The 281,207-nt window shown below is 46.6% G+C and overlaps 1 protein-coding gene and 2 long non-coding RNA genes across 6 annotated transcripts; 2 read left to right on the forward strand and 1 right to left on the reverse strand.

Annotated features, from left to right (window-relative positions):
• Positions 1-61,982: 61,982 nt before the first annotated feature.
• On the reverse strand, positions 61,983-150,417 carry LOC146204042 (serine/threonine-protein phosphatase 4 regulatory subunit 1-like). 3 transcript variants are annotated; one of them, XM_084589063.1, is made up of 24 exons: positions 150,306-150,417; positions 150,172-150,210; positions 148,117-148,158; positions 136,190-136,379; positions 122,871-122,977; positions 122,125-122,267; positions 121,929-121,989; positions 120,963-121,048; positions 115,961-116,065; positions 115,142-115,207; positions 111,893-112,048; positions 111,110-111,367; positions 109,697-109,885; positions 108,213-108,416; positions 105,301-105,473; positions 104,551-104,687; positions 103,930-104,039; positions 98,340-98,525; positions 95,864-96,126; positions 94,302-94,422; positions 77,174-77,280; positions 67,668-67,828; positions 63,221-63,333; positions 61,983-62,942 (listed from the first exon to the last, which is right to left on the reverse strand). In XM_084589063.1, exons 1-24 carry the CDS (start codon positions 150,310-150,312, stop codon positions 62,928-62,930), a joined length of 3,039 nt encoding a protein of 1,012 aa, XP_084445189.1. In that variant the 5' UTR covers positions 150,313-150,417; the 3' UTR covers positions 61,983-62,927. The 3 variants fall into 3 exon arrangements, with proteins under 3 accessions (XP_084445189.1, XP_084445190.1, XP_084445191.1); XM_084589064.1 differs by lacking the exons at positions 150,172-150,210; positions 150,306-150,417 and adding an exon at positions 149,326-149,468; XM_084589065.1 differs by lacking the exons at positions 150,172-150,210; positions 150,306-150,417 and adding an exon at positions 148,642-148,946.
• Positions 150,418-150,558: 141 nt separating this feature from the next.
• LOC146204043 (uncharacterized) lies at positions 150,559-181,718 on the forward strand. The gene is made up of 3 exons (XR_014703944.1): positions 150,559-150,773; positions 177,100-177,248; positions 180,614-181,718. It is a non-coding gene; the product is annotated as an uncharacterized LOC146204043 (long non-coding RNA).
• Positions 181,719-259,367: 77,649 nt separating this feature from the next.
• Positions 259,368-268,398, forward strand: LOC146204044 (uncharacterized). 2 transcript variants are annotated; one of them, XR_014703945.1, is made up of 3 exons: positions 259,368-259,513; positions 260,229-260,336; positions 268,198-268,397. It is a non-coding gene; the product is annotated as an uncharacterized LOC146204044 (long non-coding RNA). The 2 variants fall into 2 exon arrangements; XR_014703946.1 differs by lacking the exon at positions 259,368-259,513 and adding an exon at positions 259,604-260,142 and having other exon boundaries at positions 268,198-268,398.
• The last annotated feature ends 12,809 nt before the right edge of the window (positions 268,399-281,207 follow it).

Genomic DNA, 281,207 nt, shown 5'->3' on the forward strand with positions numbered 1-281,207 from the left:
GTGCGTGAAATAAATCCCTATCTCTATGAAATTTCCCGCAATATGAAGATGCACAACAGATATGATGTCAAGGTGGTTTCCTCAACTACTAAACTGCTTGGTAATCTGTCTTATTTTAGACCAAGAAACGAAATATATGTGAAAAGAAAAACGGTAGGTTAAAATACATCGCTAAAGTTGTGCACAGCATTTTGCTGAGATGCGGTTGTATAAACATTGTACAAATGGGGAAGTGCATCAACAGCAGACTGTATGAACATGACTAGGCAATAAAAATATGAGATGGCACATTCCTGAAAAAAATCAAACCTCTGTACAAAGCCTACAATTCTAGCTGGTGCCAAAGCTAAACCTTGGCAACAAATGATTGAATTAATTCTGGGGATAAATGTTTTTCCTCTGAACAAAAATTAGCCTCCTCAGATGGGCGCGTGTGACTGCTGTCATTGCTGTACTATATGTTTTTACGGCGGCTTAGGCCTTGCTTTGTATACTGCAGAAAAGGTTGCATGTCAGCTCGGAGCATGAACTCTGCCGACCTTGATCTTGCTGACAGCCAGACTTAATCCAGACAAGGTTGAATGTTAAGGCTTCAGAGGCCATTTTCCATTCCCATGCCAATGTTGTGACCACAAAATATTTTGGGAGCTGCAAGCACATTATGTGAGAAATAACACTGACTAGCAGATTTTCCAAATGCAACTTCTCTTGGTCTCTGTTAACAGCAGTAGGTAGTGTTAATAGTCCTTCAAGAACAAAATGTCACCTTTTAGCATATATGTGCCCCTATTATGCATTTACTGGGATGCAATGAAGCCTTGATTATCTGCCAGAAATTTGTTACAGAATAAGGCAACTTTTCCATGAAGTGAAAAACCATGCTTTTATGATGAGGTTATGTAATATGCCTAAAAAAATAAACTTTTGACAGTAATGCTCTGAAAAAAAATTTCATCAGGACATGCTAGCCAACATATGATGTAACTCTCAAAATTCTTGGATCTGCTAATCATTGGCATGCACTCATTTGCATTTTTTTCACTAATTATTTTAATCTCTAATTTCCTTCTGACCGACAATCTCTTAAATGAATGCTTAATATTTATGTGCTCATAGACTGAACTAGCTTTGCACGAATACTTATTACCCCATCGCCTGTCATCTGTCCCGGTGCAGCGCGTCAGCGCGACCCAGCCATATTCAGCGGCACCGATGACACGGATGTAGAAGACTGGTTGACGTCGTATGAACGCGTAATTGCGTACAACAAGTGGGACGACACCGTGAAGCTCACAAACGTCATTTTCTATTTGAACGACGTTGCCAATCTATGGTTTCGCAACCATGAGAGTGACATCTCTACCTGGACGGCTCTCAAGACCAGCCTGACCGAAGTTTTTGGCCGTCCCGCTATACGTAAGCTTCGCGCCGAGCAACGCTTGCAAAGTTGGGCACAACAAACCGGCGAAAACTTCAACAGTTTCATAGAAGATGTCGTAGACCTCTGCAAGTGCGTAAACCCTGCCGAGAAGATCGGGCACATTACGCAAGGCATTGACGATGACGCCTTCTAGATGCTCGTCGCCAGAAACCCCCAAACTGTGTCAGATGTCATGAACTTTTGCCAAAGCTTCGATGAGCTGCGCAAGAGGCGGTTTTCCACATGACGTGCTGGCCTTCAGCAGGCCTCTCTTTCCAACTTGGCTCTCTCGGGGGCGGTGCCCAGGACCAGCAGTCGCTAATTCAGCACATTCAACAGTTTGTTCGTGAGGAAGTCGAACGCCAGCTTTCCATGTCTACCTTCCCTTGCCCGCCAGCACCTGCGCCTGCGCCGCCGCTCACTCCCACTCTTCAGCGTGTCATACAAGAGCAGGTCGCTGAGGTTCTGCCTTCACCTCCTCAGCAGCCCCTGGTGGCGGCTCCTCTCATGTACGCTGATGTTTTGGTGCGGCCACCATCCCCTGTCGCCCCTGTGTACAGCCGGCCTCCCCTCCTATACGAGCCTCAGAAACGTCAGCAAACTCAGCAACCTACAATTCCCCCTTATCGTCCTGTTCTCCGCCGTCGACCACAGCCACAGCCTTCCAACCTCTGGCACACACAAGACAACCGACCTATTTGCTACCCCTGTGGAGTCGCCGGCTATGTGGCTCGTTTGTGCCGCAATCGTGGCCTTCGTCCCTACGACTATACACGTGAGCCGTCCCCCTCGCCCGTGTTCCCTGAGCCTCCTCCGCAGTCCTCTTCAAGTTACGATCGCCACTCCCACCGCTCGCCTTCTCCTGGCCGTCGTTCCCGTTCTCCGATGCTCCGCCGCCAATCAGCCGTTCACACGGAAAACTAACGGCCGCAGTTCCGGAGGCAAGAACTGCGCCATCAGGGACCAACTCAAGACCTGTTTCCGCACCAGCCAACATTATTACCGTATTCCGTATTCATTGACCGCCTTGTCATCGAAGACGTTCAATACACAACAGAATTCCTCGTCCTCGCCCGCTCGTCACACGACGTCATCCTTGGTTGGGACTTCCTCTCCAATCATAACGCCATAATAGACTGCGCCCGTGCTCAACTTGAGTTATCACCCCTTAGTGACACTTCTTTCGACGCATCCGCTGCTGCTGCCGCTACCGTGCACGTCACAGAGGACACCGACGTTCCGCCTTGCTCCTCAGTGTTTGTGCCTCTTTATTGTGCTGCTCTTTCCGACGCCACTGTTATCTACACACCCTCGTTACGATGCGCTGACCAAAAATCCTTGTTGCTGCCCCATGCTGTGCTGACAATTTTTCGCAGCTCAAGTGCTATTTTTGTTTGTAATCCGTGTCCCTGCCCTACCACTTTACTCCGCGGCCAGTCACTTGGTAGTGTCGCTTTGCTCGATTCCACTCCCACCTATTCCTTCGACGATACCACCGCCGGCCTTCACATCAGCGCCATAACGCCTATTCCCGTCACCACTCCATCATCCCTCGAAGTTTTCCACCGGTCCATCGACGCTGGCCTGACGCCCTTATAACGAGCCCAGCTTGTCGCCATCCTACAACGTTTCGCGGCTTCGTTCGACTCCCAGCAACCTTCGTTGGGGCGCACAACTACCGTTACTCATCATATTGATACCGGCACCCATGCCCCCTTGCGCCAGCGTCCGTACCGTGTTTCAGCCGCCGGGCGCCACATTATGGACGGACAGGTGACCGACATGCTCCAGCGCAACGTGATCCAACCGTCGCACAGCCCTTGGGTGTCTCCAGTCTTCCTGGTCAAGAAAAACGACGGTTCCATCCGATTCTGTATAAACTACCGCCGACAGAACAAGATCACGCGCAAGGACGTTTATCCTCTCCCTCGTATCGACGATGCCCTTGACTGCCTGCAGGGAGCTGAGTTCTTTTCTTCAATAGACCTACGTTCCGGCTACTGGCAGGTGCCGATGGCAGAGGCCGATCGCCCAAAAACCGCTTTCGTCACACCCGATGGGCTCTATGAGTTTAATGTCATGCCATTCGGACCGTGCAATGCCCCTGCCACATTCGAACGCATGATGGACAACCTACTCAGAGGGCTTAAATGGCACATTTGCCTTTGTTACCTTGATGACGTTGTAATCTTTTCCCCAGATTTTCCATCTCACCTCCAGCGCCTTGAGACAGTTCTGCGATGCCTGACCGGGCCTCCACTTAAATTTAAAGAAGTGCCGTTTTGGAGCACGGCAGCTAACCATTCTCGGACATGTCTCCAAGGATGGCGTTCTTCCCGATCCGGCAAATTTGCGCGCTGTGGCCAAGTTTCTCAAGCCAACTAATCTGAAAGAACTCCCCAGCTTCGTCTGCCTCTGCTCGTACTTCTGCCGCTTCGTTCGCAATTTCGCCACAATCATTGACCCTCTCACCAAGCTTCTGTCCAGCCACGATCTTTCAGCCTGGCCTCCGCACTGTGATGATGCCTTCGCGACACTCTGCCACCTTCTGACGACTCCGCAAATCCTGAGTCATTTCGACCCTTCTCCCACGGAAATCCACACTGATAACAGCGGCGTCAGCCTCGGCGCAGTACTCGCTCAGCGGACGTCTGGCTTTGATGAGTATGTTGTCGCTTACGCCAGTCGGATCCTAACAAAAGCTGAAGCAAACTATTCCGTCACCGAGAAAGAGCGTCTCGCTATTCTCTGGGCAATAGCAAAATTTCGCCCCTACTTGTATGGCCGTTCTTTTGATGTCGTCACCGATCATCACTCCCTCTGCTGGCTGTCTTCTTTGAAAGATCCTTCTGGTCGACTACCCCGTTGGGCTCTGAGGCTTCAAGAATGCGACATTAACGTCATCTATCGCTCTGGCCATAAACATGCCGATGCTGATGCTCTCTCACGTTCTCCCTTGCCGTCTATATCCTGCTATATCCGTTCTACATCCCACCGACATGCCCACCGATATGACTTCGGAGCAACGCAAATACGCATGGATCGCTTCACTCCTGGATTTTTTATTTGGCCGCGCTTCACGACCTCCTTGCCGCACTCTCCGTCGCCAGTCTCACCATTTCGCCATCAGAGACAAGCTCCTCTACCGTAGGAATTACCTTCTGATGGTAGAACGTGGCTGCTTGTAATTCCGACCTATCTGCGCTCTGTGATTTGCTCCCATTACCACGACGATCCCCAGTGTGCCCACGCCGGCTTATTGAAAACATTCACTCGCCTGCGACAGCGGTACTACTGGCGTGGGATGCAACGTTATGTTCATCGGTTCGTCCAGTCCTGCCAAGAGTGTCAGCGCCGAAAACACCCACCTCGCCAACCCGCCGCTCCTGACCTGCCCAGCTCAGCCCTTTGAGCGCGTTGGAATCGACCTATACGGCCCGCTTCCTAGCACATCAACAGGCAACCGCTGGATCATCGTGATCATCTCACACGCTACGCCGAAACGGCGCCTTTGACATCTGCTACAGCCCAAGACATTGCCTCCTTCATCCTCCATCACATATTTCTTCGCCACGGAGCTCCCAAAGAATTGATGAGTGATAGAGGTCCCGCCTTCCTTTCTGAAGTTGTCGAATCTGTTCTTAGAATGCAAAATCGTTCACCGCGCCACCTCCGCGTACCATCCGCAAACAAATGGAATGGTTGAGCGTTTTAACCACACCATGGGCGACATGCCAGCAATGTATGTTCTTCCATTCGTCACATTCGCTTATAACTCTGCCACACAAGGAACCACTGGATTCTCGCCATACTTCCTCCTGTACGGTCGTGAGCCCTCTTGTACCATGGACACCATTCTCCCTTACCGACCGGATTCTTCCGAATTCACGACTGTTTCACAAGCTGCAACTTATGCTGAAGAATGCCACCAGCTTGCCCGGTCCTTCACTTCTCACGCCCAGCAACAGCAGAAAACAACCCGAGATCAATCTGCACTTCTTCCTACTTACTGTACAGGCTCTTTGGCCTGGCTATGGGTGCCTTCCTCCAGTCCCGGCCTTTCATTCAAACTTCTGAGCAAGTATCAGAGCCCCTACTGTATTGTCAAGCAAACATCCCCCGTCAACTACCTCATCGAACCCCTTACGCCATCCACTGATCACCGTCGCCGCAATCGTGAACTAGTAGGATCGTGAACTAGTAGGAACTAGGATCGTAGTAAGGTTTCAGGCGGTTACTGTGTACTATGATAGTACACAGTAACCGCTTGAAACCTTACTACGATCCGGCCATCATCACATCGCCATGAGCCGCCAGGATGGCGTCTTTTCGCCCAGGGGAAGTTGTAAAACAGGTATTCGGCTCTGATATGCTCGCGGCTCTGCTGAAGAGAACGACGACAAGCATGTTCAACGCGCGTGACGGTCAGTAAAGAAAACGACGACGAAGCTCGCTCCGACGCTCGTGCGTGTGCTGACACAAGTTTCACGACTGATCGCAGAACGTTCCATTGACTGTTGACGACGAATCGCCCTGTTCAAAAGTGTTGTTTGAACCCTGTAGACTGCTTCGTAGACTTCCCCGTACGGGCACCTTGTGTAAATTAGCTGTTGGTGCCAGCTATTGGTCCCTGGCGCCACCACAGACCCTGAGCACCCATACCGGAGCTGTCATCCGTACCGTGGCGATAGGTTAAAAGGTGGAGGGAAGAAGCCTTGGCCGACGGATTCCTCGTCCGTCTACTAGGCGAGGGGCTCCGGGACCTTCCTCCGCATATAACGGTGAAACAGAGGCGACATAATTTAGGAACCCTCAGTCATTACATGCCATACGTACGAAAAATTCGACCTCCAAACAACGTGATCTACTCCCTAAAAGTGGTCGCACTGATGTGAAGCTGTTGTTACAAAAAGCCGAAGCATTTCCTAAGTTCTTCATTATGACTTCCATGATTGATGAACCAATCGCCAACGTGTCGGCATTCGTCATCGCCAAAACCATCCACAACTGTGTTGGCCGAAATTATAAAGCTAAAATCAAAAGCATAAAGTCTTGGCAGAAGTATGATTAACATTTTTTAGAATCTTTGTGCTAATTTCGTCAAAGCCGGCGGCAGATGACAGTTTTAGTTTATAAATAAGACATGATATGCCGGTTTCCGAGAAAGTAACGGCTGGCATTGAAGTTCTTTGGTTGCTGTCGTGAGGGGAGGCGGTTCCTGTTCTTTAGTGAATACAGATGCAAAAGCAGAATTAAAGATGTTTGCACACTCAACATCGGAAACAGCGCGTCCGGAATCATCAGTGAGGGTAACAACGCGTATAGATTGCGGGCTTAAAAGCTGCCAGAATTTAGTAGGATTATCTTTAAGTATGTTGGGCAGGTCAATATGATAAAATGAGCGTTTAGTGCTTTTTACTGCAACCAGCTATGTCTTTTCAGCAGCGTAATATTTTTCCCATGCGCAGTCCTGTCCAGTCTGTTTGGCACTGCGGAACAAACGCTTCGTTTTGTTTTCTAATTTCCCCAGAGCCTTGGTGAAGCATGGTTTCAGTTTGTTCGCTCGGAAGCTGCATTTAGGAACATATTTGTTAGTAAGTTCGTTCATTTTATCAGTAAACATCAACAATTTTCGTGGATGGTTTGTTCTTGGAAAGAGCGCTGAAACGTTGAGAAAAAAAAGCTTCCAATGCCCTGTTCATGGTCTCGTAGTTTCCTTTGTTATAAAGGGTGATTGTTTTTCTGGAAGTTTCATTTGTTGTTGGAGTGAAGGTGAAAAACGCGTGGATGACTTTGTGATCACTAATTTCCCAGAGATAAGTAGGGTGGCTAGATAGTATAAGGTCAAGAATGTTCGCGGTATCTCCGGCGATGCGTGTAAGCCGGGTTACTAATTGACTTAGATTAAAATTTAAGCACACATCCATGAACTCCCGTGATTCATCCTACCTAAAAATAAGCTGATGAGGATTATTCCAGTCAATACCAGGATAGTTAAAATCTCCAAAATATAAAACGTGTGCATTACGGTGTTTTGTTGTTCGCTCAGGATGTTGTGCAGCTTTCCAGGGAATTCGAGGTTATTGTGTGTGTGTGTGTGTGGGGGGGGGGGGGGGGGTCTATAGCAAACACTAATTACTATAGATACTGGTGTGGCGCGACAAAGCAGCCATAATATTTCGAGGTCGGATTTTATGTTAATGTGGGAACACTGTAGTTGATTGCTGGTGGCGATAAGGACGCCTCCTCCTCGGGGGCCTTTGCGATCAGCACGGAAAAGGTTAAAATTTGGTAAGTTGCACAGAACTTCAGTGTCGCTCACATTATTGGTCAGCCAAGTCGCTGTCAGTACAAGCAGGTTGCTGCCTGTTGAAGACACAAGGCTGGATACATTACCGCATTTAGAAAGCAGACTGCATATGTTAGTATAGATAACCGAAAATGAAATAATCTGTCGAGGGGAGTTACGCCGAGGATTAGATAAGTGTTGACGGTGCTGCAAGCGCTATGCTATTTCTTTAACCGTTTCAGTGGCAACATCAAAAGTGTAGCGTTTTTTGCCGAGAACTAGGGTTTTGTGCCGCAAATAAAACGGTCCGGTTTCTGCTCTTGCAAATGCGACAAGATGTTTACGGGCGTTTTTGAACAGAGCTGGTAAAATCTCCAATACTACAGTCCGTGTCTTTCAGCATACGACTTTTGGAAAGAATGGTTTCTTTTGTTTTGAAATGAGCTAATTTTGCTATAATAGGACGCTGGCGGTCCTTGGCGTGGAATCCCAAGCGATGAGCACGATCTATCTGACTGGGCTTCAAGGTAAACTCTAACATATCCTGACAATGCTTAATTAGTATTTCTTCCCGATGAATGATTCGCGGGGATTTGTGTCTGGAAGGCCATAGAATATCAAGTTGTCGTGACGTGATCTGTTTTCTGTGTCGTCTATTCGAGCCTCGAGGTTAGTAACAAGAGCAACAGTCTCAGCGGCAACAGCTTGGGCGGATTCTATGTCAAATTTTAGAGTAGGAATGTCCTAAAAGAGGCATTCCAGGTCTGCTAGGCGCTTACTCAGATCGGAAATGGTTTGGTCCACAGAACGCATCTGACCTTTAAGTTCCTGTACATCAGCGAGTATTTGGCCTTGACCGGCTGACAATTTCTTGAGTTCAGCAAGAACACTATCAAGTTTGTCCGGATTAGGGTTCGTTTGTATAACGCCGAACAAAAGAAGAAGACATTTTACAGCAAAAAAGCATTCACCAGCCAAAGAAATGCAACACTGCAGGCTCGGCAGCTGTACCAGGCAACGGTCACTACATTTTTTATAAAAAAGGCAGTATGATGAACTAACCTGGGTATAGCGAAAATCAGTGGATGAGGAGGCTGCATCAAGGCACAGCTACCGAGCCCACAAAGCGCGGGCGCAGTGTTGCCAGATGGCGCAGGGTGACACAGCCAAAGTATAGAAATATTGTAGCCCAAAAATAGCCAACCATGCAACGAGGCCAAGACATTTAGTAGCCAAAATGTAGCTAACATGAGCCACCGGAAACTAAGTTTTTTTTTATTTGCAATTACAATACCAAACAGAAAATAGTAAACATGTGACTAAACATGTGACCAAGTGACACAGCAGAAAATACCAAACAGTAAACGCATTACTAAAAATAGAAGCGGTTGACTATAGTTCAAGTGACGCAGCAGAAAACGAAACATCACATTTTTGGACTTAGGGCAACTGAAGGAACATGCTTCAGTAACCCCCCCTCCCCCGCACGCGCGAACACACACAAACACACACACACACACACACACGTTTATGCCCTTCATTAACACCGCTACTCGTACATAACAGCACTGTTGAACTTCTCCAGGAAACGAGGGCTTGGTTCAAAATTCTTGCAGCACCCATTCTCCTTTAAACCACACCGTACATGGAGTATCATTACCAAATGCGTACGCTGAGTTTGTTTCGGTGGTCTGTTTTAGTTGCGGTTACCTGGCTAAAAACCCTCTTTACTGCGGCGTTTGACAGTGGCAAGCGCCGAAGTGCGAATACGACTGCCGACAAGTTAGGAAAGAGAGGTTCCCCTGCACTGTTGGTCAGTTTCGTGATCGCTCGCCAGAATTCACTGAAGCTGTCACTAACTGCAAGGGACGGGAGCATCGCCTGCAAAGTTCAGTATTCGCTTTCAATGGTGTAAGTGCTACAGGATGTTGCAACAGTGGAAATGACTCTTTGAAAGGCGCGAAACGGCGTGTCACGAATGCAACTGGGCCTCAACAACTTGAAGTTCTGCAGCAGCTCGAGATTGTCAGGTAGCCTTTTAAGCGACGATTTGATGCACGCCACAAGATACACACGACAGCGATCCAGCATCTGGTCCTTCTCGCCGTCTGAAAGGGAGCTCTTGTGCAATGTGTCTAAGAAAACAGTTCCATAGTTACACGCACGTACGTGAAGCAAGTGCTTCTCCCACTCTGCCATTGGACAAGCATGCTCTTTCAGGACCACTCTAAGCAGCATCGATCTGACATGCATATCCAGGTCTTCAAACAGCTTCACCGGAACGGTGCTTGCGACGACGAATAGACGCGGCCGCTTCTTGATGAGTCGAGTTATCTCTCACCATCTTTTTTAGTATACGTTTTTCATCCCGAATTTTAGGACAGTCCTTAGCCGTCGATTCATGGGCACCCGAGCAGTTAGAACACCTGACAGTCTCCGTCTCGCATGCGTCATGAGGATGCGTACCGCCGCATCGACGGCAGGATACCTCGTTTCGACAAACGGCGCTCACATGTCCGATCTTGTGGCATTTGTGGCACTGAACAGGTCTTGGAACATACATCCGAACTGGGTGCCTCACATAGCCCACTTTAACGTGGGATGGGAGGGATTCAGTTTCAAAGACTAATTTAACGCACTTTGAGCGGCCAAATCGATGAACATCCACAATGCGCGCCGTAGATTTGATCAGCGTGCAGAGATCGCTTTCACTTATCTCGGGGTCAACGTCGCTGATTACACCTGCAGTAGTCTTTTTCCCATGTGCAAGGAAGGAACGGACCGGCATGTTGCCTAGCGCACCAATTCCTTTCAGCTTGTCCACTGTTGCCTGGGATTTGACATCCACGGTCAGGACATTCTTCCAGGGATTAATTCTGACTTCGTCAACTTCACCGGGAACCAGCTGGTCGAAAAACTGCGTCAGGTGCTGTCTGTTTATCACATTCAGATTCGCCGTTGCCGTTGTTGGTACGAAGGCCACGGAGAAGATCCCTTGCTTTTCAGCGTTCTTCTTTGGTGTCTCACTCATTACTGATGTTCGGCACAAAGAATCGGAAGGCAAGCCTAGCCTGGATAAGTCAACTTCAGAGTTAACGTCAGCTCAGGTGCCACAACAGATTGAGTCTAATCCCGCTAAGAGTACTCTTGCTGTAATGTCGCAGACAGTGTCACATGCCAAGGATCAGACAGAGGCTGTTGTATTACCTACCGCCTCTGATGCTGAGTGGCCAGCTCTACCATCAAAGGCCAACGCCAGGCCTAATCCCAGTTTGGTTGCCACACGTACTGAAAATTCCGACAACCCCGACAGCCAGCAGGTAAAAGAAATGCTGAAACAGCTGCTTCGTTCAATGCGGGTGCTGCTCTCCAGCATCAACACGCAAACAGCAAAGTTTGCTGTTCAGTTTTTGGACGCATTTGAGCCGCTCTTGGCGGCATTGCAATAATTCACAATGGCGCAACAAACTAACCCCACCTCTGTGACGATGCACTTGCGCCGCAGTGTTGTGATGCAATGGAATGCCCGAGGCCTGCGTGGTCGGCTGAGTGACTTCCGACAGCGGGTACAGAAGTACCGCTTTCCTGTGATTGTGATCTGTGAGCCCAACATGCCGGCTGCTTTCCGCCTTTCTGGATATGTTCTGCTATGGTCTAGAGAAGCAAACGAAACAAGCAAAGTGCTGGTATGTGTACGCCAAGACATTGCGCACGTCCGCCATGCTCTGCAGCCCCACAACACGAACCACTACATTTGTTTGACGTTAACCCTGAAAGGACGAGTATGTTCTGTAATTGGCGCTTATATTCCACCGAGGGATGGCTTGGACAAATCATATCTATTTTCAACAATCCAGTGTTGTGCAGCTCCTCGTATTATTGTGGGGGACTTTAATGCTCACCACCCTCAGTGGGGTAGTGCAATAATGAGCAATAGAGGAAGAGACCTGGCAGACTTTATGCATACGCAAGATCTCGTCAATATAAACGACGGCTCACCGACGTTTCTACGCGGAACAACCTACAGCAGCTGCTTGGATGTGGCGTTTGTTTCCAGAAACCTCCATCCCTCCGTTTCTTGGTGTAGTGATGTGGAAACACATGGGAGTGATCATATACCAACGTACATATGCATCAAGTGGTTTGCACCTGCCACTTCACCTCGTGTGCAATACACAGACTGGCCCGCCTTTAGGGCAGCGGTGGAGACTTCCAGCGTGGACCTCCAGTCACCATCTCAAATAGAGGGACTCATTACTTCCTCTCTCAGTGAGAACACTCGCTACGTTAGTGTGCCGGTGTCAGTGTCCAGCATCGACGTGGAATTCGAGCGGCTTCGCGCGATCCGTCGGCGGGCTGAAAGGAAGTACAGAAGAACGAAATCCGCGCAAGATCTCGCACTTTCTCGCCGAGCTAAACGTCAAGTTTTGCGTCACCTGGAGAGGTTAGGACGACAACGTTGGAGACAGTTCTGCTCATCACTGGATCCCCGTAAGCCCCTGTCGCGTATCTGGCATGTTGCGAGAAGCTTGCGCACACCTCCGCGAGAAAGGCACCCTTTTCGTGCCCTGGCCCTTTACCAACGCCGCAATGAAGTTGACGTAGCTGAAGATTTTTGTAAAATGGTTATGGGCACAAACCAGGCACAGTTACCAATTTCAGAGGTTTTTGCACCACCTTCGCCGAATGATCAATACGACGTGCCCTTTACAATAGCTGAATTAGACGCCGCTCTTGCTTCTTGTCGGCATTCATCTGCACCTGGTGCTGACGGGATTACTTATTCAACCTTATCGAACCTAGGCAAGGATGGTAGAACTGCACTACTTAATTATTTCAATGATACATGGGCTTCTAGTACTGTTCCTGAACACTGGAAAATTAGCCGCCTGGTTGCTCTTTTGAAGCCTGGAAAGCCTCCTCTCGAACTTACCTCATACCGGCCAGTTGCCCTAGCAAGCTGTGTTGGAAAAGTTATGGAGCGCATGGTGCTGGCAAGACTTGAGTGGTATCTAGAGAGTAATGATCTTTATCCTAATATGATGACTGGATTTCGCCGCGGACGCTCTTCCATTGACAGCGTCATCGACCTTGTGGCGACAGTAGAACACGAAAAGCGTCACCGTCGACTAGTAGCTGCTGCATTTTTAGATATAAAGGGAGCTTACGACAACGTCCTCCATGAAGCTATTCTTGATGGACTTGACGACGTGGGAGTTGGTGGCCGGCTGTACTTGTGGATTGTAAGCTATCTCAGCGGCCGTTCTGTTTACATGACTACGCCTGAAGGAGATACTACCCACTTTCAGGTTGGTCGTGGAGTTCCACAGGGAGGAGTTCTCAGCCCAACTTTATTTAACGTTGCGCTAGTTGGCCTGGTGAGTGAACTGCCAACTAACATCCACATAAGTGCATATGCTGACGACATCTGCATCTGGGCCTCTGGTTCGACGCGCCCACAACTACGTGCGAGACTGCAACGAGCTGTGTCATTAACATCGATGTACTTACGGCGTCAAGGTTTATTTTTAGCGGCAGAAAAGTGTGCAGTGATCGCGTTTACGGGAAAATGTGTCAGCCGCTACCCGATTACCCTTCATGGAGTCGTAATACCATACGTCTCCAGGCACAGATTCTTGGGAGTAATTATTGACCACCGACTATCCTGGTCGAAACATATTGCTATGGTGAAGAAGAGGCTAATTAATTTTTGCCATGTACTTCGTTACATAGCTGGCATCAAATGGGGTCCAACTGAGCGCTCCTTAATACGCCTTTACGAGGCTCTGTTTGTTGGCTACATCCGGTACAGTCTCCCAGTACTCTCTAGTATGAGCATTTCCTGCTTGCGGACTTTAGAGAGCGTGCAAGCGCAGGCACTGAAAATATGCCTTGGACTGCCCAGATGCACCTCTAACAAAGGCACAATTGAAGAGGCACACGCTCGCCCAATGTCCATATACTTGTCACACGAACCACTTCGTGTATATTTACGAGCACTTACAAGACACCGTTTTCACCCACTCAGCAAGATTCTGGATGAGAGGCCGGACTGCAGTTTTACAACTGCACTCCGCTGCCATCAGTCGCAAGTACCGACAGGATATGCCCTCCCATATCATCCCACCCAACCACCATGGACGATGGATAAACCTTTTGTGCACCTTCGTGTTCCCGGAATACTAAAGAAATCAATGGTACCAATTAGTGGACTCAAACAACTTACTCTGGCACACATCTGGTCAGAATATCCCAGTTATATTCACATATACACTGATGGATCTGTGTCAGCACAGGCATCCGCTGCAGCTGTGGTCATACCAGCTCGGAAAACGACTCTGCATTTCCTTTTGGGACATACCTCTACATCAACCGCTGCCGAACTTGTAGCCATTCGAGAATCTATTCGCTATATATGTGGGGAACCACCTCAAAAATGGTGTATATTCACGGACTCGAAGACTGCATTACAAATTTTGGAAAACTTCTTACGCCACACTGCCTATCAGTCCCTGGCACTAAACATTATGGATCTCATCACATCTGCCCAGCTGCAAGGCCACACAATAATGTTTCAATGGATTCCTGCCCACTGCGGCCTCCATGGGAATGAGCAGGCCGATGTTGAAGCGAAAAGCGCACTCATCAATGGCTTCCAAACAGCTGTGCCTTTTTCAAGAGCGGATACGACGTGTCTTCTAAAGAGTTATATGAATATTGCTACAGCAGCTTACTGGGCTCAACCAGACGCCCGACACATCCGTCTAAGAAGGCTTGATCGAACATTTAAATTTTATGTTCCGCGTGATATTCCGCGTCATCAGACATGCTTGATACATCGACTTCGTTTAAACGTGGCTTTCACGCGCAAATACTTACATTTAATTGGACAGCTGGACTCACCGGAATGTTTAACTTGTGGCATCCCAGAGACTGTGGACCATGTATTATTGGTGTGCCCAGAGTATGCGAACGAAAGAAATGTGCTAGCTGCTTCCTTGAAGCGTTTAGACAAGAGGCCTCTGTCGGAGGAACTGCTGCTGGGCGCTTGGCAGGACAAGGGGAAGGGCGTCCAGGCAGTGCGCGCTCTTTGCCGTTATTTGAGCGCCAGCGGACTTGATTCACGTTTGTAAAGCAAGCTGCTGTGTCTGTATATATATTTCATATGCCTTCTCCCACATCGTCACCCATCATGACCTTCTTTCTTCTCTCCTTCCCCTTCCCCAGTGCAGAGTAGCAGGCCAGATTTGAATTATTCGGGCCAACCTCTCTGCCTTTTCCTTTCAATAAATCCATCTATCTATCTATTCACCGGATCAGGATTTTCCGACTGAAACAGCCTATTCACTCTGTCGAATTCAGAGATTATGGGCTGAATAAAAAGCATGTACAGGTAATTTTTTTCGTCTTGGAACATTTCGTGCAGTAGTCGTGAAGTATAGAACCGTTCTGTGCTTTGAGCTAGCTGAAAATGCAACCGCAGCTCCGTCCGCTGATCGATAATGCGGTTCACAGCTGCAGCAACACTCAGCCACCTTGTGTTGGCTATGCTGACCAACCTGATCGGGTCAGTGTCATTAATAGCAGAGTAGATAAGGCGACACTGCTCTCGCCTTTTTGGTGAACACGAAAACCAGTTATAACACTCCCGCACAAGGAACTCAATGTTGGCAGGAAGAGCAGCGATTGCTTCACTGCAAGCTAAGTGGAGGGAATGACAAGTACACTTTGAAAGAATAAGTTTTGGGTTTTCCTCATTTAGCAGATAATATAACGAGTGATGCCGTCCGCATATCACACTAGCATCGCCCGTACCAATGCCAACACATTTTGTTACGTCCAGTTTGCATAACTCAAGAAAAGATTTCAGTTCCAGAAACATGCCGTTAGCAGATGCATCAGTGATAGGAATTAGTCCCAAAAACCTTGCTTGGAAATCATCTGCTTTCACAGAAAAGTACCGAACGACAACGCCGATCTCCTTTACGCATGAAATGTCCGTGCTGTCGTCGATGATTAGGGAATAGGGCTGCTCTCCGATGTCTTCGGGTAGCATCTCACGGAAGGTTGGTCCAAGAACCTTTGTTACCAGAGCCGTACATTTGGTGCGTCGTAGTGTTAATCCGACCGCAACATTTGATTCCGGGAACTCACTTGCCAACAGCGGAGCCAAGTGATCTGCAGTACACAGCGAGCTATGCACGGCGACATGCGCTGCCAGGCGCAACTCTGCAACCTTTAGTTGATTTGATGTTGGCTTCGAAGGCCCGAGCTTGAAGTGCGAGTCGATAGGCCTGGTTACAGCAGCAAACTTCATCGATTTCATCTTCTGAATGTGCTTCTGCGTGGTAATGTGGACCTTTAAGTCTTGCACGTGTGGCCTCAGCTTGCACTTGTATGCTTTGCAGTATGCCATGTCGATGGTGTCTCCGTTGCCCTCATCTCGCGAAGGCATGATCCAGTCTATTGAAAAAAAAAAATAAATTGTGAATGTATGCCCTAAATCTTTTGCAGGCAGTAAACTCAGCTAATCGCAGGTGCTTACCTTTGAAATCTGGGTTCTGCTCCCATTCTTTCTGCTATTTCCTTGTGTATTTCGCCCACTTCCCCATTGTGCACGAGTGAAGAGGTGAGACCGGCGAGACAAGCACACGGAGCATGCACAGCAGCAGCAGCAGCAGCAGCAGCAGCAGCAGCAGCAGCAGCAGCAGCAGCAGCAGCAGCAGCAGCAGCAGCAGCAGCAGCAGCAGCAGCAGCAGCAGCAGCAGCAGCAGCAGCAGCAGCAGCAGCAGCAGCAGCAGCAGCAGCAGCAGCAGCAGCAGCAGCAGCAGCAGCAGCAGCAGCAGCAGCAGCAGCAGCAGCAGCAGCAGCAGCAGCAGCAGCAGCAGCAGCAGCAGCAGCAGCAGCAGCAGCAGCAGCAGCAGCAGCAGCAGCAGCAGCAGCAGCAGCAGCAGCAGCAGCAGCAGCAGCAGCAGCAGCAGCAGCAGCAGCAGCAGCAGCAGCAGCAGCAGCAGCAGCAGCAGCAGCAGCAGCAGCAGCAGCAGCAGCAGCAGCAGCAGCAGCAGCAGCAGCAGCAGCAGCAGCAGCAGCAGCAGCAGCAGCAGCAGCAGCAGCAGCAGCAGCAGCAGCAGCAGCAGCAGCAGCAGCAGCAGCAGCAGCAGCAGCAGCAGCAGCAGCAGCAGCAGCAGCAGCAGCAGCAGCAGCAGCAGCAGCAGCAGCAGCAGCAGCAGCAGCAGCAGCAGCAGCAGCAGCAGCAGCAGCAGCAGCAGCAGCAGCAGCAGCAGCAGCAGCAGCAGCAGCAGCAGCAGCAGCAGCAGCAGCAGCAGCAGCAGCAGCAGCAGCAGCAGCAGCAGCAGCAGCAGCAGCAGCAGCAGCAGCAGCAGCAGCAGCAGCAGCAGCAGCAGCAGCAGCAGCAGCAGCAGCAGCAGCAGCAGCAGCAGCAGCAGCAGCAGCAGCAGCAGCAGCAGCAGCAGCAGCAGCAGCAGCAGCAGCAGCAGCAGCAGCAGCAGCAGCAGCAGCAGCAGCAGCAGCAGCAGCAGCAGCAGCAGCAGCAGCAGCAGCAGCAGCAGCAGCAGCAGCAGCAGCAGCAGCAGCAGCAGCAGCAGCAGCAGCAGCAGCAGCAGCAGCAGCAGCAGCAGCAGCAGCAGCAGCAGCAGCAGCAGCAGCAGCAGCAGCAGCAGCAGCAGCAGCAGCAGCAGCAGCAGCAGCAGCAGCAGCAGCAGCAGCAGCAGCAGCAGCAGCAGCAGCAGCAGCAGCAGCAGCAGCAGCAGCAGCAGCAGCAGCAGCAGCAGCAGCAGCAGCAGCAGCAGCAGCAGCAGCAGCAGCAGCAGCAGCAGCAGCAGCAGCAGCAGCAGCAGCAGCAGCAGCAGCAGCAGCAGCAGCAGCAGCAGCAGCAGCAGCAGCAGCAGCAGCAGCAGCAGCAGCAGCAGCAGCAGCAGCAGCAGCAGCAGCAGCAGCAGCAGCAGCAGCAGCAGCAGCAGCAGCAGCAGCAGCAGCAGCAGCAGCAGCAGCAGCAGCAGCAGCAGCAGCAGCAGCAGCAGCAGCAGCAGCAGCAGCAGCAGCAGCAGCAGCAGCAGCAGCAGCAGCAGCAGCAGCAGCAGCAGCAGCAGCAGCAGCAGCAGCAGCAGCAGCAGCAGCAGCAGCAGCAGCAGCAGCAGCAGCAGCAGCAGCAGCAGCAGCAGCAGCAGCAGCAGCAGCAGCAGCAGCAGCAGCAGCAGCAGCAGCAGCAGCAGCAGCAGCAGCAGCAGCAGCAGCAGCAGCAGCAGCAGCAGCAGCAGCAGCAGCAGCAGCAGCAGCAGCAGCAGCAGCAGCAGCAGCAGCAGCAGCAGCAGCAGCAGCAGCAGCAGCAGCAGCAGCAGCAGCAGCAGCAGCAGCAGCAGCAGCAGCAGCAGCAGCAGCAGCAGCAGCAGCAGCAGCAGCAGCAGCAGCAGCAGCAGCAGCAGCAGCAGCAGCAGCAGCAGCAGCAGCAGCAGCAGCAGCAGCAGCAGCAGCAGCAGCAGCAGCAGCAGCAGCAGCAGCAGCAGCAGCAGCAGCAGCAGCAGCAGCAGCAGCAGCAGCAGCAGCAGCAGCAGCAGCAGCAGCAGCAGCAGCAGCAGCAGCAGCAGCAGCAGCAGCAGCAGCAGCAGCAGCAGCAGCAGCAGCAGCAGCAGCAGCAGCAGCAGCAGCAGCAGCAGCAGCAGCAGCAGCAGCAGCAGCAGCAGCAGCAGCAGCAGCAGCAGCAGCAGCAGCAGCAGCAGCAGCAGCAGCAGCAGCAGCAGCAGCAGCAGCAGCAGCAGCAGCAGCAGCAGCAGCAGCAGCAGCAGCAGCAGCAGCAGCAGCAGCAGCAGCAGCAGCAGCAGCAGCAGCAGCAGCAGCAGCAGCAGCAGCAGCAGCAGCAGCAGCAGCAGCAGCAGCAGCAGCAGCAGCAGCAGCAGCAGCAGCAGCAGCAGCAGCAGCAGCAGCAGCAGCAGCAGCAGCAGCAGCAGCAGCAGCAGCAGCAGCAGCAGCAGCAGCAGCAGCAGCAGCAGCAGCAGCAGCAGCAGCAGCAGCAGCAGCAGCAGCAGCAGCAGCAGCAGCAGCAGCAGCAGCAGCAGCAGCAGCAGCAGCAGCAGCAGCAGCAGCAGCAGCAGCAGCAGCAGCAGCAGCAGCAGCAGCAGCAGCAGCAGCAGCAGCAGCAGCAGCAGCAGCAGCAGCAGCAGCAGCAGCAGCAGCAGCAGCAGCAGCAGCAGCAGCAGCAGCAGCAGCAGCAGCAGCAGCAGCAGCAGCAGCAGCAGCAGCAGCAGCAGCAGCAGCAGCAGCAGCAGCAGCAGCAGCAGCAGCAGCAGCAGCAGCAGCAGCAGCAGCAGCAGCAGCAGCAGCAGCAGCAGCAGCAGCAGCAGCAGCAGCAGCAGCAGCAGCAGCAGCAGCAGCAGCAGCAGCAGCAGCAGCAGCAGCAGCAGCAGCAGCAGCAGCAGCAGCAGCAGCAGCAGCAGCAGCAGCAGCTTTCAAGCATAGACCAACTATGGCTAAAAGCGCCCTACACAGAATCTCTAGCCAACGCCAGCCGCGACAAAAAAAAAGTTGCAAGCAAAACATGAAAAAGCTGAAAAAACTACTAACCAAACGTAGCGCACTTCCTAAAACACGTTATTTTACCGTTAATTTTTTCAGAGAGCATATAGCCCAAAAATAGCCACAACGCCTAATCATCTAAAAAGCAGCCAGAAAATATTTTAAGTAGCCCAATGTGGCTATAAATAGCCCTCCGTCTTTCGGGCGAAAGACGGTGCTCTTTATACGTTGATGATGCTGATGCTGATGCGGCCATTCCCCTTTGTATCGGGGGATCACAAAGTTCTGGATCAGGCCAAGTTGGCAGGGTCGATAATGTCGCTGTCGCTAGCGCTTGCCATCCGGCGTCGAGAGTCCAGGAAGGAAGTGCTGTTTTCACCGACGCATCAGCGCTGCTCAAAACGAAGGGTCCGTTGATCTCGGCGTAGAACGGCTGTCCTAGGCCTCGTAGAACGAGCCACGAAGTGTCGAAGATGGCTGGTACGATACAGGCAAAGGCAGGCGCGAGCACCTGCGTAACGAAAATCAGTGGATGAGGAGACTGCATCATGGCACAGCTACCGAGCCCACAGAGCGCGAGCGAAAGACGGTACTCTTTATACGTTGACAGGGTCGATGTTGTCGCTGTCGCTTGCGCTTGCATCCGAAGTCGAGGGTCCAGGAAGGGAGTGCTGTTTTCACCGACACATCAGCGCTGCTCAAAACGAAGGGTCCGTTGATCTCGGCTTAGAACGGCTGTCCTGGGTCTCGTAGAACGAGCCACGAAGTGTCGAAGATGGCTGGTAAGATACAGGCAAAGGCAGGCGCGTGCACCTGCGTAGCGAAAATCAGTAGATGAGGAGGCTGCATCATGGCACAGCATGGAGGAAGGAAACAACTTAGGAGAGGCCCTTGCCATTCCCAATGCATTGGCGAAAGTGTGGCGGAAGTGACGTCAAAATTTAGGGTTAGCCAAGTCGGGCCATTAGCAACGGCGACGCTGTTGTTATAAAAACCCGGGCCACTAGCAACAGCGTTGCTAAGGGCCCTAGGTATGTCAGCGTCGCGGAGAAAGGGTAAAGGAGGAGGAGAGACGTTGCAGTGTCCGGTCGCGGCGCGGCCGCGCCGGCTTCAAAAAAATGATGTCAGGGCCTCTCCTAAGCTTTCCTTCCTCCATGTGGCACAGCTATGTTGTCGCTGTCGCTTGCGCTTGCCATCCGGCGTCGAGGGTCCAGGAAGGGAATGCTGTTTTCACCGACGCATTAGCGCTGCTCAAAACGAAGGGTCCGTTGATTTCGGCGTAGAACGGCTGTCCTGGGCCTCGTAAAACGAGCCACGATGTGTCGAAGATGGCTGGTAAGATACAGGCAAAGGAAGGCGCGAGCACCTGCTTAGCGAAAATCAGTGGATGAGGAGGCTGCATCAAGGCACAGCTACCAAGCCCACCTGCGGTGAGCCCACTTGTGCCATAGTGTATATATTTCTCTTTATTTTTATTTTTACCTAACCTGTCCTTTCTTCCTGTCGCTCACCTCATTGATTTCATCTACCGATTCGTCACTCTCCCTTTATTTCCGCCGTCCCAGTTCAGGTGCTTCATTAGATATAGAGCTATGCACGGGCCCGGGCCAGCCCGAAAGCCCGTACATGACCCGGCCCGTGGGCCGGGCTCGGGCCACTCGGAAGCCCTCTACCTCGGGCTCAGACTTACCCGGGTTAAGGATATATGTCTCGGGCGGGCCGGGCCAGGCCGGACACCCTGATCATGAACATATGCAACTTATGCGAAAGCGTGAATACGGCCATAGTTCAATAAGCTTCTTGAATGTGCAATATTTTCCAGCGTCCTCCCCAAACGATAGCTTCACAGTTCTTTCCCGGCGTCGACCCGCTTTTCCTCCCTACTTTCTTGCCGCGAAAAGATCATCATCAGCCATCAGTGACCAAGCAGACGAGCCGCTTGTGGGACTAGTTTCGAGTTTCCCGTCTCCGCTTCAGTAACACCGGCGCTGTTATTTAGGTGAAAGGCACACAGAGAGCTAGGCGAGCTCAGCGAGTACTTTGCCACAAAATCAACCATTTGTTTAGGTTCTGAGCTACTGCACTCTTAGTCTTTCAGTCCACAAGTTGTAGCACCGAAAAAAAATTGGGCGCTACCGGGTTCATTACCAGGATCGCCGCCAATGCCTCAATTCAATGCATAGGTAATTCAATGCATAGGTTGTTTTTGCACAATAACTTGATTGTACGTATGTGCTATGCCTCATATGTTTAGAAAATTTCTCATTTCAAGCGTGAGAACTCAACATTTCAAGATCTTGAATAAACTTGTCATCTGAAATTATTTTCTTCTTTTCATTTCTTCAACTGCAATTATAGAATGACGGGCCGTGCCCGGACCTTATATCTGAGCGCCGGGCCGGGCCGTGCTCAGTCACTTTCAGAGTAGGGCCGGGCTCGAGCTCGGGTCTGCAGCGTCGGGCCCGCGGGCCGGGCTCGGGCTCACAATTTCAGCCTGCACACACTTCTAATCAGATAGCAGATACCGGGGCTGGCAAACATCTTTTCCTTCGTTTTGAATATATCGTCAAGGGATAACGACGAGGATAAAGTACTGTGGTCGTGTGTGGAACACACGGAACGCAAAGTCGATGAAGTGGGTGTGGTTCGTGCTGGTCGCCACTGGCCTAAATTGTTCGTCAGCTGCCCTCTGTAAATATCTGTAAATACATCCACTCTTTATATGCGTGCATCTATGCTACATTATTAGTGGAGGTGTTGGTAGCCTACACCAAGCCCGGAACTCCGCAGCGATCTTCGACTTCTCGGCTCTTCAGCCATGCCCAGCGACGGGGCCGCACCATCGGCTTCCTCCACCCTGGCTATCATCATTACCCACTCGCGTGATTCCGGGGTGGCCGTTGCTGATGTAGCGGAATGGCTCGCTATGTACTCAGCGCGTGAGGGCACACAACAGGTGGGACCCAACCATGAAATTGGCTGACGTCATTTCCTACCTGACGGGCACTGCAAGGGTCTGTTTCGAGACTCACGAGGATGAACTAACCAGTTGGGACCTCTGCAAGCGGAAGCTTTCTGACTTGTTTGGTAAACCAATCGGACATCAGCTGGCCGCGTAGAAGGAACTTGCATGCCGAACACAATCGTCCACAGAGTCGTATTTTAGTGCGTAGCACTACTAGCTGCAATCACGGATTTCGCCGATGTCTGTCCGAAGCCACTAACTCTCTCTCTCTCTGTTCGTGAACTTGAAGTGGAGAAAGAGGAGGTGGCGACGCGAGCGTTGCGCGGCTCAGCACTGAGGAGGTAGAGCGGCCGCACAGCTGAAGCAAGGGCCCTCTCTCTCTCTTTCTCTCTGTCCATCCGTCTCTCTGTGAACTTGAAGAGAAGGAAGGGACAATGGCGACGCCCGCATCACACGACTTAAAGGGCCACAGTCCAGGGAAGGCCCTTTTAAAGGTCCCCTGAAAGGGGTCACAAATAAGGGTAAACAACGCCATAACACTGATAGTTATTGAACCACCCATCATTCTCCCGCAAAAATTTTCGATCTAGCTTCTGCAACACCAGAGATATCGGCGATTAAAAATGACCCTTCCAATTTTCCCTCTCAACTCGTACGCCGAAGGGAGCCATAAAAAAAAAAACAAAGAATACAAGCAAGTTCAAAGCTCCGCCCAGACATACGTCACTTCGACGAACTTCCGGTTGCCGCGCGCTCGCTCGCTGGCGTACTCGCGCCAACCCGTCCTCGCTCGCACACGCCTGAGGAGATCGCCAGTTCGCGCAGCGACGGTTAGTGTAACCGCGAACCCGCGGTTATCCTATGTTACACGGCGGACCAAACCATGGTTGCACCACTAACCGCGGTTACCGCAAACCGAGCTTGACGACCTCGGTTTGCGGCGTTACCCGAGGTTATGACGGCGTCTGTTGACGGAAGCTACTCGTCGGCGCCCGAGTGCGCGAAACGTACGAGCGGGTCTGCTTCACAAAGTTATTCATTTGCCCACTGTATCACGTTTAAAGATCGATGTATAGATTATGGCGCCGCCCGACGTCTTCGATTACGGCCGACAGCGCAGCGACTGCGTACTGAAGCCTTGTCTTGCCTATACAGTATCGTTTGAACGGCTTGTTGCTGAGCAGAACGTCAAAAAATACGCGGCCTTAGCTATGAAAGTACACGAGTGTGCAACGCTTGCAGCACGGGATGCCGCGAGCAGGCTAAGGTACGTTACACAATTACCGCGGGGGTGGAACGTGCGAGCGCGGCGAACGCCAGCGCCGTGCGTGACCGTCCCTAGTCGTCGCTAGGCCTACATTGTTTCGCTTCGAAGCCGCGGCGGTCGACGCTTTGGAACATGATCAACGCTGTCGTAAATCGTCTACTTATGAAACTGCCTTATAGTGATTCCTATCCTGCCATAGTAAAATAATTATAGGATTAACTCTGCCGACGCATTAATCGCAGAGCTAGTACGAGCAGATCGGATCAGCCGAAATGCACCAGCGGCAGCTGGCTTGAGCAGAAACTAGCTTGTATCACGGCTATCGCTCTTACCAGCAATTTGCTGCTGGTCAGCGATCCTCACGGGGGCTTCATACTTGATATTCGGCTCAGTATTCCAGCCGCCAACAAATTTTAGCCCGCTTTATTTCGGACATCGGCGCTAACGATCCGCCGTGTCGTTCGCGAACGGTATGCGGGAGGAGGGGCCACAGCGGCGGTGTTTACGGCGGTCGAGGAGGTGCTGCCATCGTGCGGTGCTTGACCGTGCTGTTGACGCCTCGTCGGACGACACTCCGATACTCCTGAAACCACGTTATATAAATAAGATATTTGTAAATGCAGCTTCGTTCTGCCGATCCCTGCGTCGCTTCGGTTGTTGCACTTAATGGGCAATGGCGACCTAACCGATAAGGGCGGCGAGCTGTGTAACAGCCCGCACAGAGTTCGAGCAGCGCACGAGCAGACGACTTTCGCAGCTACCGGAAGTGTGTCCGTGACGTCATGGTTACAGTGACCCCAGCGAATGGCAGCTTCTAGCAAGCCTTGCCAGTCAACCGACCCGTGACGTCACGAGACTAGGAAATAGTTTCATGCGACACCGCCAAGCGACATTCTCTCTGCCCGCGAATTTCAAAAAACGCCGTTTTTAAAAATTAATAATAAATCGCTGGCTTTGTTCAAAGGAGTTATACTTTGCGTTAATGCTCAAAAGGATGTGTTCTACACACTGAACACGTTTATCAGTGGTTTCTTGGGGGCCGTTTCCGTGGACCTTTAAGCAAAGGAGCCCAGTGTTTCGATCAGGTACCGGAGATAGTCTGTGCAAAATGCTACAGTGACACGCGCGCAGCAAAGCATTGAAAATACAATTCAAAGCTCTCTCATGCTCTCCTTTGCGAAGCCAGCTTCCCCGTTTCCTGCGCTGGCCCGACGGGCCACAGTAATGACGTACGTACCGCGAACGATGTCCATTGGTCCGTCTCGCTGACTGACGGGAGAAGGATGGGTGTCTACCGCTCGCAGCGCGCTTTTCCCTCGCCACAGCCAGACTGAATCCAGCGGCGCGCGCTCCCTCGACCGTTTTTTTTTTTTTTCGCGCTCGCGGAGACCCACGCCCCACCTCCCGCCAAACGCGGAGGAGGAAGGGGAATTTGTATTGCGGAGGCTAGACGACCTCGGGCAGGAGAGTAAAAAACCTTTGCGAGGGAACGGAAGGAGAGAGGCATGACAGAATCGGGTGATTGCGGTGGCTGTAACTGCGTTATTAGTTACTCTTTTCAAAAACATTTTGCGGCCTTGCGTTCTAGGGGCGAAGTCTCACAGTCACCGGGGAAGAAAATATTTTCGACCGGAGGGTGGACAGTGGGCCTTTAACACTGAGAGGGCAGAGCGGCCGCATAGATACACCCAGTGAGAGAGTAAGACAGCGAGAGAGGGGCGTGTCAGTTGCGGACGTGGCGGCCGTCCCTGGGCAGTTTTGCACAAGAAAGCTGAGGATGCGACGCGGCTACGCCGCGCGTTTGCTTCACGTCGCAATGGATGAAGCCTAGCCGTCTGGCACTGCGGCGCAGGTTCGCCGTGCTTGACGGGCTGAAGTACGACGATTAAGCAGTGCTTCGCATCTACTTCGCATTTGATTAACTATGCAAATCGGCCGTAATTTTTTTATTTACTTATTGATACTGCAATCCAGGTGTTGGGATTTTTGCAGTGTGGGAATACAAACTAAGCAGTTCAACAAAACAGGCAAAAATAAACAAAAATAACAGTGCAAGTTGAAGCTTTTCTGCATCATTAGGAACACAACAATTGAATATATACAACACAGCAGTGAAATAACAAATGTAATGAAAAAACGCTAGGTGATATGTTGCGAGAACAACGTCCGCGACGGCTGCAGCACTTCATTGTTAGTGAGGTTATTCCAGTCAGAAATATTTCGTGGAAGAAATGAGTATTTTAAGCAGTTATTTCGAACGTGAAAAGGAGTTAAAGTTAGCTGGTGTCGTTGTCGGGTTGCATATCCGGATGCAAAAACAAGCAAACCGGTGAGTTCCGATTTGTAGTGTCTCTTAATTAATTGGTACATAAATTTAAGTTGTGCACGATTTCGCTCAGTTATTGTCGGAAGGCCAGCTTGAATGAAAAGATTTGTTACTGATGTACGTTGGTAATTATTATATATGTATCGTGCAGCCCTTTTTTGACCTTCTCTAATTTATTCATGTTAGTTTGTGTGTACGGGTTCCAAATGACAGCAGCATAATCTAAGGTAGGCAGAACAATACAATTGTAAGCAATTAGGCATACAGATGTGGTAGACAACCGCAATGCTCGTCTCAAAAAAAAAAAGTTTACTAAAAGTGTTACACGTTATGAAGTCAATATGCTTATTCCAACTAAGAATGTTAGTGACCCAGAGCCCTAAATATTTATGTTCTGTTACTTTTGTCAGTGCCATGCCGTTAATACAATAATCGAAGTTAGGTAAGACTCTTTTTGTGAGTGATTCTCATTAGTACAGTTTTCAAAGTTATTTGCCATGCTTCACACCATGCGAAAACGGTTTGCAAGATCGGAGACACTTCTTACTTCTGTACAAACAACACAATCGTCAGTGTAAAGTCTAATTTTCACAGGAATGTTAACAATAATATCATTAATATATATTAAAAACAACAGAAGACCAAGAACAGAGCCCTGAGGATGCCAGAGTGAACTGTAAGCCTGTCAAAAGAGTGATCGTGAAAAACTACGATTTGTTCTCAATTTGAAAGGTAGGCTAAAATCCATTTTAATAATTGTTCATTATGAAGTTTTGTGTCCAATTTATAAATTAACTTTTCATGGGTACCCTTATCAAAAGCTTTCGAGAAGTCCATAATTACTGCATCAATCTGCGTTCCATTGTGAATTGAAGAGACGAAATCATGTATAGTTTCTGCTGTGTACAAATTGAGTAACCCCTCCTGAATTCATGCTGATACTTAGTAAAACAGTTATGGTTTCGAGGACGTGTGATATGTGATTGTGAATTTTGTGTTCAAGTAGCTTACAAGCAGTCGATGTGAGCGAAATAGGGCGAAATAGAGCGGTAGTTCTTGATTAATTGCTTGTTTCCACTTTTATGAAGCGGTTTCACTCTAGCAGTCCCCCACTCTCTCGGAAATTGACCTTCATTTAAGAACCTTGTAAATAAAACAAACAAATACTTAGATGTCCATTGTGCATATCTTTTCAAAAAGGCATTTGGTATGTTCTTTGGTCCAGGTGATTTCTTTATATCAAGGTTAAGCAGCATGTTTAAAATGTCATGCTCACTAATTACAACGTCATCAGGGGGAGGGAGTGAAGCTTCAAATTTTGGAAAGATATCGTTGTCATCATTAAACACGGACTTAAAATGTTCATTGAATTCATTAGATACTGTTTGTGCATCACTAAACAAAACACCTTTGATTTCAAACTCATTATTGATCCTTGAGGTTGGGGTGACCAAACGCCAGAATTTCTCGGGATACTCTGAGATAAAGTTGGCTAAAGATTCTCCAAAGTAACGCTGTTTGTACGCGACAATGTTCTGTTTTAGCTGAGAACTAAGCGAACTGATCTTTTGTTCCAATTACAGAGAATTACTATTTGCTTTTTTTTCTTTTTCATAAGTTTCAGTTTTCTTTTTAACTGCAGTGGAGGCCCGAGAAATCCATGGGTTTTTTGTTGTCTTTTTAACGATAACCGGCAAGTGGCATTCAATGCATTCATGTATCATAGCTTTAAACCGGTCCCAAAGTTTGCGAACACTGTCAGTATTAGTACAAAATGTTTCAAAGTTGAAGGAAAGAATATCGACAATGGAAACATCAGCTCGAGAGAAGTTTCTAAAATGCATTTCAGAGCAATTTTTATCAATATTAAAGCCCGAAAGAGTTAGTGGAACGGCCTGGTGATCAGAGATACCGGATATGACTGCACATTTAGCTGTATCTAAAGCTGTGCCAGAAACAAAAAACAAAAAGGGTCTAGTATGCATTTTATACTCCCTTGTATTCGGGTCGGGTGCTCTACAGTTTGTGTCAGGTCATATGAGAACGCTATATGAAGCATGGACTCACTTGATTCATCACTATGGGTTTTGATTGTGAATGTTGGCCAGTCAATATCCGGTAAATTAAAATCGCAGGTGTTGTCTTCTTCCTTCTCCTTCGTCTCCGCGCTGTTATTCCTTAAAAATATGTACCAACTAGCTCAACTTTCCGTGTTAAAATCGCCTGCTAAAGTAATTCAATCATTGGCTTAATTAAAGTTCTCATATAATCTGCTAGGTTATTTAAAACACTGACAGGTGATCCAGGAGGTCTATACAAAGCCCCTACAATATACCGCACATTGTTGTGGTATGCCTAGCAGAAAATGTATTCAATATTAGGCACTTCAGGCATACTCAATTTATTTAAACAATTTTAAAGATTATGGCAACTCCTCCTCCTTTGCTACCATGGTGTTTCTTCAGTACACTGTAGTCAGCTGGCGCGAATTCGTTACAGTAAATGGTTTCGTTTAACCATGTCTCCGTTAAAACCGCGATATCTGGATCTCGCAAAGCAAAATTCCTTCTAACTCACTAAGTTTATTTAATATACTTCTACAGTTTACATTTATTATTTTTAGTTATTTAGGAACATGCTTGTGATGTCAGTTATTTTTACTGTTTAACTTGAAACGGGCACCTTTCACTCCATCCCAGCCGTACATTACACTGTCGACGGACAATTTATTGTGCACCAATTTCACCTTCGCTCCATTGTTCTTTTCCTGCGCGGCCCTCTTCAACGGGTTCTTTCGGATTTCCCGCATTCTGGTAGGAAAATCTTCAGAAATTGAAATTGTGGAACCCTTTATCTTGTAGGCTGACTTTAATGCTGACGCCTTTTCTCGGTAATCTATAAATCTTACTATCATAGGACATTTTTTATCTCCCTTTTTTTTTTTCGACCAAGTCTATGACAACTCTCAATGCCAGAGACAGTTAACCCTAATTTGTCTTGAAAGACATCAGTAATCAGTTTACTTTCAAGTTCAGCTGCGGTCTCTTTGTCCTTCTCAGCTAATCCGTATATAGCTAAATTGTTTCTGCGACTCCTATTTTCCAAGTCATCGACTTTGGAGATAAGCGCCAGTAACTGCTTATCAACCTTCTCGACGGTCTCCTCTATTGTATTCACACGGTTGCTTAAAGCATTCAAGCCTGCCAGATGTTTTTCAAGACCTTCCATGCGTTTGGTCAGAGCTGAAATGTTCCGCTCAATATCAGTTTGAGAACTACGTAAGGCTTCCACAGCTGAGGTCAATTTTTCCTGGCCGTCCAGTAATTCTAAAAGCATTTCTTTTCCTGTAGAGCCCGGATTTGCCTCTACATCGCCACACACCAGCAGGTCTCTTGGTATAGAAATGACGTAATTAAAGACATTCGTCAAAGGTAGTGGGCAGGGCAGCAGCACTAAGAAGCGGTTATCGCTTCGATAACATTTGGTATATAAGTACCGACTAACCTGCAGCACGAAACAGATAGGGCTCCTTAGCATGTTGCCGCTGAGGCTGCTGCCGTGCCCACTGATGAGGCTCGTGTGGTCTGTGCTTTTATAGCGGGAATGCTGGTCATGTGATCCGACATAATGGCTGTTTAATCTGCTTTAACTGCTCCCGAGTCGGTTAACTGCTACCGAGTCGGTCACATCTCTTGACACTGCCGAACTCGTCCGTCGTCGACCTACTGCCGCTACCTGGATTCTGCCTATTTCTGCCGCTCTTCATCGCCCTCTGAACTGCAATTCACTGTGCCAAACAACCGTTCTTCGTCGACCTACCGCCGCCCGTCATCTCCTGACCCGATATGCTCGATATCGTTCGGAAAGCTGATGGTTGCAGCGTCTGGAGGCGATGCTGCTCCGACGACCTGGCCCGAAAACCCTCCAACTTTCCAGGCCCGACGGAACATGCTTAGCGTCGATGTGAACGGGATCCCTGTTACAGCTCTGATCGACACGGGAGCGCACGTATCCGTTATGAATGCCAGTCTCCGCCGTCTCCTAAGAAAAGTGGTCACTCCTGCCCCCTCATCTGTGGTCCGTGTCGCTGACGGCGGTACTTCTGCTGTCGTTGGAATGTGTGCAGCTCGTGTGTCAATCACCGGCCGCCATACTTCTGTTCTCTTTACTGTCCTTGAACACTGCCCTCATGACCTAATCCTTGGCCTTGACTTTTTCTCTGAAAATTCTGCCCTCATTGATTGTGTCATAAGTGTTGTTCACCTCGACCTACCTTTTACGAAGGAGCCGCCGGATCCAGTTATGTACGGTCGATTTTCTACGCCCGACCCCGAAGCCGTCACCTATGTATCGTCCTCGTCCGTCCCACCAGTCCCCGATGGCCAGTACATCGTTACTTCAGCCCTGTATGTATGTACCTCTCGCACAGAACGTTGCCCTTGCGCATACAGTGGTCAGTCACTATGTTTGCCAATCAAGTGTCCCTTCCGGTCCTCAACTTCGCATTGCACGTTCAGCTGCTTCCGCAAGGCATGTCGCTCGCCACGCTATGCCCTGCTTTCGAATGCGTTGTTTCAGCTGTTGCAAATTGCGTACCCCCTCGGCGAACCGCCACGTGTTAGACGTCCCACCACCTGACGAATACGCAAAAATGATTGCGCCTGACCTATTATTACCAGCACAAGCTCATGATCTCAGATGTCTTCTTTCCTCTTTTCACGACATCTTTGACTTCGATAACCACCCTCTGGCTCGGACCTCTGTGGTTACGCATCGCATAAACACCAGTGACGCCGCTCCTATTCACAGGCGTCCGTATAGAGTGTCTAGTACAGAACGCAACATCATTCAGCAGGAGGTGGACAAGATGCTTACTAAAGACATCATAGAGCCCTCTTCGAGCCTTTGGGCCTCACCAGTTGTCCTTGCTAAAGAAGGACGGGAGTTGGACCTTCTGCGTTGATTACCGGGATTGCCTGCACGGAGTCAAATTTTTCTATGTCGAACTTCGATCCGAATATTGGTAAACTGCTGCCGATGACAAAGACCGTGAAAAGACCGCATTCGTCATATCGGACGGATGGCAGTTTAAAGTCGTGCCGTTCGGTCTCTGTAATGCGCCAGCTACCTTCGAGCGAATGATGAACTTCTATCTTCGAGGTTTTAGATGGATTACATGCCTGTGTTACCTCGATGATGTGACTGTTTTTTCGTCCACATTTTTCGCGCACCTCGAAAGACTGACGAACATTATTTCCGTCTTTCGTAGAGCCGGGATTCAGCTCAACTCGTCAGAATGCCAATTCGGGCGCCGCCAACTCACAATCCTTGGGCATCTTGTCGATGTTTCTGGTGTCCGCCCAGGTCCAGCTAAACTTCAAGCTGTCAAAGACTTCCTTCTTCCTCGATCGTCTACGGATGTGCGAAAATTTGTCGGCTTGTGCTCCTATTCCCGACATTTCATCAAAAATATTACTGCCATATCGCCCGTGCCCTCACCTACCTCCTTAAGAAAGACATCCCTTTTTCCGGGGCCCTGCCCAAGAAAACTTAACATCTCTGATGCACTTGCTCACCTCACCACCTGTATTGGCCCAATTCAACCCGTCGGCTCCAACCGAAGTTCGCACAGATAACATTTTACCGTTTTGTTCGTCCTCTCAAACTGAATAAAAAAAAAACGAAAAAGGAGAGGGAGCCCCGACCAGAAAAAGCTTTCCCAGGCTTAAAACCAATTAAAAAGAAATAAAAGGGAGCAAAAGCTCGAAATAAAAAGATAGTTTTTAAAACGTGAAATAAGTTATAATAACAATTTAAAAAAAAAAAAGAAAAAAAAAACGTGGTTCAAGTCGCAAGGTGGTCGGCTTAAAGAAGAATAAAAAGAAAAAAAATCCAGAAGGTAGCATCCAGACCTGCGCAAATGAAACAAAAACAGGAATCAGTACCGGAAAAGTAAAGAACCGCAGCAAAACAAAGAACATACAAAAATAACAAAGAACGTACGAAAACATACAGACGTACAAAACCACAAACCTAAGAAAAAAGAGAGACTGAGGTAAAATAGGAAACAGGACAGTCCCCAACAAAAGAAGCGAAAAAAAAGAGAATAGCTGTCTCTCACGGCACTGTAATCGTAACAAATCCACAGAGAGAGAATAAAAACTAAATTAAGGAGAAAATAATCAAATAAAAATATAAAAGTGCTGAAAAACCAAAGACAAGAGGGAGAGGATGAGAAAGAAATGTAAACCCTAGACAAATAAAATAAAAAAAAAAAAACTAGTAAATCTATTCTGATGTGAAAGACGTCCATCACTAAACCAGGTTATATTAACCAGAAAATGCTCGGTAAGGGAAACACTGGAGGAAAATGCAATAAAAAGACTACTGCACCATTATACCGAACTCGTCTGACAACTGACTCGTCTGACAGAGGAGTAAAAAAATTATAATAATTCGACTCATTTCACATAAGCATGCATGCTGACCATGCGGACCTGGCTCTGTAGGCGGCTTTAGGCGCGACTGCAGTCACGGGCGCATCCAGACAAACTGAAAGGCATGCCTAAAGCACTCTGCTCAACACAGGAGCACGGAGCCATCCCCTGTGCAGAGTGTGGTAGGGGGTCTTCTAACATCTGCCGGTTGACCCCCCCCCCCCCCCCCCCCCCCAAATGCGACAAAGCTTCAATACTTCCTCGATGTATCGTGTGCATGTACCGGGAAGCTGGGCTCACTGGGAAATGTGATGCATAGCGCATTCCTTCTTCGTAAGAGCATCTCCAAACGATTTAGTAATCTCTTCAAGAAACCAGTTCCATGCCGTGAGGATTTCCTCGCGGTTGTCAAACCAAGTCACAGCCGTGCGAGCAAGGAAGAAAACAACGTTGTACAGGCGGGCGGTAGAGTTCCAACGGTTGTACTTGCTGCACATTTCATGATATCGGAGCCATTCTTCAACTTCATCTTGGGGCTCACCATGGAACGTACGCGGCTCTAGCTGATGGGGCAAGGTCGTCCCTTCTTGAGCTCGCCGTTCCTGAGTCTGTCTCTTGGGAGCCATTGGAAGGAACTCTTAAGGCTATAATGGTGACAAACCTGCTACACAGCGGTTGCGACGGGATACTGGCGAATCCAGGATGTTTTTCACCCAACACCTCCACCAAATGTAGCGGATAAAATGGTCTTAATACAAGTGAAGGTTTGACGAATGAAAGCTGGTAGCAAGCGACAGATCAGTGTGTGCGCATCTCCCTTCCTTCAACTCCAACTCCTCAGTAAGCCGCTATGCGGCGAAACAATATCTCTCAAACATCAGGAACACTTATTTCCTGTCAATGAGCACATTGTTCAGTGTGATTAACAGTTACATCATTGTGGAAATACAGTATCAGTACATTATAACTGGAGAAACGACAAGCTGAAAAATGAAAGCTCAACGAACCTATTGTCTCGTGGAATGAAAGATAGTACCTGGCCTCTAGCACGTGTTCTGCTGTCATTGCCGCACGCCACGCAGTAGCAATTACTGGCCCCTGGCATCACCTGAAGAATTTACATAAGAAGTATTTGTCATCGTAATGCACCTTACACTGAAACTGTGAAAACAGGCGAAAAGTTCGAAGGCGGTAAAGGAATAAAATTATAAACAGAGTCGTTATTCCTTTTCCGAGCCTCGCGTGCTGAACATTGTTACCCAACATATAGTACACATTTTATACTGAATGGCAAAGACTGCTACCAGTAATTTCCAAGCATTGCTGCATTCTTCGGCGTTATTCTTTGCTTTCTAAAAGCTGCATAGACAGCCGACTGCGCGTTTCATTCAACGAAAACTTTGCAGAGATTTAGCAGAGTTAAACATAGTATTCAGCGAAAGCTTCACAGCGTGGTCTTTCGTAGCCGCTTTACCTGGCATAGGCGAGAAAACCTGGGCCAGGGGGCGCTGCGCCGCTCTGTGCGCCCGCGCCTTCCGTGGAGACCTTGGCAAAACCTCCGCGTACCGCGGCCGCGTCACGTATTGCCGTCCCCGAAAACTGCAGCAACGGAGGTGCCGGTTACGGCACTACAAGATAAAACACAACAACAAGCAAGTCAAGGAAGCCTTACGCTTTGTTCGAGCATACAAAGTAGTACGTAAACTAAAATGTATTGCGTATGCATAAAATAGTTTGCCGGAATAAAATTGCTGGCAGTAATTCGCTGATCATAACAGTTGCGTATGTCGCGCCATCTTTAGTGCGTTGCATAAGTTGGATGTGCGGCGGAGTGTTAAGCAAAAGTGCCACTTTCTGTTGACTACCAACAAGCTTCGTTTACTGGTTATATCGTTTTTTTATCGAATACCAAAGATAAAACAACAACTAGACGTTTGTCCACGATGCCAACACACTGTTCACACTGTTAGGGGGCGTTCGAGCTCGAGGTGGGAAAATTCAAATCGTATTTCCCAGCGTGTTTCTCTGGAAGGCGAAGCCCAAATATGCTTGCTCCCTGGACACTGGCGTGCTACGAAGTAACATTAACAGCGAAGCAGACGCCGCAGAATGGGTGCAGTGCTACTGAGCTGCTACCAACTCGGCGTGGATTGTGTACGGTGCCCAAAAATAAGGCAAATGCCAAAAGCAAGTCGGCATACTTCACGTGCTTTCTGTCGTCCACCTTTGTTATATTAAGTGAATAAAATCTCGAGGATCACCGACAAACCCACCAAAAAAAAAACTGCTATTCGATCGTGATTGGTAATAAAATTTGTTTTGTAGTTGTGTAATAATGCATGTTGTTTAGACCGTATTTCTGAACTTCAAGTTTGCTTTCCCGCGAAGGTAAAGCTTATTGCAAATGCGCGGTGTAGAAAAGATACTTTGCACTTCGTTTTATTACTATTTATCTTAGGATATAACTATATAACCTAACTGATAATATTATGCCGTCGGGCACATAAGTGACCGGATGGTCGAAACTCAAGGATTCGGGCCGTGCCTGGCCTGATGCCCGGTCGTTCTCTTTTTACAGATTCCAGGTTCATACAGTAAACAATCCGACACAGCGTAACCTCGCAATGTGGCACTACAATATTATATTTATGCCCTTTTGAAATCTGAAAGCGCAATTCAGAATCCAACTTTTCAGCTTGAGATGACAGAGTTAATGTTTTAAAAAACAATTTCTCCAAGAAGTTTTGTGATGTCAGGTCAAGGCAGTGTTGGGAAGCTACTTTTCAAAAACATTCGTTGCTATGCTGCTGCCAGTAACAATTCCTTGCACGTGATACTGAAAGCATTAGTAATTATCTGTGCAGGTATTCTTGAAACCAGCTTTTGTGTATTATAAATTTAAGATTGGAACACGCCATATGCATTATGTCAGCGCAGTGTCTCAAGCATATCAACGTGCACATCTATCTATCTATCTATCTATCTATCTATCTATCTATCTATCTATCTATCTATCTATCTATCTATCTATCTATCTATCTATCTATCTATCTATCTATCTATCTATCTATCTATCTATCTATCTATCTATCTATCTATCTATCTATCTATCTATCTATCTATCTATCTATCTATCTATCTATCTATCTATCTATCTATCTATCTATCTATCTATCTATCTATCTATCTATCTATCTATCTATCTATCTATCTATCTATCTATCTATCTATCTATCTATCTATCTATCTATCTATCTATCTATCTATCTATCTATCTATCTATCTATCTATCTATCTATCTATCTATCTATCTATCTATCTATCTATCTATCTATCTATCTATCTATCTATCTATCTATCTATCTATCTATCTATCTATCTATCTATCTATCTATCTATCTATCTATCTATGTCTGTCTGTCTGTCTGTCTGTCTGTCTGTCTGTCTGTCTGTCTGTCTGTCTGTCTGTCTGTCTGTCTGTCTGTCTGTCTGTCTGTCTGTCTGTCTGTCTGTCTGTCTGTCTGTCTGTCTGTCTGTCTGTCTATCTATCTATCTATCTATCTATCTATCTATCTATCTATCTATCTATCTATCTATCTATCTATCTATCTATCTATCTATCTATCTATCTATCTATCTATCTATCTATCTATCCATCTATCTATCTATCTATCTATCTATCTATCTATCTATCTATCTATCTATCTATCTATCTATCTATCTATCTATCTATCTATCTATCTATCTATCTATTCAGTACTGCTGACTTCAAGGTGAGGCTGTAAGCAGGAGTGGGAGACATGAAGTAGAGACATAAGTAACACATTCGAAAAACAGATCAAAGCACGCCAAGCGTTCTTCCACAAACCAACATAGACAACCGAGTAAATGCAAGCATGAAATAAAAAATAGTACTGTTAAAGAAAAAAGAAAAGCAAAATACAGGCAAGTAAGTCACACACGGCAGAGTTCAAAGCACTTACAAGCACAATTGAAAGCAATTCACGAATGGCTAAGTAGTTGGGCTTACCACAGCACTGGCTGGCAACTGATTCCACTCACCGTCTACGGTAAGAATGAGCTTACGAATGAGTTTGTTTGCAGGAACAAGTTTTTAATTTCTTGCTAGGATTGGATCGGATGGTTTGCCTGCACACTAGCTGAAGGTACTTATGTTTGCTGACGTCACGTTTATCGTGCTATAACATCATTCTCGCGCCATTTTTCTATCTAAGCCTGTCTTTTTTGCCAGAGCACTGGCAGAAGTATTCCACCAGTATAATAATGGTACACAAATCTAGCTATTTGCTTTTGATCAGATGCTAGTTTCTTTATATTGCTTTCTGCGGTTGCTCCCACGAGACTGATCCATATATCATGATAGGAGGATCAAAACTTCTATATGCTACCAATTCCATTTCGCTGGTACACTGTCGCAGATTTTTTCTCATTCTCAGGTAACCAAGTTTCCTCACGGCTCTCTTCGCAACATGTAATATATGCTCATTCTATCTTAAATCCAGTTTTATGAATATGCCTAAATGTTTATAGCTGGTTATCCTTTCGAGAGCGTTTCCACTTACAGAGTGCAAGAAAAATAATGGTTGCTGTGTCTGTATTACCGTCATTGCAACAAATTATTTCTTTTTCATTCATTAAAATACTTATTTATTTGCAATATGAGCACCACATCATCAAATTGAAAAGGGTGGTGTGTTAATTACAGAATGAACACTTGTCCTTTGCAAAATGGCGTCTGGTTAGTGAAGTCAAAAGGCAACTTCCTCACTGGGCACTGCGAACGTGACGATCACAGAATCTCCTTTCAGGAGGTGTGCGCGTCCTGCCCATGGAGCCCAATCCTTTTAAGAGGCGACACGTCGAGACATAGTTCATCCAGCTCACAGTGGCAACAGTGAAGAAGAATCCAGGAACGCTACTTTCTGCATAAAGAAAGGTGTTAGGCAAAGAGACACGATCTCCCCAGTACTATTCACAGCTTGCTTAGAGAAATTATACTGAGACTTTGAATTGAAGTAGTTAGGCATAAGGGTAGATGGAGAATACCTCAGTAATCTTCGACTCGCTGATGACATCGCCTTGCTAAGTAACTCAGGGAATGAACAGCAAAGAATGATTGATGACCTAGACAGGAAAAGCAGAAAGGTAGGCTTCAAAATCAATATGCACATGTCTAAGGTAATGACGGCCGCCTCCTTAGTCCGCTAAGGGGGGCGCCTAGTTCGCTCCCACACTTTGACTCTGTTGGACGCGTGCCGTTGTTTTTAAATGTGCGGGGTTATGGCCATGCAGATTTTTTTACTATATACTGGCAGCCGAGGACTCGTGCTGTTGCTTTCAAAGCTACCTTCACCTCCTAAAAGCTGGGAACCGTTGTGAGAAGCGCTTCGTCGAGAAATTTTCAATTCTGCATCCACGGTGAAGCTTGTTTTGTTAATTAGCCGTAGAGTATTTTGTATGTGTTGCTATTCCATCAGATTAAAATAAATGTTTTATAACTATTATTCATCTTCACGCTGTGTTTTGGCTGTAGGGGCCATGAAGGGGGGAAAGGGGGGAGGGGGGAGGGGGGAACGCGGAAATGAAACTTCGCTCCCCTTAATGCCGAACCCTGCGCACACCAATGTCTATGGGGCTGAAACATGTAGGCTAACGAAAAGGGTTCTACTTAAGCTTAGGACAACGCAGAGGGCTATGGAACAAAAACTGGTAGGGGTAACAGACAGGAAGCGTGCAGAGTGGATCAGAGAAATAACTCAAGTTACTGACATTTTAGTGGAAATTAAGAAGAAGAAATGGGCATTGGCAGGACATGTAGTGCGAAGAGACGATAGTCGATGGTCGCTTAGGGTAACAAACTGGATTCCAAGGGAAGGAAAGCGTAGCAAGGGGCGGCAGAAAGGTGGGCGGATGAGATTACGAAGTTCGGAAGAATCAAGTGGATGCAGCTGGCATAGGACCGGGTTAATTGGAGGAATATGAGAGAAGCATTCGCCCTTCTGGGGGTATAGTCTGGCTGATGATGATGATGATGATGATGATGATGATGATGATGATGATGATGATGATTACCTTCTGCATATATCGATGGACTCCACCACGTGTTGGCAAAGGGGAAGCAAATGCTGCGGCCTGTTGCTGCTGGCTCGCCCATCAGTCGCCCCTAATGAAGGGACCGAGGTGGCTCTGAAAGAGTGAATTAAAATAAATTTTGTTTGGTGCTGGTGTTTTTCAAACTTTTATTTCAAGAACATACCAGCATTCATTATTACAGCGCAAGGACGGCACAGAACAAGAGGAGGACACAGCGCTGTTGTGCACCCCGCCGTCGTGGCGCAGTGGTTACGGCGCTCTACTATTCCCAAGGACGCGGGATCGAATCCCGGCCTCGGCGGCAGCTTTTCTATGGCGGCGAAAAGCAAGGCGCCCGTGTGCTGTGCGTTGTCAGTGCACGTTAAAGAACCCCAGGTGGTCGAAATTTCCGGTGTCCTCCACTACGGCGTCTCTCATAGCCTGAGTTGCTTTGGGACGTTAAACCCCACAAACCACAGCGCTGTTGTGTCCTCCTCTTGTTCTGTGCCATCCTTGCGCTGTAATAATGAATGTATATAACCAACTCGCCCGAAATGTTGTATTATGGAACATACCAGGAGGATTTCTACCAAAGATGGTCTCGTTCAAATCCTTGTTGTCACTTGCACCAGTTACCTAAGTAAGGATATCATAGTAGCCTGTAATGAGAAAATGATAGCCCAACATTAAGAGAGCAGAAAGAAACTTTTTACCCGCATCTACCCATTTCAGGTACCATTTCGGGGTAGGATACGAGGCATAAAGTGAGCAGCTATGGTTACATATCAAATACAGGTAAAAGCAAACAGGAAGCAGGAAGCTCGCTGTCTGGAAGAAACCAAAACAAGGCCCTGTGAACAGAGATCAGTGCGAGAAGAGAGGCCTGCATCTGATGTCTTAAGTGGTGCTCATGCTTAGTATCACAGCAGTATTATTCCAATGGTTCAAAAAACAATTACGTGCTAACTATGAATTAAATTTTATTAATGTGATTAGTGAATTTCTCACTAGTTAAGCAAATGTATTTCATGAATGATTTATTTGTGTCAGTGCTAAGCGATGTGGGCATAGCTCACTCAAAAGTTCAGTAGATATATTTATTTTTTCCTTTCTAGTCAACTGAATGTACTGTGGGGCCAGTTGGTCAAACATTAGCTCAATGAAAAACATAGTATTTTGACAAGACAAGGAAGACCAGGACCGCTCAAAGTTACAACTTACAACTCAATGGAATCTTACAACAAAAAAACGTCCCATCACTAAGCAACACCACGCATGCGCATACCTTGACAAAATTCTTAACACCCATAACCGGTAATCTAAAAAACCGTAAAAGATAAGAGTACAGCAACAGCTGATGAAAAGTGATGCAAAGTCGAGTACATTCTAAAAACTTTTTTTTTTCCATTAGATAAAGAGTGGTGTTCTAATATTAGCACGTGTCACTACCGCATTGCGCAGTTTCATGTGCTTCCAAGGCTGTCCTTGCCAGTTGATCTTTACCGCTTCTTATGATCTTAGTACGGTTCAGGAGAGGAAATCAGCCTTCGCAGCTATTTGCAGGGCTTTGGCAAGTTGTCATCACTTTGCTGAAGAAGTGAAGAGGCATGTTCAGCCATCCTCACGTTTAGGCATCTACTCATTGTACACACTACCACAGTAGAGAGGGAACCGATAAATAATCCCAGGGGTGCACAAGCCATGCGGATTCTTGTTTTATGCCACATATCGATTTCTTATCCCTCTCATAGTTCACTAGAGCGCATAGCTTTGCAAGCTTGAGGGGTGCTGAGAAGAAAATAACCACCCTAAATTTCGCTGCCACTGTCTTCAAGTTGTGCGAGTGCTTGTGTACGTAGAGCATAACCTAAAATTCATTTTTTGTATGCATTTCCTTCCGGCAATTGGATGACGTGTTCTTTTTGCAGCCTTTTTCTGGGAGTCTGCAACTGCCGCAAGAACATCTTCAAGGAAGCCTGCTTCCTTAAGTATGTGAACCTGTGTCTTAAAACTAATGCCTTTTTTCATGGAAACTTCCGATCCTTACTGAACTCGATGTACATTGAGGCTTTCAAAACGTATTGAAGCATCCGGTGCTACACGCCCGTGCTACATTCGACGCCCGCTCTCGAATGTGCTTGAAAACTCAAGAGCAATTGAGGATGCGGCTTCGAGTCAAGCAAGCTCGGGCTCGATTGCACTTAAAAGTTGCTCGTGAAAACCTCGATCTGCATTGAGTTGAATGCAGATCGAGTTCAATGGAGACCAAAGGTTTCGTATGACATAGCTATAATGCCCACTTTGTGCGGACATAACTTGAGGAGTGATGACCTAAGGCATGTGGCTGCTATGCCTCGCTTAATGAGCTTCGAATGCGAAGAGTCGTAAGGCTTCAGCGCTTCCTTGGACCGAGGCTCGTAAGCCCAGCAAGGGTCACCGACAGGATTAAAATACAGGTTAATATCTAAAAACTGAACTGAATCATGAGCAAAGTTAAATGAATTTGTTATCCCTTTGAATCCAGTCAGCAACCGCCGAAACTTAGCGAGAAAATTAATAGAGTCGAACGTTGAGCTAGTTCGTCACACATCTCTTGGAAGAAGGCAGCAGAGCAGGTAACAACACCAAACATAAGAAGCCCACACAAACACAGCGTTGTCCTTGTGTTTGTGTGTGCTTCTTATGTTTTGTGTTGTTACCTGCTCTGCTGCCTTCTTCCAAGAGATTAGCTAGAAAAATCTCCCACAGCACAGGGACAACAGTTGAGCCAATGCAAATTCCACGTTTCTGAACACAGAAATGTTCTCTGTAGCTAATAATCGTGGTATTCAGGTACATTCCTGCGAGTTCTAGAAAGGAATCAATATTAACCGCAAGAATTCTGAAAAGACACCGGTCCCGCCTCTCAGTACACTCCCTCACAGTAATGAACAGTTCATCGTGTGGCATGCACCGAGTAAGAAAGTTCGTCAATGTAAAAGTGAAACATGCCCACAGACAAAACAAAAGTATCAAATTTAAGGTAGCACGCAGACGTTTTCATGTACCGGCTTCTGCAACAAAGGTCATGCAACTTGGTTTCACCCACCAACGTCGCCTGGCCGGTTGCATCCTAATGTGTGTCGAATCTGCCCTTTAGCAATACCGGGAGCAGCCAAGCCAGCCGAGCCATACGCTGACCTGACCAGCCGAGCCCGCGTGCAAACCGACGGCTGCCTGCATCGGCGCATTCACGAGCCCCCCGCCACCTCCGCCGTGCGCGCACCAAAGACGACGCGACGGACGCAACCGATGTATCAGCTCTCTGCTGTAAGTAATTTTAATCCAGAAAGCTATATTATTAACAATGCATTTAAATTTACCTACTGCATTGTATGCATTAACAAAGCGTAAGACTTCCTAGACTTGCTCTTTGTTGTTATTTTTTTAGTGACGTCACCGGCACTAAAAAGGGCCGGGGGATCGTGGCCCTTTTTTTTTTTTTTTTTTTGTTAAAGTGTCTCATACGCTCGTATCTCGCACCACTGTTTGTCCCTGTCAGTGCCGCAGCGGCCATCGCAGAACGGAGTGCCAATCGTTCTATCCTCATACGCGATCCTGCTTCCAGAGCTCAAACACTGCGCACTCGCTCGAGCAGATAACTGAGCTAGGGATGGCGAAGAGTAGCTTTAACTAAGAAGACAAAGGTTTCCGTGGAGAGCTGTCCCCATGTGCATCCAAAGTCGTCAGGCATTTCTTCGCTGTTCGCCTCGTGGAGAGAGAGATAACTGCCGCAATAATGACATGCCTCGGCTCCTGGTCTATGAGCCAAGTCGTTAGGAAACCACTCATCGTTAAAGGTAGATAGGTCATTGATTTCGGAAAGCAGCACCACAGCAGTGAACTAACTTCCCGTGACCGATGTCGGCATGAACCAAAAGGTAAGGCGGTAAGCTTTGTACCGTTGTAGGGAACACGTACAAAATGCGCCGAAAACAGGCATTACGGCACCGGTAGCATGCTATGTAGACGTCTCAGTGCTGAAGCGAATGGGTCATTGCAGGTGGCAACAAGACTTGAAGGGCCCCTTTCCAGTGAGCGGTCACAAAAGGAAGGGAAGCTGCCCAAACCGGCGCCCGGGGCACTCGTCGCTGTGTACACGCGCATGAATGATTCTTCGCGTGAAGGCTGCACCCTTCATCCTTGAACCGCAGGGACAGAGCCAACAGGGCTTCCACATTACTCTCCTACACCTTAACGACACAACAGGTGCCGCCTCGTGTCCCTCAAACGACCTATCGCTTGCCTCTTGCCTTCGAGTAGCGAATCCGCGTTGACGATTCTTTTTTTTTTTTTTTTTTTTTTTCTCAGAGCGTGCCGACAAGCGCTCTTTGAAAACGTTGTTCGCGGCTCCCCAGGTAACACCGAAACATTAAAGAAATGTTACATTTTTGTTTCATTCGAACGTTGTTTTGATGTTCTTAAGTTCGTTCTTTTCTAACGTTTTAGCAATTTTGAATACAAGCGCTAGTATAATGTTTCAACAAACATATTATAACAACATAAATGTAACATTATTGTAATGTAACGTGAAACATTATAAAGGTAACAAAAACAACCCTTCACGAGCATGCAGGCCCACCGCTCGTGATGGAACAATTTTTGTCTAAAGCGTATACGAGCCCAGGGGGTCTGCTTCTGAGCCGCTTCATGCGGCTTGGAATGCACTTCCAGTGTTCCGAATCTGTTGATGGCAAGAAGATTTTTTGTCCTACCCTCTCCAATGTTTCCACTAATGCTGAATCAGCGCCACTACACGGCTAAGAAGAAGACCCCCTGGGCTCTACACTTTTGACAAGCCTTTCGACAGTTTTGTAATTCGTACAACTCATCCAGCTATATATGCTTGAATGCTTTGCGAAGACCACATTACAGCACAACTCTTACACTCACCTCTGAACAAATAGCATAGAGTCAAGTTTTTATATCAATCATCGATGGGTGTCCCATAAGCGATAGTGGTAAATTGATAATAAGCAAAGCTTCCAAACAAAATTACAGGGCTATGCGTGCTCTCCGTGGTAGGCATCATCTCAAATATTTATTTGCATCGGAGTGTTATTTAAAAAACATGCTTAACGGAAAAAAAGTACAAAAGTGAGGGGACTCGGAGCTTGAAATACATTTGCTATGTTGTTTACAGTTATCATTCAAGTATTATTTTAGCGTGTAGAAGTTTATACTACAGAAACGCGTCTTTGTAACATTAAATTTATGCTTAAAAACAACATAAAATATTACGCAATATTGTAACATTCAAAAATCATCATTAGTATAATGTTTCTTCTGAATGCTCTACTTAGGTTATTTTTATTTCACATAACGTTGAGCAACGTGATAAAACAGCACAGCAAAGACACATCAGTTCAGTTCAGTCGTTCAGTAGTGTCCGACTCTTCGTGACCCTATGGACCATATCACGCCACACTTTCCGGTATCTCACTATCTTCCTAACATCACATAACTTCATCTACAGCGCCTCGAGGATGCCATCCAACCATCGCGTTCGCTGCCTACCCCTTCTCCGGTGGCCCTCAACCTTTCCCAACATCAAATCTTTCTCCACCGACTCCTCTCTTCTCATCAGATGACCAAAGTATCTGAGCTTTCACTTTAGAATTTGACCCTCCAATGAGCAGTCAGGGTTTATGGTCGACAATATCGACTGATTTGATCTTCTGGCCATTTAAGGAACTCTCAAGAGTCTCCGCCAGCACCACAGTTCAAACGCGTCAATTCTTCGGCGGTCAGCCTTCTTCACAGTCCACCTCTCGCATCCATACATCACAACTGGAAAGACCATAGCACGAGTTATACGGATCTTGGTTGGCAGACTAATGTCTCTGCTCTTTACTAGGTGGTCAAGGCTAGCCATGGCTCTCTTTCCCAGAAGCAGGCGTCTCCTAATTTCATGGCTGCAGTCTCCTTCCAAGGTAATCTTGAAGCCCAAGAAGAGAAAATCTGTCACAGTTTCCACTTCTTGTCCATTGATGCTCCAGGACTTGATAGGGCAAGACGCCATGATGTTTGTCTTTTTAATGTTCAATTTAAGCCCAAACTTCTCACTCCCCTCTTGTACGCACATCAGAAGTTTCTTGAGTGTCACTTCACTTTCTGCCGTTAAAGTGGTATTATCCGCATATCTAAGGCTGTTGATACGTTTTCCTCCAATCTTCACTCCAGCTGAAGACTCGTCCAGACCGGCCTTCCTCATGATGCACTCTGCATATAGGTTAAATAGGCATGGCGACAGTATGCAGCCTTGTCTCACTCCTTTCTCAATCGGAAACCAATCAGTAAGACCATGCCCAGTTCTGACTGTGGCCTCTTGCCCTTCATACAGGTTCCTGAGGAGACAGGTGAATTGGAACTCCCATCTCTTGGAGAACTTGCCACAATCTGCTGTGATCTACGCAGTCAAACGCTTTCGCATAATCAGTAAAGCAGAAGTAGATGACTTTCTGGAACTCTATTGCTTTTTCCATGATCCAGTGAATGTTGGCAATCTGGTCTCTAGTTCCTCTGCCCTTGCGAAACCCAGCTTGCACGTCCGGAAGCTCCCGATCCACATACTGCTGCAGCCTACCTTGGAGGAAATTCAACATCACCTTGCTAGCATGCGAAATAAGCGCGATCGTGCGGTAGTAGGAACAATCTTTGGCACTGCCTGTCTTTGGGATGGGGATGCAAACTGACCTCCTCCAATCCTGTGGCCACTGCAGGGTTGTCCAGATTTGCTGACATAATGTATACAGAACGTTAAAAGCGTCTTCATGGTTGACGTTTTGAAGCAACTCAGCTGAAATGCCATCAATTCTGCTAGCTTTGTTTTTAGCAAGACTGGCTAGGGCCCATTCAACTTCACTCTTCAGGATGCCCGGCTCGAGATCAGTAATCACAACCGTCTTATGTTGGGTTTGCACATCCGGGTCCTTCTTGTACAGTTCTGTGTATTCCTGCCACCTCTTCTTTATCTCTGAGGCTTCAGTGAGGTCCTTGCCTCGTTTGTCCTTTATCACGCCCAGCTTAGCACAGAAGCGTCCTTTCATATCTTTGATTGTCTTATACAGAGCTCTTGTGTTCCTCAATTAGCTGTTGTCCTCAACTGCTTGGCACTGTATGTTCAGGAAAGCATTCTTATCTCTTCTTGCTATTTTCTGAAAATCCGCATTGAGAACCTTGTATCTTTCTCTTTCCCTCGTAACTTTTGCCATCCTCCTTTCCTCAGGTATTTGCAAAGCCTCTTCAGATAACCAGCTTGCTTTCTTGCATTTCTTTTGCTTTGGAACTACCTTAGTAGCAACTTCTTGTATTATATCACGCACATCAGTCCTCATCTCTTCAAGCTCTCGGTCTTCTAGATATAATTCTTGAAATCGATTCCTCACTTCCACAGCATATTCTGATGGAATTTGATCCAGATCATACATGAAAAGCCTTCTAGTTTTCTGCGTTTTTCTCAATCGAAGCTTAAATTTGGCAACAAGAAGCTGATGATCGGTGCCACAATCGGCCCCAGGCCTTGTTTTTACTGCTTGTATAGCGCTTTTCCATCTCTGTCGGCAAATAATATAATCGATCTGATTCCTGTACAGACCGTCCGGCGAAGTCCATGTGCACAGGCGCCTCTTGTGCTGTTGAAAATAAGTATTCGCTATGGTCAGGTTGTTTTCTTGACAGAACTCTACTAGCCTCTGCCCAGCTTCATTTGGCTCACCAAGACCGAACTTGCCTGTAATTCCGGATATTTCTTCACTCCCGACCTTAGCATTCCAGTCTCCTATGAGAAAAACGACGTCTGATGATGGGGTGCGGTCTAAAAGGCATTGTAGGTCCGCATAAAATCTCTCAACGTCAGCTTCTTCAGCAGCAGTGGTCGGTGCATAGACTTGGATAACTGTTATGTTGAAAGGGTGACCTTGGATCCGAAGTGAAATCATTCGGTCGTTTTTGGGGTTGTACCCTAGCACTGCTTTGCCCATTCTTCTGTTTACTATGAGAGCGACCCCATTCCTTCTCTTGGATTCGTGCCCACAAAAAAAGACATAATGGTCACCGGAATTAAATTCTCCCATTCCGGTCCACTTGAGCTCGGTGATACCCAAGATATCAGTGTTCAATCTGTCCATTTCTCGCTTGACGACATCCAGTTTACTTTGCGTCATAGATCTTACATTCCATGTTGCTACGTGATATATCTCCTTGCAAAATCGGACTTTCCAGTCGCTTCCCGACGCATCCACAACTGAGCGTCCTTTTGGCTTTAGCCCAGCCGCTTCATTCGTCCTGAAGCTACTAGGAATCGCCCTTCCTTCATCCCCAGTAACATTTGGAACGCCTTCCAAACTGGGGGCCACATCTTCCCGCGCCATATCGTTAATGCTATTGTGACTGGCCATAGGGTTTTCTTGGCAGGAAATACTGGAGTGGGTTGCCATTACCTTCTCCAGTGAATCACATTTTGTCAGAACTCTCTGCCGTGATCTGTCTATCGTGGCCCTACAAGGCAGAGCTCACGACTTCATCGAGTTTCGCAAGCCCCTCCGCCACGACAAGGCAGTGATCCATGAAGGGTAAAGACACATACTAGGAAGGAAACACGTCACAAGCGCTTATGTCGTATTTCCTTCCTCGTTAGTGTCTTTGCTGCGCTGTTTTATCACGATGAATGACCAACAAGCCCGTTCATCCGTCTTAACGTTAAGCAACATTCAGGTAACTTAGATAACAATTTTATAGCATTTTTTGATGTTCGGTACTACCTGAGTCGTTTTTCAGGACCTGAAGCGGCGCACAGTGACGACTGTCTATCAAATAATCACAGCTTCTTGCTTTCGAAAGCACCAATAAAAAACACGTTTACAACCAGCCTTTGCGTCAGCCGTGCTCTGGGAAATGAATTCTTACAACAAAGATTCTTACAACTAAAACCCCATTCATTCGGCCCCCTGTTAGATGTGGGATTATAGGGTGCCGCTCTGATGATCCTTGGTCAAGACGACGCCCATTCTACACGGGATAGAAGGGCTGACTACTGATGAGTATTTGGGGGCAGTAGAATGAAGAAGATCTGGTTTATTTACACTTTAGACGAGTGAGGAAGGAACGAACATACGCCCGCACACAGAGTTTTATACGGTTGGTATTCTCTAGGTGAACGGCGGGCTCATAGTCCAGGGAGTGTCCTGTTTGCTGAAATATCGCGCACTTAGGCACACTTTCACTTCTGATGGCACGCCCCCTGAATTGGTTTGGATTTGGTGGTGAGGAAAAAGTCTGGCGGTGAAGATGGCGGCATAAGAAGCGCCGTGTGTGCCGGTGGCCCATGTTCTGGATGCACACCTGCGTCAAAGGAGTCGACACGCCGTCGGCACGCAGAGGGAAAACATAGATGGAAACGGTCCCTTTTTTCCCCCGCCCAGCTACTGATGTGATCCGGGTTCGGGGGCCTAAGCTTCACCGCAGACATACCAGGAGTAGACGAGATGTCGAGGCAGGAGCAGCCAGGAAGGAGAGCGAAGAGAAGCTTTTATGTACACTTTCAACATAATGAAGTATATTGTCACCTACAAACGTGGCAAGCAGCAGAAGAACTGAGCGAGCATTTTGTTGCGAAAGCAACACTACGCTAGGTCGAAACGATTTCGCGGAACCTAGGAGCGCCATAACTGCGCATGCGCGAGAAGCAAGTGACTTCACATGGCGCACATCTGGAGAGCAGCGCGAAGCCGCCGTCGACTCCTCCGTTGGGTCGGTGCCTCCGAGGTGTCGCCGCTGCGCCAGCTGTGCTTTTGAGAGTTTCAACACTGCTGAACCGAATGTGGAGCGAAAGCTTTGGCTGCAGGCGACCGAGCGTTGCATGGAACTCAACCAGCGTTCCGCTAAATACATCAAAGTTCACCGGCGTTCTAGTCATAGGGCACGGGCTCGAACTCGACCCCCGGCGGCTGCTTTTCAATGGAGGCAAAACGGAGAGGCGTCCGTGTGCTCTGTGACGTCTGTGCATGTTAATGATCCCCAGGTGGTCAAAATTACTCTTTAGCCCTCCACTATGGTAGGGTGGCTAGAAGGAGAGGTGTGATGAACGCGGCGCGCTTTCCATGGAGAGAGGTGGCTCTCCGGGCGTAACAGCCGCCGGAGCCAAACGGAGCGCTGCAGTCTGGGGCGCCGTCAACATTCCGGAGGAGACTTGAACGTGCCCAAGGAACGCCACGCGACAGGAGCGGTGGTGCACCATCCAAACACACTTGCCGGAGAAAGTTTGACAGATACTGCGCTTTTCCTTTCCTGTAAACCAATTACAATTACATGTAGCACTACAACGAACGCCGATAAGAGGCAAACGATGGGGGCCACCGCCGACTCCACCGCTACTCGGGTGACTCAGAGGTGACGCCGCCGCTGCGATTGCCGCACCGCACATGCGCAGTGACGTCATTGCTCTTCCGATGCGACGGACTGAGTGTATATATGTGGCATTGCGCCAGTACCGGAGCCGTCAGCCATGGAGAAGTTAAGCCGATCACAGACTGAGCGCCTTAAGCAAGTAAATCGTCGTAATTCGACGGATCAAGAAGTTGCAGCCTGGCAAAGGGCACTAGATCGGAGAAAGCTAGACAAGACAAAAGCTGAGCGTGCAGCGGAGTCACCGGAACAACGAGAAGAGCGCTTCCGCAATTCTACTCGGGATGGCCATTAGTCAAACCACAGCCAATTTTTTAATGATGCGAAGCTCGAGAGAGAAGAGGGCGATGCTCAGCCACGTGCCAAGAAATGGTTCGGCCACTTGGTGGCGCCAGAAGATGGCCAGTGGTGTGGCATTTCCCCCTACCTTACAAAGTGCGTTGACCACGCATATTCAAGGCGAATGCGTCCAATAAGGAAGCAAACCGCGCGCTCAGAGCTGGCGATACCGGCGGCGACGTGTCCCCGAACAGTGGCGCCCTCGCCAGAAATAGCGGACGCAACTGTAAACTTCCCAAGGACGCGCTTGCCCAGTGACGGCGGCGCGACGCAGCAGGCCGCACCCAGTGCGCTTCCATCGAGCGGCCGTGGCCGGTCTCGAGGGAGGTCGTGTACTGGCAAGGCTTGCTAGAAGCTGCCATTCGCTGCGGCCACCGCAGCCATGACGTCATGGACACACTTCCGGTAGCTGCGAAAGTCGTCTGCTCGTGCGCTGCGCGAGCTCTTCAGGCGGCCAAGCACCGCACGATGGTGGTGGTGGTACAAACTTTATTTATTAGTCGACAAGGTGAAGCACTAGGTCTGGGCAGCACCTCCTCGACCGCCGTAAACACCACCGCTGTGGTCCCTCCTCCCACATACCATACGCGAACGACACGGCGGATTGTTACCGCCGATGTCCGAAATAAAGCGTGCAAAAATTTGTTGGCGTCTGGAATACTGAGCCGAATATCAAGTATGAAGCCCTCGTGAGGATCGCTGACCAGCAGCTAATTGCTGGTAAGAGCGACAGCCGTGATGCAAGCAAGTTTCTGCTCAAGACAGCTGCCGCTGGTACATTTCGGCTCATCCGATCTGCTCGTACTAGCTCTACGATTAATGCGTCGCCAGAGTTAATCCTATGATTCTTTTACTATGGCAGGATAGGATTCGCAATAAGGCAGTTTCATAAGTAGACGATTTACGACAGCGTTGATCAGTTCCAAAGCACCGACCGCCGCGGCTTCGAAGCGAAACAATTTAGGCCTAGTGACGACTAGGGACGGTCACGCACGGCGCCGTCGTTCGCCGCGCTCGCGTGCCCCACCCCCGCGGTAAAGTGTAACGTACCTCAGCCTGCTCGCGGCATCTCGTGATGCAAGCGTTGTGGGATTCGGGCTTGCTGCGGCTACCCTTTGCGCGGCCGCCGCCCGCTTCCCTGCGGCTGTGTTCGGTGCGTGTGGAGGGGAAGTTGGGGTAGTTTGGGGACAAGCAGAGTGGACAGTGCCCCCCCCCCCTTCACACAAGACCGCCGAGGCTGCGAAGGTGCTCGGGACAGGTTGCCGCTGAAAGTCGGCGTAACACTTTGGGTCACCGAGGGTTCAGGCCTCCGAGGTGTGCGGATGTGTCCCTGCTCGCCTCCCGCGATATCGTCGCGCCTCGCTCCGTCGCGCCAGCTGCGCTGCCGCCGAGCACCTTCGCCTGCGCCCGCTACCGTCCGTAGCGGCAGGCGTACGTCCTCGCTCGTCGCGCGCTCCCCAGCGCCGGCGAGTTCCTTCTACTAGGAGGTCTTCCCAGCAGTCGGCTGCGTCAGCGGCCACCCGCTACCTCTCCTAGAGGCCTAGCTCGGCGGGCCGCTTCAGCGACCGCGGCGCCCTACTCCTCGAAAAAGGATTTCCTCGGGGCCGCCGTCGTTTGCTGCGGCGGCGGCAGCCCCCCCTCTACTTCATGCACAGCAGCCTGCAGAACCGCCCGCGGCTTCCTGCAGCTCCTCGGACCTGGGACACACCCTGGCCAACTCTCGCTGCACCCTGGTGACGCGAGAATCCTGCCTCCCCCATCGCCACGGACCACGTGTTGCTGTGGATCCTGGCGACCTACCCGCCGCGCTGCTGCTGCTGCAGCAGTTCCCGGCGGCCTCCCCAGTTGCCGCCCGACCTCGTCGTCGCGGTGACTCCCTGCTGACATCTTTGTGATGCCGCAGTCCTCGCTGCGCTCGTGCTTCTTGCCAAGCCAGCACGCTTGCCACGTGCAAGCCACCCGCCGTCCTCGCAGCACCAGTGGTATGCGCCGAGGCGGCTCCACCTCGCCGCCATGGACCACGTGTTTCCGTGAATCCTGGCGCCCCCTCCTGCTGCTACCCGGATACTCCGGGACAGCTCCCCGTGGGCTCCCTGCTCGCGGGCCTCGGCGCGCTGTCTACGGACGGTCTCCTCAGCGCCACCCGCCGCGCTGCTGCCTTGGCAGCAGTCTATCGCGGTCCCCTCCTGCTGCGGCGGTTGCCCCAATCGCCGTGGCGTCCTGCTGTCACCAGCAGTCCTTCCTGTGCCTCGCAGAGGCGCAGTACCAGGCTTCGCCTGGAAAACCCGTAAGCGCTGCTGTACCGGAGGCTGCGCACCGGACTACCGACCTGCCGACGTTCACCGGGCTGTTTGCTTGATGCGGGCCAAAACGATCTCCCCCCCCCCACCCCTCCCCACGTCCCACTTCCCCATCCCCCGGACACCAAGAGTGCCGCCGCGACATTAGGCCGGCATAACCCGTGTCAGGTTCCCCCCCCCCCCCCCGTGAATATCCCAAAGATACCTACCTACCTACCTACACTTTGTGTGGTGTGTGCGTGGCTGTTGGTGAGCGTGCCCGGGAGCGGAGGCGACGACGTTGTGGCGTGCGTGTTTGCCGGCGTGTTCTGAGCGCGGTGGAAATTTGAAAGCCCGCGTGTGCTAAGCGAAAAAAAAAACGTCCCGCGCGGTCACCACATGTGCGTCTTGGATTGCCGCTGAGAAGTTTCCGCGCCTGGGCCCCCTTCCGCGTGTTCACTGTTCCCGCACCGACTGCGATCGGAGATCGTCTGCAGCCAGCAGCTGCCAACTAGCCCCCAGATGTCGACGAGCGGTGAGTCACCGGTTACCGCCGGCTCTCTGTGCTGCACCGACGAACTTTGTCGAACTTTGGAACTTTGCCGCTGACACTTTCGTATTTACTTCGTATTCGGAACTTTACATATTATTCTTCAGGTCATCTTATCCTTTTTTTGTTTTTTTTTTATTTTGTGTGCCTTGTTGGTGTTTGTCTTTCTTGAGTGTCTGTCTTTTCGAGATCTTTTTGGCTGGAGCTGAAGCGTATTTGACTTGTTGCGTGAGGATAGCATTCTTTTCTTCATGCTGGGGACCTGCCGCTTGCTTTCGCTGATAGGTAGGAGGGCAATTAAGGAGAGGAGGATGTGGGATTCGGGTTTGCTGTGGCTGCCCTTTGCGCGGCCGCCGCCCGCTTCCCAGTTGTTCTCCTCGTTCCCTTTCTCCCGCCTGAGGCGGCGGAGAGAGGCTCGGACGACTTGTCACTGTCGTTCGGGCCACAGCTCCGCCCTGGTGTCCCAGTGGCTGTTCCCATTGGCGCCTTTTGGCGGGAACATGGCACCGCTTCGACGGCCGCGCTCGCGCGACCCTCCGAGCGAGGCCCAAAGAGAGACCCCTCCGAGACATCGCAAGGTGCGTACGCAAATGTTCTTGTCTGCCGGCCTTTCTCCGCGCAGACCAGTGTGTACTCGAGTTCGTCTGCTCCGGGTCGTACCTGAGAGCGAAGCTCGAGCCTGTCGATCGTGATCCAACGATCCGCGACAGGCGTACCTTGCGGTGGTTGCCAACTCTCTCTCAAAGGAACCCTCTGGTTACTGCGAGAGAGAGATCACAGCACGCCCTTGCGTGTGTGTGCGTGCGTGCGCGTGTGTGTGTGTGTGTGTGTGTGTGTGTGTGTGTGTGTGTGTGTGCGTGCGTGCGTGCGTGCGTGCGTGCGTGCGTGTGTGTGTGTGTGTGTGTGTGTGTGTGTGTGTGTGTGTGTGTGTGTGTGTGTGTGTGTGTGTGTGTGTGTGTGTGTGTGTGTGTGTGTGTGTGTGTGTGTGTGTGTGTGTGTGTGTGTGTGTGTGTGTGTGTGTGTGTGTGTGTGTGTGTGTGTGTGTGTGTGTGTGTGTGTGTGTGTGTGTGTGTGTGTGTGTGTGTGTGTGTGTGCTTGACAGGCAATAAGGGATCACCAGACTGCCTCAAACGTCGGCCCTAACTGCATTTTTTTGTCTAACACTATGCGCCCACTGCGATGTTAATGAATTTAAGAGCCTTCCCTCGATGGAAATAGCAAGCAAAAGTACTGACAGCTTCTAGTTTAATAAAGCACATGTTTGCTTGCTACATGTAATGTGTTTCCTATAAAGTTTTGTTTTGATATGCATGCGGGCTCACCATTTGCTTATTTTTTGGAAAAAGTAAGTACTCCAGAGCATGCATCGACGGTACACTCTAATCATATGATGTTGTTGAGTGGCATTTTGTGTTGATTGCTTTTTAAAGCGAAAAGCTTCACTACTAGGGTCGGAGCCGAGCTTCGCATATGCCGTGTGCCGTATGCCATGACGTCACAGCGAAGGCCGGCTGCGCAGCCCCCTCGTTAAGCTCTGCCGGCGTTGCCTAGCAATGCTTAAGAGGTGTGCGACTTCTCCTCAAAAACAAAATTAGTCTTCATCCGGGAATAGAGCATCCATCCCTTGGATCCCCAGCCGAGTTCTATTCCGCTGTGCTACGCTCCGCGCCGAGAAACGCTCTTCATAATTCCGCTTGTCTACCGTGAGGATGACAGCGGGATTCCGCGAGTGAGATACTGCGATTGGCGCGCATTTTGAAAGTACCAAAGACTAAAATAGTTAAGTCACTCAATTAGGGTGGCGTCAAGGATGTGACGTCACCCATCTGTTGTCAGCTATGAGGACCAAGCGGGAACAAGTGCTCTTCAATGCCGCCGGGCGGCGCTTTTTGCCTTCCGCGAGTGACAGATGTTGCGCCTTTCCTTTCCTGTAAACGAATATAGAACGCCGGTGAACTTAGACGCGCTCGACATGGAAACCAAGGAGAGTTTAGCTGCTGGCGAATGGCGCATAAGACTGGAGAAATTAATTTCTTCTGATCCCGAGTTAGTCACTGCTTTTCGCCGCGTATATCCAGGCACAGCAGAGCTAAGCCACCTTTTTTTTAATACAGCCGAAAAATAACCTGCCTTTATTGATTTGCATTTTACTGTTTCGACAGTAAGGAATAAGCTCCCAAAGCACTGCGCGGCAGCGCTGCTGCTCCTGACGGGAAACGCCATCTATGGCAGAAAAATATAAACTGGTAATGTCAGGGCCGCGCCAGTTAATGGAACGCATGGTTTGGTCACCAGTCGACTCACACATTACCTTGAGACCTCAAATTATTTTCACCCGTTCGAGATTGACTTCCGCCCTCTGCTAGAAACACAGGACAGCCTTTATTGTTTCCACACCAACCTGAACAGACCACGCCAATGCTGCAAAGGCCGTCCCGACATACTCGTAGCTGTTGATTTACACAAGGAGTTCGACACCATCAGCCATCAGGCCATAGCGACGCGCTCATAAATACTAGAGTTTGAGCCCGCGTCATTAACTTTGTGAAATTCTTCCTTTATAACCGAACCTATGGAATTCAAATCGATAACAATCACACGGCGCAACATTTCACAAACCGCACGGGTGTGCCTCAAGGCTGTCATCCCCCCCCCCCCCTTTGTTAACATTGTCATGGCGAAAATCACATGGCAACTAGACAGCATCGATGGTCTATGGTTTACAATATACTCAGACGACATCACGCTTTGGACCAAGTACCTTAATACGGCTCGAGAACAAACGGAGATGCTGCAACTGGCACCAGATACAATCGACAACGAGCTTCATTCTACAGGCAGGCGTCCGTCCCCTGAAAAAAAAGGTTCTCGTTGTACATCCACCGCCTGGCGGCGTGGACGTCAACCATCCCCTCGGTTGTTCGCTTGCATCGAAAAACGGCCGCCGAGGTCGGGATTCGATCCCGCGTCCTTGGGAACAGTAGTCGGGCGCCGTAACCACTGCACCAACCCGGCTTTTTTTTCTTTATTGCCGGTCATCACCAACACAAAACAAAACCAACAAATACTCATTACAAACAATGCTCACAGCAGACCGGTTACCACAAGCATGACACTGTTAATACAGAAGCCGGCAGGCTCATACGAGCTGCCTTTGTCAAGGAATCGTTGACAATCTGTATTCTCTGAAGCGGACAGTAGACAACTACAATAAATACTGGACTCAATGTGCGCTTCGGAAGTCAACGATCACATTGCACACGCCGCGCTATTTGTGTTAGCGATTTTAAATGAATAGTAGTAGCTGGACTACGTGTCGGAAGTATTGAATCGAGGGCTTATAGTATTGTATCATTGTGTATCATTGATACAATTATTGATACAATCAGATGATAGTATCAGTCCCCACTGATACAAAAAAATTTGTTTCTAATGATTGATGATTGATTGACAGGCGATGAACATTACGAAATCAATGTAATTGATGAATGAGAGAAATAAAAGAGATGAAAAATGAAAAAGGGGGTTCAAAGGTGTCAAAATGCTCAGAATAAAACGCCAATTCTTCGTGATACTAATCAAAAAATGTAATGCGAACGTGAAAATGCGACTGATAATTATTTCAAGTAATAAAAAAATGAAAAATACATTCAAAGGTGTAAAACTGCTCAGAATGGAAAGCCGATGCTAAGTATCCGATGCGGTTTGCCGGTGCTAAGTGTAGGCAAAATTAACTGTAAAAATAAAATAAATAAATAAAAATAAAAAGAGCGAAACATCCCCCCCTCCATGTGTGTAAAACACTACCACGTCATACCCTTAATGATCGCCCCCGCCGGGTTGGCGCAGTTGTCAGGGCGCTCGACCACTGTTCCCAAAGATGCGGGATCGAATCCCGGCCTCGGCGGCCGCTTTTCGATGGAGGCGAAAAGCAAGGCGCCCATGTGCTGTGCGATGTGCTGTGTCGAAATCTCTGGAGTCCTCCACTACGGCTTCTCTCGCAGCCTGAGTCGCTTTGGGACGTTAAATCCCGCAAACCAAACCTTAATAGTGAAGCTTAATTGTCCCCCAAATTTTGGTTCGTTGGTTGGTTGGTTAGTTTGGTTATGGGCTCTTATGTTCCAAAGCGATTCGGGCTATGAGAAACCGCATAATGGAGGGCTCAAGAAATTTCGACCACCTGGGTTTTTTTAACGTGCATTGACGTCGCACAGCACACGGGCACCTTGCTTTTCTTTTCTCCTGCATCGAAAATCTATTCTTTAGTATATGCTCGAAATACTAAACGCTCTATAAGCAGTACAAATAGAAGCACACAAATAGAAGCAAATAGAAGCACCCGATCGATGTTCTGCGCTGTCGAATATGAAGATCCCGCTTTGTTTTCATATGGCATCCTTGGTACAAGTAAACGTTGTCTCTTTAGGATGAAAGTTAACTGCGCGCTGGAGACATCTTTTCTGTGGAAGTGCTATATCAACTGAAAAGCCTTGGTAGGTAATAGACACGCGTTCTCCCTTCTTTCAATTATTCCCCACTGAATTGTTCATATGGCAGCAGCTTAGGTTCTGGAAAGGTAGGCTAGATTCGAAGCTAGGCTGGGAAGCTAACTCTCACGCCGTGTTTGGACTTGAATTTTGTGAGAATATGGGCTATACTGGCACAAAACTGGCGCACAGCTGGCTGTAAAAACGCAGTGTTCGGTGCCGGTGGGGCCAAACCAGTGTACGCGATGCACGCGCGTAAAGAGCTACAGCGCAGACACATGCGCAACTATTTTAAGGAAATTTATAACAAGTTTTAGTGCTTTATGTTTCTCTGTATTCGCTCCCTGAGGATTAGACAGGGATGCTAACAAGGTTAACATTTGCTGAGGAAAGTTTAGGAAGCTAATAGTTTCTTTGTAAATTCGCTCCCTGGGGATTAGAACCGGATACTGGCAAGGTTAGCATTTGCTGAAGTTTGGGAAGCTAATAGCACCTTTATGACGAGGATAAAAGTCAATGCTAGCTCACATTTGCTTATTCATAGCAGGCATGATAAGCTAGTTTTTGTTTGTTTTATTTTCTAGGCGGAAGATGCCCCTGCAAAGCTGGAGCTTACGCTTATTTCAAAACGAAGCTGCGGTGGCCTTCATTATTACGCAGTAAACTCATGCACCAGTGGGGCAATATTTATGCGTGTGAATATATGACCAGTGAGCAGGCACCTGTCAATATTCACAATCAAGGTAGAGTCTTTCTTTTTTCTGACAATGCAACAGATGAAGCACTGATGCATTCTCCCAAGAGCTTTCCTATCAAGTGAGCTTCTATTATCTCCCTAGGTAACGAGTCACGGTTCTTTCCTATCACTGTACAATAATTATACTCTGGCGCACAGACGTCGGCATGATTGTCATTATCTTTGCAGCGCCTGCGGTGTTTCACCACGTGGCCAGTGATATCGACACGTGGGACATTATATACTCATGCTATTTGTCTTTCGTTAGCACAGCGGCGAGTTCGGCCTTACTACAAAACAGCAGCGAATAGACCACCCCTTCCTGGCAAGACAAGAATTGTTTTGCGTGCTTTATCAAGCAGTTGCGCGACTCTTTGTTCTCTGAATTTATTTCTTAATCAGGCTGGACAGTCGGTTATGCATGGAATCAGTTTATATCGCCAGCTATTCCCAGTAACGCCGCTTCGCCCTCTCGGCGCTGTAGTCGCAGAGACTTTAGCTCTTAGGTTCCCTTTACGCGCGTGCGGCACCGCCTTAGCTCATACCACAATTTCCTCAGTCATCTTTCGCTTTCTTTCCTTATTCTCCGTTTATCCCCCTCTGCCTGGGCATCGCCTAGTTACCCTACTGAACCCCCCCCCCCCCCCCCTCTTCTATTCTTCTATTTCTCTTTCTAAGACATCTTTCGCGTTTCGCAAGCCTTTCACACACCACTGCATGAAAATTTAACTGACTAGGTGTAAGGCCCAGCGTGTGCCTTCCACTTCGTCGGTTGTGTGTGTGGAACACATTCTCTCTTCCTCCCTCTGCGCTGCTTTCCGCGCTCTACAACTCAAGCAAACACAAGACTGATAGTAGCTGGTCATAACGCGGCTGTTCTAAAAAGGTGGAAAGCACTGCCAGAAACTATTGATAGACTGCGAGCATTGTCCTCGGACATGAACCATGCCAGCACCTCTCCATCAGTGCTGGAGCTACTACGGAAATCTGTCGATTCCTTCTCTTTACGACGAGGTCTTTAAACGTTTTGGTTCCTGCATTTAAAAGCCGCTGATAAGATGCTACTTTCCGCACCCATTCTGCGCCAACTCACTGCGCATATTACACTGCCGTTCTTGCTCTTCAGCCGAAACTCGCGCAGCCTCTCCTTGCGTAGCTGCTGTCGAATGTCCGACCGCAAGTATGTCATGGCACACTGAGACCGCAGCGCTACAACATATTTCACTCGCCCTCACTGCAACGCGAGGCTTCCTAATTGCGGAATGAACCGCAGCGCTCGGTTCCTGCAGGAACATAGACGACAGCGCTTTTTTCTTTCACTTTTACCCGATTGTGTGCTTATGTAACTTGGTACCGCAACGTCACCTACTGCACGCATTACGCGTACGTCACAACGGTGAATTGTCCAAAATAGGGCCCTAGGCAATGATTTTGCTCTTTAAACCTCGATTTCAATGTTTGCTATTCCTCATTTTTGATGTTCCAATTGTTTGTGCGGCGTTCCCATTGTGATGCACCAAAAGATCTCCACTTGCACAATGAGCAGTTTCAATTAATGTTGACCAGGAAGCCAAATTTTCAACACTTGTGCTACTGTACCTCGTGCAAACCTTGTTGGGAGGCACACCATGAAACCAGATGTGGATGCTGATTGGCATCCACTGTGATGAAATCGTCATTTCAACCTAGGGATTGGTATACTCGCAAGCATGCAAGGTCAAATGTAGTATAACGAGCACTGTGGACATAGATACGTAAATTAACCAAAACTGGCAGCCACACACATTCAGCACAAATAATCTAAAAAAGCCAGATAGCACACCCCCAGTAAGCTCTGAAAAGTACGAGCATATTGTTTGTAGTCTCACGGCCTTTTCTAAAGAGAGATCACTGGTGTAGTGAAAACTGCTTGGAATTCTTGCAAGTGCACTACAGATGTATGGCAGCCTCGAACGTTTCCACATTTGAAGGGCGTTTGAATAATCTTGTATAAGTACCAAATTCTTCCACCCCACCTAGGTGTTCAAGGATTAGGGCACTCGCCTACTGAACCCCAACGACCTCTTTTTGATGAAAGCACGGTGTCCGCGGACTACATGGTCGATGCACATTAACCGAGGTGGTCGGAACCACAGTCTCAGAACCTCACAGCCAGATTCTCTTTGGGGTGTTGTACCCCATAAAACCCTATTCATAAGTTAAGCACAGCGATCTTCATATTTCAGGATTACGAATTTACTTGCCTCCTTCATTGCACTAAATGACAACAGTTATTGCCTTCGCGTCAGTGGCTGCTGGCTCCCATGGTTTTACTGATTGTTGTATTAAGGCGAATTTGACCATCTAGGCCATTTCTTTCATGACAAAAAATGGCATGTTTAGCGTACACATCATGGGGTGTACGCTCAGTACAATTAAGCTACATTCAAATTTTAGATTATCATGTAGCGGCCGTCGTAGACTGAAACCTGCTGGCCAGTTTTCTTTAGCTTCACTGCAGTTAGAGTTAAGCAAATGATTCCCACATTACTGTTCAGCTTGCTTATTCTACTGCAAATAGAAGGCCGAAAAAGAAAGGCCGATTTTCTAGGCTTGGTAATATACCACTGTACACCATTTCACACCTCTCAAAGCCATTTTATGTCAATGCCGACATTTCAGAGAATTTGCCCTTTTTGCTTCCACAAGAATGCGAGACACCTTGGAATGAAACCTTTCGATTGAAAAACAAGAGAAAAGCAGACAGAAGTTTCACAGGTGGTTCAAATTTCGTAAACGGATTTAACAAATCTCACATACCCAAGGAGGCCATTGCAGAACTTTTCACATAAAAATCAGTTTTATACAACCTTCTTGTGTGTGCTACTGACCATAATTCGCAACATTTGTTTCCTTACAAGTGCCTAATTTGTAGCCAAATAAAAGTCTCTCCACCATTAGGAAGCAGCAGGACAGTATACCCCCCCCCCCCCCCTTTCTTTTTTTCAACAAGCTGCACAAACATGCCCATGTGACCTAAGGGTAGCATGTGCCAGGATCCATGCCTCCCACAGGGTTAACATTCCCATCTAGCCTGCCTATCCTAATAGTGCTGCCAGAGTGCCTCCAGTGCCCGGTACACCGCACAATCCAACGTGCCTACCCGTCGCCTGCCAACTACCACCTGACCAAGCCGCAAGTTTTTTTTACGCCGCCAGCACGATTTTCTGAAAGCTGCCTTAAAAGGGAACACAAAATTTTCAAATTTGCAGCCAGACTGAGCAGCGAAAGGTCATCCAAAACTGCCATTAGCCATAGCCCCACTCAAGCACGCGCTAGTGAGGCCAATGTCGCCGTGCACATGGTTCAGATCTACACCGCTAATGGACCTTTCTGTCAGCAGCAATCGCGCTGTGAGCAGTGCTCATTACTGGCTACAACTCTATACTTCGTTTCATACATCAGGTGCAACGCAGCAAAAGCCACGCAAGTAATACGCAAGAAAAAAAAAGGCGTATTACTACGAGTCAGTTTTGTGGCAAGTGGTTTCTGCGGAAACTGGCATGCACATTAGCAATAACTCTCTTCGCGTGCCTGGACATATTTGCAGTAATGATCTTGAAGAAACCCGCTCCCAAAAGGCAGTCGAGGTCGCTGCGTTGGACGCCATTTTCTCAGACATGTGCAGCGCGGAGGGCACAGCTGGCAGGGTTGCGGGGCAGCTAAAACGCGACACGAGCAATGGTGCAGTGGTAATACCCCCGCCTACTGTGCCGGAATTCGTGTTCGATCCCGACCACGGCGGCCGCGTTTCGATGGAGGCGAAACTTGGCGTCAGTGTATTGTGCGATGTCAGCCCACGTCAAGATACCCACGTGGTTGAAATTACTCCGTAGCCCTCCACTGCGGCTCCTCTCTACTTTTACACCCACCTTCCTTCCCTTACGGCGCGGTTCAGGTGTCCACAGAGCAAGTGGCAGATACTGTGCCTTTCCCTTCCTGTGAATAATGATAAACAAAACAAATTTATCAAATCCGATCCTTTCTCCCTAAAAATGGTTCTTTATGAAGTCGATGACAAATGTAAGATATTATTTCCCCTTGTCAAAAGCATGCACTATTTTTCACCGTGGATGCGAGGAGCGGAAACGAGAGCTCTAGCTTTGGCAGTGTTGCACATGATGTATGAAATGGAGTATAGACTAGAAGGCGGCAGTAACCAGCGAATATACGAGAAAACCCACGCTCAAAAAATTGGGAGAAAACCAGACATTGCACACCAAACGTCAACTATGTGTTCATGGGTAGGCAGTCCCCAAACACTGTCTTGATTCAGAATTTACATGGTATTCGCAACCAGAAATGCACAAACCTTTTATGAAAAATCCAGTATGAACTTTACGCAGGATTTTAAATGCCCGTTTATTGTACAGGATGGACCTGCATGAAACAGGGTGGAGCTTTCACACCACTGATATATACAGTAAACTTGCTAATTCAGCCTTCAAGAAACTAGAAATGTTTGAAGCTCAATACTATCAAATAACCCAGAAAACGTTGAACCATTTTATCTGATTACCACATGCACATTGCCCATTGGATGGAGTCTGCTAGCCGTTTGCTCAGTACAATATGGTAGCAGCGACCCTTCTTCACAAAATAGCCCCGTCGAGTTTTGAAGATGCTTCACCGCAAAGTACACATGGTTAAGCATTGTGGCGAAAAATACCTATTGGATAACATATTCAATTCGTATTTGAAAGTTCGAATATTCGTGCACTCTTAGCCAATATTCATTCACATTCATGCACTTATAAAGTAAAACTGCAGAACACATGAAAGCTTGAGAGACACCATTCCAGAAATATTGCAAAGCTAAGCTGTTGCAATGCTTAGCCAGCAGTCTTTCTGGAAACATTTTTATTTGTGGTAAACTAAGAAGGCAAACATTTTATACAAAAATAGATATATTCCAACTGTTCCAGTTATCACATGGTCTGCAATGTAAACTTTTATTACAAAAGTCCAGAGCATCCTGTGAACAACCCCCCATCCCTTTTCTTAATATATAATATATATCACAGACAATGCGCCGCAACAGTTTGTAGAAAAGTTGGAGAGAGCACTTATCCCCAGTAGGCTTATTTCTTGGCAACAATTCACTGTTTGACAGAGGCAGTCAACAGCACACCCCTGGGCAAGCTTGACAGAGCAATCAATAGCCCAACTCTGCACAAGCTCGACGAAGGCAGTCAACAGCATACCTCTGCACAAAAGTATGCAAGTGGCAACGCCCGTTACAAATATTGCCATTAAACGTGCTCAATGAACGGATGTCACTGACTCTGCAGCCAAAGCAGCCCCAGGAACCAAAACGTGCTCTGTATCCGCAAGGACTAGTTGGCTCCCAGCATAACTGCACTTGACTGCAACACGCCTACAGACTCTTACAGCAGGCAAAACTCGCACAGATCTAAAAGGTTAAAAGTAACTGTACAGAATTGCACAGCAAAGACTTTCCCAGATATTCCACTGGAAAGCTGGTGCAATGAAAGACAAACAAGCATTCTTCGCATCTTACCACTTGTTCAGAAATGTCGAAATTGGCACTGAATCCTTGACCCCGCCCCCGCTTCTTTTTTACACATGCAAAAAAAAAAAAGGAACACTAAGAACAAGGGCTCTCCCTCCAAAAGTAGTTATCACAGCTCCATTGTCTTCACTGCAAAGGTCTAATGGTGGCTTTCCAGAAAGGAGGGATGAAAATTTCTACACCACTTCTTGTCTATCAGTCCTCAGAGTCCTGAAAAGGAAAAAAAAAAAAGTGCAGGGAAAAGTCAAAATGTTCACACACCTCAAGTATCGATGCTCGGCAGGAAGGATTCAAAATAAATGTCTGATAAAGTATGCATGCAAACCTAAGCGAAGCAAGTTTGTTCGCTGTCGTCAATACAGAGCTGTAACAATTCACAATATTGACACCAGATGTTCTGGTGAACAAGACCAACATTGCCATGTTAAAATGCCTAAAACCACACCTCACTTAGCTATTGTTCCACAAGCAACCAAGAAGCAATTCACCTTTGGGTACAGCTGGGCACAGAAGCGCACATCTCTATCAGCATCCTCCTGAAGGCTAGCCAGGGTTGCCTTTAGTTCGTCTCTGTATAAATTTCCAGAGTCCCAGAAAAAGGCTGCATGAAAAAAAAAAAAACGACACTTTTGAGGCAAGTGACTTTAATGGGGGGGACACTGGTCTATTGGGCCAAAAAATTACCAAAAATATATTTTCTCATAATGGCATTTTTAATCTGTGGCTATTAACCTTACAGTTCAGCAATGCTCTTGTTCCAAAATTCAGTACTTTCAGCATAATAATAAGTTTAGATAGTCATGCGAGCAGAATGAAAAAAGCAGCAATTTTCATTGCTTGTAACCGCCATTCTACCGCTCCCTACCATCAAAAACCACTGCGAAAAACTACAAACAATAAAAAAGGACCAGGTCTAATTGTCTGCCAAGGGCACGCTACTACAATTGAGCCATCCATGTTGTGGATTTCGCTACGCGATGTCTGCTTCAAGTTCTAGGACGCGATTTCTTGAAAGTATATATCGACGAGAAACCATGCCTCACACTAAATTTCACTTCCACGACAATCCCATTTTTCACAAAATGTGGCACCCTCTGGGAGTGGTTGAAAATTCGTATGCTACTGGCTGAAAGCGTCCTTATGCGACGCAGCAGCCTGCGAAATTTTGATATGTGTTGACAGCTACCGCCATCTGTCGCATACGCCTGGCACGAATATGAAATGCACATGACTCCCGAGATCAGCTCCGGCTGCGCCGATGCCAAGAACTGCGCATGCACAGGGAGGCTGGTAGTTTGTATTTCACCATGGGGAGAGGCGCCAGTTTGGTTACATGTGTGAAGTACACAATATATTATGCCAAAAACATGATACCGGTGATAACGAGACCTCGCACTCCCTTACATGGAAGATAACACTAAAGGAGCGCCATGCTTCATTATTCTCAGGAAACATGCCTTCATGAAGACAAATGCAGTGGCTTCTCTTTGCGGTTTTAGAGGCGTACGGATGAATCATTTAATAACTCCAACTACAATGAAAACTCGTTAATTTGCAATGAATTAACGAGTCACCTGCTCTTTTCCACGCAGCCTCCGAAGCTTACAAATTCGATCCTCGTTAATTCGAAAATACAGATAGGTATTTCTGTTGACGAGGTCCCAGTAAACGTGCATGAAAGGCTACGACGTCGGACGGGCGCTACGGGTTTCAGAATAAAAAACTAAGCCCCCCCCCCCCCAATTACGTGGGAAAAAAACTTCAGTCGCCCATCCTTCCACCTATAAGTTATCAACGAAAGCTCGCAGTCAATCGAAATCCTGACACTGGCTTTTAGCACTGTTCGCTACAAAAGAAGTTTTGCATTATCACGCATTCCAATGATTGTGTGGCAGTGAATGGCGCCCACCCCTAACACGACACAATAGTGAAAATGAGGCCTGCACAACTGACGAGCGCTTGTCAAGTTGCCTTCCCTCTCTTTTCGTTTTCTTTTCCCCCATAAAGCTAGCGTGAAAAGGCAACTACATCGTGAAAAGGCAACTACATCGTGACGTTAATGCTGCGCAGCATCTTGGCGCAATGCCAAGAAATGCGTGGTGAAATGTGGTGGCGCGAAATAAAGGGACGCAAAAGAATATTTTTTTTTTTTAATTTTCAGTGGCAAAGGTGAAGGTGGGTACATTATGAGAGTGACTGAATACCTCTGGCACTGTATAGTTGCCGACACAACAAACACACACAAGAGATTACAGCAAGATGATGCACTCTCATCTAATCAACTAGCCCGCACACAAGTACTACTGATCATTACATGCGAGGGGTGGTTCGCTTGTATACGGGGCCAAGTCTGCGCAAAGCATGAGCAAAAGCGCAGCAATTGTAAGCTATCATAACTGCTTCTCTACATGCCACTGGTGTAAGGGGAGAAGCACTCTGAAACAAAGCAATCCGGCTCGGCTCGTCATTCCTTCTACAAACCAGATCTGTTGTTAAATCTCTTCCCTTAGGACAACGCAAATATGGTTCCGAGTTTAAAAAGGAGCCGTGTTTTATGCAGCGAGTTTCAATTCTAAATGCCTTTGTACCTCATTCAGCAGTTAATTTTTTTTTTTTTTCATATTAGGCAGTCCGTAACATACATTTTCTTGGATAATACATTTTTAGGGTGCCTAGCAAACAGCTATCTTCAAGATCCCCGACTTTTCCTGGTTTTCCGAATTACTACAGTTCAAATTCCCTGGCAAGTGAAGAGGCTCAAAAGTGTAGCTGCTGAGGACAAAAAATTCACAACGAAAAGCTATTTACTAATCATATTCTGCAATTTACAATATTGAAAAGGCTGTCATTGTGTTATGGCCATTAAAACCATCAAAAGCTTACTGAAAATCTTCTGCACTGCTACTGCGGTTATTCCTGCTTTTTGTCGCGTACTACTCTTCGCCTTGCGGCGCGCACTGGCAAGACAGCACAGAAAAAAATCTGCATGAATAGCATATTTGCTCTTCACCAGCTTAAAATGAAAATGCGCTGAAGAATATATTGCGAGCTTTCTTTTCCCTGACTTGTCAAAATTTTTGGTTTCCCTGGCATTTCACTGATTTTTCCCGGTGCAAAAAATTTCCCTGACAATTCTGTTCTCTCAGTTTTCCCGTTTGCTAGACACCCTGGTTTTATTTCCGGCGTTTTTTAAGAAATGTATTAACGAGGCTTTACCAGTGAGCTCAGTATGAACCTACACCTCCATAAAATCAGAAAGATGACTGAAAAGGACAGGCATCAAACAGCAGAACCTGTACGCAAGCGTGCCTCAGCTGAAAACGTGTATCACACTCTGAAAAAGCGGCATTCAGACATGCCTGGTGCTTATTAGCCCACAGGATATGTATATATCTATACCATCAGGAAATTTTGAAAAAATTATAACTAGTTTATTTTTTCTCCTTTTCTCAAAATGCAAATTTTGGTCACCTGGCTGTTTTAGTTCATCAATGCCTCTGCATCTAGAATAGAGAATACTTTTTTTGCTGAAGGAATTGAGTGCAATGGTGGGAAAATAATTCAATTAGCCTTCAAAAATTTTTTATGTTTGAAAGTTCATTCAAGCATAATAGTCCCAACTGGATTGATGATATTCGAAGTGCTGCAAAATTGCTAATAAAGATAAAATGAGAAAAACTGCTGTTATCATTGCACTCTTTTTTCATTTAAGCATTAAAAATGAATTACTACCGAGCAATTTTTTTTTCACTGAAGTACTAATTAGTGACTAATATAACCTATACGAGGACCTCACTGATTAAGGTGAGGAAATATTACATATCTGAAATTGGCATAAAGAAGTGAACAAAGTAGTGCAATTTCATCAGGATTAGCTTTAAAATGGAGTACGAGACAAGTGTCCCCCCTAAATGTATGAGGTTGGAAACCAATTGGGAGCCATAACTAAGCCCTTGAAAATCCACGCCTTTTCGCCATCGCAAATATTCCTTCACCAGCCCAAGCAAAACTGCTTTTTCTGAATGCCAGATCATGTTTGTTTAAAGGCATATATTCCTTGAGGCATTACTTATGCATGTATACAGAGCCACCGAACTGCTCATGCGCGCCTCTACTCAACAGTGATGCTCCCGCCTATTCTAATGAGCTCTGCAACTTGTACAAGACTTAGGACTCTTACCTTGAGCCCATAAAGTTTCTTACCCTTACCTAGAGGTAAAACTGGGGGCGCTGTGCTTCAGCCACCACAGACGTGCTAATCATGGGCCCGTGTGCTACTTTGTGCGGGACAGTCATTATTTCAGGAACACAGAGTGGCGATACCAAGATGTTACCCTCATCATCATCATCATCTCGAGGTGGGAATGTAGAGTGCAAAAGCTATAGTAGTGAAAGCTAAAAAGCAGACGATGCCATTGTTTCTTTTCCCAAATGCCACTAAAAAAACTTCCCGATGTGATTACAGCTATATATTTTTCAAAACTTTTTTTTTTCCTTTTTAAGCATGCCTATTAGGGTCGAAATGTTTGTTTCTGTGCTGCTCAATACTTAGCCAGTAGGAGAGAGCAGTCGCTTATTTTGGAGAACTTTTACACGCTTATATGCTGTTTCGTTCGCTTTTTGCAATTTATAGTCACAATATTGAGTGTCTAGACATTTCATTGTAGCACAACATTTATTTTTGCATTGCTTTTGGTCAAAGGTTGTAGTTCTGCACATGGCAGCTCTCCGCCCAGCGATGCTTTGGGCGCCGATGATTGCTAAACTAGTCATCAGGAAGCTCCATGTAAACTCCCATAGATGGCAGGACAGCTTTCCCTCTAGGTAAGGGTAAGAAACTGCCTTGGGCAATGTCACCCCTTACAGACAAATACCATTACAGACAAATAGCATGTCACCCCTTACAGACAAAGGACAATTTTACTGCAAACTCACCCTTTGGCCAAATGGCATTGACCAAACAGCGTGCAAGAGCCATGCGCACATTCGGCACTGTGTCATGGCGCAGGTACAAAAGCTTTGGCAGCACAGTCCCAATCAGGTCTTCCTCGCTCAAGCAATCTCCAATGACCATCTGCTCAACCAGTTCACAAAACCTGGGAGGGTAAGAACAATACATCATGCCCTTATTTCCAATAGCAGCAGGTCTTAGCTTCATAAAATAACCATAAAAATACAATCCACCATGCCCTCCTGTATTACATCAAGTGGGGACGTGCTGGTCTTAGATATTGCATTCTACCCATTGCCACGATAGTGTATGCCATTCAAAATGCAGGAAACATTTTTGAACTTGTACTTGCCACCTTCACTGTGAATAAACCATGAATTTATGGAAACATTTTTATTGTACATGGTTGACAGCACACCTAATGTGCTTTTGTGTGCTGAACAGAAATATTCAGCCTGTTTTTACCTATCATGTGTCCCAAAATACTGGCAAGAGCTTGCCACATAGCAATATACTGCCCCCAGAACCAGTCCTTACATCCCTGCTTCGCTGCCCTGCAAGGTAAAGAATTACTCAACATTGCAACATCACCATAAAGTGGCCCAAGTAAAAGCCAATACACAGAGTTTCTAATAAACCACTATTTTCAAAATCCCCGACTTTTCCAGGTTCTCCCTAGTTATTTCAGTTCAAATTCCCTGACGAGTGAAGAGGCTCAAAAGCGTAGCTGCTGATAATGAGCACAGACGAAAAATTCACCGAAAAGCTATTTATTATACATGTTCTGCAATTTAAAATAGTGAAAAGGCTGTCATTAGTGTCAACGGCCGTAAAGAACATCAAAAGGTTACTGAAATTAAAACCGCACAGATACCAGCCTCGGAGCACGCGAGCTGCACACCCCGCAGGCAGCAGAGCCAATCCAATCCGATATGGCAGCGCACGCGCTTGTCGCTTTTGCACTGGCCGCTGCCGGTGCGGTTATTCCTGCTTTTTGTCATGTACTGCAGTCGAACCCGGATACAGTCAACGACCGAATTTTCTGAAGCCCAAATTTTCGGACATGCCCAATATTTCGGAAGTCTTCGCAGCACCGCCACGAGCCCCACCCCATAGAATCAATGTATAAGGGCATCTGAAATTTCGAACGCTCGAACCCCCCACCATCCAATTTTTCGGACTTTTTGACGCGACGGAAGGTCTGAAATTGCAACTGCATCATACAAAGCCGCCATTTTGGCTATCTCCCAGTCTGCGTACCATGTCACAGCTTTGAACAACTAGCCGTACCTAGCCATCACACACCGATTTGGTCTGGCCACTCTGGCTATGTTCACCAGCGCCTCTTCCGTAGTTTCCGGAGCGCCATGGACGCCGCGAACCGTTTCGCCTTTTCGTTGTGCAGACTCATCGCAGACAACATGGTGTTTCCCCATGGCTCCCAATCCATCCTCGTCGTCCTGGCCGATGGCATCGAGGCGCAGAAAGCCATACAGTCGGTTAATGATGGAGAAGAAAAAGCCATCATTATTAAACAAGTAATAAGCAGACGATCGCAGGCTGACGTGGGTTTCGCCACACGGGCTTCGCACTCATCACAGAGGCAGCAGACTTGCCTGAATGTGACGACCTCCACTCTGATAGGATTTCCATTATGGCGGAAATTACCATATACACGCGTGTAATGGCCGCACTTTTTTTTTCCCCCGAGACTGGGGTGAAAATTAGGGGGTGCGGCGATTACATGAGAAAAAAGACAGCGAAAAAAATTATTTGCGGTGGTACCTGCCTTTATTATTGTAAAAAAACTTCTTCCGCTAAACTTGTCGGGACTTCAGACTCGTCCTTGTCCCAGATGAGTTCATCCTCCGTACCGCCCAGCCTGTTTGATATCCCTGTCACCTTGAAGCTTTTTTCCACAGTCTCGAACGAAACCGTGGCCCACGCTTCGAGTATCCAGTGGCAAACGGCCACAAGCGATGCCCGTTTCAGTCGGCCGGTTGGAGTCTTCTGGTGGAGGGCCGTTGCCATCCACTCACTGTACACACTGCGAAATCCACACTTAAAAGGGCGGTTTACGGAGACGTCCAGCGGCTGAAGCAACGGCACGGCCAAGTCAGTGTTAGATGCGCGGAGCTGTTGCCGCACGCTCTCTGTCAGGTGCCCCCTGAAGCTGTCTAGGACAAGTAGAAAACGCGTCGCAAGATTCGCCCCTGGTCGCTTCTCCCAAACACTCCAACCAGCTCATCCGTCATCCATCCTTTGCCCTGCGCACGAACAAAAATGCCATCAGGGAATTTCTCCGCAGGTAGACGTTTCCGCTTAAAAACTACGTAAGGCGGTAGTTTTCATCCATCCGCTGTGATGCAAAGCATGACCGTGCATCGCTGCCTTTTGCTCCCCGATGTAAGCACACGCACTTTCTTCTTCCCCTTCGCCTCGACTGTCACATTCTGGGGTGTGTCAAACCAAACCGGGGTTTGATCGGCGTCACCAATCTGAGAAAAGGTGCTCATGTTCTCTGCGCTTGTTGATAACTTATGGAACTGCAGAAGCTTTTCACCATACTCTTTGGGTAGACGTTGACACATCGTCGTGCGACGGCGAATGGACAGGTTTTTTTGCTTCATGAAGCACGAAATCCACCCATTGCTGGCTTTAAACACTGTAGCCGTAATCCCCTTGCTGCATGCAATGTCTAGCGCTTTCATGCGCAACATCTCAGTCGAAACAGCAAAACCGTTGCGGCGCGTCTCCGTCACGTACTAGAGAAGTGAGTCTTCAACCTCCCGAAACATGCTCTGCTTCCCTCGGAAAGCGTGCCTCTGAACATTTGTTTTTCCGAGGTCATCTTCTTGGGAGCACCATCGCCGTACACATTTTTCATTAACGCCGAACTTTCTTCCAGCCGCTCTTTTTCCTTCTTTCGCGTAGTGAATCCCTTTCAGCTTAAATTGAGCGGTATAACTAACGTATTTTCCCATCGAGGAAAAAGAAAATCTTCAGCTCACGAACGCAGAACAAATCAAGGCAGCGATGAGTTCCGACTGCGAGATTGCACGCGATATGCTTCGGGCGATCGAGGAAATGGCTGTAAAACGGAGGAGCGAACAGACTTGGATTGGATTGGATTTGCTGCCCTCACCCTTTGTAACGGGCGGGCATCGCTGCGGCTAGGAGCGGCCCCTTTGTAACGGAGGTTCCCTCAAATATTTTGTTCTTAATTCTTAATGGCAATTCTACTTCTAACCTCGCGCTTCATTTTGGCTTTCACTTGATATTTGGACCCCACCTGGTGGCAGTAACCACGAAACGTTCCGCATTTCTTGCACCGCACAGTTGACGGCACTGCCCAACTTCCTGAAACTCATGGTGCGGCTTTTAATCTGGAAATTTTTTCCCAATTTTCTTTCTGAAGTTCGGGGTGCGGCCATTACACGTGTGTATACGGTACTTTTGAACAGTTTGTCGACGCTGACAACGAGCTCGACTTCTGTTCAGAACTGACCGATGAGCAGCTAGTCCGTCAGGTTGTGGAGGATTCGGAAGACTCCGATGTTGAGAATGAGGAGCAGTCTGCGCCGCCTACAAGCGCCGAGTTGACGCGAGCAGTGCTGACGCTTTCATCAGTGTACAGCGCTGACATGAATCTTGCTCAGATCGAGGCGAATATTATCGCATGCATAATCAACAGGCTGTCGGCTGCAGAGGTTTTTTAACGACTCTTTCATGCTTTGGTGTTTCGGAAGCCTAATACCTCGTCCTTGACTGTTTTGATCCAAGAAATATTTATAAAATGGTACATCTTTTTCATGCATTAATTTTTTCGGACTGCCTGAATTTTCGGACGTTTCTGCATTCGCTAGAGGGTCCGAAAAACCGGTCCTTGACTATATATAGAAACCGGATATATCGAATTCACGGAATATCCCTTTGAAAATCCCATGTAAAGTATATTCAGCATGTGTTGTGAACCCTCTGCGCGCGGTGACTGATGTGGCTATGGCGTCTGCGAACGTTAAGCGGCGGGTCTTTTTTTTTTGCGAGTGATCAGCTGCATAACGTAAGATATGGCAGCTGGGGACTAAAGAAACGGCAGTTTGTTTTTTTTTTTTTTCCTTTTTTTTTTTTCGCGAGTCGTTTATCCTTGCATGTATGAATCAACGAAAGCGCGTGGTCTGCTGTGATTATGACACTGGCTTTTAGCAATTTTCGCTTCGAACAGCATTTAGCTATCACGCTTTCCAATGATTCTGTGGCAGTGGACTATGCCCGCCCCAAGTGCAGCGTGATAAATCGAACCCGACTTGTGCAATCAAGCCATCATGGGCACTCTGCAAAGTTCGCTCCCCGCCCATCACAGGAGCTATCAAAAGATAAACACGCTGTGACAAATACGGTATCGCGATAACTACTTACGCGACAAATAAGGTATTGTTTTTTCGCATCGTAAGTGCCGCCACAAGCCGATTTCTGTATATCGAATTATCGATATATCGAACTATTTCGCAATCCCCTTTGAGTTCGATATACCCGGATTCGACTATACTCACGCCCACTATACCCACCTCCCGTGCATATCTGTTCTTCCATTGTGGCAGCTCAGCCATGTGCTAGCGTCAGTAATACACTGCACTTTGCCTTGCGGTGCGGGCGGCGCGTGCTGGTGAGACAGCACATAAGAAAAAAAATCTGCATGATTAACATAGTTGCTCTGCGCCAGCTTAAAATGGCAATGCCCTGCAGAATATATCGTGCGACTTTCCTTGACTTGGCAAAATTTTTGATGGCTTTCCTGATATTTCACCGATTTTTCCCGGTGCATAAAATTTCCCTGACAATTCTCGGTTCTCCCAGTTGCTAGACACCCTGCACAGTGGCACAAATTTCAGAATGACGTAATAAACTGGTTGCTGCCCTAGAATGAAAACTTACTACACAGCAGATGCAGGGGGAGTGAAAGCCTGAGCTTGCACTTCAATTTCTCGCACACTCTACAAAAAAAAAACGAAAAATGAAACCGTCCATCGCTGCAGTTGAGGATCATCTGTCTGAAGCAGCACGACAAAGCATATATCTATGTGGCAGCGTGGGTGGGCTGATCTTTATCAACTGAACCATACAACACATACATGCCGCATAGGATGCCTCTGGAAACACTTGCCGATGATTTTATGAAAATTCAACATGCTGCAAGTAGGTGAGGCCATGCCACTTCGGATACAACATGCAACACTAGCCACGTGCCACTGCCCTCATTCTTCGGTAGAGAGTTTCTTGGATATTCCTGCTTTTACACCCTCTACACACTTATCTGTCTAAACACCAGTGCCAACCATAAGGATGACTGATGGAAGAGCTGAAGATAAATGTTCAAAGCAGCCGCTGCTGAAAGCACTCAAAGAAGAAAAAAAAAAGCACAAATGCCAGCCAACAGGAAGTGCAAGGCAGAGGGCTTGCATCCCAAGCGCACGCTCCAGCGAATCTGGAGCTTGCAACTGCTTTCACAAAACCGCGTGGGTGGTCGTTCCATTTAAGTAATACCATTTTGACATGCCACAAAACGCACACAAAGGAACAAGCTTTAAGGGGAGACACTGGTCTTAAAATGAAAATTTTTATTTTTAGAGATATAATAACGAAATTGGGTGTGTATATGTATTTCTTCCTCCTGTTTTCAAAAATGTAATTAGTTTTACTCTATCTCAATTAGTTCTAATGTTATTAGGAAATAACCAAAGCCTAATTTGGTAATTTCTTACGGGTCGTTAGGACAGTTTCCCTCAATATTTTTTCGTTCCGATTAAAATGTAGTTGTAGCCAAAGACCTGCCATGTGGAGCTATGCTATTTATATTATCATTGATGTACATCACAGTATAAAAATATTCAATTATGTAGATGCCCCACAATTCGAAAATATAATTAGCTGACATTATTGTTCAATAAATTTGATATGTTCAACTTAGCAATATAAAAATAGCATAGCTCCACAGTTCGAACCTTTCTGAATTCAACGGTATAAGATTTATTAAAATTGCACCACAAAAACCCAATGAAAAGTTCCGTAAGGCTAGTCATGTCACCAAAAAACATGAAGCTGAGAAAAACTCATTTGAAGTTTTGACACTGAGTGCAGAAAATATTGGGAAGAATCTTCGACAACGGATGTTACTCAGATGTTCCCTATCAGTTTCCCTACAAAACAAAACAAAGTGTCTTATTCCATCCAAGGAAACATTTAAAAAAAAAATGTCGAATGTGTAAGTGTGATGAAATTATAGAGGTTACTTTCGAGAAGTTAGGGGTTGACTTTTTTTGAGGTGAAAGTGAGGACCGGAGCCGAGACGAGAGCTCCACCAGGCAAACAGTTGGGGAAGAGAACTGCTTCGCTTATTCTTGGGGAAGAGAACTGCTTCTGTTCGAAATCGCAGTTTTCGCAGACAAGCAGAAGCTTTACAGCAACGCCGTACTCCTTATCTGTTGCCTTGCTCAAACGCAGACTTCCTGCGCCGCAGGTACCGCACTTCGCTTGCGCGAAAAAATTGTTCAAAACCTTCAAGTCCACAATCACGAACTGGGTACCGGCATCAGCTGTCTGGTAATCCGCACTGACGCCAAGAAGGTCAAACTTGCGCTGGGTTGCCGACTTTTCCGACAGAACGGACTTTGCTTGCGCCGATCGCTCAACACGCTGCGCCTGCTCGGTCGACGAATAGTACACAGCATCAACACGAAGTGTACCACGATCCGAGATACGATTCGTGCTGCAACTTGGTCCCGCGGTGTCGTCACCGGGCAGCGTGCTTGGTGTACCCGGCGGATCCAACGAGTCCGGCACTGCAGGCCCCGGCGACGCACTGGTGGCCGCTGCCTGCCGTTTTTTGTTCCACGGACGTTTCTTCCGGCTTCCAAAAGCTCGTTGCGTGCTCGGTTTCAATCAACTGTCTCCCGGCATCTCGATCGCAAAGAGAAACTCCCGGCACAAGGCGGAAACACGGCATGTAGAGAAACACGAGCGCAAAAACAGACGCGCACGAAGCGACAGCCACAGCGGCGAACGCAAGAGAAAGAAAAAAAATGACGTAGACGGTCACACCAGCCAATGGGAGGCGCAGAACGGCGCGGGCGCGAAGCGCGCCGCGTGCGAGCCAATCAGCGACCCGAAAACGGCCTTCGGGAAACCGGCCCGAACCGCCGCTCGGCTTGAGCGACGCCATTTTGAGATAGCTCAAATTGCGCACAAAGAAACCAGCTTCAAAACAAGCCCAAGATGGCGGCGATCGGCCGGCTGCAACGCCGGCGGCGCGCGCGGGAAGTTCGAACAAAGTCTCTCTTTTCGGGGCCATTTCGTCGCTGCCGTGGTGTTTTGAAAGCCGATTTTATCGCATTTCCCGACCGAATTCAGCGTTAATAATTTTACTGTAGATGCTCGAAAGGATAAACCTTCCGAAAATGAGTTTTTCCCAAAATCCACTTTTTGAACATTTTCGACCGTTTTAAGACCCGCGTCTCCCCTTAAGGGGAGATGCGGGTCGAAAAACGCGGGTTTTTTCGAAAATGACTGATCTTTTGTTTTTACTTGTTTTGTCAAGTTTAGTCTCTACTTTCATGAAAATAAAAATCAAAGCTGAATTTAATCGAGAAATAGGCTGAAATTGTGTTTAAAGAGCACACGGTGGCTGTTGATTGACCGAAACTACGCTATTTTCGAGCGTCCCGCGACCGGTATGGCGCGGTTCCTCACCGCTGTGGATCGCCTGAGATTAGCCAAGCCACATGCTCCCAATCACCACAGTTGCCCGGCGTCTACAGCTCCATGCTAAGTCGAGGTGCGTTTTAGAGTGACAATCGTTCGACAACTTTATCTTCGTCATGGATGAAGCACAATCGAACCAGCGCAGTTATCGAGGAGTGAAATACCGTTCTGTTCACAAATATTGAGGACGTTGGCGAAAATCGAAAGCGAAGGCTTGTCCAGTGACAACTCGACCCGTGACAGTTAGGCCTAGTGGAACAGACGCCGATCCCTCCAGCGTTTCAGATGCGTCCGGGGAATTTGAAGCAGCGTTAGATTGTAAGAGTGGCTCGGAAAAAAAATTTGGCATTTCTAAAGTGAGGAAATAGCCTGCGATGAGGCGTCATCTGTCGTTACTGACTTGACAGCGCTGAACGTTCTTGTGAGCGGTGCGATTTGCTTGCATTCAGGACTTCCCCTGTCCGGGAAATGGCCGCAAAGCGTAGACTCGCTTCGTTCCTTGAACTACTCTGTGAGAACTCTGCCTGCCCGCAAAGTGTCCTTTCCACAACATACTGATTGCGGCGAGTTGCGGCGTGCGCGGACGCGAGCAAGGATGCGAGCAGAGATTGACAGTGAGAGCTCGGATGAAACCTTCGCGGTCAACGTCAAAGCTGCTGTGGCGGCCTGTTTTATAGGAATTGCATACGAGCAGCTAGTGCGATTTCCCTCAATTACTGAACTCCACAAGCCGGTGCATCATAGCTTGGCAAATACAGAGAAATAATGCGAAAACAAATATCCTTGAAGCTGACTGCGGAAGTGAACGCAAATCGCCGCACACTGAAGAAAAAAAGCACACGTCGAAGTCCGCTCGCAGGGATCGTGAGGGAGCGACATATGCTGCAGAAAGTTTCTAGCGGCAGTGGCTGCTTTATGAACAATTTTCTTCTTTTTTGCCGAAGTTTGATAAGAATTGAAGCCCTCTTTTTTAAATAAACATGCAAATTTAACTTCAAGTGCGCTTTTCTCAAAATGCAGTTTTGAACAATTTTCTGAGTTTGCCCTTCTTGTTTTTGGTACTTCTGATGCTTATATCTGAATGAAATTTTGCACACATTTTCTCTGAGGTATGACGAGTGCAGTTATCTCTTTAGGAATAAATACTGTTTGGATATTTAGAAAAAAAGATCAAACACCACATGGTGGTGTCTTGAAAATGTAGACTTGCCAGGTTCAAATTTTTCACGTCATTAGCATACTTTATATGTACTTTATTATTAGTTTTTGGCACTCAACAGTTTATATGGATTAAAATGAGCCATCAATGATGTGTGTTTTCAAGTTTAGTATGACAAAGGAGAAGGGGAGGGGGCAAAAGAGTATATTTTACACACTGTCACTGAACAGAACAAAAACTATGCAACTTACAAAAAACTAATTGCAAATTTGAAATCAGCATAATAAACTGAATTATTAACCAGAGTTTCATAGCTCTAAGTCAAATATAAAAAAAAAGTGTCTTCGAGTAGCATCTCCCCTTAAAACCAAGCATCAGACGGCGGCGATTGGCCAATTGTTTTGCCCACAGCCTGTCTTGGCTCTTATGGTGCTTTGAATGTCTACCTATCTCAAGTCCCAATAAAATGAAGCGTTTATAATTTAACGGCAAGAGCTCGAAGGTACAAACATTCCAATATTCTTTGGTAGTCTAGTCAAGTCCCACCTCTAAGTAAAATTTAAAAAAACTTACAGTTGCCGCTGTGCCCATTTGCAGTCCTCCACTTTCTCACACAGTTGCAGCAGAACCTCCTTGCACTGTTGGTAGTGGGGGCCCAAGCGCTGCAACACTGCCACCATCTGAGACAAAAACAAAATTCCTGCATGAGGGCAATCATCAGAATAGGTATTGTATAGCATCTTTAACACTTTGAGTGTTTTTGCTGTACGCATACTGTGCCGAGTGCACGTTGGAAATACTGTGCCCTCCCGAGACGCGCTTACTGGTAGGTGCTGCTATCTTTTACACCTTACAAGGAGTATTAAAAATTTCCTATGCTGCCATCTGACCATCCCTGTTTCGCGCTGTCTGGCGGCATGCCTTCGCAGTTTGCGCGACTGCAACAAATGCACAAAAATTTCGACCTCTTATCTTTGTTTGGTCGCTGATTGAAACTGGTTGAACCGACGCTGATTGTCACCTTCTTTCTGACGCATGGTTAAGAGAGACTCACCCTCACTGTTTCGTTTCGCCTATGCTATGACTAATACTACCCCTATACATTTTTCACCTATGTCATACCTGCCAACCTGAAGATTTCAAGATTCGTAAAACCTCCGCGACCAGAAGGGGGAAAGGGGGGGGAGGGGGACTGTTGTTTTTTTTTTACTTTCCAAGAATTTCTCTTTAGCGACACCCTTGCTCACTCACCGACAAGCAAAATAGTGTCCCGTAGAGTAATGAGCGAAACTCCATTGTGTCACAATTTATTTTTGCAACGCTTTTGCAGTTGCTGACTTCGCCTGCTTCAAAAACTTATCTGTGTAGGTTTGCTCAAAGCAGGTGCCACTCTGGTGTCCCTTCACCATCAGCAGACTTTCTAGAGTTTTCTAGGAAACAGATGAGCGAAACTCCGAGTTTTGTTGACAGGGCTGAATATCACTCTCATATTCAGCGTTACTGTGGGGAATGGAGAGTATGCCCAGCATAAACATTGTGATTCTGCGGAATCTGGGAATCACACCGAGGTCACTGTCACTGCGAACAAAACTTGTCAGGCTCGGCTGGCTGTCCGCGGCTCGCACGTATCCTTGGTGCTTTTTTGAAGCGATGTGGATCTTTATGTCGCACTTGCCACCATGTGAAATGTTATCACAGGCACACATGGTGCAAAATCCGAACTTGTCTCCTTTCTTAGACGGCACGAAGCACGGAAATTTTGCCGCGTACGACTTCAAAAATATTTGGAAGTACTGTCGCGGCTTTGAGCCCGCCATTGCACTGCGAAACCGCTACTACTTAAACTTCAGTCAGACTGAGTCGGACGCGGCCGCAGATCACGCAAGAACAGAGGCCAACACCAAAGTTGTCCAAACACGTGAACAAAGGAAATGCCACTAGCCTGGTGGAGGCGGTATCGAGTTTTGAATATGGATTCGTGTTCCCCCGAGTAGACGATAGAAGTCACTACAACATTTGCAGCTATGGTGGCTAGAAGGGGGAGGTGGCGCCAGCGCCGGCGTATCCGCCGAGAAAGCGCGATCCTCTGGTTCATGCGCTGCCGCGAAGGCCGCGGTGGTGCTGCGGTCAGCTTGGCGATGCAGTCACGCGATCGCGCGCGTGTGCAGGTTCGCGCGCGGTGTATGGACGGTGCGGCAGCGTTCCTGTTTGTTCGCGGCTGCCAGCGTGACATCTCGTTTATGGCCAGATGTGTTGCTCTGCTGACATGTTAATGTGAGGGCCTAACTTCGTCGAACAGATGAACTCCAGCGCACTTCTATGTTAAGGCCCAGAACTGTAAGCGCAACGCTAAGCAGGGAAGAATGAAAGCGCTGAAACTTAAGAGGGTGCTGTAAGTTGCATATTTATTCAAGGTCGAATGTAATATTTTTTTTTTATTTAGCGGGAAGGGATATCCTTGCCTCCCCATTTCTTGGTGCCAAGCGATGCATGAAGTGTTGGTAATCAATGTTTAATGTTTTTTTTCTTTCTAATTACACAGAAGCATGTGTAAATGTATTTGTTATTTTGAATTACCCTGAATGTTATTATGTGCAGTACATTGCTATTACTACGATATGCAATAAATTTTTGCTATGCTTTGTTTTGCTTCTTTGGATCCCCAATCACATTTTTTAGGAGTAATGCTGATGCTTCATATCCTTGAAACTGAAGGATGTGGAAAACATCGACCAAAGAAAAGCCAACCTTTTTTCTTTCATTTATTACCCCTTTTAATTTTCTTACGTATTATTTTATGCCCTGGGGCAAACAAAGTTGTGGGGAAAAAATGCGACCGCACGGAGCCGAAACATCCTTCCATCCTCATTCTCTTGAAAGAGTGCGTTGTTGGGCGAGTCGGTCAGACATATCTTCAAGGTACACTGCGCGCACACAAAACGAGGAGAAAGGTACACAACAAGCGCAACACCTGCGCTTGTTGTGTACCTTTCTTGTCCTTGTTTTGTGTGTGCGCAGTATACCTTGAATACTCATTATCTTGGTCTGTCTTCTACTTTCGACATGCACTATCTCGATCCGACGGGACTCATTCAAGACCCTCCAATTCCTGGAACTGAAAGGATAGATACGCCCGTATTCTACGCACCAGAAGTATTGGAGTACCAACCGATCGATTTTAATTGTTTTGTTTGTTTGGTTTCATGTTCCAAAATTACTCGGGCTATGAGAGACACCGTAGTGGAGGACTCCGGAATTTCGACCACCTGGAGTTCTTTAAGTTGTACTAACATCGTACAGCACACGAGCGCCTTGCTTTTCGCCTCCAGTGAAAAGCGGTCGCCGCGGCCGGGATGCGATCCCTCATCCTTGGGCACAACAGTCGAACACCCTAACCACTGCACCACCATGGCTTAAAATTGAATTCTGTCAGCCGTAAGCAGGTTCGACTAGAGTTTAATGAGCTAAACCATTACCTGCAACATCACTGAAAGGCCGACGCGTTGCACGCACGGCGGGCATACGTATGTTCAAGTACCGTGGCGTAAGGCGAGCGGCGCGTACCATGCATCGCACTACGGCCAACAGCGCCACCTACACTCGGCTTGAAATGGAGGAGCGGCTTCCGTCCGCCGTTGGCGTCACCTCCCCCTTCTAGCCACCATATTTGCAGCTGCTGATGATGATATCACAAATATGTGTTGCCCTCTCGTGGCCACCAAAGGTACCATAATAGTGTTAACATGGCCTCCGAGATTACCCTTCCGCGCGTGTGGTGTTATCTCGGAGGCCATGATGTTAATAGATGTCCGCACTTTTTTCTTCCTTGAAAATAAAACATTTTCCGTAAAACTTCCCGCAAGATTCAGAAAATCGTAAGACTGGTCAAAATTCGTACATTTTACGGAAAATTCGGAAGAGTTGGCAGGTATGCCTATGTATCCGGATATACCCCTTCATGGATCACTGCCTTGTCGTGGCGGAGGGGCTTGCGAAACTCGATGAAGTCGTGAGCTCTGCTGTGTAGGGCCACCCAAGATAGACAGGTCACGGCAGAGAGTTCTGACAAAATGTGATTCACTGGAGAAGGTAATGGCAACCCACTCCAGTATTTCCTGCCAAGAAAACCCTATGGCCAGTCACAATACCATTATCGATATGGCGCCGGAAAATGAGCCCCCCAGGTTGGAAGGCGTCCCACATGTTACTGGGGATGAACAAAGGGCGATTCCTAGTAGCTCCAGGACGAATGAAGCGGCTGGGCTAAAGCCAAAAGGACGCTCAGTTGTGGATGCGTCGGGAAGCGACTGGAAAGTCCGATGTTGCAAGGAGATATATCACATAGCAACATGGAATGTAAGATCTATGACGCAAGGTAAACTGGATATCGTCAAGCGAGAAATGGACAGATTGAACATTGATATCTTCGGTATCAGCGAGCTCAAGTGGACCGGAATGGGAGAATTTAACTCCGGCGACCATTATGTCTTTTATTGTGGGCACGAATCCAAGAGAAGGAATGGGGTCGCTCTCATAGTAAACAGAAGAATGGGCAAAGCAGTGCTAGGGTACAACCCCAAAAACGACCGAATGATTTCACTTCGGATCCAAGGTCACCCTTTCAACATAACAGTTATCCAAGTCTATGCACCGACCACTGCTGCTGAAGAAGCTGACGTTGAGAGATTTTATGCGGACCTACAATGCCTTTTAGACCGCACCCCATCATCAGACGTCGTTTTTCTCATAGGAGACTGGAATGCTAAGGTCGGGAGTGAAGAAATATCCGGAATTACAGGCAAGTTCGGTCTTGGTGAGCCAAATGAAGCTGGGCAGAGGCTAGTAGAGTTCTGTCAAGAAAACAACCTGACCATAGCGAATACTCATTTTCAACAGCACAAGAGGCGCCTGTACACATGGATTTCACCGGACGGTCTGTACAGGAATCAGATTGATTATATTATTTGCCGGCAGAGATGAAGAAGCGCTATACAAGCAGTAAAAACAAGGCCTGGGGCCGATTGTGGCACCGATCATCAGCTTCTTGTTGCCAAATTTAAGCTTCGATTGAGAAAAACGCAGAAAACTAGAAGGCTTTTCATGTATGATCTGGATCAAATTCCATCAGAATATGCTGTGGAAGTGAGGAATCGATTTCAAGAATTATATCTAGAAGACCGAGAGCTTGAAGAGATGAGGACTGATGTGCGTGATATAATACAAGAAGTTGCTACTAAGGTAGTTCCAAAGCAAAAGAAATGCAAGAAAGCAAGCTGGTTATCTGAAGAGGCTTTGCAAATACCTGAGGAAAGGAGGATGGCAAAAGGTATGGGGGAAAGAGAAAGGTACAAGGTTCTCAATGCGGATTTTCAGAAAATAGCAAGGAGAGATAAGAATGCCTTCTTGAACATACAGTGTCAAGCAGTTGAGGACAACAGCCAATTGAGGAACACAAGAGCTCTGTATAAGACAATCAAAGATATCAAAGGAAGCTTCTGTGCTAAGCTGGGCGTGATAAAGGACAAACGAGGCAAGGACCTCACTGAAGCCTCAGAGATAAAGAAGAGGTGGCAGGAATACACAGAAGAACTGTACAAGAAGGACCCGGATGTGCAAACCCAACATAGGACGGTTGTGATTACTGATCTCGAGCCGGGCATCCTGAAGAGTGAAGTTGAATGGGCCTTAGCCAGCCTTGCTAAGAACAAAGCTAGCGGAATTGATGGTATTCCAGCTGAGTTGCTTCAAAACCTCAACCACGACGCTGTTAACACACTGCATACATTATGTCAAAAGATTTGGACAACCCTGCAGTGGCCACAGGATTGCAAGAGGTCAGTTTACATCCCCATTCCAAAGAAAGGCAGTGCCAAAGATTGTTCCAACTACCGCACGATCGCGCTTATTTCGCATGCTAGCAAGGTGATGTTAAAAATCCTACAAGGTAGGCTGCACAGTATGTGGATCGGGAGCTTCCGGACGTGCAAGCTGGGTTTCGCAAGGGCAGAGGAACTAGAGACCGAATTGCCAACCTTCGCTGGATCATGGAAAAAGCAAGAGAGTTCCAGAAACCCATTTACTTCTGCTTTATTGATTATGCGAAAGCGTTTGACTGCGTAGATCACAGCAGATTGTGGCAAGCTCTCCAAGAGATGGGAGTTCCAATTCACCTTATCTGTCTCCTCAGGAACCTTTATGAAGGGCAAGGCCACAGTCAGAACTGGGCATGGTCTTACTGATTGGTTTCCGATTGAGAAAGGGGTGAGGCAAGGCTGCATACTGTCGCCCTGCCTATTTAACCTATATGCACAGTGCATCATGAGGAAGGCCGGTCTGGACGAGTCTTCAGCTGGAGTGAAGATTGCTGGAAAACGTAACAACAACCTTAAATATGCGGATGATACCACTTTAATGGCAGAAAGTGAATTGGATCTCAAGAGACTTCTGATGCACGTACAAGAAGAGAGTGAGAAGTTTGGGCTTAAACTGAACATTAAAAAGACGAAGATCATGGCGTCTTGCCCTGTCAAGTCCTGGAGCATCAATGGACAAGAAGTGGAAGCTGTGACAGATTTTCTGTTCTTGGGCGCCAAGATTACCTCGGAAGGAGACTGCAGCCATGAAATTAGGAGACGCCTGCTTCTGGGAAAGAGAGCAATGGTTAGCCTTGACCGCCTAGTAAAGAGCACAGACATTAGTCTGCCAACCAAGATCCGTATAACTCGTGCTATGGTCTTTCCAGTTGTGATGTATGGATGCGAGAGCTGGACTGTGAAGAAGGCTGACCGCCGAAGAATTGACGCGTTTGAACTGTGGTGCTGGCGGAGACTCTTGAGAGTTCCTTGGACTGCCAGAATATCAAATCAGTCGATATTGTCGACCATAAACCCTGACTGCTCATTGCAGGGTCAAATTCTAAAGTTAAAGCTCAGCTACTTTGGTCATCTTATGAGAAGAGAGGAGTCGCTGGAGAAAGATTTGATGTTGGGAAAGGTTGAGGGTCGCCGGAGAAAGGGTAGGCAGCGAACGCGATGGTTAGATGGCATTCTCGAGGCATTGCAGATGAAGCTATGTGATGTTAAGAAGATAGTGAGAGACCGGAAAGCGTGGCGTGACATGGTCCATAGGGTCACGAAGAGTCGGACACGACTGAACGCCTGAACTGAACTGATCCGGATATAACTATTTTCTTTAAAATCGGCAAAAAAAACATCCCATCATACCTAATTAGAGACCTTTATCAAAATGGTAGACAAGAATCTTTAATTCACATGGCAAGGGTAAATGGACTTGACTATGCATGCATGTGCGACCATTGCGAAATGTTCAGTGCCTGTGAGAACACCCTGTGCGGCGCAAGCCGATAAAAAAGCAACGCAATAAGCAAGCAAATAAAAAAAAAAGATGTTAAGGAAGTGAATTGGCTTGTCCTCCTGGTTTGTCTAGGCAATAATATAAATTACCAAATACAGTAAAACCCCTTTATAGTAAAGTCACTGGGACTAGCAAAAATATTTATTACTATATCAGTTGGTGATATGGTACTGAAGATGCTGCCTGGTAGTTAAACAGGCACTTACTGAAAACGTCTTGTAGCTTAATAAAAAAAAAATACCTTCCATCTCATTTTCATCATCTCTCCGTGCAATTTTTTTGTTATAAAAATTTTGTACATCTTGTAGAAATACCTATTAAGAATGAGGACAATGAGGCTATGAATGCAACCAAGTTCGATTTCATGTGAAAGTCAAAGCCTCACATGAACATGGTATCACTTTTTTGTCTTTTAAGGGGGGAGGCTACCCTTGAACACCAGCTTTTTTATTTCTTGAGATATCTGAATGAAATTTTCAGGGTATGCTCATAGTACACACATTTGAAGAACTACCAAGTTTCATGGAGCTGGGCTCATCGGTTCTCAAGTTAGAGGAGTATATCAAGATAGTTTGCATAGGTCCCTAGGGGCAGGCCTGGAGAATTTGCAAAATGTGCTAGCAGTGTGAAATTTGTTATGGTCATTCCTGGATAGTTCCCCAGGGCAAGACAATTCCCTTTTTCCACATTTCCTCTCTGAAAAATTTTAGTACAGCCCCAAATTTAGTGTTAAAATTAACACCTGATTTAACGATATTTTAATTGACTGCCTCTAATTACACATGAAATATTTTGAAGAAAACGAATTGTCTTGCCCTCAGAAATTTACTTAGGTATGTTAACAAAAAAAAAACCATGAAAATCCAATATGCGGTTCTTGAGATGACTTTCCCTAGCAGCCACACTGTGCAAAAAATTGATTCTGAGAAAACAGCTCAAGGTTGAGAGAACAATAACTTTTTTGTTTCGCAAGTTATCATGAATGAAATGAAACAAATGAAAACCCACCAAGTTTCATAGAATTGTGCATGCTAGTTACAGAAGCATATCAAATTGGTTCGAATAGGTCCTTTATATCAGGCCCGGAGAAATTGCGAAAGGCACTGGCATTGTGCAATTTGTCATGCCGATTCTTAGATAGGTTCCTCGAGGGAAGACAAAGCCCTTTTTCTAAATTTTCTTGCTGAAAAATAGCATAGCACTCGATTTTTTGTTATCAATTAAACCTACGTTGATTAATCAAATTAATCAATGATGACAAATTCCAGACATATTTTGAATACATGGGCTTCCCTTGCACTCAAAAATTTATTCATTTAGTCGAGCCCACTTATAACGGCCCCACTTAAGACGAACACTTGCTTATCACGAACAAGTCCGGTGCGGCCATCAAAATATACATTAGGGCTATGGCACTCCGTCTCGGCTACAACGAACATCTATGCGACTAGCCGATTGGCTACAGTGAACGCCTTGGTGCAGCGGACCACTTTCCACATGCTGAGATCCGTCGATCCTGTGCTCTGCAAGCCGCGACAATCGGCATTCCCAATTCCCCCGCGGCATTTCGCCCCAGGCATGATGGGCGGCGCAGACGCAGCAAGCGGCTTCCCAGTTTATCTCTCGCGGCATCTCGGCAGAGGAACGAGGAGCGGCCCATACGCGGCAAGCGACTTCCCGGGTTATCTTATGCGGCATAAGCGCCGAAACGAAAAGAAAAAAAAAAAGCTAGCCAAGTCTGCACTGAACGCGTGTCGCATCTCGAGGCATCGTGAGCGACCAACGTTTAACACATTGCACGAAGCCATTCAGAGGGCACGCAAATATGGCGAAAGGCGAACAGAACGCACGAAGTACAAAGACAGCCAGCAACGACAGCAAGCAAAGAGCCGGAGCCATGGCCGGAGCAGACGACGTGGGGAGGTAGCCGGCGGAGACCGGGCCCGATCCCCCACATTCTCGCGGAGCGCGCGCTTTGCCCAATCGCAGCCTTGAATTCAAGCGCGGGAAACTTGAAAGCCGCCAAGAGACTCCCAATCGGAAGCAAGCCACACTTCAACCGTGCCGCCGTCGCCGCCGCCGCCGAGGGTGGCAGAAGAAAGCGCAAAAATTCACAAACAAAACAAAACCAAGATGGCGGTGCTCAGTTCGACGGGAGAGGAATGGCGCGCGCGAAGTTTGAGAATTTTAGGCGCTTGCTCGGTGCTCCGCGGCTGCAGACACTTGTTGAATAATTAATTTCGAGTATTTCTATGGCGAGTTGGACATTGATAATTACAGAAATGGTAGTTTATAAGACATACTACCGGAATATATAATCTTCCAAAAATAGACTGTTTCGCGATTTTTCGGTTTTCAGAGGTCGCGTCCCCCCTTAAAAGGCAATAAATGTAAATGCCAAGTGCTGTAAGACCGCTTTCACTGCACCTCCACCTTTTGCCTCCGCTGCCTCATGCTTCGTGCTGCACAGTGCAGTGAATGTTCACCAGTTTCTTCCCCTTCCCTAGTTCTTGCTGCACTTTACTTTCCTTTACTTTCTGAATGGACCACCCCGCCTCCATTTACCGTATTTACTCGCATAATGATCGCACTCGCGTAATGATCGCACCCCTGAATTTTGAGGTCAAAATTCCATTTTTTAAATTCCCCGCGTAATGATCGCACCCCGAACATGGAGCCGCCTGGTGGTTGATCTGCAGTCATCCCGCAGCGAATGCATTCCGACGAGTTCCCAACCTAGTCTAGTAATGTTGGAGTTCCCATGATTCCATGCTTTGCGGTGTTCGCCATTTTGCAATTCGGCAGCGTCGTAGCGTGCTTTGTGTTTTTGTGCGAGTTTACGCCATTTCACCATGGGGCGGTATGCCAGTTACACTGCCGCGTTCAAGCTCAAGGCTGTCGACTATGCACTGGAGCATGGCAACCGCGCTGCTGGTAGGCATTTCGGCGTGGACGAAATGAGGATACGCTATTGGAAAAAGCAGCGCGAGAAGCTGATGGCTACGAACAAGACACGGCGGGCTTTCCGTGGACCCAAAACGGGCAAGTTCCCTCCTGTTGAGGAGGCGGTCCTAGAATACGTGAGGGACCTGCGCAAGGATGGTTGTGCAGTGTCATTAGAAATGATAAACGCAGGCGCGCACAACTGCCAGGAAGCTGGGAATCGCCGCAAAGGATTTCCGCGCTAGCTCCGGTTGGACGACTCGCTTTATGCGACGGAATGGACTTTCCCTGAGGCGGCGGACGTCGTTGTGCCAGCGGCTCCCAGCCGCGTATGAAAGCAAAGTGATAGACTTCCATCACTTCGTCACTAGGCTTCGCGAAAAATGCGGTTACCTCATGTCGCAAATTGGAAACGCCGATCAAACTCCACTGACGTTCGACATGCCCCGGAATACAACTGTGAACGAGAAGGGTGCTCTCTGAGCGTCCTCGTGATGACGTCTGGCGCAGAAAAACAGCGATGCACAGTCATGCTTGCTGTGACGGCTGACGGGCAGAAGCTGCCACCATACGTGATCTTCAAACGGAAGACTATTCCGAAGGGAAACTTTCCCCGTGGCATCCATATACGTGCACAGATGAAAGGGTGGATGACTGCAGACCTGATGGTCGACTGGATCAAGACTGTTTGGGGAAGAAGACCAGGAGCATTTCTGCTTCCCTCGCTTCTGGTTTGGGACAGTTTTAGAGGTCACCTTGTGGACAGCGTGCGTGCCAAGCTGAAAGAGCTGCGCACGGACATTGCAGTCATTCCTGGCGGCCTGACTTCACTGCTGCAGCCTCTCGACATGTCTTTGAACAAACCGTTCAAGGACAACGTTCGACGACTTTATGCTGAGTGGATGGCGATGGGCCAGCATGATTTGACGCCGAGCGGAAAGATTAGAAGGCCATCCGTGGAGATGCTGTGCTCGTGGATCACAGAAGCGTGGAGCAGTATCCCCGACGAGGTAGTGGCTAAGAGTTTTAAGGGGAGATGCTACTCGAAGACACTTTTTCTTTAATATTTGACTTAGAGCTATGAAACTCTGGTTAATAATTCAGTTTTTTATGCTGATTTCAAATCTGCAATTAGGTTTATTGTAAGTTGCATAGTTTTTGTTCTGTTTAGTGACAGTGTGTAAAATATACACTCTTTTGCCCCCCTTCTTTGTCATACTAAACTTCCATAAACACACATCGTTGATGGCTCATTTTGATCCATGTAAACTGTAGAGTGCCAAAAACTAATAATAAAGTACATATTAAGTATGCTAATGACATGAAAAATTTGAACCTGGCAAGTCTACATTGTCAAGACACCACCATGTGGTAATTATTTTTTTTTTGTAAATATTTGATCAGTATTTATTTTTGAAAGAGATAATGGCACTCCTCATGCCTAAGAGAAAATGTGTGCAAAATTTCATTCAGATATGAGCATCAGAAGTACCAAAAACATGAAGGGCAAATACTGAAAATCGCCCAAAATTGCATTTTGAGAAAAATGCATTTGAAGTTAAAATTGCATGTTTATTTAAAAAAAGAGAGCTTTAATTCCGATCAAACTTTGGAACAAAAGAAGAAAATTGTCCCTAAAGCAGCCACTGGCACTAGAAACTTCCTGCAGCATATGTCGCTCCCTCGTGACCCTTGCGAGTGGACTCCGACATGCGCTTTTTTTCTTCAGTGTGCGGCGATTTGCGTTCGCTTCCGCAGTCAGCTTCAAGGACATTTGTTTCTGCATTGTTATTTCTCTGGATGTGCCAAGCTATGATGCATTGGCTTGTGGAGTCCAATAATTGAGGAAAATCGCACTAGCTGCTCATATCCAATTCCTATAAAACAGGCCGCCACAGCAGCTTTGACGTTGACGGCGAAGCTTTCATCCGAGCTCCCGCTGTCAATCTCTGCTCGCATCCCTGCACGCCATAACTCGCCGCAATCAGTATGTTGTGGAAAGCACACATTGCGGGCAGGCAGAGTTCTCACAGAGTAGTTCAAGAAACGAAGCGAGTCTGCGCTTTGCGGCCGGTTCCCGAATAATGGAAGTCCTGAACGCTGGCTTGGGCAAATCGCGCCACCCACAAGAACGTTCACCGCTGCCAAGTCAGTAACTACAGATGACGCCACATCGCAGGCTATTTCCTCACCTTAGAAATGCCCAAATCTTTTTTTCCGAGGCACTCACACAATCTAACGCCGCTTCAAATTCCTCGGAGGCATCTGAAACGCTGGAGGGATCGGCGTCGGTTCCACTAGGCCTAACTGCCACAGGTCGAGTTGTCACTGGACGAGCCTTCTCTTTCGATTTTCGCCAACGTCCTCTATATTTGTGAACAGAACGGTATTTCACTCCTCGGTGACTGCGCTGGTTCAATTGTGCTTCATCCATGATGAAGATAAAGTTGCCGAACGATCGTCACTCGGAAACGCACCTCGACGTAGCATGGAGCCAGCAAGTGGGCTTCGCCACATGCGCGCGCGCGGCGGCCAATGGGGAGGCTTGATTCGTACCACGTGATTTAAAAACCAGTCGCAGCGCTTGAAAAACGCGACGTAGGCATGCTTTTTTTTATTATTGCTTGCGTTTTAGACGCCGGGCAACTGTGGTGATTGGGAGAATGCGGCTTGGCTGATCTCCTCACGTGATCCGCAACGGCGATCAACTGCGCTATGCCGACCGCGGGACGCTCGAAGATAGCATACTTTCGGTCATTTAACTGCCACCGTGCGCTCTTTAAACGTAATTTCAGCCCATTTCCTGTTTAAACTCAGCTTTGATTTTTATTTTCATGAAAGTAGAGATACTAAACTTGACAAAACAAGTAAAAACAAAAAATCAGTCATTTTCGAAAAAACCCGCATTTTTCGACCCGCATCTCCCCTTAAGAAGACAGGCATATCTAACGCTTTGGATGGAACAGAAGATGACTTCCTGTGGGATTGTGAAGATGCTCCCAGCGACGACACTGCCGTTTCCGATGAGCCGTGCAGCAGTGAAAGCGAGAATGGCGAGGATTCAGACTGATTAGAGTACTGACGAAAAAAATAAATGGGCATTGTGCATTCCATGTGATGCTTAATGTGCGTGTTTATTGCGAAGGTAAGCCTTACTCAACTTTTATTTTTGGTTGTAATCGAGATATATGTTCTAAGACGTCTGACCTGCAACTTGTTTGCGTTTTCGGTGCTCAAAAATTTTTTGTAGAAAATTTACCCCGCGTAATGATCGCACCCCGAAATTTGCGTCAGTATTTTTTAAAAAAAAGCGCGATCATTATGAGAGTAATACGGTACTTTTTTTGTTTCCTACGCACTGTGTGCTGCTTTCCCTCACAGCTACAAGGCCTTGATAAAGTAGTTTTCTCCTGGATGCTGCTAAGCCTAGTGGTAAAGCCACTTGAACACTGTGTTATTTTTGTTTTCAAAATAAAAAAAATCTGCCTCGCATTTCTAGGCAGTGCACGGGCGGTGATGTCATATCGTGGAGTCGTCGCCAGAGCCAAGCACATTTCGCTATAGCCAATTTTTACCAAAAACATATTTACTATAAAGGGGGACAAATGTCTATGGAAGATGAAGTGGGACTTCAGTTTCACTTTACTATATTAGAGTTTTCACTATATCCGAGTTTACTATAGCGGGGTTCTACTGCATACCAAAAATTTTAGAATTCACAGCACTGCATGCTTCGCTGCAATGCCAGACTGCATGGACTGTGCAGTGAAGCATCCTAAAAGCAGTTAGCCCATTTTACACAGCAAACTAAACTGCAGTTGCATTGCTAACTACACACGACCAGAGCTTCGTGACCCGTTGCCAAGAGCCCATGCCCTTTCCGCGCCCTTGCTGGCGGCAGTTTCACTTCATAGCTTAACAGCTGGTATAGCAATTGAATGTTTGCTAATTTGTATGCATATGCTGCATGCACATGCTGCGGAATGAGTGTAACGAACCAAAAATAAGCAGGAAGCAACTAAATTATAAAAATTTCTTAACGGTAACATTGCTTCCTAATGCAAAATCTGAGCACAGCTCATCAGCTGTTTCACCTTTTCGATAGATTGAGACAAAGATTTCGAGCAACACATGTATGCACAATTACGTTTAATTTTTCACACATAGTATATGCGTGAATGCCCTGGTGATGTCACCACCAGTCATGATTGGATGAGACGTCATTATTAGTTCCAGTTGATAGACATGGCCGGACGTGACATGATGACGTCGCATCCGGTCGTGACGTCCCGGCCGAAGACATCACCATGAGATAAGAGTCAGTTATCTCCCATTACTCATGACTATTTAGTTATGACGACTAATTGGGAGTAGTACTAGTAGTCTACTAGTAGTAGTTAATCCTTACTTAGTACTGGTTTGTGACTAAGCCATTATTAGTGCCACAGAGGAAGAAGGGGGCGGAGCTGATTACGAGGCCGATGACTCGAAACGCAGGAACGGCGCCAAAGAGCTGCACTCTAATATGTACAGTGTAATCCACTTATAACGATACCAGATATAACGATATATCGGTTATAACGATCAAATAATTTAGATTTATCAATTTTCCCATTGCCCCTATGTAAAAATAAACCACATATAACGATACGATTATCGGCGATATATTGATACAACGATAGAATTTTGACCGCCTGGAAAATATTTACTAGCAAATTTCGTATAAATATTTGCGAAAAATAAGATTATTTGATTAGAATGACGCGAAAAGTGCCGCAAATAGACCGTTGTGGAGAAATCCGCAAGGAGGCGATGCGTACGGCCTTTGGAAGCGAGCGCCATCATCATCGCAATCGCTGAAGAGAGAAGGTGGGGAGAAGGGGAGCGCGTCCTTGGCCGTTGTACGTGGAAGATGGCACCGACTAAGCGGAAGGCAATCTCTCTCGAGGTGAAGCACCAAATTCACCAAGATTTTCGGCAGGGCTTCAAGGTGGGAAGCCTCACTAAAAAGTATGGGCTTTCGCAGTCGACGGTTTCAACCATAATCAAGGCTGCAGATGTCCTCGAGAAAGCCGGCTCCAGCGGCCACGACGACCAGCGAAAGAGGGTTAGAGACCCTTTGTACAGTGATGTGGAAGAGTCTCTCTACCAGTGGTTTCTGAACGCTCGCAACCAGAATGTTCCCATCACAGGACCGATTCTTTGTGCAAAGGCGAAGAAATTCACTTTTCTTCTGGGACGAGAAAACTTCGAGCCCGGCGGAGGATGGATCCAAAGATTCAAAGATCGCCACGGCATTGTTTATAGAAACGTGGTCGGGGAGGCTGCCTCGCTGGACGTGTCGGCGAAAGACGAGTGGCTGGCGACGAAACTGCCCGAGCTGTTGGAGCGCTATGAACAGAAGGACATTTTCAATGGGGACGAGACAGCGCTTTTCTACGAAATGCTGCCTTCAAGGACGCACGCTCTCGAAGGAGATCCGTGCAGCGGTGGGAAGCACAGCAAGGTCCGAGTGACTGTGTTTTTGTGCGCCAGCATGGACGGTAGCGAGCGTCTGAAGCCTTTTGTGATTGGGAAATCGAAGAAGCCCCACTGCTTCAGGAACCAACACATTCCGGTCCGCTATCGGAATAACAAGAAAGCGTGGATGACTCGCGACCTGTTTCAGGAATGGCTGCTTGAATTTGACGGCCTAATGGAGCAAAAGAGGAAAGTGGTTCTAGTCCTCGACAATTGCACAGCACACAGCGTCAGCGTGAAGCTGACGTCTGTCGAGTTGCTCTTCCTGCCCCCGAACACCACGGCAGGTCTGCAGCCCATGGACGCAGGCGTAATTGCCAATTTCAAGGCCCTCTATAGACGTCGTATGCTCGAATGGCTGATCTTAAAAATAGACAGTTTGGGATCACCAGAGGATGCTTCAGGGCCTGCTCACCTGAAGGTGAGCTTGATCGAAGCGGTGCGGTTTGTGTATGGTGCGTGGTACGAAGTGAAGCAGTCCACAATCCAGAACTGCTTTAGAAAAGCAGGCTTCGTGCGCCACGACTGTGCGGTCTCAGAAGGGACAGATACAGATGACTTGCTCCCCGAAAATGCCGATGTGTGTGCACTATGGGATCATGTTGCATCTTCCGACAATGCCGGCGGAGCGCTCTTGGACGACTTTTTAAACGCTGACTGCGCTGCTGCTTCGTGTGAGGAATTTACCGATGAGGCCATTGCCGAGGAGCAGCGACAAAAAGCGGCATCGAGCGATGGTGAAAATAGTGACGACGATGACGGCACCATGGACAACGATGGCAGTGACACCACTACGCCAGCTCCATTGTCGTCACGAAGTGCCGTACAGTCCATCCAGTCGCTGATAGGCTTCATCCATGCTACAGGACTGCCGCACATGTACGCGCAACAGCTGGAGACTATGCAGACTGAAATTATCAAGCGTCAGCTGCCGCTCAAGCAAGCGCGGATTTCAGACTTCTTTAAGCGAGATTAAGTTATTTATTCCCTTTATATATAGTACAGCAATAAAGTGTTGAGTGTTCTTTAGTGACTAGCTTTGTTTTATCCGATTGAATCGTCGCTGGCAAGTAGGTAAGTCTGCATGCACGGGCAAATGTATGTGCGCCCTCTTGTTGTTTTTTTTTTTTTTACTTTTTTTTTTTGCCGGTCCAGATATAACGATAATCGGTTATAACGATCGGATTTTCCCGTTTTCTCAATATCGTTATAAGTGGATTGCACTGTATTGCTGTGTTAGTCATGCTTCCAACAGATTTTAGGCAAAAATAGCCGCTGGCACTGCTTTAATTTACTTCATTATCCCACTCAGGAGGACATTGTAAACAACATGCTCTTGTGTACAGCTTTCCTATGCTGTCTCCAGCACCCTAATCTGTCTTCAGCTATTACTTTTTAAAATTTCGACTGATCCAATTTCCATCTCATTTTCAACAATACTTTCCGATTGCATATCTGTCGTACCTCAACACTGAAACTAAGTGTACAAAGCAAGACTATTTCACACGCTTTATCTGCCTGTAACAATTTTGTCCCTACATATGTCATTTGCAAATCACTCAAGTCAATCCGCTGCATAGTAAGCAAGGGTGATTAATGCACACGCCAATAAAACACGGCTGCATTCCCGCGCATAATTGGTCCACCAACGCCTGGAATTCTAAAGTAAATCAACTCCCGCACTATGAGCTCATGTTTTACTGTACAGTAGATGAGTGCAACATGGTAGAGCTCTCCATGGCCCCAGCCAAACCCCGAATGGTCCACAGGATGTGCGACATCGCGACTCCAAAACAGCTCTCTTGACCAATTCGGACCCACCAATTCCGCCACATTAAAATGAATGAAACAACAAGGGGCTTACTGCTTTAACAGCCATGTGACGCACTTCTGCCACTTTGTCCACAAGCAGTTCAGACACAATGGGGACTAGGTACTGATGGACATCCAGTGGCCCATACAGTGTAGCGATCTCCTTCAACTGCCTGCAAAATAAGAACAAAAACTGAAATCTTTCTCACAAAATGTGGTGACCACTGGGAGAGCATTATTATTGAACTGAATAGAATATCAACGCAGGTAGCCTAGAACTACAAAGCACAGCTACAAAAACACACTGAAAAAGAAGAGGGCGGAGCTGGTTTTTTTTTTTTTTTTCCCCTCACTAGTCATGAGCATAGGAATTGAGGAAGAGAGTTTCCCTAGCGTAAGAAGTTTTGACACCACAAATTTTTATACGAACCACTGTTATAAACTTGCAGAAAGCCTGGCATAACAAAGGTTAGAAGCCTGCAGTTGCTTTAAAATTTAGCCATAAGAATGGTTCATACAGTGAAGTTGTCATCTTTTTATCTGCCACTTTTTTCTTTTACAGATTTTCCCCATGTCAAATAGAGTAAAAACCAGAGACAAAAATATACATATACAAAAATATACATATGTCACACTACTCTTCCTACCAGCAAGAAATCCATCAAGTCCACTGCACACATAGATTAGATTTAGCATACTGTGCACAAATAACAGTGCCCGCCTCCGCGGAACTGTGTATGCGCTTGTTATCAATGCATGCCCAGTTCCGCGAAGGTGGCCGTGCTACCTCCAAAGCCTCGCTGCACGCTGTATGCAAAAGCACCCTTAGTTATTTTCATTCTCACAAAAAAATTTGAGACTTTCCGAGACCTTTAGTCTGAAAACAAGACTGGCGGTGAGGCAGTCAAAGGAATCCTCATTTACTGTTTAGTGCACTCTTGCAGCAGCACACGACATAGAAATACGTATTGGGAGCAACATGTGGAGACTCAGAGAGGAAACAAGCGCACACTTTTATCAAGCCCTAAACACATGGAGAGATTTGCTATGCCACGCAGGGAAGCCAATGCAGTGCAGAGAAGTGCATTTGCTGTTGAGAGATCTCGCAAAGTGAATTTCAAAACCGCAATATAACCGGCATTTCGCTTTGCGTGACCACATAAGTGGCATGACTTTACAGTCCTATGGGAGGTGAGTGTAACTAAGTTTTAAGTTATCTCTCTACTGTACAGTATTGTGGATGCTGCACGTTTTCTCCTACACCATTTCCATGGGCACGAAACAGTTCCAGGTGCAAATAAATAGAGAGATCCCAGCCAGGCAAGCGTTTGCAGTCACACTGAAAGTACAGCAGCGCACCACCTCCCGTTGCGAAAACGAAACTTTCCCGTGTACCACTTTGAAGTGCACTGCCACAAAATTTGAGTTCGCCATCAATGAGTACAATGCTGCCATCTATATTGCACATATATAGCCACCGCCAGCCCTCCTGTCTAAGCCGCTGACACTGAGCCACTAAATTACTGAAATACTGAACTTAAAACTGAAATTTTGCAGACAGGTGCAGAACTGGCTGCAGACTGTCCAACATAGCATGTCCAAAAATCAACGTACCGAGCAAGAGTGTGACGAAAACGCCAGTTGCGGGGGTTATCCATGCAAAGAAAGTCGGCCAGAAGTGGCAATAGCCGTTGCTGATCTGCTTTGCTCAGACCTCGCAAGAATAGTGCAAGCCGCTCCAGCAACCCCACTCGCACCTCGTCCACGTCGCGCACAAAACCTTCAAAACTGGGCACCAGGTCCTCCGACGCTATCTCTGGGCCCAGGATAGTAGCCAGCTCATGCAGACAAGAAGCCACGATGTGGCGCACTTTCCACTGCACAGACGGGGGGGAAAAAAACACCTTAATGTAGACAACTGCCCTGTAGCAAGGCACAACTTACACTCAGCCCCCACCAAAGCTTTGGTCTTTCCTACATAAGGCACGGCAGCAAAGATGAACCAAACAAGTCACACCAAGCTTTCACGAGACAATTTTGCATTTAAAAAAGGATAACTTGCAAGATTTGCTACGGCGAAAGGATCATGGAAAAGAAAGGTCCAAGATTCAGCTAGACAATGGCAAGAGATCACCTACAAGCAAATACAGTCGAACCCAGATATATCAAACTCTAAGGGGATCGCGAAATAGTGATATATCGATAATTCGATATACAAAAATCAGCTTGTGACGGCACTTACGATGCGAATAAACGATACTGTATTTGTCGCGTAATAAACCCACCCTCCACTTTTGCACCAGTGAATTTGAAAAAAAAAAAAGCGTTAAGGCCAGCTCGCTCACATGCAAGCAATTGAGCGGGCGATCCCAGCGACGAGCAGCAGCGACACACTTGTTGGAACTGCGTCCCTCTCGCCGCTCGAGCCACCACGGCAGCTCAAAACAAGGTTTCTGTGTCGCCGCGGCAGCATTTTCGCTTGCATGTGGATGGCGCGCGTCACTCCATTTGGGTCGTCTCATCCACAGCTCATTTCTTGGCAGCGTCGATAATGTCAGGGCGCGTTTATCTTTTGATAGCTCCTGCTGTGGTGGGGAGTGAACTTGGCAGAGTGCCTGTGATGGCTCGATTGCACAAGCCTGGTCTCATTTATCATGCCGCGCATGGAGCGGGCGTCATGACTGCAGCAGCTGACCGCGTGCTTACATTGATTCATACATGCAAGAATGAACGACTCCCGGAAAAAAAAAAAAAAAAACCTGCCGTTCGCAGCCTCCATGTCTTACTCTACGCTGTGCGAACAGCACAACAAGAATGAATGACTCGCTAAAGAAAAAAGGGAGAAAGAGAGAGCGCCACACACGCTGGAGAAAGCGTCCGACGTCTGTCTGAAAACGGGCTGAGCTGGCTTGGCGCATGTGTAGCGCGTGTTTAAGGAGAGAGATAGCTCGGCAAAAGAATGCGCACACCCACACACATGGCTTGCAAACGTCATGTGCTGGCGAGAAACGATAACTGCAGATGCGCACGCCTTTGGGGAATTGGCGCGGTGCTGCCCAGACCAGCTGTCATCAAACTGTCCCCTCTCATTCCTTTCGAGTGTGGCTTGAAAACGTCACGCGGCAAACGGCCAAGGGTGATGCGATCACCTTTGGGGAAGGCACACTTTCCAGTGTGTAATGCGAAGTTCGATATATCGAACGACCGGTGAAATTGAGTTCGATATATGATGCGGCTTTCCTATAGTTTTACATGGAATTTTCAAGGGGATATTCCACGAGTTCAATATAACCAAAATTCGATATATCCGGGTTCGACTACCTTGTAATGTTGAACCCCTTTATAAGAGACATGCACTGGGGAGCAGTTTGCCTTATTATAAGAGGTTCTTTATAAGCAAGGTACATAGTTTACATTTTCTAGTTTAGTTTATGGAGTCCCAAAGCAACTCAGCTATGAGAGATGCTGTAGTGGAGGACTCCAGAAATTTCTACCACGTGGGATTCCAACTTGCACTGACATCGCACAGCACTCTGAAGACTAGCTTTTCACCTCCACCGAAAAGTGGTCACCACAGAAAAGCTGCCGCCGAGGCTAGGATTCGATCCCGCGTCCTTGGGCGCAGTATTCGAGCACCCTAATCACTGCGCCTATGTCTAAAATACGCAAAAAGATGGGTACACCATGTCGAAAAAGCGTTATTATAGCTGTCATTTACATATTACATTTCCTTGGTGAACCACTACACTGACCACACCTCATAACTTTTTTATATTTATTTACTGTTGAAATAATTGTAAATCGTGGTCTGCTTCATGGCTGCCTTGATGCTGTTCAACACAGCCTCTATCAGCTTGAAAACCAGGCCAAGAGCCTCATGGCTGATGTGCCAGAGCTGTATATGTTGGCAAACTGTTTGCAGCCTCACAATGATGAGAAAGAAAATATTGCAATTTTAACATTTCTTCTGTAGAAACCAAGAACAAAAGAAGTTAAATAATTTTGGCTCTGCACACAAGTAGACGACTGTTGTAATACCAGCTACAGACTTGTTCATCTGACACCGAGCAATGGTAAGTTTTGCACACACCTGGACATCTGAGACCAAGCAACGGTATGTTTTGCGCAGGCAGGGCCAGTACTGTCGACCCAGAGTGAGTGCCACAGCAGGGAGGCTATGAGCACAGTGGCGTCCAATTTCAGAGTCCAAATTTTGAGCCAGTGCAGGATCTGTCATGGTCTGGTACCGTTCAAGCAACAGCACAGGTATTATGTCCTACAAAATAAAAGAAAGCAAAGTTTTCATTGACCAATACAGACATTTATGAATAAGCTTCTGTATCCATTTATCCCTGCACACGGTAATCTACATTAATGTGCAGGCTGTCCCATATCACTCACCACAGCTCCCAAATGCCATCCAAACAATCGGAAGCACCACATGAGAGACTGGAAACATTGCAATAAAAACTGAATGCCTCCCCATTGTCAACAGGAATGTTCAGCCTTTGTCAGAAGTCAGGTCCTTCCCATTGGAGAGGGTAGCACAAAAAAATCAAGAGATTCGGAAAACTGGAAACGCATTACAAGCCGCACGAAGTGGCTCAGAAGCCGAACCGCTGGACTCTACACTTTTGATATAATTGTCCCAAAACAATCAAAATGAGCAGTGTAGCTGCTTTTGACAAGACCAGCTTTGTTGGTTTTTATTCCATCTCACTGTAGCAAGACCCCAAATCAGAGAGTCTAGCAAACCACTTTTCAAAATCCCAGACTTTTCCAGGTTTTCCGATTATTTCAGGTCAAATTCCATGACGTGAAGAGGCTCAAAATGTAGCTGGTAATGATAATGACCATAGACGAATAATTCTAAACAAAAAGCTATTTATTAATCATATTCTGCAATTTACAATAGTAAAAGGCTGTTTATTAGTGTTAATGGCCGGTAAAAAAGTCAAAAATGTACTGAAAATTAAAAGCGCACTGATGCCAGCCTCAGCAGAGCTGTTTGATACTATCAGCTGCAAAATTTCCTATAGGGCCCATGTATCAAAAAACGACTGTTTTCATTGGTCAAAATTCGGGCGTATATAGGGCGCCTCGATGCGAGGCACCCTAGGTCACGGCCGGTCTCGAGGGAGAGCATGCTTCTCTTAGTGTGCTCTTTGCGAAAATTTTTAAAGATAACAGCCGTAGAATTAAGGGGATACGCTAGTCATACATAGAACAGTCAAAAATGGCCAAAAAACGATTGAGAAAAACTAATTTTCGGAACGTTTCTCCTTTCGAGCACCTGCACTCAAATTATTAACGCTGAATTAAATTTAAAAAAATGCGATAAAGTCTGCTTTTGAAACGTGACGGCAGCCACAAAATGCCCCTCGAAAAGAGGAATAGTGTTCGAAATTCTCGCACACAGCGCGGGGGGCGTTGCAGCCATGTTGCAGCCGGCGATCGCCGCCATCTTGGGCTTGGTTTAAAACTGCTTTCTTTGTAAACTGGCTTCGCTCAAGCAGACTGCTGCGTACGCCGGTTTTCCGAACACCGTTTATGGTCTCCGATTACCTCTCGCGCGGCGCGCTTCAAGTGTGCCATTCCACATCTCCTATTGCTTGATCGGCTTGTCACTTCTTTTTCTTGCTGTTTTGCGCTCCTGCCGGGGCTGCCGCTTCATATGAGTTCCCATTCAAGCTCTGTTTTTCGATGCACCGCTTTATGCAGTTTTCACTTGTGATCGAGATGCCGGAAAACAGTAAATTGTAACCATGCATACAATGAGCCTTTGGAAGCTGTAAGAAACGAGTGAGGAACAAAAACCAGACGTCAGCCACAAGAATGCAGTCGGGACAGTCGAGTTACAGCCAGTGCCAAACTTGTTAGATATCCAGGGAACATCAGCCACGCTGCGCGATGACACCGCGGATTCAATTTAAAGTGCAAATTGAATCCCAGATCACGGTATACTTTGAGTTCAAGCTGCCGCCGCGTACTACTGTACAGTGGAACTGGCGCACTGAGTGGTTGGCGCAAAGTCCATTCTGGCCCAACAAGAGTTTCACCCCGGCGTAAGCGCGGAATGCGATGCCGGTACTGAGTTCGCACGTACGAAGCGCGGAACTTGCGGCGAGATTGCGAAGACTTGAGCGGTCAACCACTGGAGTGTCACAACGAACCTCAGCTGTAGCTCAGCTCGCCGATAGCTTACGTGCTGGCCGGAACTGGCGCAATCATTCCCGCTTTTTCTAGCGTACTACTCCTATGCAGCACTTCCGCATATTTCGTTGAGTACCCCACTCAAGCGTGTATTGGGCCTTCTATTGTGGCAGCTCAGCCATGCACTGCCGTCAAAGTGATATATTGCGCATCGCCTCGGCCCACGCTCAGCACAAAAAAAAAATATGCATGAATAACATACTTCCTGTGCGCCAGCTTAAAATTAAAATGCATTGCAGAATATGTTTTTCCTGACTTGGCGAAATTTTTGATGGTTTCCCTTCCTTGCTAGTTCTCTTTCGGCATGTTTACAATATTTCACACATCTTCGTGCTCCTCGTTGCGATAGAAGCTGAGAGGAAATTTGATTTTCGGCATTGAAAGGAAGCCGCCGGCGAAGTGAAGCGGCATACTGTGGAGGCATCCCTAACCTCAGCGGAGGCAACACTTTCGACGGCTCGGAGCCGGTCGGGTGTACAAGTTTCATTGACAGCTTAGATGATTTCGCCAATGAAGATGAGGATCTGCCAGAATGGAGACGAACATTAAGGAGACGGCGAGTATCTTAATCGGAGAGATCAGTGCCGCGAAGGCACTGCTGGACAGGGCAGCATACGGACGGTGCCAACTTTCCGTTTCAGAGTTTGCCAAGAAGCAAAAAGGGCTCTCGCCGTTTCCGGAGCTGCGCTGCAGCAGTGTAGCGTGTCCCACGTATAGTCGTACTCGTCACGGTGTGCAGCCCCAGTGGACGATACCCTTAAGCCAGCCCGAGGGAGAGTTTCGACGTGAACGTCAAGGCAGTGGTTGCGGTGAATTATTCGACACCAACTTTGGCATGCCTAACCTTTAGGATGTGTAGAATTCAAAATTGCATGCCAAAGGAATGTTGCTATGTTGCTTATTTGCACTCAGTGGAGTGTTGGGGACAAGAAGAACTAGCTGACACCGCCCTATCGTGCTTGCTGCTATGTACAGCAGCTACAGAACATGCACTGATTTTCACATATGCATGGCATTTAGAATATGAAGGCATCAAGCTATCTTATAACTAAAAACATAAAGTGAAGTAATTTTCATTCACCTAGCATCAATATTTTTTTTTAAATGTTTTCGAGTAGCATTTCCCTCTAAAGCTACACATAACTTGTCTTCGCCATGGGCAGCAAATATCCCCATTTCAAAAGCTTTGATGCAATGCTGTGAAAGCAATAACTTGCTTCAATGCACCTCTGTAGCCGCCATTTGGCCACGGTTAGTGTCACACTTTCCCGGTTCATCCGAAGAGACCCTCCATTGTGGCACTAGGCATCCCACAGTGTGAACCAGAATATTCAGCCTTTCTCAGAAGTGTAGAGCCAAGAGGGGTTTGCTTCCAAGTCACTGAGTATGCTGATTTAGCATTAGTGGAGGTCCTTCCCATTGGAGAGGGTAGCACAAAAAGTATTCTTGCCATCAAGATACTATTCGGAAAACTGGAAACGCATTACAAGCCGCACGAAGTCGCTCAGAAGCAGAACCGCTAGCCTCTACACTTTTGACAGACTGGCAATGATTACCTAAATTTTCAGAGCCACATAACATTTCTTGCTTTAAGGGGAAACACTGGTCCCTCAGACAAAAAAATATCGAAAAAATCACTTTTTAGAAATTGTGATTTGCGAAATCAGTAGCGCTTTATCTACTTATCTGCTAAGTTTTTCATCTTTAGATTCGGTATTTTAGTCACAATGCCAATATATATAAACGATGCCACTTGAATTTGGGCCGAAAACGGCCCCTGAAACAACCATTTTCCACGAGGCGTAGCTCCCATTTTGTGCGCGGCACCGTAGCCATCTTGGTCTCATTTAAAAGAGTGGCCTTGTCTTGAAATTGTAGCCTCTGCTGTTTATGTTCGCCCATTGGTTGCATAAAAAATACCAAAACAGGAAAAGTGGCATTTGCAATTCCATTGGCTTTCGGGGTGCACGTGACGACAGGGCGTCACCGGATTGATGGAGCTGGCTGAAGGTGCCTGCTCGACGCGCCCGAGACTGCAGAGACGTGACACCGGCCGCGCTTGATTCCAAACTGCGAGGTGCATTTAGGGCAAGAATTTGTGAAAAAGAAAATAAAAATTGTTGATTATTCATCTCAAGTTATGCCCTGCCCCAGGCTGTACGCGCTCAGGCAGACGTAAGTTTTGCACCGAACGATCGAGCGTACGAGCCTGAAGTACGCCTAGCGTGTTCCCCAGCACAAGAGTACCGTGCACTGGAGACTGCTACTGCCAACGGTCGTACCCGCCGCGACAGTGATATCACAGGCTGCAGATGGGCAGAAAGAGAAGCTCAAAAGAAAAAAAAGGCTTGAATTCGTAGCAACGAAGCGGCAGTCTGATTGTTTTAGTGGTGACGGCAGCGCGGCGGACAGTCCGCTTGGCGAGGCGGAGTTATGATCGTCAGATCTAAACAGTTTGTAGAGATTGGCGAAGTGTGAAACATACAGCGGAGATATTCATGTTGAAAAAGATGAACGTGGATAAGAAATCGCCAACAAACTTATTTTGCAATGCGCAAACTATGGGACACGTAGTCTTCAAAGAGCTCGCTGCACATTTGCACCGATCAGACCTCGTTCATAGTCCTTAGTGAATGCACTTGCTTCCCGTGCAATGCAGAGCACTGGGAAACAGCAAACAGCTCCAAATTAATTTATTTTCCATAATGAACATTCCTCACCGCGGTCTTTGCAAGGAAGTGTCAAAACGACGTATGTTAATAAAAAAAGTTGCTGCCTGGATGAGACTCCCGCAGCCGAAAACGTGACAACTCCGGTAAATGTCCGGTAAATATTCCAGTTTCTTTTTTTGCTCTTTTCTCAAAACATGCATTGTCAACATCTTGCAGTTTTGCGGCCTTAATATCTCTGCACCTATTGCAGATATAGAAATTTCTTTTTCAGCATGAAACCAAATATGTGGAGCACACAATGTTGCAAGTAGATTTTTTTAATTTCTTGTTCAAAATTTTTAAAATGCTTGTTTTTTGTGGTCATTATACTGGACCTTTGAACTTTGTTAAGCAATAAAACAAGAAATAATTGCTCAATCAAAAAACTGCTCGCAACATTGTGTTCCTCATTCTTTCTAGTGTCCAGCAATGTGTTCAGATGAAGTTTTTCACCTGGGGTAAAGAACCCCAGGTGGTCGAAATTTCCGGAGGCCTCCACTATGGCGTCTCTAATAGCCCGAGTCTCTTTGGGATGTTAAACCCCACAAACCAACCAACCAAATAATTGAATCGCAGAAGAAATAATTGCAGTTCTGCAATCTGCCCGAAAAACTGCAAACCCACAAAGTTGCATAAATTTTGCCACAAAGTTGCATCAATTGTGACTGACTGGTAAATAAGAAAAATAGTTATGACCAGTGTCCCCCCTTAATAATAACCATCAGTTTTGTATACCAAAGCTCAAATGTTTTATACCTGATCATGTGCTGACCAGCTGTCTGAACTGTTATCAAGAGACTTGGCAAGAAGCGCGTTTTCAGTGCCAACCACCTCTTTTGAATTGCTCATCCGAACTTTATGTACACCTGGAAAAAAAGAAAGGTCAAATCAGAGCATGCTATTAAATGCAAGAGTACAGTTTCAGACTCTGCAGCTGCTTGCACACATGTTCACAACTATTAATAAATGTGCAAAGCCAGGGCATTTGAGACAGTACCAAAGCACACAAAAAAACGTTTCTTGGACAAATATTATCTCAAATAATATATATATAAAGTGCCTATATATAAAAATGCCCCCTCCTGCATCTGCAAAACTTGTTCAGAGAATGGCTAGGGATGTACTACAGGAGTTTAATGGGAATGAGAAATATATCAGTACAATATAGAGCGAGAATTATAGATGCCAAAAAGGCTAAACTTTTCTAAAATCAACTTCTCTTGAAAATTGTCCAATCTGATCCCCACTTTCTTCTTAAACGTAACGCTATACACGCACCATCCTGTAAAGCAAAAACTGTACGTACATTTTTCAAACTGCAATACTCCCTAACAATGACAGAAAAGATGTCAGAATCAGCACTTTTGTTGAACTTACCAGCTACTTCACCAGCTTCGTTGAAATCCACAGAAGCTTCTGTGACTGAAGAGGAAAGAATATTGCATTCCTGGTCAGCCGACGTCAGCGAAGACAGAGAGGCTGTCCGAATCTTTAGCGTCGAATCGCCAGATAGCCTACATGAAAAAGCGCGTAAAACTATGCTCAGTGTGGCGCACCCAAGTTTCTAATCAGGAGCACTTTAGAGCAATAAATCATTTAGAAGCCATCTGAAGCATGATGCAATTGCAATGCAGTGTTCCTCTCATTTCATCTTTCTCCTCTCGTCGTCTTTGTTTCACACTTTCAGTTACGCCACTGATCAGGGCACTATGAATAGCTACTGCTAAAAGCAGTGATAACCTGAAACTTTTACACTGCCAGCACAGTAGTGATGACTGAAACAATCTGGGAAAAACTACTGCATATACGGGAACTAATGCCTCCTTCAAACAAGTGCTAAATAAGCCAGCTGCCAATGAAGAGCCCAACTTCACTCACAGTGGGTATGTTTCACCACCTGAGCAATCTTTTCAACAAATAAATTTGCTGCCCTTCCATGTTAGCCTTCTCTTATTTTACCATTACAACTTTTGCCTGAGCACCAATTTTATGGAATTTCGAAAATGTGACTCAATCTGCCCCTCTTCCTTGGACCACGAGATCTGCAGTATTTTGTAAATCCTTAAATTCAAGAACAGGTCACAATCCACTGCTACAATGAACACAGTAGAAGTAACTGCACTTTACCTTGGAGAAATTCCATTATCTTGGTTGATGTCACCGGTGATTTGCTTGCCATTAGCACCAAGAATTTCAACACTAAGGTCAGACGAAAAACAGCGATTGTCTTGGCCCTGAGACGTTGCCCTCACATGAACAGCAGTGGGTCGGTTTCCCAAAAATTCAATGTCCACTTCCACCTGGGCAGCAGAAAAACTGGCTGTTTTTAATACAGTATGCATATTGCCAGCTAAATGAAAACTGCATCAGTTAGAGCTTTCCAAATTCTGTGTTTATTCCAAGCTAGCTTTATCCAAGTACCGTAAACAAGTGAAAAAAATGTGCATGATAATACACCTGCTGGACATGTCAATGAGCATAAAAAAGCAAAATAAGCTCCTGCACAACTACGAAGGAAGGTCAATTAGAGCTCCTTGTGTGCAACATATGGCCCTCTGGGTACAAGCGTTCTCACTTCATCTTTTTCCATTGCTTTGCTGCATGCAGATTTCAAGAAGATATTTCATGGTTAGGAGGGTACATTAGTGTAGGTTATTAACAGTGACAAGCATGCTGCTAGACTGCTGTCGTCCAGTGTAGTGTGCCACTGACATGGGTGAGGACAAGGTTAACTAAAGTAAAAGCCTCGATAATTCGAACTCGGTTAATTTCACCGAATAATTTGAACTGGCAGCCTGCGCCAGACCGGTTAATTTGAAAATTTGGGAAGCTATACGGCAATGCCCATGCACGACTGCAGAGGAGAAGACCTGCTTCACTGTAAGGAGACTGGCACACAATTCTCACCCCCACCCCATCCCCTGGCGTGCTCCACCCTCTCTTCGCACCGCGTCAGCGGCAGCACATGTTGCGTGCCGCAACAGCTCTTCCCCATGCCTCCCAAAGCTGTGACCATACTAATGAACGAAATGCCAAAGTGCAAAACTTCACAGCAGCAGGAATTTTGCTTGATCCAAGAAGCAGGCAAGAATGCTTCCTCCAATACCGAGTTGGCTAAAAGGCAAGGCGTGCCCCTCTCAACACTGTCCACAATACAGTCTAAGATACTCTAAGCCTACCTCAAGACACATTCTTCGTAGCAGTCACGAGAACGAGCTCCCGCATATCAAAATTTGGAATCTGTTCTGCTTCTCTGCCTGCACAAAGCAAAACGCAGCCAACTTCCAGCCAATAGAATGATACTGCGGGAGAAGGTCGACAACCTGGCTAAGCAACTTGGGACAGTTTGGAAGTTTTGAAGAATGTAATACACGTTTCTGGCAGTCTGTGGTGAGAGCGGCAGCGCTACCAAGAATGTGGAGAAGCACACTTTGACATCGCTGTTTAGCGAACACGATGCAGATGATGTTTACAACCTTGACGAGGCTGCACTATTTTACAAGATGCTGCCAACAAAAACATTCGCAGTGAGACACCGAAGTCGAGGGTAAAAAACAGGCTAAGGACATGATTACTGTGCTGTTTGACGTGAACATGTGCGGTAAACACAAGCTGCTGCTACTGGTGGTCGGGAAGACTGAAATCTCGCTGCTTCAAAAATGAGCCGCTGCCGCCAAAGGATGACTCTCCTACAGGCAAGCAAGAAAGCCTGGGTGACAGGTGCAATATTTGAGGAGTATGTGCGGCAACTTGACCGCACGTTCGTGGCCACTGGCAGGAATGTCTTTTTCGCCGTCGACAACTGCCCGGCACATGGCAACATCCCACACCTCCAGGCCATCAGCATGGTATTTCTACCTCTGAACACCACTTTGATCTCAGACCAAGGTGTCATTCATCACACAAGAGATTTATCGGCACCACTTGCTCAAGCACATGCTCCTGTGCTACAAATGGCAAGGAGTACTCTCTGTCGACCTCCCCGGAGCCATGTGCCTCATGATGTACCCTTCCAAACAAGTGGAGCACACAGATCGGGCAGTGTTCTGAACAAGCTGGTTTTTCCAGTGAAGGCATTGTTGATGCCGATTCAGACTACCCATGTACGCTTGACAAAGAGAAGCAGAGTATTGCGGCCGCACCAATGCACTCTGCACAGAGAAGGCAGAGTCCAACACAGTTGGCTTTGCCACTTTGAGAGTAGTGAGCAGACAGACTACTCTGTTACTGCTGTTGCAAACATATGCGATAACAGTGACGATAGCGACAACAGTGACAGGCCTCCCTGAGCACCTGCTCTCACTGAAGTTATTGGATCGCTGAACGTTATTCGCAGTTGTTGAGTGCCACGGTGGATGTTCTGAACTGTTTTACATAGTTGACCAACTTGAGGACATGATCTTCGAAGCCGTAAATATCGGATGCGGCAAACCAGCATTTGACTACAAGTAATCAGAAATATGCGAAATAAAAGTAACGCGTTTCTTCAAACTGTTTTGCCAGAGTCGTTTTTTTTTTTTTTTTGTTATGTGTTCAGTTATTTCGAAAACCAACCTAAAAATTTCTAGCGGTCCCGATGAGTTCGAATTACTATACTGCTTTTTTTTTTTCTACAAAAGCTAGGGCTACATTCATATTCAGTTCCTCACGTTTTGCCTCTGCAATTCTTATTACGAGTGCTAAAAATGTGCATGAGCGCCGTGCATGAGTGTGCACGTGGCACTCCTCGGGTCAAAGCTAGGAACCTTGCACGACGTTCAAAGGCCTTAGCTGCTCCGTTAACTCTTATAAACTATAGACTCAATGGCCATTGAAAATGCCAGTGTGGTGTGGAAGTTTTGGAAGGCCTTCGAGATGATAGATAATGGTTAGAGGGCCTTCGAAATGCTCGTGTGACAGCGGTATAAGATAATAACAAAATGGTAATGCTATCTAAGCCAATATGCCCAGTTATTTCATTGACCTTTACTTATCACAAATGCCAAAATTTTACTATTAATGCATGAGCATAAAGAAAAGGTGTGAAACAAGTTACCCACCTCTGGAATAGGAGGCCGCCAAAACTGGAATGTATTGAAGATGTCGGCCCCTACATGGACCATGAGATGCCCCCTGTCCCCTTCCACAGACAAAGCCTCCTTTGGTCCCACAGTTTCAGTGCACCCTTCTTGCTCCCCTTCCATATTCTCTTTGTCTAAACTACTTTCACATTGTTCTGGTGCTGCAGGAGCTTTGTCAGAAGCCTGAAAAAGAATAATATTTTGTGAAGAAAAATTTATGAAATGAAGGTAAAGCGTTATTTATACCAAGGTTTTTCCTTGAAGGATCATGACATTGTAAATAAAGTTGCAAAACAATTTCCAGCCACACAGCACATCCCTGTGCAGTAATGTAACTTCATTGAGTTGAGTGTGGGAGATGGGGGAATAAATGGGGAGGGAGGTTTGGGAGAGTGACACATTTTTAAATATAATGTAAGTATTCACTGCCGGCTCATTACGGCCGTGACTGCATAGAGACAGGAGTTTCTAATCCTTCAGTGCTGCAAACAGATCCACTCCACGAAAGCATTATGCTATGGCAGCAGTCGATCGTCCTGCCTATTTAAATGCTATTCTTCCACCCGTGAACAATGGACCCAAACGCCCCATTACTGCACTGCCGTTGTAAAGGGACCAAAGCACTGACCAAAACATATCATGATGGGATTACAGTAGAAATGGTAGATGTAGTATAGAATAAACACTGCAAATTAAATAAACTGCATTGAGAGCACTGTCACTGTCAACATATTACCCCCCCCCCCCCCCCCCCCCCATGACATTTCGGGTAAAATATTAGCTTATGTGCAGCTCTCTTTCCTTTCATGAGCACTCATGTCTTATTACACTTTGCGCTCCCTTATATGTGCGCCCTTCAGTAAAAAGTAATGCCCTCTGTAACCCCCGATTACTATTCTATAAATGCAGGATAAAGTATAACTTACCTTTTTTTTTTTTTAGTAACTGCAAGCTTTCAGTTGTCATTAAGGACAACTTTGTAACCTTTTTAAACACTTTGAAGTTCATAAAGCTGTTCTTTTCATTGTGTTTGCTTTTCTCGGCGACTCAGGTTACAGTGGTAAAGACTACAAAAATATTGCGCCTTAGAGAAGAGTGATGCTATTTTTAAATTATGCACACTAAATATTTTGTCGTGCAAATTTAAGGTATGAAATAATAATGCTTGTTCATGTTTCGTAAACGCGCCGTGCATGAGTGTGCACGTGGCACTCCTCGGGTCAAAGCTAGGAACCTTGCACGACGTTCAAAGGCCTTAGCTGCTCCGTTAACTCTTATAAACTATCGACTCAATGGCCATTGAAAATGCCAGTGTGGCAGTGTTGGAAGGCCTTCGAGATGATAGATAATGGTTAGAGGGCCTTCGAAATGCTCGTGTGACAGCGGTATAAGATAATAACAAAATGGTAATGCTATCTAAGCCAATGTGCCCTGAATATAGCATATGCAACAGCCCAGCATACCATTTCCAGAGTGCAGCCTGTGGCGACCTCTTCCAGCTTCTCTGGCATGGTCCCCATGACAGCACCGCGCTCGTGGAGGCAGGCATTTTCGCCAGTGGCCATGCCAGAGCAGGCTCGGCAGGGCTTTTTGTCATCAAAGGCTTCCTGTTGCTCTTGTTTCTCAGAGGTGGAATCTTCAACTGTGCCGACCTGAAACAAAAATACCTTCACTGGTGCTTTCGCTTCTATTGTGACTTGCTAAAGTTGATCCTGATCCTGTAGCCAAAAAGTTTAAGCTATCCTCAAGGCTGTTGGTGTCTAAATGAGAAAGGCCAAGGCCATTCAATGTGCAACGAAGATGCACGACAACGTTCATCTGCATTGTGCGGTGACTGATTCACAATCTTTTCAATTGTAGAATAGACATGCTAGGCACAGATGACAGCAGCCACAACCTTGGCCTCAACAGCCTGCAGGTCGTCGGGGCCAACGAAATCCCATGTAACGTTTCACACGGAAGTCTGCTTTCCGGAAGTAATTCACAATTGTTCTTGTCACTTTCCAGCCATTAGCCAGCATTATGGTGGCTCCAAGGAGGGCCACCTTGAGTTTATTTTCAACTGAAGGTTGATTAGAACCTCTACACCAGTAGTCTGTACCGAAGCTTAAGCGCCTTCACACTGCCTTGATCAAGAGGCTGAAGCTTCTCCATAGTATCTGGCAGAATAATTTGTAACCTGCTAACAGGCAGACAAGATGCACTGCAGAACAATAACATTGCAAGAACTCCACAGGCTTCTCAAAAGCCCTCAGACTGAATCAAATCAGTTCAACTAAAACATCGCTTTAACAAAAATTGCCAGCAAATGCCAAGTGGGTGCGAATGTTTACCGTGAAACCAACTAGTTCGGCACTTTTTTCTTTTTGGTGTGCAAGGGGCAACAGTCATTTTATGCAACAACCCCCTCCATAATGATGGCTATAGACAATTTCATTCCTACACTACCAACAAAGACATTCCTTGCCTGCCAGCTGATGTATTCCACTGAACAAGGAACAGGTGACAGATGACTAGCATTTTATATATGCACTGCTACTGCACACAGTTTCACAGTAAACTTAGATGAGCCACTGAGCAGGCTATGAAATGAACAAGAGCTTAGGCAAGCAAAAGCAATTTTTAGCTAGGACCTACGGGACAGTGTGGGCATATTTGCAAGCACAGAGCTTCACTGGACAACAAACAATGCAGCCACATAAATCATAAGTCTTAGGCATTCTTTGGTGCATATGAAAACTCCATACAGCAGCACCAGTTGCCTGGCATTCGTGCCACTAAGGCATGACCAACATGTCAGCTCCTGCACCAAACTTGTCCTCGAGGCACCATTCTATACAAAAAAATACGCTACATGCAGCTTTCAAGCTTCCTACCTCGCCACAATCCACTGTATCTGGAGCCACAGGAGATTCTGCGCGAGAAGCATCGGCAGCAGCCTTGCTTTCCAGAGTACCAGTGCCCTTCAAAACAAGAGTCTCAGCCGGGCTTTCACTTTCTTCCTGAGCATCCGATTGGCCTTCAAGAGCTCGCATGCTCACCACCCCATCCTCGCTACAGTACAGTCCCGTGCGCAGTGGGTCAGCAAATGTAGAGATAAATGGCCCCAGGGCCTGGAAGGCTGCAATTCGAACCTGCAATGCATCGAGTAGGAAGTTTAAGCAGCAGACAATCCTCAAACATTATGAATTATGCACACAACAGTGCAGCAGCCCCACACACTCAAAAGGCAGCGCTAATGCTACTTTGGCAGCCCAGCCACACACTAATTCCTTGTTTCTGCCTTTTAACAATAAAGAGGAAGAAATTATTTCCTAAAAAATGCCCAGAGTTTAAATAAAATGTAGCTGCAAAATGTAAAATATAGTACAAAGGCATCTGCTGTCAACGATACTTCAACGGTATCAAAAGTTTGAATCTTTAGTGTTTGTGGTTTTCAGCCTGCATTTGCACTGTCCTTAACACAGACGAAACTTCGTGCAACACATCCAATTCAACGACAAACAATCTGCAGCTCTCGCAGAGTTAGTGTCCCAAATCTAAGTGTTCGCGAATGCAATATTCTACTGCAACAACCTAATGACAATTCATTTATTATTCAATGCCCCTAACACAAGCTCAACAAGAGCCAAAAGCACAAAGCAATAAACAGCACTTACCCATCGTGACTGGTCATCCAGCAGGCAGTGAAAAAGGGGTGCCAGGCTAGTACGACGAATTTCCAGTGAGCAGACACAAGAGACTGGCATGAATACTTCAGCACAGGCCTTGCGCACCCCCCAAACGCAGTCTTCACACAACATCTGAAAGACAGGCTGACCACATTTGCAGAAAAGAATTAGTCATCCATAAAAACAACAAAAACAGCAATGTTTCAATGACTGGTATTCCCAATGCCTGTAAAACAGCCAGGCTGACAATAATAACCCCTTAGAAATGCTCAATTACAGAACAAGATGTATATACAAAATGAACAGAAGTCACCTCTTACTCAAAAAGGATGCCATGAGTATCATGGCATTTATGGATGAACTCCAAATGAATCAGGTTAGTACCTGAATAAAACTGCAGTAAACAAAAATTACCAACAAATGCCAAGTCTGTACAAATTTTGAGCTTGGAAAGTTGGGCACTTTTCCTTTTGGTGTGGAAAGCAACAGTCGTTTTTTATTTTTTTTGTAATAGCCCCTTTAATAATGATGGCTATAGACAATTTTATTCCAGTCAGTCAGCAATCAATTAGTGAGAGATGAGTGTCTTGAAACCTGTCAACACATCTTGTTAAAATTTAGTATGCATGTGCAGAATATGCCCATTTCAAATATGCATTTACCGTAAAAACCAAAATATAGGTCGAATTTTTTTTTTTTTTTTTTTTTTTTTTTCAAAACATTGTGGCGAAAAGTCGACCCTCGTCTAATATACCGGTCGTTGGCGGAAAAACTATGGAGGTCTTGCAACAATGAGCGGCTGAAGTCAACAGCCTCCATCACCATCGCCATCAGCAGCAGCGCGGCGTGGCATCGCCATTTTGAGTTTTTGTCTGGAGCTAGCCACCGTAGTAGAGTTATTCTGCTAAAAGCCAGCTTTTGCCTTTTTTGCTTCAAAATGAGCGGAAGCTGACTACAATTCACCGTCGCCTACAAGAAAAATGGGGGTTGAGTACACGGAGCTTCACGGTAACCTGGCAGCACAGCGTGAATTTGGAGTATCCGAAAAGAGCGTTCGGTACTGGCGGAGTCAGAAGCTGCGTATTGCTACTTGCAGCAACCAGAAGAAAACATTTCGTGGGCGGACTGGGCCGTATCCAGAACTAGAATCCAAGGTTTCGGATTTCGTCCGCTGCCTGTGACTGCCGAATGCATCCACGTGAAAGCGGTAGAGATTGCGCGTGCCTCAGGACTCACAAGGACGCAGTTCAAGGCCTCGCCATCATGGGTAAGGCGCTTCATGAAGAGGAAGGGCTTTGCACTACGGCGCTGTACTTCTGTGTGCCAGAAACTGCACAAAGATATGGTGCTAAAGGCATTTAGAAAATGCAGCATCAGCAACGCGCTGGACGGCACAGAGGATGATGTTCTGTGGGACGTGGGCAGTGACAAGCACTCATCATCAGACCAGTTTGGATGACTGATGACTGAGTAGACCAACGCTTGTGCACTTAGTGTGTTTTCTGTGTATCGTACACCTGACCAATTTTTCAACAGTATTGCGCGATCATGGACCCGCGTGCTTGTCAGCACCTTATTAACGGTGCTGAGTGGCAAAACAAACAACGCATGCGCATGTGTACACTTGCGCTTGATCTCGCTTCTTTCGCTGCTCCATGCCATGATGATAAGGTGCTGACAAACGCGCGGGTCAATGATCGCGCGATACTGTTGAAAAATTGGCCGGGTGTACATACAAGCAGCATTTAAGTGAAAATAAATACTGTCACCACTGTGCAACGGGTTGAGTCTCATTTGTTTCTGTCTTTCGGTACTTTTGCCACTGAAAAGGATTTAATTAATTTTTAGAATTGGTCAGTTAGGGGGTCGACCTATATTCCGGTCAGACCTTTAGTCCGGTTTTTACGGTAGGTTTCAAACATCTCATATGGAGGAGAAGATATGGCCAATTAGGTCAGTTCTTACAGGCCATTATGTAATTTCTCATCAAAAAATACCCCTTTTAGGAACATGCAGGCAGTTCGAAACTTCCACTGTACATCTTAAATAAATCTAAGAAAAATTCCTATAAAGTGATTTCCTTTATCATAAATACCAAGATCGGAAAGAGAAAGTATGTGGCAGTAATTAACCCGTATTTCTTCAAATTGCTAATATATCACAAGAAAAAAATGAAAGCTTTAAGACGAGAGACCTTTTTATCAAGAAATTACCCAAAAATTAGAAAATTTGCCACATCTCAAAGAAATCACTATATTCGAAATCAGCATTCTATTATGCACTCGCATGCTAAGCTTCAGCAAGGTATGCCGAAAAACCAAAAAAAGCTTTGAAGACCCTTTCATACCCCCTTGAATTTTAGCCACACCATGCACATTCAGTTATAGTGCGGAAGCAGATGCAACAAGGAAACTGCTTTAAAAACAAGTAATACAGGTCAACAAAGTTACGAATCCCTCAAATGGGTCCTTAATCGGTTGCACTGTTTCTATACCACATTTCTGACCTTCTTTGCACCAAAAAGCTTTGCATCCTCTCAACTTTGCCTACACAGATATCCGGACACCACCAAAAAAGCTGCACCTCAAAAATAGCTTGCATATTTAAATTATTATAACATGACTTCATATTGCAGCTTTTTCTTTCCACCAGGCTTCTCGAAAATTATAAAAATATTCAGAATGATTCCCCGATTTACTGCGTGGAATTTGCAATGCACGCTAGAACCTTAATAGAGGTAATTGGAAGGCTGTCTGCAAAAGTTGAACTTACGATGCAAAAAAAAAAAAAAAGGCGTGTAGGGCAGCCAAGACAGGATTCAAAGGATCTGTTAAAGCAGCAGTGCTATTTCATATCACAAATGAAGTTTTTAGCGGCTTTACACAAGAAACGATCTAACAAGTTCTGAAATACTGCCGATGTGGGGTTTAACATCCCAAAGCGACCAAGGATATTAGAGATGTAGTGGAGGGCTCCAGAAATTTCGACCACCTGGGGTTCTTTAATGTGCACCGACATCGCACAGCACACGGGTGCCTTGCTTTTCGCCTCCATCAAAAAGTGGCCACCGTGGCCGAGGCTCAATTCCACATTCTTTGGATCGAGCGCCCAAACACTGCACCATCGCAGCAGGGCGAACGGTCTACAGCTGCCATAAGTAGGGCAGCGTGCAACATACTGCCACTTTACAGCACAATAACTGATCAATAAACCCTAAGAAGAAAACTTGCCACTCACAAGATTATCCTCTGTGTACTCCTGCCCCACAATGCTGCAGATGTCCCCGAAGTTTGCAGCGCAAACCTGAAAGATGAGAGAAAGTTTTTACTCCCAAATAGACATTTTTAACGACAATTCACATGTATCTGTGTACAAAAGTGTTACCCACTTTGATGAAAGCACCTTGCCTTAACGCACATTGTCTTCACACAAACAATACAGATTATTCTCATCAAATGCAACAGCCAATATGCCAATTGATCATACAGTTGGTCAGATTTACTCTCTTACTCTCTATCTGCAAAGATGGCTTGCATACGTTGTCAGACATCTAACATCATGACACTGAGAACAGTCGCAGTACCAGCATGTTTCTGGAGACAGTAATTAGATGCACCTGACAAAAGGAGCTCCATGCTTAATACAACAAATGCCCAACAAACTAGCACAATGGCACCATAAAAATGTATATATATATATATATATATATATATATATATATATATATATATATATATATATTGTACTAGTAAACCAATGCGCTCCTTACATACATACCCACTCTAGTACAAGGTACAAAACATTAAAGACCATTAATAACTTAATTATTGCATGCCAAGCAAAAACAATTTGTGAATAACACTATTGCTAGGTACACATATCCTAAGATCAATTAAAGTAACACGTTACATGAAAAATGCTAAAGAAAAATATTCTTTAGGTGTGCGCAGCCACTCTTGTGACTATGAGTTGAAAACAATAGAAAACCACAAAATAAGCTTGTAAAACAACCCGTAAGCATATCAGTAAGAATGTGCTCATGGAGCTTCCACTTGCCTTGCGTATGTGAAAGGAGGCATCTTGGCATAGACAGATAAAGCGTGGAAGAAACAATGCGGCAGTTGTTTCTTTTCCAACATATGGTGCCATCTTAGTCATCAACTGAAAGAGTTAAAATACGTGCTCAAGATAAAAGAATTCAGCTCGGCTCATTACTCAGCTCCCCAAGTATGCAAACATCACATTAAATTTACCATAAGTAAAGCAAGCAAAGTTTTGAGGCCCCAGAGCTTATTTATACAAGCAACGCAACCCCAGCAACCAAGGAAAATTTGTGGACACCTCCAAGCGATGAGCATGCGCTGACAATAGCATGCTAACCGCTCATCAAAGCTGGCTGTGATATGAAACAAACAGCAACACATCGCAACCACTTTGACGAACAAGTGCAGCAAGCAATAGTTTCCCAACCTGCAATGCTGCCTCTCGGGTTGGCTTCACGGTGAGTTGTGCTAGGTCAGGGTCATCAAAGGTGGCTGTGATATGATATCAAACAAGTGACAAACCACAGCCAATTTGATGCCCCGACCACAGCAGCTTTCATGTTTGGTGGTCCAGCGACGTTAACTCAAAATGCTGGAAATCACATTAAAAGCACTACAAATATGTTAGTTGTCACATGCTTGGTTCGGTTTAAAGGGTTTAACATCCCGGAGCGACTCTGCCTCCAGAAATGTAGACCACCTGGGGTTGTACATCACAGCACATGGCCACCTTGTTTTCTGCCTCCATCAAAACGCAGCCAGGATTCGATTCCACATTGTTTGGCCCAGCAGTCGAGCACAGAGCAACTTGGTGCCTTTGCTCCTCTCTCTTGTTTACACACAAAGCTACATTCAAGGTGCACCGAGCCAAGACTGAACACACATCATGCATAACCTAGTGTAGCTAGTTTCTGTGCTAGGCTTGCAAGGCAATAATCCCTCATCATAGATTCCTTCTCCCAGTCCCACAGGCTTAAACCTAATTTTTTTTTTCCTACTACGCCACAATTAAAGGAACGGATGCATGCCATGAAGAGAATGTAACGAGGTACACGAGAAGAATCTGGCAGAGCATAGCATAATGAAGTGCATCTAAATGCTTCAGTGTTATAGCCACACCACTACTGCACTTGCTGCACATTGTGCAACTTAGGCCAGTAAGTTGCACTTTACAGCATGTACAAACTGATGCACTTAGTTGCTGCCGAATCCGCTGAACGCTACCACCACGAGCTATATTCAAAAATAGATATTTTCAAACCTGAACATACCACCACATACCACCAGCATTCAATATAAATTCGAGTGCATGTCACAAGATGCCCTACCAGAATTCAACTCAAGCAGTTGAGAGACTGGCAGCTCAGTTTCTAATCGCAAAGCAAGCCAGAAACTTCAGAAACACGAGAAAGTAACAAAGTAGTGCGACATGCATTTCACTTAGACTCCGCTTTCCATTTAGTTTGGTTAGAATTTTAGGGTTGGAATGCCCCAGAGCAACTTTCTTTTACGTGCACAGACATCGCACAGCGGACGGGTGCCTTGCTTTTCACCTCCATTGAAAGGCGGCCGCTATGGCTAGGGTTCGATCACACATCCTCAGGCAGACCAGTTGCAAAACCAAGCCAGCTTCAATGCAAGACAAATTCATGCTAAATGCATCTACTACAATCCACGAAGCTTGGGATGCAGTCCCCATCACACAGGCCAATGTGCGAGAACCGGTTTTCCAGACATTCTTGACGAGAGAATAAAGGGCAGCACTACCACCCACTTATGCCGCCACTGTGGTGGAATTTCTGCGCACAGGGTACAATCACTGGCTTCGCGTGTCTTACCTCGACCTAATTCCCCATCCGAATAAACTGATGTGAGCCCTCCCATGTATGAATTGACTAGTTCCCAGATTTCATCGGCACTGACCAGGAACGCACTTCTAGTTCAATTATTTGAATAATGGAATTGATGAAATTGTACTGTGCTGCACACATGCTGCAATACTGTACAGGATAAAGGTAATTTGATGAAGGGATAGTAAGCAAGTAGGAGACTGGGAACTAACTACATACCAAGGAATGCAGTAGACATTTACAGAATTACAGCCAAGGACAACATGAGAAGCCTAGAGTAATATACCGTATAAACTCGTGATAGGGCCGCACTTTTCCAGATTCGAAGACCAATTTTTGGGGTGCGGCCCATACACGCGACATGTTTTCCTTGCAAAAACATTTCAATCAGTGAATGTGCGGAGTTTATTTACCATTCAATTGTCACTCGCAGAGACTTCAGACTCCGAGCTTTGTATCCCATAGTTTCAAGGTCACCAGAATTTCAATTTCCATAGACATGCAGTTCCACGCGTACAAAGTCCAGCGCAGCAGTCTCGAGTGGTGCGCCATCCATTCTGAGTACTGTTTTCGGAATATCAGCAAGGCTGACATCCAGGAGTTGCAGCATGCCGGTGAGGCTGCCCGGAAAAACAGCTATGTCGATGCATATACTGCGCAGGAACCCTTTAGCCCTACCTGTCAAGAAGCTTCTAGAAGCTTCTCCGAGTGTACATTTTGAAGGCTATTCCAGCGTGGGCTATGAAAAGTTTAGATGCTGCCCTTACACGGATTTTTTTTTTTTTTTTAACATTTGCTTCGGGAAACTGGGTGCAGCCCTTACACACATTTATGCGGTAGAATGGAGAGAGAGAGAGTGGGGAAGGGACACAAAACTAGCAGCCGTTATCAACACAGCTAAAGAAAGCGCACGTGTGGGCATATAACGGTTCTAAAGAAGACAAGGGCTCTTTCCAGCCATTTAATATTCATACTAATGAAATTCAGTGATAACTAAAAAAACAAAAAAATGAACAGAAATTTCCTTTGTAAATTCCGTGCCAAAAATGAAATTTCCTTCCCTGCTTTCATCAAATAATCAATTCGGTACCAGACTCTCAAACTTGCAGATAATTCACCTAATGCCCAAACTGGCACATAAGCAGTCTCAGAAGACTAAGTGGAGGACGAGAAAGCAAGCACGCAAATATACAATACCTGCCACTCACATTATGCATACAAGAGCTCGTGGTGAACACATGGTTGTGACAAAAGCAAGTTTAATAGTTTAATAATTTGCAGCCATTGCACAACACTCAAGCAAGCCAAGGTGATCTCAGCAGACAAGACAAAAGTGCTCACATCACTGCATTGACACCACTGTGTCATTAGAGAGCAACAAGAGTGTGGGAAGATGCTGCTGCCAACGCAAGCTAGCCAGTGTTGAGACAGCCAAAGATAACAATAGCCTGCCGCTTCACTAAATAGCAGGTTTTACTAACTTAATGCATGCCCAGAATTGGAATCCTTGCAGACTCCCAGGAGCAATACATCAAAGCGGCAAAACTTTTTGACTGCTTCACAACAAATCTGCCTCTCATCAAGAGGACTTTGTGGCGTCTCGATGAAATCAAATTCATGCACAGCTCATCAAAGGTGGCTGTGATATGCTTAGTCATCAGATACATTTCACAGCCCCTTTGACGGCTGCACAGAAAAAATGTCTGGCTTCTTCCGGTGCTTCGTGGTGTAATCGTCGAGGCACCGCTGACACTGCATGTGCTATTTCCAACAAAGACAAGGTAGTGAGATGGCAATGCTATAGAACTCATCTCACTACCCATGTCTTTCAGGGAATCAACACTGCAACCCCCGAGGTATCAGGGGCTAAGTGCACAACTAGGCCGGATCCTGCAGGCTACTTAGTATGAAACTGAAAAGACTCATTGAAGGCCACTTGGAAGCAACCAGTGAGCAGAACAACCAGCACAAGAAAAACAAAATGGCCACATTTGTGGCCATGTGGTCTGCAAGCCGCAAATTGTGGAAAGGGCAGATAACTCTTTACTACTGGTTGCACACCGATACCATTGATCAAACTAGGGCAAAGAGCGCATCCACACACTGTAGTAAACATGAAAGTTGAACCTGGCTATCACGTTCAGCTACACCATGTAATAGGTAAAAATGAGTACCAAATACATGACTGTTCATAGATTAACTAAACCAGGAGAAAATGTACAGTCATAGGCAGAATAACATGAACCACCTGTACATGCAGCCTGGAACAGACACATGAATTAATAAAATGCTGTAGGTTAGACAAACCAGCTTATTATTACCTACTTTTTTTATGGAATAAAAGATTAGTAACATGGATCGCTATTTAGAATCCACCTATGCGTGGTAAATATTTATTTTCACATGCAGTTTAAATTTCAAGAGCCAAGCAACAACCATGGCATCTCAAGCAGGTCAGAGATGGCATCAACATACAAAAACTGCAATACTATAAATAAACAGTGTACAGTCACCACCACACAAGATCTTGGATCCTATGTTAGCAACAGTAGGTGCAAATTATCAGGGTGCAGCACAAATCGCACCATCACTTGAGTAGTACATATCACTAATGATTACTAATGTCTTGTCTAGAAGTTACTTATCAGATATATCTAAAGCTGCCAATAAAGATTTTTTCAATGTACAAGATATACAACAAAAGCCTAGGGCATGTAACCGCCAGCAACAAGTGGCAACGTACATCATGTTTGGAAGCATTTTACACAAACATTAACGTACCTACATTAACTTAAGATGAGTATCAATGTTTTCGGAGCTTGTGCAACAACCCCATGCTCACATTGATATTATAAGGATATTATGATCAAGGCTCAAGACACACAAGGTAAAACCAATTATTACCTCGGAATTTGAATTAGAACTGCACTCCCATGCCACCACAAGGCAGTTAATATGACGAAGGCGCAATTGTATCAATATTTTCCTACCTCACATTACCCACATTGAACTTTCGAGTCACAGCCATTGCTCAGCTATGAATACTGATGAGCTAAGAAAATTCTATTATAAAGTTATTTAGTAGACCCCACCCCATGACATCAAAATATTGTGCATAGCTTAGCATCATTATAGTAGGGAAGACAATTGAGTAGACTAACTTACAGCGACAGCCTCCATGCGGTAGTCGTCAACATTTTCGCTTTCAGTGAGGTGCACCACCAGAGTACATATCTGCTCTTCCAGTTGCCCTACAAAAAGGAGAAACAAACAACTCAGGGGAAACAGTGAATAAACTAGGTAATGTGGACTACTCAAGGGAAGCAAAAATATCTACATCGCAGAATACAGCACTCCTCATCCAGTATGGTATTGCATGAAGCTCGGAAATGCCAAATCGCACACAAAAGCATACTCAAGTGTGCGGAACAAATTCCAGATGTCAACATGCCAAGAACAGGGGCTGTTTTTCTAGGAAATGCTGAAACCTTACACAGCTGTCAATTGCAGCAGTGCTGATTGAACTGGCCACTGACCATGACTGCATAAATGCTTTCACATTACAGTAACCTCGCTATAACCAATGAAGATGTCCCCAGTATTGTTTTGCCCAGGTTTTCTTCATCCAGTTTTCAAATGAACAATAAAGGACAATACAGGATGAAAACTGCAACTGCAAACGTTAAATGGAACCAGGCACTGTTAGTTTGGCTATGGCTCGACTTAGCTTTGCTCATCTGCTTAGCCGATGATGCTGATAATGGCAGTGCTACCGTTGGAGATTCCAGCGATTACGATGCAGCTGCAAGTTGCACGGTTCCAGTTTCGCACGAACCATTTTTGCACAAGCAGGAGCAAAGGTCAAGAAATATTGGGCAGTGAAAATTGAAAAGGACGCAAGACTAGTGATTTAGAATTTGTGTTATAATGCAATTTAGCCATGTGTTTTTTGTCACACTGAATAAGTTTAAGGCATTAACCCGCAATGCCTTTCTTGGCACAAATTTTACAAGAGGATATTCCAACTGTTACAAGAGGATATTCCGCTGCTGGAAAATTGTCACCTAAAATTAAAAGGCTTCTGCTATACGTCATAGCACTAGAGCAAAAGTGAAATGCCATAAGACTTACTGCGGTCTATCAACGATCGTTCTAATATGAACAGCAGGGAGACCTGTGTCCTCTTCCTGACCTAAATAAAAAAAAATTCAATATAAAAACACAAAGTGAAATGCCCCACTTTATAATCAAAGCCTGGTTATTAAAACAAGCAATATAAACATACCCTAAAATTTAACGAATTGTGCAGCAGGCAACTGAATCTCACCTGGTTGGCCACATCTGTCAGGTACTGCACCAGGATGGGCACCACATGTTCTCGAATTACGTTTTCAAGCAGCCCACCTTCACTGGCACAAAAACTGGCGATGTTGGGGAGTTGCTCCACTAATTCCGTCCGTACACTAGGCTCTGGAACATGCAACAATCATTCTGGTCTACACAACAACCAATAGCACTAGTGACTTGCTGCATGAAAATCAAACAAAAATATCCCCAGTCATTACACCTCAGTGCACTTCAAAATTCGAAAATTTCACACCTAATCCAGGCCAACTACAAAAACTACATCCTAGTTAATGAAACTGGCCCCTGACCTTAGCTTAAGAAACATCACCCCTGGAGGAGTAATGCAATACCAAGCTTCGAAGGAATGAAAAGTCTTATCACAGTACGAATTTTGAACACCCAATTTTGTATAAATGACTAGAAAAAATACTACAAGGAACAGGCATAAGCTTAAAGAGAAGAAAACAACAAAAATATACAAACATAATAAACTGCTGCAATTTCTGAAATATAAAATTTGAAATCTAAAACTTGCACTAAAATTTGAACAAATATAGCTCAAACGCTTTTTAAGCTAGAAATGTTTTTCTTGTGCTGACTTCATCCTTCGATTCACTAAGAGCTGTGTACTCTGAAAAATCTGTACAATTGTACAAATAAAAAAGGTGTTTCCCCACACTTAGGAGAGCTCAAAGCAACCAAAGGTAGTGAGACAATCCTGCTTACCACAGTCCAAGGACAGTGAGCTTAGTGCTGTAAGCACAGCATCAACAGCTTCTTGCGAGTCAGCAACCGAACGAAGGGTCTCCACAATGTTCCGAGCCACCAATTGGCTGCAAACAAAAAGAAGTTTTGTTCTAAGTATGCAGTCACATGAGATTTTCGCACAGCTAAAACAGCCCAGCTGCCGCCATAACACAGTAAACAACTTATCTAGGCGGTCTGCTTGGCAACTGAGAATCTATCAGATGCAGCCAAAATACAAATTACAATTTCACCTCATAATTAGCATCTGCCATATCTAAATTACAAGAAAGCATCTTAACATGGCCACATTGTAAGGGCACTGCCAGCAGAAGTAATTTAAAGATTATAATATGATCACCCCTAAAACACTCATTGGCAAAACTTTTATAGTAATTCTGATCCTGCCACAACAAAACATTTAACTTTAGACACACATGAAAGGGGCATTAGTGTGTTTCACATGGTGCACTGGATGCAGAGTTCACATTCAAGAGCTCGCACGTAACATTAGACATATAAACGGGTCTTCAATGTGCTTCTGGTACACTAACACCACAGCCAGTGCAAGACAACATACATCATTACCATTTACAACGCAAGTGTCCCCTGCGTACAAACAACAGTCGCTGAATTTGCGTTTTTTTTCTTTTACGTTGATTTAACAGGATGTTAAAAGCTCCTGCTTATATACACACACCCCAGAGTGTACTTCTTAACAGTAAATTGCCAGCTGCCTCTCTGCAGGCCACCACACGCACGGACAAAAAACGGGCCGACAGTCCGCGGAGCAAGGGCCGCGTCACGGCTACGCGCCAGGAAGGAAGGAGGGCACCGGCCGTCCGCCTACTACACTACGCGAGTGCCGGTCACGTGACACTTTCCCCAGAATGAACAGCCCGGCGAGAAGGTCCCGCACAAGGAAACAGGCAAGCATGAGAGAGAGAGAGAATGCGGGCAGCGCCACATACAACACAGCCAGAGAGGGGCACCAACGAAAGAGAAGGTCGATGACCTTCGACCGTCCTCTGCGAGCAGAGTACGAGGGGGAACGCGGAGCGGCCAAGGGCACAGAGGGGGGTGCGTGCATCCCTCACCCACGGGCCGCGCAGTCACGAGCGCTGCGCCGCGCTGCCGGCGAACGGACGAAACGCTACCGCAAAGCACCAAGTGCGCCGATGGAGCCTCCCTCGTCAATGGGCTAAGCGAACGCGTGCCACGCGCGGTACGAGAGTCGCAGCAGGAAGAGTTCTCAGCGCAGAGCTTCGTGCAACGATATGTGCCTTTCACGGAAATGTAATCAATCAGCGCCATCTTGAACTTTGGAGCCGCGCACAACATGCCGCTTGCTCTGCAACGCACTGCGGCTTCGTTAGTCCAACCCATAGACGAAACTCTACGCACTGCGACAGAAAAAGAATTGCAGCGACGTGGTCCAACATAGTAGAGTACCCTTGGCAAAAACGTTAACTACGGACAAGTGCCACACCTTCAGAATTCGAAACGCTAACAGTGAGTCACGCCGCGTGGCAAACCGGATGGCCTGACAATGCATGCAGTGCATACCTGGGGTCAAACTAACGCTATGCGGACTGTATTCGTGGGACAGGTAGGAACGAATAATATAAATCGATCAAATCGTCATGCAAAATAAAGCGGTGCGTGCTCGATTCCGCATAAACGCTGGACGGAGGGCTAGCTACAGGAAAGGGTACAAAGATTAGTAACAAATGCCACACTCAGTCACACTTGAAAAGAAAGTGCGGACAAGCTGCGTTGCGGCGGATAATAGTAATACTAAAATTAAAAAAAAAAAAACTCGTACCATATTCTGTGCACGTAAAAAAAAGTTACCGACTATGAACGCGTCGAACCGTCCTGCACGCTGGGCCTAGAACCCTGAACATACCACAAACGACAAAATGTTATGCGGTAGAAAAGCTAGCATGGTGCTGAAGGCACCTCACCGTGCAAGGGCACGCATGTGGTGTAAGTACACTCCTATGATGCGCCGTACACCGACGGCAGCCGTCGGTTGGCGACGCTGGGCCTAGCGTTTATCGTAATGTTCGCCTATAACATGGCTGCGTCGTAAGGCGTACCACTGTAATTAGTAATCGCGACAATAACCTCCCACGGCTGCCTCCCTCTCGAAGTCCTCCTTTTCCGTCGTCTTTCCGACGTCACCGTTGCCGCAAGCTCCCGTCGAATTCCTAGAAAACCCCTCGCTGGCACGGCTGGGGGTGGTTGAGGGAAGATCGGGTGTCCTCCCGGGAGCGGCGCTTTTTTACGGCCGACATCGCTGGCCGTCCGTGCGGCGCCAGCCCCGCAGACCTCCTCCCAAGTTCGGACAGTTCAAAGGGAGACGTTAGCAACGGCCGCTCCGTTTGCACGCACACACTAAACGGAAACTAATATACTATATACATACACACACGTCGCAGCCTTTCTAGCCATTCGTTCTGCTCGCGATCAGGGCGCTTCACAAGGGCATTTAACACTCCGTTAAAAGGAACACCCGCGAGAGTGTCAGCCGCGGATCTTGCGTGGAGCGCCGCTCAAGACCGTCGACCGAACAAGCGAAATTTGTCAGTAAAGGTAATACAGCAGTTAAGCAACCGCTACCAACCTATTTTACTACTGGTTGTAATCGCGCGGTCAGATTCCACATATCATTCATACTTTCAATGCATTATGTATTCGACGGATTCGCCGCCCCTGCGCTAATGGCCTAATGGCTCGTTCAAGCATTCTGCGGCTAGAGCGAGCAAGGATTTCTCTCGCCGCCGAATGTTCCAGTGTGAACGAATAATCCATTCATAAAAATGAGTGTCGCCGCATAAAAAAACGGACGCGTAATCATGGTTGCGCTATAGCTAGAAAATTTCAAAAAAAAAAGAAAAAAAATGTCGATCCCTACACGCACCCCGTCAAACCCACGGAAAAGTACTGCCCACGAGTATATACGGTAATAGACTTTCTCAATTTATATGATTTGAGGCAAGATTAGTGAAATCGTAAGACAGACCAGAGTAGGCAAGTATGCCAACGTGAACGGACCACGGGCACCAGCGATACGGCCAAAATTCATGGCCGAAAAGGGTTGGGACTGATCGCATGCAATGCATTAGTTACGATCAGTCAAAGTTGAAGACTAACAAGTAGGGAGGCCAGGGGCGTGATATCACGATGGTATTAATGAGTGAACAGCGCATTTCTGAGAATTCAGTGCTGCTCCGCTGCAGCTGGCATGCCTGCGTTGGCCAGTAAGCCCCACTTCCTCTCCTCCTGCTAGCTAAGCAGCTCTCTTCGTTCCCTATCGGTGCATTGCTTGGACCAGTTAACTAGGTTCAAGGCACCAACACGAAATCGCACATGCGCGTCAAAAAAAAAAAAAAATGTGTTCTGGCTACCGCGCTGACTCAACAGGTCTACAGCCGTCATGAATCTGTTACAGGCATGAAGTGCTGCGGAGGATGTACATAAATATCGCTTCGTTAGTTTCCATACTGCCAATGAAAATAATAGGCAATCTTGAAGTTCTTTATGTTCAGCATAGTAGTGAGTGCTAATAGCAATCTTCTGCAGCAAAAAAAAAGGTGTGTGTGGGTGGGGGGCGTATCGGCTTAACATATATCGTTGCCATTCAGGTGGTGTAAAGCGAATAATTGAGATAGTTGGTATGCCATTGATTATCGCTTGTTTTTCTGTCTGTGCACTGCCTCAATTAACCACACCTACTATAAGATTACCTGAGAGATACACAGCACTGCTTTAACCAAGCTGAAAGCAGTGAGATTGTGGGCCGTTTCAAGGATACATTTTGAGTTTCCTTTGCAAGCTCGTTTCGCACTCTCACAATATAGTTGTACCAAAGAATGATCAGAGAATAACACCATGTCTGGTAATATTTTGGCCACATGCGATCATGGTGTTCTTGTAAAATCAGGATGTATGTCTGAAAGCGAGATGACAGGAATGCAGTGATAAGTACCTTACTGGTTTGGGAAAGTTTTTTTTTTTTCATAGTGTATATCATTTGAGCACTGAACTGCATGAGAACAAGGTAGCTGCTGGCCTCTACCTTTTTCAATCCCAGTGTTCCCTTTTGCATTTTCTCGGGTTTCATTGTGCAGCAGTAATTTTCAATTTTCTTCTGTTTTTGTACCATACTAATGCAACTTACAGCTACAAATAAGGAAGAGTCATTTGCAACGTCTTGCAAGATTTTGTTGAGCATGCCACTGAGGGAAACAAACAAAATGACCATTAGACTTCACACACTAACTCTGCTACCAAACTGTCCAACGACCATTTGGAAAACAAATTTGCCCTTAATGCAGCCAATTCTCACCACTCGTTGCAAAGCAATAGAGAAAAGGCAGATTCTGAGCCCAACTAACAAAATATTTGGCCATTCATCCTCTGTGCTGCCCATGAATCTCTGGGCACAGTGCAATTATTGAAATAAGAAAATTATGTGCTGCCTGTTTGCAATTTAGCCATATTATTTCAGTGGTCCCGGCATCGCAGACTCACCACACAAGCACACAGACGGAGACTTTCGAACCAACCTGGTGCCATAAGTAAAAATGTGGGTATAGTACTGGTTTACAGCACGGGATGCTTTTAAAGACCCTCCACCATGCAAGACCGCGGCCCTTAAGGGATAAACAGATGGCGAAGCCATCTGGAAACAGCAAATTAAAGCTGTGGTCATTTTTTGCACACTGCAATGCATTTTTTGCTTGCTGTCTTAATTCTAGGACTGATGTCCAAGTATTAACCTGAATTTGTATATTCTGCAGTTTATATTATAAACAAGTGCTGAACATCCTGTAATGCAATGTTCTCCATGTTCTAAAAGGCAAGAAGGCCTGAGAATGTCAACCAGCTTTTATCTGATGCGTGTACTGCTCCTAAACCAAACCCAAACCAAGCACCGTGCCAAAACTTCATACAACGCAGGCTCGCAGATGTGCACCCAAAAGCGTACCATGCAAGTGTGCATTGCTTTGTATTTGCTCATTTTGGTGCAAACATCAAAAGTCTCCCACAATTATTAGGCTCCACTTATTGTTCTTTTCCATGCAACAAATTTGGCACTGTCGCACAAATCTGCTCGCCATTCTTTTGCAGTGCTCCCATCAAATAATGAATGCTGCATAAGGCGCCAAAAGTAGTCCTTGACGTAAAGAAGCAGTTTGGCAAGATTTCCTCAACGTGTTTTAGAATGGCACAGTAGAACTAAATTCCAAGTACCCTCATGAACTGGATCGCTGCCTGCTTTGGCAATAAATGGCTAACTGGTCATTTCTTTTCGTTTGTCATTTGCTGCCAACTGGCCCAAGGCAACGAGCTAATGCCATGGCCATGCAATAGAACCACCCGGATGAGTTGGGTGCAAAATGCTTTTGGCAACGTTACTTGCAGCACTAACTAAGGAGGCCGAACAAACCACAAATTTGGCACGCCTGAAATTGACGTCGAGCTGTGTGATGTGTAGTGCATCCTCAAGATTTGCATCTCTCCATCGTGTGATTCCAACCAACATCACCGCACAGCAAATTGGTTCACAAATATGCCTGCGGCAACAGGATGCATCAAAATGGGATTACATCATGCTCTTCTGCAGGCATAGTGTTGCAAAGACCTGAATCTGCCATAAAACTTCGAGAAAACTCCACCGCCAGTGAAGTGCACACAAAAGGACCCAGCGCATACGCGCCTCAGATGCCCGTTTCATAACTGTGAGGAGTTCTAGCATTGTCGAATCCATTCATGCTCCAAACGACAAAAAAAAGAAAAAAAAGCCTCATGCGACACGATAGACATAGACACGATATTCGAGAGCAGCTTTGAACCTGGTGCCCTGCAATTGTTGAAGGTGCGAATGACAAGCACACTGCCGGCGCCAGTTGGCCGATGATGAAGACAAAGGCGCGTCCCCCCCCCCCTCCCCCGAGGGCCAGCACCACGGCAACCAAGTGGGCGTGGGCGCGGCTGGCCACGCGGCGATCTCAGAGGGGGAGCTGAGCCTGCTACTCTCGATACAGGAGGAGAACGACGCCCTCCTCACCACTAGAGCAGCCAATTCAGCCGCGGGGCTGTGCGAAAGGAAAGAAAACAAACAGGCTGCATTCCAGCAGATGGGCGGCATCCATCTCCGCCGAGGGGGAGAAGGGTCGCCACCGGAAACGTTCGTCATGCGGGGACGGCGGCACCACATACGAAAACGGAGATGTCGTAGAGCCGCGTGGCTTGACGAAAGACAGACAACATCCACGACCAGAGCAGCCGTCTCCCCGCCGCCGGTCGCCATCGACGAAAACCGGCCGCGCTGAGCTCAACACGCGAACCGGCGCAGATGCCACATAAGCCAGAGCAGGCCTCACTGGCCTGCAATGTCAAGTCGGTCAACGAGGAGTAGGCGCGACAATGGCAAAGGAAACGTAGGAGTACGGAGCGACGCCGTGCAATGAGAGCGCTGATGAGAAGAGCAGAAGGCGCTCGGCGCTATTGCAACGCTGAACAAGTCCCACCAAACAACAATTTGATAATCAAGCAAGGCCAACTCTTGCTCATACTAGTGCCTGCATTCCTTTACGCGGCTCTGTCCACTTCGTAGCGAGCTCTACTGATCGCGAGAGACATCCAGGGTAGGAAAGGGCGGGAGGTCATGGGATCCTGCTAGTCCCCAGAACACCACGTGGGGCTCGACAACGTCACCGCAGGCCTGTTAGACCGCCCATTTCAGCACCCTCCTAACGACGCAAACAGCATTCCTCACACACCCCCTTCAATCCGAGGCAATTCAAGGCCCTTAAACTATAAGGCGCCCGAAAATACGGATACCAAAAGCCATTTCATCATGCCTCCACGTGACGACAGCTAGGCTACGTTGCGTCGAGAACAGCATGGAGCCTGTTCTATACGCGAAGGTTAGGCTGGTTCGAGATACGAAGGAATGCACGAAGTAGGTGCCGATGAATGTCCCTCGGAGAGACCGGCTCGGCAAGCGCGCTGTTGTGCCCCAGGCGGAGCGCGTGAGCCCGCAGCGAAGAAGCCGCACAAAGCGCGCCGGCGCAGGTCGTCCCGCAAGAGAGCGGCGCCCCAGGAACGCGAAATCCGGTCCCGGGTCATTGAGAACGCCAGGAATGCGCCGCGGGTAAGTGAGCCAGTAAGGCCGCCACTCCTCGCCCAGTCCGGCTGCTGACCACGCGCGGGGAAGACCGCGAAAGCCGCCATCTTAAGCGTGCCCACGTGCGCCGCCACTGGCGCCTGCCGACCCGCCCAACGTCCGACCGGCAAAAGCACGGGAGCGCGCCAGGAGCACGCGGAGAAGGCCACTCGCTACAGCGGATCTCTGGCACTGGCTCCGACATGGGAGTTTTGGCGCCAAAAAATCGGGGAGGGGCATCGCGCAGCAAGGCGATAGAAAGGCGGGAAAGATAGTGCCTCTCGCTGCAGAGAACCGGGCCCGCAAGGTCAGGCCGGGCATCCCCGCACATCACGTGACTCTCCCAACGGCGCATGCGTCACGGGGTCCGCGGCCATGCGCCCATTCTGGCGGTCGATGACACCGACCCTCGCCCAGTCATCCTTCCTGCTCTCCCTCGCCTCCTTCGACAGCGCGGAGAGTAAACACGGCGATCAATCAACACCATCTCGAGGCCCTCACCAGGACATCTTCCCGCGACATGCAGCTAACAATGCATCCCTGCACAACGCCAAGACCTACATGCGTGCATGCCACCCGAATCGTGGCGACAGGCCTGCCTCTTTACAACACGTGATGCGGGCAGCGCAAGCTCACTCCTATGCAACGACAGCCCCCCCCCCCCCCCAAATATTTACGGCTAACGCCGCGTGGCACACACCGACATCGCCACAAGTAGCAAAAAAATCGTTCTTCCCAGTGGACTCATGCTCAATCTGCACTTTTTAAACCGACGCATGACGTTCTAAATATCATGCAACAATGTCGACGCTGTGTGCAACTGGCTCACGAGAAAGTGTGCTGATCAAGTCGAGCACTGCCCCCGCTGGCAAATTACTGCCTGGGTCTCCTCACGATCTGCAGAAACATTAGGCACCTCATGTGCTGGCCAAAAAACAGTACAAAACGATCCAATCCCAATAAGGTCGTGATGGCTAGACACAAGGCCACTGTGCACCTTCTCTTTTCTGGTTCTGACTAGTGTAGACGCAGAGCGGGGAGGACGTTCTTGGAACCTACGAAATCACTGAGAAACATAAGGGAACCAGATGGCCGCGGAGGAGAGGGAAGGAGCCAGCCCACGCGGCCTCACCTACGCGACCGCCTATGGGGACGGTACGACGCCCGGCCAGAGTTTGTTCACCTCCAGATGTCGCTCGGCAGAGCACCCTCGGGAAGGAGAGAAAAAAGTAGCGGCTGGAATTTAATCAATATCCCCCTCCCCCGAAGCCGCGCTCGCACACCAGAGACAGGAAGCAGCCGAGTTAGCGGCCGACCACGTCGGTCCGCTCCGTGCGCCTTCATTTATTCACGCGACTCCCACGCGCCCGCCTGCACGCGCCGCTCTAACGGTACTGGGCATGCACCCTCTCGCGCCATATTCCCCCACGCTTCCGGGCCTTGCTGCTACGGAGGATATGTATGTCATGAAGGCGGAAAACAACGTTTCTCGCAACAACGGTTCGGCAACACAACTTACTGACCGTACATCGCTTAGCAAGCAAGCTACTAAGGAGGGAAGGACACAGAGCATCGCCCTCAGCGTTGAGTGCGGCAGGAAGACGCCATACGCACTCACAACAGAGGGCGCTCTCTGCGAAAGCCGCGCAGAAGATAACGAGAACTCACCCCATGGCAGCAAGCAGAAGATGCAGTGAAGCTCGGCGCCATGGACCGTTGTGCCCCTAGCGGGGGCGTCGCGCGCTACGGATGATCGTAGCCCGAGTCGGTATCCACAGACCGAGCCGGCGGGGGCCACGCGGCCGGCGTGGGTGTGTGCTATCCCACGCGCGGCCCCTCGCTGCCGAAAGCGGCCCAGGCGTCGCCTTGCGACAACAGCCACAGCAGAAGAAGCAGCCAAAAGGCGAGAGCCACGAGAACGCTGTACATGGCGGCTTCGGTGTCTTCACCGCCGCCCGCAGGCGACGCCATCGCGTCGCCGCCCGGGTGGTCGAACCCAGCCGCGCCCGGTCGCAGAGCGGAAGCGCGTACACGACGGCCGCGTCCCGGTTAGTCATGGCAGCGCGGCAATGGAGACGCGCCCGGAGGATGGAGCGCCAGAAAGCGGCCCCCCGACCAATCCAAGCGGAGGAGAGGAGGCACCATCCGCCGGCGCCCCCATCCGAGGCGCGCGGGGAAAGTAAAAACGCGCCTCCTCTCCGTAGCCCATTCAGTGGCCGCCGCCACGCAGCGTGACGCACAAATCAGCGACTCGATAAGCGCACAATTCGAGCCTCGCCCAACAGAGCTCCCACCGGAGGTTCAGGCCGCACGAGCGACGCGCCGCCGCGCGGGAAGACCACCAGCTCAGTCTCACGCACTAACGCAGTAGCGCCGCGAGAGGGCCCGCGTGCCTATCGCCCAGATTCCGCTATCGGATTCCAGACGCTCTCGCAAAGACCTTGAGAGCCTTCCCCCTTTCAAGTAGGCGCCCAATCGCGCGCCGCTGGGCTGACATGGCGCCATGCCATGCGCCCTACACTTCACTAGGCGCAACACGGAGGCCCAGGGGCATGCATGCCCCAAACTCCTCTGTTTTAATAAAGTTAATACCTGCCTACCGTCACGCACTGGCGTAGGCCTAAAAGTACAGCATGTATCTACGATGCCACAAACTGCTCAAGTATACTGGTGACTAATCACAGCGAGCAACGGGCGGTTTCTTCCCTTTACAAGCGTTCTGGGCACTGAAAACATCGCAGTCCACCCGCATTCGGCCTAACAATGCGTCGGTGCGGGAAGGTCATGCTCTGGCGACTGACGCTAGCTCCTCGCAAGCGCATCTCTCTCCAGAGTATCTGCATCAGCTACGTGCTGCTACTTCGCCTTGGACGGCGCTTCCTGAACACAACGAAAGTTCAACAGAGTGCAGTCCGCCTTTTTCGGATGCGAGGCACAAAGACCCTTCTATGCGACAACTGATTCATTCTATTCAGACCGCGTTCTCAGATTTAAAAGACCGCATTTTTATTGCAGGAGGTAACCCGCGGATAACTGCACTCAAACGATCAAGCCAAGACACGCGACCAAAGCAGTATCCAGCAGTTAGAGGTTGGAAAGTAAAGGCCTCAGAAAAGCGGCAACGATACCAGGCTTGGCGACCGGATACACGGAGCGGCTCCGCCTCGCTACTTATCGCGGAAGCCGCGCACCAAGGCGCCGATAGCGACCCTCAGACCTATGCTGTGATAATGAGCCTGAAGAAAATGTCTACCTCAAGCGCTGATAAAGAAAACTACGAGTGGGCCTACTGCCTACGCACAAACGACCTTTTCAGTTGAATGCTACGAAAACCGCGACGCCACAGGCATTATTAGAAGTATGTTCGGAAATTTAGCCGATTTTCAATATTCCTATCCATAAAATTTAGCTGCCGGTCCATTTCCCTACAATTTTTAAACCGTACCAGACCATCTATCACACAAGCAGCCTCACATAAGTGACCCCAAAATACATGTTTGCTCAAAGATGCACCAATAGCACAGGCATATTAAGCCCTCATTAAGGGGCAGCATCAAATTTTCAGCTGAGCACCAACTCCAACCAATGTTTGGCAGCAATCACCAATCTGCAGGTTTCTGCATGTCTCAAGTCAGCTAAACTCGTATGCTACATCACAACCTTCGCTCAGAGGTTTAAAAATCGAAAAAGCACAAGAAAAAATTATCAATTAGTATTTAGTTTTTTTTTTTTTTTTTTCAAGCAATCCACATGGCTGCCCATCTTTTATCCAAAGCCAAAACATGCAGCAATAATTTGGAGTCTATTCCTTAACTAGCCACCTTCCACACCAATGATACATTAAAATTTCACAATGCATTTCTCAGAAGGAAGGCTTATGCAATGGATATGACAGTAAAGGACACGATGTGCCACAATACGGCTAAAATAAACACTAAGCATGATTTTACCAATAAATTCATGCCAAGAACAGCTGCAATAGTCAGCCTTTTGATGAATATATAAAGCTGAAGGGTCTCAACCACAAACAGAGGCATCACAGAGTGCTAGAATATAATATTCCGAGGCCTCTTTTCTAGCTCTGAACATGTATACTTAATTTGCATGCAGAAAAACAACTCACAGCCATGGCATCTATACAAGAATTTCAATATAAAATAAATTTTAAAGCTGCAAATAAAAAATTTGCTTCCAACCTTGCATGAATTTCAGCTTCACAATACAAAAAGAATTTTAGCTCCAGCTACTGAGTTGCTGAGATATCCTTTGGGCAAACGTGTACCTCAACATAAAACCAGTTTTTGGAAAAAGCCAAAATATGCACCAAAGTAATTTTAATGATTTAAGCGAGAAATATTTACAGATACATTTGAAAAACCCTATCAAGCCCCAGGCAAGGTCTCTCTTGTAGGAAACTGCAATATTTCCTGAATTGCTCACATTCAGTTCGGCGTACAGCTTGCGAACTGACTGCGTGCACTTGTGTTTTACGGTTACACGACTGGCAGCAGGAGTCAGCTTCGTTTTCATATAAGCCTGCCATGTTCATGGTGGCTAACATGAATTCATGAAAATACGTCATTCAAAGCAGTTTGGCAATTGCCAGTAAGTAGCCTGCATCGCACGCGTTGCAAAACCATTCACGATGAAAGGGTTGTTCTTGAGTGCTCTTGCCACATGGTGAACTGATGTCTCACCTCAGCATTTGTGCCCAAAGTGCAATTTCAACACAAGTCCTTATTCCTGCTTATCTCCAATTACTTTCAGAACATCACAGCACAGTTTTCAGTCCACAAGTGACGCAATAGTTCTCGAAATTTAAATTCACAACAGAGAGCGAAGTTCCGCTTAGTGGTCGGGTCTCGATGCTGGTACTGTCAGCGAGAAATTCATTCTTCCTGCCGGTTGCGTTGCCACATTTGAAGCCTGCTTTTCAATCTTGCCCGCCACTGTCATTTGCCACTCTTCAGTTCCTCTGGGCTGCTGAAACACAGTGTTGTGGCGTACGCTACGGCCGCCAGAGCTACCTTCGGCCGTCAAGAACATTAGGCATACCACGATGGGTTCAACACTAGTCACCGGACACAAGTTCGTCATCTTGCGCGTCCCGTGATGTCTTGTAAGTTTTTCGATCCGCGAACAATTCGCTTTCTTGCCAAATTTGTTTCTGAAGAGAGATTTCACTGCTAGTCATGCATCTCGTACTGCTTCGATCACAACACAAGCGAAATGGCAGTGCCTCTTGCGCTGGGCTGCGACCGAGCACATCGTGCATCGACGAAGGCCTACTCAGTCAATCGGGTAGTGCCCTCATGTCGCAAGCCCCAAGTAACGAATAGGATTGCGCATTGGGACATTTTTTTGGTGCGTTTTTTTTCTTTGGCCAATAAACTGGCAAGAATGGTGGTGACGGGAATTTGGATAGGAAAGCTGCTCTTTCAATAGAGACCAAAATGGCTTCAAAAGCATGCATGGAACATGAGCTGCGTGCCACGAGAATATTGCCATTTTGACATTTTCGTTGAAATTCGGTCAATAGTGACAATATAAATTGTTCTTGCGGGCAAAATACTAAACTTAGAACTGTGAAATTTTGCAGACAGGTGCAGAACTGACTGCAAACATAGAAAATAACTTTCTTGGCGATTTTTCAGTTCCTAAGACACGTGTCCCCGTTAACAGAGCTTTGTGTTGTTCCCACACTACAAATAAGGCTAAATATTTCGCTCGGGCTCTGCACAAAGAAAGCATAAAAATTTAGGGGGGGGGGGGGTTGTACTATACTGTAGACTGAGAGGACATCTATAATAATTCAAGCCTTTGCATTGGAAAACGAGTTAAGGTAGAACTTTGGAGTGACAGCAGACAGTACGGATTACAACTACTAGGTCGGAAAATTCCAAACACCACATGGGCTCGAGTTTATTAACCCAAAAACTGAAATCTGCTCTAAAAACAGAGCACAGCTTTCTGCACAAGAAGAAAGATTAACAACTGATCAAATAACTATAAATAGTCTGATGCACTACCGAATCATGCGCTACCGAAAGAGACCACAGAAAAAGTAAGCATCTTGACGCATTAGCAGATGCACCTCAAGCACTGTAGAAAAGGTACTCACCGATTGAAGACAATGTCGCTATAAGCATAGCGTTCCAGCTTTACGACGGGGTTTGGTTCCTCGTGTACCTCCTGACGCCGGCTAGCAGTGTCATCCTCATCTTCACAGTCTTCCCCAACTTGTTCGGCAGAGTTCTCATCTTGATCCCCAGCGAGCATGGCGAAGCTGAAGTTGCCCCAGCAGTTGGATGCTGGAAATTAAGGAAAAAACATGTCTGAGCACTGTTCGCAATAATTTCAATTCATTAGCTGGAATGTTCACTGCCATAAAATTATGAAAAGCAACCACAGCACAGATTTGGGGCCAGCTGGGACAAGAATCAGGCGCACGAATATGATGCAAGCACAGTGGTAAGTAAACACGAACTAGCCGTCTACATTCAGCTGTTCACGAGAAAATATATGCAAGGTTATACTAAACGTAGCATTAACTTGCGTGTTCCCTAGCTCACCATTTGCAAGTAGATGCATATTCTGAACAATACCAATCAGTTTGTCCCCTTGCCCACAATTGGTTTTACATGCAAAAATACCGAGTATTCAATATTTCAGGCTTGTTTTCGCTCCTTTATGTAACAACACCATTCGTCATTTGCCCCTTATTCCTGTCGATCTGCAAAGGAGGCTGACAACCGATCTAGCGCACGGACCAGTATTAGATGGCCAATTTCGTCTACAAGCAGAGTATGGTCCTCGTGGAAGCTAAGATGGTAGCTGCAGTGTAACCAGAGTGATTTAAGCACCCTTAGCACAACAGATCACCTAACATAGCTATAAAGCCCTGTTTTAGCCAAGCCATACCAATCTGTCCACATGGCCTAGGAGTACTGTATCCAACTCTGAATGCAAAAATCCCACCGGGATTGATCAAAGGAGCTACTCAAGTGGACAGCTCTTGACAACTCATCCATGCCTTGTGGTCATGTGACGTAGTACAACTTTCCAACCAATCAGCGCCGCCTCGCCTGCCAGATATTTCCCAATGCTAGCGCTGAATTTTCTGGAGAACGGGATCTTAACACTGACGTTTAGGCATGGCCGTGATCAAGATTTCAAAATGACAGCCTTAAGGCCACTGTTCAGTAAAAAAACCCTGTCACTGTGTATATAAATAAAGGAAGTTTGTCCGCAGGGAAGGAAAGGCGCAGCACCTGCCACACTTTCCAGTGGACACCAGAACTGTGCCATCAGAGAAAGGAGGATGGTGGGTAAAACACTCGAAAGCACTTAAGACCCCTTACGAGTAATAAAAGTGCAAGGCCTTTGGGGCTAGTTCTTTCTTGTAGGAGATTGGAGAGTCTTGAGTACTACCTGCCTGCTGCTCACTCCTGTATGCAACGCTTGCTCTCTGCGCTTAGTGCTTGAAGACATAGGACAAGAGAGCATTTGGCGGGCTAGTGGGTGCATTAAGGAAGGTAATAAAACAGCGCGAAAATGAAGTGACCACACAACACAGGCGCGAGACATAGGAGTTGCAGCGTCCAAGGAGAGACTAAGTGAAGAGCCGCCAGCACACCCCCTTTTATATCCCCCGCCGAGGCACAGTGCTGCCACCTATGTTGCCATAGCGACATGGCAACAGTGAGCTTGTCGCTGGGCAAGAAGAATTGCGATGTGTTCCTTACGAGCCCAGCACAATAATTAAATGTTTTCACATCTCAAATTTAACTTCTTGAAGAAGTTATTTCGCTTAAAGAAAAAGTCAATTTCAGGTTTTTTGGCTCCCAATCAGCAGTGGTTTATATTCCTGCCCAGACATGCTACCAATTGTAGCCTGATTACAACAAAAAGTGGCAGATGCCTCTCAAATTAAGCCAACCAGCCAATGGTGCCAATAATTACATTGTGCAGAATGCCCTTAGACCTGCTAACACAACCATGCAAACTATATTTTTCGCTACTATTTCAAGATCCCCCAACCACTGAAGAGGCAGAAAAATAGGTAATGAACCGAGAAAAAAAAAACATCTATAAGAAACAAAAACTCATCGAAACTGCAAACTGCAAAAACATTTTGCCCTTCCTGTAAGGATATTCAATGCAGGAGGAAGGTCAGCTTCACAAACTTTTGAAGCAATCTTGACATCCTCGCCAGATCCTTCGATGAGCGAAGGCAACTAAATATAGATGAGCACTTTTTCTTTCGTGTAAAAACCACTTTATGCTATTCCAGTTTTTGGACAGGCTCATGTAAGGGTTATGGCCTTCACCACATAATGTACTAGTTCTTAGACAATCTAACTTTTTCACAAGGGCACCCTGCGCATGTGCACCTCTCCCCTGGTTGAAAACGAACCACCAACCCCAGCGACACATGTGCAGTGTTTGGCCTCTGCGATCGACACAGCTGGAGCCGATCTCAGAGGCCACGTGCAGTTAATAATTGTGACAGGTGTATGCGACAGGTGGCGGTAGCTGTCAAGAACACACATCGCCATTTCGCAGCCGGTTGAGTCTCTCAAAGGAGTTGTCAACCAGTAGCAGACGAATTTCCAACTACTCCTAGAGGACGCCACATTTTGGGAAAAAGGCGGATTCCGCCTCTCTGCATTTTGTTAGTGTAGTTAGCAAAGTGGGTACATCATGCTGGCAACACCTGTCACTGGAAATGAATGGAGATCAATGCTTCTAGAGCACTAAAAAAAAAACCCCCTGATTCATCAGTTTCCTCCCTTTTTCATGCTCCTAAATTAGTTACTCCCGAAAAATTTTAGCATCACAAGAAATGAGGTATGTTACAACAGTTCATATTTCATCTTATTTTTCAACTTTTTTAACTACTTCCTTAAGCCTACACTGCAATTTTTTTCATGTATGTTGCTCGATTTAAGTTTTTACTGTATATGAAAGAGCCAATAACTGGCATCCAGCATGTTACTCTGGGGTTGTTCATATATTGAATTTATAACTAAGCACTTTTGATAAGACCCTGCAAAACCAGCAGTCTTTTCACAGTCCTGAAAGAATATGAAGGGCTACCTTTTTTCTTATCTCTACATCTGACAGTTTTACTCAGTAAGCATGAATATCTATTTCACATGAATAAGAGTAGTATAATGCCCATTAGATTCCCATAATGAAATATAGTATCACGAGAAAACTTCATAAAAACATAACAAAAATGTTCCAATAAATTGACCAACTTTTCTGCCCCTTCTGACAGCAGCAATCCTGTGGGAAATGTACACGCCGATTCCGTCCAAAACTAACAACTTTTGATAACCTCGTGATTCTAGCTTGAATTAGAGGTCCAGCCTCTAATACGCTTTGGTTTCTTCGCAACCTATAACATTGATGTGGCTTGAGAGCAAGCTTCCCATACTGTCATGTCACAAACCGACAGAAAAAGAGGAAAAATAGGATGTCATGCCTTGCTAGATACGAATCACTTAAAGGGCCACTGTCCAGGGAAGGCCCTTTTAAGAAAAGGAGCCCAGTGTTTCGATCAGGTACCGGAGATAGTCTGTGCAAAATTCTACAGCGACACGCGCGCCGCAAAGCATCGAAAATACAATTCAAAGCTCCCTCATGCTCTCCTTTGAGAAGCCAGCTTCACCGCTCCCTGCGCTGGCCCGACGGGCCCCGATAACGACGTACGTATCGGGAACGACGTCCATTGGTCCGTCTAGCTGACTGACGGGAGAAGGATGGGTGTCTACCGCTCGCAGCGCGCTTTTCCCTCGCCACGGCCAGACTGAATCCAGCGGCGCGCGCTCCCTCGACCGTTCTTTTTTTTTTCGCGCTCGCGGAGAGCCACGCCCCACCTCCCGCCAAACGCGGAGGAGGAAGGGGAATTTATTGCGGAGGCTAGACGACCTCGGGCAGGAGAGTGAAAAACCTTGGCGAGGGAACAGAAGGAGAGAGGCAGGATAGAATCGGGTGATTGAGGTGGCTGTAACTGCGTTATTAGTTACTCTTTTCAAAAACATTTTGCGGCCTTGCGTTCCAGGGGCGAAGTCTCACAGTCAACGGGGAAGAAAATATTTTCGACCGGAGGGTGGACAGTGGGCCTTTAAGGCATGGCAAACAATTACGGTACTCCCCGATTTGGTAAATTTTGTGCCAATTTTTCCAGGCCCAAAATATTTCCCCCGACAAATCCAGGACTTTTTCGGATAGCTAGAAACCCTGTAAATTTCTTTTCCCCCAATTACACTGCAGTATCGCACTGGCAACGCTTACTGCAATTTTTTAAAGCCATGAGACACGCAGGCAAATCAGACAGGCTATGAGACACGCCATAGTGGAGGGCTCCGGAAATTTCAACCTTCTGGGGTTGTTCAAAGTGCACTGACATCGCACAACACATAGGAACCTGGCTTTTTGCCTCAGGCTTGAGGGTACAGCTCATTTCCAATATAACAGGTATGTCGTAGGAACAAATGTTGCTGCTCGGTTCAAGGGGATTTTATTATGCTGCAATTAACAGCAGACATTCACAGAGCTTTCTAACTTAGAAGTGTTGTTATAACATTCCACCAATTTTAGCTCAGAGTAGCAGTGGCTCTAGAGGAGCAAGTGGAAGTGGGCCCAAAAGCAGCAAAATGTTTTTCAAGGGCAGTTTAATCTTTGCATGCACGCAGAACAGCTCTTAGCAAAAAACAGGACCAAAATAACAGTGGAAGTATAAATCCCATATAACTTAAAAAATGAATTCCATAACCTCACTGCACAGAAGTACAGTTTTAAATACCGGTATCCTAAAGACATCGGGCAGGTTAAATTTTTTAAAATTCACATTTGCTGGAATTTCCACTGACCCTAATAGCATGGTTCAATGGCTCACTTGCGTGCAGTCAGTTTTTAACTCCCGTCCTCCCCCATCAGTCACAAAAGTTGGTTTTAATGGCACATAAGCAACTAAAGCCATGGCACCAAACACAAGGTTACAATTTTATTGCAGCACACTTCATTTTACAGTTTGTGTAAGACATTTGCCTCCTGTAGAATACTGAAAACACGACAAATCAAGTCCATCATGGCCTAGAATCAGTATTGGGCGAAAGGGAATGTGTTCTTTGTAAAATGGAGTAAAACATTTTTTTCTTAGCGTTTCAAGACCTGTGCACGAGAATAAAATCTGGTTTATAGTTCCTCTCCACATTTTTCGCACTTGGGTTTGTCTTCTTTTATCACAGAAAATATGTGCCGTGTGTGCGGCCAATGCAAAGACAGCATAAAATTACTTTTATGAAACATTCCCGATACCACCATGACTTCTATTTTCCCAAAATGAGCTTTACGAAGTGTAGTTTATTATCACCTTCATTCCAAGAAGACTGCCATTTTTCCTTTAGTTTGCAAGGTAACAGTTTCATGCAGTCTTTTTAAGGTATGTTTATACTCATTTGCTCTTCACAGACTTTAGTTTGCACATGCGCCTGCTGTCTCGTTGCCTTTAACTCTTGCCGTCGCATTTTCACGCTTCCTCCTCTCGGTGCCACCGACGTACCAGTACGTTCTCTATCGTGCATTCAAAACTTCGTGCCCGAGCGCAAAGCTGGCGCTTGGACAGGCTGCACCATCTGTCAAATCTTTCTACAAGTTCATATTCTCGCCTGTGTCGTGTCGATATGTATATACTGGAGAGTATAGAGCGACCACGCCCACCCCCTTCTTTGCTGGTAGGCGCGATCACTTCGTTCGCGCTAAGCAATCATGTGGCGTGCGCAAGCGTGCAGTTACGGGTTCAAGGGCTGTTCTGCAATCTGCCACAGGTTTGCAGGTTTTTATTTTTATTCTCTTGGAGTGTCTGCTACGAGACACGTCACGTTCAGGGGCTTGCACAGTTGCCTCTCCAATAGGTCGACACAGGACTTGATCACTGCTTTCGCTCTTTCCGCGCCCTTGCTTGCAGCTAGCAGCAGCAAAGGAGGTTGTTTTAGCCTCTTTCCATCTCCCTCTGTCATCTTGATTTCACAACGTGATATTTATCTCAATTGTGTGGGCCATTGAAAGTGTGCCCTCCGTGTGCGCGGTTACTTTCAGATGGCCGACCACGCAGGACCATCGTCTGCGGACAGGAGCGATGGCTCTTTTGATTATGTTTACAACATCTGCAAAACACTGAAATGTGCATATTCCATCGACTATGTTATTTCTATAGCAATCAATCAAAAATCAATCGCTATGCTCATTCCCTGAAACCAAGCAGACACTGGGGGTGCGTCACGGCCAGAAACGCCCGACAGTGAAAGGGTTAATGCCCATGTGACTTCGGACCCAACAGAATTTTATGTTATATCCACGAGCAACGACTGGTACATTGTGTATGATTTCTCCGAGTAAGGGAGCGACAGCATTTCTGGCATTAATAGCTGTGAGAACACTTAGAGAGTCTATGTAAATAATGCTGTTTGTGACATTCTTTTATTATTTTCTCTATGGCAACAGAAATGGCGTGGAATTCAGCAGTGAAAATAGATTCAGTGTGGGTCTTATTTCCTCAAAATCTCCTCTCACAACTGCACCTCCAGTCTACACAGCCAATTTCAACCTATTGGTATAAAAGTCTGAAAAGCTTCTGTATTCTTCCTGCAGTTTCAGGAATTCTTAAACCAGTCACAAAAGCTAGGTGATGACCAACACAGCCAAAAGTAGAGTTGTGGAGCATTCAAATTAAGTTTTAGAGCATGTTTCTAGGCCCAAACAGTTAATGGCAATTTTTGCTTTCTGACACATAAAAAACCCAACTGGATCACTTTTGTAGCGTAAAGCTACACTACACGGGTCAGAGCTGAATTTTGCTCGGAGTCTTGGCCGCCCGTTATGTACATGAGCAAGAGCCACCAAATTCGAAGTGAAAATGCTAGCGAGGAGGAATTCAAATTCCCTTGGGTCCCCAGCCCAGCACTTTACCTTTGCGCCACGCCCCGAATCGTGGGACACTCTTCATAATTCCCCTTGTCTACAGTAAGAATGATAGTGGGATTCCGCGAGTGACAGATACTGCACCTTTCCTTTCCTGATAGAACGCCGGTATGTGTTCAATGAAATGCTGGTTATGTTTGACAAAGGGCGCGCAATGTACAATCACAACAAGACGCTTTCCCAGGGCGGCCACAAGAGAAGCCTGGAACACAATCTTCCCAGAACGAGAGGAACACCTACAGAAAAGACGTCGCCAGGAAGCTCAACGACATGCTATGGCCGCCGCTAAACAACAGCAGCTGGAGGAAAGTCAGGAAGAGGACGAGGAGGATGAAGAAAGCGATTCCAAGACTTGTCGGTGCACCGAACACACTCAGCACCAAGCATAACCCTAAATTAACGCTACAAATATCCAGGCTAGCTAAGCCACTGCCAATTTTTTGTTTCATGTCCAATGCTTTGCCAAATATGCACAAGACATGGCAAACATGTACAGATCCTTCAATTAACATAACTGACCTGAACAACTTGGAACAGACTAGCAGCAAACGGACTGCTTGCTTCTGCACTTATAACTGAAGAGCTAAAAGCTTAACTATTTTAACTTCATAGAATTCTAAGGCGGAGTCTACCACTTTAATGTGCTCAAGCACCGCCACTAATAACATTGATGAGAAGCACATTTCTGCTCTTTACCTTGATCCCTATGCCCGTGCCGATATCTATCTCTAAGCAATGGTCAGTAGCCTGCACTAAAGGGTAGCCTCTTCCTCCTTCAGATTCTTTACTTCGTGGCCTTCTTTCTGCCAGTGGCTGCTCACATCGCTCGAGCTACAATGGGGCTTCCCTAAATTAAACAATAGTATCTGTATGGCTTTCTCCCTTTTCAACACTTTTGGGAACACTTAGCGATTGGAACCTAAGTGGAATCACCCCCATGACAATTTAAGTATGCTTTTGTCTGGTGTAGGCACAGCCTCGGTGGTGTACCTGCTTGGTTTCACAGTTGAACCATCAGGTCCCTTGACAAGTTCTTTAACGGCTGGTCTAGATTCCCTCACTACTGACGATTCAAAAGGCTGGAAGAAATAGCTGTGTCACATACACAGAGCATTTCTTTGCAACCAATTCCCTCAATCACTTGTGGCTTGTTTCAAATTTACTTGTGAACAAACATTCACTATGATCCATGCTTTTCTAGTTCCTGAAAATTTTATGTTAGGCCCAGCATAATCTTTCGCAACCATACTTTTATCCGCCACGAGTAACTGATATGGCAAGGAGGAACACTCTTGTGAGTGGTTGAAGAGGTCTCCTAGCTTCCACAGTGATGCAAGTTATGAGATGGGAGTAGTGCTGGCATAAAGATCTCACCTTACTCAGCCCTGCAATGGAGTCAAATACTGAATTTGAAAAACAGGAGTGGCTTTGGCAGCAATACTTTATTCTCAGAATACTTTCTACTTGATTGGTCCGACTTCAGCATTGACAACTGGTAAAAACCACACATAAAAGTTTTTGTGATACTGTAATTCGTTCCAAGAATGTGTCGTAACCAATGGTGCTCCACGTGCTTTCATGAGGATTTTATCTCTATCGTGCAGTGATGCTCGAGCAGATTCGAATAAGCGACGGAACTATACAAGAGAGCATGTGAGCTGCGCTTTATGAAATATAATGGCGCAATATGGCTCTGGGGCCAATTATTTCAGACCAACTTCTTCTTATTGGCTTAAAGGCAAATTCTAAACCCTGTGCTTGACAAAAGCAGCCATGCACCTACAAACCATTTCTGAGAACACAGCATAGGTACTGAACCTGGTTGCATTCTTTGTTAGCGCATTCACCCGCTCAGTGCCAACGGGCAGCTGCGTTCTGGCACAATGCAACGACATGCCGCAGGGTACTCCACTTCAGTCTTCCAATCCACGAACAGAGAGGCCACAGCAGCACCCCAGTGGCCATCAGTGAAATTCTTTTATGTACGGCCTACCACTATTGCATGCTCGCCTTTGCATGATGGCAATTGTGCACCATTTAGCCAGTTTTAAACCGCGGATTCTAGGGAGCACGAACACCAGCACCTTTAATATTTCCTTTGGAATTCCGACAGAATGACATGATGCAACTCAAATCGAACAGGGAGTGCTCACAAGCTGTTCAAAATTTAGAATATTCCCATACCCCTACTTTTTGTGACCCAATTCTGAAATGAGCATGTGGCCGACATTGAAAGGTTCTTTGATCATGGTAAAGGTGTGGTGCAACACATTTTCCATTTCACACAGTTTGGTCCAAATAATGCAACTGCCCCCACCAATCTTGTCTTTTCCCTTAGTAAAGCATCTAAGATCCCGGCAATAAAAGGGCCACCATTCATAGCTAAAATGTGCCTTCAATAGTGAAACCCTGAATTAACACAAAAAACATCTTAAAAAATGGCATCTAAGCAAAGGGTGCTGCAATGACACGGCCACAGGTTTTTTTTTTTTTATGATTACCTCCTGGAACACTGAGACACTGATAACACTGTAGTGCAAAACTAAATAAGAAAAATGCAGAAATAGCAATATAATGTGTCTGCGGCACCCAGCAAGCTTAGTAAAAATAAACGCATTCATAAGAAGTTGCCAGCTAATAATGGCAGTGCTGACCCATAGAAGACCTAGGGTTGGTTTTTTTCTCGCCTGGGTGGGGGGGAGAGAATTATCTGATTCTTTCTAGGGTAGGAAATAAGCACTAATAAAGACTTCCAGATTCAACATTTTTAGGTTATTTAGCTTTTTTTCAGGCAAAGATTGAAAATGAGCACTTTATGTAGAATAATGAGGCTTTACTTCACTATGTGACAAAGATGGCATATAAAGAAGGCAGTCTTGGATATACGTAATGTTTAAAGTCAATCCTAACAGCACTTTCCTGTCCCTTCTTCGCTTCGCCTTCGGGCTTCTTTCGCGCTGTTTTCACTCAAGTCACAATGAACCAACTAGCCCAGTAAAAAGTTCTGCTTCCCTAACCCAGAGGTATTGAAATATGAACAGTTGCTTCATGCCTTCCAAGCTGGCCAATACGGCCTTAAGGTAAGGCCATGGTACACTATATTCCAAGTGGCATTTTACATTTATAGTAAATACATCACATGCCTTGTTAAACTGCCAATCAAGTGCTAATAGGGACATGGTGCACATACACATTTCTATAGAACAGTCAGTAAAAAGAAAAATAAAGGTATACGTAAAAAGCGGGAGTGAATTCTGACATTATTTATGTACAAGCAGACAACAGTGTTAAAAAATGACCTGCGATGATTAGACTATATATAATTTAGTCTGTCTAAAGTGTAGAGCTCAGGAGGTCTGCTTCTGAGCCACTTCATTTGGCAGGACCTCCACTAATGCTTAATGAGTGCCATTACATGGCTCAGAAGGAGACCCCCTAGGGGCTATACACTTGACAAAGGCTGTACAATATATGCCTAAAAACGCGATCATAAGGCAATTTCATGCAAGTGGCTTCAGCAAGATGAAAGCACAAAATTCTAATCACTATCAGCAATTCAGTAGCATGTGCTCATTGCAACCAGAAGTATTACTTAGCCCTTTTCCCTGCCACTGAACTGATTTTAGACAATAAAAAAAAAAAGGAAAAACGGAGGGATAACCAGTGCATTCTAGCCTATAACAGCTATCCTAAGTCATTAGAGCAAGGTTATTAAATCAATACCAACTAACTTCTACTAGCCCTCAGTGCCCAATAATGAGAGCAGACAAGGATGTTATGCACAATAATAGGATCTTAATTGTTTATCAAGTTCAGGTGCCTCATGCTCCAGAGGTCATCAAATGGCAACACCAGCAATTGTGGACAAGTGATTACCCAAGTTTTGCAACAGATGCTAGATTAAAGAAAGGTTATCAATACCAGAAAGCAAGTACTATTAATGCTGCAACAACCAATACCAAATCATAATCGGATAACACAAGTAGCCCACCTGGAACAATTGCATTTATCTGTGTGACCTAAAAGCACTAGGATAATGCACAACACCACTCTGCACATGCACCGCCGCATCCACAGCACACAATAAAATGTGCAGCATGATTACTGAACTGACAGCGTAGCACAGACCAGCACTGAAGGAAACCTATTTCAGCTTCCAGCTAGACAGTGTACACTATTAAGGTGCTTATAAGCATGTATCCCTTGCGACCTTGCATTCAAAGCTTGCGCTCAAAAGTCAGCGAGTAAATATGTACACAACAATGTAACGGTAATGATTACTATTATACCATCACTTCAGACTGGTGCCATGTTTGATTTCAGCTGCTAAGTGACTTGCAAATGCAACATAGCAATAGTACCAATAGTACATAGCAATAGTGCCAGTGAGATCTAGACCAATGCAAGAGAGCACAATCCCAGGAATCCAGCACTCCTGAACTCTGCACATCAAATTTGCAAATTGTTGCACTAGGCAAGCATTTAAATGATGCCCGTGCTGTTTACAAGCACTGATACTTCATTTAAGTGAAAAATTCATCTATACTTGAAAAAAAAAAAATTGTGCTGCCTACACTTAGAATATGAACTTGCAGTTGATAACAACAGATGCAGACTTATCCCTGCTTCCACTCAGAAAGATTTGCCTACCAATTCATTCTCCAGAAACATGCTAATGCATTATTTGCCTACCAATTCATTGTCCAGCAACATGCTAATGAATTAGTAGTGTAACAAGCTGTAACTGAATAAACATGCATTTTCTGTCCAGCTTATAATCATTTAACCTCAAGGAAAAACATTAGATGTCAATGAACATGTTTACTATCCATAGTTTAGAATTTGAATGTGTGCCAAAATGAAAACTCTATGGAGATCTCTTCACACCAACTTTAACGCAAAAGTAAGCTCTTTCTCATTCCACAGATCAGTGGAAAGAGCAAGAGTGCTGAAAAACTATTAAAAACATTTTCTACACATTGGTAACCAAAACCACGGTCACAATACAAGTAGCCCTACTCTTAAACTGCTTGTCAAGGCCAAAGAAAACATTCCCACCTTCGTTCCCAGGATTCACAGAGTCTGCTTCGCCCGATGTCCCTGCATATAAAACCAGGAACATGAGTCCCACTGAATCCACATGCCAGCAAAAAGCACTTCCATGTGCAGCCAAAATCAACAACACACAGGACTGACCATATGCATCCCCTGAAAGTCACGAGCCTGTTAAGCCATCAAACCCAGACAAACCAATTTTTTCTGGGCTATCTCAAGTAGAGCACACCGAATATCCTTAGCCCCTACAACGGCAGTGACATCGTTCTTAGTGTTAAGTTTGCATGTCATCAGTGAAATGCAGATGTTCCAAGCTCCGACTGTGGGCCTTTTTCAGTGCTGTTACCTTTCCACAGTTGCCAGCCAACAAGCAGTCGCATGGTGCAAACAGCACAGGTCTGACGGAGAAAAAAAAAAGCGGCCGCAGCTAGTAAGCAACTGTGGCCACCCAGTAACGCCTGGCCTGGACGTCAGGCCCACGTGCAAAACCTCCTCCCCGCCATGGCGTCGCAAAATCGCGCAACGCACCTGCCGTTGTCGTGATCAGATAAGGGGCCGACTCCCGAGCCGTGGACTCTCGGCACGTTTAGCCGCAGCGAAGACCCAGAGCTGCCAGGGGCTAACCCAATTACGCAAGCACGACACTTGGCATGGAAGCAGTAAGCAATAAAGACGGCGAAGCAATGCCAGCGACAGCAAGCCGCGCCACGCTAAAGCACGGCACGCGATATGTGGCCACCATGCAAGCCTCTATGATTGGATTCAGCGTACCCGGCCACTACAAGCGAGGGAAGCAACGTTAGGGTTAGAACCGAGAGCGGTTGAAAGCCCCCTCGCTTTACTCAAAAGGACAGCGATATGCGCGCCCAGGGCAACGCCTGCTGCAGAAACGCCCAAGCGGCGTGAGCGCGCTCGGCCGATCGCTCTCTCCACCCCGAGGGACCAGCCTGAGCGGCGTCCTCGCCGTTACCGGGACAATGGAAAGGCGCTCGCGTCAATCAAGACAAGCACATCGGTCGCTCCGGGCGTGCGACACTCGGCCCATCTCCGTTTGTGCCTACGTCAAACGATCCGATGAGCAGCAACTGTTAAAACGCGTACAACTGTTTCAAGTAGTGCTTGTTCGCTGCTAGGCAAATGGCACACAGCGGCTGCAGTGAATGCAAAAACACACAAAAGCTTAAGGCTAGGATACCAAGAACCACGGCATACCTATCATGAGCCAAGAAAGCGCTCTCATGCGCCACCTTCAGCGAAGATCGAAGCGCCCTCGAAATATGCCACTTGATTCACAGGCCAGCCCGCTCACTCGCGAACGAACTTCAGTAGGGACTACGCAGCGCCGCATAAAACCGGCGAGTCACGGTAACCGCCCAGAACTTTAGAATTTGAACAAAGAGTTCCACCAACGTCGGGAAACAAAACAACCACACGCTGGACCCCTGAATATTACTCGACCGTGCTGTTTTGGCACACTTGGGCGCCAGAAACAATAAAACAGCATTACCAAAATGAGCTGAGCCACGGGCTTTTATATTACCCGACTCCCGCTTCACTGTAGAGGCGTCACCTGCGCTGTGAGGTTGTGGTGGCGGAGAGGTGCATGTGCGATTCGTAAAACGCAAGTATCCTCTGTGTGGACAAATTCTAATAGACACCAAAGAAAAACCTGCCCCAAGCCGGCCGACTGCGAGCGCGTTGTTTATTGACTCAGAAGGGTTGTCAACACCTAAATTCAGGCACTGCCTCAAGCTTAGAAGGCGCAAACGCGAGGACGACGCTCAGTGGCATACGTATGCAGGCGAAAAACCGCAGCGCGGCGATTGCAGTCCCGACCCTAACACGCCAACCGGTAAAGAGCAGTCGTTGGAAGCGCCATAGCGCGCGCGCGCGCGCGCCGCGGGCGGCCCTTTCAAGGGACAGGCCGCTAGGCCTAACTGCGCTGGAAGTAGGCTTAGCCAGGCAGAGCAGTCAGTCCCCCGTGAAGCCCGCACTCTATCGACGCCAGGACGCCACTCGCTGTTCAAAGTTCGAATTCCGATTAGTCTGCGTACTCACTTTGATCCGGCACGAGGCCATCACCGTCGTCCGGCATTCCTGTAAAACGGCTCGCGTTTAGAGCAGCCGTAGTCGACGTGCCGCGCCATTGCAAGGGAGAATCGCGGCGGCGCCGTACACAACACCATGCTCACCCGCCATGTTCCTGCGAGCTCTCCACGAGGACGCGAGGGTGGGCAAGAGAGCTCGGGAAAGACTGGCGAGGAGAAATTCCGAGCGACGACCCTCATTGGCCTCCGCGCGACCTCGCGCCTTAGCACTCCTGTGCAGCCTCCGCGTGCATCAACGCACGCACTCCCCGACAAAGTTCCTTCCGGTTCTTTCATTGGAGGAGGGAAGCGTGACGTCAGCTACCATCGCCAATCTGTGCACTCGCCAGCCGTCAGGCACATGGGGATGTGCCCGAGCGCCTGCTTCCCTTGCCCTCCTCCGCTCGCGCGCGCGCGCGCGGGGGAAGACGCGCGTTGCGCTGGGCGGGGGACCCCCAAAATTTCCAGAAAACTTTCGCCCGGCGCGTAGCAAAAAAGGTGCAGATCTTTCGTCGACGTCTGAGACCGGGGTAAACATAACCTCTCCGCGACGTGCGCCTCATTTTCGCAATGGTAAGACGGCAGATTGTTTTGCTCTCCTCCTCGCTAGCATTTTCAGACTTCCCTTCATGCACGCCGCATTGCACGAAAGCAGAACTACCCTCACTATAGTGTTATGAATGAGACGTTTCGCGATGTGTTGACTGAAATCTGCGATCGTAGGTTTCCCCGAAATGTATAAAAAGTGAAGAGAAAAAAAAATGTTTCGCTCCTCAATTTCACTATCTGCAGCACTGGCAAAAAAAAAAAGTTACTGCCTTGAGTGTTTCCACTCTGCTAGCGCCATCATAACCTATTACGTGAGAATTGTTCTGAACAACGTTTGGTTGTTGTGTGTGTGTGTGTGTGTGTGTGTGTGTGTGTGTGTGTGTGTGTGTGTGTGTGTGTGTGTGTGTGTGTGTGTGTGTGTGTGTGTGTGTGTGTGTGTGTGTGTGTGTGTGTGTGTGTGTGTGTGTGTGTGTGTGTGTGTGTGTGTGTGTGTGTGTGTGTGTGTGTGTGTGTGTGTGTGTGTGTGTGTGTGTGTGTGTGTGTGTGTGTGTGTGTGTGTGTGTGTGTGTGTGTGTGTGTGTGTGTGTGTGTGTGTGTGTGTGTGTGTGTGTGTGTGTGTGTGTGTGTGTGTGTGTGTGTGTGTGTGTGTGTGTGTGTGTGTGTGTGTGTGTGTGTGTGTGTGTGTGTGTGTGTGTGTGTGTGTGTGTGTGTGTGTGTGTGTGTGTGTGTGTGTGTGTGTGTGTGTGTGTGTGTGTGTGTGTGTGTGTGTGTGTGTGTGTGTGTGTGTGTGTGTGTGTGTGTGTGTGTGTGTGTGTGTGTGTGTGTGTGTGTGTGTGTGTGTGTGTGTGTGTGTGTGTGTGTGTGTGTGTGTGTGTGTGTGTGTGTGTGTGTGTGTGTGTGTGTGTGTGTGTGTGTGTGTGTGTGTGTGTGTGTGTGTGTGTGTTTCGATTGTATTTACACGTTTGACAATATTGGCAGTTTGATAGTATTGTGTGCGCGCGCGTGCGAAATTAAGTTTAAGAACGAAAGCCAAGTTTGCCCAACGCGCATGCTTCGAAGAAAATAACGCCGACCGATTACCCGAGGTCACGCCTTTTCTATGCACATTCGTTTAACGGCAATATACATTCTGTTATCCTCGAACGCCCAGTTAAAGCCAAAGCAGTAGCTGAACCGTTGCCTATCACTCCTGAGACATTACCAGTTATCTTATCAGCGCTTCTGTTGCAGCAATTCGTAGCGCTTGATAGTGAATTCCTGCAAACTACGGCTACAATTCCGATAAAAGGTTCACTGTTTGGATAGATAGATGGTCGCTGAGAAGCTCGATCCATGCTGACATCGCACAGTAGACGGGCGCCCCGTTTCTGGCCTTCACTGAAAAGCGGCCGGGATTAAAGCTGCGTCTTTGGATTTAGTTGTCGAGCCCCCTAACCACTGCGCCACGGCGGCGAATTGGTCGCTAGGAAAGAAAGAGTGACCTATATAAATGTCGGGTACAACTCAATTATGAAACAGCAAATAGCCCTCGGAGGGGACCCTCCAAACAATTGCGTCGTGGTTTATCTCTTGCATATGCCAGCCATGCATATAACCCGCGGATTAACGGCGACGTCATGACGATAGGTCGATGCTTTTGGCTAGAAGCCGTCCCCCCCAGTGAAGCATTTTCATCTTCATGCAATTATAGGTGGACGTGATTATAGAAACGGTGATCGTAGTTTCAACGTCTAGCAGGACCGGGGCGTCTAGTGAGCTAATATTTTCGAATTTCCTGATTATTTCATTAAAAATTATGACCACTGAAGAAGCGGGAAGGCATAATTGTTGAAAATAATGAAGTGTGCAATGTCTATTAAAACAAATGCACTCATTACTAATAATGCAAACGCTGCAAAAAAACGAGATGAAAACAGTGCTTAGGCGGCGTGATAAAAACCACCCCCTACAGCACCAACCAGTGCGTACAGTACTGCCTTCGTGGACAACAAAAGCACGAGAGCTAATATGGACAGGTTGCCATGCCTTACGCGCATCAAAGATGAACAAATGTAATGCCAATGTTAACAGACCATGTACTGGTGGACAGTCGCGGTGCCATTGTGCTCATATTAGTCGGTGTCCTTTTCTCTGACTTGGTCACTTTTATTTATTTATTTTTATTCCTCACAGCGCCCCCATTTTTCCAGGCAGACAACATTTGTTCCACAATTCCAGGTTGCTAGACACCCTGAAGACGGCAGCTGTGGCCCCAAAACGCGCGCCCAAACGGGACCTAAAATTTTCGTGCAGCTTGATTCATACTCAGAAGATGCTTGCCTAGCTCGCGCATGCGCGTGAGTTCGCAGCGCAGATCAAAATAAGACCAACGATGAAGGCGGCAATTCCGTCGCTCGTGGCTGCACCATCGTGCCGTGCGTATATAGTACAAGCCCGCCTATGTTCGACACACAGGCCAGAGCACCAGACCGACGCATGACACCTTCAACAAACCCGTCGTCAGCACTGCTATCTCCAGTCGCTGCTTCAGTACTGTCGAGGATGCACAGTACGAGTTTCCCAACTTCACTGCCCGTCCTCATGGGGGGTCTAATCACACCCGTCCGTTTCGGCTAGCTGCCGACTCTTACCAGTCTTATTTTGTTTTTCGGACAAGATTTCTCAATTCAGCGCGAGCGCTTTCATTCAGACTGCCTGGTGACTGTCTGCTGCTTAATCGGTGATAACTTTAATTGTGCCTCCATTAGCTCACGCACGCTCATCGGCATACAGTGCTAAGCTACTACACTATCCACCCGACTATAGTATATAAAGCTCCGCTTCGACTAAACCGCAAGAATGTGACTGTTGTTAGCGTGTCCAAAGGCAGCTCCTTCCAAACTCGGCCATATTATGTAGTCTCGTGATGTCATAAAACTCGCCGACCAATCAGTGTCCTCCGCCCATGTCACCCGCCAAGTACCACCTGACAAAGGCATCGATATCGCTTTAATACTTATGTGAACACAGACGAAGATGTTGCGCGTGCGGGCCTGGCAAAAGACACTCTCAATTCGTTTTTTTTTTTTTTTTTTTTTTAATCTGGTTGTAGTCGGAGAAAAAATTACGCACGCAAATAAAAATAAACTAAACTCTAAAGAGTTGTGATTGGACGGTCATATTCGCGATTTGGAGAGCTGCTGCGTTACAAGCATCAAACTATACTTGAAGGGGGGCGTACTGCTGCATGGGCGAGGGATTTGATGTTTTTGTAGTTCATACTCATAAATTCTAGACAAGGTCATTTTTTTTTTTTCGTCGAAAATTTGTTCGTGTACGCAATTTTTCCACCTGTCGTAAGATTGCGCCGTATCACAATGGGCCCCTGGCGACCACCTGCGACGTTTCCCTCGTGGGGACACGCACAAGGGATCCGATAGAGAAGCACACCCCCTCGGATTCGTAGAGCATGTGGGTACGAACCGCTGCGGCCGGGCTCGCGGTAGAGTGACTCGGACCAGAAGGCCGCCCAACTGCGTCCATTGAGTGCGGCGGCGACGACAGCAAACCCTTGCGGACCCGTGTGGCGCATAAGCTGATAGTCAGCTAAGGAACGAGGAGATACGCGGCACGCATACGGGGTTTGCCCAACCGACTATCGTAAGAAGACAGTATTGACGGACACTTTGACTTCGATGTGTTGCGAATGGACGCTTCAGCGATGTGCCGGCAATGAATGAGTTCTTTCACGGCCACCCAGCCTGTGGAATAAATAAAAATTACAAATAATTTAATGGTGAAGTGCGAGAAACGTGGTAGTGGTTTAAAGAATACTCATTATAATGTACGCGTCGCCTAACGAGGTATCCCGACGCGTATACGGTAGGTAAACGAGATGAACTAATAAGAGCTCTGATTGGAAGGCAACAAATGTATTCGCGCCTTGGACCGTTTGGAGAGCTAACGAGGGATGTAATGTTGTTTACTTTGATGATTTCATACCCAGAAATTTAGACAAACGCATTTTTTAACGAGAAACTTTTTGTGAACAATATTTTCGCGCGCCGTAAGATTTCACCTGAACAATATATCTGGGCTCCCTGCAAATTCCATAGTTGCCTCACTATTAATAACTAGGTCCAAGAAAGCTGGACTCGTACACGATAACATTGAGCCTAATGAAAATATAGTCGAACATTTTTCACAGTAAATCCAGCAACTTTTGTTTTATTTTTCCCCATTTCTGCAATGCTACCAGTATCGACTAAATACTGACGTTAATGTGAAATTCCCATCGTCTCAGCATGATAGGGTTCGACATGGCTAAGCCGCTTCCTGATGCTCGCTCCTCGTTTCAGCATGAGTGCGCACGCCCGCAGCCGCTGTGGTGTCGGGCGCGCACTGGCAGAACCATGCCACAACATGGATATTGTACGATGACAGATGAGTAAGATGAGACAATAAAAGTAAATCATCTCAACTGCACTGCATTTGTTTCTCAGTTTTTCGTTAGAAGTAAATGTTCGCAATAAGCTGCCAGCACATCTCTCGCCTGACGACCGGAACGAAATCACCAACGGCATAAATAACGTTGCCCCGCCGGGGTGGTGCAGTGGTAAGACGCCCGACCACGGTGCCGGAGTTCCCGGGTTCGAACCCGACCTCGGCGGCTGCGTTTCGATGGAGGCGAAACGAAGTGGCGTCCCTGTGCTGTGCGATGTCAGCGCACGTTAAAGATCCCCAGGTGGTCTAAATTACTCCGTAGCCCTCCACTACAACTCCCCTTTCTCTCTTTCCACCTTCACTCCCACTTTCCTCCCTTCCCTTACGGCGCGGTTCAGGTGTCCACAAAGCAAGTGTGACAGATACTGCGCCTTTCCCTTCCTGTGAACCAACCAACCAATATATAACGTCACTCACACTGTTTCCAAGAAAGCGCTTCGAGAATGTTGCGGTCGAACGACCCTAAAAATTAACAGCGTCTTAACAAAGCCGTGGTAAGCCCTGTCTGTCAAAAGGCTAGAAAAGGGTGGCGGTCGAAGGAAACTAAATAATAATAAGTAATGAAAACTGCGTATGCAGGCATAGATCGCGCGTAGTATATGGGAGTCATGGTGGGTGTGGTATGGGACCATATCAGTGGACGGCTGCGGATTAATTTCAGCCACCTGGGGTTCCTTAACGTGCATTGACATCGCACAGCACATGGGCGCCTTGCTGTTCGTCGAAAAGCAGCCGGGATCTAACCTGCGTGCTCAGCAGACGAGTGTCCTCGCCGCTGAGCCACCGCGGCGAGTCCTGGAGACACTCCAATGAAGCGCTGCGACTGGACATTCGAATGTATTTGTTGCAACGCGAATCGTGTGCGCGGGTTTTCGCAAACCATTAAATGAAGTCGTTTACAGTGCACACCGGCAAGCTGTATTTAAACAGAAAAGCATTTTGAGACCATGAGGTTTGCACGGCCGACACCACATATAAAGCCAAAGGAAGGTTTACAAACGGTTCGTATTTTGTGATGAAAAAGAAAGAAGAAACTCGAGTTAAACTGTAAGCGGCCTCGTTAACACATGATGCGCGATATCGTTGCAACAAATAGTTGGCATGTGCGCGCTGGTAGCTGCCGCATGGGTGGTCGGCAGCTACCATAATGCGCGCTAAAGTGTCATGCCATAATACGTAGCACTTATCAAGGCAGTAATGCACACGTAGCACAGTGGAGGTTTAGGAAGCGTAATGGCGCCACGGGGTACAGAAGAAATCTCTCTGCGGTAGAGGTACGAGCATTCCTCCCCGCACTATATATGATGCTGCGACCGAACTATTCGTACTGTATGGTGCATATCAGTATGCACGAACAATTACAGTAAAAATAACATCAAAAACACACTCTAGCTGGTCATCAGACACTCCCTGCATACAGTCCGTCATTTCCCTCAAGAATTTTTTTCCTTTATCAGGCAACGCAACCAGCTAGAAAAATTACATCATATCGCCCCTTATATGTGGATGCGGACTAGACTCGCTTGCACAAAATTGAAAATCTCAGAAGCGTGGATAGGATATTTTGGAGCACAAAATGCCTCACTATAGGAAGCAGCCACGAGCATGTAAAACGCCGTTAAAAAAAATAAGGTGCGCACAAAGGAGTGATACGCCAAGACAGCAGCGAATTCCCGCTGAGGGCTCGCTAGCAGCATAAGAGTGCTTTGTCTTTGGGTAGCGCAAAATTAAGATAGGGCTTAAAGTGCAAAATCTGAATAACCTAAAAGAATGACCACGCAGAGTTTACATTTGGGCTTCGCAAACCATGATTCTACCGCGACAGCGATTCGGTGTATACACTGCAGCGAAGATGGACAAAAGCGGCCAAGACCACGTGCACTGTCCCAAGCCTATATCAGCCGAGACAAGATGCTTGGAGATGTCAAAGTGCAAACAGGGAAGGCAAGCGGTGAGGCATACAAGCGTGAGATAAATAGTCCGTGCCGATACACGTTCTAGGCAATGTGATGCACTGCTACAGCCCTCCTCCTCATTGATAGCCCTGATCACACGAGGAGCAGTGTGGGAACCTCCGAGGATATCTGCACCACTGGTGCAATGAACAGAGAAAATATCGAGCGCCATCACACGACTCCTAACCATATGCATCATGACACATGAGTACGAGTACAAAGGGCAAAGGCTCCTCACACGTGACAAGGCTTAGGAAATGTCCTCTGGTTGGGTTAGGCTCGCGTCAACACTGCGACCAGAGAAGCTCACCATGAACCGAAAACGTGCACGTTTTGTCAATTTAGCGCCTGGCTATGTGGCAGTGACGCTTTGGATGCAACGACCAAAACACACCAGCTGAAGTAAAACCAAGCGAACAGCATTTCATGGAACGTATTTCTAAGCGCTAAAAACAGAATAAAATTAAAAGCACGGAAGAGCAGCCGGACTACGAGACCGACGTCTCTGTTCCGCATCATTACGAACCTCATCAGACGTCTGCAGGAAGTGCCGGGCGACTGGGAGAAAAGGTAGGATTCCCGAAGGCGCGTGCACGGTCGCAGGGACAGCATGACGGCCATGTGGACCGGAGTGGACGTAGAAGAGGGAACGCTCGCCCAAGTGTTATATATCCGTGCATGCCGGGAAACGCTGAGCCAAGAGAGGAGAAAATTTGCCAGGAGAGACGAAACGAGTATTTAGCTAGCCATTGGCACGGCCGGACGATTAGACGACGGTCCTAGGCCGTCCACGCGAGGAGATAGGGCGACTCCACTTTGGGCGTGGCCAGCGCTCCAGTAACACGTGGCACTTAGTTCCGTTGGCAGTCATGGCCGATAGTCGCGATCCAGCGTGGGTCAGTGAACAGCGCTCGCAGGTGGCTGCACTGTGAGGCACAGCGAAGGAATTCAAGCGTCAGGCATGTACTCACGTTCTGTTTGCATATACCAATTGAAACGAGATCGAAGGTGTTGCTACTCTTGTCTAGCTTACCAGGAAACGCAGTGTTGATCCGTCTTTTTTTTTTTTTTGGCGACACCTCCCCCCCCCCCCCCCCCATTCCTCCAGCCGGTCATTCAGGTGTCGAAGAGCATCGCCTGCAGACCCCACCAACTACCATTTTTGAAGCTTTTGTCTGCTCACGATTGAGCACTGTACCGTAGTCCTTCGTCGCCGTCTCCTTCCAGGGACTGCTAGCACAGCACGCAGGCGCGCGCTGAGCGCTGAACACGGATGTGAAAAGACAACACAGGCGCCGTGTTTATATCTGCCCTGTAAATTCCCTCTGTCTGACAAGAAACCTCAATCAGCGTCTGTGTTGTATTTCCGCGTCCCCGTTTTTAAACGCTGTTTCTCATAAGTGAAATTTATGCACAAACTAGCCCGCCATAATGCCATCTTTTTTTTTTTTTTTTTTTTTTATGATACCCGAACAGCAGGTGTTGGTTGGTTTGTGGGGTTTAACATCCTAAAGCGACTCAGGCTATGAGAGACGCCGTAGTAGAGGACTCTGGAAATTTCGACCACCTGGGATTCTTTAACGTGCACTAACAGCAGGTGTATAGCCTACAGTTCAGTACGCATGCGCGTCACAGGACGTGGAGAAAGCATTCGCCAAATGCTTTTCTCCGCTCTTTGGGTTCGTTTGTGTAACTTTCTGTCCCCGCCTTCGGCTCATCGTCACCGTCGGCAGATCTGTTCGGCGCCACAAAGAGAAGCGACGTCAAGACGACGGCGTTTCTCGGGCACGAGAGTGCCGAAGTCGTCCGACGTGCCCATCACCTGGCGCTCAGGCATGCGTTACGCAGCATTTTGGGGGCACTCAGTCACCCGAGTGACGCGAACACTGCAGAGCTCGTTCGCGTTTATTGAGGGACTTTACGTTCACGGGCCAACGCGCGCCTGCCGCGATGAAATTTGTTCACGCACGCGCGGCCTGCTACGGTGCACATGCCAGGAAGGGACAGCATGAGGGCCGCGAAACGTTTGCGCTAGATCCGTGACGTGCGAGACACACGCATGTCATGGATCGCCGTTACCGACTCGCCCAAGTTGCCACCCTTGTGAGTTCATACTAGAAAGGACGACGCTTTCGGCTTAAGAGTACACGCGATAGCGCGTCTTAAGTGTCCGTCCTAAGGCAAAGTGCAGGTTATTTTTATTTTATATATTATTACTTTTCCTGACCACAGTCGGCTTTTCGGCGGAAGGAGCTGCATCAGCTATCACGCAAAATTGGATTCAGTACGAAAATGATATGATGCGGAAAGCAGTATACGCCTCGCGGAAATAAGTGTGCTATTAGAAACAGTGATCCGGCGTGAGATCACGGCGATGACGGGAGTTGCACGGGTAGAATAAACCAAATATCAAAGCAAACACGTGAGCCCATGGTTATATGGATCGACTGCACCCCTGTGACTGGTCTTAAAACTAGGAGCACGCCCCGTCGTCCTTACGACGGCCCGCCCCGACAACGCGACGTGCTCCAATGTTTACAAAATCCACAAGAGCGGGTCGCATCGGAGTGAGCTGGCGTGTTCTTTTATTTTTTACTGTTTCTGCCTGTCATATATCACCTTCAAATGGAGGCTGAACGGCGAGACGAGAAATCAAGTCAGATACTGAATGGAAGCCCAACTTTCACTTCGACGGTGCGACGATCGCTCTGTAGTAATATCAAGTTACGTATATCCTAAGCTAATAGTATTTCGGTTTTTGTATTTATGCTTCAGTTCTGTTGGCGTTTCACTTGACGCTGAGGGATTAATTTCAAGATTCCACACCGTCCTCCCTCCCATCGCAATTCTCACAAAAAACCGGCATCCAAATTCCTGTTCCCTACATTCGATTTTCCTTCCCCCCCCCTCCCCCCCTTTGCAAATCAGAGGAATCGGTCCGGCCCGCTCCCCGGTAGTGCGGTCGGGCCGGCTTCGCTCCACAGCTCCCCACTCCCCCCTTCAACTTCTTTTGTTTTTTTTTTCTTCTTTTTTTTTTTAACCTTGGATAGGTTAGTTGATATCTGCAGTTGGCTTACACCAGTTTAGCGCGAGCGGTGCTGGCGGGGATTATTTTTCCCCATGATGTCGGAGCAGCCTCAAAGTAGACAATGCGCAGGTCACAAGTCTTCGGCCCCCGCGGTGTGTTTTGAGCCGTATAGGGGAGAACTCGCGACACTATAGGGTCTTGGAAAGAGTATAGGGCAATAGTTATTCTCGCCTGACAAAGTTGCAGATTGACGCTGTGCTCAGTGCTGCACTACAGGGCTCAGAAGCAAATCTTGTGGCCTGAAGAGTTTGAGGGAAACCATTGTCTCAGTCTATAGATCGTGTATAGATAGACGCCAATGCAAGCTATGCGCCACGACTCAGCCTGTGTCGACGTGTCCGTCCAACCTCTCGACCATTATCTGTGTATGCGGTGCTGAGCGTTCGCGGATACGTCATTATAACATGCAACGAACATGAACGTAGTCTCAAGCGCTATAATGCGAGCAGGCATTATTAGTTCCCGTGTTATAGGGCCCCAAAATATCACACGTGATTTGTCTTATCGGCTTGCAAGCAATCTGATCGAAGCGGCAGCATGTCGAGGAAGAAGTACATGTGAGGACGACGCCCATGGTCAGCTGCTGCTCTCTGACCTAAACTACATAGATCAGAGGTCATCTGGGAACTCGATGCTCTTAGTGCCTGGCCGCTTTGTAGAGGCATAGCCTCCTTTATGTCTGTAGAGGACGTGACCGACACCCATTGCCAGCGCGAGGCGAACGCGTGTACTAATATAGCTGAGCAGCGGTGCGTGCAAATGGGTAGGCCGGACGCCGTGCACAATGGCGAGTCAGAAATCGAAAATATTGCTTTCCGAGGACTGCCAACGAGACCAATGGGGTAGCCGAAGATTTGACCCAACTTCTCAAACACCTTGTCTCTAAGACATCCGTGTCTGTCACCGCGATAAAAATGTCGCAGTCGTCTCTATTTACTTGGAGGTTATAAATGCAGAGCTTGTTCAGGATAGTAACGCGTTGTTTCATAGCCGTGCGTGCGCGAACTTCATTTTCTCGAGCTGCTCAGAACCCCTATAAGCAGTCTCTGCGTTTCGAATTTGAGGCAATAGTGAAATGTTCGGAACGTGTGACCGGTTTAGAGCTGACAGCCAGAAAGGGGAAAGTTGTGAAGGCCTCTGCAGACTTGACGACGTGACTCAGACTTGAGCAGAAATAGACCTGCTGGCGCTGTTTTAAGACTGACGCGAAGGCAGACAGTGACTCGACGAGAGAGCCATCGTTTAAGGAGGCTGCACGAACCCCGGTTTCCTCAGAGCGAGCACCGCGGCGGCTCTCATCCACCGCATCAACATGCATGGCTGACAGAAGTAGACAGATGAATTTCTCAAATTCAATCACTTCACAGACAACGTGACCTCCGCGCTGTACATGTGTATACTTAACAGTGTGACAAACTTATTTCGCTCTGAAAACAAGGGATTCGCGTAAGCCTCCGGCTATGCAAGAGTGCTTCGAAAATAAACGTGACCCTACCTGTTGCTGTCATTCACAAAGCCACACTTGATATTGGCGCAAGCCTAACATAAAAGTAAATCGGTCTCAACACAGTCGAATGCATGAATCCGGTGAAGACGACCCCCACCCCCTCATTTTTTTTCTCAAGAAATGAAGTACCATTCAGACAACGCATAAAGTAGAGCACTGCGCGAACTCAAAGGCCGCCCCTTTTCACAGTAACGCAGGAGGTGAATTTCTCACTGTGAGCAAATAGACTCCAACTATATCAATAAAGAACTGGCATACAAAGAAGCTGAAATCGCAGTGACCCTTAACCCTCTTTTTTTTTTTTTTTTCGAACTCGAATGGAAGTGATAAGAAGGCTCGGTCGAATTTTTGAACAGTGATCTCGTAGATGCGCGGAGAGAAAAGAGGAACTAGGAAGTTCCAAGAGATTGCATACACGCGTAATAAATTACTTTGCATTTTTTTCAACATTTTTAATCAGTCATTTTACGGCCGGCGATGTCAAATAATAAACCTTCCTCGCAACCACTGAGATTACATTTCTTTTTTTATGAACACGATTTCTGGCCCGGCTCAATTCATGGACGAACTGGTCGCCTTTTGAACGCAGACGAAAATCAAAATGACTCGCGTACGTCACAAGGCAACTCAGGCTCGGTCACCTAGGGTTCTTTAACGTGCACTGACGCCGCACAGTACGCGGGTGCCATGTCTTAATTACGCCCTTAATTGTGCAGTGACCAGTGAAGCTGATCCCCTCGTGCCGGCGCGTATCGAAATGCAACCGCGGCCGTATTTACTTTATTTCTTGCAAGGCCAGGCAAGCCACAACAGTCTTCGTCGGGTTTGCCCGTGTTGTGTGGTGATTTCGCGCGACCTTCTCTTAGCACCATGGCTGTATGTTGTAAAGTATGTCGTTTAATACGCTATTGCATCACTGTGTGTGTGAGGGGGTGACGCCATCGGCGCTTGATGTCGTAATATTACATCACGTGTCATTTGCACTACCAATGATTTGAGGATGCTGGTTTAGCCAGCGGTCCAACGACGTTGGCTAAGCCAGCATGGCCGAATCGTGTTTCTACATTGGCGTTGAAGAGAAAGAAGACTGCTTTACTGGAGTTGGACTTTCTGAAGTGAGGAGCTGTCTGAAGTCACTTGGAACGAAGTAAATCTGGCTTAGGAAACCTGAACTCCACATTCTGCAGCAAATAGCCGATATGTGAAGTCATCGTTAGTATCCTTTTACCCAACAAAATTTTAAAGCATCTGTCTCTTGAATCGATAAAACTTGGTAGAAAACGCTTCTGCGTAAGACTGGCGGGCTACGAACAGATCCAGCAGACGAAGGATAACGCCAGTCTAGCGGGCCACGTGAAGAAGGGTCCCGGTGTAGAACCCACACGCGCGCACACCAGAAACCGTTCTTAATATGCGCAACGCGTGTTTATGGAACCCCCTGGTACGTGGGAAAAGTTTACGCTGGCCAATGAACGGGCCGTTGTCTAAACGACCGGCCGATGGGCAGGCTGTATACAACTTGCCTATAAAGTTGTGATCATCTCGGCATTCATTGCCGGCAGCACCGTAGCAGCACAAGCTTCCTCGGCACCGCCCGCTTCGCGCATGGCAGGCACGAAATACACCCATTTTTAACCCGCTCACCGCAGCGTCCTTTTTATTTAGTCTACGATGAGGTAATGGCGATCCCACATCCAAACATCTCTTCTGGCACGTTGTGGTTAACGCCTTCTAGCGTGAGTGATGCAATGAACTCCTACACGCACGCTCTATACTTGCGCGTAAAGAAAAAAGAAAAAAAAAACACAAAGCGCGGATGTATTTCGACAGGAGCACAGCTTGAAACGACGAACGTTGTGGTCGAAAAACGTTCGCCCGGACAGCGAAAAACCAGACATTGTGAGGGGCATATTTGGGATGTCGATTTGACATATGCAGGGTCACATCACTATCTCCTTGTGGAGGGGAAGCGTGTGTGTGTGTAGGGGGGGGGGGGGGTAGGAAGGGGCGACGAGGCGTCAAAGCTTACTCCGGGCTGAGTGCACTGCGCGTGAGTGTAAAAATCACGCCATGTCCAAATCTGCGACAATCTTGACTTGGAATGAATAAACAGCCCGGGTACTGACGTTCGATCAGGCAGGCTTAAGACGTGCCATGTTCAAGGATCCAGCGGGCAGATCAAGCTTATCGCGGCCAAACACGTGCCAAAAGGAGCCGGGGTCATTGAAACGCTCCTATAGCAGTGACAGCAGTCGGAACGCACACGTCAGGCAAATGTCTCGAATTCTGAGACGTCGCACTGCTGTACCGAGTTGTCAAATTTTCTGCGGAGTCGACCAATTTGGCGAGCGACAAATGGATCGATCTGTCAATATTGGGACCGGCCTCCTGCTGCGTGCTTCAGCAAAATGCGGGCCCTCTCGGCTTTCACAAGATACTCGCAAAGCTGATATTGTCTTGTAAGCTCACTCTGCTTTTCTGTTTGATGCAGTGGCTTAGGGCGTTCTGCTGCAGAGCAGGAGCATTTTTTTTTTTTTTTTTTTTTGGTGGGGGGGGGGGGGGGGGGATGCTGGTAACAGCAGCCACATTTCGATGAAGGCGAAATGCGGGACACCTGTGCACGGATGTTTTAACCCACGTAAAGAAAGACGCTACACTAGTAAAACTAATCCGGAGCCGTCCACTACGGCGCGCCTCACAGTCTTCACCCAAGTAGCACCGAAACGTTAAAATTACGTTATTTCTTGGTTTAAGTCAAAAGGTAATGCAGTGTTCCTAATTTCATTTTTCTTTTTCTAACGGTGCTAAAACGTTGCACGCAAACTTTTTGTTGATCTAACATTATTATTGACTTTATGTAACGAGACCCAGCAGTAGTGATATTGCGCGCATCCACACTAGCAGCATCGACCAAGTCTGCGTAAAAAACATGCTGCACGAGCGACAGTGGTGCAGTATACAGCGTTGCACACCTGTATAAGGCACGTCACACTCAAGCACCCACTTTATCTGTGCTGTTAATCCTGGAGCATGGTAATATGCTACGCATGAGCAATGCGCTTAGAAGTGTTATTTATGTATTCATAAATACAGCTTTAAAACAATTCTTGAAGTATATGTATTACCTGTGGATAGCACCGATCTTGGAGGTTTATTTGCAAAAGTTCCACTACTTGAGGTCTTATTGCCCAAAATGGGAGTTAAAGCACTAAAATAGTGGTAAATTAGCGGCTTGCAGTAAGCTTATGCTGAAGTGGGAAGTTTATTTTTAACGTTTGATAGCATCGTTTTGTCAAGGTTATCAGTTATTGCTTCATAAGCATTACTGAAATATACTTTCAATGTTAATGTAGAGTTTTGTCCCGATTTTCATTACAGCTCGTCACTGTTTTTTAACATTAAGAATGTATTGTTAGGTACAACAATCCTCATTTGTTATGTATTTGCATATTACACATGTGTTTGCTTCTCGAGCTAATTTCCAGTTCTATATACAACATTACAAATGTTTCGAACGTAAAAAAGGTATTTCCCAAGTTACAATGTTATATAAATGTTATATAAATATAATTTTAAACGCTAGTATTTGCTTTGTTTACATTATTACGTAACAAATGTTATTTTGACATTCGTAACAACATTATTAAAACGTTGAGTACTACCTGGACACTGTTCTGATATCCCTAAGCAATCAGCCATAAAATACCGTTCCGTTTCGTCTTTTTACGTCGCATATTGCTTACCTTCGTTGCTGTTCGCGTAAAGGACTGCACTTAATTTCAGTTCAAGACCCCTTCCTGTGTTTCAGTACATTCACTGGGCATCATCTGTGGCATTTTTGTTTGTTTTTTTCTTAACAGACGAAAGCTGCCTGCGACGTACCAGACCTCATTAAAGCGAGAAGCGCGCGTTCGCGAGCAAGGGAGGTAACGGCACCTCATCTTGATGTTATGATTGGCCGAATACTGGTAACGTTTGCACGTGTCTATTGCAAGTGTTCTCATCCCCGTTAAGCTAGCAGTGCGGATAGTGGAGGGAAGGACAGACGAGGATATGGCAACACCAGCAAAATATGCCCAAATTCTGGAACGCGCGTTGCCCCAAGCCATTTCTTCGCGTTACTTGAGGCACCCTCCATGCTTCCTTACGCTTAGGAGCCGTTACAGTACTCTGCCATATCATGGAAGAAGAACTCTAGCGTAACCGCCGTACACACACGCCTTCGCTCTAACGTCTACTCCAAGCGGCCCTCGAGGCTTGTTTCAGAAACCAACCTCTACTCGAATCGCTCCTCGAGTGGAGGAGAAAACTCGAGGTTTCTCGAGAATCTCGAGTCAGTGACGACGCTACCTTCCACTTATAAATATATGGCGGGCGTCGTACCGTTCGCTCGCTTTGTGGATTTCGTTCCACCGGTGTACCAAGCTTTCAACGAAAGTGGGTATACAACAAGGATGAACAGAATCTTTCTCTAAAGCATCGGCTGAGTGACTGCGACTTCTGGCATTGCGAAAGCCATGCCATTCTGACGAATGGCATGGCTTTTCAAGCACGTTTCAAGCACTTATTTCTGGAAAGTCGAATTCGTTTGTTCGTGTGCATGGGTTGCAACGCCACGCATGTTTTCACCGTTCGGCCCCGAGACCTCCGATGGCAAAGGTCGAGAGTAACAGAAATTCCACCACAGGCCTGAATAAACGCAAGTATTCACATCGTTTCTCAACGACTAATGTTCTAGGTCACTGTAACTGTGCTCATAACTATGGTGGCTAACTCTAACTGCTCTAACGCTGACCGGCAGCGACTGTTGCCAGACGTGAAAGCGTTTCCGGTTATTTTTCCCAGCCGTCTTGTTCATGCAGTCCGCAAAACATTTTTTACCATGCAGTGAAACGTTGCGGTTGCTTGCGAAGGTTGTTTAGAAGACTCGACAGGGAAAAAAGAACGAGCGTGTTATACGCATTGCAGCATGCAGCTTTCAGGGCAAATATTGGCCTTAATCTCGTCCCCATGCGCCATTTGTGCTGCTTCAAGCGGAGGAGGAGTTCTCAAGGAGGCTTTGTCAAAGAAGACGCCGAGGGGCATTCATGACTTCGGATCGGCCCTGGTACAGTCAGCTAGAATATTTCTAGTGCACTGTAGCCCTGGAGAGCAAGAGCGGCTGTTTTCTCCACTCCAGATTGTAGGTGGAGCGTCGAGATGAGGGGCGGTTAATACAGGCGTAAGGAAGCAGTCAGAAAAGTCTGATGCCGAGGGTCGTAGTATATCGAATTTATAAAAGCTCAACAAGAAAAGAACATTAGAGGGTCATCTTAGACGGCGAAAGCCTGCCCTAGCTGTCCTATCATTTGCCTCTAATCGTTGGGGCGGGGCCATTACTACTCGTTTGACATACTGGTCGTTCCGTAGTCATGCTGAGTCATGCCTATTCAGTACCACTCATAGAAAAGCATATTTACTAACTTTCAGTCAGTTACGGAATTAAAAGTCGCCATTTGAATAGTGGTCTTTCCGTAGTTATGCTGAGTAATGCCGAGTCATTGTAGTCAAAACCACTCATAGCTAAGCATATTTAATGATTTCCAGACAGTTGCGGCCATTACAAGTCATCGTTTGACATACTGGTCGTTCCGCAGTCATCCCGAATCATGTCAAGTCATGCCTAGTCATTGTAACCATTACCTCTCAGCTGAGCATGTTTACTCGCTTGCAGTCAGTTACAGCCACTAAAAGTCGTCGTTTGACATATTGGTCGTTCCGTAGTCATGCCTAGTCATTGTAGTCATTACCCCTCATAGCTAAGCATGTTTACTCATTTCCATTCAGTTGCGGTCATTACAAGTTGTTTGACATTTTAGTCGTTCCGTAGTCATTTTTAGTCATATCATTTTATTAGTGATTATCATTAGTCATTAAACTGTATCGATATCTGTCGTATAACTTTTATTCATTAACAATCACTATCAATCGTTTTCCTTCGTAACACACACACACACACACGCGCGCGCGCACACGCACGCACGCACACACGGTCACACTTGTTCTGTAGACACCCGAAACTGCCGTATATATAAGGGAAGGAAGGTGAGAGTGAAAGCGGAAAGAGAAAAAGGTGCCGGTAGTGGAGAGCTCCGGAGTAATTTCGACCACCTGGGGGTCTGTAACGCGCACTGACATCGCATAGCACACGGACGCCACTTCGTTTCGCCCCCATTGAAACGCAGTCGCCGACAGTCGGGAGTCTTGCCACTGCACCACCGCGGCGGGGCTGGCCGTATGGTCGCCTGTGCTTGGATAGCACAGGCTTGGATAGCACGTGCTTGGATAGCAAAGATGGTCTGACAACAGGACGAGCGAGGTAGGTAGAGCCAGGTAGACAATATTTTCATGACATCGAAAAAAAAACTCTCCGATTCAAGTGGAGAGAGTACAGTGAAAAAAAAAAAAAAAGAGGAACAACTGATCTGACGCCGTTCTGGTGTCAAGGAAGGGGAAAACATGGAATAAACCCGCCTATGTGGTCTCGCACCGGGCAGCGCCATTAGCCGAGGCGCTGACTTGTTTCGACACGTCCGCAGAAATGAGTGCGCGCAGATTCTGCACATCGAATAAACTCGATATGTAGTTACCTGTCGCCTTCCTTGTTCCTGAAGGGACGTCACTCACGAAATCGTAAAATCTTAACAGAAGTGGCCTCACTAGTTTTTGGAAACGGCACATAGTTTCTGAAGAAATGCAACCAGGTCACTTCTGTCGCATCTGAAATATTTCGGCATACTGACGGCTCACCGCCGTATTCACAAACACGCCTTCATTCGAACTTCAACTGCTTCAACTCCAAGCGGCCCTCGAGGCCTGTTTTTCGTTTCAGAAAGGAATCACAACTCGAATCGCTCCTCCAGCGGCGGAGAAAACTTTCTCGAAGCCTGCGTCATCAGCAGCGACTGTTGCCAGATGCAAAAACATTTTCGGCCATTTTTCACAGCCGTCCTTTCTCGAGAATCTCGAGTCTTCGACGACGCTATCTTGGCCGCTCCGCCGCGGCTCCTCGACCGCCACTCCGCTTGTAAACATGGCCGACATCGCATCGCTCGCTCGCTGTGTGGAATTCGTTTTACCGGTATACCGAACTTTTCACGAAAGAAGATACGACAAGGATGCACCCAGCCTTTCTCTAAAGCATCAGCTGTGAGTGACAGTGGCCCAGGACTTCTGGCACGCTATCGTTTTATGAATGCAGCCATGGCTAGCCTCCGTCCGTCCCTGCCGCTCACGCCGAACATGGATAACCGTGATCAGCCACCGACGTCTGTGCTGTTTGATCTTCGATTCATCGCATTGCGCTTGTGTGGCGCGGGCAGATTTCAAGTCGTCACTGGATAAATGGACAACCTTTTCAGAGACCACTGAGTCTGCTGCAGAGTTGAGGCGCGATTTGACCGTAAATGGTCGGAGTCGAGAGGCGGCGGCGCACTCTCCGTGGCTCGCCCTGCGCGCTTCCGGAGACGGCGCCGAACTTGTGGCACTGGAGGCGCGGTGGGACTGTGCGGACATCTGTGCTGCACCCCGCTCATCAATGGCTTGCCCGTCGCCCGAGTGTACGTAGTACGTCGGTACGTCTTCGGACGCGCGGCGCTGTCGAGGGAGCATATTGGTGTGCTCGTCCTACCGAGAGATATTCGCGGCCGACGAAGAGCATGGCTTTTCAAGCACGTTTTCAATTAGGGTTCCCTACTTGTTTGGAAACCGCACGCGGCATTTTCTTCTGGAGAGTCGAATTCAGTGTGCATGAGCTGTAATGCGCTGCGAAGCAGCACCTCCGCCTGCTGTGGTGGGTCAAGGCGGAAATATTAAGTGCTAGTAACATACTTTTTTTAGTAACGCAACGGAACATAAAACTGCGTTTGCTTTTTTTAAATGCACATTTGTACGCATGAAACGCCATCACGTTTGCAGACATACGTATCTCAAGCAGGCATGCAGCAGACGACACACTTGAGACACGTAAGCAGAAGCGGTGGCTTTCATATGCGTACAAAAGTATTTAAAAGACGCAAGCGCAGTTTTATTTTCTGTTACGCTGCTGAAAGAAGAGGGTTAGCAGCATTTAAAATTTCCGACTTACTCATCCACCGCAGCAGGGGGAGAGGCGCTGCGGTCGCTTTGGGATTCGCGGGCGCCAGACCAGCGATTGTTTGGGCCTGATCCGCGGGACGGCGCGCCAGCGCAGTTTTCCTAAGGTTTCCAACTGTCTTTATCTAAGAACGTTGGCAATGACTGCCAAAGGTGCCTCGATGGCGGAGGCGAAGGCATCGCGGCACCGTGTAAGTGCCACACCAGACGCCGGCACAGTGTATCTGCTGGAGCATCATCATCATTTTAAACCAATATACGCAATATTTGGTATATAGGTTTTTCGTTTCTGTCTAAATTTTTCCCTTGACCCGTTTCGGAAATTTACGATCTCTTGTCAAAAGGGAAACGGCCGTATCAGCCTCAGCAGACGATTTCGCTTAGCAGACGATATCGCTTAGCGCAGCTGGCATTGCCGTATGCATAAGTGTGTTGTTTCGTAGGTGCATGTCATTTCGCTGGTGCGTGTCCTATTTTTGGCGTGTTCATATTGGACAGTGATTATTCATCTGCAGGCCGCAACGCAAGGATGTCGAGGCAAAGCGGCCTTGCAGAGAACGGGCATGTTTTGTATCAATGTACCGGAGTGGATATAGTGCTCAAGGAGCGAGAAGTCTTTGTTCACGGCCCCGGTTGATCTCGCACGACTTGCAGACTAGGAAGAGGCATCATGCAGGCAGATAGAAGCCACACATACGCCGAAGAAGGGTCTCGCTATTCAGGTGAGAGCGACTCGGCCGACTTCCTGATAGACACGCGCACTCCTAAAGCTGCTTTAAAAACCTTCTGCACAATCCCAGTTCGCAGCACCCCTATGCTTCAGCCGCTGTCAGTCATTGCTCTCGGTGCCACCTAGGTACACTAGCCAGTATATTCCAGGCACTGTAGAATATATATATATATATATATATATAGACCAACACCGTGTTTACAAACAAAGGGGGCGCTCGCGGCGTCGCAGCCGACTGGGGGTGAAAAATAGGGTTAGCGCCCATAGGAATACATGGAAGCAAAATATTTCTAAGCAGTTTTTTTTATTTCACGGGGCACCTGTGATGTCTTTATTCGGTACAAAGCAATTATGAACATCCTAGAACAGATCATCAAAATATGAAATCTCATTACCGAGGCGAAGTATTTTTAAAATACCGCGAAACAGTGGTGCGAGTTGGGAGGGCGACCCGAAGAAATACATGTAAACACAACTTTCCGGAACATTTTTCTCATTTCGCTGAGCATCAGAAGAGGTGGCTGGTCGTTAAACGTTGGCCAGCGCTTTGAAGGAGTGTGTGATATGTGATAGTGTGTGTGAAGTATGGTGCGTCATTACGGAAGCAGTCTACTTTTAAAACTCTCCGAATAACCTGTGTTATGAATCCAGACACCGCCAAAAGGCAAGCTGGGTGTAACGAATCACGCAGTTTTGCTTACAGTCTGATATGCTGCCGCATAGGATAAATAAGTTTGATAATACTGTCGCTCCAGGGATACGTGCTAGACAGAATTACATTTAAAAAGCAGTTGTCAAACGCCATACGACAATATGAACCGAACTATATTCGCGCATTCAGCAGACGACAGCGTAGCTGGCGATACTCAACGCGGCCGCCTCCATCTCCGGAGCGTCTGCTAGCGACAGCGCCGGTGGTGCATTGCCGTCTGCAACTGTGCGCGGTCAGTTTATCGTGGTGTGAACGGTCCCACAAGTCGTCAGACTTGCAGTACTTGCAAGGGAATGTAGTGTGCCATGCAACATGATATCCGGGCGTGATACAAGACGTTCACCAAAAAATGAGAAGGGTTCAACGCTGCTGAACCGAGTCAAATGTTGCGGTAAGTTGTGTTTACATGTATTTCTATGGGTCGCCCTCTCAACTCGCACCCCGATACGTTTCGCGGTGTTTTAAAAATACTTCGCCTCGGTAATGAGATTTCACACTTCCACGATCTATTCCAGGGCGTTCATGGTTGCTCTGTACAGAATAACGACATCACAGATGACCCATGAAATTAGAAAACTGCTTTGGAACATTTCGCTTCCATGTATTCCTATGGGCGCCTATTTTTAACCCCCAGTCGGACCACGCTGGCGATAGAAGCGCCAGCGCATCGTGCTTACGTCACAGATTGGTGTTGGTCTATATATATATATATATATATATATATATATATATATATATATATATATATATATATATATATATATATATATATATAATGTTTATGAGGTACCGTCGTGCCACGCCCTTCTTCCCGGTTCTTTATCCGGCCTCAGGACATGTAAAGGCATTATCACCTGTATGTTGATCTTTTTTTCTTCTTTTTTTGTTTTTTTACAGGTCTGCGTTGCTGATAGAAACGACCGCGCAATGTCTGAAACATGTCAAAAGAGGATTGCGACGCTCCTGCGTCAAGCCTAATCGGCGGCCGAAAACATTCACAGGCTTCCGGCATAAAGAAGGCGTGCTAAGTACATTAAACACGCTACATTCAAGACTAAACATGACGGAAGGTATGACTTTGCGGTCCGCATCAAAGCAGACCGGTTACACAAGACAGCAAATTTTCATCTGCACCTGGCAGACTAAGCCATAACTGTCGATAAGCGCGATGCGGCCGCGTTGTCATAAACGACGCTTTGTTGTGCCACCAAATTCCATGATTCTGTGCTTCAGCACCACGTGACTTCCTACACTTTTTTTTTTTTTTTTAATACTATCCGGGGAACGGAGTCTCCTGAATTTTTGTTTCTTTCTGGGTCACCGCATGGGTCACCAGTGGCTCATCTGTATCGTGTGGCCTTTGAAAGCTGCCAGTGCACTTTCCGACATCAATAAGCATGGCGCACCGCATGCATGACAACCACAACTCGCCTGAGACGTTCGTTCTGAAGGTATCCGTCTGCCTCCTGAAAAGCGACGATCGTTGCACGAGCGAAGACAATCTACCCTCTTGCCGCCGCGCTGCATCCTAGCCGCTGACCGCACTGGAAGAGCACAGCCACATCAATTCTCGGCAACACCTCCCCTAAACGGCGCTTCGAGAACCAGTACCCTTCTCGGCTTCAGCGATAGCCATCAACCAGAAATCAACCTCCACGACACATCATTTTATAAATCCGCCACCACCGCGTGGCCCCTCCAATCGGCTTGGCGGCACCGCAGCCACGACAGCAATAAACAGTTCGTATTCCCCATTCGCACAACGCACGCGTTATGCTGCCTTGCTGGTCCTGTTGAGCCAAGTGTGTAGTAGTCATGTCATCCGTGGTTGCTACCATGTTATCATGAAATTACTAATATTGTCAGGTTATACATATAGCACTAAACACCGGTCCCAAACTCACTCTGGTGAGGTTCTAACGCCTATCGAACCGGAAGTAATAAACGAAATCCGTTCATTACTCCCTCCTCCGCCTAAAGCTTACCCGAAATGACTTAACTTTAGAAGCAATTAAAGACAGGATGACTATAAACGATTGTTCATCGCTAATAATAAAAAAGCCGGTTAACGACATCCAGGAGCTGTCTGAACAAAACGCGAAACAGATGGATATCTTGAGGATGGATATGATTAGCGTGACCCACGCACAGACCCTAATAGGTGGACGGGGGGCGGTGGGACGTACGGGAAGGAAGGAAGGTGTTTGTTAATAATAAGCATCTACCCTCAGTGCGAAGCCAGTGGCATGGAACGGCGAGCCGTTAAATACGCTCCCATCTTTTTAAAGAAAATTGTGTTTTCAGGTACACATTCTGATTCAGAAGCAGCACTGTGATTGAAAGTTTTTATGCCAAACTACTAAGCACTATCTTTATCGACACTTAAACGCTTTTCGCGACAAGATTCGGATATATGGAAATCTGGCGTGTCAAAATTCACTATTCACGACTACCAAAATAGTCTCGCCGTGGTGGCGCAGTGGTTAGCTAGGGCGCTCGAACTGATATGCCCAAGGGTGCGGGATCGAATCCCAGCCGTGGCGGCCGCTCTCTGATGGAGGCGAAAAGCAAGGAATCCATGTACTGTCTCATCTCAGTGCACGTTAAGGAACCCCAGGCGGTGGAAATTTCCGGAGCCCTCCACTACAGCCTCTCTCATAGCCTGAGTCGCTTTGGGACGTTAAACCCCACAAACCCAACCAAACGAAACCAGACTACGTTGAGGTGGACAGAAGTCCTTCCGCGCGCCACTGTAATGCATACTGTGGCAGTGTACGAGGACAGCGCGACAATTTCGGGCTATCGATTGGAATAAGCGCAGTTGTTCGTACGCCCTGCGACGTACGTCATTTGCAAGAAAGTATATTTGAACAAACAACGAAACGTGGTTTGTAAGAAAGTTAAACCAACGAGAGTGAGAAAAAAACGGAGCCTGCCGGAAAAATAAATGTAACAAATTCCGCGTCAATCATTCGGCCTGCGCGTTCCAAAACCAGCATCAGATGAAAGAGTCAGGGCTGTTTGGGTACGCGGGACGCCGTGAAAGAGCGGCGCAGTTTGTTGCAGCTTTTTTTTTTTTTTTTTTTTTTTTCAACGAATCTGCGGAATACAACCACTCAAAGTGAAGCCGATAGATAGTGCAAATAATGCAAAGGTGACGGTCTTTAACAAAAAAAAAAAAAAAAAGAAAGAAAGAAAGAAAGAAAGAAAGAAAGAAAGAAAGAAAGAAATGACGCTTTCGCGTAATCTGACGGTGTATGCAAGGGAGACTGCATGGGGCGGAATGGTGATCCATTAATGGGCTACATCATTAACAGTAGTTAACGCGATAGATAATGCGTTGCGTGACCTTTCTGCACAAAGACTCCACTATGCGCGAACGACAACCGCGAGATATTAGGGGAGGGGTGTCGAAGAAGTGTCGCGATAGTGCAGCACTCACTACACGAGCGCGTTCGAGAGCGTGCATTGTCGCTCAGAAGCATGAATAATGACACCTGCTTCAGAAAAAAAAAAAAAAAAAAAAAAACAGTGCTCGACGTCCAGTACATAACGCATTCCAAACGACGTGCTGTTTAGAATTTGTTTCGCTGAAAGGGATTGTGCTAAGGTCAACCAAAGCTATAGTATCTATTTGCTTTCATCCCCGTCTTTGCATGTTATGGTGTGCCACGCGTTTGAAAGCAGAGAAACGCGAGAAACAAAAGCAAGCAAGAAGTATGACGCAGAATTGTAAAGCTTATGACGTCATTCCCCTCAGCGCTGCGAAATACGGAAACCGAATACTTTTTTACTGTGAAGAGCAACAACGGGATATTTGATGCACTGAATGCATTTGCTCAAGGCTTGCGATGGTGACGTTACCGGTCCGGCATTTCAAAACGGAAAACAGCGCTTAGTTTATCATGAGTACCCACTCTTCGCCACTGAACTGGGCGTGCATTTTGACTCACGTGACACGAAAGAGCAGCTCGGCGAGAATCTCACTGGCGAGGCTTACATGGACTCGACAACAAGTCGGCTCTCCTTTTAGAGGGAAAGGGTGAGAGCATAGATTAAGAGAGTAGAGAACTAGTCACGCGTTTTCTTTTCAAAGCTCGCTCTTTCTCTCCGATGATCAATTCAACCCGCATTCTGTAGCGTTCATGTAGACGAGGTTACTGCAATACATCCGCGCGCGGCTTGGCCCTTGTGACCGAGTTCGCAACTATAACCGTGTTTACTCTCATAATGAACGTAGTTTTCGCCCCCCCCCCCCCCCGCAAATCACCACACACACACACATAATAATCTCCGACATTCATTATAAGCGGAGTAAAATACTCAGAATTGTACTTTTTGGCAAATAGAGTAGGGGTGGGGGTACGTTCATTATGAGAGCTCAAATTGTGCTGAACATAAACTTCTTTCGGTCACCGCAAGTGAGCTTTTTTTTCTTCTCCAACTCGGAATGAGTACTCACATTGGCGACCCCCTCCCCCCCCCCCCCCCTTTTTTTTTCTTATTCGGCCGATCTTGTGGGAAAAAAGGGCGTCCAAGAAGATGATAAAAAGGCAGGAGGAGACTGCTTTTGGAAGTAAACCTAAGGGATGTACAAAAGGTGGCTCGCAGTGCGGCACCTATAGATCCACGTAAGTGTTCTAATTTTGAATGGACACTCAGTGGCTGTCAGGTTGCAGCTGCGCCGGACAAACTGCGGGTACAGGTGCGGGCTACGTGGCGCTGATAAATTCACCTAGGCTCAAGCCTAATTGTTCCTGTCTCGTCGTATACAGCCCCGCATAATTGGGTACTATACACAGGTTCTACGCAGCAGAAAAAGCTTTGGCTGACGCTAAACTGAACATTATAGGTACAGTTACGAGGCGCGTTCGGCAGCTATTTCCTCCTGGGCTTGAGTTTTATATTTATTTCTTTTATTTTGTAAGTGATGTAATTGTTTGAGCTGTCCTCTTTCCTACACTACGTTTTTCTTTGCCGACAGGATCGTGAACGCTTTCTTTCTTTTCACGAGAGAAAACCAGCCGGTAGAGAATGGAAAATGTTATTTGTAGCGAAAGCCTCCTTACAGCAGAAAGAGCCATCAGTGACGGCTGGCGATTGGAAGAAACAGAGCAACTTTAAGGAGCAGCGAATAACTGGAACATTGTGAGTCAAACTATCATTTTAGCGAGTACATAGCAACGGATATGGCCAGAAAGGACCTTCTTTCCGAGCGCTAAGAACGCCGCACGCCCTTCATATCCATGCATGCATATACTATGCTCAGAGCACACGTATCAAATCTGGATAGCTGGTAGCCGTTCACATTGGAGACGCGACAGTTTTCATGGCGCATTTCCTACCAGAGTATACTGCCCGGAGCCAGAGGTAGATTCTCCCTACAAAAAATGCGCAACACCTGTGGTCAGAAACGGAAGCAGATTCTGACTTCAGAACATGCGAAGCTGTCCCAGTGACCAGGATTTTAACCGATGTTTCAACCTCGTCTGATTGCTAACCTCAAGACTTCTTGTGACGCTGTTAAATGACTTGTACGGTTGCTTATTAATACATCAAATGACTTTTTTTTTTTTTTACGTGGACATGTGCATCTGTTGTCAACGGTTTAACATTTCATATATTTAGTGGCGAAAATCTGCAGCAAGGCTTGAGAAGGATACAGAGCTGCGCAGGAAGTGCGCTATAAAAGACATATGTTACTCTATTTTTGCTATATTGGTGGTAATTCCTGTTTCTATAGGTTGCGCGCTCCCGACTTGGGTACCGTTGAAGTGGCGTGTGATACTTCCGCAACCTGTTTTAGAATGTTCATCGAGGGACGACAAGGCTTTCGAACCTACAACGACATAGGGATTCGGACCGACAACGCATGGCCGTATGCCGTTCATTGTAAGTGTCCACCGAGAAGTGAGACAGACATTGCGCCTTTCCTCCTTTCCCCAAAATCAAACCTAATGAAAAAATAATCGCGGAATGAAAAGGCGGTGCATCATTGCGCCTACTTTTAAGGCGCTGTACTACCCTACAATCGCAGCGCCGCCCACGACTTGTATAAAAAGGCCTGCAAATGAACCGCTCTGGTTCTTGCTCCTGCCACTATGTAATCGCCTTGGTCTCTTGGTAGCTTCACGGCACGACACACACCTACTCTTTTTGTTTTGTACCTACCTCCCTCTTTAATGCCTCAGGGTGGATTTAAATATATCACAGATTGGCTAGACGGATTTATCGCATTGAAAAAATACGGCTGTTCGGCTCTTTCCCCGTACTCAATTTGACACGCTGGTATCGGACCCTCTCGTGAACTGTAAGGGCAACGCCAGTGGGCAGAAATCTGTTATTCAAAGCGGTCATTTCATTCCGTTCTCGAGCATGCATCGTGCACGGGCAAATTTCAGGAGTGAGTCTAAGTGGACAGCATCAAGTGGCTTATTGAAAAATTAAAAAAGAAAATGTAGGACATATAGGTGCCAGGAAATATCTGCCATCATGCTCAGAAGCACCTCAGTTGCCGTGGCGGATACAGATAGGCAGTGAGAGGAAATAAAAGGGAGATATATAGGAAGATGGGGCAGGGCGGGATAGTGAGTGGACAGTATATAGAAAAAATATTTGCACGCTCTGTAGCACGTTACGAGAAGGCGAGTAAAGTACGGAAAAGCGAAAAGCAAGAAGGGAGAAAACAGACCCACGCCCGGTTGGCCAGCTGCCTTGCATAAGGCTAATGGAAAGTAACACGGCGGAAATACTGGTAACGAGGATGCACATTCCCAGCGTGGAAGCGAAGTGATGCCGCAGCAATATTCGAGCAGACAAAACAAAATGAAGCCATTGCGGAGTTTTTCCACTTGGCTAATCAGTGGAGCGATACCCGTTTTATCGATAATGGGCAGCTATTTCTAAGAATGAAAGTGCTTCTGCGCTATATATATATATATATATATATATATATATATATATATATATATATATACTCGATTTTCAACGAAACTGCATATGTGTTTGTTATTTTTGTATATATTGCCGCCGCCTCGTCGTACTGTTAAAGATGCGCGCAAATGCGTTATAAAAAAACATTTTAAAAAATATCATTTTATTTAGCAGACGCTGAAAAAGAGCGGAAACGCGACTACAATCGGGATTACCTTGTCAGACACCGTGTTCAATATAATGCACATCTATCCTTTACATATATCCTCGTGCGCTCAGACGCTGAACGAAGTTATCGGTTCTGGCGGTCTTAATGTCATAGGTATATATACATCATAAGGAGGCTATCGCACAGCTTCCCCTCTCCTTATAAGACCACGTTACACGCGGCATTCGCAGTAGGTCATAGCCCCCGTCGGGGTGGTGCAGTGGTTAGGGGTGCTCGACTGCTGTGCCCAAGGATGCGCGATCGAATCCCGGCCGCGGCGGCTGCCTTTCCCTGGACGCGAAAAGCAAGGCGCCCGTGTGCTGTGCGATGTCAGTGCACGTTAAAGAACCCCAGGTGGCCGAGATTTCTGGAGTCCTCCACTACGGGCGTCTGTCATAGCCTGAGTCGCTTTGGGACGTTAAACCTCGCAAAGCTAAGTAAACCAAACCAGACTGGTAATAGTAAAGCATTGTACGCGACGTGCGGAGGTTATTGGCTCGGATTCCATCGGCGGCACGTGGTCTGTCGAATTATCTATAATCAAGGAGTTACGCACCTAACTGTCCAGTTTAATCCCAATCCACCACAAAAAAAGTGCATTATCCTATGCCCGCCTTGACTTCAGTGACTGCTGGCTTCTTTCATATGCATTGCGACCTGTCTTTTACAGCATTTAAATAGAGCATCAGATGTGCAATCTAAGCGCCATTAAAAGGCAGGCAGCACTCGTCGTACTTTCACGAAGCATCGTGATTTTTGTAGCAATACATCTGACCTTTTCAAGAGGTGTGTAGCGGCAGAGGCGCTTTCAGTTGATTTAATGTGAATTCTGTCGCGCATAAATTTAACTTAACACGCTTCATAACACATCGCTGCCTGTTTTTGAAACCAGATGGACCCATAGCATAGAACATAGGACATATGGCTGCTAAACTATTTGTCTGTGGATTCATGGTAGCGTCCGGACTCAGAAATGTATTTTGATTGACGCCCACACCTGCAATTTTTGCTCATATTTGAAGAGGACATCCTTCGCATCGAAAATAAACAAGAAAAGGTGGCAACAGGTTTCCCAATACATGGAACAGTTAATGAGAACTCGACAGGTACGCTGCCCCAAGAACGGTATACCAAGACTTTCACCGACCATAGTGGACGCAGCTGTTTCGAATGCTGCGCGGCAGTCGCTGCAGGCGCGGCCTGTAATGCCGACCATTCTCTGGCGACAAGCACCACCGCCGATGCAGTCGCGAAGGGGGTTCCAGCGAGTGGGAGAGAGGGCGAAGGAGCACATAACTCGGTAACTGTGACGACGGCCGTCGAGACAATCCTCGCATCTCCTTCCTGTCCGAGCGCCTGGCTGTCGATCCTGTCGCCCGTCGGACCCGGTCGCGGGTCGACGAGCAACAGTTCTCAATCTGACCATCTCTCTCTCGATGCTTAGAAGACGTCCGCGGATTCTCAACCGAAACCATTTGTCGACTTTCTTAGTACTCTTGCTGCGATTTCGTGCGTTGTTTCTGTTGAAAACTCCTTGGGTAGGCGATTGCTAGACTAACGGTAGCGCTGTTTCTACGGGTTACATTACAAGACTGACTGCCATTTCGTCATTGATCTTATAGCTTGGTCTTTCACAATGACCAGGGTGTCCATCCGCCAATCCCGCTTTCAAAGTACATCAACCTTCGATATTTTGCTCGAATCGCAGCCTCAGGTGCATTGCTTATGCATTGCATATAGTACAGTTATGTCTCTTCACTGTATCCGCGGCAAACAGTGTCATGTCTCAGCCACATATCCAAATTTGATCTTGTATGGCTTGCATCGCCCAGTATTTCGTTCATTCATTCATTGCCCCTAAAGGCCCTTCAAGGGTATTCCGAAGGGCGGTCAGTGTAAGAAACATGTATAAAGAACATCATGAACAAGCAAATGTACAATAAACAGGTTATGGTATAATACGGAATAATATTTAAGCCCCAAGATAGTAAATAATTATTCATCATCCTATAAAAGAAATTACACTGGGCCTCTCCCGACATATGTGACTCATCACAAATACGTGATGACATGGAGAAACCAAGGTATCGCTCTGAAAGTTCCGTTCTCTTTTCAGGGGTCCCACGGCGGCTTGGTGGATAAGGAACAAGAATCCGTGTCAACGCCTGGTCTGCAGTGAAGCGCTCGTTGGCCATAAGAAAATAAAATAAAGCTGTGGCGAGTGATATGGTGCCTGTAGTACGAAGACAAAAACCTCACAAGGGTGTCGCAGCTCGTTACTTTCCGCACGGGACCCGCCAGCGCGACGCAAGAGACGCGCCAGGCACGCCGGCGGGAAGGGCTGCAAAAGCGCGCGGGAGGAGCTGCTGCCGGCGCTCGGTATGGCCGGATGTGGACGCGTCAAGCGAAGCCGGAAGCGGCCGCGTCCCGCCTGGCCCTCGCCGATGAGCCGATTGGCAATCCAAAAAGGCCAGCCTGCGCCATTTGCTTTCCGCCGAGGAGAGAGGGACTCGGCCGGGGGTCGCCGCAGGGGTCACCCCTCGGAGGGGTGCCACAGACAGATGCTATCCGCGGGGAGGCCACCCCCGCCCGCCCGTGAAGTCGCGCGGGCTCCGAGAAGACTCCTCGCTTTGCAAAGATGGCTGCGCGCGGCGCCTTCGGAAGCGGACCATAGAGCTGCGGCCGAGCGCCCGCGTCGGCTACAACGTGACGTCGCATGCCCGTGCTCGGATCAACGGCGCTGGGTCCGGCCGTGGAGGCTTCTGTGCGAGGTCAGAGCAAGAAGCCAACACGGAGCGGGAACCCCTGAGCAAAACTGCAGCAGCAAAGGCGAAGACCACAAACCGCCTCTCGACGAGCGCGCCGGCTGAAAGTGGCGGCAATTTGCGCGCGCGTTTGCAAATATGGCGTTCGAACGGAGATCCGTGAACGGGAGCGTGTTTGTTTTTCTTTCGCGGGTATTGATGCCTGGCCGCCTGGCCGGCAACCAGCTCACCCTCGAATTTTATGCCTGCGGCGCCGCGGGAGTCCTGACGGGCAACGGAGAATCGTTGTACATGAAGAGCTGGGACGCACCTCTTTCACGAGCAGTAGCTGGTCTCACTTCTCGGAAACAGAAATTGCAGACATATCCGCCATGCCGTTGAGGAGCGCTCAGGGCCTTGACACTGTTTTGTACTGGCCTGGCGCAGGTAGGCTTTAGCCCCAAAGTAAAAATTGATAATGCCGCATCCAGGATCCTTCTCATGAAATTATTCAAGAAAATGAATTATTACTTCCGCACAAAATATACTGGTCGAAAAAAAAAAATGTTCGTTATATTATAAGTCTTTGCCTACGCAAGCCGTTGCTTAATGGCTATTCGATCCGTTGAGTTTACGTTCGTCCCTTCAGCCTTTGTCAACCTATTCAGAAGTGCGGCGTATGAATTAAAATCGTATGAGCTTGAAAGAGAGGCGGAGAAGCGTTTAGAAATTTTCACTCCCACGCCCTCCGCTGCAACACACTTAATTCACCCAGCTTGCCTCGCAACTGCAAGATGAGAGCAGCCACAATCCTGCAGGTCATGCTGATTACAGCATCTTCGGGTTTTGGTATACATATACTTTTCTTTCATAAAATAGACACAAACTGAAGTTTACAAACAGAAGCGTAGTCAATTTGCTTGTCAGTTGGGCATTTCGAAGCCCTTGAAAAAGGCGAAAATGACAAGAAAAATTATTTCCGCGTCTTAGCAAAACCTGCCTGCACCTCCAACCACCTGTTGTTTTCTTGCACACATCGAAGACTGACAGACACTACTAGCCTTCGAGCATGTCGTTGTTAACGTAGGCCCAGCTTTATATAGCAATGCCCAAGTGGCACTGAACATTAAAATGATATAATTGTCTTTTACGTAGCAGTAACGTTGTGCGCTACAGTGAAACGTTATGTTAATGGTAAAAATGGGTGAAGAACTTTGTACTATAAAATTTTGCTATGCTCTAAGCGGTATTAAAAATAACCAAATAATGCTGTGCTGTCGCATCGGAAGCATTACTTCAAAGTTCGCAGTAAGCATTGCTCTAATTCTGAGTTTAAATTATTATGTTTAAGTAATCGCCATAAAAACGTTGCAAATATTTAACTTCACGACTTTTCCTTACAGCAATGATGCTGAACCAAATGCAGTTGGCGTCTAAATATTCTGTGCCTGCCATAGAGAGTCTCGTTATTCTGCTAAAAAATTCTGCTCATCACCCATTCGCTACTATCACTATCCTGTTCGACACCATGGTACCTCTTCAGAGATGGGAATATACATAGCATGTATTCTTTGTGCTGCACTATAGAGCTCAAGCGTCACCCTCGTTATTCGTCTTTGCAAAATATTAAATTGCGTACCTTCACAACTGGCAGGCCTGCGTGCTCTGTCAGGGCTATTTTAGTGTTGCATTTATATTTAATAAACTCAGGGCAAATTTATTTGAACATTTGTAATGATTCAGAAACGTTAGGAAAAAAAAAAACATTAAACCAGTGTATTAAGGTGCGACAATAACAAAAGTTTACAATGCTGTAATGTTTCGGTGCTACCAGGGTACCAATAAAACGAAATTGCTTTGGCTTCGCGCTGCCAAAATATGCTTTTCAACTTCTCTTCTAATCACGGGTGTCATGACTCGCAACTATTAAAATACGCTTAAAATCATCCGCCAACAAAAAACATCCCTGCGGAATAAATAGACGACATCCACTAATTTTTGCGAGGCGTCTTCAGCCTAGAGAGTTCTAGAAGGCTCATTTTCGGGTGGAAATCGGATCAAACGCAACACTAGGGAATTTGTTCGTGGTGCGGGGAAAATTTGGTAACGAAGGGTCTACGCTGTGCCAAGATAACCGCGCTAGGATAGCGAAAACACAGTATTACCAGCATGCAAGCTTTCAGGTGAGTTGCGAATGCTCGATTCCAAATGAAGCTGCTCGTATAGGTGTGCCCTCTCTGGCAGTTCACCGCGGACGTGATAGGGAGACAAAGGCTTTCGCGGGTTTGAGCATTTGGGCACACAGGACATGAATGGGGGGTGCATGCTTGGTGGATCAAGGCCTTATACGGAATGAAGCGAAATGCAGAAAGGGCCTTTTGTCGCAGCTTGTGAAAGTCCCCAGTCACGGTGGAAATATGTTGGAACAGTTTTTACTGTCTCTCATAGCCCGACGCCGACTTAAAGGCTGCCCATGACATGCAGAAATAACAGGTAAGCTTCTCCAGTGCGTTTTAGCAGCCCTGCTAGATCGGCGCTGACGGCTGTGACACGCCTTGGCGGCATGCATAGGAGTGCTTTGTAACAGCTGGTCGTCTATATTTAAAAAAATAAATAAATAAATAAAAGGAAATGAGTGAAACACATTGAGCAATGTCCACCGTTCTCACTTTTAGCTTCTTGATGCTGCCGGTTCAATTACAGAATTGCAAATAGTCCTTCAACCATCTCGGACCCCCGCCTCCTATGAGCCAAAAATGAAGGAACATGGAGGCTCTGGATATAGAGCGAGAAAGCGATGCTCGGCAAGTAATGTAGAAATAACCACTGAAACGGACTGCTTAACCGGCACACGTCAGGCCTTAGATTCAAGGAAACTTACAAAACATATGTTTATACTTAGGGCTATATATAGAGGTCTGCACCGAGATTGGGCCCGGCTTTACTTGCCACCACTTCGGCCCGCTATCAATTTCTAATGGCCAGTCCTGCCCAACGCTCATTGATCAGGCCCGGGCAGGCCAATTTGCTTCTCGTGAGAAACATTTGACCTTGAAACAAAAAGAAAAACAAGAACTAAACAAACATGTAGCAGCAATAAAAGTTGCAGGATGCAACCGCTTGTTCGTACCAGCCACGAATGCTTACTGAAGCTGGGAAAAACCGGAAAAATGGGTTTATAAACAGAGCACTTGATGACATCATTTTATGTGACTCGTATGACAACGTTTTAGGAAGGAAATTAATAACCTGTTACCCTCATTAGCGCACTATGGACTTATTGTTGCGGACTAAGGGTTTGATTCAACGAGCGGGTCACTGGAGCAGCCTCAAACGGACACCAGAGGCGGGCAAAAATCTCGGACCTTGTGTCTCAGCCTATAGTTTGCCGTAGCAGCAAAGTGTTGATGGACACCACAAACATGTCGTCAACACGAAAGCGAACCTAGATAAACTTTCGCAAAACTGAAAAGGCGCAGAATTACCTGACCTCTCCGTGGACACCTCAAACCCGTATAGTCAGAGGCGACGTGCCGAAGCAGAAGCGATACGCACTTCCTCCAATTCATATCACGCTTCCATCTGCTGGCGACCGCAAGATTGACTGATTCGTCCGCACTATACCTCACACGGTCAAACCTGACCAATCTTGATCTTGAGGGTGTATTCTGCGAAACTTAGCAAAGCAAGTCTACCCATATTCAAGTCATGTGTAGCACCTGCCAGGGTCATTCGTGTGGACATTGTACACCCTTGGGTTCTCCTTTGACTTCGACCTATACACGCTTTCTCGCGGATTTACCGGTTAAGCAACGACTAACCTTTTTGCTGAGAGATGCACGCAAGCTTTACTTACATGGAGAGGAGAGTTTGCACAGAGATGAAAAATATGGAATCGTATCGTTTTTAAATATAGAGAGAGCTTCGCTTCGAGCAGAGACTCAATCCTATGCTGATCACGATATAGTGATTGCAACTAAGACACTCTCGGTGTTATTATTATTATCTCATCATCATCACTCGACCTTTAAGGTACCGAAAGACTTTAACCCCGCATCGAAGGGCACTGTGAAATAAGTCACTGGAAAGCATGCTTTTGAAGAAGGAGCTATCGAAAGCCAGCATACACTCTGAATAGGAATCAGCCTATAAGGGAGTAAAAAGAGAGTAACATCATGTCCTCTAGTGCACTCCCTCGTGAAGGCACGGTATTCTCTCCAAGCCGTAGGGTAGATCTTCACCATGAACTGTAAGGAATGCTATACTTTGGTTACAGAAGCACATTGTCTTCCTAAATAATATTTATTTAATGTTCCTACCAATGAAAGGAGACTTCACCGTTGCACCAGAAGTTTTGATGTTAATTACAGGACATAGAAACCTCACTTCAAATCTCCGTAAGTGTTAATTTTCGCTTTTTCTCAAGTGATAGTGATGAAAATCTGCCCCAGGGCTTGACAGCATGCCCTCACTTTAATGGGGAGTGCGCTTGAGGACAAGCTACTACCTTTTTTACTCACTCCCTTACAGGCTTCTTTGTGTTAAGAGTGTAGACGTGATCCGCATCTACACCTGAGTCGATCCTGGCAAGGTACTGGCTCGGACGCACTTACTACATGAAGAACACCCCGGTCTGCAGTCTGTGGAAGGCATACTGGAAATGTTTTCAAAAATACAAGAATCAACCCGCCGGTAGTTTAAGGAGGTGGATACCATCGAATTATACCGATGATGCCAATTTCCTCATAAGGAGCGGAAAGATATTTTAGTGCACTGAGGAGGCTGAAGACGTGGCCTCGGAGTACGATGGTGAAGAAGAACGCTTGTGTAAAATGGTAATGGCGCATGTCCACCAAGATGTTATAGACAATATTAACTTGGCTGCACCGCCGAAACTGCCAGTGCTTGTCCCAGCTGTGTTTTAATTTTTTGACCCTCTGAAAAGTTATAAGACAAAGTCTTGTGCAACGTCTCCGTGACTGTGTGAATGCCTCCTGGGTCTGGTGTAATTACTCTGCTCTTTATTTTGGAGATGACTTGACACGTATACACACTTTCGAGAGCTACGTTTTGTATTCAAGTTGCTGACGGTGACCCTGTCAGTGTGGTATATTCTGTATCCTTGAACTGTCCCACACCAAGATTGTGCCATCACGTAAAACGAGCACTGCAGAATCTGCAATGAAGTAGTAACGCGAAAGCATGGATGCTGCTGTTGGTTGCTTCTGGTTGCTTAATTCACTTCTTGTTTACCCATTTTAATCATTGGTACTTTCAAATTGCACGCCAATCCCTTCCTATGCCCTTTTTCGGCTCTAGTTCCGGTTGCGTGACGTCACCCTAAATGACTGACAACTATTTTAGTCTTTGGTACTTTCAAATTCCGCGCCAATCCCTTCCTATGCCCTTTTTTGGCTCGACTTCAGGTTGCGTGACGTCACATCCTTGACGTTACCTTAATTGAATGATTTAATTAACTATTTTAGTATTTGATACATTCAAATGTGGCGCCAAGCCATTGGCTAATGAGACCATTTTCGCCTTGACTTTTACATTTTTTGCCTCTAATTAATTACCTAATTAACTTATTGGCCTAACTTTTTCGGACACAACATTACGTCACCCTCTGTCGATTGACACGACTCATTAACCTCTACCACTTCTCAATTACTCACAACTGCTGCGGACGAATTTTACATTTTTGCCTCTAATTAATTACCTAATCAGCTTATTTCCTTAATTATTTTTTCGGGCACAACATTACTCATCCTCTATCGATTGACACCACTCATCAACCTCTACCACTTCTCTATTGCAACTGCTGCAGACACGATTATGCGGACGCCGTCCGCGAACAGAAATCTGTGAACATAGCGAAGTAATGCTTTCGTATTAATAAAAGAAAACGTATTAAAAGCATTGCAATCAGTCAACGTTAACTCCTCCTGAGTTTATCGTATCTTATTTATCTGAAGAACAACAAATAAAATGTTTATATTCAAAATGAGTTCCAGGGCAATGGGCTACGTGTACACCTCTGAAACTTGAGTGGATTTCGGATACTGGAAGAGACAAGCCATGTTGAGGAGCTAGTGACCGTAATAACGGTGATACCCCTCCCCCACTCTTGCACTTTAATTATTTGTTTTCTCTTTTACAAATGAGTGGTACCGTGCAGAACGTGATGACCACCATCACCCGAGCGCTGTCGCAACTTAGCGATATACTCGCGCACATGCATGCAAATCAAATAACGCGTCACACTTAAAACTTCTAATATTACTGCCAGCAGCAAATAGGCCTCGCGCAAGTGCCAAACACCCTCTTTTTTACGAGCCTACCCCGCTACTCAGTCTCCATTCCTAAAGAACGGCGTCGCCACGCCTTTTTACCACACCATCGCACTCAGCGTTAGCGCCTCTGAATTTCAATGCATATTTTTCTGCTGTTAAACTGACGCCGATGCACGTTACAAGAGAGACCGCTCGTTGCAAAGCGCCATGAAGTCGCATCTATAGCGTCGTCGGACGTGAACGCAATGTCCGAGTTTCTTACCAGGCGCGGGGCTCGATCCCTGTGCATTTGCCGTCGGCGAACTTGGTGAGCTTTAGTCGAAGCGCGAGGAGAGAGAAAAAAAGACGCGGTCAATGTCCACAGCAATGGAAGCTCTGGGAGCAAACAGTACGTTCAACTATCTGGAGTCGTTGTGGCGGTCTTTCTATTTTAATTCTAACTTCGAAGGAAAACAAATCACAACCCGTAATATAGTCGAGGCAGACTTTTTGCCCAGATAAATGAATAACGAAACGCTGTGCTGTGGAAGATGTATATCCTAGATCTAGAAGGCACGTAAATGGCAGATGACACAAGCGAAAAGCATAAATTGACTTTGCAAAGAAGCTTACCGCAGAAAGTGAAGGGCAATGGGGGGAAGGGGGGAGGTGCCATGTGCGATCTTAACTTCGTCAGCATTAAGAACAATTTTAGCATTGAACTAATAAAAAAGCCAAATAAAATAACACCAGACCCACGCCTTCCCCCTCCATTATTATTTTTTTTTTTTCGCGAAGGAGTGGGACCCAAACTTTGGCAGCATTAAGAACTGAGCTAATAAGATCAGTTACGGCACTGACAAATGTAGTTTAAGCTACAAAATGCTGCTCGCGAGCAATGCTTCGAAGGCACAAAAGAGCGTTTCCCCTGACTATGGCGGCTGTAGTATGCATGCCTCTTGATGCACGACCTGCAATATACGATGAAAAAGATGACAGCGCACTATGCCTCCCTCCGCCGCACTTTGCACTGCTGCGAGACAGCTGTATTGCACAATACTTCAATCTGGTCAACAAGTAACGACTATGCCCGTCACGTATGCACCGACTAGAAAGGGGCCTTATCTGCTGAGTGCTCCAATTTCGTGGTACTATGCAAAACAAAAATGCAGAAGACAACGTGCTTCGTGCAACTAATGCCAAGCTTCAACGTTCGGGAAATAAGTAAAAGTGACCTACGCCCGGTACGCCCAGCTCAGCGACATCAAGCAGGCACCGCAGCCTGGGATTGCAGCCGCAGACTCGCGGTACAGTGGCAGCCACTGTACTCGCGGTGCACGATGCGGGGGTGCCACTGCGCATGCGCTAGCAGCCGCCGCCTGGTGTTCTGCGCAGGCACAGTAGCGCCGCTCCCGTACTGTACACCCGAGATCGGAATGTCTGGGCTTCTGTGTCCCTCTATTGTCTATACGACGCCTGCAGTAGCAGCATCGGCGCACGCGTGTGGTGTCCGGTGAAGAGAAAAGACGCCACCGTCCGGGACGTGACAACCACGCACCGATCACATGCAGTGGAAGGAAAACCTACCCACATGAGGGGCTCATGTACTGATGCCGAGACATTCCACGCGCGTCAAGCGTGTCACGGGACCGTAGCGTCTGTCGGAGTAAAAATCTCAACGATAACACGGCTCTCAGGTCAAGGCTGGCACATAACAGTGCATGCGTTCCCGCCAACTAAGCATCCCACATGATATACGCATGCACAACTAGCACGACAAATCGCTGTTCAGACGCTGCTATGAGTGACAAAGAAGAGACAAAAGAATAAACGCGATGCTATGGGCACAAATAATACGCCGAATGAATTTAACGTGGCTTTCTTAAACGGATCTAGCTTAGCTTAAGTAGAAGCGAGGATTGTAACTCTTTAAACGTTTCGAGGGAGGCGACATAAAAAAGAAGAAAAAAAAAGAGAACAATGAGCGAACGCTGGTTTGATTCTATACGCTCCTTTTAGTCGGCTTATCAACTGACAGCTCACTCTACCGGGTCGCGTTTACGACGGCAACCCATGCGTAATGAGCACCGTTCCCGGCTTTTGTCATCATTTACGATTAGCCGTGTCCTGCGTCATTCATTCAGAGTCATCGTCGTCATTTTTCTAATCTTGTAACCTTCATCCGATCCTCTGATTTTGTGTAGGCAGTTCAGTTCTCAGTCTCGGCTAGAGTATGCTGCTGTCATTTCCATCATTTCATTGCAGTTTGCAAGCTACTACTACCTACTACCACTTCGATTACTATTACTGTGGTCTTTTTTTGATTGGCGTTCAAACTCCCGCTTTATGATTTGCCATGACGGTTCTCCCCAGATGTATGTTCGCTATTTCAAAGGCGCTTCAGCTTCGGGGGCTACCGTTCGTACCAGACGCTACCTACGCGTGCGCTGACTAGTGTGCAACCGCGGCGTGCGCCTTGGAGGAACGATAGCGGCAACGCAAGAGGGGAGAAATGCTAAAACGTTCTGCGGTGTCCATCGAGAAGGACGGTAGAGGTTCCGGAGCATATCCCACCTGAAGAACAAGTCGCGATGAGGCCATGCTTCTTTGGTCGGCGTGTCTCGGGGACGGTACAGCTCCGCCAAGCTGATAGTTGGAACGGGAGTCCCTACGGGAGTCGGCCAAAGTGTGTAGCAGCGAACTTGCACGTCTTCTCCTTGGTCCCCACCTGGCCGTGTCCCGGCAGAGGTCTCGGGCTCGCATTCTCGTCCGCCCCCCGCCGACTGGGCTGCCTGCAGAACTTCGCGCGCCGGAAAAGAAAGCAAACAGCTCTTGGGGACACCGGCTGCCGCGGACCCCCGGCAGCGCGCGAGACCCCTCTCCCTTCCCGAAAGGCCACCGAGCGCGCCCTCCCCTTGCTTCCTTCCAGAAACGCCAGGAGTGCTGGACCAGGGTCATAAACCGAGGAGGAAGAAATATGGCTTCCTCCGGGCGGGAAGGACGGGGACACTTTTGGCGAAAGGAGCGCAGAAACGGGGAATGCCGGCACCAAGAGGACGCGCAGACAGAGGGGAGGAAGGCCTTTCCTTCCTCCGGCAGAGCGTCTTTGCTGCACTCTCGGCAGTTCTTCGAAACTTCGGCAGGGGGGCAAACAAGGAGGGCAGCGCGCTACGAGCATGGATCACCAGTACGCGCTCGCCCCTGCGACCGCCTTATCAGGCCGGAATCCGCGGCATAGCCGTAAGATTTGGCAGCGAAGAACTCAATACGGCGACAAGTGCACGGCGCTAGACTAGAGCCCCGTAATTAATGGTGAAACTAATGAAAATAGCCGAGCAATGCAGCGAAGCCAGCGGAGCGCGCCTTTGGAAACGAATTTTCTGAATTGGGAATCCGACGCGGATGTATTGCAAGCTCTGGTCTGGAAAGAAAAAAAAAAGAAAAACACACGCACACACACACACACACACACACACACACACACACACACACACACACACACACACACGAGTAAGAGCGGGCGAGAGAGAAAAGTAAAAAGAAGCGAGACAAAGAGGTTCGGCGAAAGCACACAGCGGCAGAAGCCCAGCAGCGTTAACATGGAGGGGGGGAGGCTCGTTCCGAGAAAGAGCGGAGAAAGACGTGCGGGCTCCGAAGTGCCCACGGCAGCAGCGCGCGGGTAGCGCGGAGGGGGGAAGCAGTCTTTTCTATCTGTTGGTTGTTAGCAGGGGACGGCGCCCCGCACGATCCGAGAGAGAGCGCATTCCCGAGACGGCGTGGGGCTTCACGGACCAGAGGGGCGCCGTCAAAAAGGCGGGAAGAACGGAACGGCCAGCAAGATGCCGCCGGACAACGAGGCACCGCAGCCGCTGCGCACATGATCGCCGCGGCACGTGCGGCCGTCGAGTCAGTGCTTTGTGCGCGTGGCGAAAACTGCAAACTATATGATTTTAAACCGGCACTAGAACACGGATAGAGAGAAAGAGACAAACACACATTGCGCTATACGAAACGATTTATTTTCGATGAAGACGATGTGCTCTTTGCCGGCATTGGAGCTAAGCGCAGCTCAGTTCGTTTCAACATGCAATTTAAAACGGTTGGCACGCCGGCAGTTATTACGATATGTTAGGGCTCTTTCTTCTCGGTGTTTTCAGATGAGATCTTTTTGAAACTACATCAGAATGTGCAGTTGGACGAGTTAGTCAAGGCGAAGGAAGAAAAAGAACGCACAATTAATCGTAATTTCAGTAAATGCCACAAAGAGTAAAAAAAGAAAAGTTTTCGACAAATCGGCCAAATTACCACGATAGCATTTATCTTAATGTACTCGTACTATATATACTACTTAATACTACATGCTGTCATAGTATACCACACCGCATTAAACTTAGGTACACAATCTACAACGGCTTAAACCTCGCTTTTGTTTATCAGTGCCTGGAGGTCGCCTCAGATTTGCTCTCTCAAACCTATTTTTGACAAGAATAATTGAGATGGAGAAGGTCTGCTTTCGGTTTCTGGTTTTGATGGCTTGGACCAAGACTGGTTTCGTGCTACTTATTGAGAGCAGTAAGCGGCGGTGCCGGCTGTTGTTGGTTTTCGAGAGGAAAGAAATGTAGATGGTCATAAACTTGCCCTCTTCCTCCATGAACATAGTTAAGTGAGGCAAAAACATGCGCTCCAGTCTTGCTACACTCTTGAAAAAAGTGACCATATAAAAGTAACCGGCGCGAACAGGAAGATACATGAAACGACAAAAACAAAGGCTTGTGTAAAACGCGTAACAAAACCTTCATTTTATCTCGCTACCAGCTTTTCCTTGCTGCGAAAGACGTCAGATGCAGGAGAAACGGGGTCACGTGAGCCATGCTGTACCAAATATATAACAAACAGCTGCAGCGAAACTTCGCAGTGTAAGTTTTGCGCGACATGAGAAAGTTGGTTGAATGAATGTTCACGCTAGCTTCTCTTGGTGTTTTCGCGTTAAGCAAGGTCAAAGCAATAGCCGCTTTAGGGTGAGAGCGACAGCAATACCAGTGACGTGAAGAAACGTGCTGTAAGCCACAACCGTGGCTTCGGGAAATAGCGAAGGGCGTGAAAGCGCTGGGGGAATATGATTCCGGAGTCAGTTTGATCAATCTGTACAATGTGAGAGTTATATGCACCACTGCAGAGGCGGACAGCGGCCACACTGCTGTTCAGGCACGCACAGTAAACGCTGGACTTTTGACGGAGCGCGCCTGCGGAGGCGACAATGCAGACTTGGCGCATTTAGACTGCGCAATTTAGATAATGGAAAGGCCTATCAGTTTGGACAATGGTGCTGTTTGGGATGAGGTGAAGCTTCACCTGACGTCACCGCGTTGATGCGTGCCTCAATCTGCGGTCTCCCTCTCGCTCTCTCTCTCTCATGTCGGAGTTGCTGGATGCTGGATGGCGGAGGAGCTGTGAGCCAAGTAGTTACAGGGAGCGCTTGAGAATTTTCTTGGGAGCACTGAGGAGAACGGCCACGCTTCGCTCTTAGCTGAACACGCATGGGTTGCGCGTGAATTCAGACAACTTCGCCCCAATCCGCTTTCGTATTTCGCCAAATTCTTCATTGACTGAAATTATATTTTGGACGCAATATTATGACATTAAATAAATGAATGAACAAAAAAAAAAAAAAAGGCGCGGCTTCACGTTTCACTTTATATTTGCGGCGATAAGTTAATGCGCAATTTCCTCCGCGGCAAAAAAGCGTCGTACAGCATGCATATGTACGGGCAGAAAACCGTCCTGGTCGCATACGTTCACCCGAACATTATGTTGTCCGTGTGGTTCTAAGCCGCACCAGGGAGATACATGAACCATTGAATTGCCGCTACGTGCTCTTGGGTAGTCAGGCGGTCTTGGTGGAAGCGGCTCTTATGGACAATGAAAGTTACCTGAATTCTGATCTAGGCATTATATGGTAGTTCTACTGACGAATGGCAACTCGGGGAGTCTTTGCATCACAGTTTCCATCTGTAACTCGCAGAGCTCCCTCCTTTGCTTTGCTATGATTAAGCGCGGTCGTGCGGCCCGCTGTTGTAAGTTTACGGAACGAGAGTTTGGCAGAGAAATTTAACGTCTTCGTGCCCAGGGCGCATTGCTTAATTGGGCGGTCAAATGTGTAATTCGCCAATTCAGACCCATGCAGCACCGACCCAACATAAATTCAACTTCCTCTAATATGGTACAGCATCCTTGCAACGATTGGGTGATATTTGGTACAGCGGAACTAATACTTGCAACTCATCCACCTCCTAACGGGTGAAGACAAGTTTATATAGCCATATTATAACTATAATCGGAAGGTTAAACCGCGGGTGACACGCGCGTAGATCGGAGTCAGTTTGCACGGACGAAAGAGTGCCGGATATACGCTCCTCCTGTAAAGTATGCAGGTCATATCATGCGATCTCACGGTTTACGCGTCCTTCCGTTATGCTCACGAAACAGCAGCTATTCGTGCGTGACTCGCCGCACGCTTCTAATGTCGCGCAGCAGAATTCACTCTTACATACGAGGGTCGCTTGAGAAGACTGTCAAATTTCTACGATCATCATCATCATCAGCCTGATTATACCCACTACAGGGCGAAGGCCTCTCCCATATTTCTCCACTTAACCCGGTTCTGTGCTAGCTGCATCCACTTGACCCCTGCGAACTTCTTAATCTCATCCGCCCACCTAACTTTCTGCCGCCCCCTGCTACGCTTTCCTTCCCTTGGAATCCAGTTTGTTACCCTAACCGACCATCGGTTATCCTCTCTTCGCTCTACATGCCCTTCCCATGTCCATTTCTTCTTCTTAATTTCCACTAGGATGTCGATAACTTGTGTTATTTCTCTGATCCACTCTGCACGTTTCCTATCTCTTAATGTTACCCCTACCATTTTTCTTTCCATAGCCCTCTGAGTTGTCCTCAACTTAAGTAGAACTCTCTTGGTTAGCCTCCACGTTTCAGCTCTATAGGTGAGTACAGGCAAGATGCAACTGTTGTATACTTTCCTCTTGTGCGATACCGGTAAGCTGCTAGTCATAATCTGCGAGTGCTTGCCGAATGCGCTCCATCCCAATCTTATTCTTCTTGTTATTTCCTTTTCATAGTCAGGATCTGCGGTTACTACCTGTCCTAAGTAGACATATTCGCCTACTACTTCCAGTATTTCGCTACCTAACGTAAACTGCTGTTCCTTCCCGAGGCTGTTGAACATTACCTTAGTCTTCTGCATATTGATTTTCAAGCCTACCTTTCTACTTTTCCTCTCTAAGTCATCAATCATTATTTGCAGTTCATCCCCCGAGTTGCTTAGCAAGGCAATGTCATCAGCAAATCGCAGATTTCTACGATATGGCGGTACAATTCGTTCGGAGATGGACGGCTTGAAACATCACTCTTCTTTTCGGCTCAGTAGAGAGAGAGAGAGAGAAAACATTTTGCGGAAACATAAGCTATGAGAGGCGCGTTGTCACGTTCGACATGTTAGCCAGGATTTGCGACGATGACGGAGTTCAGTGCCGTGACTACTGTGCCCAATGATGCGGGATCGAATCCTGGCCGCTACGGTCGCTTTTCGATGGAGGCAAAAAGCAAGGCGCCGGTGTGCTGTGCAGTGCACGTTAAAGAACCCCAGGTAGTCGAACTTTCCGGAGCCCTCCACTACGGGTTCTCTCGTAGTCTGAGTTGCTTTGGGACGTTGGACCCCTTAAACGAAACGAACGATGAAACTGAGGAATTTGCGTGGTGAGTGTCGGGATGATTGATAGGCAAGCACAGCCTTGGAGATTTCCAGGCAATGCTTGACGGCGCTTAATAGCAATCCGCACGACTTCTTGCGTCAATTCGTGACCTTGAACTGGTCTAAGCATGGATTTCCCGCTACGTTCCCGAGCGAAAGTAAGAGTCAGAGCAACAATCGAGGCGAGAGCGTTATGTCGGCTGGCATGGTGACGTCACTGCTTAGACAAGCAAGAAATTATTCTTAGCTAATACTAGTAGAAAGGCAAATCAATAATAGATGCGTAACATTCAATGTTGGAGACCGATTGAAGAAAGCGAAAAAAAAAAATATCGCTGTGCAGACCAGGACAAGAAAGCGCTCTTTCACGAATGCCATTCTTCAAATCGACAATCGCAAAGGCAAACTTGTCCGATATACCCCCCACCCCGATATTTATTAAATTTCTCCTCATAAGCGCTGTATACATGAACTCAGCAGAATCGGGTCGAGCAAGCCTGTCGAGTCAAAAAACTAGTTGCGAGTTCATGTAGTATAAGCAGTCGGGTCGAGTAAAGTAAGCGGCGGAGCGGGTCGAGTTAACTTGCTTGCAGGGGGTAGGTTAACTCGCTTGACCCGCTTGTCTAAAAGCACGTAGACGCTGCCGAGTCAGGGAATCGAGTTACGGGGAACTCTGGAATCAAAAAGCTCACGGCGCGGTCAAGAGCGTGAGCCAAGTTGAATGATTTTTAGTCCTCGTCAGCGATACGAGATAATAACCGAAGCTCTCGACCACCGTGGAAGGCAACCGAAACAAGCACGAGCAGGAAGCACAATAACGTCCAATCTCCACGCAGGGCGGCGAAGTGAGGGTGACCTCGCTTACTCGACGCTGGCTCGACTTTGCAAACACCAAAATTTGAGCCGATGGGGAAAACTTCTCCAGTGATGATGCCGTCGCCCTCGCCGATCTCAACATCCTTATTTTTTATGGCGAAAGCAATACTCCGACAGCCAAAGCAAGACCTCGGGTGCTACGCCGTGAACAGGCATCTCCTCACAAAAAACAGCCTGTTATGACATTTGAATTCACGTTACCCCTATGCCACGGGCAGGTGCTGCTCGCCAACTCGGGTCGCTCCTTTCATATGAGAGGGTGATATCAAAATCAGCCTAAATATGTGGGCTGGTAGCTTCCGCTCTCGTGTCATACCCTTAAAAGGTGAGCTTAAGTGTCCCTAATAATGTAGCACCTTGCACTGCTAGGGTGTGATAGGGGAATAAAGTAGCAGGCCTAAGAAGGTTCCGCCGACGCTTTCGCAATTAAACTAGGGTTAACCAGAGGTAAACCACAACTGATTTTTTTTTTTTTTTTTTTTTTTTGCGCGTGTGCCGCTAATGGAGTTTTTGCCGTCAATTTTGACGCGAACGTGTTAGACACGCAGGCGCTCGCAGACTGCCAGTCGAAGGAAATTCAGCTCGTTTAGTGAGAACGCGCCGCAGCTTATGGACGCGCTCACTGCCGCCGCTCTTCCCCAAGTCGACGGCATCCGAGATTAGCCGTTAGGCGAGCGCGGTGAATAGCCCAGTAGGGAGGCAGACAGTCAGACGAGCTTCGTCAGCAGTGCGTCGGACGCAATCCGGCCCGCGGTGGTTAAGACATAACGAACCGCGGACGTTCCGCGGAAGCATGCGCGGAAAGGAGCGCGGGCGAGCGGTGCCGGAGTCAAAGCAGCGGAGCCAACCAGGTGCGGGCAGCGGCTGAGACAAAGGGGCAGAGGCCCCGCCCGACTGTCAACCAGCGGTGAAAACGCGAGCGGGTCCCGCCCTGGCACATGCACCAGGAGCACCATGCCTCGTCCTCCTTCCTGGACGACCGCCAGCGGCGTCACCGCCGGGCCTGGACATTGGGCGCGCGCGCGGGGGTTGCACGTGACCTCTGCACTGGTGTTGCAATAACTGGCGGCCAGACCCTTTAAAAATAAGACCAGCCTGCGCCCGCCAGCGGGAAAGGCAAAACAAGCGCCATGTCAGGGCCCTCCGAGCTGAGCTCCGCCTATTTTAAGCGACGACGGGAAACCGCCAAGAAACAAAGCACCGCCGCCTGCAGCGCTCATCGGCGGCCTTTATCGGCAACGTCTTGTAAAAGAGTGGTCGTGCCACGTTGTCGTGTTCGATACCAATGCCCGCCGCCACATCCTCAAGTCGCGCGATTCGCGAAGGCGCTAGCGGCCGCTGCCAGCGCCCCCTCGCCCAACATCCCCTCGCTAGCCCCACGCACGGAGATTCCAGAGCACACGACTGCCTGATTGCTTCATCGAAATGAGGAACTTTAAAACCGCATCGCTTCCTTTGCGCCTTGACCTTGGGTACCTTAACTGCTGAGCTCGGAAAGAGCTCGGCAAATATCTCGGCGGCCGCACTCTCCGCTGCCCAGACGGTTACAATACCGTTGCTCTTCTGCACCGTTTAATGAAATCATCACGTCAAGCCATTAAGAATGCGAGTCAGAAACATGGGTACTTGAACGTTCCGCTCTTGAAGAGGCGTTTCGGAGATGCGCGGTCTCAAGTACTATTTCATTTCGTCGTTAAAAAAAAAAAAGAAAAAAAAAGTGAGGTATGTGCGTTTGAATTTCTGCTATCAAGAGGAGGGGGTAGCGGAGGGGGTAGAGGAGGGGGTAGGGAGGAGCGGCCTCCACATTCGGGCCTCCGCCCTCAGCCCCCTAAAATTTGCCCACAGACAGATCTGACGGAATAAACATGCCAGCACAACAGCAACTTGCGGGCGTGCTCATGCAGGATAGAATTTAAAAATGGGAGGGGGCAAACTGGAAATTTGGTGATAGTAACGGCTCTCACCTTCTTGCTTTTGCTGAGAAAAAAAAATAAACGCATTGCGCATTTGAATAATGCAAATATTTCTTTATTTTTTCAACGTTACTCTCCAAGAATTGCCTGCAAATTTGCGCCTGCACAAGTGCAGCAATCACCGTCGTTAGCAGTGTCTTGCCTCATATTGCTACAGGGCGAAATCATAGCACCCGCATAGTGCCCTGAAGCTGGTTGCTGAGATCCTCGCAGACGACGGTGCAAATATTTGCGCGAGACATGCGCACGACCAAGTAGCAAACCAGAACTGAGAGGGAGAAGAGTTCGTCAAAAAGTACCAATACTCCCAAAGTTTAGTACAGGCAACCCTCATGAGTTCATTTGAAGGTAGAGAGAAGGCGCTGAAGATGGGATCCTTTCATGAAGTGTACCTGAGCGGACAAGCTAACATTTCGTCAAGTCGACCCCTCTGCAGTGCTTCCGCCTCAAAGTGGGCCCTATTTAACCGACGAGTCCTCTTGTCGAAGAAACGCTGGCCAGCGAAATACCCCCTCCTCTCTGTACGTGTGTTTTGTCTTCCCCAGTCGATTTGAGTTACTTTCCGCCTGGAGACGAAATATGTACGCTTTTAAGACTTCTCGTAACAATGAAAACGGCTCTTTTAAATACACAGCTACACTACACAGCCGCCTCAGTGACGTTTGCATGAAAACATTTGAACGTGCTTTAAATTCAGGCCAGCAGCCGAGAAGGTACAGATATGAGCACTGGAAGCTGTCGGGCAAGTCTCACTGTCAAGTGCCCGATGCTGTGGAAAATGCGTGCATCGGGCACGTCACATAACTGGAATGGTACCTTTCTTACAGAAAAAAAAAAAAAAAAAAAAAAAAAAAAACGAGCAGAGACCGGAAACAAAAAGAAAGTATGAGGCCGGCAAGACTTTTACGCCTTATATATCATGCGGAACAGCGGCCAGAATTATTTCGTTCGCAAAACACTTTAAATTAGGTGCCAACGTGAACTGCACTAAGTAGCGCTCTATTCGAAGCCAAATAGATGACTACCAGCGTACCTTCGCTACCGAATGAAATACGGATCGATTGACAATAGGATCGAAACTGACTACGAATGTAATTTTTTAAGAAGATATTCGGTATTTGCGAGAATATCCGCGCAAAACGAATTAACGTGCGCCACTGTCCATGACCGTTGTGCCATACATATGGGAAAAGCCCTGTTGCTACTGGTGGCGAGTACTTTTGCTACTGGTATCTTCGCGGGCGAGAGGGGCAAAAGGGACGTATGCGTAAGACTCGGTCCATCAAGGCATCACCATCATCATCATAAGATTGACTATACCCACTGCAGGGCGAAGGCCTCTCCCATATTTCTCCACTTAACCCGGTTCTGTGCTAGCTGCATCCACTTGACCCCTGCGAACTTCTTAATCTCATCCGCCCACCTAACTTTCTGCCGCCCCCTGCTGCGCTTTCCTTCCCTTGGAATCCAGTTTGTTATCCTAAGCGACCATCGGTTATCCTCTCTTCGCACTACATGTCCTGCCCATGTCCATTTCTTCTTCTTAATTTCCACTAGAATGTCGGTAACTTGAGTTATTTCTCTGACCCACTCTGCACGTTTCCTATCTCTTAATGTTACCCCTACACATTTTTCGTTCCATAGCCCTCTGGGTTGTCCTCAACTTATGTAGAGCTCTCTTAGTTAGCCTCCACGTTTCAGCCCCATAGGTGAGTACAGGCAAGATGCAACTGTTGTATACTTTCCTCTTGAGCGATACCGGTAAGCTGCTAGTCATAATCTGCGAGTGCTTGCCAAATGCGCTCCATCCCAATCTTATTCTTCTTGTTATTTCCTTTTCATGGTCCGGATCTGCGGTTACTACCTGTCCTAAGTAGACATATTCGCCTACTATTTCCAGTATTTCGCTACCTAATGTAAACTGCTGTTCCTTCCCGAGGCTGTTGAACATTACCTTAGTCTTCTGCATATTGATTTTCAAACCTACCTTTCTACTTTTCCTGTCTAGGTCATCAATCATCATTTGCAGTTCATCCTCCGAGTTGCTTAGCAAGGCAATGTCATCAAGGCAAGGATTGCTAAACCTTTAAGTCCTGCCGCATTCTTGGAGGCCATGTATTTTGAACACCGCCACGCGAATGCATCGTGTTGTGCACAGAGCCCTCTTCACGGCGCTAGCTGCTCCCGACATCGTAAGTTTCTGAAACAGCCATTGAAAGAAACTGATCCGAATAGACAAACTTCGTGCCAGTTATCCGGAAATTATATGGGGAAGTTTGAGAAAATACTCGGTTACTTTCGGTAAGTTTTAAATATGCATGAATCGGGTAGGAGCATATAAGATTCGTTCGTTTCGAACATTCGCGCGCGTAGATGCTGTATGGCTCGGTTCAGTAGGCGCAGTCAAACACACGCGGTGGCTTTCGCTGGGCGTTTGAACGCTTGCAGTCAGTTAACATCGATCTAACTTCAACACAATGCGCTCAATGTTGGAGGAAAGTACATAGTTTTACATGTTGAAAATTAAGCATCGGCATTTGCAGAGTGAGTCTTCAGTAATTCCCAGAACGTTTCACGAGTGACGCCTTGCCAAGCATTGCAAATGTTTTAAAGAATCTTCGCGCCAACTGCTCGTCCTTACACCACTAACGAAACGACTGGCGTCTATTTCCGTGGAGAAGAAATCTCGAATACAACGCGCTACCTTTTAACGTGAAAAAGAAAAAAAAAAAGATAACTCACTTCAATGGCTACCAAGCCATACATTGGCACTTACGGACAAAGTCACTTTTAAGGCGAGGACAGATTTATAGCAAGGATAAGTAGTTTCCCCCCCATCCCCACTTCTCTCGTTCTCTAAAGTGGAAAATTTTACTTAGGAAAGCCACGCTGAACTCCATTTTTTTTTTTCTTTCTGCTAAAAGGTCCAAATATTATATGGCTCAAAAGCCCTGCCTGCTTCCTCTAAGTGTTACGTAAAAATCCTCCCCAAGCTTTTAGGCCCCTTCCGAAGTATGGACAAATGTGCATTCAGCACTGCGAATAGCAGAGACCACGAGCTTGCTTTCCACAGTTGCTGGGAATGTTGAACAACGACCGATCCAAAACGTTTAAAAACGGATGAACAGAGGGAAGAGAGCAGCATTCCCCTCCCTCCTTCTGTCGGACTATGTTCGCTGTATTTATTGCTTGCAGGCCCGCACAATAAATGCAGACTTAGTACAACACTGCCTGCCAGGCGAAACGCTTCTGGGTAGAATTGTCAGAAGGTACGGAAAATATACGCGGCACAATTAGAAACCAACAAAACCGAAACAAAACCAAGCGAGTGCGTGTACGGGTCGCGGCCAGGCATCAGCCACTTCTGCGCGCACAATTGCGACGCTGGCTCGCTGCTGGAAGACATTGCCGCCCACGAACAAAAGCAGAAGTCGGGGGCGCAAAAATGGGAGAAAAGAATGCGAGATGCGTAGGAACGCGGAAGCCAAACAAAGAGGAGCCAGGCTCGTAGAAGCTCGGCATGCCTCGTGCGCAGCGCCACTCGGAAGGCGCGCTTCCGACGGCTCGGGTGCGCACACGAACAGACCGCGGCCGGCGCCGACGGGCGCCGGGGTGTCGCCTGCGACGACGCCGGGCGCATCTGTACGCATGCACGACGCCGATAGCGGTGTGTCAACCGCTGTAACAGGCTGCTGCGCATGCGCTCGTGCGCTGCTTTGCAGTTCGCTTTCGGTAAGACCACATGTCTTGGGCCTTCATGATGGATAAGAAACTTTTATGAGACTGCAAACAGGGGCGGATTTATAAGGGGGGGGGGGGGGGGGGGGTCCTCTTTCTACACCCTCTAGCGCGGAATTTCGCAATTTCGACAAAAACAGTACAAGAAATGCATGGCTCAGAAACAAATCAGCCAAGCCGCCCCCCCCCCCCCCCCCCCCCCTCCCGCCCCTTCCCTTATACATCCTAACCACCCCCTTGGTGACTGATAGATACGTCCTTGAATGCGAGCTTTCCACTGCTGCGAAAATGGTGTTTCAAACAACGGCCATTCTGAAAATTTCCTGTCATCGCGACACTTCGCATGTTCGTTTTTTTTTCTTTCTAAATTATTCTTCATTTACCAAGGCTCTGCGACTGTAAGCGGCTGTGGAGCATGTTCTTTATATCCTTCATCCCTTGCTAAGTTAGCGTTCTATATATATAAAAACAACTCGAATTTGCTCAACGCATTGGCTGGGTGCAATGGAACAGTTCAAAACTATGCACGGTAGCGCTCGGTTCGAGCCCTAATATGCCGGAGGGCGCAAAGATCTGTGTCGCAATTCCTCACGTGCCAGGAGCGGCTGTGTAGCAGACTCAGCGGATAGCAGCGACACGGAGCAACCACGTTCAACTCCAGCCGTCCATCGCCCACTCTCGGCGGTTCGAAAGCAGCCGCACGAAACTCGCGGCAGCTGCGGCTGATTCGCTTTCACGCTTTCCACCTATCCTCTGTAAAAACTGTTGCCGCAAATCGATCGCCAGTGGGAACGGAAATAATGAAGCAAAGGAGGGGTCACATCTGATCTTTTCTCCAAGGACATACCAGCAAAACTTTCTACTTAGAAATGAGCGGACATGCACTTCATGTGCAACTGCTCAGAGTCCACGAACCCTACCCATGCACCTCTGTACGGACGCCGAAATCGGACGGATCCCTTCCTCTGGCGACGGGGCTAAAGGCCGTTTCACATGAAGCGATTCTCGCCGCAGCAGAGTGCGATTTCAGCCGCACAGCGACAGAAGGGCACGCCACTTCCGTCGCAGAGCGGCTGCGGCAGACTTCCAACATGTTGGTCGCACGCCGCTCCCGTCGCAGCGATCGTTGCGAACGAGACAGCCGCCAGCCTATGGAATTCAGCCTGATGTGACTGTTGTACGTAGTTGCGTACAAAACGAAAAAGTTAAAAATGTCTATTTTGCATAAATTGTTTTATATTTTGATAAATAACATAAATTAAATACTACATTTAATCTTACGCGTGTTCTACCTTTATTGTTCGTAAAATATGATGGTGCCGCCGCTCGTGCCGCATCGACAGAAATCGCTGGTGTCGCAAGCATGTGAAAGGACTGTTGCGATTTGCGCCGCAACGACACTGCGACTGGACCGAAATTTTTCGTGCGCGTCGCACCATGTGAAACGGCCTTAAGAAACGAAGCGACGAAGCACCCAAAATGGTTTTCACAAATTAAGGACAGCAGTTTTTACCTGTACAATTAAACGCAAGTTACAGGAAAAAAAAAAAAAAAAAAACAGTTTTCAAGTTGTTCCAAATGTGTACGCACTAATATATAAAAGTACGCTGTGCATAACTCGCGTGCAAGACTAGATCTTTCTGCTCTTTCCATGCCATCTTCGTACCAAGCTTCGTGGCCACCTGCTAGACTTCAGTAGTGTTAAAAAAAGTTTGTGAAGAGGAATGCGGTGTTTGCGGCACCGTCTTGCGACAGAGGCTGTCTCTATCAGCGAATGAAAAAAGCGCTGTGAGAGCCAGGTCTGGCTAATCATCCGCTCAGGTGTTGCTGTTGACACCGAGGCCTGTAAGCCTGTAAGTACCACAGGTTTAATGAAAGGTTGTACTGTGGCACTAAAGCGTTTCGGCTGCTCAAGTAGAGACCTTTAGCTGCACGATACAATGTAGGCTAACTGTATTACGAGTCCTTCGTTAAAACTTGCAATAAGGACTTTGCTCCTCAGAAACGGCTTCAATTCTGCTAAAAAGTCACGCAAGCTCTCGAAGCGGAGCCCGTAACACTTCAGACTGACGATGGACAGGGGAAGCGATAACCCCGTCACTCTCTCAAATAAAACGAAACGAAAAATGCAGCAAAGTGAATTGCGCGCGCTTGTGTGTGTGTGTCTGTCTGTCTGTCTGTCTGTCTGTCTGTCTGTCTGTCTGTCTCTCTCTCTCTCTCTCTCTCTGTGTGTGTGTGTGTGTGTGTGTGTGTGTGTGTGTGTGTGTGTGTGTGTGTGTGTGTGTGTGTGTGTGTGTGTGTGTGTGTGTGTGTGTGTGTGTGTGTGTGTGTGTGTGTGTGTGTGTGTGTGTGTGTGTGTGTGTGTGTGTGTGTGTGTGTGTGTGTGTGTGCGCGTGTGTGTGTGTAAAAAAAGCGTGAGAGAGAGTGAGTGGGAGAGAGAGAGAGATAGAGTGCGTGTGTGTGGGTGACTATGTGCGTAACGAGGCATGTGAGTGAGTGATAGAGAGTGTGCGTGTGCGTGCGTATGTGTGTGTGAGTGAGTGAGTGAGAGAGAGAGTGTGTGTGTGTGATTGTGTAACGAAGCGTGTGAGTCAGTGAGCGAGTGCCTATGTGTGTGTGTGAGAGAGAGAGAGAAAGAGAGTGAGTGTGTGTGTGTGTAAGAGTGAGTGTATGTGGTGTGTGTGTGTGTGATTGTGTGAGTAACGAAGCGTGTGCGTGCGTGCGTGTGAGTGAGAGAGTGAGAGAGAGAGAGAGAGAGTGTGTGTTTTTGCATACGCGTGCGTGTGTGTGTGTGAGCGAGAGAGAGAGAGAGAGAGAGAGAGAGAGAGAGAGTGAGTGAGTGAGTGAGTGAGTGAGTGAGTGAGTGTGTGTGTGTGCGTGCATGTGTTTGCGTTGGATAAAAATAAGATATGGGTAATCCGCGGTATCTAGTAGTGACTGAAATTGTTCTGTTGGTCCTCTAAACTACTACTGTGAGCCGCCCGGGCAGTATTATCAATTAATTATTAGAGGCGGGTGTCTGACTGATAAAGTCTCTTGTTTAGCCTTTCCCGACGTAGTCCAGTTGGTTGACAGATGTGTGTCTTCGACAGAACGCGAATACTCAAGCCGATAAGCGAAGGCAGGGTGCGGACGGGTGCCCATAACTACCCATAACAACTGCTTGCTTCCTCTCGCTCCGGCTGTCTGTTAGGGTGCAGCGGTAAAGACGGCAAAATTCGAGTGGCCTGAATTATCGAAAACTTGCGCACCTTACCCAAAAATGCTCAAAAGTTGGCTCAAAAATGCCGCTGAAAGGCACTCAACTGAAACGGCTTGTACGATTTGCCAAGAAACACTCTGGACGCGTTGGTGAAACGTGATGCTTCAGGGCCGTGCGCGACCTGCAATGAAAAGAGGAGGTTACCTGCTAGCGTCCGTGAGAAACAGAGCCGAACAATTAACCAGTACGCTGAACAAGTACGTGCCGTATTATTTATTTTATTTATTTTACAATACTGTTGGCCAGTGAAGGCCGTTACAGGGTGGAGGCAGATAATACACATTTTCATAACAAAAAGTAAAGCGTTTAAAAGAACAACACAGCAAACAGAAACATGAATAAAAGTCACAATGTATGTGCAATATGCATTTCAGAGGTTAATTAAATGTTTCAAAGGAAGCTAACATGTCTGACTCTGAAACAGCAACTGGTAAAGAATTCAACTCAGCTATAGTACGGAGGGGGGGGGGGGGGGGGAAGAGTAGGCGTATGCTTTATTGTGTGACTGTGGAATGTGGCAATTATAATCATGTCTTATGCTTAGAATCCTTGCTTCTCGTAAAACTAAATACTTGGTTGTGTTAATGTTGTAGGAGTTCCTAGATAAAAAAAAAAAAAAAAAATCAGCCTTGATTTCCGGCTATCTGCTAAAGAGGGTGACTGTAGTAAATTGAGAATTTGTGCGACATCCTTGGGTAAAAATTTAGATGAGATGGCTGCTCGGCGTTGCCCATTCTCAAGTATTTGAATTAAGCCGATTCGGAAGGGGTCCCAGAGAGCACTGGCATATTCTAACGTGGGCCTCGCGTATATGTTAAGTAGGCTGTCAGTTTAGAAAATTATGTTGCGAGTTTTAATCCTATTAGAGGCACCCGGACTATTTGTTCGCGTACAATATATGACAGTGTAACTAGGAATCTCTCGAAGGTGAATGTGCACAAGTATCCGAGAGAAGGGATAGCCACATCATGAACAAGTCGCTATAGAAAGCGCCGAATCATATTGTTACAGTCTATGCATGCCCTCGACCTTTATCCGTTAAAGGTAACAACACAGACTAAGAGTCCATTTGGACAGATATATTTGAACTTGAACAACACGCAGAAGTAGTGTCCGTTAACGTATACGTTCATCGTTAACAACTCTGAGGGGGGCGTTATTGTCCTGGAGGTTCTTAGCTTCGTATTTTAAAGCAAAAGCCTTCTTGGCTCATGGTGAAAATCTCGCGTGCGCGAAATCTGTTCGCGAGATTTCTGGAGATGTGTTCTCCTTGTTTAGCGTCCCTGCCGTTTCTATGGCAACGTAGGGCGCATGACGACGAGGGGCGCCGTACCGCCAATCCCACACTAGCAGGAGCCACTACAACGAACGCGCCCCCTATGAACGTCTCATTAAAGTGACATATTGAACCTGGAAAGCAAACAGGTGTATGCGGTTGCCTGTCTGTGGGGCGACCGAGGCTGGCCAGTACTCTTGAGAGGAACAGCCACAATTAACTCTATCCTCTCTATCTCGCTTATAACGAAGAACAAAATCGTTGGCTTACCGAAACATTTCGCACCACCCCGTGCCGAGAGAGGCGGTTGCCACAGCGACTCCGTCCGCCAGGTGCGTGAAAAGTGCTTTTGCGAGCTCGTTCGAAATAGCCGCGTCGATACAGTCTTTTCTCGAGGGGAGCAATAATTCTGGCCACCTGCAGAGGCGAAAAAAAGACGAACCATGCTGATCCTTGCGTCAGCGACTGTTTCGAAAATTTTGTCGCGTGTTCGAGAACTGTGCGTACCAGGTGGTGGCGGGCGCTTCCCGTTGTTGTCACACAAGCAAGTCGACGCTATATGCGCACAAAGCTCCCACACACCAGGTCCGGCCATGGAGTGCGGCACATGAAATGGAAAGCGAGATTATGCGATCATAGCTCCCGCACATGAAACGAGAATTCATTGAGGAGGCGCATTCTATTCGGCGAGACTGAAAACGCCGCTTCGCGTTCGAGCCACTAGCTTTTTTCGGCGGAGGTTAAACTTTGGAGAATGAGCTACTCATGATACAGAGCGATCTACAAAATTAGTGGTGCCGGATTTGGCGAAAGCAACTTATAAGAGTTCTATTGACTTAGGTCAAGGTGGGTGTCCGTGGGCCGCCAGTGTTCACACACCGAACCAGTCTCTGCACGACTCTCGGGACGAAGCCCCAGCCTTGAAAGGTGCTTGAGTCAAGTGTCCCAGATAAAGAATAGGCAAGCGCTCGAACAAGAACCGCGAGAGATGAGGGCGGTAACCTTGCTGCTTCATGCTGCGCAACAAAGCAGGTTGCAAGCGTCACAGACTACAGGCGTGTGCGATGCGTACAGAAGATAAATCGGCCGGTATGCTCGCTCGTCATAGGTGCTGTCGAGAAGCTTTTTTTTTTTTTTTTACTTCACTTTGGGACTATATAGGAATTTATAGAGGCACCGCTGAGACGTCTACAAAGCAAGGGCACGAGCACGGTTATGAGCTAGGGCCTCAATCAAGCGACAAAGCAAGTTTTCATTCCTCGCCTTGGAGGCACCGTTAATTCGCTAACGATTCGCTAAATTAATTCGCTAACGAATTAATTTTCACAAGACGCCCAATTTAAGTTTTCGCTAATGATCCATATATTTTTTAGGAAAATTTGTTAGGCGAACAATCCGCGTTTGAATGCGAATAAAATTCAAATATGCAAGCGCAATTACATCTACATCCCAGTATGGAACGAGTAGACAGGATGGTAGGGGGCTTGAAGCGCATACGCATCGTGCGGTTATCACTCACAGGTAGCAACTTCTTCAGTTCCTCAGGCACAGGAATGCGATATTGCAAAATGTCCGGTCCGTTAACACACAGTCATGTCGGCAGAAGAGGCGCGCGAACGTATGCGGTCCTGCAAGGAACGTCACAAGTTTGGCTTCCAAACGCTTTCAGGGTGTAAATAACTATCTAATTAAACAGGAATAGGAGAGAGTACTCACCGAGTTAACCAGTTGAAGATGCAGCGCGACTTAGTGAGCGCTGTAGAGTGACGGACGCAGTAAAAAAGTGCGCGCCCAAGATTGCAGACACCGGGCGGCTAGAGCAATGAAGACGCAAGCACACACTACAAACGAAAAGTGCATAAGCACTCATTGCTGAGATCGATTCGCACCGGTACAAAGCGTGAAAAGTATCCTCCCCTAGAAGGAGCCATTGCTCGATATGTACAAAAGTTACTTGCGAATTTTCCATAGCTACAGCTCGAAAGACGGGACAAGGACAAGAGAGGAGGGCAAGACACGGTGCTGTGTTTTGTACTCCTCTCTTGTCCAGTCTTTTGCGCTGTTACTATGTGTGATCGTCCCCAATTCACCCAACAACTTGCTTTGTCGACGTTCATTACTTGCGAATGTTCACATATTTGTAGCTCTGTGTTTGCAGACCTGAAAGTTCGCCGCCAATAACATTAGTCCATTGTCATTAATGAATGTCCTGAGATGAATTACGTCCCAAATGAAGGGTATACATAATGACATTTGAAAACCGTCTAAGCTCTGCCGTGTGCGGCCATACAAGGAGCACGATCGACGCGCTAAATTTACCTACCGACCTGAAAGAATATCGTGCTTCAGACTAGACCAGCACACGGAACTGGCCGTACAAGAATGCCTTGCGCGTATCCTGCGAGGCGACTTTTAGGGAGCCGTCCATTGACGGCTCTGGACGTCGGCACAGGGCCGCGGTTCCGGCCTTGAAGCCGCGGCGCGGGGCGCGACACCAGCGGTCGGCGCAAGTGCGCCCCGTGCAACGGACCCGGCGCCGTAGGCAATGATTGTGTGCCTCGCTCAAGTGGCCAACGCCGCGGGGGAGGGGCGCCAGCTGCAGCAGCGCACGGTTTATCAACCAGCTCTCGCGGAGCATGCATGCCAGTAGCAATGAAGCGTGACGCATTGTTTCTTTGCCCGCGTACAACAACCCGAATGTGCGAACAGGCGTGACCCGACCGCCCGTCTCACGGAGGAGACAACAGATGCAACGTGACAGCCGGCGTCAATCACACATGCCCGAAACAAAGAGGCTCAAGCAAAGAAGCAAAGGACACGCGCGAAGCCACCGAGACACGCCGATCGTCACCGAAACGTCAGGTGCTGCATCTTTGCAAAAGTTGGGAGAGGAAAACGTTTCCGATGAGGTTTGCTTTCTGCGCGAGCGCGAGAAATTTAAACAAGCGAAGGGAAAAAACAAAACAAAAACATGGGATGGGCGACGAAGATTGAACAGTGGCTTGGCTAGGAACAACGCGGGAGCCATGCGCCCTTTACCGCTGTGGTCTTCTGGGTCGATTTCCGGTCATTCGAAGCCAAATGTAGGCTTCCGCCCCGCTCGTGCCGCGATAGCTGAGTCACCACGCGACGCAGTGGGTCCCAGGCGCCGCAGAGTCAGCCCCGATTACGACTAGCGGGGGAGCACGCCGCCTCCTCGATACACGAACTGAAGTGCGCTGCACTGGCAGCACTCACTAAGGACTCCACTCATGTAAAGGGTGCTTTTGGGGCCTGCACACTCATTTTCTAATTAAATGTTTTTCACAACCACCACTGGCTTGACTGCTTCTCGCGCAGTCTGCGCGGTCTTCATGCAGGATGCTGCGCGGATATTTCCGCTGGAGGTTTCGCGAGCTGCCCTGATATAACCAACCTCCGACTATACTGTAACGTTTCAAAAAGGTTTGGTTGGCATTGCGCATGATTTTGCGCCTTCGCGCTGTTCAGGAAACGCGGAACAAAGAACAGCTCACGCGTCCGTATCCAGCGTTGTTTTAACCCCTCCCTCCCTCCCTCAAAGTCTTTCTTGAATAGCGCAGCTTCAAAACCTTCTTCTGGCTTCTACCTCGTCACACCAGCAGGGAAATTGGGCATATACTGGGAAGCTGAAACTACTAAGAACGCGGGCTCCGCCAATATATCTGCAGATTCGGGGCTGTACGTCGTTAATGCACGTTGACGAACCCCAGGACGTCGAAATAAGTACGCAGCCCTCCAATCCGGCACCCCTCTTAGCTCATGTCGCTTTGGCACGTTGAATCCAACATATACCCTCAGGGCGTCACTTGCCATAATGCGTTAAAATTAGTACGCGGGTTAGGACCGCAACTAATTTTTAGTACTCGAAAATCGGCAGCACAGTCAAGAATGACTGAAGCATCCGCAAAAAGAAGCTAACTTATTCCGCTCTGCGCTAGTGCGCAGCTGTGACACGACGTGGCGTAACGAAATGTGATGCCACAACCACGGCTGCTCACAAGGGATTGAGTGAGTTCGCGTAAATAGGCGAGGAAGTAACTCACCTTGCTCCCCAGGGATGTAGATGATGGGGTCCAATCGACGCCTTGGGGTGCGGTCGAGTTCCGGCTCAATGGGCGGCCAGGTGGGGCAAGGCTCGGATCTTGCAGAAGGATCTACGCTCTTTCCAAGTTTTGATCCAGGATCGAATCTAACAGGGCCTATCGAGCTAGTACGTACATGTCGCCGTGGCATGTGCGGGGAACGATCTACCCGAGACCGCGCAGAGGTATTTTGTTCAGTCCCTGGCTCGCACATCAAGAGATCTAGCCAACTCCTTGGGATGGACGAGCTTTTGCCTCGTTCTGACCCTGCATGGTACAAGTTATCCCGTCGACGTTTTCCAGGGGTTCCCGAGCTGTTGATTTCGTCCAGCCCTGGGAGAGATATGACAGGGTCTCGCCACGGCTTTGCAAAAATGTCCGAGCCATTATCCTCTTCTGAGCTCTTACGATGTTTCGACCCTGGGATGTCTATTGGCTGAGACCTTGGAATAACTTCCGACCTCTTGCTTCGTTCCGACTCTGTACTGTAAACAGAGTAATCTCTCCGGCGTTTTTCACAGGTTCCCGAACTATTGCCTTCATCCGGCCCTGAGGGAGGCATGGAATGGGCTCGCCGCGGCCTTGCAGGGATGTCCAAACCGTTACCCTTTTCCGAGCTACTACGAAGTTTTGACTTTGGATTGCCTGTCAAGCTATCTGGATGAGATCCTGCAAGAACACCCGGACTCTTGCCTCGTTCCGACTCTGGGCCGTAAATAGATGGATCTCGCCGGCGTTTTTCACGGCCTCCCGAGCGGTTGCCTTCTAGATCTCGCCGGCGTTTTTCACGGGTTCCCGAACTGTTGCCATCGTCCAGCCATGGGAGAGATATGATAGAGTCTCGCCGCGGCTTTGCAGGGGGGTCAAAACCTTTACCCTTTTCTGAGGTACTACAAGATCCCGTAGGAACACTCGGGCTGTTACTCTGTTCTGACAAAGAGGGGTATAGCAAAATGTGCGGCGGGCGCCAGGCAGGGAAATATGAGCTTTCAACGCACTCCGACGGTGAGTAGCTTACAAAGGGACTCGGCAAGTGCTCCGAAGACGTATCCGAGCTGTTATCTGCTTTCAGCCATGAGGGATGTATTAGAGGCCTTGTAGGTACACCCAAGCCGTTACCTTGTTTTTGATGGCTGCTGCCACGTTTGTTATCTGCTTTCAGCCATGAGGGATGTATTAGAGGCCTTGTAGGTACATCCAAGCCGTTACCTTGTTCTTTATCAGGAGTACGCAAGGGAGGATCTGGCCGCGATCCTGCTGAAATGTCCGAATCGTTACCCTGTTCCGACTCCGGGATGTCTGTCAAGGAATCTTGCGGAGGCGGTGCACTGACGTCCATGCTCTCGTCTCGTTCCGGTCCTGGGATGGACATGGGGTAATCCAGACTAGGCCTATTCGGGATATCTGGGCTGCTGCCGCGTTTTTTAACTGCTTTCAGCCATGAGGGATGTATTAGAGGCCTTGTAGGTACATACAAGCCATTACCTTGTTCTTGATCAGGGGTGCGCAAGGGAGGATCTGGCCGCAGTCCTGCTGGCATGTCCAATTCGCTACTCTGTTCCGACTCCGGGATGTCTGTCGAGGAATCTTGCGGAGGCGCTGCACTGAAGTCCATGCTCTCGTCTCGTTCCGGTCCTGGGATGGACATGGGGTAATCCAGACTAGGCCCCTCCGGGTTATCTGGGCTGCTGCGGCGTTCTGGCTCTGGTCCGCAGCTGAAGGCATCCAGCAGACGCCGCCGCACAGGAGTATCGGAGCTGTTGCCTCGTTTTATTCCAGGATGGTGTATCGATGGGTCCTGCCGACGACAGCCAGGGGTGTCTGAGCCGTCGAACTGCATAGCTGGTCGGGACAGCAGGCCTAACCCTTCCGAACGGTGCCAACGTCAGACCTCCATCCCTACCGAGCTCGTGAACCGCGTGCGCTCCTGCCACGAGTGCTCCTTTCTTCTTCTTTCGCCTCCGCGCGCTGGAATAGCCGAGTTAGCTACGTCTTCCACGTCATTTGGAAATTATTTGTTTTTACCGCCACTCAGAACTTCTTATTGGAATCTAAACGTCTGCCTTGCTAACATACTTTTTGTTTTAATCACTGGCTGCAAATCTCACAGTGTTCCCCTCCTGCGTCGCTGTGATTTCTCCTTTTTATTTCGGTGTTTCGTCTTTTCATTTCCTTCTCTCTTCCCTAGCAATCATTTTATTTTGGCGACGTAATTATACATCTAAAAAAATCTCTGCACCCCAACTCTTGGCCAATCACCCTGTGCGGTATGCGCCATCAATTTAGAGGACAACAATTAATAAGTTGTTTGTCATACAGTCTAAATCAACATCACAAATTTTATTCTTACACATGCACTGAACTCTGGCCAATCCCTCACTGTGGGCATGTGCCATATGCACCGAGGAGAGAAGAAAACAATAGCAACTTCTCCCCGTTCACATTCAGCCTGCCACGGGCACCATCGCCACCTTGTCGTATCGCCTGACGACCACGTGCGGTGGATTACGTGTCCAGACTCAGCATCTTCAGCCGAATGTTGTCGCTCTTCTGATGCCCTGTGGCTTTCCGCTTGTCCCCTTTTCTCCAAATATTAACTTCTATCTTCTCCTCCAGTTCTGCATGCGCTCCTGTGCGAATTTGACGCGTTAACGGATAGCACAGGTTCTCATCAGCTCAGGCTCAAAGAACATTTCTTAAGCAAAACGCTGCTACCGGCCGTAACAGGATCATACATAAAACGAAAGCAAGAATAGACCACTTTAGAGTGCCATATTTCCCAAAATTCGATGATGAAAAATGCGTTGCCAGTATCTTCGTCGAAAACACGGTTTCCATTGAAGAGGATTCATAATTTCAAGTGGGTTGTTTCTAAAGTGCAGGGAATTGACACAATTACTTGCGGAGCTAACAGAGATGAGTTGAAATGTAAAAAAAAAAAAATGTACAATCTGCGTCACTCTTGTGTAGAACGCTTGATCGTCGCACTCCCCTGCATAAAAATCGACACATCGTCGCATTTTCTACTTTTTAGAGGCAACTCACAGATCTGCGAAGAAAATGAGCACGAGAGGCTTTGTCCGGAAATTGTTTGCTGCTTTCTAATTTCAGTTTTTAATGTGTGATGCACACTGCCCGAGCGTACTTGTACATCAGCCACTTACCCCTCTCCCTTTTAAAGCCTTAGCTTTTAGTGCGTTCATTTGCGAGCTTCGTGTTATTCCTGGACGCCGCATGTTGTTTAATCTCGCGCAGCGCAGCAAACATAATCGTCTTCATCTCGCCCTGTGCAGTAAACATCGTCGTTTTCATCAAGTTCCAACTTCAGAACACTCTCGCACTTTGCAGTGAACATCGTCTTCATGAAGTTTATTCTGCGCCGCTCCTTCATTTAACATATGCAAATGAGCCACCCACATACGCCATCTCCATGGAGGTAAGAAAACTAAGGAGAGAGCGTGACGCAACGCGGCCAACCTTCGCAAGCCAAGCGCCAAGGAAGCCGTTTCCTACCCCGTTTTTTCGCTCTCCCAGTCTGTCCCTGTGTTTTGATGTCGGTATGTTTTAATGTGCGCGTCTGCCTTGGCGCGGGCGCGCGGCTGTCTACTGTGGGAGAATGTATTTGCAGGTCGTCAATGCGCAATCACGTGACACATGGGTGACGTAGCCGACACGTCATGTACGCGTATTTCGCGGAGTCTTTTTTTTTTTTCCTTGTAAGCGGAAGCACTCGCGGCACTTTTTGTCCACGCCATGGCTCCTCCTCCAAAAGTCTTCTCCCCTCCCCTATGGCTCTAAGCATTGCTGACCTGACTATGGGCAGCAGAAAACAGAATTTTCATCCCCCGAGGGAATAAGTAAGCACAGATTCTGTGCGTTCACAGTCTTTCGCTTTCGTTCTCTAACTTCCGGTGGTCTGGCGGGGTTAGAGCTGGCATTCGAAGCGACGCAGGGACTTCGAATCGCGACTTTGCTTCGCAGCGTGCCGCAGGGATTGTGAGTTTGCTTCCTCACTACAATGAAAACGTGCAAGAGTAGTGACTTTATTTCCAATATATATATATATATTGTTGTTTCACATAATTGAGGCGTAAATTTGAAGGTGCAAAACGGCCGAATGAGCCAAGTCCACGCGCACAGCAAATCTTCAGCATGCCCTCCGCTGCCGCTCAGGCCAAATCAGCCCATACCTCAGAGCTAGGAAAAAAAAAAAAGAAGAAAGGAAGCAAGCGTGCAGACTGCTTTGCCGAGGGCAGCTCCAAGCCGTCACTCGTTTGAAACCAAGCTTGCCCGCCCCTCCTTTCAACCTATCCCCACTAATAGGGGGAAAAAATACAGAAAAAAGAGTGCGTGCTATTGAGTGCGGACGGCTAGATTAGTGAGGAGAGCGGGCGCGCATCGAGGCACCCTAGGCTAGATGCTCTCCCTTCTGCGTATATCCGATCCCAACAAACGGATGCGGCGCGAGGGGGAAAACGAAGATGGAGAGGGAGAAGAGGCCTTCGGCTGGCTGTTACGAGCTGCGGCCGGCACCCCCGTTCCACGCTAGCGACTCAAGGCATGGGCCTCGGCGCTCGTGTTGTTGTGGCAGCGTGCGATGCGCGTTGTCGCGTGGATGTGTGTGCGCGCTCTTGTGCTATGCTTGTGCCGCGAGTCTTCTCCAAAGACCGCATGAGGCTAGTCGTCTTGTCTTGCTCGGATGAACTAAATGCGATTTGTGCATTGATTCAATCGCTGGCGCTCGGCCGTTCCACGAAACCCGATCGTGGCTCAGACGCAGGTTTGTTTACATACCGCTTACATGCAAATCGGCCCCGAAATGCGATCTATTTTATGAGGGAACGCAAGCCTTGTATTTCCGCAAGATCCCTTGTGCTGACTGCTAGAGTTTGTACTAGTAACGTTGCTGCTAGCCGTTGGATGTGCGTGCGTGATGTGCCGCGAGACTACCCCAAAGACTGCATGAGGCTAGTGCTCTAGTGGCTAGTCTTGCCACGAATCAATTAAATGCCGTTTATTTGTGCACGTTTTCGATCGCTGGTGCACGGCCGCGTCATGAAACCCGTCGTGGCTCTCTGTGCAGGTTTGTGTTACATATCGTTAACATGCAAATCGGCTCCGAAATGCTATCGCACGCTTTGTATTTCGGTGAGAACCCCACCTAAACCGTCCGGTGAAGCAAAGGCCTGCTTTTTAAAAAAAAAAAAAAAAGGCGATCGTCCGTAGCTGTGTTTCAACCCCAAAAGCTGATACATTACTTTTCTGAGTGCCTCTACTGCGTGCAAACACCTTCCGCCGTGCATGTAGTGAAAATGATTTGTGTATTTTGCAAGTGGCTTTAAACAGCTCGTGCAGCTGTTGCTTAGGTATTGCAGCAATGTGGCACTGTTCAAAGCTATCTTGTTTGCTTCTTAGTTTCGCAGGGTAGTAGATAAGAGTGAAAGGGTGTTCACAGTGTCATAAATGGCAATATAGCATCAACGAAACCTGCAGAAGTCGCACTTCAACAATTTTCCTTCTAGAGATTTACTTTCAGATTAAAACAAGCATTCATTGAATATCCATGCTCAGGTGGAAATTGCCACCACCAGCTGCTGCCTCTGAATACACTTTCTTTCCTTCAACATCAGGGTTAAAGAACAGGGCAATCGCAAGTTTCGTTTCTTTTTCACTTATTTGGTCAGTAAAGAAAGTGTTGTTCCTCCTTCGGTGTGGGATATGGTGTTTAACTTCCATAAGTGATAAAGAAAAACTGCCTATAAGAGACGTCATAGTGGACAGCTCTGCATTAATGCCATTGATTTGAGGTTCTTCGTGTGCACTGACATTGCAAGTGTGTCTTGCATTTCACCTTCATTGATATGTAACGACCACTATGGCTGGAACTGAACCCAGGTCCTCGGCCTAGCATGTCTTAATATGAGTACTATTTTCTTTTGCAAATGCAATCCTTAGAAGTATAGTTTGTTGATTGCAGACAGCAGCAGAAACAAAGCCTAGCACTAACACAGACTAGAAATCACTTTTTTCACTGGTACACACTATGTTACATTATCTGTGTCAATGTGATGTGGGCATTAACAAAATCAGCCTTGCATGTTACACACATTTGCAAAAATGTTTTTTTTTTTCTTGCGAACAAAGTGGTAAATGTTTAATAATAATTTATTGGTACAATATATTAATCCATTTATTTCTGCTACCAGCCCGAAGTGCAATGTCTGGTGAAGGTATGTGTCTAATACTGATCAGTTAAGCGAGGCAAAATGCATGAAACAAAGTCTATTACTGTTTTCACATAGAGGAGAAGTAATTCATTTGTAGTCAGTGTGCACGAAGCAAGAAAAGTATTAACTTTGGCATGTTTTAACCTTGACAGTGTATTCCCTTGCAGCATACTTGCGCTCTTGCTGCCCATGCAGTCATGAGGGAGCTTGACTAGTTGCTACTGTTATCATATGGGCAAACTGTCCCAATGAACTAAAATGCTGGCAGGGGTATGTCGCTGTAGGTCGCTGTATGTGAGCAATTCTTCCATTTCAAGTTCCTCGGCATTAGGTCTCACCGCTCGGCCGACAAAACCTCGAGCGTGTTGATGAGCAGCCTCATTGCCTCGGTACTCTGAGTGGGCAGGTGTCCATACGAGTTCTATCTCTCTGTCGAGTCTGATATCCGCGAGGTTGTTTCTGGCAGTATTTGATATTCTGCTACGCAAGAAGTTACGTATGGCAGTTTTTGAATCAGTGACAATTATGTCCGCATCTGCTGTAGCGATGGCTAAAGCGATTGCGGCTTCTTCCTCCTGGTCCGAGTAGCGGACTTTGACCGAAGCAGCTGATACGCATTTACTTACTGTACTGCTTAATTACAAAGATAGCAACGGCACCGTCAGCCATATAGTAATCCAAGGCGTCGGTATACACCACCCCATCGTGATTTCGGTATTTTCTGTTTAGGGCCCTAGCTCTAGCTTTCCTCCTGCCTTCATGGAAGGAGGGATGCATGTTTTTGGGCACAGGTTTGGAGATAATTTTGTCGCCAGCTCCTCTTGGTAGTGGTCCTAGTGGTTCGGCATTAATTCTCATGCGGTTGAGAATTTGTCTGCCTGCTTTAGAGTTTGTTAGTCTTTGTAGCTGCAATCAGCTCCTCTACATTGTTGTGTATCCCAAGTGAGAGAAGTTTTTCGGTTGCAGTGTTTCTGGGTAGACCTAGCCCAGCCTTGTAGGTGCTTCTAATGAGTGTCTAATTTCTCCTTGTCAGATTGAATGAGGCGGAGATAAGGGACAGAGTATGTGAATCGACTTAGTACAAAGGCATGGATAAGATGACAAATGTCAGCCTCTTTCTTGCCGTTACTCTGTGTATCAGTCTAGTGATTTATCGCACAGTCATTTCCAGCCTGTTGATAGTAACATTGCTCTTCCTATTGCTCTGGATGTAGAGCCCGAGCACTCTAATAGTATCGACTGTGGGTAGTCCGTGCAGGCAGACTTTTATCTCTACTTTGTCTTGCGTTTTCCTTCTCACTGCTAGTAGTTCAGACTTATGTTGTGAGCATTTCAGCCCAATCTGGTTAGTGTATGACTGGACTACATTCACTGCTTCTTGAAGCGTTTCCTCTATGTGAGCGTCCGAACCTTTTGCTACCCACAAGGTGACATCGTCAGCATATAGGGAGTGTTGAAGATCTTGGATTTCTTCAAGTTTGGGAGGCAGACCTATCATTGCTAGGTTGAACAAGAAGGGAGAGAGGACTGATCCTTGCGGGGTTCCTCTGTCTCCTATTGCTATTTTGTCCAATGCAAGTCCTGCGATACTTAGCTCTGCCCGCAGTCCTTCCCGAGAGAAAGGAAGGAATGTAATTAAAGGTTTTGTTCCCTGCGTTTATGTTGGCGAGGGTTTGGAGAATGGCTTCATGAGAGACATTGTCGAAGGCTTTTTCCAGATCCAAGGCAAAAATTGCTTTGGTTCTGGTTTTGTTAGGGGGATCTATCACTTCTGCATGCAACTGAAGCATTACGTCCCGAGTAGAGAGTTGAGTTTTGAAGCCAATCATTGAGCTGGGCAGAAGGTCATTCTCTTCTGCGTAGTTCTAAAGCCTATTTAGAATAACATGTTCCATAAGTTTACCTAAGCACGACGTAAGAGAGATGGGCCTTAAGTTCTCTATGCTTAGTTTCTTTTTGTGTTTAGGAATAAAGACAACCTTCACGTGTTTCCACATCTGCGAAAGTTCACCTTTGTTCCAATATTCATTCATTAAGTCGTTAATTGCTGAGAGGTAGTATGTAAATGGCGAATTGCGGCCCAAATTTCCGCTTCCGCGATCTCTCTGTCGAAGTCTTCATTAGGAACCCCTTTGTACTCATAGGTAGCATTGGGGTTGCTACCGGTATTGAGATATCTGCTTCAGAGTTCGCTTAGCAGATCTGCATCTGTACTTGGGTATTCTTATATGATTTGATTCATAATAGCATAATAATAACATATTAGCAGCGAAATGGCTGAACACAATCACTATAATATTTGGCTTTTGCTGTGCCTTGGTTGTATAGTCCTTCCCCCTAGCAATAGCAACACACTTTCACCACTAGTGCAGTCGTCGGCACGTCTACAATGCTGGAGAGGTGTGCTGCGGAGCGAACAAAGTGAAATTTTGTCTGGGCTGCTCTATTAGTGGTAAAGTGTAGCTGTCAGTGCAAGTAGTATGCCTATGCACCTTCAGTATAGTGCCATCATTGTTCCTAGAATTGGGCCCCTGCTCAAAAATTTCATTTTCTTTGTGCGACAGGTTGGTGTTCGAGCACTCCGGGCAGACTTGCTGACGTCTGTACATCAGTCTGTACATCAAAAGTTGCTGGTTTACCTCGCGCCCCCCACAGTACCAACCTTGTGCCATTGAACGCTTCCTAGAATAAAAAAATCATCAACTGCTGTTCACTGATAGTTTAGTCAACAGATGCACCAGTCACAGTTAGCGTGCTGCCACCAGTGAAAACTGAATCAAAATGTGTGAAGTAGGACTGAGCTCATTTCTAAGCGTTATTTTAAATGTAAATTCTTTCAGTTCCATCATGTAATGAGTTACAGGACAAAAAGCAAAACGTTTTTTAATGCACACTGTATTAGGAACAAAAGTGTTCCTGTGACACAAACAGCCAGTGGTTAATAAAGCCATTCGGAGCTGCCTAGCTGTGTCATCGTGCGGAAGAGCTAGACTTTTTTCTATGGCTACAGTGGAGAATATGATGGGCTTTCGAGTTTTTCCTCCTCAGCTATTTATATCTCTCATTTTTTTTGTTTACACCTTAGTGAATTTACGTCCTACGAGAACTGCAGATTGCAAACTTTTTATGGCTGCAACGTGCAACAACAATGGCTTTGCAAAATGAGTACATTTCTCACACCTTACAAAAGTTTAAACACCTAATCTTTTCGGCACAATGAAAAACATACTTCTAAGGTAATCATTCCATGAAATTTTTGTTAGAAATGCTGTAGAAAAGTTTTTACCAAGAATATTTTCATCAGTTGATGTTACTGGTCTTTTGTTTGTATGAAGAAGCTGGAAACCATGATAAATGAGCAAAATGTCAATCACAGGCGGGCAAAAAGGATGTATTGAAAGCTAATATAAAAAGAAAGCTCTGCTGCCAGACATTCATTTTTTTTTTACAGAAGAGAATAATATATATATGAGTTCCCGCACCCAGACGTTATGGCACTTTGACAAATGCCTAAGTCTATGCAAGCATTAAATGACCGTGGTCGCCATTGCAGCCAAGAAATGCAAAACATTGTGGTTCCACTGAGTGACAGAAGCTAGACGCACTTCACTGGCGAAGTGAAGGGAGCATTTATAATCAGCAGAGTGATGGCCAGAGAGTGCATAAACTAAAATAGAACATGAACACTCGTGAAAGAAAAAGAAAAAATCATGTGCACTCTAATACTTCACCGAGATGTGGCCATATGGTGGGATGCACCGGTAACGGCAAGGCTTCACAGCAATGTAACACTCTAGCTCATTTGATAAGATTTTCAGTGATAAATAAATCCTTTTGCTTCCTGTACTGCTGTCCTCAATTGCAAGGCAAGAGCTTGCCATTTCCATCATAATTTATGACACATTTTGGTCTGTTAGTCTGTTGAATGTGAATGTGAAGAAACCACCTACACATATTTCCGCCACTTTGTGATTCTGCCAAAAACAAATTCCGATAAATGAAGATTACAATCAGTTCGCCACTACGTTTAAGATAGTTAGTGTATAGTGAGAACTCGGTATTTTTCTGTATTTCTACCCAAGCATGCTTCGTGAATGTGCGGACAAACCCAATCATTATCCGAAAATTATCTGCATCAACTCAGCTGCGTTTTCAACTGTTGAGGACAGTATAAAAAAAAAAATTCGGAGTGAGAAAAGCATAACAGAGAGATTGCTGGCAACACTCCCAGGCTTTCCACATTAGGTGTACTGTAGATGCAAGATGTGTAGTGCTGAATGACCCTATAATTCGTCTCTTGTGCTTGATTGTACAAGTGCAAAACTAAAGGAAGTGCGAGTTGCTTTAAGGTCACTCATAAGGCAAAGCCACTTGCCTATGTCGCAAGGAACCCATCACAGAAAGAGCACAATACAGGAGCCTCGAGGCACAACATACACTGACACGTGACCAAGAGAAGATGGTTTGTACTTATCGTGTTAATACAGTTCTTTACACCTTTTGCTTAACAAAACTTTTCAGACTTGTATATAATTCCTCATTAAAATCTACCTAGCACTAGTTCTAAGGAAAGTTCACACTTTTACAGCCATCTTCTACAAAATATAACTTGCCAGTACAATAATCTCAAAGCAGTGCACAAAACAGCTTTTGATAACTGATCTCCAGAATGCAATTTCAGCGATTTCAGAGAAAGTTGCAAATTCCTTGCAGTAAACCTTTAACAGAACCCTTTGGTGCTCCTAGAGGAGGACTAAAGGGTTTTGGTACAGCTGCTACTCTCACCACTCAATCGCATTCCAAGTGGCACTTGTGGTATTAGACATATTGCCGCATTGGTTGGGGGTGACCCTAGTGAGCAATCTCAATATTCGGCTATGCACAACCGAATTAGTATACTTGGACGAACAAGGTTTAACAGCCACTGCTGTAGCTTTGGATCTCTCTATTTACATATAGTTGCCGTCTCTCCTACTTCCACCATAATCTTTCAGGTAAAAAAGATTAAAGTAATAATTTTCCATTGAATATCCTGTGAAACAACAATAATAAAAATTTCCATATGCTTTACTTGATTTCAATCACTTTTGGCTTTTTTCATATGCATGTCATCACGAGCCATTCATTATCCTACCCTTGTCTGTGCACGAAAGGAATGAAGTTGTTATAAAACTGCTGCATGGAAACCACAACAAAGAAGGAACAAATAGATGAAAGCAAAGCTGCATACATTTTTGTGATAATGAATGAACTAGTTCAGCTCAATTAAAGGAACAATGAAAAGGTATTTGCTGTGGCTAGAAAAGGTGCACTAACGATTAGTATTTCATCACTCATTTCCACGACACAAATTTTTAAGCTGGTTTTACTAACACAGATGGAGGTAAAAAATAATGCCCCTCCTTTCCCTTCAACTCGACACATGCCGATGAGAAAAGTAAAGAAAATGTCACAACCATTCCCCACTGTGGCCCATTTCGCCTGCATCATTTGGTCCCAGATGGCCAAGTTTATGTAAGTAGGGGGAGCTAAGAGTAGGCCGTGAGATGATGTCCAAATAGACTGCGAAAAGCAATTTTGAGAAATTTGTAAATTAAAGGGGGTATGCAGAGACATTTAAAACTTGACTTGAATACCAACAAAAAAAATCCTAGAAGTGTACTGCATTACAATGACAATAATTACCTTTATAGGTTCCTTTTAGCATATTTCCTCAAAAATAAAAAAAAATTAAACCTTAAAAAAAACGCAAGAAATGAGAAAAAACCTGGAAGACATCAGCCCTAATGCGATAGTTTTAATGGCTTCCCCTGCAGATCCTCATTACTTTACAACTCGCTGAATCACCAATTCCTGAATTTGTGACACTATCATCCCACACCTACTCATTAGCTTATACTCGTGAGCTACCACATTACGTGAAACACCAACAGCCATAGCTAAAAAGACCTGCTTTAACCAAGAACGTGTCTGCATGGCATAGGAGTAATGTGCTTGACTCGTTATCTGTTTCATGCCTGTTTAGTACGGATGAATTACTCGAGCAGTTTTTAAATGGGCATAACAGGTTCAACTAGTCTAGGCTACACAGGTGTGGGCCTTTTGTGTTGCAGCTAGAGAAGAGATGCCATGTAATGTCAGTTGTCTGCTCTGTGTGAGGAGGGAGACAATGGCTGCCAACCACTCCACTCGGCGCACGGCACTCGGTTGGGGCTCCCAGCTGGCTGCTCCGATCGATGAGGATACGATGCATCACTGTTGTAGCTTGCGCTATCAATGGGAGATTCTTGTTACAGTATAGAAGGCTTCCGGTGGGTCCGATTCTCATTTCCCCCTCCATCTCAAAGGAGCTGCTTGAGTCGGGAGTTCCAAGTCGGCCATGTCTTGTGGCTTCGTGGCGACAGACAACCTGCTGACCAGTCAGTGCACGGCTTCTCACCTGCCAACTGCTACCTGCCAGAGGCATGCCCATGATTTTTCGCTCACATCAATATTGCTGCTGTTGCTGGATTTTCTGGAAAACGAAGTCTTTAAGCTATCACATCAAAACAATGCCGCAGAAGCTAAATGCTACTTGGGCTCGAGGCAAGGCTGGCATTATGCAAAAAGGAACAGGGGCCAAATACATTGTAGGCTGAAGACCTCAGGAGCGAAGGACGAGACAGCTGATAATGATCTAGACTAGAACAAACCAGCCAACTGTGGTTTCACGTGCCACTGCCAGCCGGCGTCCTTTTTCATTTTTCCAGCGGCCATGCTTTGGCCGCAGTCTTTGCGCAGCCAGGGGAAGGCGCTACACCATGAAACTGTTTGATTTGGAACTGGCTCGCTTTGCCGCAATGTCATTTTGACATTGGCATAGGTGAGCAAACATTTTGGTAGGACAAAAAGGCAACAGCAGCCAATCGGCCATCGAGCGAGCTTTATTCTGCACTCACGAGAAGGTACCACTCAACTGAATTCGCGTGGGAAGCCTGTAAAACTTTTAAAATTTAAAATTTAAATTTAAAAACAAAATTTTTGCAGTGTTTTGCAGAAAATTTGCTGTCAGCGTTATGGAATGTGTCAGCATCATGAGCGAAAAATCACATGCCATTGCCAGAAAAAAATATGCATCTCAGTGCAAAAAACACAGGAAGAAAGGAGACAGACGCAGGGCAAATGCTTCAAAGGATGCAGGACGAAGCGTTCATCCTGCACCTGTCTCCTTCCTTCATCCTGTGTTTTTGTACCCGCAGTCATCATACCAATACCAACTAGCCCGTCTTTCCACTTTAACTTTGTCAGAAAGTAGTTGGCAGCTGTCATGGCCGGGCGCTTACTGGGTATCAGGTTGTCTTTATGGCAGAAGACTATACCGCATGGCCACTTTGGCAAGTGCTGCAAACTCAGACTTTGCCTTTGAGATAAGAGGGTGAGATCGGAATCCAGCCCTCCAAGACCCTTGGATCTTGAGTAGGACACACTGCTTCTAGGCCCAGGTAGGACAAAGGTCTCTCCCATATTTCTCGAATTAACCAGGTCCTGCACTAGTTGAATCCACTTGACCCCTGCAAATGTCTTAGCTTCATCAGTCCACTTAAGGGCAACGCTTGGCATCCGTTGGAAAAAGAAATTGTTACCTTTGCAAGCGGAAAGGACTATTCCAGTTAATGCAAGAAGGAAATGACCCCGAACTAAACATTGTCTCCGTTATGTCAGGCCCGCTGTAATGTTAATACTGTGTGGAAGTGGTGCTGTTGAACACAAGTGTGATGTGAGTGGTGCCCTAGGAGACCTAGCATATCATTGAAAAATGGGGGTAAATGTGCGTCAGTGCTTGAGAAAGTAGGTTTTGACATGTGGCAAACGCAACGACAATCAGGAAAATTTGTGAAGCATTTAACACAGCCCAGAAAGGCATTTTCATAGGTCCTTTATGACTATCATTCAGCAGGAAAGAATTCATGTTCATTGCGGGCACAGGCAAGCAAAAGAATGAAGCAGATGGACATGCTCAGAGGTATCGTCACACCCCTCACAAAGCTTCAAGAATTGCTTGATTAAGCTAGTACAGTCACAGTCTATAAAGTTGTCCTACCTGCTTGAAGCTGATAAACATGCTGAGCTGATGAGTGCTTCAATGGTAATATTTTAATGCAAGAAGTTCACGGAGGTGGTCTTTCTGAGCACTCAAGTCAAATTTCAAAGCTTTGCAGATAATGTTTAAAAAGTGCTCCTGGCAACTGCTCGCAATAAAATAAGGCAACGCCTCTCGTGCGCTCACTCTTCAATGATGTTATTGGGGTCTGCTGGGTGCACAAAATAACTGGACACTCCCAGGTGATGCAGGCAGGCAGGCGGGACAGGGCATGGTGGCATGCGCTGAGTTGATGGGGACAAGAGTAATTTTTTGCACCGATACGATCAGTGCTAATGCAGGTAGCTTGAAAATGTTTGCATTGCAGAGGTACTGATTGCTTGCACGCGTTTTCTAGTTTTAATAAATGGCTTTTTGTGGGCCCTTTCAGTAACAATTCTACAGCAATTATGTGCGAGACGAGACACTTATTTAACAAACACAGTTCCACTGTAAAGATATAAGAATGTAGCCTATACCATGTTTTGTCATAACTCACTAGGCACGTCAAGGTGTTAAATCATTTGCATGAAATGTCAACCACGATATTGCACATGAAAGAACTGAACAATTGACTGCTACAAACTTGGCTTGACACTGCATTTAATCTTTGTTTCATCAAGATTTCTGATAACAGGAAACTTTTTATGAGGCAGTTTGAGTCTAGAATCAATGTGTACCTGTTAGCAAGGTATGACTAATTGTACTGGTGTTATAAAATGCTTTGGAAGCAATAACGGGCACACAATGCATGCTCATAACTGGGAGGTGAAAGAAGTTTGCTTGTGAGAACTTTATGCAAAACTGTGCAAAATATGAGCGCTCGTTACATTTGTGCAGTTGTGGAAGAATTATTTCTTCCTTGTCCCTACATTTCACGCAATTACCTTTGAATCAAGATTGCTGAATAATTGAGCTATAATTCACTTTGCAGCATGAAGTTCATACTTACCTAGAGAGCATGTACTATGGTTGCATTATCTAGCTCTCTTATTTTGCGCATTTTGAAATGCAGCTTTTGAAAGTTTTCACAAAGCCATGGCAGCACTCGCGCATCGTCAGAGTATCACCAACGAAACAGCCGCAGGCATCTGAAAAAAGCTGCAGTACGCTAGTCGTTTTAGGACAGCAGGCCCCGTCTCAAATATTAGGTTGTTTACAGCCTTGCCAGAGACGTGTGCTTCGGAATAAGCCCTGAGCTGCGTTCTAGCTACAACACCCGTATGGAGTCCTAAACGAAGGGTCATCTTTTAGTTCTCACTGCATGGAACACACCGCGCCTACGCTGCTCGTCGTCCTCGGGTCTCCGTCCGCTGGTCCGAACCATGATCCACAGCCGAAGTTTACAACGTTCCTGATGATGAAAGCTCTATGGCTCCACTTTGATGATGTCCGAATTCAAAACCACCGTTACCACCGTGTACAAGTTTCTTCCCGTGCTGCGCATGGTGCTGCGCCACAATGCGCCATGCTGCTAATGTCGCTGTGGTTGCGTCGTGTTGCTACGCTGCTACCTATTGACTGCCCGAAATACTGCTTCTGTTCACATACAATCATGTGCCTTTAGACACATTACAAATTATTTTGTTTACTCCTCATAACACAGAACACAATATAATTCACTACTTTGCGTGCATGTTTTGAAACAGTTAAATGTGGCTATATTTGACACATTTTGTTTTTTCTCTTAGTGTCATTGATGTTATTTTGCAAGATGGCTGCGCCCAGTATACCGAGCTCGCTATCTCCTCAGAATATCTCAGAGGTTTGTTTTGCTCCTCCCGGTTTGCAAAGCATTTCTTTTGAAATTAACCTTAAACGAGTGTGGAAACAGTTGCGCTGCAAGTTCACATTTTTCCCCAGCAATAGTGCTGAAGCGATGTTGGTTTTCTGATGACCACTTCAGGCACCGTCTGCTTCCACATTAAGCCGAATTTTAAACTATTGGCTTTCGTGAATTGTCTTGTGCTTACGGAAATGCACTACAGATATTTATGTTCTGAATGTACGCGGTTTTCACGGACGCGGTCCGCTGTTACCATAGGGTGTCTACGGCTGTTGCCGCATGTGTTGCCCGCAAGTACTTGGCTCTGGCTAGTAGCACAATGTTGATCCGAGTTTTAAAGCGTCTGCCTGTCTGGTTTGACTGCACTGGCGCTAGATCCATATAGTTCTTTGGTGGTGCCACGAAATGTGCGTCATTAATTGAAGTTTCTACTGTTATACTTGTACTACTGCTTCGAGATTTGAGCGCTCATGCTTCAAACTGTTCGATTGAGGCTTGTGCTGTTGGGCAAGTTGGTTCGACTTCAAGGCCAAAATGGACAACACACACGACTCAATTTCGTCGTTGCCTTGGCGCTGGTTGCCTAAATCATTATTTTTTATCCTTTACTCTGTAAGCGGTCACACATCGATGATAAGTATTTTTGTGGGGGTTTGGTATGTCGTTGCTATATTTATTTGTAGCTGTGGGGCCGACCAGTTGTAACTTACTGCCTCCCCCATTAGATATCCACTGCAAGGCAGTACAAACTACAATCGAAAAATGCAAATTCTAGCTTTGTAAAACATATGTACACTTGGTTAGCAAGCCTGGCTTTTTGCTTGATGGTAATAGAGTGTTTGTTTGTAAATAGATGAAGAGCCGCAAAGTGGTTCGCTCTCCCTAAGCCAGGGAAGCCACATTTTGGTCAAAGTGTTTTTTTTTCTTTAGAAATAGCAATACAGCATACCCTACATACATACACCAGAGCAGATGCATGCAACTTTTTTTTTTAACCAAATTATAACAGCTCGTGCGTGCTGTTCAGATGTCATTGGCGTGCAGTAAACAAATTGAAGGAAATTGCCTGTCTTTGTTGAAATTGTGTGTTCTTGTGTTTTTCACCGGTACATTAGAAAATCAATAGTGCTTCAATCAGTTTGACTTCTGCTGTGTAATTTAAGACGTCATACAGTCCTTGTTAAATTTAAAACTGGAGTGCTCTGCCAGTAGTCATCTTAAATATTGTGGTTATCCAATCCTTTCATGCCACAACAAAAAGGAAACATACTAAATGTATATGCAGCATGAATGAAGACGAGAGTTCGGTTGCTAAGAAAGGGGACAGCTGGACAACTGCCATAATGTGGGTACAGACCTCTTCAGACTTGAGTTGCAGGTAGGATATGGCCTACAAAGCACAGTTCAAGGAAGGATGCTGACAATTGTTTGTTGCTGCTAGGTTAAATGTACCTTTTTGGCCCAGAAACCATAGTCCCCAGAGTTCATAACATTTTCACAACCATTTCAAGCTTATTGGTTCCATCAAAACCTATGGTGCCTACCAGGCTGTTTGATAACACACATCCACAAGCTTTTGTCTGTAGAGGGTGCTAGGAAGTTGCTAACAGATATGGCCTACAAAGCACAGTTAAAGGAAGGATACTGACAAATGTTCATTGCTGCTAGGTTAAATGTACCTTTTTGGTCCAGAAACTGTAGTCACCCGAGTTCAAAGTGCATGAATGCATATTCATGTGACAGCCCCACGATGCCTTCCTTGTTCACTTCTGTAAGGGATGCCATAGAGAGTAGCGGCACAGTTGATTTCAGAACTCCTCAGGTGTGTCAATTAGTAATTTTATGAAGCTGGTATAATTTCATCTCAGTGTGACGTTTGTATCTTTTGATAACAGCTTTTACCGACAAAGACGAAGGACTTGCATGAGATCCTGCGTAGCCCCTGTGCTAACATTTTTTTAGCCTTTAATGACCGCACCCTAGAACTCAGTTTGACTGAGAAGGAAGTACTAAACTTTTTCAGGTATGTTGATGATTTTCTAATAGTTATTAAAGAACAGAAAGATTTGACCTACACAGATGCTGTAAGCCCAGTTTTAGCCAACTTTCAAGAAGAGGGGCAGGGATTGTGTTTTACCCGTGAACTCCCTTTGCGAGGATATTTTCAGTTTAAGTATAGATTTAAGTATTACCTTGGGCAAGCATCATGTGTGTTGGCAATACTCGCCTCGAGCACGGAAGGAGCTGCTGCCTTATTCCTCGGCTCATTCAAAGACTGTGAAACGCGCTATTGCTAACCTCTGCCTTGGGTCTGCTCTTGTGAAGTCGTGTGAACATACTATGCAGGCGAGCTTTGAAAAGCAAGTGGATTGATTTGCTATGGCGGGGTTCCCAAGCTCGGTAATCACTGGTGATGCTGAAGCCTTCCTAAGGAAAACCAAACGTGTAATGTTCAAAAAGTCGTGCGAGACAAGAAAGTCAAGCGTGAAACCAGAAGTGGTACCCTATGTTCACAGGGTTCCGCACAATGTGAAAAAGGTTCCACGAAAGCTTGCACAATTATGCGCGCGCATTGCGAGCAATGAAAAGGAGGGCGCTTGCAGCAAAAAACATAGCAAGCAGTACGTGAAGTGCTGCATAGGAGTAGTATGTGAGATACCACTGGCCTGCGGAAAAGCCTATGTGGGCCAATCGAGGCGCCGTGTGAATGACCGTGCAGCTGAGCATGCACTATCACAAAAAGAACCAGGAGGTGCACATCTTTCACAGCATTGTGCAAATTGCTTCGTGTGCAACCGAGCGGCAAAACATGCAGCGGGGGAAAAAATATGCGTGCACTGAAAGATATGTGAACCACGGTTTCATGAGATAAAGATTCTGGGCAGAAGTAGAGATTTGAAGGCATGCGAGGTCTTGGAGGCGTTTCACATAAGAAAGAGAGGGAAAGCGTGTGAGTGGTACATCGGTTCACCTTTTCAAGACTGAGATGACATATCTTGAACGGTTTGTTTAATGCGTCGTGTTGTTGTTCATGCGCATGCCTTAAAATTTCTATATATTTGCTGCCTTGGCAGTGAATAAAGGCCAGATGAATTTAGCGCTCGTCCTGCGTCATTCTCTCTTGTGTCACTTCTTAGCACTATTATTTTCAGTCTCGAACAGTATGCACTATTTAGCCCAAACTGACATTCTTCTAAACCATGTTGGCTATAGGGGCCATATGTGATAGAAAATATATTTAGAAAGCTGTGTATTCATAAGTCACTGAGAACAAAATATATCAAAAAGGCTGCGTTAATCATATCTGGTTCACTTTTCATACCCTTTACTTTAAGATGACAGACATGGAGTACGACTGAAATCGACAATATGCAGGGATTGTCTGCCAACTTGAGCATCACAAGAATTTTGTACCTTTTTTCCAGCTTTACAGGACACAATAACAGATTTTTTTGCAGATAGTGACAGTGTAGGCTAGTATTGTTTATGCATCCAGAAATTACGACACCAAAGCTTAATGGCTTTTGCTTGGTGCATGTGAAGAAATGAAGCAGGAATAAGTTCTTAACAGAGGTCCATATTTTAAAGCAATGAAATTGCTCATGGATGTTTTTCTCAATGTGAAAAATACAAGTTTATGTTAATGAAGCAATGAAACTGAATTGAAAATGAAAAATAAGTTATGTATAAACAAAGACGGAGGGTAAAAAAAAGTAGGAAAGGAGAAGCTCGGAAGCACTTCACATTTTCCACTGTGGCCATGGAAAAAGTCTGGCTCTTCTGGACGATGACACTGGCTAGGCAGTTTCCATCAACTTTAGCCTCAGACCATTTGTGCCAAGTGAACACCTTACTGCAACATTTCTAACTAAATACCACTATTGATGATACGTCTATGGAAAAGTTTCACTTCTTTTCACTTCTCGTCTTGCAACTCATTACATGATGGAGCTGAAATATGTTCCGCTTATAATAAAGTTGGCTATGAGCTTCTCACACTTTTTGACAGTTTTCACTGGTGCAGTATGCTACTGTGAATGGTACAGGCGCCCAAATCTTTAACTGGCGTGTGCGAGCGGCGACTTTTCTGTGCGTCAGCGCCCTATGACGGAGCGAAGTTGGAAACAGGATGAGGCTAAGCGCATGCTCACGAAGCACGCTCAGCTGGACGGAACAGCCTGGCAGACGACGCGTCCAGCCGAGCGTGCTTTGTGAGCATGCGCTTAGCCTCATCCCGTTTCCAACTTCGCTCTGTCATAGGGCGCTGACGCACAGAAAAGTCGCCGCTCGCGCACGCCAGTTAAAGATTTGGGCGCCTGTACATCTGGGCACTCTATTGATGTGCACTCCATTGGTGTCTTATTCATCACATGCAGTGTTTATTCCCTTCAAATTTAATTTATCCTAAGAGTGGCACAAGGTTGCTGCTGCAAGGTGCATGATGCAAACCAGCAACTTTCACTTGATGTACTAGTGGTGAAAGTGTGTTGCTATTGCTAGGGGGAAGGACTATACAACCAAGGCACAGCAGAAGCCAAATATTATAGTGATTGTGGATAATCCAGCCAGAATTCTAGTTCATCGGGACAGTTTGTCCATATCGTAACAGTAACAGTCCATATCGTAACATGGGCAGCAAGAGCGCAGATATGCTGCAACGGTTAAAACATGCCAGTGATAGTACCTTTTTTGCTTCATGCACATTGGCTACAAATGAATTACTTCTTCTCTATTCCTCTATGTGAAAACAGTCACTGACTTTGTTTCATGCATTCTGTCTCGCTTAACTGATCAGTACAGACATATACCTTCACCGGACATGGCACTTTGGGCTGGTGGCAGAGAGAAATGGATTAATATATTGTAGCAACAAATTGTCATCACTTACTTTGCAAAAAAAAGAAACTTGCTTGTAGAAGTTGAACCCCTTATACCACACCAAAAGAGCAACAAAAAGCTGTTTAGTAACCATGCAAATTAACGAAACAAAACTCGCGAGTGCAGTCAGAGGCAGCAGATGGCGACAGGGCATAACGCAAACAAGATTGTTCTGAAAAGTGCCACATGGCTGTCATTTATCGAAAAAGTAGCATACAAAAACAATGTTTCATACTGTAAAGGTCACTTCCTCTGGTGATATTGCGGGCGATCTCCAAATTTTGGAATTGGTTTCCAAGATCAAATAAAAAAGGGCGTGCATGTCATTCATGAACGCGGACGAGTAACGAACTTCGTGCTTTACACATAACCAAACTTCAATCACAGCTGTTTCATTTAGAGCTTGCAGAAGCCGCACATTACTGTCAGTAGAACAAAACACGTCATCCCGAAAGCAGCCAAGTGCTTTTGGTCTCCGCACTTTCATTTCATTGCCGCCTTGCGAAATGCACAAATCACTCTCACTGCATGCACGGCGGAACGTGTCTGCACGCAGTAGAGGCGGTCAGAAAGCACAGCTGCGGACGGTTTGCTTTTTTTTAAATGCAGGTCTTTTCTTCACCGGAGGGCGTAAGTAATACAGTCGTACCTTAGTGGGGATCTTGCCGAAATACAAGGCTTGGGTTACCTCATAAAATAGATCGCATTTCGGGGCCGATTTGCATGTAAGCGGTATGTAACAAACCTGCGTCTGAGCCACGAAGGGCTTCGTAGAGCGGCCTTGCGCCAGCGATTGAATCAATGCACAAATCGCATTTAGTTCATCCGGGGCAAGACAAGATGACTAGCCGCATGCGGTCTTTGGAGAAAACTCGCGGCACAAGTATAGCACAAGAGCGCGCACACACATCCACGCAACAACGCGCATCGCGCACTGCCACTGCTGCCACCACAACACGGGCGCCGAGAAGGTGTTGGCCGAGGTAGCCGAGGCCCACGGGTCGCTAGCGTGTAATGGGGGTGTCGGCCGCAGCTCGTAACAGCCAGCCGACGGCCTCTTCTCCCTCTCCATCTTCGTTTTCCCCCTCGCGCCGCATCCGTTTGTTGGAATCGGATATACGCGGACCTAGCTCGAAGCAGCGCTCCGACGGCCAAGCGCTTTTCTCACTATCCCAGTAAAATTAAAAAAAAAAAAAAAACAAGAAAAAAAAAACACGCCGATAGGACATGCAGAAGTGACGTAGCTCTACGTCACTTTTGTGTCACGTGATTGCGCGTTCAGGACCTGCAAAAATATCTTCCCGTCTACTGTGGCGAGCAGAGCCGATTCCCCGATGTACGCGCGCGGCAAACCCCGCGCGGCGCCCATTCGCATACACGCGATGCGCAGCGGTGGTAGATATCACCGCACGCTATCACGTGGTCTAATCATGTGGAGACCGACTCGCTCCTTTTTATTTTTTATGACTAAGCTTCAAGAATATTGCCAGTATTGCCGCGCGCTCCCTCCTAGTTTTTCCTTCCTCCATGGCCATTTCGCTAAAAACAGGCTACAGCAGGGCCAGAAAAGCTAACGAGATCACCGAACAACGAGAAACCAAGCCCGTGGTAAGTATATTCTAGGCACTATACCCGTAGCCTAGAAGCTTACCAAGCGTGGAAGCGAGCCAAGATCGAAGCGGTAGCAGCGACTGCGGTTGCGGCCGATGACTAACGCTCGTGTGACATGGTTCAACGATATATATTTGAATCTACATTTGTTTTTCCTTTTCAACATTTTCTGGCGCTTATTTGATGCGCACTTTTGATTTCCTCCTATATCTGCCGGGACATGTGCATAAGTGAAAGCAACCTTTCAATGTCGCAACTCCCATTTACGGAATATTATGGGGACACTCAAGCTTCGACTTATGAGTAAACACCATACTGCCTTTAAAGCTACCTTCTCGTTCCGCGAATATTTAATGTATCTTTAATAATAATAATAATGATTACAGGAAGAGAAAAGCGCAGTATCTGTCACACTTGTTTCAATGGACACCTGAACCGCGCCGTAAGAGAAGGGAGGAAGGTGGGAGTTAAAGTGGAAAGAGAGAAAGAGTTGCCGTAGTAGAGGGCTACGTAGCAATTTTGACCACCTGGGGATCTTTAACGTGCGCTGACATCGCATGTATTTTTTTGTTTCAGTAGGTTTCTGAGGAAAGGAAGGCGCGATATTTGTCTGACTTTTTCGTGGACGCCTACACACAATTTGTGTATCGGTTTGAATGAGAGAAAGGCGCAGTATATCTCTCCCAGTTCTCGGTGGACACCTGACCCGCGACCACGGTGCAAAATACTCTCACACCGTGCCCGCCTGGTGCCCGCGACATAGGGAGACCGCTTCAAGCGCATGCAGGCCTCCATTTTTCCTACCACGTTCCAAATACTTCCTATAAAACCTGAGCCGAAACTAGGGTACTGCTGTGGCCTTTCCACCAACGAGTTGTATTCGTACGCTGCTGTGTACGAGATGAGCAGCGGAAATAAAAAGTCACTGGCAGCGGTAGAGTTCGAACCCACGCCTCCGAAGAGACTGGTGCCTATAAAACCAGCGCCTTAGACCACTCGGCCACGCTACCTTTTTTTTTCTTTGTTTACCGTCTCGGCAGCACAAACAAACACAAAATAGATTTACATCGCAATAAAAGCAACAATCACTACCTTTTTTTCTGTCTTCATTTCCTGTCAACAATGAAACGTACAGTGGGACAAAAGTGTACGAGTATAATACCACGAAGAGCGCTAGCGAAAAGTAGGGCTTCACAAAGTTCCAAAAACGCTTTATGTTAGCCAGCTCGGTCAAAACTGGCAACTATTCAAGTTTTCACTTTGGGCATTATAAAAGGCGTTCAGGTAGCTCACAATTTCAATGAAATACTCCCTCGCGGAGGGAGTATTCATGTTCGTGTGTCGCACAGCCATTCTCGTTTTCCATGCACTGTGGAGGCAGCGGAACATGAATAAGTCGTATGGCACATACTCTTCATCACGGATAGACAGGAACCGTATACCATATATGGTGTAATTGGCAAGTCCTTTTTTAAAGTACTCTGCAAGATATCCCACAGAAAGACTGTATTCCGGCAGTCAAGGAAAAGTATGGTGTATGGTTTCCAGTTTATGGCAAATCAAGCAGTCCACCGACCACGGGACAAAGAAGCCTTTTTCCCGCAACCACTGTTTGACAGGTAGTGTACCACCGTGTAAAAGGAAGAATAAACTTTTTGCTGACGTCCGTACTGGCATCCTTTTAGCTCTTTTTAAGACATCCTTACCTTCCCCTACACAGTGTAATGATCGATACAAAGACACCATTACAGGTGCTTTTGGGTTACAGCACTTAGGTATTCCAGTGAGTATATTCACTTTTAAAATGTTAAAGGAAGCCACAACCTCGCGCACGGTTATTGCCTCCTCAACACCACAGCCGAAAAGAAAAGCACGAACATACATTCTAAAAACAACAACCACACGTTGGCTGTTATTACACTATAAGAACGCTTGAGAGTAGCCAACCCGTCTAACACACTGTCGCTACCGTACGGTTATCCACCATGCAACAGGTGGACGCAAGCTACAAGACGACAATAGATAATAAAACAATAGACAGTCTGTTTATCTACACAATTATTCCTATTAAAGTTTTGTCGACGCTGCCAGAGAGAAATGCTAGCATCAAGTTGACTCAAAATGGAGAAAAAGAACTAGGAAACTAACCAGTAAGTGGCACAAGGCCGGAGAAATAAAGAGCGTTAAAGCATGTGAAAGCCACAGAAGGTAAAATTGGATGAATTATACGGAGAAGAAGCAGAGTGTAGAAATATATCGAAACTGGAAAATCCAGATCAGTAGACGCCGAAATCGAAAGGATGCCGACCGTTGCGTTGCGTTCAAGGTGAAGCCGGAAGAAAAATTGTTCCGCCGGTGTTAGTAGAGGGTGGCGTCATAACAAGTAAATTCCGCATAACACAAACGCGTTCTCCAAGGTAATGCGTGGATTAGAAGCCAAAGTTGTCGTAATGCTAAAATTTTACTGCAGCCTTGTAGAGTGCAATGGCAGCACGCAACGGCTACATATACGCCTGTCGCTCCACGTTTCCGCGCGAGAGTTGACTGCTATCCATGCAGCGCCGTTAGTTCTCGCGACGGCAACCGGGGACACACTCCTCCGCTGGGCGGTATGGGTATAGTATGGATAGCTGTGAAACTGAGTTTGTTTTAGTAACGTTACCGTTGTCAGATTGGAAGGGGATTTGGCACCCGAAATCATCTTGCCCCAGAGTCACGCATAACTAATCGACCCATCATCATCCGTACGACACCTCCCCCCCCCCCCCCCCCCTCCCCCACACCCGGATCGATGTGGTGCTGGGGGAGTTTTTGTGTTCGAGGTGAGATCCCTGTCCGGGCACGGGAGCTGCCATGCGGTGACGCGCGAGGCGGTTGCACCATTCACAGAAACAGCCTTGATTACCACTGTCCGCGGCCTTCATTGCATCTAAAGTGCTTCGAAGGGCGACCAATACCTTAGAAGCCATCATACAGCTGACCTCCAGAAACCGAACAAACCACAGGTGGCTGACACCAAGTCCGGTCGTGAACCTCTGCTCACCGTGGAGACGCCTTAACTGTTTCAGGGAGACCCAAACCTCCTTCCGCATTTTTTTTTTCAAGCTCTTCATGGAAGGCTGCGAGTTTCCTGCCATATGTGGCCGCGCAGCGTGCCAAATCTACTTGGTATGAGCACTCCACGAGCAAGAGGGCGAAGTGATTGACTGCATGTCTGGGCAACGGGTTCAGGTATCGAAGTGTCTGAAATGGCACACCCGGAAGCTGGAACAGGTCAGCTACACGACGCAGCAAAGCTACAGGGAGAAGGCACTGCGTGAAGGTATGCCCAGTGTCGTCACGACCACCGCACGTTGGACAGGTTGGTCGCAAGCCGGCTCGTGTAAACGCTTTTGTTTTAAGAGGGAGTACTTCCCTGGCAAAGCGATACATTAATGAGGCCGTGCTTTCTTCCAAGAAGCCCGCAGTGACATACTTCCAACTGGGACGAACATTGGCAAGGTCATGATGACGGAGCTGAGGTGGAAGGCTGGGGGTGAGAAGCCTAATGAGTACCTTCATAGGAGCTGATAAAACATTGATGCCGGCCTGTCCTTTGCGGAGACGCTCGAGGCTGTTTGCTGCCTGAGCATAGAATGGAGAAGGAGAACCAAACCTAGGCACGCAGTGTGAATACTTGCTTTGAGCAAAGAGTTTCAGTCGAGTACTCAAGAAGTAGGAAGCCAGCTACGGCTGAGGGACATGTCCGAGACCAACGCTACCTGGGTCCACCTGATGGACAGGACTGTGGCTACAATGCTCAGATCTGGGATGCCAAGGACTCCCCTGCCTCTGGACACGGACTCAGCTCTTGCGACTGAGTCCGTGTCCCCGTCCCATAGAAAACGAAAATGGATTCGTTCCAGACGGAGCTTGGTACTCACCGACAGAGGTGTTATGCCGGCGACGTAATACAAAATCGAAAACAGGAGGGACCTCGTAATCGCGGCTCAGGCTGTGAGCGGACACGAAAGTTTCCCAAACTCTTGCGCTCTGACGCGACCTCGACGCACGCGCCCGGATCGTGCGTCGCGCAACTGGGCGAAAAAAAAAAAAAAAAAGAAAAAAAAAAAAAAAACGCCGCTCGGCTGCTGGCCATGCGGGAGTGAAATCGTCGACGCCGGCGTCGGGCGTGAGACGCGTATTCGGGTGCAAAAAAAGCTCCATGCGGGCCACGCTTAAGAGTGAAACCATGGAGTGAAGTAGACCGGCCAGGGATACAAGTCTGGTAAGGACCGAGTACCGAAAGGTACTTGGCTATGAGCTTGTAGCCGATGTTCAGGGGCGTGATGGGACGCGAGGCTCGCAGGTCGGTGCGTGGCGACTCGTCCTTGCAAAGGAGAGTGATCAGCCCTTCCCGTTGAGTATCTGATAGTGTCCCAACTCTAAGGGGCCTGTTCCCTATATGGGGTGAAAGATCCCACCACCTGCTCCCAGAACTTGACGTAAAGCTCAGTAGCCAGGCCATCCGAGCCTAGGCTGCGATTTCTGTGGAACTACTTAAGGGTTGCGTGGAGTTCTGATTCATCAATTTGACTCCTTGAGACATAGACTGGCTTGGATGGACGCTAAAATCGAAACGAAGTGGACATGGAGGGAGCCGCTATATACAAGGTAGAAAAATGCTGACGAGCAAAAGCAAGGACTCCATCATGTGTGTCAACAGTGGAACCGGCTGTTAGGTCTACCAAATTACTAAGAGTCGTGCAGGATAGCGGCTGGGACAAGAGAAAGATTGCATCGGAGACAATGTTGACCTCCTCGCCTTGCTCCCGAGCCTCCGCATCCACCATGCCCCGAGACAGTCTCGGACACTGGCCTTAATGCTATCCGATTTATTTCCATCGAGATCCTGAGCACATGAGATGGCTAGGATGTTATCGAATTCATCGACAACTTTCTGGTCCTCCAAGATCGCACAGCACATGGACGCTTTCGAAAAGCAGCAGCCGCGGCTGGGATTCGATCCTGCATCCTTTGGCTCAGCAGTCGAGCGCCCTAACCATTGCACCACCAAAGAGTGGGTGTGTTTTATTTAAAAAATTACCGCTAATTGTACTATTTACTCTTTTATCTTCCTTGATTTTCTTCATAATGCGTTCAAAAAAGAAAGTTACGCAACCTTGACACCGCTATATGTACTTGTAACGGCGCTGCCATCGTCAACGATGCTACAGGCAAAGACAGTTGTTTTATCTGCACACATCGTCACGTTGGTTTTGTTTAATTATTGATTTCATTCTAGTTAAAGTTACCTTGGTACTCTCAATTATAGTTTCAACAAAAATTTGTGCATCTTAGCTAATGACAAGTTCTGCACTCGGCTTAGGCGACGCAGTCAACGAAGAAGTCGTCGTGCTCATAGGGCTGCGTAGAGTTACTGCACTAACTATATGTCCTGTTCCCGACGTCAGTGTTTAAAAATGAGACTATAGTGCTCTATAATGAGACTGCGACCATGTAGAAACTTTTTTTTTTTTAAGTTGTTCTGCCGCATTTCTTGGCTCCACATCTGGGTACGCGTTGAATTAGGAATGAAGCTTTCGATTGAAGCAAATAAAAAAAGCAAGAAGGGAAAAAGCGCCCTATTCTATTGCGTTTACACCCAAACTGTTGTATTGAGTAATATCGACCGAAACGGGGCTTAACAGGCCCACTCGCGCGGCATTAGTTTCCAGCCTCGCATACCCAGAAATTGTGGATTTTTTTTTTCTTGGGTGGGTGGGGGGGGGGGGGGGGATAATTTACTGAACGTATTTTTTTTTTTTTTTTTTTTTTTCACATTCAGTTTGATTGCTGGCCTTCCTTCAATCTCTCCTCCTTGCACTACTGCAGTGCATCGATCGGAATATCCTAGCTCCAGAGCATACAAACCCAATCGAAATGATCAACCATGTTCCTAATTGTCGTGTTTTCCCTTCCTTCTCCCCTATCGTCTCCCTGAATCATGCATAGCCGCACTGCATAAAAATAAATATATCCGCAGATCTTCCCTCGGCAGGCATTTATGTCTTCGCTGTAAGTCACCCCATTATAACCAAACCAAACCAAACCAAACCATTGCTTTGTTTTTGTTTTTTCATGGAAGGCTTAAGAGCTCGTTGTGAGCGCAGGACAAACTTCAGAAACAAAATTTTGCCACGCATGGCAAGCTTTACCATTTATATCACTACGTGTGGTCATAAAAATATCTCAATAATGAACAGTTGCCTCATAATTCTTCTAAAGAATGCGGCCCGTTAGTTTTATATGGCAATTTTAACTTGGGTGCGAGCGCAGGAGTAACTAGAAGCAAATTTTTGCCACGCGTAGGAAGCTTAGACAATTCCCTCCAACATGTGCATAACATATATTGCCTTCGAATATTAAAAATTATTCCCTTATAACAAATATTCTGCCTTGGGGGACTTCACTAAATATTCGACCAAAATATAGCACAGTTGCCTCAAAATTAAAATTTGCCCCTAAAAAGCTGGACTTATTAGTCGAGGAAAGTTGAGATGACTGAAACTTTTTTTTTTTTTTTCACACTGTAGTACTCCGCAGGGCTTCGATATCTATGAGTGAATCTCACAGAGTTACCTCGCACTGCAGGTTTTAAAGATATTACCTTTTCTGCTGTGTCTAGTACAATACTAAAAGGCAAAAAGTCAATATACCGGGCGTCCCAGCCAAATTTATGTATAATCAAGATTTCGAATACACGGAGTATCCTAGCCCGCAGGAACTATTGAGAGCCGTGTAGCTTATAGTCTGCAATACTTCCTCTTCGTTCCCCGAGCCGTATTAGTAAATATAGTTAACCAACGTTTAATTATTGGTTTCAGGAACGAAGTGTGAGATAAAGGTTATAAATTGTCTTGAGAAACAGCCGACTGAAATGTTTGCACATGCATGCTACAGTTTGCGTAAAGTGGATTGTCTACCGGCTCTAAACTACAACTCGCGCAATAGTAATAATAATAATAATAATAATAATAAAAAACTCTAAGGGCGGCTACGAAACTCCAATGCGAAACCTAGCTGAGCGCAGCTATTTAAGAGTTTTTGCGATATATTGAGGAAAGAATCTGAGAGATGTTTGTACGTATGTACTGGTGTGGACAAAAGTAAACGGAGCACACTATTTCCTTGAAACTGGAAGTCGTGATATGTGCGAACCGGTATAGTAGACGCCAGTGCCCCTTTCACTTGGACAAATATTGTTTTCTTATCTCCAGTGCAGAATGCGTGATTTTAATTTGATCGGAAAAGCGGGCTGAGAGAGAGAGAGAACTTTTAATGAGCATATAATCAGTAAATATTCGCAGGAGCTGGGTGGTCGGTGCCCCTAGTCCAGGGCTCCACTGGCAGCAGCTGACTTGCGGACTAGCTGGATAATCCAGGCTTGCTGGTCCAGGTTGTCGCTGGTCAGGGCCGCCTCCCACTGCTCGTGTGTCGAGCATGGCACTATTAACGTTGGGTCAGGTTTGTCCTGGCATTCCCAAGAGATGTGAAAGAGTGTGGGGCTTGCACCGCACCAAGGACAGTAACTCGTGTATTTTGTTGGGCTTATCTTATTTAAAATTTGAAGATTAGGGAATGTGTTTGTTTGTATTTTTCTCCAGTCTATAGCGTCCGAGGAAGGAAGGTGTTTGTGTGGTGGTGAGAAAATTCTTCTTTCTAACCGTAGGTGTTCCAGCCTGTCGCCGTAGGGTCCTAGGAGAGGGGTGAGGTAGGGATGGGGATCCGCCCGGTTTGTGAGAGCTCGGGCTAGATCATTCGCTACCTCATTTCCTTCTAGGCCTTCGTGTCCAGGTGTCCATGTAATTGTGTGCGTCTGGGAGATGGAACGTAATATTGCACACGCTCTTTTGTGAGGTTTTCCGGCCAGGTAGTCCCTGCAGGCTGGTTGGGAGTCCGTCACTACGTGTGATGACTTATTTTGGTTGTCTTGTGTTTTTATGGTGATGGCTATTGCCAGTGATTCCGCTTCCGCAGGATCCTTGGCATAGATCGAAGCCTGAATAATTGGCCTCTTCTTGTGGTCAACTGCAGCTATTGTGAACTTGCCAGGTTCGCCGTAAGCCCCTATGTCCACGTAGACAACTTCCGCGTCTTTAGACAATTGTTTTTCCAATGATTTGACTCTGGCTTTCCTTCGACCCTTCTGTAACTCATGGTGCATGTGCTTGGGTATCGGGTTCACATAGATGTTGTTTCTTGTGGATGTCGGAATTTGTGATTTGATCTCAGAAGTTCTTAGTGCCTGCCATAGCCCTAGTTTTGACAGGATTTCCCTACCCGCCTGCGTTGTTGTTAGGCGTTGTTTCTGACTCTCTAGAACCGCCTCCTTGAGCTCCTCGAAGTTGTTGTGCACTCCGAGTGCCCAAAGACGTTCCGTTGATGTTGTTGGCGGGAGGTTTAGGGCCGTTTTATAGGCTCCTCTTATGATAGTGTCAATGGCCCTTTTATCAGTGAATCTAATTTCGTGATATGGGAGCCCGTAGGTAATCCTGCTAACGACTAGGGCCTGCACAAGGCGTAGGGTGTCCTCCTCCCTCATCCCTTTCCGGTGCCAGGTCACCCTTCTAATCATTCTGGAAATTTGGTTGACTGTGGTTTTGAGCGTTTTGATTGTATAATCCACTCTCAAATTGCTTTGCAACCACAGCCCCAAAACTCTGATCTTGTCCTTCTCTTGAATTATCTGGTCTCCTAGAGAGAGCTGAATTTCTCCTGGGGACTTGTAATTTCTTCTGTGTAGCCTGATAAGTTCGGATTTTTCTGGGGAGCATTGAAGACCACTCTCCCCGGCAAATTCCTCGACTAGGTCTATAGCGGCTTGCAGAGCTTCTTCTTTTTGCGCCAAGGATCCCTGAGTAGCCCAGATGGTGATGTCGTCCGCGTATAAAGTGAAGCCAATATCAGTGCGGGTCAACAGTTTTTTTGCTAAATTTATCATTGCTATGTTAAATAGCATTGGAGAGATTATAGAACCCTGCGGTGTACCTTTGTTCGGCATGGGTACTTTTGGTGATCGGATCTCTCCAATTCCTATGGTGGCTGTGCGATCTGAGAGAAAAGCCTTCACGTATTTGAAAATTTTCTCTCCGCAGTTGATATTGTTTAATTCTTGCAATATGGTTTGGTGGCCAATGTTGTCGAATGCTCCTTTGAGATCTAGTGCCAGAATGAAATTTTCGCCTTTTCGGGATATGGCGTTGATGACTTCTTCCCTAATCCGGAGGAAAGCATCTTGCGTGCAGAGTCCCTTGCGGAAGCCCAGCATGCAGGAAGGAAAGATGTTGTTTTCGTCGATGTAATTTTGGAGCCTTAGGTGGACTACTTTTTCATAGAGTTTTCCCAGGCAAGAAGTGAGGGAGATAGGACGGAGACTCTCCACAGCCGGTGGCTTTCCAGCCTTTGGTATGGTGATGATATCCGCGTGTCTCCAAGCTGATGGGACCTGTCCCTTCTCCCACAGTTCTTCGTTGATGTACTTCGTTAGGTCTTGCAGATGTTCGGTGCTTAAGTTCCTAATCATAGCGTAGGTGACTTTGTCTCCTCCAGGGGCAGTGTTTCTTGTAAATGTACGGGCGGCTGAGTAGACCTCCGCCAGTGTTATGGGGGAGTCAAGGGAGGGGTTTGGTTGACCCGCATATGAAGTTTGGCAAGCCGGTGTAGGGTCTTCTATGTATTTCTTGTGCATGGCGGTGATCAACTCTGCATCTGTGCCCGGGTATTTATGGGCTATGGTGTGGAGGGTTCTTCTTGTGGCCGTTTTGGTTTTTGATGTGTCTATCATGCTTCTTAATATTGACCATGCTTTAGCCGTGCTTAGGGTACCTTTCAGCGAATTGCAGAAATCTGCCCAGTTTTGCTTGGCGAGCTTTATAGCATACTCTTGTGCTTCAGCCGTAACCTGTGCTATCTTCATTTTAAGTTTTCTATTTAATTTTTGCATTTTCCACCGTTTTAATAGACTTTTTCGGGCTTCCCATAAATGTAGGAGATGTCTGTCTACTTCTGGGGTTTTTGTCGTTGTGTTGATAGTCTTGGTCGTTTTTGCATGAGCATCCTTCAAGCTTTGCACCCAATCTTCAATTGTTGTGATGCCGTCGTGTGGCCGTCTAATTTGTCTGAACTTATCCCAGTCTGTTATTTTAGTAGAGCCAATGTTCCTTTTCATACGGGTTGTCATTAGGGATAAGCTAAGGATTTTGTGATCGCTGCCAAGTGTTTCTTCTAGATTGGTCCAGGTGCAATGTATTATGTTTTTGGTGAAAGCTAGGTCTGGGCAGGTGTCTCTGCTTACACTGTTTCCTATTCTAGTGGGGGACATGGTGTCCGTCATAAGACAGAGGTCCAGCTGCTCAGCGGCTTCCAACAACTTGGTTCCCTTCGGGGTGTCCTTGTGGTAGCCCCATGCCGTATGTACAGCGTTTAGGTCCCCCATAATAATAAGGGGGTTCGTTCCCGCTATGCGTGTGCATTCCAGTAAAAGTGGCTTGAAATCTTCCTGCGTGTTGCTTGGAGGACTGTAAAGGTTTAGAACAAACACACTCTGCTTTCCTCTTTTTTGAGAGATGATCTCGATGAGAACTTGATTAATTTCACTGAAGGGAAGGTCGTGCGGTATGACTGTTAGTGTGGGGGCCACTAGTGTAGCTATTTTAGGTGCCGTGTCATGGGTGTATGTGAGGTATCCTTTGAGGTATGTTGTGCATCCTGTTTCTTGGAGACAGATGACGTCCGGAGGTATCGGTTGAGTTTGAATAAACATCTGCAGGGAGCTGCGTTTCCTCTTGAAGGAGCGACAGTTCCACTGCCAGAGCTCTAGGTGGTTTGGTTGCCGGTTAGGGGAGGCAGCCATCAGCGTTACTCGCCACTGACTCGCAGTCGCTGAGATCTGTCATGCCAGCGGACCTTCGGTGGGTTTTTAGTCGAGGGTCATCGGGGATTCCCGTGCGTTTTCGCACCCCCTGAGTTATTATTTGGATTTTCGAATTGAATTCTTCTTGAACTGCCGCAAATTGAGTTTGCGTGGCAATTTGTTGGTCTTGGAGTTGTTTGGTTAGTTGTGTCATGGTCTGCTGCATTTGAATAATCATTTGTTGCATTTGAGTAAGAATGCTTGGTGCGTTTTCTTGAGTGTGAAGTCCGAGAGTTTGCGTAAGCGTTTTCTGCCGTTGCGTTTGGAGTACACTCGCCTGTTGAGGTTGAGATGCGGAGGTGTTTACAGCATTTTGTACCGGTTGTGGCTGTATCGATACTATTGATGAGGGTTGGGGGGCAGTTTGCTTCTGACCCATTTGTAGCAGTTGTTGTAGTTGTTGTTCCACCTTATTAAGGCGTTTCTGTTGTTCTGATAGTTTTATTTTCAGTTGTCTATTTTGCTCCTCGAGCCTAGTGCAATCCTGGCATGGACCATACCCATTTAGAGCGCGATTTTTCTCACGAGTCAAAGCGAATTTTTCAGAAAAAGAGAAAAAAGAAGAGCCACGGAGCGAGCGGCGCAGAGCTCGTTTGGGTCGTGACTTTCTCTTCCTCAGTTACTCTGGCAACGGCACCAACGGCAATGCGGGTAAACCGCCGGACGGGCGCATAAAGGTTGCAAAAAAAAAAAATAATAATAATAAAAAATAAATAAATAAAAACTTCCATGCGTTGGAAAATCTTCCAGTGTTCCAAGACGCGTGTCAGCGAACAGTCCGTTTTTCCTTCGAGTGGTCTCTCCGATGGGGCTTCGCGCCTGCACTGGGCGAGACCGGTTAAGTAAAGCTGCGTAAATGATGCCTTGATGCAAGCACTGCAGCTAGCTATTTTTAAAGACGGCCTACAACTTGCCAAACGACGCTTCATTCCTAAGGCGACTAATTAATCATTTTGCTAATTATTATATAATACAGTGAAAACTCGATTTAACGAAAGTCCCGACTTAACGAAGATATCCAAATTCCCATTCAGGAGCTCTTATCATGAGCTTTGAGTAAGTCGAAATAACGAAACTACTTTCGCTATCTGTCACAATTTAACGAACCTTTTGCTGAAAAATGAAGGTGCAAAACTCTATTTTGGTCACTATTTTGTACAAAACGCTCAAGAATGTTTGGACTGCGAGCCAACGGTAAAATCGTGCAGCAACTACGCCCCGCTTTTTCCAAACTACATGGTGCGAAAAGCGAGTCGTATTGATTTTAATTTACGAGATTACGCCAGCGGTAAAATGCCGGCCCGTCGACCCTGTGTCGGCAGCGGTATACCGCATGCGAACAACGGGACAAATTATGGTTGCTCTTAATCTGCTGCGACAGTTTGCCGGAACACTTGAGGGAAGAACGCGTGAAAACTCCGGGCAGATGTTGCTTACAAACCGCAAGCAAGCAAAGACCAGCAACGTATTTTCTGTTAAAAGAAATATAATCCCCTGGGACCCTTCTTGCCGAGGTAAAAATTTCGTTGCTACTTTTTATAAGCGCTATCGGTTTCGGTGGTGACGCGGGCCGCAATTTTATTGTAGCAGCATATAGCACTGTAGACAAGTTGGTATTGCATTTAAAGATGACATAACAGTACAGCTTCCTTGGGCCTTCATTTGAGTTGGTTGTTACGTCATTCCAAAACACGATTTCATTTTCGGCGCATTTACGCTTCGCAAATATGATACCGCGGTACTTCCTTGATGCCGCGACACAATATAATAATCGCCTGTATCGGATTAAGTGACCGAGAAATTCCTCCCTCGATTTAACGAAGTTCCTGATTTAACGAAATATTTCGCGGCTCCCTTCAACTTCGTTAATCGAGGTTTAACTGTATATACTGCAGACTAAGCCAAGCTGCTTCCAACAGCCCTCAGTTGCTTTCAGTAAGGACTGTTCTGTTTTAGACGTTTGGTTACATTCAGCTAGCTGAGACGCCTGGTATTTCAATGTAAACAACGCGTTGCGCCACTATCCTGGTAGCCAGCTATACCTGCAAATTATAGGAACACTGAAGAGAAAAATGAAGTCAGCTTAATTGTATCGATAGAATACCAGATCTAAAACAACACACATACCACTCTTACTGAAAACAAGGCTCTCATAAGGTATACAAAAGACTAAGAACAGAAATACATGCAGGTATCGCATCCACAGTTCGTTCTCCTATAAGTACCAGTACCACGATGCGCAAGTGATCCCGGAGTGATAAATGCGCATTACAGTTGCATGCATTGACTGCTGAAATCGTAACGGAAACATCGTGTATAGGAATGCCTTACGTATATCACGAAAAAGACTAATGCACGAAACCAAAGAACAGGTGTCCACAGACATTTAATTTTGATTGCTGCTAGAGCGCACCGTATACGCCGCGCGCCGTCATCAAGGCGTCCTTGTTTACGTCGTATTTTTCGTGATTTTTCTCTACGACCACTATTTTTGTTATGTCAACAAAATACGATAGTACGGCATATCGTGACTTTGTTGTCGCTTGTCTGGCAGCGAATACATATTTGTTGATAAGATACCTTGATCCGAAGTTGAGTATTTTTCCCCACTGCTTTTTTTTTTCCCCTATGACGTCGAAGAGGAAAAGATGTGTAATGCGCTATGAAATTTCGGGCTGTGCTTCAAGGGAACGCTGCGGCCGCGTGATCAGCTGGGATGCTGTGCGCGGGATTTAAATGAATCGGTGGCTCCGAAGGGGCAGCGATGTTCGAACTACAGCTGTAAATACTTGTCTGCTTCTGCACAACGATAGCATTCGATCTACTGCCAAGAAAATTGAAGGGTTTTGTTCGGCATCACCAATGACATGCAAATCGGCTAATTGTGAAAACCTTTTCAAAGTGCATGCGACATGAAAACGCGTTCATAAATGGTTCCGACCTAACTTATACCTCTGTGCGCAGGTTCAACGTTAACGAGTCTATGGTTTAGTCAAGAATGTTTTTTTTTTCTTTTTTTTTTTTTCCTCGATCGAACGTATACCGCACGTCAGAGGTCATTCCTTGTTTCGTACATTTAGGGTATTATTACATGACGAAGGAGACAGCGATACACCAGCAAATTCAGCTTCAATAAAAAAGGAAGGGAGAAGAGTCATTATGTAGCAGTCGCCCAAACTCCTTTCGAGGGAAAGCAACAGGAATGAAACGGCAACACCTCTGGCGGTACCTCATTGTACGACGTTCCTCGAGTGCTCGACCCGATCAGGCAGAACGGCCGCGCTTTAATCGACTCTGTTTCTAATCTACCTTTGCCGCCTGGACATGCATGAGGGAAAAAGCTTCTTTTTTTTCTTCTTTTTTTTCCCCTCCATGCCTGCATGCTGGAGTTCACTGTCGCCTGCTGTCGCCACTCGAAAGAACCAGACCAAACCAAAAAATGTGCCATTTTTTTTAGCACTGTTTGCCTCACGGTTCACTCTTCACCAAAGCTTCGAATTTCTTGCATTAATCCAGAACTACAATAACACTTGATTACCTAAATAAAATGTCGTAACGTTATACACAATCCTTCAATGTATTCGAAAGAAGGGAAAATGTTGTCACAAGAATGCACCGCTTGTGCATTCTTTGCCTTCGAGTGGGGATAGAAAGATAATACTCTAAAGAGGAGACACGCCCTTGACGCGCCCGAATCAAGCGTGGCAAGCGGCTTTTGGAGAGTGTGTAGATTGTGCCTGTCATGATGTTGCCATTTTAGACGTTGCGTTGATAACATTGATAACAATACGCGGTGCTGGCGCATTACATTGCTCAGTCATGCGCTACGTCTGAAATGAGAAATCGACGTGTTTTGGGTGTGTTCGTATTGACATGCGTGGCTTAACTCGGTTTTTTAATTGTCGTTTGCTGCTTTATCTACGTTCACCCGTCGCGAAAACTCAGGCGAAACTCGGGCGAGTGCCGAACTCGAGGCATCCTGCATAGCACCCTAGATGAGATTTCTCGAAGGAAGATTGCACACGAGTGTTGTCAGCGTAGCTATCCCGGCCTCCATGTAGGCGGAACTCCAACGACGAGCGTGCGCTGTGCCATGTCAGTGCAAGATCCCTAGGTGGTCGAAATCGTTCCGGAACCCTCCACTGCTGCCCCAGATTCTTTAAGGCTGAATCGCATGCACGCGAAAACTCACGCGAACGCGACGGCGGCACGCGTCGCGCGAACAGACATGCATGGTGTCGCTTGGCTCGTCGCTCGGATCTGCCGAAATAGAAAATTTCGCTCGTTCGCCCGGAAGTAACCGTACGTCACTGCCGCTCATTTCGCATGCTTTCTTTATTTTGCTGTGTTGTATTGTGATTGTGCATTACCGCGTAAACATTTCGCTTTGTACGAACAATGGTGGATAGCCAAGGATTCAAAGAACGTCTAATCGCAACCGAAACAACAATAGAAACAAGGAGTCACGTGACTATTTGTGCCGATTACAGTGCAAGGTCACACACATTCGATACGGCTTGCTGTAAATACATTTTACTTTGCCATGTTGTCGCAAAATAACGTTAATTCTTGCAATCGTTATGACTGTTGTTAGATTTGGCAATAGTTTTGCGGTGTACGTACTAAGCCACTATGCCAGCCAAATGCCAGCCATACAACCTACACAGAGCGTTGTCGCCGTTTCGCTCGGTTCGCGCTGTCGCGTGCATGCGTCTTCTTCCCCAGTAGGCGACGGAGCGAACCATGATCGCTTACGCCGCGCCGCCTTGTCGCTTCGCTCACATTTTCGCTCACATGCGTTTCCCGCTTTATTCTTTCGGCCGCACCTTCCTGCCTTCCCTCAAGGCGCGCTTCTGATGTCCGCCGAGAAATGACGAGCCCCGCCGTGGTGGTTAGGGCGCTCGAATACTGTGTCCACTATAGAATTCATCTATATTACCCGCTATATACTTATTGACAAGGAAACCTACTCCTAGTTGTCGCCTCTCTGGTAAGCCTCGATAACACAGTACATGCCCATCTTTCAGTACAGTATATGCCTCATTCGGCCTCCTAACCTCACTAAGCCCTATGACATCCCATTTCATGCCCTCTAGTTCCTCTAACAGCACTGCTAAGCTAGCTTCACTAGCTAGGGTTCTAGCATTAAACGTTGCCAGGGTCAGTTTCCAATGGCGGCCTGTCCAGCGGAGCCAGACTTTCTTAGCACCCCCTGCTGCGTCACAGGTCTGACCGCCGCCGTGGTCAGTTGTTCCGCAGCCGCTGGTGACTGAGGGCCGGGGTTTTATGGAGCTTATCATAGGAGGTTGCGGCCAATTACTGCACCAGGGTGGCCAACTCCTGTTCTGGTGAGGGAGTGCGTTGCCAGAGGTGTTCACCGGCATCAGGTCGCACCCCAAACCTGTTTATGCAATTCATCAACACGCGGATGATTTTTTTTTTTATTCTTTCATCCGGTGGAGAATTGCGCGGCACCGGGATTTGAGCCCCGGTCCTCTTGCATGCGAGGCGGATGTTCTACCGCTACGCCACCGCTGCACCGCGGTGAGGGGGAGGGCAGAAGAGTTCAGGATCTCGCTACAGAATTGGTTTTCAGCTCTAACTGAGGATGGCGACATTACCCTAGAGGCAAGGAACAATAATTTCAGAGATATAATTACTGAGTGCGCGGTAGAAGTAGGCGGTAGGATAGTTAGAGAGGATACCGGTAAGCTGTCTAAGGAGACGAAAGATTTGATAAAGAAACGCCAGAGTATGAAAGCTTCCAATCCAACAGACCAGATCGAATTGGCCGAGATATCAAATCTAATCAATAAGCGCAAGGTGGCCGATATTAGGAAGTATAACATGGAGAAAATTGAGCATGCTGTAAAGAACGGGGGAAGCCTTAAAGCGGTAAAGAAGAAATTGGGCATAGGCAAAAACCAGATGTATGCGATAAGGGGCAAGGCGGGCAACGTCATCACTAATATGGAAAAGATAGTCAAAGTAGCCGAGGAGTTCTATACAGATCTCTACAGTAGCCAAAGTAGTCAGGACCGTAATGGGATTGGCGGTAGGGAAAAACAGTCAGACGTTCCACCAGTGACGAAGGACGAGGTCAAGAAAGCACTAGAAACTATGAAACGGGGGAAATCAGCTGGAGAGGATCAGATAACTACAGATTTGCTGAAGGACGGGGGGGATATCGTGGTAGAAAACCTGGCCACCCTGTATACGCAGTGCCTGGTGTCATCGACGGTACCGGAACCATAGAGTTAATACAAAGATTATAGAGGGAAAGCTGGGCAGGGAAACGAGCTTCCCACTGGTTGGTCGCCATCATCAAATTCGTCATTGTGGCCAGCACAATTTTTGCTCACTGCGTCAAAAATGAATAAAGGTTCGAACAAAAGTTTTAAAAACCGCTGCAGATAACACAACTGTAGGAAATTTCTATACATTGTTTTCAAGTTTCAAGCACATTATATGATCTTTGGCACCTTCTTGGTCGTAAAGGAATGATGTAGAACGATTGGAAACCATGTTTGCGAGCACACGTAGCAGACACCCTTTGAGTTTCGGTTTCAAATTTCAGTTTTCGAGTGCCTCGAGGTCAGACACTTGAAACAACGAGAAGTTTATAGCAAACAGGTACTTGCTCTTTCATGCATCGCGATGGCGCCTTCCTGCGCTGTATACAAGGCAACAGCTATAAAAGGATCCGGCACATCGCTTCACGTGTGAGTAGACGTGCAACATTTTATATTTGCAAATTTCATAATAGGTGTTCATAATTATAACCGTGCCAACTAGAGTTTTCTTTCAAGCAAGTCAAGTTATGCTAGATTAGATTTGTATGCTTGATTTTTTCCCCTCTAGTTCTCCTCTTTCTTTTTTCCTGCTTAATCTTTAGTTTTACATTATTGTTTTTTTTATGTCAGCTGACAGCATATGTATGCTCAGACTTGTCTTACGCTGCTAAAAACTGCCCTACAAGCATTCTGTTGGCTTTGGCAGGCCCATATATGCATCATGGCATTCCACGAATGAATCATTATGATGATATACTTGCATGATCTCGTTTAATGCTACGTACATGGGTGTGAAATTGCATACTATGAGATGACTAAAATGCTCAGTTCCTAACTTCGGGCTGCAACTCGAATAAAAGGTCTTCAGTGATATGCCTTACCACTGTGTGCATGTCTTGCCATGAGATGCACAAAAACCATTATGATCCTGTTTATTTTTAAGTATATTGAGCTTCCTTATCGCCATTTCCCCAGCCTGCTAGGGGACACATTATGCTAATTTTAAAAGGTGAATGATCGAGTGTTTTCAGTGGCATCTAAATTTGTTTTAGAGTAATGTTTTGCATCGCTAATACATGCGGTAATAAAGACGATATTATTTAGCGCATTTCTGATTTCTCATAACTGCTACTCCATATACTGAAGAACAAACAGCTGTTAAAATGGCTGGAGATGATGCTGTGGTGAGATAATCCCATTGCGACATCGTCCCGCGCCAGAAAAGATACGTCGACTTCATCCTATGCGAAACGCAAGGTAAAAAAATGCACAAGATCCACAGGAGTTAAGAAACCTTTGACATTTATAAAAGGAAACAAAAAATACGCACACAAGGCAAATCAACAGTAAACACACACGAGCACCCTTTGACATTTACTGTACGCAGCACTAGCCATCCCGGATAGACCAAGAAGGGCCGTTGCTGTGGAATTCGTCACTGTTTTTTGTTAATATACTGTGGTCGCCGTCTTGCGCCAAAGCAAATTTCTGACGTGTTTTCAGGTGATCGGACACAGAGGAGATGCATGTGTCCTCGACAGACGAAATGCATGCGAAGCGCGTAACATTTGCAGGAATAGCCCGCCTTACGATAACAACTCGGAAGAGGCAGGACACCTATGTGATGTTACAGTAGGTACGCGACGCAATATACCACCAGAAATACTCCAGACGCGACGATTCTGCCGTTGTTTACAGCACCTACTCTACAGTAGCACAGTAGCCGCCAGTTAGCTGCACGCCGCCATCTTCCCACGATCTACGTTGCCAGCTTCAAACCATCTTCATGTGCCCGATTTAGCAAGTAAAAATCATCTGGCAACCATTAAACAGTGTGATGATGGCGGCAATCACGCGGTCACTACTCGAATGCATTGGCTGAACGGGCAGCTTTCCCTCTAGAGTCTTTGTATTAACTCTATGACCGGAACCATGGAAGAATGCAAACATTATCCTCATTCACAAGAAAGGGGACTCTAAGGACCTTAAAAATTACAGACCAATCAGCTTATTGTCTGTTACGTATAAGGTATTTACTAAGGTAATCGCTAATAGAATCAGGACAACCTTAGACTGCAATCAAGCAAAGGATCAAGCAGGGTTTCGGAAACGGTACTCTACTATCGATCATATCCATACCATCAATCAGGTGATAGAAAAATGCTCGGAATATAACCAGCCCTTATACATAGCATTCATTGATTACGAAAAAGCATTTGACTCAGTTGAAACCTCGGCGGTGATGCAGGCATTGCGAAATCAGGGGGTAGACGAGCCATACGTGAAAGTGCTGGAAGATATATATAGCGGCTGCACAGCAACCATAGTTCTGCATAAAGAAAGTAACAAAATTCCCATAAAGAGAGGTGTTAGGCAAGGAGACACAATCTCCCCTGTACTATTCACAGCTTGTTTAGAGGAAGTATTCAGAGACTTTAAATGGGAGCTGTTAGGGATAAGGGTAGATGGAGAATACGTCAGTAATCTGCGATTTGCTGATGACATTGCCTTGCTAAGCAACTCGGGGGATGAACTGCAAATAATGATTGATGACCTAGACAGGAAAAGTAGAAAGGTAGGCTTGAAAATCAATAGGCAGAAGACTAAGGTAATGTTCAACAGCCTCGGGAAGGAACAGCAGTTTACATTAGGTAGCGAAATACTGGAAGTAGTAGGCGAATATGTCTACTTAGGACAGGTAGTAACCGCAGACCCGGACCACGAAAAGGAAATAACAAGAAGAATACGATTGGGATGTAGCGCATTTGGCAAGCACTCGCAGATTATGACTAGCAGCTTACCGGTATCGCTCAAGAGGAAAGTATACAACAGTTGCATCTTACCTGTACTCACCTATGGGGCTGAAACGTGGAGGCTAACCAAGAGAGTTCTACTTAAGTTGAGGACAACCCAGAGGGCTATGGAACGAAAAATGGTAGGGGTAACATTAAGAGATAAAAAGCGTGCAGAGTGGGTCAGAGAAATAACTCAAGTTACCGACATTCTAGTAGAAATTAAGAAGAAGAAATGGACATGGGCAGGGCATGTAGTGCGAAGAGAGGATAACCGATGGTCGCTGAGGGTAACAAACTGGATTCCAAGGGAAGGAAAGCGTAGCAGGGGGCGGCAGAAAGTTAGGTGGGCAGATGAGATTAAGAAGTTCGCAGGGGTCAAGTGGATGCAGCTAGCACAGAACCGGGTTAAGTGGAGAAATATGGGAGAGGCCTTCGCCCTGCAGTGGGTATAATCAGGCTGATGATGATAATGATGATGATGATGATGATACTGTGTCTAAGGACGCGGGATCGAATTCCATGCAGCCACTGCGGCCGCTTTTCGGTGGAAGCGAAATGCAAGGCGTCCATGTGCTGGGCGATGTCAGTGCACATTAAAGAACCCCTGGTGATCGAAATTTCCGGAGCCCTCCACTACGGCGTCCCTCATAGCCTGAGACGCTTTGGGACGTTAAACCTCATAAACCGAACCAACAGAGAAGTGACGAATTGAAATCTAACTGCAATTCGAGATAAGAATGACTGTTCACTCTTTCAATGCTTCAAACAACTAACGCATTCTTTGCCAGTCTCGTCGTTTATTTGGTCTGAGTACACTTTACTTGTCTTATGCAAATTTATTTTGCGCAGAGGCATTCTAGCCTAACTGCTAGAGTCATGTTAGACCAATTACAACGTCCTCGTGGAAATAATTGTCCGACGATTCGAATACTCGGTAATGCGATATCAGGCACCTTTGTTTTACAATATGCTGAAGTAAAGGATTTGAGAGAGACATGGTTCTATCTTAGAGCCTACTCCTTATTTTCCCTCATAATCATTCCTCAAATGACACTCTATACCCTTCCCCATTCTGCCGGCGTGATGACTACTGGAGCCGCCGCCATGTCTCGTTGACTTCGCCTCGAGCGGCGTGAGTGACGTAGACGCGATTCTTTTTTGCGCAAGCATATTTATGGCTCTTTGGTACTTCTAATTAAGAACCTCCTGCAATGAGTACAATATGAAATTTTCAATAACAACCACGAAATAACTTGTAAAGAGCGAAAAATAAATAAACCGAAAACGTGAAGCAGAAACTGCAGGGGCAAAGGCTCCTTGGTGGGACATTGGCAGTGACGTCATTGTTTGGTTCGCCTAGCTACCCGCGGACACGGAGCCGAGCCCCTCTTATATTGGAATGATCGCCACGCTTTGCGCTTTTGTTAACATGTTTGAGTTAGAAATCAGGTTTCCAGAGACCAGTAGGTCTTAAGAAAGTGATTCACTGAACGGTTTTCGACTGGGTAATTCGCCCTCCATGTACGGCCCTCCACCGCCCGAGGCCGAGCCGCATGATGGGGACCGCGTCATCTGACCAGTTAATTTGTAAATGAGAGCAAAAATAAACTAAAAATTACAAGCTATTTTATGGACATGCCTACTCATTCTACTAAAAAAAAAGGTCTTGTAGACGTCGTGCAAATGTGTAGGAAAAAAAAAGCCTTTTCTGACAAAAAATTCTCTCATGCACGTTTTGTGTAGGTTTCAGTATTTTAGATCTTTTTCACATTTTCAGAACCAGCTCCTTTGGAATCCATTGGAATCTCAACTGGATCCAAAGGGACTCAGTAGCTTCCAGCTGGAATTCTCTTTCCAAATAGACTCTCCAATGGGTTCTAGTTAGTATTCACATTCCAACTGGGACCCGGATTAGATAGTGCATTCCAACTGGGTATAATTCAATGAAAATTCCCGAGTCCAGTTTATCTCATTTAGAATTCCCGTTCCAGTTGCACAGTCCAAATGGACTCTCAGTTGGTTCCAATTGGATAGCTGAATTAGATATAGCACCCAGTAGCGCAAAGTCTAAATAGAATGCCATTTGGTTGTTCATGTTCCAAATGGTTACTCAGTCGGATCAATACTTTCCAAATGGCGAGCCCAATTGGTCTTACCTATTGCATCTATTGGGTCTGTCGAACATTTGCATATTTTATAAAGAAAGCAGGACTAATATTCTTTTCATAATAACAGCTATCTGTAGCTCAACCTAGTGAATGTATTCACTATCTATTACACCCTACCACTGCGAACAAAATTAAACGAAATAGCTGCACTCTATATTGGCAAGTGTTTTTGGTGCCAGCGTGAGTGTCTGATGAGTGGTGTATATAAAGAAGCAGAAGCGTGTTCACTGGATGTACACATATGCATTGATTTTATGGTCTCAGTGCCTGAATGTACAGTGTTTCTTGCGTGCGACGTATGCTTACCTGTCAGCCTTGATTTCCATTAATGATACAATATTCTCATAGTTTTCACATGCGTAGTAATTATGTAAATTGGCACTTTTCTTCTAGCCCAATTTAGCATGTCCCACTGAATCCATTTTATGTAATAGGTTGACCCATCGATTCCATTGGTGCCCCCTCTGGGCCCATCATATGTTGTGGGTCTGGCAGTTCAATCCCTCTAGGCTAGGCTAGAGTTGCTGTCTGGCCCATTGAATCATATTGGTATGTCTCTTTGGACCCGTTACGCGCAATTGGTCTCACCCATTGATTGCAACTGGTTCCAATGTTTTTTTTGACAGGGATATCCCATCGGCGGCGTGTGGTTGTTTTTTGTTCTACTTTCTGAGCTACTATATTTATGATTACATCATTATTACACAATGCGCAACAACAAAATCTGGCTGCGGTATAACCCTGCTATAATTAGGCGAAGCGAAAACGTCGTTTTGCTTGGTTTTACTTTGGTTAGGCTTATAGGACGAAAAGAGCAGACATGGTTTTGCAGCGATTAAACTGGCGTCGAGGACGCCAATTTAATCGCCAGAATGAAGTCCATGACGCCGTCAACTAAAAGAGGGAACACGTGATGCTATATCTGCCGTAAAAGCTCAAATGTCAAGCGGTGGTACACCATATTTGGAGAACACTGACATATGGCTCATTGATGATCAACAGTTGTTTGCTGATCGAACCTGCTATCATGAAAACGCAGGGTGCGGAAATTGAGAGGGGATTCCAGTAATATGCGTTGCGGGGCTAGTTGATTCATGGTCGTACCCAACTGAACTTGGCCGACGCCCTACCGTCGGGAAGTGACTGGGTAGGGCTCGGCAGCCACTTTCTCGGCCAGCCAATGCAGGCCCAAAGGTGGGCCCTGATTGGCTGACAATTACGCTGGTTAATAGTTGTCGAAATACTTTCAGCCAACTATCGGCAAATGGTAGATAATTAGCCGGCACCCAACGCTCGGCAGCTAAGCATGACCTATAAGTAGAGCCGTGGTTGGCTGCCGTCACCCACGGCACTCACTCATGAAACATCCGTCGGCGATAGATATAAAAGCTTGACCACTTGTTCGGAGGTGAGTGTAGGAGTTATGCTATATTATGGAGTTTCACTCTATTGTGGAACGTTAATCTAGTAACGTGGGTATTGTGGTCTTTGCAAAGTGTGCAGTATCATCACGAGCGGTGGGCTTACATGCTCTTGCAAGGTTGCTCTACATTTTCACGAATGTTGCATTTATGTTGCGTGCTTATTAGATTCATAGTGTTTAAATGTTTATTAAAACGTTTTACAACCTTTATATGTAACATTGCTAAAACATTAGAAAAACTCTGGAACATCCGTCGGCGATGGATACAAAAGCTTGACTCTATGATACTTGTTCAGAGTTGAGTGTAGTTGTGCTGTATTATGGAGTTGTACTGTGTTGTGGTCTTTGCAAAGTGTGCAAGCTGTGTACCATCACGAACGGTGGGTCTACATGCTCATAAAAGGTTGCTCTACATTTTCACGAATGTTACATTTATGCTGAGTACATATTAGATTCATATTGTTTAAATGTTTATCAAAGCGTATTAACAACCTTTATTGTAGCATTATTAAAACATTAGCGAAAAGGACATTAACATCATCAAAATAATGGTTTGGTTATTTGGGGTTTAACGTCTCAAAGCGACTCAGGCTATGAGAGACGTCGTAGTGTTGGACTCCAGAAATTTCGACCACCTGGGGTTCTTTAACATGCACTGACATTGTACAGCACACCAGCGCCTTGCTTTTCGCCTCCACCGAAAACCTGCCGCCGAGGCCAGATTCGATTCCGCGTCCTTGCGGGAACAGTAGTCGAGCGCCCTAACCAATGCGCCACCCCGGGCCATGAAAGTAATGTTCGACTGAAACAAAATATAACATTGCTCTAATATTTCGGTGCTACCTGGGTGGTCGCCATGGAAATGCTTGTGTTATGTTCATTGCCAGATATCTGCTCCTTGCAGTCTGCTGTCTTAAAAAGTCACTACATTTGTTTAAAGTTTGGAGAATATTTTTTTCACGAAGAACGTACGTGTTTTGTTGGCAACATTGCGGACTGACGCTTGAAACTATTCAGTCAACATTTTGCATTACTAGAGTGGACATTGCTTGCAAGGTCGGCCTCGGACCTTGGTCCAACGTCGACACCACGTTGGTAGCCAACTAGGCCTAGATCGACCAGGCTACGACGTCAGCATGGACTTGCTAGGTAGGCCGATCTGAGGCCAGTAACCAAAGAAGAACTCGGCCCAACCTTGTCGGCCGAATTTGGACAAGGGTTGGCCATGTTGTATGTCCACGTTGGTCTAATATAGGAGAACGGTCAATTTTTCAGTTGAAGGAGGAGGAAAAAATTTATTTTCTATTTTTCTTGCATCTTCAGTGGAACCCTCAGTCCAGGTCTTCATGTGCCACCAGGATCTTGCATGCCCGCTAGAGCGGCTGTCGCTAGTCTCGCGGGGTGTTGCTAGTCACGTCGGTTTGGCCCGCTCGATAAGCCGGCGTTGGTTAATCAGCTCTGTGCGAGACAAGACATCTTCCCAAGAAGAGGGTGTAGATAGAGTTATGGGTGGAAGAACCCCACCTATACGCTGGTGGTGTTCGACAGTTATTTAAGCGCAAGAAAGACGACACAAAAAATTAGAGGGTCTCTTAGATCTCTCTTAAGAAGAGAACGGCGAAAGCCTACCCTTCCTATCCTATAATTTGCCTCCCATCCTTAGCCTCTTGTCAGCATTCGTTGCAGTGCTACATATAATTATAATTGGTTTACAGGAAAGGAAAGGCGCCGTATCTGTCACACTTTCTGTGACACGTGTGCGTTTGCACGGTACACCATCGCTCCTGTCGCGTGGCGTTCCGTGGCGCGCGTTCAAGTGTGGGATTGCAGATGGCAGGAACGCTAGACAAGACGAGATTTCTTTTCTCGGCGTTCGTTACAGTGCTACATATAATTATAATTGGTTTACAGGAAACGAAAGGCACACTATCTATCGCACTTTCTCCGGCAAGTGGGAGTTTGGACGGTTCACCATCGCTCCTGTCGCGTGGCGTTCCTTGGCGCGTTCAAGTGTGGCATTGCGGATGGCAGGGACGCATGCCGCCTCGGCCAATCACAACGCCACAAAAGCGGAACACACTTTGTCCACGACAGCATGAGCCATTAAAGGCTTTCGCCTTAATATACAATACTACAGTGGCCACTGTAATACCTGTGTTACACGGACAATTTCAACTGCCGTTCAGTTAAATCACAGTTCAGCGTTCCAACTGACGTTGAACTGAACGGCAGTCGACTGTAGTTACACGGAACATATCGCGAACCTCAGTTGACCCCCAGAATCACGTGATCCTCCACATGCAAGCAATTCTTACTAAAAAAAGTGCTTTATTTTTCATATATAAATTACTTTGTACAACATTTGCACACTTTATATTATTAAATTGCACATTTTGCACGAGTTTTCTTTTTCGAGTATGGAACAAATGAACTCGACACAAAGCCAAGTCAATCCATTTGAGGTGCGTCTGGCTTCGCTGCTTAATCGTTTTTTGCTGCCGCTTCGCGCGCTTGTGTTTTGACACGGCGCCGTCTGCTGCGACCCGGTTGCAGCAGCGAAATGCTTCCTGCAACCGGGTTGCAGGAGCAAAATGCTTGCTGCAACCCATGACGTCTTATCCGGTTTAAGAAAAACGTCACGTCCGGCTATTGTTTTGTGGGTAGGCGGTTGTTTTTAGTAGCAGAATGGCTGGTCGTCGGAGCCGTGGGAGCTGCGTCGCCGTGCCAGCCGTGCGCTCTCGTGCTGTACGGTACGTAAGCAATTTTTTCTATTTTTTAGATATTTCAGTATGCATGTATTGAGTCATTGCCCGCTGTCTGGAACTCTACATTTAGTTTTCAACTTCCCTGCGCCCAAACGTTCTGTTGACGACCATTGAGCCTGCTTGGCCGGCAGTGGGCCCGAACGGCCCAAAGGTGTATTATAGAAAGTTTCAATCGAAAGCTCAACGTAGTTCTACACCAAGGAACATGCGGTTAAATACCGTTTATTAGGCCAACCGCACGAAAGTCTCAGTCATGTAAAACACGCCTGACTACCAGTCTTGCGTGCGCCTAAAAAGGGCGGGAAACTTTGGTGAGCTTTCCTCAGCGGTCTGGATGAATATTTATTGATTGTAACGTCTTTGAGCTGATGGAGGGACTTAAGGAGATACTAGGACATGACAAAACAACGCGTAGAAGCAGGAAAGGCGAGGATCACACAGGCCTGTGTGGGAAGCTTTTGTTTCGGTGCACCACGACGTACTAACCATTTGTGCGACGTGACCCTTTGTGTGACCCGCATTGTAATGACGCGGTGTAGAATAATGATTTCATACCTCATTTTATGACTGCGCACTGTCAAGTGTATGCAGGGCCACTTTCTAATTACGGTGAGGTAAGCGATTTCGCCTTGTACTTGTCTTAATTTCTTTTGTGTGTGTAAACATCGCTTATAAGCTGACGTCTAATATTTGTACGCAGGGACCTTCCTGATATGTGTTTTGGAGTCTAGCATGGGCTTGCTGGTTGCTGAGGCTGAACAAATGGGACTATGAAAGGCGGAGGCAGCATATGCTCCAACGCCACAAGGTGAGCCCTGTACTTAGTTTCAAAACAATTGCTGTGCCACCGGGACTGATCATTTGTTTTAATTTTTACATGGGGAACATGGCACAGGTCACCAGTTTGCATAGAGTGCATGAAGGATTCGAATAAGCAAGCATCCCTGCAGCTTCCTGCAGTTGCGGTGTCCAGCTTGTAGTTCGCAGCCTTTCTGTCTCAGCTGCAATTAATGCATCGCAAACAGTGTGCAATGTAACAGTTGATTCAGACTAAGAAAACCAGACTAGCTCCAAAAACAAACAAATGTTTGCACGAGATGGAAGATCAAACCACGCTATATTGTCTTCTCAATTCGCTGTGAGAAACTAGCAAAGCTGCCTTCTTTAACGAATGGTATTTCTGCACAGATTGGTTGTGTCGCTTTTTTGTGCGTGTGACAAAGTTGCTGCAAGAGCTTTATTTATTTATTTATTTATTTGGTTACTATCAGGGCCGTTGAGCAGCTAAAAACAGTGACAGCTTCTCCGGGCAGCGATATGCCTACCAGCCGATTGTGGCAAGGTTGTTTCACATTAATCAAAGCAGCCTAGCAAATGAGGCTCACTGTAGCAGCAAGAATTGTGAGCATGCCCTCGCACTCACTTGCTTTGTCATCTCCTGCATCTTCTGGCGCAGCAGTGCCGGGCAGTCTCTTTCCGCTCATCAGAGATGATCCTTTTATGCCAGGGGTCTTAGAGCACGGCCAGCGAAGCTGCGTGATGCAGTCTGCCCAGCTCAATTTTTAGCCGACGTTTTGAAAGCATTACCACCAGCCTTAATTTCGAACTAAAATAAGCTCAGACTTAGTACCCAGTTAGTACACATTCATTTTTGATAAGGCGTTGACCACTTAATCTGCATGAACTTTCATTTGACATCGCTGTGCCTTCAAAAGCGAGGAGCCGGACATCCTGCCTTTTCTTTTATTTCCAAGTGTGCTTTTTTTTTTTTCTTGCTGAGGATTATAAGTGTGGTATTTATTAACAGGTATGTCATTTCAGTACCTCTCTCCGAGTGATCCTGAAACTGCTTTTGTCCGGCATTCAAGCGGAAAGGAGCACACGTTGCTTTTCTTTTTCAATAATGGAAGGGCTTGGTCTGGAAAAAAGAAGTTTTGCTTATTTTTGTTCATTTTATCATTATTTATTGTACTTTGTTTCCTGTTGTTTTGTTTTCTGGCTCCTGGGTCATGAGAGAAAAGGCTTTGTCAATGCGGCCCACGTAGCAATATGAGTTTGAGACCGCTGCTCTATGCCCATAATGGTGTGGCTATCAATGGATTTCATAATGAGTTTGTCTGAGGTAATTGTCAAGCAAAAAACTACCATATGCCACTGGTCGGCCCGGACACACAACCTCCGCATCATGGTGTTAGAATAGAAATGCATGAGCGGGCTGCTCCACACCAAGCAGTAAGTGGCGATACCGATGCGCTGATTTCTGTAGGCTGCCGAGAGACTGCGTTGACTGTTGGTGGCCGCGGGTTCGCTGGTTGCCGCAAGGAATGGCAGTCAGTTCTCAACTTTCGCTGACGCCCCCGCTCCACGCCTTTCTTCGATCATGGTATATTCTAAGTTGTAATGTAATGTGGAAAAAACGTGCATTGTTCTCCACTGCGATACAGGCTACGTATTCTGCAATGAAAAATGTCAGCTTTTTTCGGTGCGAAAAGATGTCGCACACCTTCAGCTATGGCGACCGGCATACCAAGATAGGACCAAGCTATACAGTCACTGTTTGTGAGGGGCATTTGAAGCCCAGGTTTGTGTCCAAAACATGGATGACAGAGTTAAATGGGCATGTGCTACAAAGCGTTGCTCGTTGCTAGCAAAGGAAGCGGTCCCCACGATATTCTCTTCCGGCCTTGCCTACCTTTCAGACTTCGAAAAGTAGAAAGCGACCCACTGAAAGGCAGCCCCAGGAACCGAAAAAATAGAAGATCGTTAAACCTTGTGTAGAAGTGTCAGGGTGAAGGTAGCACGTGCTTCACGCGACACTGCGTGGGCATGGGCCGGCCCAAAAGCCGGGTGCGGCTCAGCCCACGGGTCGTCTGGGCCGACTCGTGAACATTTTTGCTGGACCCGGGGTGGACTTAAACGTGCGGGCCCGAGCCGGATTCGGGCTTGTACACAGAAAGCCGATGTCCGATTTATAGTCACTTTGTCAGAGTAAAAATCCGCGGCGTCGCAGCAACGAAACGGATGAAATAACTGGTACGCTCCGAGAAAAAGGTTTAGTCTTCATAGCTTATTTATTTACTTGTTACGGCACCGCGGTGGCTTAGTCATTAAAGCTCTCGAGTACTGAGCTGGGATACCCTAGTCTGATCCTAATTGGGAGACAGCATTTCGGTCGGAGCTGAAAGCATGGCAGGCATATGCTATAGATGACAGTTTCATTGAAGAACCCCATGTGGCCGAAGTGATCCGAACACCTGTGCTACAGCATCCTCATACCTTGAGCCGGTTGGGGACCATTACTCCAGACATAGCTCTTTTGTTGTTGTTTTTTTGATGTCGTGTACACTTTTTTTTTTTTTTCGTTGTGAGAAAATTCAAAACCAAATGTAGGTATGGTTTTCATTTTTAGCTGTTGATTGGAACGTCTCATAACAGAAATAGCCGCAAAGGCTTGATAGAGTTTAGAAATCTCCTTGACGTTGAAATAAGATAAATCTTGAATGAGCAATGTTTAAATGAGTCAATTAATGTCGTAAGCAATTAGACGTGCGCGGGCCCATTGAACGATTCAAACGAATATATGAAATTACTCCCCTCTGTGACTGAAGAGCAGCAGTCAGACACCGCTCTTGCATGTTTTAAAGCTTAAAATGCCATGTGCGGGTTACTCTAGTGTGGTGCAGCGTGGCATTCGCCTAATAAATTAGAGTAGCGCTGGATGAGGCTGTTTAAGCTATCAGCGAGCACAGACAGTCTGGTCTGCGATAAGGTGCTTCCGCATATGATCAGTTTTGTATACCACTGGAGACTAGGAACTGGAAACCTCATACAAACCACTGGGAAGGGCCAACGTCTGAACGCTTTATGAGGTTTGGCCTTTTCCAAGGTTGCTGTTCAACACTCGGGACGCTGTATTTCAGCCACAGATACAGTCTTGCTGCCGCAACGGCGCCATCTTTCTCGAAAGGGGAAGTTGGAGGCAGGGGGGACCTTCTACATGCAGAATCAGCGAAGAGCATTGCAGCCAGAACACATGCCGTCCCTGGCGGCGGTGCGATAAATATAGCTATGATATAACAGCGCCTCTCGCACACCACAGGGCGGGCACGCCGCCTGAGCTTCTTGTCTTTCTTCTACCACCGTCGCCTCCAGTTCACAGATACATTAAATTGGGAAGAATATTGGTTTTCTCTTTCTTTGACGGAGGTGATACCTACGCTTAACGGCAGTTTTGGCATGGCGTGAAGACTACATACACATGCAATTGGCTACCTTGCGTTTCCTCGAGATTTTAATGTTATATTTTGCTGCACGCGGTGTCTAAATATTAAAGCCTCCTCACAAGAAATCCGATTACTTTCTCTCTCTCTCTCTCTCTTTTTTTTTTTTTTTTTTTTTTTCCGGGGCCCCCTCGAAAGTTTAGACTTGGTGGGGAAGGAGGAAGCCGCTGTGGCAGTGTAAAGGGCAGCACACGAGGAGCTCACTGACTGCCGGCGTCTCACAGTCTGGCACACACCTGCGTCGATCGGCGTCTGTCTGCGTCCCATTGTGGGGGCTCTCCCGCGTCGAACCATGTCGAACGCGCCACTGCGCGCTGTCGGCAAGACAAATTGGAGAAGCGTAGTGTAGATGGCTAGCGAGTCTGGGCCACACCGTCTGCGTCGCAAGGGCCGTTGCGCGCTGTCGGCCAGACGAAGGGGATGACCGCGTGGCCGGCTTGAGGGTACTGACCCAGGCGGGAAGACACCGGGATTCACTTGAACCTTTTTGTTTCCCGATGGCCCGACTTGGGCTGCTGTCGCCGTCTGGCCAAACACCCCGCGTTCCTTTCCGGTGGGGAATTCTTGTCACAATAGTTGAAAGCGGCAGCTCTTGCGTTTGTCTCGTCGCCATCCTTAACAGGGGACATGGCTCTTAAAGCTATTTTTCCTACGTTTTTCAACAAATTTGATAAAACCTGGTATTCTGATTTAGTTTCTTGCACTGATTTCAAATATATAATTATGTTTCCAATTGGCCAATTAGTTCAGAAGATAAAATGAAATTGTTCATAATTTGCGGGAACAATGAAAAAATAACCGCACTACAAAAAATTCACGTGAACACTTTGCTAGGTACTAGAAAGCATAACAAATACAATGTTACGTGCACTTTTGTATAACAAATATTAGCGATGTTATAGCAGTTTAAAATTCACTACTCCAAATGTGAGTGCCTTCCTGTCTGACTTAGAGCAAAATTGAAAACTTTGAACTGCTGTAACATCGCTAATATTTGTTTAAAAAAAAGAAATGCTCCTAACATTGTATTCATTATGCTTTCTAGTACCTAGCAAAGTGTCCATGTGAATTTTTTTGTAGTGCTGTTATTTTTTCATTGTTTCTGCAAATTATGAACAATTAATTTCATTATCTCTTGAACTAATTGGCCAGTTGGAAAAATGGTTGCATGTTTGAAATCAGTGCAAGAAATTGAATCAGAATGCCAGGTTTTGTCAAATTTGGTCAAAAATTGGAAAATAATTTTAAGAGCCATGTCCCCCTTTAAGCAGAAGCAAAATGCAATACAGCTGACATATTTCGTGGTGTGTTTGGAGACTGTAAACGGCCTAAACTAATACATTCGTTTTCAGCTAATTTCTAAGTCTAGCGTTATCATGGGAAGACGAAAGAGTCACACTGGCCGTACTGCCCGAATCCGTGGGTCTCACTGCCTGTCGGAGGTTGGGCACACTACGAGCAGTGGCGTGCCACGCCGGCGCGGCTCGTTCATACACAACCCTTCAGACACCACGCTCCACATCATGTTCTACTTGGCACTTGCTGTATTTCATTTTAAACCAGCCAAAAGACGAGACAGAGAATAGAAGCGAACGAGATGAGGCTCGCTTCTGTGTCTCGTCTTTTGGCTGGTTTAAAATGAATGATTACCAACTCGCCCAGTCGTTAACCTTGTTGCTGTATTTACAGGGCATTCCCACGTCTGCTGCTGTGGTTTAGTTTAGCACTGGTGAATGCTGTCTATGTTGGGATACATGCAACATAAATAGCTTGAAAGTAAAAGATTGCACAGCCATTATTGTAGCTAGTTTGTAAAGCATGGGATGCATAATGTGGAGGTCTCGGACTTCAACAGTGGCATGTTTCTTGTTTTTGTTTTGTTTTCCTAGTTTGCAATGAGTTATTTCTCATTTGAGAGTAGATACACTGCTAATTGCCATTCATCACCAATGCAGATTTTGTTTTTATTAGTTAATTATATGCTTTCCTCAATTTTTTCCTTTTCTGCTAAATATAAGAACATGAGCCTCTCATAGCCTGTGTTGCTTTGGGACATTAAATCCCATAAGCCAGACCAGCATGAGCCTCGTTTCTGGCAGTCATAGATCTATTTCATTGAACCTCTTTGTTAATAATAAGCTTGTCAAACATACGTCAGACAAAAACATACAGTATTATGGGTGTGACACCATGAAGGTGTCAATCATTAGAATTGTCACAAGTGTTGGGCAGGCATGGAGGGCCCATCATTAACATGTTAAAATTAAGGAAGCTCCGGTGCCACTCAAGCGAAAACATGAGAAGCCACTGACAGAAAGCCGTGGAGTAGGGCATCTGGAGGAGGAAAGGGCTATCCTTGAGTGCAGTCTATCCTCACTGAAGTTATTACTGATCAGTGCCTTGGAAATTTTATCAGAACAGGCATGGATAAAAAAAAAATTATATGCACAAGATAGAGAGTGGAAATGTGCTGCTTATTGATGTGAACTCCGAACTAGTCTAGTGGTGCTTGAGCACATCATAGTGGTATAGTCCACATTTCTCAAGCTAAAAGAGTCATATTTTTAGTCAAACTTATCGTTCGGGCATCAAGTATATAAACAAGCATTGCATTTTCTACTAGTTTGTTCCAAATTGTTGCTAAGGTCATTTGTGTTATTTTAAACATCTATACATGTTTTGGCTGTTAGTCTTGCATTTTCAGCAATGCATTGATCTTTGAATAAAAAGGAATCAAATAGGTTATTTTGGTATGTCAGGTATAAAAAATTCAGCTAATAAAATCTGTTGACTTTAGAAACGTGCTTCAAAACAATTTGAATGCTTCAAAACTCCCGTTTTATAGCTTCAAAGTGCTCGAGCCTGCTTCCACCTCTCCAAGTTGGTTTGTGGTTCAGGTCATTATTGACAATTCTGCATGACTGAATTGATGTCTTCAATTTTGAGTTTTGGGGAGGGTTGCATCCATTGGGAAGAGTGAAAAATGCTGGCCGAAGATAAGGAACGCTGCATTATGAAAATTCCGATTGCTATTGGGCAACCAACTCATGGATGATGGCACTTGAAAGCGTTTTGACTGGAGGTACTCGCACTGCTTGGGCTAGGCCAGTGCAGTACTTCATCTTACAGGAGCATATGCACCTAATTTTGGTCGCATTTTGCTTGTTAACGACATGCAAAACATTACTCTGTACAGATCATCACCTGGTTTTTATCTTCAACCGCTAAATAATTTATAATTGAATTTTTGTCATCTGTTTCAGGGTGTCTATACTCCATTAACACACTGAATGTTAGTAGTGCTGCTACTGCACTTAAAATCAAGTGTTGGTCTCTGTTTGCAATATTTTTTATCTGCTTTGAGAAGTATGATGCTCATGGACAGCCTCCTTAACAACATGAGCTGGTGTATTTGTGATGAGGACCATATATCAGACAGCCAGAGGTTTTATGATGCTAGCATTGTAGCAACTGTTGTGGTGCTGTAGTTCGGTGAGGGATTTGCCCATCTTGTGGTTGTTGCCCGTTTGCTGTGGCCACCCTCAAAGTAAATAGCTATGGTCCTGTCACATAGTTTGAGAACTTTTTGTTACTTGTATGGAAATTACTGTTCGGCACAAAATGACTTATAGCTGCCATCATGTGCATTACAGAGGGCGAGCGACTACATTTCGGTGGAACAGTTCCTCATTCTTTTTCACAGCCCATAGGAAGGATTTCGCAAGTTTAGAAAAATGAAATGTTCACAGCTGAGTCAGTCGCAATTCTGAAATCATGCTGTGTAGTCGACAAACGCTACAATCCGAGAGCAACGCATGTCGTCTAATGAACAGTGCAAGCGAAACTTCTTGGATGCAGCAGCAAATGAAAATGTGCACACATGGTTTTCAAGATGTCTCAACGTTTATTTATATGCTTCACAACCTCCCAAAGCCCACACGCTTGCGTTATACCAAAGCACAATCAGCTGTCTGTTCTGATGTCTGCGGCCAGTGTTGATAAAGTTCTTTACCACCCATGGTGTCCATTTCTGCTGTGCATGTGCACTGCAGTGATACATTGTCACACGCATGCAGAGAGCACTAGTACTGGCCTTACTTAGGGTAACCTTTTAGCTGTTTTGGCTTTTCTCATTCTTGAGCTATGCTACAGGGTGCACACTTTTCTTCTTGTCTGGTTCCTTTGATGAGTCATGAATTCAGCATTTGTGCTTCTTTCCTTTTTGAGGGTGTAGTGACCATATGCAAATCCACTATTAGAATATATGAGCTGCTGCATTAGCTGCAGTCCTGCTATCTTTTTATTTAAATTTGGTACATCTCTGAGTTTCTCTGGGTGTTTTGTTATTGTTCTGAGCTTGCATTCTTTTGTTTTTTCTCCCCGTGACAGCCGATCCTGCACGTGACTGATACTAGTCGAGAGATCACAACAGCTGCCCACCTTTCAAAGCATGGCATTCCCTGGCCCAAGTTGACTGCTCCCTGTGCTACTGGCTCAACAGTGTACTCACAAGTCTGCACTTCACTTAAGAGCATAATGGCAACACACACACGTTGGCCATAGCTTCTGTGTCAAAATAAAGTGTTCCTACTTATGTGCCTTTTCATTCATTATTAACGCACATGATTGGAGTAATAAACACTCCAGTGCCAAAACACCATGTTGACACACTCATTTATGTTTAGACTGCCTACCTTCTGCATTACTTCCCTTTTTGTAACCTACCTAGAAAGGTAAGTATTTACTGTATGTGTCATAGAACCACATGTATTTGTTATTCCTTTTGAGACAGGAAATAATCCCCAAAACCAGTGAAGTAAGAAAAGTTCACAGATATATTTCGTAGACAATTTTTAGAGGTAAGCCCAATGAAGATGTTTCGAACTGCAGACAGGGACTGATGATAAAATGGCAAAGTGGGCGGTGTTTGTTGAATTGCATAAGATTTGTTTAATTCAGTATTTTGCAGATGAGCAGCAACGTTCTTAATTGCAATGCCCTTGTCTGTGGGATACTTACACCCATACTGTCACCTCATGTAATGCTCAAACATTTGGCAGTGCTAATCACTTTACTAAAATATTGAACTCTTGGCCCTTCAAAGCGAGGTGACATGCTTGTAGCAATGAGATTAGATCTAACCTTGGATGCCCGCTTAATACACTATTGCTGTGCCTCTATGCTACTGGAATGGTGAGGCAGCATACTAAAAGGGCATAAAAAGCGTGTGCAGTAATTCTTTACATGTAACAATAGTTGAAGCCCTCGCCTAATTTATTGTGACTGCATTAAAAGGCCATATTTACCAAAAAAAGGCAATTTGAGCGACAAGGATGAGTGGCAGATAGTATGACCGGATGGATTGGTCTGTGTGATGTGAGGACCATGGTGTGGTCCAGCTGCCTACCCAAGCAGCTCCTTCGACATGAGAAAAACTCATTGCCTTTCAGAATCCCGTCAGATGTGTGAGTTGGGAGTTCATTTACATAATGTGGTAATTAGTAATTTTACAAATTGGTATGTGTGATATAAGTGCAAACTAAGATTGGTGAGTCAACAAGTAGCCAACTAAATGTACAGGGATGAGGATACAGGAGTCTTAAAGGCTGTGGCATGTTTTCCTTAACAGCGGTGCTAAAGTGCCCCCGAAATATTTGTTGCATTTGCTCAATTTATGTGTATTTCAGTTTCTGGTATAACCTTTCCCACACCTTTAACCTTTAGGCACAGTAATTTTAAGTAAAATCGGCAGTTAAAAAAATAGCATTGTCAAGATGACAGTGTTCCAAAAATTGAGAAATAGTAATTAAGGTACGTATAGCAACACAAGTTGCTACACTGTACCATCAGCATACACGTGTGATCCCAGCCATTTTTGGAACCATAAATGCAGTATTAACATCAGTAGTTTATCAATTCAGTTTCGGACTATCCTCATGTTTGACAAGATTTTAATGATGAAACTTTCAGCTTAATGCCTCGTAGCCTGAGTATTCTGAAGCATAGCATTGTTGCCTTACTTAATTACTTGGCACACTTTCCAATTTTGCAGTGAGAAATTTTCTTAGCTTAAAACTGAAAAATTTGGCAGTACTCTGTCAGGGACGAAGCAAGCTTTTGGAAAAGGAAAATAGAGTAAATGTCTCCGAGTGGACACCTCATATGTTCACTGTGAATGAAACTAATGAGCAAAAAAAAAAAAAAGCATATGCTTTCCAGCAAAGTATTGCAATGCTTAATATTACATAGAATTCCTCCTGGCACATATAGATTTCATATTTCAAGCTGCCAGTTTCCATCATGCAAGGACGACATCTGCTAGTTTCTATACAGCACCTTCGTGCTTTCGCACTGGCAAGCCATGTTTTGCGAGAGGGTACCTTTCTAAGTGGACTCAGCTAGGCTTAACCTGATTTCCATGAAATATATATGGAAGGGTGCTTAAACCAGATGCTATCAGACTTTAAGTATACCTGCAGGTAAGGGCCCTGCCAACTACTATTTTTAATAAAGAAAATTTGATATATCTAGTCGTCACTTAGTGTTTGTCATATATACTCCCTCAAGCACAATTAATAGTGGTCTAATCGAGCTGCTTAGTTGATACTAAAAATGAAAACGCAGCACTGACAACAAACATGGATGGGCTACTGCTCAATTAAAACGCCTGGAGAGAGTGCAACGTAAATCAACTTAATCTCTTTCACTTCTTTCTTGTCGACTGCGACGTAAAGTATCGGCAGCACTTGAGCAGTGGTCACCTTTACAAACCAAGCATGCTATGCGTCTGGTCATCGACTGGCAGCTGTCGGCCGGCGCATCGTCGCCGTCGATTCTCCTAGCGACGCCACGCCCTCCGCGGCACGGATTCAACCCTCTTTCCAGTTTGGTTGCTAATGGCCATCAATTTTCGCTGATTATTGCACTATAAGCAGGTAAGCCATCTCTACTAATTGAGCACATAAATAAAATATTTTATCGAGTTTAGTTTACAGCGCAGCCCTATGGCAGTCGCGTAATCGGCGAAGCGAATAAAGAGCACATCAGAGGATGAAAGTTCGGCGATTCACTCTGATGCATATCTTACACACTGGATTTGTTAGAGACCAACATGGAATAATTTGAACAAATTGTTCTATATAAACGGTCATTTGGCTGCTGGATATACCATTGCTTGTAAATCCGGCCGCGCAAAATATATAGTAAAAAAAATTACTTCTTTTTCCATATTTTATGTTCACAACAAACATATGCATAACCACGCACTGAGATCAAGTGCCACATGAAAATTCGCGCTTCCACTTCAGTTCGAATAATAGCTCTCGAGGTCAAATGTTCGAATGAGTCGCGTTACATATGCTGTGTATGCAAGGTGGGTACGTGGGGGGCAAATTAAACTGCACTGCAAAAGATGGTTTGGTTTGGTTTATGAGGTCCCGAAGCAACTCGATCAGGCTATGAGATACGCCGTATATAGTGGAAGGCTCCGAGAATTTCGACCATCTAGCTGGGTTTTTACCGTACCGCGCAGTACACGCGGGCGCCTTGTTAGTATTCGCTCCCATCGAAAAGCAGTCACCCCAGTCAGGATTGAATCCCACACCCTTGGACACAGAAGTCGAGTACGCCAACTGCACCAGCACAGCGGAAGAGGGGCGGGGGGGGGGGGGGGGGACAGCAGAAGACACTGTTGCGTTGTTGGGTGCTTGGTTTTGCCCGCGGCTGCTACATTTTTGTGACATGGCCATGCAGTCCCGTTCCAGCTAGCTTCCACTGGGCCATCGCAATTCAATCTCGACTTCCTATAAAATCGCAACCATGCAATTCCTGGCACGAAGTCGCCCCCTGGTCGAATTAGCATGGCTTACCCTGCTCGAGTCGCCAGATCGTTTATACACGCTGGCCAACAAAGACGTACGGGATCTGTTGGCTCTTAGATGATCACAACGGTGCACTGCAATGCCGATCGACGCCACGTACACGCTTACGGGCGGCATGCAATTCGTTGCAGCCTCCGCTGCTGCGGGTGCGAGTCGTGAAAAAAGAAACTATGCCGGAACTGTGGGCATTGCAGAATTAACATGCAGTTTCACGGGTTGGTTCGGCTGGAGGCTTTTAATTGTGCCCGTGTATGCGGTGCGATAACAATTAATTAAACAGGCGCTGGTATATAACTGATAATACTTTTTAACTAGTTATGCGCACTAGCGCCTCATTTACTAACAGCTATAGGTTTGCTGAGGTCGCAATTATAATATCTATATCAGTTTTTTAAATTTTGGAAACACCATTATCGTCCCCGCTTTTAGCACATGAATTTAGGCCGCGCATGACAGAAAACGAAACCTCTCGGTCGAGGATAATTTAGTGCGCGCGGCATATATATGTACGGGTGTACGTTGTACGATCGCTTCGCTAGCCATTCCTCCCGGGCGCTTCCGAACATTATGAAAGGAGTGACATCCGCGGCGATGCGTGGCGCGTATTCAGCATGCATGACTAGCGTGGCGATTTGCGCTCACCCGCTGTATAGTTTCGGTTTCGCCTGTGTACGGCCGAAACTACCCGAGCAGGTAGCGTAGATGGCAGCGTACTGCTCCGAAGTTGTCACTTGCTCCCTCGTAGCGCACAGGAGGGACGGCAAGCTTCGAGAGCAAGGTATACCCGCACATATGAAATGGGCTCATAAGAGAGCCAGGTCATAGCCTCCTCTATTTCTTCGAAAAAATAGAGGAGGTTATGGCCAGGTACGCGCTCGATCATCACAGTGGTTTCAATTTAGCCCGCGCATAAAAATTTCTTGCGCTAAATACGCCAACAGAATTATGTTTTGGGAAAGTTTACACTGATATAGGTACTGACATGGGCGTCGGCATGACCCCCTGCATGGTGCCAACAGATTCTTATTCACTGAAACTGCATTCAGAACACAATTTGTTCATTCTAGAAGGACAAACTCGTGGAAGTTTAAATTTTGGGGCTTGTGTTATTAAATTAAGGAAAAAAAGTATGGGAGATGGAATAAACCCCACCCTTTACAACCCCCTTTACTGATACATTATCACCAGGTTTGATTTGGTTGTTTAATCTGATGCAAAAATTCATAAGAATAGCAATAAATGGACAGCAGAAGACAATTAAGTAGTTCAGTTTGGTAGTTAAAATCTTAAGGGTCACTGTATCAAATGCTTTTTGAAGATTAAGAAAAGGTAGCTAATTTTATTTGAGTTGAACATGCCCATGCTTCTCATTTAGTGAATCCGTATATACAAAGCATGCCTCATCACCTGATGGGCCAGCTCATCAAGACACTTACAGTAATTGCTTAACTGTGGCTGCTTCCTCTTTGTACGAAATAAAAAACTAACTTGAATTTGAGGCAAAAATTTCTAAGAAAGGAAAAGGCGCGAGTACTGAGTCATCAAAAGTGCCTTAAAATTGAGATACTCGCTTAAAATCAAGAGACTTAGCTGCAGTATATGCAGCCAAAGAAGAAACGGAAAAAGGCTTTTGAAATGTCAAAACAAGTGATTTTAATAGCACCCCCAAAAGTCAGCAAGAGTACTGGGCAATTTTAGAGTGTATGGTTAAAGCAGAATTCATTTTACCCAAATTTAATACTCAAGTTGGCTGTTCTGCCAATGCCAAATTTTTATAAAAAATTTTAACACTTAGCACAAAAAAAGCCTAGCCCTGAAGGCTTTTGCTTTCTTTTCTAGAATGCATTCATACCTTCAGTTAGAAATGTTAAGAGAAGCACGATCAAAAGCGACCATTCAGAGCTTCATTGGAACTATCCAAAATATAAGTTATGAACTGCAAAATAAAATGACCCAAGTTTAAGGTCTAATTGTGTTTTTTATGTTTCGCTCTCAGCTATGCTGGTTCCTGTAGACCTTTCCTCAACCCTTTAAACTGTACTTGAAGACCTAGTAGAAGTAGTAGTAATAAACTTTATTTGGCTACAAAAATGAGTGCCAAAGAGGTTTGCAACTTGTAGAGCCAGGGCCATCTGTCACTTCGACATGGAGGACTCCAGCCAGGTACACCAATTAAAAGGAGGAGAGTCAAGATGAATGGGGGACTGAATGGCAATGGTGCAAAGGAAAAGCAGTGTTCTAGGTTAATGCAAATGAGAGATATAGTTGGGACAAGATGCTTTAGGTGGAAACGGTAAAGAAAGAAATGCACTGGGAGAATGTCCCGAGTACGGATCACCAAAGCCAACCAGTCCGTCAGCTGATGCAAGACTAGCCAAGCCCACCAGGTCGGGAAACAAAAGTGAGGAAAATGAAATGTGCCGGGATGGTGAGAAAATTTGTTCCCATTTTACGTTTGACATGAAATTTAGTGACAGAAGAAAGGAAGAGATATCAAAAGAAGAATGGGATAATCTCGAAAATGCCTGGAAAGCAGCTTCATTCATCAAATTGACAGGTTGAAAGAAGCCGGCTATCCGGAACATGGTGTCATCTCAGTTGCTGAAGGAACCTATAAAAAAATGAAAACAAACAGCAAGGAAGCTATGCCTAACACAGCGGACAGAATACAACAACAAAATCTGGTTGCAATACCCTATCTGCACAGCATATCGCATGATTTGAAACGAATAGGCAAAAAAGTAAATATCGAAGTAGTTTTTACAGCTTCGGAAAAGTTATCGAAGCTTTGTAGGATCACTCAAACTTGTGGTGTGCAGCAACGCGCATGTAGCATAAAACACCAGACTTTATTTGTACCCTGCAGCACAGGTGTGGTGTATGAGATCCCACTAAGCTGTGGGAAATGTTACATTGGACAAATGGGTAGATGCCTCAATGAATGGCTCTGAGAACACAATTATACCTATGAAAAACTTGCAAAAAAGAAACATCTGCGAACGAAACGTTGCTTTGCACTGCAGCAGGTGCACAGGTTGTATGCCCTGGCTTCTACAGGGCTTAAAGCCAGGGGGTGTGTCAGAGACCCCCCCCTTGTAATATTTAAGAGGGGTCTGAGATCCCCAAAAGCTTGAATTCAAGCATGAGGACTGTAAGAATACAAACCAAGTAATCATTGTTTTGTTCTTGTCAGTGGTGTAATTGGAAGATTTCTTCTCTATCGTTTCAACAGTTTCACATTGAGTATTAATAAAAACCAGAGATGGAGAAAAATAATGATTTCTCCCCTTTGTATAAAACGATTTGCAAAACAGGCAACCAGCCACTTTCTCTCTTTATTTCCCTTTCCACCAATGCTCGAATCACTACAGACCTCCTCCGATTGAGCCAGACTTTAAGCACTGGGCTTCACAAAACAAAGATTATTGGTAGAAGCAACAAGCAGATTACAAGAGAGATTCTGGAGGCAAGAGTCATCAAACAGAAAAAGGGCTTGTGCGTCAGTGCACCTTCAATAATGCTCAGTGAAAAAGAACTTGAGATCCTGTAAGTAGCGTAGGTTTACTCAAAACGCTTAGTATTGTTATACCTTTTCTTGTATGGCAGTTTCCGGTTCTATATCTGGTGGTTTTTAAGGCTAACGACACGACTTAATCCTGCTCATTCATACTTTACATTTTGACAACAGAAGCCCATATACAGCTCAACCTGGCTTTTTCATTTGTCTTCATCGAATGTTTAGCGGTGAGGCATGTGCTTGCTCATGGTGTATACTACTTCACTTGTGTTTTGGATTTTTGTGATTTCTTGTTTATTGTTATTTATTTATTTTTTTGTCAGTGCTTTGTTAGGAGAGAAAACTGGTATACGTGTATATGACGTTTTGACTTCGGCTGAGTCACATGTTATGAAAATGTGCATAATTTCCTCCGTTTTCCAATAAACCTCAGTTGACAGTCGGTGCTGTGTTCATCTCCCTACCTCTGACCACATATATCTCAATCTCAAAGACCCCATTCCAATAGTAACATGCACAAGTATTGATACAGTCATAAATTTATTACAATGAACAAGACTTTGCTGTCAACCATGATGAACTTGACTTGCTGCAACATCTAATGTCAAAGTGAAAGTGATCGCTCCTTCTGCTTATATGCTTTACTTATTATTAAGGAGATTATTAAGTTGGTTTAGACCTCAAGGCAGAATATTAGTTTAAATAGTTTAGTCACACAAACAAAAAAACACGGAAAAGAAATTATAACCGAGCTTTTTCTTGGTTGAAGCGCCGTACAGAGGAAGAAAGTAAATATATTTACACAGGTGGAAGCAGGCTCAAGCATTTTAGAGCAGCTCAGGGAGCAGTAATAAAGTTACTTCGGAGCAGCTTTGAAGCAATAAAACGAGAGTTTTGGAGCAATCACATTATGTCTTGGAGCAAGATTCTAGACTCGCTTTTAATAATAGAATTCTAGCTTCCTCACTTAACTCTTTGACTGTCGAATATTTAGAAAAAAAAAAAAAAATCACCTCCAGTGTCGAACTATTTCAAACGCTATGCGTTTAGCGCAATACCCGTACTGCAAAAACGCCGCGGGACGGCATACGGCTGCAGCACCTGTACGGCAAAACCAGTCAAAGGGTTAAATAGCAGCAAATTGAATGCTGCCTTCTACACTTCATAATTGAAGATCATTTAACTAAGAGATTTATACTGTTTTGTAAGATTCAAAGGTGGACTTCACCACCTTGATGCACTCAAGTATTGCCACTAGTTCGAAGTTCACATCAATGAACAGTACATTTCTGCTTTCTATCTTGTGCATATTCTTTTTGATCCTGCGCCTGTGCCGATAAATTTCTGGGTACTGGCCAGTAACGCCTTCAGGGAAGATAGGTGGCACTTTAAGTATAGCCTTTTTCCCCTTCAAATTCATTACTTTATGGCCCTCTGTGGCTGCTCAAATTATTGCTTGAGCTATCTTAGTTTTAACACACTGGCGATAGGCCCTGTATGACTTTCCAACACTTTTGAAAACACATTTAGTGACTGGCACCTAAGTGGCATCACCTCCATAAGAGTTCCAAGTGTGCTTTTGTCTGTCGTAGGCATGACAGGCTAGATGGTGAAGCACCTGCTTGTATTCACAGCAGAATCGCTACAAACAAACCGTGTAGTTCGTTGCAGCTGGACAAGTTTCCAATGGCTCGTAGTCATCATCGGCCAGACTATACCAACTGCAGGGCCTGTGCTAGCTGCATCCACTTTACTCCTGCAAACTTTTTAACCTCATCCGCTCACCTAACTTTCTGCTGTCCCCTGCGACGATTTGCTTCCCTTGGAATCATTTATTACCCTAAGCGAACATCGGTTGTCCTCTCTACGCATTACATGCCCTGCCCATGCCCATTTCATCTTCTTGATTTCCACTAGAATGTAATTAACTCAAGTTATTTCTCTAACTCACTCTATGTGCTTCCTATTTTTTAACGTTACACCTACCATTTTTCATTCCATAGTCATCTGCATTGTCCTCAACTTAAGTAGAACCCTTTTCGTTAGCCTCCATGTTTCAGCTCCATAGATGAGTAAGTGTAAGATGCAACTGCTGTATACCTTCCTCTTGAGCAATACCGCTCAGATACTAGTCATAATCTCAGAATACTTACCAAATGCACTCCATCCCAATCTAATTCTTCTAGTTATTCCCCTTTCATGATCTAGATCTGCGGTTACTACCTGTCCTAAGTAAACATATTCGTCTACCACTTCCAGTGCTTCGCTACCTCGTAGTAGTCTGGTGCGCCTGCTTCACTCGCTGATCTCATTTCCCTCACCACAGGCGATTCAAAAGGCCGGAAGTAGGTGCTATATCAAGAGCACAGAACATTTTCCGTAACGAATTCCTCAAATTTGCTTATAAGCAAACATTATGCTGCATACTTTTCTAGTATATTAAAATTTTATACATATTAAGCTCGGGTGAGATGCATTACACCTCTGCTACCGGTGTGCTGCCATCGTTTTGACTACACCAATCACATACCCTGTATACAGAACTCATAACAGACCATTGCCCAGCTGCGCTTCTCATAGTCGCTTAACTTAATTTTCTCAGATTGCAGTTCTTGCTGTCAATACCAGTAATGGCCCACTCTGCGGCAAAACTGTGCTCCACTAAATTTAATGTCAGAACATTGATGCAGTCGAATTGGAGCAATTTTGGAGCAGGGAAAGCAGGCTGGAGCAGAATGAAGCAAATGGAGCAGCACTTCCACCCCTGCATTTAGGATGAATGCAAAGAAAGGAATACTGCAATCAAATTCTAAATTCTAAGTTCATTCTAAGTTCAAAAGGCAAGCCACCATGTCAGTGTTATCACTCAGTATCCTAATTTCTAAGTTCAATATCACAGGAAAGACAATTGTGCCAAGCTCAAGCTTAGCACTGTTCAACATGATCCAGTTACATATATATATATTCCTGCCGAACATAATCACAGTTCCCATATTGTAAGGAATCTTTATCAACCATGCTTTTATTTATGTGTTTATTGATACCTCAGAGGTCCTAATGCAAGACTTTACAATGATAAATGGCGACAGGCTGGTGGTATACATGGCTATGATTAGACAGGTTCTTCGATGGCAGTATTGAAGCTTACAGGATCACTGATGACGGATGATTCCAGTTGTGAACAGTGCTTGCGAAAAATGACTCATGAAATGTAGTTGTGCGGGCATGCGGTGAAACGCCACTTTTACGATGACCTGTGCGAGGTGTTCTATACACAGGTTAGCCGAGACGACTGCCATGAGGTCTTGTATGAAAAGCTTGTGATAAAGGCAGGGGCATGAAGTACAGTGACTAGAACAGAGACTGTAACAGAGATTTCATGGCAGAGATGCTGAAGGAGTATTCGAGGGAATGAAACTGGTGGCATGGTTTTTAACAGGCTCATAAGGTTCAGTAAAGTTACAGTAGTGTGGATCAACTATATGATTGGTATATTAAAGTTGTGATCACACAAGGGTTTTGTAATCTAGTAATTTTACACAAGAAGGTGCCAGCCATGGGTAGGTTACGATAGAGGTATCCAACAGTTCTATCAGAGTAATTAGTTACATGGCTTACAAGGCAAGACAATGTTAAGCCATTAGTGAGGTGAACACCAAGGTACTTAAACGAATTCTTTGAAAAAGTAGTACTAGTGTTAATTTTGTAAGTAGGATGTGTTGTTTTGGCAGTGGTGAGAAGAAATCAACAGTTTAAAGCTTCTCAGGGACGGAGGCCACATAGCACATCACTATTGTATGCGAATTAGATATTGATATAAGGCAGAAGCGTCGGACGAGTTGGTTACAGAGCAGCGAAGTACACAGTCATCAACTAAAATGTGGATGGTAGAAGTTACTGAAGGGAGATCGTTAAGAGTAAAGGGCAGTGCTTTGTGGAACACATAGCTGAAAGAAAACTTTGAGAAAGAGGACTGGGTATTAGCAGTAACAAACCGCGCGCGGTCGGTCAGAAAGCCTTGGATCAAACTAGTGGATAGAGGTTTGTTCAATTCAGGCAGCTTCAGCAGAATGCGGGCAACGTGAAAAATGCGTGCAGACAGGCGACGCAACTTGGGAAAAGCGGTAAAAGAAAATCGAGTACCGAACCTGCTGGATATTTTTTTCGAAGTTAATATTGGGATATATTGAGGGCGAAATGCACCATTTCGGCTCCATATTAGTGCCTATACCCTGTGCGATTCAGGGAACGTAGGAACGGGTGAATGCTAAATATTTTTTACACACTCTTGCACACTACGCGAACGCGCACACCTCGTGAATAACGCGAAATAGAAGTGTCCTTTCGCTAAGGCAGTTTTGGGAAAACTGCTAGCAGCTTCGAAAAGACCCGTTTTATCTGGAGTGCCCGGCATTGCAAAAGAAAGAGCACATAAACACCCTTCCAGAATCAGCCAAGCGATCACATACGGTGATTACATAAACACCGCAACCTTCAAAACGAAAGCCAAGACCACCTACACATTGAGAATATTCTTCTTCCATGGCAGCACAAACCAAATCACGATCCCCATACACAGGCCTTTTACATACGCTCTTGGTTTCTAGTATGCCACACTGTGCACCATTCATGCTTCAAAAATAAATCCAAGACGCCCTGTTCGTAAGGCAACACGCAAATATGATTTGTTGCAGAATGAACGGAGAGACCAACGGGGTCCGCAGGTAGGAGCACTCTTTCAACTTCCGTGGATGCACGAAGCCTCTAATGCGTCTATCGCCTCTGTCGTTACTAACGTCATCCATGAAGAAACTGCAAGATGAGCACTGAGGCACGAAATGTGCACGGCGCAAAAATCGCGATTCACACGACCACACATTCCAAACGTCGTTTACAAACACACGACACGTGATCTGCCTTGGGCTTTCCTGCAAAAACACCAATCCGAAAATAATAAACAAAGCCAAGCCAATCCATGGGTTGCAATAACGATTTGCTTATTTTCACCCGGTTGCACCAAGCTTCTAGCTTATTCCAACCGGGTCGCAGCAACGCCGGCCGTTTTGACACTCGTTTGAGTATTTAAAGTTGCAGGCTGGGACTTGCGTTAGCTAAGGCAGCAACCTTTCATGTGATTTTAGAACGCACAGCGGTTGGAAATGCCGCCGACTCGGTCGATGCGGTGCGTCCGCTGACAGCCACCTTGTCGGTTGACTGGTTCAACTGGGACCGCCGACCTCAGTTGAACTGAACCGCAGTTGAGATTTCTACTGCAGTTGGCGCTGCCGTGTAACATCGCTAACTGCCGTTCAGTTAAACTGACCGCCAACTGAACTGCCGTTGAAAACGCCCGTGTAACAGGGGTAACAAGACAGAGGACGCAAGTTCAATGGAGGACGTCCTGTCCTGTCTGTCGTGTCGTCTTTTTTGCGTTTAAATTACACGAGGGCGTTCATTGGGTTTACCGCGGCTTAATTGGATTAAAGGCTGAATCGCATGCACGCGAAAACTCACGCGACGGCGGCACGCGTCGCGCGAAGCCTTCGCGCGAACAGAAATGCATGTGTCGCTTGGCTCGTCGCTCGGATCTGCCGAAATAGAAAATTTCGCTCGTTCGCCCGGAAGTAACCGTACGTCACTGCCGCTCATTTCGCATGCTTTCTTTATTTTGCTGTGTTGTATTGTGATTGTGCATTACCGCGTAAACATTTCGCTTTGTACGAACAATGGTGGATAGCCAAGGATTCAAAGAACGCCTAGTCGCAACCGAAACAACAATAGAAACAAGGAGTCACGTGACTATTTGTGCCGACATGCGTTTCCCGCTCAACCGGGGCATATAAGCATGAAGTGCACATAAAGGCCAGTCGACGCTTTTGGCTGCAGCGCCTCCTTTGAGTCGCTTTTCGTTAGGGATCCTACATGTTTTGCCGCGGCGGCGCCGCAGTGAAACGTGTAGGCGTGTAGGTTCCCCACTTTTCGTTACTTTTCGTTAAAGCCCC

The sequence above is a fragment of the Amblyomma maculatum genome, chromosome 1 (genome assembly GCF_055883805.1).
Source record: "Amblyomma maculatum isolate TAMU_Amacu chromosome 1, ASM5588380v1, whole genome shotgun sequence".
NCBI lineage: Eukaryota > Metazoa > Arthropoda > Arachnida > Ixodida > Ixodidae > Amblyomma > Amblyomma maculatum.

Excerpts from the sequence above, each read along its gene's own strand:
- LOC146204042 (XM_084589063.1), bottom strand. Across the intron at positions 77,281-94,301 it reads GTCACATGGCTGTTAAAGCA|ATGGTGGCAGTGTTGCAGCG; the intron begins GTAAGCCCCTTG and ends TTTTTGTCTCAG. Across the intron at positions 63,334-67,667 it reads CAATGCCATTTGGCCAAAGG|CCTTTTTCTGGGACTCTGGA; the intron begins GTGAGTTTGCAG and ends TTTTTCATGCAG.